Source organism: Anguilla rostrata, chromosome 8, assembly GCF_018555375.3.
Source record: "Anguilla rostrata isolate EN2019 chromosome 8, ASM1855537v3, whole genome shotgun sequence".
In the NCBI taxonomy this organism is placed as follows: Eukaryota; Metazoa; Chordata; class Actinopteri; order Anguilliformes; family Anguillidae; genus Anguilla; species Anguilla rostrata.
The window spans coordinates 34,704,054-34,992,411 of NC_057940.1; the positions used below are offsets into that span (position 1 = coordinate 34,704,054).

The 288,358-nt window shown below is 41.8% G+C and overlaps 9 protein-coding genes and 3 long non-coding RNA genes across 24 annotated transcripts in view; 5 read left to right on the top strand and 7 right to left on the bottom strand.

Annotated features, from left to right (window-relative positions):
- Positions 1–257: 257 nt before the first annotated feature.
- On the bottom strand, positions 258–16,653 carry LOC135261506 (ATPase family AAA domain-containing protein 2-like). 2 transcript variants are annotated; one of them, XM_064347860.1, is made up of 30 exons: positions 16,513–16,653; positions 15,330–15,506; positions 14,282–14,436; positions 13,518–13,558; positions 13,289–13,424; positions 12,954–13,035; positions 12,246–12,336; positions 12,016–12,165; positions 11,518–11,629; positions 11,273–11,290; positions 10,741–10,851; positions 10,228–10,336; positions 9,512–9,627; positions 8,692–8,866; positions 8,486–8,574; positions 8,008–8,167; positions 7,746–7,836; positions 7,289–7,603; positions 6,759–6,882; positions 6,467–6,653; positions 5,869–6,054; positions 5,440–5,575; positions 4,928–5,124; positions 4,602–4,761; positions 4,306–4,428; positions 3,923–4,063; positions 2,830–3,267; positions 2,238–2,365; positions 1,782–1,910; positions 258–434 (listed from the first exon to the last, which is right to left on the bottom strand). In XM_064347860.1, the coding sequence occupies exons 2-30, from the start codon at positions 15,489–15,491 to the stop codon at positions 402–404; spliced, it is 4,095 nt and encodes a 1,364-aa protein (XP_064203930.1). In that variant the 5' UTR covers positions 15,492–15,506; positions 16,513–16,653; the 3' UTR covers positions 258–401. The 2 variants fall into 2 exon arrangements, with proteins under 2 accessions (XP_064203930.1, XP_064203931.1); XM_064347861.1 differs by lacking the exons at positions 11,273–11,290; positions 16,513–16,653 and having other exon boundaries at positions 15,330–15,683.
- On the top strand, positions 16,373–18,911 carry ntaq1 (N-terminal glutamine amidase 1). 4 transcript variants are annotated; one of them, XM_064347864.1, is made up of 6 exons: positions 16,373–16,460; positions 16,923–17,022; positions 17,107–17,157; positions 17,457–17,605; positions 17,894–18,018; positions 18,308–18,911. In XM_064347864.1, the coding sequence occupies exons 1-6, from the start codon at positions 16,402–16,404 to the stop codon at positions 18,409–18,411; spliced, it is 588 nt and encodes a 195-aa protein (XP_064203934.1). In that variant the 5' UTR covers positions 16,373–16,401; the 3' UTR covers positions 18,412–18,911. The 4 variants fall into 4 exon arrangements, with proteins under 4 accessions (XP_064203934.1, XP_064203933.1, XP_064203935.1 ...); XM_064347863.1 differs by lacking the exon at positions 16,373–16,460 and adding an exon at positions 16,529–16,663; XM_064347865.1 differs by lacking the exon at positions 16,373–16,460 and adding an exon at positions 16,664–16,783.
- Positions 18,821–24,256, bottom strand: LOC135261507 (proteasome subunit alpha type-2-like). The gene is made up of 8 exons (XM_064347862.1): positions 24,099–24,256; positions 23,169–23,245; positions 22,790–22,922; positions 21,189–21,311; positions 20,848–20,929; positions 20,024–20,097; positions 19,252–19,309; positions 18,821–19,111 (listed from the first exon to the last, which is right to left on the bottom strand). The coding sequence occupies exons 1-8, from the start codon at positions 24,251–24,253 to the stop codon at positions 18,995–18,997; spliced, it is 819 nt and encodes a 272-aa protein (XP_064203932.1). The 5' UTR covers positions 24,254–24,256; the 3' UTR covers positions 18,821–18,994.
- Positions 24,257–25,415: 1,159 nt separating this feature from the next.
- On the bottom strand, positions 25,416–34,608 carry sdha (succinate dehydrogenase complex, subunit A, flavoprotein (Fp)). The gene is made up of 15 exons (XM_064347867.1): positions 34,476–34,608; positions 33,419–33,502; positions 32,887–33,048; positions 32,019–32,162; positions 30,465–30,629; positions 29,747–29,895; positions 29,452–29,576; positions 28,931–29,099; positions 28,611–28,806; positions 28,056–28,227; positions 27,600–27,718; positions 27,199–27,310; positions 26,705–26,835; positions 26,253–26,366; positions 25,416–25,966 (listed from the first exon to the last, which is right to left on the bottom strand). The coding sequence occupies exons 1-15, from the start codon at positions 34,533–34,535 to the stop codon at positions 25,880–25,882; spliced, it is 1,989 nt and encodes a 662-aa protein (XP_064203937.1). The 5' UTR covers positions 34,536–34,608; the 3' UTR covers positions 25,416–25,879.
- Positions 34,609–34,759: 151 nt separating this feature from the next.
- LOC135261511 (coiled-coil domain-containing protein 127-like) lies at positions 34,760–38,309 on the top strand. 3 transcript variants are annotated; one of them, XM_064347870.1, is made up of 4 exons: positions 34,760–34,903; positions 35,148–35,227; positions 35,554–35,680; positions 36,099–38,309. In XM_064347870.1, exons 3-4 carry the CDS (start codon positions 35,563–35,565, stop codon positions 36,782–36,784), a joined length of 804 nt encoding a protein of 267 aa, XP_064203940.1. In that variant the 5' UTR covers positions 34,760–34,903; positions 35,148–35,227; positions 35,554–35,562; the 3' UTR covers positions 36,785–38,309. The 3 variants fall into 3 exon arrangements, with proteins under 3 accessions (XP_064203940.1, XP_064203938.1, XP_064203939.1); XM_064347868.1 differs by lacking the exon at positions 35,148–35,227 and having other exon boundaries at positions 34,785–34,903; XM_064347869.1 differs by having other exon boundaries at positions 34,824–35,227.
- A 1,264-nt stretch (positions 38,310–39,573) lies between these two features.
- On the top strand, positions 39,574–43,495 carry LOC135261512 (uncharacterized). Its single transcript, XR_010331971.1, has 3 exons — positions 39,574–40,010; positions 42,255–42,377; positions 42,790–43,495. It is a non-coding gene; the product is annotated as an uncharacterized LOC135261512 (long non-coding RNA).
- Positions 43,496–51,501: 8,006 nt separating this feature from the next.
- Positions 51,502–54,330, bottom strand: LOC135261513 (uncharacterized). Its single transcript, XR_010331972.1, has 2 exons — positions 54,025–54,330; positions 51,502–52,963 (listed from the first exon to the last, which is right to left on the bottom strand). It is a non-coding gene; the product is annotated as an uncharacterized LOC135261513 (long non-coding RNA).
- A 3,660-nt stretch (positions 54,331–57,990) lies between these two features.
- Positions 57,991–70,267, top strand: LOC135261515 (E3 ubiquitin-protein ligase RNF144B-like). Its single transcript, XM_064347873.1, has 8 exons — positions 57,991–58,240; positions 61,984–62,183; positions 63,187–63,291; positions 64,071–64,131; positions 67,339–67,546; positions 68,216–68,360; positions 68,705–68,794; positions 69,595–70,267. Exons 2-8 carry the CDS (start codon positions 62,049–62,051, stop codon positions 69,751–69,753), a joined length of 903 nt encoding a protein of 300 aa, XP_064203943.1. The 5' UTR covers positions 57,991–58,240; positions 61,984–62,048; the 3' UTR covers positions 69,754–70,267.
- A 4,673-nt stretch (positions 70,268–74,940) lies between these two features.
- Positions 74,941–80,578, top strand: LOC135261514 (zinc-alpha-2-glycoprotein-like). The gene is made up of 7 exons (XM_064347872.1): positions 74,941–75,466; positions 76,197–76,251; positions 76,776–77,027; positions 77,362–77,634; positions 78,195–78,464; positions 78,871–78,981; positions 79,333–80,578. The coding sequence occupies exons 1-7, from the start codon at positions 75,452–75,454 to the stop codon at positions 79,335–79,337; spliced, it is 981 nt and encodes a 326-aa protein (XP_064203942.1). The 5' UTR covers positions 74,941–75,451; the 3' UTR covers positions 79,338–80,578.
- A 1,067-nt stretch (positions 80,579–81,645) lies between these two features.
- On the bottom strand, positions 81,646–188,341 carry LOC135261516 (oxidation resistance protein 1-like). Of its 6 annotated transcripts, none has more exons than XM_064347875.1 (17): positions 188,149–188,341; positions 178,165–178,253; positions 147,355–147,560; positions 119,577–119,659; positions 111,359–111,466; positions 109,681–109,797; positions 102,316–102,468; positions 100,403–100,587; positions 96,630–97,276; positions 94,846–95,014; positions 92,022–92,190; positions 87,580–87,660; positions 85,821–85,946; positions 84,929–85,081; positions 84,719–84,814; positions 84,113–84,186; positions 81,646–83,589 (listed from the first exon to the last, which is right to left on the bottom strand). In XM_064347875.1, exons 2-17 carry the CDS (start codon positions 178,179–178,181, stop codon positions 83,454–83,456), a joined length of 2,520 nt encoding a protein of 839 aa, XP_064203945.1. In that variant the 5' UTR covers positions 178,182–178,253; positions 188,149–188,341; the 3' UTR covers positions 81,646–83,453. The 6 variants fall into 6 exon arrangements, with proteins under 6 accessions (XP_064203945.1, XP_064203944.1, XP_064203947.1 ...); XM_064347874.1 differs by lacking the exon at positions 188,149–188,341 and adding an exon at positions 186,411–186,567; XM_064347878.1 differs by lacking the exon at positions 188,149–188,341 and adding an exon at positions 186,411–186,568 and having other exon boundaries at positions 83,451–83,589; positions 84,113–84,218.
- Positions 188,342–201,813: 13,472 nt separating this feature from the next.
- On the bottom strand, positions 201,814–207,736 carry LOC135261517 (uncharacterized). Its single transcript, XR_010331973.1, has 3 exons — positions 207,404–207,736; positions 202,827–203,151; positions 201,814–202,294 (listed from the first exon to the last, which is right to left on the bottom strand). It is a non-coding gene; the product is annotated as an uncharacterized LOC135261517 (long non-coding RNA).
- Positions 207,737–210,225: 2,489 nt separating this feature from the next.
- The window catches only part of LOC135261518 (zinc finger protein ZFPM2-like), an 84,975-nt gene continuing 6,842 nt past the window's right edge, over positions 210,226–288,358 (bottom strand). For both annotated transcript variants that reach the window (XM_064347882.1, XM_064347881.1), the window contains 7 exons: positions 275,581–275,730; positions 270,490–270,582; positions 253,610–253,737; positions 242,847–242,958; positions 214,759–214,968; positions 214,004–214,228; positions 210,226–213,577 (listed from right to left, as the gene is read on the bottom strand). In XM_064347882.1, the coding sequence (XP_064203952.1) occupies positions 211,098–213,577; positions 214,004–214,228; positions 214,759–214,968; positions 242,847–242,958; positions 253,610–253,737; positions 270,490–270,582; positions 275,581–275,730 (3,398 nt within the window). In that variant the 3' untranslated portion in view covers positions 210,226–211,097. The remainder of the gene's footprint in view (positions 213,578–214,003; positions 214,229–214,758; positions 214,969–242,846; positions 242,959–253,609; positions 253,738–270,489; positions 270,583–275,580; positions 275,731–288,358) is intronic.

Below are 288,358 nucleotides of genomic sequence, written 5' to 3' on the forward strand. Positions count from 1 at the left end.
TACTCAACTACCAAACTGAGAAGCATCAAATGTCTAACAAAATTAGGAATGGCAGGCTGGTACAAATGTCTCCTGCTCTTGTGGAAAGCTGTAACATCTTAGCACTTTTTCCCCATTCAGTGTGAAACAACCATTAAAGCTTTCTCAACTTCAGATGCATTTTATATTTAGTACATTTATTTTCCACATGGATTATTAGTTTTATTTTGACCAAATACATCTCATCAGTGTTTATGCCCCATATAAAGCACAGAAACTTGACATTTTGGAAAAACTTTAATGAAATGTAATACATGTCATTTAGAAATATTAATGTGTAATTTGTGTACATTTACAAACATTGTAGGCTGGTAAAAACTTTAAATAATTAGCATCATATTTCAGTGTAAGAGTAAGAAAAGTTAAATAAAGCTGTCAATTTCATTTTTCATTTCCTGAAAAGAAAGACAAATTAAGACAATTTAGAAAAAGCTTGACACAATGTACTTGTATACAGCAATAAACATTATGAACTAATAAATAGGGCTGCCCCCTCAAAGTCTGCAAGTCGAATCATCTGTCAGAGACCCCTCAGTCGACTGAGATTCTTTGAGTAGCGCAGTCTTTTTTGTAAGTTTTTTTTAAACAAATCAGTGTGCATTACAAAAACAGAATAAACCATACAGGAATCTTAATACAACTGCACATGGGTTACATTACAATAGGGAATTATAAATAAAGGGACTTACATAGTTTTTATATTCCTGCAAGACTAGGTGAACCAACTTGTGCTGGTGTGGCAAACTAAATGGTTTCACTTATATATTTGTTTACAATTGTTTAGGTTTATTTATTTTATATATTCAGAGAAATACAGAAGTAGCCTACTTTTGAAGACGAGATGTCAGTTATTTCACAGCTGATAATGCCATGAAATACTTTACTGTTTACAAACGTTGGCATTTATTTTTACCTAAAAGAATAGAAAACTTAAATAGCTTAATTACTGAATTTTTTCTTTCACACATTTGTTTAGATTTAGCCTATATATTAATTTTTATATTTAAAGAGAAATAAAGAAGTATTCTGTTGAAGGCGGGAGGTCAGTGTTTTCAAAGCAGTGATATTTATTTAAACAGTTTCACTTGTTTGTACATTTATTTGTTCCAGTTATTTGTTTACATTGTTTAAAGCAAATTAACAAGTTATAAGAGCTTGATTTAACCAGAAATACCTACGTCATCTCATTATTTCAACAAATGCATGGTAGCCCAATGCAATCTGTCGGCAATTCAAATCTGCTGACAACTCAAATCCCGCATGAAATGCAACCGCCTTAATGAATTTATTGATTTTAATTGCTCAGAAATACGTTTTTATGACTCAGTTGCATTTGACAAAGTTAACGTGATGTAAATCAGCACTGAACCTATGCCAATGCATTTTATGATTCCAAGGAAATCTATTAAAAGAAAGAATAGTCAAATCATTGTATTGAAGGGCCAAATCCAATTCGGATTTGAAATTTCATAGCTGGATACAGCCCTAATAATAAACTTGACCAGAGAATTAGTACTGAGTCATTAGTATTAGTACTGAGTCAGTACTACTGACTGCTAGTATTTTCCCCACATAACACAATTAAGCAATATATTTAAAATGTAGCAATATTCAGAGCAACCAGCACATGTTGTGGACATCCTAAGTTGAAACCTGTAGTGCTACTTCTTAGCTGCATAGTCTCAAACTACGTGGATGGTGTATGGTAAGCAAAAAGCGTAGTTCATAGGCAAGTTACCCACCTCAATAAGCGCAGTCTTATCGTAGTCTTTCCGATGACGGTAGATGCTCTGACATAACAAAGCATAAAGCTTCTCAAGCTGGTACACCTCACACCCCTCAGTCTTTGAAACCACTCCTCTCAGCAATTCCTGTAATATGAAGGTAACAGCCATCAGGACATTTTCAGATTTTTAGTCTCGTTATTCTTAATGGGCTTCAAAACTGCTTGTGTATAGTGAGCTACATACGTTTTGTAATCAAACAATTAATATGTGGTTCATGTACGGTAATTTTTTAATCCATTTTGGTTTCAAAATGTAGAAATAATAGCACTTTTTATGCAAAACAAATGCCTTTTTTCCACAAACAATATGGAGCTCATAGTAAAACGACTTAATTTCTTTATAGGCAACATCAAGCTTTAGATGCCAAGCTATAACAGACATTGGTGGACAAGGAAGCGGGTCTGGAAATACCTTCAGCTTCTCGTGGTCGACGACCAGCTGTGGGGTTTTCTGGTTCAGGATCTGCATGGCCTTCTCCACGTCCATGTGCTGCTGCACCTGGCTCCTCCGCCCGCGAGTCATGCGCACCACCCCCTTCTCTGCATGGGCACAAGGAGAGACGAGTGGAGCACAGCTCAGCATAGCGCTACCGAGCCTCTGTGCGGCGTTAGCCCCAGACGCCTACTGTATCCTAGATACCCAGCTACTCTCAGGGCGCTACGTGCTAGCAGTTCTTAGTCTACACAGAAGGACATCAACAGGGCCTTTTTATTCAACCACTTCTCTAGAATTACAAAATTTACTTATTTTTCTGTAAATAAGTGATACTAGTACATTTTTATGCAGTTTACATTTAATTAGTACATTTTATACTTTTTCTAAATTAAATGTAAAAAATACAGCTTTGTGTGCAAACAAAAAGTATCCTACCTTATATGTAGCAAGATGGACACATGCAGGTACACGGTGACAGAGGAGCAGTGGCTATTTTGCAAGAACTTAAATCAGCCACACTGCATTTGAAAGAAGACGGTGAGAACTTACAGGCAAGAGCCACACCAACCTGTGATAATATCTTCCTCTGCTCTCTCAGGCCCTGCAGACTCAGGGGGGGCTTTTCCCCCCAGGTCTACCGGCTCTGCGGGGGTGTGGGAGGGCTCGGCTGAGCCGTGCTCCGGCCGACGGTCCTCCTCTGCTGGGGGCGGAGTGGGCCGCTCCCCATCCTCCGCTCCCTCCTGCCCCGCCGCGCCCGAGCTCTTCGGCAGCCGCAGGTCGCACTCCGCAGAGGAGTCCCCGCCCGCGTCCAGCTCCTCCACGCCCGACTCCAGGGCGTGCTCCGCCTCCTCTTCGCCCTCCTCGCTCTCCCCCAACTTCCCGTCCTCGTCCTCTTCCTCGCCTTCCTCCTCGTCCTCTTTGGAGGCGTGAGCGGAGGAGGAGGACTTCTTCTTGGTAATGATGCCGTTGCTCCAGCGGCTCCGTCTGCGCTTCTTCTTCTGAGTCGCTGTGAGCCAATTGGTGGAAGACAACAAGACAGGCAGTTTCACTAACGTCCCGACCAATAAGAAGATGGGGGGGCGGGACAAACGCGCCGGTTACCCGACGTGGTCAATCTGGGGTCAATCTTCTGCTTCATGGACATCTATCCTTTAACCTGACCAATTCTCCTTCCTCTTGACTGGCTTTGAATTGCAGTTCTTTCTTCTCCTCTCCCTGCGCTTTGCTGAAACACCTCCTGTCTGTACTCAAGCGTCTTTAACCCTGCCTGTCCTGAGCGGGCTCCTCTTCCCCCTCCTTTTGAGGCTCATCCCCATTTCTCTCTGACAGCCCTATTAGCATCATCTGACCTCGGACCTCTCCCCACGGCTCTCAGGAACTCTGGGTACCATCCTCCCTGGACACACTTCCTCTCAACTGAACAAATATCAATTCGGCCAGCATAGAACTACTGGAAGTCCTGTACTGGTACCTGAACTGTGCAGTTCCTTCCTCTCTTATGCCTTAAAATGTCCACTGCATTTTTGTACTGAAGTCAATCACGGTAAATACAAACTCTTTAATACAGAAATGGATTGTGCCCTTATTTCAGAAATAAGGTGCACAGATGAAAGGACTTCAGTGATTAGGTGAAACCCTTCAGGGCGGTGTGACGGGACTACCTGCGACGCGCGGCGTGCTGGTCGCCGTGGGCACGGTCACTTCTTTAGCGGCGCCGGTGCAGTTTTTCGCGGGATCGCCAGTCCCGCTCGTCCTTGGCAGAACGTGGTAGTACGAGGGTGCAAACCGCGATGTGGAACAACCTGACAGAAACAGACAGTGTAACGTGACGTAAAAATAAGGGCCATATTTGACATATATTGACCTGGCCACATATATAGTTATATAGTTTACAATACAAAATATTATCATTGAGTTTGAATTATTACTATACTACTATTATTAAAACTATTTACTTATAATTTACAATAACAATTTACCTTACAATACATTACTTCTCAATACCATCTGAAATAAAGAGTTCAATTTAAAAGTGATTCTGTACCTCTGTTGGAGCGGGATTCCTTGATTTGTTCACAGATCTTTTCAAACTCCTCGTCCAGCTCGTCTTTGATGATGGCGTGCACAGTGTCCTTCAGGGAGCATGCCCGATGGCGGATCAAACGATCTGCAACCCAGAGACACAAGGCATGACTAATGGAGTAAAGATGTTTGACCATCGTCATTGTAGCCCCACACATATTCCCCTCTCCTCAACGCTTAAAACAGAGATATGAATCAAAAGACATTTCCTTTATCAATATTATGCGCTATGCAGTAAAGGCTGAAGCATGAGAGAACCTGAAGGGTCGATGTCTGGGTTGTACTCCAAGGCGTTCTGCCAGATGAGATCCACATCCTGGGTGAACTCCTTCACGGTCGCATACTTGTGCAGGTCGATGTTGGACAGCACAGTGGAGAGGTCCATGGGCTGCTTGATCACCGTTAAGTAGTCAGGAACCTACAGCGCGGAAAGCAGACATAATGAACACATGCTGTGCTGTCCAACGGGTGTCACATGTGCTGGGCTAAGCCATGCCCACTGTGGGCGTAGCCCCGCCTCCTGTGGTAGTATCCCCGCCCCCCATAGTCCCGCCCCCACAGCCATAGTCCCGCCCGGGCCACACCTCCTGGACATCCACGGGTTTGGTGAAGGCCTTGAAGCGCTTGTCCAGGGTGAGGCGGTCGGCCACGCTGCGCAGGAAGAGCCGCAGCTCCCGCAGGGTGTCCTCCTCCTGCTCCTCCAGGCGCTGGAGCTCCGCCCCCGTCATCTGCCGCGGGGCCGGCGGGGGGGCCACGGGAAGCACCTCCATGGCCTGCAGGACTGAGGGCGGGAGCGCGGGGGAGTCAGCGCACAGAGCCCACGCCCATGTACAGACAGACACACCCACCCACACGGGCAAAGACATGTATATACACTGCACACTGTAATGTCACACTAATGCTATACCAGAATGTGTGCCAACAGCATGGAAATGCAATACAATTCCCATTTAATTTACAATCAACCACTCCCAGTTTGACATTCCACCTGACACAGAAAAAACTAGAACCCTGCTTTACCGTCAAAATAACGGTAATGTAGATTACATTAGTCACCATAGTGAACACGTTCCCCTTCCCAAAATACAACACCAACCTGCTTTCTTCTTGGAAGCTGGTGCCTTGGCCGCCTGTTTCAGAATGAGATCCTCAAAGAACCTGGTTCTCTCCTGCTGGGTGGGCAGCTGGACCTCGTAAACCTCTCCATACTCAACACGAAACAGGTCCTGCACCTTCAAGAGAACAAGCAAGGTTCATGCATCATTATGAAAGAACTGTAAAAGTAGCTGCTGCTGTGCTCATTTCACATACTGGGGAAATCATTAAATTCATTTTTAAAAATATGATCCAAGTAAATCACAACATACAGTACCATTACAAATGAACCATCTACGCATCCCAATGTGCATACAGTGAATATATAGTCTATATATGCATGTGCATGTTTGTGTGTGTGTATGTGTGTATGTCTGTGCGTGTGAGTGGGTGTGTATGCGTGTATAGTTCCCCCAGGTTCCCCCGGTACCTCCTGGAAGAGGCTGTGGTGGGGCTGGCTGCAGGTGGCCAGCAGCAGGATGGGGGAGAAGGGGGGGACGTCCTGCAGCAGGCTGAGGAAGGTGGCCCTCAGGGCGCTCCCCACTGTGTCCCACCACAGCTGGATGTGCGGCACGTACAGGATGCTGGGGGCCGTTCTCTTGGCCTCGCGGAACAGCTGCAGCGACAGGTTTAAAGAAGCGCGCGTTACGGCCTGCTGAAGAACAACACCGAGCTCGGCGTCCTAGCAGAGTGACCCTGAACCAACCCTGTCACAGGCGGAGTTACAAAGACAGATGCAGATATATGGTTTGACAAAGTAATAGGGTTAGATACGCAAGAGAGAGCAGCGATAGCACTATCAGGTGTACGTGAGGAGAAAACCAGTGCATGAGGAGGAAACAAGTGTACATACAAGTGTATATGAGGAGACAACAGTGGTAGAGGAGTGGGGGCGGCCGTATACGAGGAGGTGGCGGGCATGTATGAGGAGGGGGTGGGCTGGTGTGTATGAGGAGAGGAGGGGGCAGGCATGTATGAGGAGGGGGCGTGGGGGGCGTGTACAAGGAGGGGGCGGGGCGGCGCCGTACCTGTGCGCAGGCCTCCTCGGGGGACGCGGCGCTGGCCCCGTACAGCACGGCCATGTCCAGCGTGTACACGCTGAAGCGCTCCAGCGCGTGCAGCAGCGCCGGCGCCAGGTGGGAGCTCTGCCCCGAGCCCTGCCGCCCCGTCAGCAGCAGCCGCGGCCGGTGGGAGGTGGGCTGGTGCAGGGCGCTCCTGAGCGGGGGGGGGGGGAGGGGGAAGAGTGAGCGGGAGGGGGGCGCAGTGAGCTGGCGGATCCTCCCGGGGGTGTGCTGTGATTCCCGCGCCCCCGTTACTCACCGGTCCGAGCGCAGGAAGCTCCCTTTGGGCGTGGCCTGCTTGTGAAGGGGGCCGTTGGCGAAGACGGAAGGCCCCTCGTCCTCGCTGTACATGAGGTCATCCTCCAGAATACTCGCAGTCAGATCTGATCACACACACAACAGGCATTGAGTCTCCAACAAGGGTTTACCAATGGACTTCAGCAGCCACATAAAAAAGGAACTGATAAACTTTTAAAGTGATGTTAATGCGATTTAATTCAGTGAAGGAACTAGGGAAGAAAGCTAAACAAAATGACAGGATCAAGAACGAAGACTTAAATTTCCATTAATGCCAGGATTAGCCTAAACTTTATTTTACACTTCTGAGGAAATGCATCTAGCTTCACTCAAGGTCAACACAACCTGGACATATTTAAAACCGAAAAATGATATATATATATGATAAAATATTTGAAACGATCACATGAACAGCAGCATATGAGAGGCGTGGCCCCATAACAGTGAGCAGCTCCTGCCTGCAATACGCTGGGCCGGAGCCCGGGGACCCACCGGTCTGTCTGGGGCCCCTGAGGCCCCGCTCGGCGTGGGGGAAGAGCTTGCGCAGGGTCCCCAGCAGGCTGGCCAGGGCCCCGCCCAGCAGGGGCTGGACCACGGGCGTCAGGGCCTTGGCCGGGGAGGAGACGGCGCGGTGGGCGGCGGGGACGGTCTTCCTCATGGCCGCCAGGAAGTCGCGGCTCTCCATGCTGATGGAGGACACGTCCAGCTGCAGCTTCTGCGAGCTGGCGTAGATCTGGGGGTAGCGCCGCCGCAGGGCGCACAGCGCCGCCTCCGCGCACACCGCCTTGATGTCCGCCCCGCAGTAACCTGGGGAACAGGACACGCCTCCTTCACTGCCCGCGCCCAGAGAGCCCAATACATTCCCTCCATAGTGTGTTTGTAAAACGCCGTGCTCTCAACGTCAGACACAGCAGCTGACGCTCTAATGGACTGAGTAACCAAGCCCTACCGACACAGTGCTCGGCCAGCTCCTCCAGGAAGGCGTCAGACAGCTGTGGATTCCACTGTCTCGTGTGTATCTTTAAGATATCTCTTCTGGCCTGCAGATAAGAAAAAAAATGGCATTTTTAAAAAGAAGACGGGCGCGTGCTTTAATCCAGGTCGGGCAGTGTGAGTGTACAGAAGCTAAAGCGTATTTCCACTTATGCAAACACAGTTTAGATTGGTTTTGTTTAGTGTGAGCTTCGTGTGAAAGGAGGACGCGCACGCACCTCTCTGTCCGGGAGGCCGAAGAGGAACTCCCTGTCGAAGCGGCCCGGTCTCCTCAGCGCGGGGTCGATGGAGTCCAGCCGGTTCGTGGCCCCGATCACCACCACCTCCCCCCGGGCGTCCAGGCCGTCCATCAGGGCCAGAAGGGTGGAGACGATGGAGCTGGACAAAAAGGAAGCAAAGCGCTTGCACTACTCTCCCTTACACAAGCCTCTGACATTACACGACATGCACTACCTCTCTGACATTAGACAACATGCACTACCTTAGTGTTAAACATACCGCTGGAAGATATTATGCACTCATTTACATTACTGGCATTTAGCAGACACTACCACTACCACTCCATACAGCAGTTCAGAGTTTACTTCAAATTCAACAAAACATTTGGAAATGGAGGTTGCTCACTACTAATGCATCCAAAAGCAGATTCATTTTAAGGATCTTGACAGAAAGGCCACGGCCCTGCTCAAACCTCACCTGTGTATCTGGTCTTGCCGGCTGGAGCGGACTGGAGCCAGCCCGTCGATTTCATCAAAGAAGATAATGGACGGCCGCATCTGGTAGGCCTGCAGATCAGAAGGAGGGTTCAGTTTCAGGAAAAGGAGTGGATCTCCCCTGTCCCGCTAACGGCAGGCTGGGGCCCTTTCCTGCCTGCACATGGGTAAAATGTGAAATGAATTTACCTGATCGAAGAGCAGCCTGAGCTGTCTCTCGGACTCTCCCACCCACTTGCTCAGGCAGTCGGCGCCCTTCCTCATGAAGAAGGCCACCTTCTTGTCCTCCTGGCTGCACTCGTTGGCCAGGGCTCTGGCCACCAGGGTTTTCCCGGTGCCGGGGGGCCCGTAGAACAAGCAGCCCCTAACGGCCAAGATCACAGCGATTAGATCAGACACGATTTAACTGGCCTCAAAGGGGCTTCAAAATGCCTACATGAAGCAGCACACACACACACACAATAGCACTGGAATAAATAATAAATCATGTAAAAACATGTGCATGCAAGCACATTCAATGCTTTTTCTAGCCCACTCTCTCTTCCTGTACCAGTCCAGGACTAGGCTGAATGACAGGAAAGCCTACTTCCAACAGAAGTCATTTCATGCATGGGAAGATCAGGATATCTGATCAGTATGTAGGGAAAATGTTCTTTTTCGTTTTGTGATCTTGAAAGTTCACAGCAGTTTTCTGTACTGGAAAAACAAACAAAGTGCTTTGGGCATGGGGGGATATCTAGTACACATTGGTATAAGAGCACATGACTGGATAACAGTTCTAATACCTTATGATAAGGATGAATTACATTGTTTTGTTATCAGCTTTACTCTTTAACCTTCTCTACTTCTCTATTCACAACTACTTTAATCTAGATCACAAAATGCTTGAGTGGTACAGAGCTACCATTTCAAACAAGTTTTAAAAAGGCTCTGGGTTCCACTGGATTAAAAACCGCAAAGCCGCTGAGTTTCCTCCCACAGCCTCTCAGATGCCGCCGTCTGTCCTCACCTGGGAGGCTGAATCTTAAACCTCTCAAAGACCTCTGGGTAGAGCAGAGGGAAGACCACCATCTCCTTCAGAGCAGCGATGTGACTGGTCAGACCCCCGATGCTGTCAAAACGCACCTGCCAACGGAGGAAACAAAAGCTCATCAGCATCACAGCCACATCCACCACTGCTCATGTACTTCAGTGGCTGCTGCTATAGCACTTATATGTTTGACACAATTTGTGAGTGTTTGCTGTAGGACTGCTTGATATAAATGTTTATACAATAGAATTTTCTATCAGTGGAGTAATATTATGTCAGTATATACCATCACCATTGATAGAAAAAACGAAACTCATTTGTCTGTGTCGGTCACTAGAGGTTCACATCTCAAAAAGGTATCAATACAAAAAGCATAGCCTCAAGGCAGAGCATTCCAGAAGGTTGTAGCACCTCAAACACTTCATCATGCACAGCTGAGTCTGACTTATAGTAACACAAAACTGGCAAAGAAGCCTGGACTGACAGGTCAACTGAAGAGGGTCTGAATCCAGAAGGAGCATGAAAGATCCCAACTTTTCTAACACCTTATTGTACAATACATAGATTATTTTAGTTATGATCACTGGTGTTTTTGTTGGGTACACCAGTGACAGAATTTAGACCCAATGACACAACCCAAATTAAAATAAAAACTTTTTTTGTAAAGTAAAAAGAATTTAATTCTCAGAGCTTACCGACTGATCGATCTGCATGGGGTCGACGTCGGCAAGACTGGCACCGATCTTCATTCTGTCCTTGTGGATCCCCAGCAGGTCTTCCTTACGCAGGTTCAGCGGGAGGCACCTGTAACGGAGGTGCCTTTTCATCAAGCTGCACTCAACTGGCCTCCAGAAAGCAAAGCCAAAGCCAACTGCACAAATGTGCTGATTCAGCAAGGAAAGAGCGAGTCAACACCGAATGTGTCAGAGGTGGCCCAAGTTTGAAGGCACTTACTATCGAAGATGCCCTTAGTTAGGGAGATGTTTTAACAATGCTTAATCTGCACAAGTCAAACATAATAAGGTTGCCTATGTTACAGAAACTCTATTGTGCAGCAATTTCTTTAAGTGACTGAAAATGATTTATGGAAAATGGCTAATATGAGCCAGAGAATTACAGTGGGAGAGGTGCATGGCAAGCATGGCAACCCAACAGCAGCCGTGTCCCTCGTGGAGCGGGACAAGACGTCCAACTCCAGTGTTCCTCACCTATTTATTGGCCTGTTTCGGTTTTTACTCCTCCGCCTCTCGAAGCGCTCCTCGTCGTCGGACGAGGACGAGGAGGACGTCGTGTCGCTGCTGTGGAGGGCGTGTCTTCGCCTGGGGGACAAACCAGCGTAAGCGAGCAGTTAGACGGACTGCTCCACGGCCACTCCCATCAATTAGGGGTGAGTGAATGCTGGTTACAGAAGCACTTGTGTCCAACTCCCATCTTATGGCTCCGTGCTCAGCTGGCAGCCGTCACTAATCCCAGTGCAACTCGCTCAAAACTGATATAAGTGAACAAGACCGCCACCATCACAACAATGCTGCTATTCACCACAGGGTGCATCACAATCTGGACATCACAAATTGAGCTTGAGGGGCTGATGGGAGATGAAGTCTAGTACCGATTTGAATTCACGTCACAACTTAGTCATTTTAGCTTTAATAAATCCAAGGGAAGCATTTTGCAGGTATGCCTTAATAAGGAAGGTCTTGAAATTATGAGCACTTCTACAGACCATGCTAAAAATCTTACCCATCTATAGACCCATTCCTGTTGACGTGACAGCCAGTAAAAAAACAAAACAATAAAACATCATTAATGATCATTGAGAGATACAACCAGGTAATCAAAGTCTGATGTATCCAAATGCAGCTTGATAATGACAATGGGCCAATGCATACATTTTTTTTTAGGAACAAAAGTAAAAAATAATTTTAAGAAAAGTCATGTGAATGAGGGCCAACAAGACCCCCCCCAGTTTAAGTGTGGGAACCCACCGGCTATTCCTCCTGCTGTTGTAGGGGCTCCTGGGGGCCGTGGAGCTGAATGAGTACCTCCTTCTTCTGGAGGAGGGGTGTCTATTGAAAAACATGGTCTGTTTCCTCGGTTCTGCGGTTACAATAATGGGAGATGGAAATTATTTAATACACAGACAGGGTCATTTCATCACCTCAGGACAAAATGACATATTTGAAGGTACCAGGTTATAGCTATCTGCAAGAGTGTCTTTCAATTTCATGTACAAACATATTCAGAGCTGCATCATGTTTTGTTTCTCAACACATTTTCAGAAAAAGTATTTTTTCAAAAACTGGTATAACAGAATGCTAAAGGCTGTTACAATTTTAATGACTTTGCTTCTCTGGATTAAATGAAAATGTTACAGTTAAAGTTTCTGTGTCAAACTGTCTTATCAGGCAAACTGACATTTAACAATCTAAACAATTAAAAGCTCAGTGTACTAAGAAATCTTAAGAAATGAAAGTGGTACAAACCCTCCAAAGGCGCCTGGTAGCGAACAACAGCCTTCCTCTGCCTGACTTCATAGCGCTTCTGATTGTCTTCAGCATCGTCATCGTCCTCCTCATCTTCATCCTCTTCTTCTTCCTCCTCCTCCTCCTCATCTCCCTCATCCTCAGTATACCCTGGGAAACAGATGTCAGTTGAGCACCGAGAGGACGCAGTACCGAAGCAGAAGTGAGCGTGGACAGGGCTCTGGACATACCCTCGTTCCCTTCCTCGTGGTTGTCAGGTGCTTCTTCATCAGTTTCATCTGCTTTTCTTTTTCTCTTCGTCCCAGAATACATTACAAGTTTCTAAAAACCAATGGAAATGAAAAAATATATTATCTGCACTAAAACGCAAGTCTGCACAGCATAGTCCAGCAAGTGGCAATCAAGCTCTTGCTGACTTATTGGCTGTCAAAATCAGTATTTCTGTCAGATACATTCTGCCAAGCGTTTGAGCAAGGTGCATAACCCTACAGCACCCTGAGATGATTTAGAAACGGTGGAGGGGAAGGATACATGTACAACAGAACAAAGTAGTCTACCCCAGTGCTTACCAAACCTTCTCAAGCCCACAACCCACTGAAAGCGTGTGCATGTCCTGAGACCCCACTTATTACTACAATGTAGCCAGACATGTTGAAATTTGGAATTCATATGCTATTATTACCTGTCAACACAACTGAATAAATGACACAACTACGGCAGTTCATGTCATTAAGGCAGAGCTAGTTTGACTGGTGTGACTACTAAACAACCAATTAATTATTGAGTTGTGAAGTTATTTTTTGTTGCAACTCTCCTCAAACCTTCCCACAAGACACCAGTGGGTCATGGCCCAGTTTGGGAACCCCGCTCTACACTCTGCTGAAACCACGGTCATACTTTGTGCCGAGCCTGCCCAAATCGACAGCCACCGCGCTCACCACGTCCTCAGTGTCTCTGCTCCTCAGCCGACGCCGCCTCTTCTGCATGTCGTCCATCTTCTGGAGGACCGCTTCTGCAGTGCTTAGGACAGAGAGCAAAGCCATCAGACATGCAAAGAGCTCAACTGCTCAAGGGCTTAATCTGAGAAGGAACAAAGAGCGAGCTCCAGCGACTTCATTCACAAAGACCAACTTGGCAATAGTTGTGTTCCATTAGTCAGCTTAAGTTTTTATGCGCAAACACTCAAGGGCCCAATTTACTCCACCGCCGATGCTGCATCTCGACAGACCTATCAAAGAATGCGTGAGACGGGCGGTGCAGGTCCGGGTCTTACTTGGTGATGAGTCTGTCGTAGAGCACGGACTGCTTGTATCTGGTGGTTCTGGAGCTGCGTCGCACGGTGTCATTGGCCTCAGCTCCTCCAGCTTTACACCGGGGGCTCCTGGAAGTGGGGGTCCCATCGACCTGGCCTGGATCACGCACACGCATTACTGAAGTTACATCGGCACGCAAGGTAACCTTGTCTCTAGACTGCGATAAAATCACGCCAATCTGGAGCCTACCTGCTTGCTCCTCCTCGCTCGCTTGAAGCCTTGGAGATTTCCTGTCAAGAGAGAAGACAGTTTCCAGTGCCTTTACACAATATTGTCAACCACTCATTAGATTCAATTTACCTTACATTCTGGCATGCAGCAGACCCTCTTATTCAGAGTAACTTACAGAGGTAACAACTTTACGTATAATCCACTCACACAGCTCAAAATGTTCACTGAAGCAGCTCAGGGGTATGACAGCAATGTCCCAGCTGGGAACTGCAGTTACTGTATCCACTGCTGACAGAGATGACTAAATATAAGAAATGTGCACCTACACAACCCGCATATTGCCTGAGATTTTAAAGCTGAGCCATTTGGAAGGAAATCCTGCAATCTCAAAGAACATCTTGAACATCAAGCTGAAATTATTCCAGCTCATTAGCTTTTGAAACAGCATATTTGAAACAGCATATTTAAGCTGTCATCAGGACGGAGTGTGGCACAGTGGGTAAGGAACTGCGCTTGTAACCGAAAGGTCACAGGTTCGATTCCCGGGTGGGGAAAAGCAAGGTACTTAACCTGCATTGCTTCAGTATATATCCAGCTGTATAAATGGATACAGTGTAAAGTGCTATGTAAAAAGTTGTGTAAGTCACTCTGGATAAGAGCGTCTGCTAAATGCCTGTAATGTAATGTAAAAGCATCAGTGTGGTTTTATCACCACTTCTATAGAGGTGCCAATTCACTTCTAGTCGGTAATTTACAGGGCTGCTCGGGGAGGAGGAAGATACCTTGTGAACCTTTTTCCTCCGTTGTCATCTTCTTGTGGAGATTCTGCAGTCTGTCCATTAGCGTCAGCAAAAGACACACCATTTTTGGTCTTCTGTGACCTGGTCCTCAGAGTACGTCCAGTTAGGGTTTCTTCCTCTTTCACGGTTAAATACCCCTAAAGGGAAAACACGTTCAAGTACGAACGTTACTTTGAATCACATAACCAACAAAGCCGACACTCCCAGGCTAAAGTCAAAACTCGCGCACACAAAATATATATAAATTCAACCAGTTAAAGACAACCTTCGCAAGGTGACATCTTTGAGTCGGAACTTTCCATGGCATGTTTTTCTTTTCTGGTGCGTTTTTACGCTATGTTGAAAAACCCAAATCGATTTGATTACATATAAAGAAAGTTTATTATTAATAAATATATGGCTACCATAGTTAGTAACGACTTGGCAACCAAAACAGAGGACAACTCGTGCTCTTGGTGAGCGCGGCGTCCAAGAAACGTCTGACAATGTAAACACTAGTTATCTACTACCTAGCTAGTTCAGCTGTAAAATAAGCGAGCTAATCAAGTCACAACAAGCAACGCTGTCAGTCTTATCAATAGTACCCAAGCGTTTTTCAACAACACAAAAAATGTCAGCACAGACTATTACACACTACACTTGACATTTTTAGGTGGTTCGTCTCGCGATTCGACCTAAGACTTGGACGATAAACAGGCGGGCTTCAAAGTGTGACATTTCGGATAGCTTAACATCTTCACTGTCATAACTTTGCTATCTAGTCAGTTAGCTTGTTATTGTGCCACTACTGTGGAAAAGGATAAGCAGCAAATTGGGAACGAAGATCAAGCGTCGCTCGCGAGCCAGGTAGCTAGATAATGAACAATCAAGCAAGACGTTAGCTACAGTTAGTAACCTAACGTTACATAGATTTCAAATACGATGCTAGCGTGCAGCGGCTAACAAGCTAACAGTGTGTATTTGTATTCATTATAGTCTTATGACTATAGCGAATAACCTAGACAACTTAATTGAATAAACAGAGACCTACATTTGTTGGAGTGTCCGCGCAACTGGAGCAGTCACCCTGATTCCGGCGAGCGGACTTTCTCGGTGACGGCTGCAAAGATAGAAACTCGGAGGTCGTGTCCAGTTCTGATGGCTTCTTCTCTGTTCCTGTGTCTGCACTCGAGCTGCTGCGTAACATCACCATTGTGCCCGGTATTTCCTTCAGACCACAAATTAAGAATAAAAAGTCAGCAGTAAAAATCCGTTCTTAAAGTAGAACGCTTATTAATTGTATGTAGATACTCTGGTAAATGGCTACGTATAGACAAGCTGAAACGCCAGTTGCCTTTTTTCGAGCGCTTGATTTCTGGCGCCACAAACGTCACAGACACACTACAACCCGTAGTCAGCTTCCGAAATTAAAAGTAGGATGCACTGTACAAAATGTTCTTGTTAAAGGAATTCCAGTTTTTTATTCTTTTTAAATTAAATTCCCTTTCAGTGTAAACTGAAAAGTGATTCAACGACTATTTCACTAAGTATATTAGTAACATAGTGCAATATGCAGAGTAGCATCTTAAAAAGAAGTCCCGGTAACTTTTTAGCGCGCCATAAACAACGCCAACTTCTTTAATGTTATTGGTTAAGGCAAATCCACCTCGCCTAATAGCAACATACTCCTATGGTTTGGATAAAAGAAAAAGCGGGCCATGTAAATTCACCTATAAAGAAAAAAGTAAATAATAAATTATATTGTCAATTTACATTTTAAAAGTAGAAAAGTAGTTTAATATTAATGTATGTAGACATCTCCCTACTGTTGTCGTGCCACCGGCTTGCACGACAACAACAATGCACAAGACAACAACATCAGTAACAACAGAAACATAATAATAATAACAACAACAATAATAATAATACAACATTCCATAACTAAAAATGGCCAAATATTGCGAATAAAGGTTATGTTGTTCATCGGAACTTGGTGTGAATTTGTATTAACTTTTTTCTGTAAATGTCTCCGTTCAATGAGTGCAATATAAAATCTCAAAAGCAGAAATATTGCCAAAGACTATTGCAGAGTAGACCATTTTGGTGAGAATCTTCGGTGGCACATGGAACAGAATTCCAAGGCGTATTTTCCCGTACGGACTGAAAATAATGTAACGTTAAGGTACTATCAGTTCCGCGTTGGTTGGCGCGTAACAAAATGATAGTCATCTCACCTTTTTAACATCAAATCAATAGGAGAAAGACTTTTTGCACGTTCATATTTGTAACGATGCAGAAGGATGACATACCGGAGCAATACGCTTCAACAGATTACGTTCCAGTCACTCTGTCTAGGCCAGAATGCATGTACACTAGCTGCTACTGGTAAGGGCTGCCTGATGAACTGCAAATAACCAATCATAGCTATAGTTCCGCAACACCAACGCACTACCAAGCTTTTGGGGGAAGTAATGGGCACCTCACGGCACATAATTAATGTATGATGTGCGTTCATGCTACGTAACGTATAATACAGTGACCCTTAGATATGGCTTACATTGATTAAGGGAAATGCTTATCAAGTGGACTTCTACCGCTAACCCGTTTAAGTTATGTTATGTTTCATTTGGTGTCGTTGATACAGTGAGGAAAACGTTTGGAAGCTGTGTGAACATGTCAAAATTCAGAACGAAGGCACCTTCGACCACATTTACGCAGTTTTCATATCCAACGAAAGGAGAATGGTAAATAACCTGTTGCTAGTGTGTGTGGTTGTGAGTATGGTATGTACATTTTAGTTTTGTTATTATGCATTTTGCTTTTTGTAGATCCCTATTTGGAGACAGAAATCGAGCCGCGGAAACCAGCCAGTAATTTGGGTAGGTGATTGTACACGTTCCTCATTATCTGAACTGAAGGGTATCCACGGAAGATAGTTAATGATTCACGTCATACCACTTTTCCTGCTTGAGGTAGTTGAAAAATCTAAATGCTGAATTTCCCCTAGGTTCAAGAAAGAAAAATCTTATACAATTGATCCATAAGACTAAGGTCTCCTGTGGGTGAACTTAAAAATGTATAAATGTGATTTTTATTAAATGTCTTGAAGTTAGGGGAGTAGTGATGCAAGTCTCCTATATTTGTATTTACATATTATATTTTCCACTTGTTTCTCCAGGATTATCATGTTATTCTACTACACAAAAGCCCCACGGAGCAAAGCTTTATTTATGACTTAGACACCACCCTTCCCTTTCCCTGTCAATTTGATGTTTATGTGAAAGAAGCCTTCCAGTCAGAGGAGTTTTTAAAGCCAGCTTTCTGGAGGTAGGATTTTCATTACTCATGGTATGTACATTTTTATTTTCAAAACAAGTTACACATTTTGTAATGCAAAGAATATGTAGGCATGTAGCACATCGTATATTTAGTCACAGAATATTAGTAAAGTAGCAGCTGGATGTTTACATTTGTCTTTTGAGTGTGAATATGCCACAATTGCAGGAACTGGTAAAATATAGGTTAAACATCGGCACCAGTATTAATAAATGAGTAATTAACCGCAAGCCTAAAACTTGAACCGAGCCCGGAAGCTAACTATGCGTTGTTTTTTAGGAAATTCAGAGTTATTCCTGCAGACACATACCTGAAGAAGTTTGCTTCTGATCGGTCACATATGAAAGATGCCACTGGGGCTTGGCGAATGCCTCCACCTCCATACCCCTGTATAGAAACAGCAGGTAAGTCTTTGTCTTCTTGGATTTCATTTAGTTTTTCCAAGGAACCAGCATCCTCATGGATTTAGTGATGAATTTGAATGACTTTAAAGACTCCTTAGATTTTTTTGTAACCCAAAGTTCAAGTCCCCAGTGAGATGCTACAGTGTTATTATTCAACAATCCAGTGAACCTGGATTCCTAGTAAATGTCCTGTTATATAAGTGAGTAACATTTATGCTATTGATGTCACCTATAAGAAAGATAATTGGTAACAGAAATAGTTTTATTAAAAACATTTTTCTGTGTGCAGAATCAAAGATGAACCTTGATGACTTCATCTGCATGGACTCCCATGTGGGATGTGGAAATGTCTACACTCTAACTGAATTTGTTCACCAGTTTGGGAAGATGTAAAGAACCCTGGAGGTCTTTCAACAGATGTCAGTTTGAGCAGCACTACACACACGAAGGACAAGCACTACCAAGTACATACTGGAGCGTGGTGTACTAGGGAAACTAAATGGTCTGAAGCTTGACCCAAATCAAGCACATCAAGCATTTCTCAGTCCATGATTTTCCTTGTTATGCATATACAGATTATATTGAATGTAGAATTGATCAAGCACAACAAAGCCATTTCCCAGCCAGTTACAGTGTAATTAATGTTAAATATTGCTGGGACACGGTATTCAGAGATTCTGAAAAGCATTAAATGTATGTCACAATGTTTCAGCTGGAACTATAGAATTTCTTCGCTAATGTTTTAGGGGAAACGTATCAAGAGAAGGAAATAAGAGAAATGATCCAGCATCAACACAAAACGCATATTGTAATCACCTGCATTTATTGGTATGTTTCTACAGAGGTAAGAAGGGACAGAATTACAAATAATAAAAATGCCGTTCAGCTGAAAATACAGTTCTTGGAAGTTATTGTATTGTAGCCAACACAACTCAAAAACAACAACAGAAAAAAAGCAATCAGTGACAATGGTGACTTAGGCGATGGCTGCCAGGTAATCTTTGACCTCTGCAGGCGAGAGTCTTCTGAAGCCTGCTTCATTGCAGATGCCCACCTCGATGTTATCTTCGGTCATCTGACCCTCAAAGCTTTCCTGCGACAGATGAGAAGCACACAGAAACTGTAAACGCGCAGCTCACACATCTTGAGGTCTGACACAGCGATCGGACTGATTGCAGAAGACCGGCGACTTGGCCTTAGCTTCTAGAACAGATAATCACAGCTTCAGCTCACCTTCAGGGTCAGGATTGCTGTGTGAATGGCATCCTCGAGTTCCAGATCCTCATTGTATCTGTAAAATAAGGCACAGCATGAGTCACAGCACCCCCTTTGGTCAGGGAATAGCCTATGAAGCCAACCTGGATGGGTTGTCACACTTCAGAGCAGGGAAACACAAATAGGCTCAAATACTGGATATGTGCAAACTTCCTCTCTCAAATATTTCATTAGTTCCATTTATATGATCTCACATTTATGATAAAATCTAGAGCTACAGCTGCAGACTGCATATTGGTGAATCCCGCATCCTTTGTGGAAAAAGATTTTTGCAGTCTTCCCAAATAGCACTGGTGTACACAATAGAAATAATAAGCCAGCATACACAGCATCCCTTTAAGAATAGACCTGTACAACTATACTTTAGGAAATATTGAAATATCCAATTAATTTAACACCAAAAATAATTTAATAGAGGGATGTGCAAACAGCAGCACTTATATATTTAGTACACGATTGTAGGGTGGGCAATTTATACAGTCATTAATAGTAAATGCATTCAAAAACAATGTCCTGAATAGACAGACTAGTTGAAGTTAAGGAAGTGCACAAGTAATAAGAAATTGGCGCATGACAAAAATATTTTTGGCTCATACAACTTTGGTCTTTTAAACTTGAAGATAAATAAAATTCAGGTTTATCAAAGTCCATGCACAAAGGGCTACATCAATTTAAATTGACTGAATATCATCCACTGAATATCGTAAGTGGATATTCTTAATCTTGTTACCTTTTTTCGAGGAACGTTTTTCCATTAACGTAGTTCTTTCCCATTGCCGTTGCCTTCCAAGCAAAATATGCACCCTGTGTGAAAGATGCATTGGAATCTACATTAAATAATTACAGGACAATAGCAATGGTTGCAGCTTTAAAGAACAACATAAACATCAGGCCAAAATGAATGATTACAAAAGAACTGGGTCACTCGTCTTTGACTGCTGTAATGCTTGGGTGTAAGGCCTGATGGGTAATCCCTCGTAACTAGGGCGAAGAACTTGGAAAAATATAACCCGTATTTCTGACATTATCCTCAAGGTGTCGCTGTAGGCACTCTAAATTGCAGTAATCAGTGGTAAGCAGCCAACGGACAACAAATGATGCATTTAAGGACCAACTGAAAAGGTTGACTTAACAGTTCAAGCCTTTAAATAAGCGGTGTTCCACCTTATCCAGAAAGGCCCAGTGTGGGTGGAAGTTTTTGTTCCAGCCCAGCACCAATACACCTGGAAGACCATGAAGATCGACTCAAGCGGTTTAATAACGGGCAAGAAAAGCCTGGGGCCACACAGGTCCTTCTTGGAAAAGACTACTCCCTGTGGTAATTTAACAATTAATTTAGATGATTTCCGCATGGCAGCGCTATGACTGCTTAACAAGCGGCTTCGGAAAGTCCTGTACTGACCTCTTGGAGGACGGTTAATGCAAAAAAAAAAAAAAAATCAGGAAGAACTTATGGTCCCAACTATAACCATTCAGTCTTAATGAAAGACAGCTGACTGGCAGTTTCTCTACCCCCTGATGCAGAGAAAGACCACAGCGCTGAGCAACACTTACAGATGGGTCGGACTGAAAGAGGAAAGGGCGATCTTCATCCCATCCTGCGATGAGCAGCGACACACCAAATGGACGCACACCACTGAGATGCAGAAGCAAAAGAAAATTATCAATATTACATCTTCACTTTGACAGCAGTATCAGCTACCGCATAAACTTTTATATCCCTTTTTAGAATAACAAGACTACATAAACATTAAAATGTCATGACATTAATTAACAGAACCCCTGTAATCCAGAAAGGCTGTAGTAATGGTAGGATATTAAACTGTGACAGTGATTACGAATACATAACCACAGTGAAATGCACCACTGAGACTCGGTCAGACAAACAGACGCACCCTGACTGTGTGTACTCCTGCATGACGGAGGCCACCCTCTGCACCAGCTGGGCTGTGGGAATGGGCTCCTGGTACACCAGGAAGTACTGTTGGGCCAACTTCCGCGCTCTCCTCACCAGCACCCTGTAAACACAGATATTTACAAAATGACATCACCTCATTTCATCAGATGAAGCCTGCAGTCGCATAGTGAGCTCCATAATGTTTTGGACAAACTTTTCTTCTTTTTTTTCCCTTTCTTTCTTGATTTGGCTCTGTACTCAACAATTTTAGATTTGCAATTAAACAATGCACATGTGGCTAAAGTGCAGATTCTCAGCTTTTTATTAAAGAATTCATAACACTACACTTCCAAAAGTATGTGGACACCTCAATATCACATCCATATGTACTTGCTGAATATCTCATTCCAAAACCATGGGCATTAATATGGAGTTGGACCCCCCATTTGATGCTGTAACTCTTCTGGGAAGGCTGTACAGAAGATTTAGGAACATGGCTGCAGAGATTTGCTTCCATTCAGACAAAAGAGCATTAGTGAGGTTGGGCACTGATGTTGGGCATAAGGCCTGGCTCGCAGTCGGCATGCCAATTCATCCCAAAGGTGTTTGAGGGCAGGTCAGGGCTCTGTGCAGGCCAGTCAAGTTCTTTCCCACAAAACTCAGCAAACCATTTCTTTATGGACCTTGCTTTGTGCACAGGGGCACTGTCATGCTGAAACAAGAAAGGGCCTTCCCCAAACTGTGGCCACAAAGTTGGAAGCACACAATTCCCTGGAATGTTATTGTGCTGTATGCTGTAGTATTAAGATTTCCCTTCAATGGAACTAAGGGGCCTAGCCCAAACCATGGACAACAGCCCCAGTCCATTATTCCTCCTCCACTAAACTTTACAGATGGCACTATTCAGGCCAGTACAGTTTCAGCTATGCATTCCGCTAAACCCAGATTGGTCCGTCAGACTGCCAGACAGTGAAGTGCGATTCATCACTCCAGAGAATGCATTTCCACTGCTCCAGAGTCGGAGCGGTTTACATCACTCCAGCCAACGCCTGGCATTGCACATGGTGATCTTAGGCTTGTGTACAGCTGCTCCGCCATGGAAATCCAATTCATGAAGCTCTTGACAAACAGTTCTTGTGCTGATGTTGTTTCCAGAGGTAGTCTGGAACTCTGTAGTGAGTGTTACACTTGCAATTACTAAGCGCACCAGTGCTCTCTTACTTCTCAAGGATGTTCCAAATTGTAGATTTTGGTAAGCCTAAGGTTTGGCCTATGTCTCAGACTGTTTTTACAGAGCCAAATCAATAAAAAATATGGCTTTGTCTAAAATGTTCTGGAGCTCACTGTACATGCATTCAAGTCATATTGAAATTGACCTACAATGATGCACACTTGACCACTGAAAATCATAATCACGTCACAATTAAGTGGGGTTTAGAAACTGAGTATAGTGTTAATATTTATAGCAGTCATAAATTACACGTGTGCAATTAAAATATGCTGCCATTTCAGAGTGTTGGAGAATTCTCTACTCTATTCTCTATGCATTGCCAATTCTAAAATGATACTGTACTCATAATAGGAGGCGATAAGTCGTACCTGTAGTCTGGACCCATGCCACTGTAGACCATGCCTATGTGTTTGGTTATAGGCTCCACTTTGTGCACGCTCTGTTCATCGTACAATATGGATTTCTGTTTCTTTTCTGTTGCCAATACCACTCCATTTGAGGCTGTGCAACAAAAGGAACAAAATCACGTTAATTAAATATCACGGACAACCAACTGACTAAAGCCCTTGCCTAGGCAGACTGTAAATGAAGTGATAGTACACAAAGGTGTGAAAACTCTGTTGCGGATCAATTGCCTGTCAAAAAAGAGGAGTGAATCTTGCAGAAAATTATCCAAATTGTTTATCTTGAAAAATACAGACTGGTTCTAAAACTAAAACGTGAGTGAAATAAGAAAAACATACTTACCTTTGATACCAACAGACGGGGCACCTGCTGCTACTGCTGCAAGAGCATATTCAATCTGGACCAGTTTGCCCGAGGGGCTGTGGAGGCAGAAGTACTTAGTCCGCAAAGCTACAATTGTACGTTTTCACAATATCACTATATATTACGAATATATCGGGTCTACCTACTCAACCGAACTGGGTCAACATTTGTATAACATGCCATTGAGTTTTGTTTTTGGTCAGTAGTTGGTTCCGAATACATTTACCCAATGTTAGGTCAGAATAGTGTTCACTGTGTGAACTGGACTGTGTTCTTGGCTAGAAATAGCTGTACGAAATGAGTATCGTACCTTATTGAACCTGTGTTTTGTAGTTGTCCATGACCATGAAATGCACTTTTGTACGTCGTTTTGAATAAAAGCGTCTGCTAAATAAATGTAATGTTGTAATGTAATCAACAAAATATAACGGTAACGGATGAAACTACTCAAATTGATTCGTAACTAATATCGTTTCAGCAGCAAACTAGTAATGGCACATACTGTCGTACAAAAGCCAGCTATGTTCAGGCTAGTCCATGAACTAGCCCAGTTGGACTGAAAGTGAAACCACTTGCACAGAACAATTTCAAAGAAGTACGCGTTAAACAGCGCAGATTCCTTAGAAAAACAACCACTCAGATTATCAATAAAATTTGATAAAAATCATAATAACGATACGAAATAATATAGGTCTATGTAATCGCTCCCGAAGATTGAATACTTGGAATAATCGCTAGCTAGCTCTAGCTAGGCCGGCACAGTGACAATGCAACTCTACATCACGATGAAAGCCTTCCGTTAAACTCGTTCAAAGACTATTTTCACAGTTGGTTCGTAGGCTTTTTAAAATGGCAATATTCAACATACACCAAATTATCAACGGCAAATATAATAACAGTTTAAGCTACCTGAATGTGGTGAGGGAGAAACTGTATCCTCTTTCAGCCATTTTAACCACTAACCGGGGGAATTCACATATGACGGACTGTCGGAAGTTCGGATACTGGGAAAATGCAGCGATTTCCTGTCTGTATCTGTATCGTTGAACTCTATGATACGGCATACATCAGACATCAACCAACCAAGTTGCGCATGTTGGCAAAAAAAGAAAAGTTTGATTCTTTTATGCCGTCGACATGAGTAGAAAAAATAACTTGCTAACAAAACAAAACGTGTCCATACAAAAAGGAAATAAATCAACTAATGCATTAATAAAATTCATATAAATACAATAGCATTTTTGCATTGCATTTTTTCCCATTTATTTAATAATAAATGTTAGTCAACAGAGTATTTTACATGTATTTATATCTTTTCAATTTTATATAATCAGTATAATTTTTAAATTTTCACAGGTTGTTCCACCCACCCCATTGAATCATTAGAGCATGGTTCATATCTGCGAATGTCAAGTGTGGGATGTAGGACCAGGAAAAAGCCCTGAACTGAAGGTTTACTAAATTTTAGACTAGTGGTCATGTTTTTGTGGTAAGCTTCAAAGCAGCAAAATTCCATACAATAATATATTTATGATACTATGTATATTGTATTACCTCAATATTTAATCTCTAAGGTGGTATCATCATATATGCCAGATTTATATGCATAAGAACAGAAGATGTAAACCTTTCAAATGGTAATGCAAAGATTTAAACATTTACCCCATTGCCTGTCAGTGAAAGACAACACTTCTTTTGGTTTTATGTTCAGAAATATATTTAATGCTGAATTCAGAAAAATACAGAAATGAAGTCCATATTTATTTCATGCAAAACAAGTCCTCCAAATCTCAATATTTCCAACTACAGAAGTATATTTTTTCTAAATGAAGCCCTTGTGTTTTTCCCTTTCAATATTTACAACATAACTTGGAACAACATGCAAGACTTATAGACAGACTTACATCAACACACAATTCATTATGTGCATGGTTAAATTTAAAGTACTCAATGTAAAGAGCAAATGATCACACATAGTTTTGAAGCAGAAATGGCCAGCAAAAAGACTAGCCATTTGTCCAATAATCAGAAGCTGTAAAAAAGAAGGTAACAGGGCTACTGGCAAGCTGTGAGCCCAACTTCAAATATGGTCACACAATCACTACATATAGCTTATCCCATTCCCTTGAGCCCTTCAGAACAAATATAGTGTAGGCTGCCCTAATTGGGTGAGATTCTGAACTCCAAGATGTAGAGATTAGGAAAAGGAGTTAATTTCACAGACAGTACTGTGTAACTGCAGTAATTTTATTGAGCTCAAATAAATACTACAAACATGACAGGCAAGACGTACAGAACTTTGCATACATGTGATGTGATCCCCTGAATATGAAGGCCACTGAATATGAAGAACAAGCAAGAACAGTATGTTATTGGCATTGGTGTCTCCGTGGTGTCCTCTCTCTCGACTAAGTTTGTTTGTTACAGAATCATCCCATATTTAAATATTAAATATTCATTAATTTGCCTGAAAGAACTAAAGCAAATGTACTGATACCTAATATGTTCATAAACCACAATGCTTGTAGGATTCACTGAAGTCGTACAGCACAATTTATTAATGAACACCGAATGTCACATGCTGTGTCTTCAGTGCTGCACAAAGACCACAAGTTGAACCAATTTTATTGGAACAGTTAACCATTAAAAGCAGAGCCGGTTTATAAATAAGGACTGTTACAGAGAGGTGCTTAATAGGAGCGGATGGCAGGAGGGATATGCGCGCAGTCTTCCTCAGACAGCGAGTTATCGATCACGGGTCTGTACTCCAGCGTCACCTGCAGTGCGCGCACACAAACACAAATCAAGTACGTTAGCAGGGACACGGCAGGCCAGACACAGGCTGCAGAGTGCATTCTGCAGTTCGCTTCCAGCAGTCGCTTGAGGCCTAACCAATGAACGACACTCCAGTTTACTCATTGCACATATTATATATCCGGCGTTCAAAATGGCAGGTAATAAATAAGATACATTACAAATTATTATCATGTGATGGTGCAGAATGTGACAGTCATGTGACAGTCGCTAAAGTATGTATATGGTTCAAGAGAAGCGCTCCAATACCTTGCCGGTCTTTGGATCCACGTAAGACAGCGTGTGCTTCCTCCAGTGCTCCTCGTAGGGCTTCGGCTGCTGTCCCTGCAGGGGCTTGGCGTAGTCGTACTCGTCCACGCGGTCCTTCAAGAGATGGCACACTCGTTCAGCACCACCCACCCCCAACAAAAATCTAAACTCCTAGCATGTACAGTGGTCCAAGAATTCACTGTGAGGAAGATTAAATGAAATTAAACGAAGTCCCAGCTGCTTCTGTGCCAATTAAGTAATAAAACCAAGCTTAACGAAAGCAATAAAACATTTATTGAAAGCAGTAAACCAAGCTTATTGCTTTCTACTTCACTATAAATTCAGGAGCTGTTGTGAATTAACCAATTATGGAACTAACGCCGGCACTAATGACCTCATAAGTGACATTGGACTCTTCCCCCAACTTAGAGGTTACCCAGGCAGCCGCTCACCTTGAAGTCCTCCCTGGCGTGGGCGCCCCTGCTCTCCTTGCGGGCCTCGGCGGAGTGTATGGTCTGGACACCATTGAGCATCAGGTTCTGCAGCTCCAGGGTCTCCACCAGGTCAGTGTTCCACACAATCCCTGTGGGGCAGGAGGAAAAGGGTTACCCAGAACTCTGCAAGCCACATGCTTTAGCTACTGACTGAACTGCCAACTTATGGACAATAACATACGAGTGTGTGTGGCATGGTTGCATGGCTTTGCATATCCTGTAAGGCCACTGGAAAATAAACATCCCTCCTTTCTGTAAGCTAACGGTTTCTACTGCAACCAAACGGCAAATAAACAATGTTCACCTCTGAGCTGATTCCAAGTATTACGCCACCATTTTGTAATATGTATGGACTAGATACAAATTTCTGCCACATACAGGAAGATAATTTAAAGAAATGTAACAATTTGGAGTGAATTTGACTAAAAAGAAGAGACGCAACTCAAACTGACCTCTGTCAAAGGTCTTGATGTCGTCCAGCGTCTGGTAGATGGCATCCATTTTGACGCAGCCCTCCTTGAGTACGGAGCCAGTACGGAACACGGCGGCGTGGTTCTGCATAGTCTGAGGGCAGAGGTGGGATGATGACAACAACACTCAGGGACAAGGCAGATGTGATGACATCACACATATCTGACACTGGGCTCGGAAACCAAAGAATCATCTGTGTAATTTATTGCTGGTTATCCGATGTCTAAACTTCCACTTCAGAGTAAAATCATAATCGGCAAAAAGATGGAAGTGAACTAGCTTTCTCTCCTTTCCTTTTTCATAAATGCCCAAAACAACAGGAACTATTTTTTCAGAAAGCCTGACAGTCACTGCATTACCGTTACTGAATCTACTACAGTACCTTCTGCATGTTCAGCCTGATCTCAGAAGTCCTGGTGTTGCCATTAGCATATCTCATTTTGTCCAGGTTGGCTACAGACTCCTCTCCAGCGTTGGGCTGCAGGGGTGGCAGCTTCTCTCCTAAAGTTACAGTCACAGAGACATTTAATATCTGTCAACAATGCTGCATCCACAACATAGCTGCTCCTAACTTGCACTAACCATTACCACATTATCAACCAACCACAGTCAAAGCACAGGCGACAAAGTGCTTACCTGTCTTAAACAAATTATTGTGACCAAGCTTTAATATAAAACAGCCTCAGTAATCTATAATATACAGTATGATTTGTGCACAAAATATGATAATTTTAAGTGTAGCGACCTCATTCTGGGATATGACATCATAAAGATGTGCAGGGGCTGAACTGGGTCACAGAGGAGGTGTTCAGAGAGCGTAATGTCCGAGTCTCTTTACCAGGTGTGCAGATTTCGGCGATGGTGAGGGCGCAGGCGCGGCCGAACACCACCAGGTCCAGCAGGGAGTTGGCGCCCAGTCGGTTGGCACCGTGGACGGATGCGCAGCCCGCCTCTCCGCAGGCGTACAGGCCGGGCACCACGTGGTCTGCGCCATCCTTGTAGGTGATCACCTGAGGGGGTGTGGGTGGAAACAGTCAGGGCACTTCAGCCTCACACATGCACATCCTTTATTGCTTCCAGGTCAAAGGTTGCTGTGGGCACTAAAACATTGTGTCAACAAAGTTACACAAAAATATCTACTTTGCCTACTATTATTGTTTCTCTTTTTCATTTACTGCTATATCATAAAGCATTTTGAGCTGCGACCAATGTATGAAGGGCACTTTTTATTATTAATAATAGTATTATAATAGTATTTTTGCATCCTCAATATTCAAATGGCTGTCATCACCTTCAGGGCAGAGAGCACTTGAACATACTGTGGAAAGAAATTACAGTAGTAACTTTTAACCAGATATGAGGGGGAAACTGTGACTCGAGTCATGTGAGCTACCTGGCCCTTGTAGTTGGTGGGGATCCCACCCATGTTGTAGTGGACGGTGGGAAGCACGGGGATGGGCTCCTTGGTGACGTCGACGCCGGCGAAGATCATGGCGGTCTCCGAGATGCCGGGCAGGCGGGTGGCCAGCTGCTGAGGGGGCAGGTGGTGCAGCTGCAGGTGCACGTGGTCCTTCTCCGGGCCGACGCCCCTACGAATGCAGCTTCGTGAGCGCACTGCTATCACAGCACTACTAATCCAGCACCATTGACCATGTCACCGTTTTAACAAGCGTGACTACGCGTTTTCAAACTTGAAATGTGTCTGGTCCGCACCTTCCCTCCCGGATCTCGATGGTCATGGAGCGGGACACCACGTCTCTGGAGGCCAGGTCCTTGGCGTTGGGGGCGTAGCGCTCCATGAAGCGCTCGCCCTCGCTGTTGATGAGGATCCCTCCCTCTCCACGGCAACCCTCTGTGATCAGACAGCCGGCTCCATAGATACCTGCCAGGATTACGTCACAGTCACGGAAGCCTTAGAGGTCAGGGGAGGGCAAATCTAGAGCTTTGTCTAAGACCTTAAGAACGCAAGACTGTTCGATGACATTCGGCCAATCTAGACTCGTCATCAACCCCATCTAGGCTTGTCCCGAACACCGCTAGGGTCTTGGCTTTACAAATTCTACTAAGTCACGCAATGCATTAACAAATCCAGTGTGACAGTTAATGCACACATTTCGTATCGCAAATCTGGCCAAAAACCCCATAGGCTGGTGTGGTGTACTGCATTCACAGACAGCACGTTGCATACTGAGGGCACACAGACAGAGTAAGATAGCAGCAGGCACATCCCTCACCTGTGGGGTGGAACTGCACAAACTCCAGGTCCTGGCAGGGGAGCCCGGCGCGGGTCACCATGGCGTTACCGTCCCCTGTGCTGGTGTGGGCCGAGGTGCAGCTGAAATAGGTACGGCCGTAGCCCCTGTAAAACCGCGCCAAAGCGAGAACCAATCAGAAGAGAGACCCACTTCTTTTGACAAATATTTTTCATAATTTAGCTAAAAAGTAAGAGTTCCCGTATGAACTCAAGGAAGAGTTTGCTTTCTCACTAGAAAATTTTAACAGTAATCAATCACGTATGAGGACTCGTACCCTGTGGCAATGACGGTGTTCTTGGCTCTGAAGCGGTGGATGGACCCGTCCTCCATGCACAGTGCAATCACTCCCCTGCACTCGCCGTCCTCCATCAGCAGGTCCAAGGCAAAGTACTCCACAAAGTAACTGGTGTCGTATCTCAAAGACTGAGAGGAGAGCGCATCGTCTTTAAGCATGCACATGCACACAGACCAGCGTTGTGAAATTCAAACTGGAGAACTGCATATGTCCATGTAACAAAGGTGTACTCTTCTTAATCCAGAGAGTGAATCATTAATACAGAGTTACACTTCGGACCAACCTAATATACAAACAATGATACAGCTATGTGGCTGTGTGCCAAGTAAAATTACAAAAACTTCTGTTAGCTGGGGAATGTGTTTCACTTGAAACCATCTTAACAAACTTAAAAAAAATAATAATAATCTACATGCATTTTTAACCCTTTCAGTGGCACACCAAGAAAAACCCAACAGAAAAACAAATTCTTCTTTGGTTCAGGATCTTTCTTTTGGTTCTTTTTTTGTACGAGCCTCAACAAATTAGTTGAACGGTCAACTAACTGTAAAAGTATCAAGAATTTGAACGTGAGCATTAAAAAGCAGTATGTGTTCAGACGGGCAGACCGTTAAAGGGGGCGGCTTAGCCTAAAACAGCAATGCCTTTGTGTAACATCAGCTGTGTTTTAGGAAAGAGGTAACGAGGCCTCCCTTACCCGGCCGTAGAGGGTGTGCAAGAGGGAGTGGCCGGTCCTGTCGGCCACGCAGCAGCACCTGTGCGCCTGGCCGCCCTTCCCGAACTTCAGGCTCTGGCCCCCGAAGGCACGCTGGTAGATCTTCCCGTCCTCTGTGCGGCTGAAAGGCATGCCGAAGTTCTCCAGCTGGAAACGCAGACCAAACGTTAGCAGGAAGCGGTACTGCACAGATGCGCACGCAGCGTCTACGTGATGGAGACAAGAGACAAGAGTAGCATTTTCACTCGTGTCATAAGGAAACATTTTTATTTAATAATGTCCCATGACCTCCGGCCTTAGACAGACATTGTGCTCCACCCTGTGGCCCTTGCCCCTGCTGTGCACTACACGAAAGTAATGTATTCAGTTTGGCTTGTGTTGGTGGGATACAATGGATAATGAATATTATGATGTTCACTGTTAATAGTAAATCAGATTCCAACTGGAATATTATAGTTCCGGACAAGTCCTAGAGCTGGTTCTGGAATTTAAGATGCAAACAAAAGCTAGCAGATTCTGCAGCTCTCCGGGACCAAGATTGAAGACCAATGTTCCAGTGATTTTCAGATTCTGATAGCTTGCCGCGCACAGTAACGTTCAGGTGTTGAAAGATGTCAACAAACGGCAGCATTTAGCCTTCACCGTGAGATGACAAAGACTGTGGGCCATTTCTATTTGCTATAGTTGATAGTGCCAGCCTTTTTAAGAGCTGACCCCCCCATGGGGCTCTAGTGTAGGGAGCCCACTGCTCCTGCAGCTGTCCCTGCAGGGGGCCCCTCCTCCTAGACGAGCACTCTAAAGTGACCCTGGGAGAGTGCTGGGGTGCTCCCATGTCTGCCCATGAAAGGAGTGTCCATTTCCAAACACAGAAACAGTACACCTTAACCGGCACTGTCAAAATGTGGTTGTGCCATTGGCAACCAACTATTTACTAATCTATTTCACATTTGTATAAGATGAAATAACATTATGTCTTATGGAAGCTGTACTTCCCCATTCTCCAAAAATAGCAACCTGGGAATTAAAAAAGTTAATGGATTTAGCTCTGGGGTGCACTGAAGAACGATAGAATATGGGTCACAGTTGGCATATTCAAACAACAACATGTCTTTGTATGTAGGACTGCTTCATTACTGTGAAAACGGAATACCATTTTATTAAAGGAAAAACAACGCATTGAACTTGGCTGTGTTTAGTACGTGTAGGCGCTGGGGTGTCCAGGAGTGATTTTTTGCTTGGTTCAAGTACAGCTATCTACCAATAGTAGTTACCAATAGTTTAACAATTAGTCTTGCCATTAGTTTACCTAAAATTGAAATTGGTTTTCAAATCCAGTTTTTTCAGGAAAAACGCCAGTCACAAAACAAAATGAACCCAAAAGAAACATACCAAACACACAGGACTAAAGCTTGTACAGGGCTCTATGAAAAATGCTTGATGACATCACACACTGTCCCCAAGTTCAGTTCTCCAACATAACAAGCCAGGGGGTGGTTTTCATTTGTACAGCACAAGTAAGTCAGCAGCAGGACTTACCTCCACCACAGCTGCAGGGGCCTGCTCAGTCATGTAATGGATAGCATCCTGATCTCCCAGCCAATCAGATCCTTTCACTGTGTCATAGAAGTGCCATCTCCAGTCATCATCCTCCATGTTGCCAAGGGCCGCATTGATTCCACCCTGGACCAGTGCAAGATCCGTTATGAACATTTGGATGGAATGTTAGCCTGCGATTCGTCATAAATATCACAATTCATGAGCATAGGATTGAGCTCCTGTTGTTAAGGAGAATGGAACTAGAACACATTCTCAAGCGTTTCTTAGAAAAGTAATTCATTCTTTCCACAGGCCAATCTACTTCAATATACACAAAAGGCAAAACCCAGCTACAGTGTCTTCTTTCTCCACACCTATTGGAAGCACTGAGATCTGTAACCTTGCTCGTCTTTGGGAGAACATTCAGTGGCAATATTGTCATTTTAGTGGGGCATTTTGCCACAACAAAGAAACAAGTTTCACTTACTTTTTAATTGTTCTGCTTTTAATTAGATTGAATGGACAATTTTAACAGTTCAAAACTATAAATAATACAATTCACTAGGGAGTCAAAACAGGAATATCTACATAGCCTAAAGCCAGATATATACTGCAGGTTAGACAGCACTGAGCATAATCAGCAGGGACTTTAGACTTTTGCTGAAATTGTCATACATGCTCCTAATAGCAGTAATTTATAAACCTTTGCACTGCCCTAGCGTGACGTCAAGGCAGACACCCATTCCGTTAAACCAGTCTTAACACGAGAAACAGTGCGATCTACAGTAAGCGTGTTTTTAAAGTGGCATCACACTGCTTAGTGCTGAAGTGAGGGAGCGCGTGTGTGAGAGGGAAACGGGCTCGGTACCTGTGCCGCCACCGTGTGAGACCTGGTGGGAAACAGCTTGGTGACGCAGGCGGTGTTGAAGCCGGCCTCCGACAGCCCGAAGGCAGCACGCAGACCAGCCCCCCCGGCGCCCACCACCACCGCATCAAATTCATGGTCTACCACTGGGTACTGCGTGGAGATCTGCGAGTCCATGAACACAAACACATACACATGAGCACACATGCACACACACAAACACATACACATACACATACACACACACACACGTCTCAGGTGTCAATCTGTGGATGATGACATCACATGGATTTACACCTCGAGCATTAAGTGAACTGTTTTCGGTTTAGTCATTTATCTGTACATGACGGAATCATCTGGAACTCAAACAAACAGTGCCATTTTAGGTGCTACCGCAATTGATTTTCTTAAGATAACAGAAAAAGCATTAAGCACGTGAGACAAATCCTCATGGCTATATGCAAGTACAGACCAAGAATAACAACTGAAAACACTGCAAATATGAAAATGCCTTAAGACTATAAAATTAACTTACATCACTTGAAACCTTTGCATTTTCCCTTTTCCCATAGATGGAGAAGTGGAAATTCCTGGAGCTCCCTGTGCAAACTGCTGGAAGCTGGTGCAACAAAAGAAACCATTTTCAATGAACCTCAGGATTAAGATATCCACAGAAATGTTATTAATATGTTGTTGTATTTTTGTTTTGTTTATGTTTTTATTAGTGCGGCCTGCATGACCAGTATTTTTTTCAGAAGCACATTGTGAAGCACCAGATTTTTAGAAAGCTAACTACAATGTCAACACTGATATAATTTACAGGGAAATTATCACGTGAACCCTATAAGATGTTACCAAATAATTTCAGGAAGACAGCAAAGATCCCGTGATCAAGAGAGGAAGCCCCATTCTCCTTGCATTTAGCTGTTTGTTTATTGAAGCTAAATGAGCTGCACCATTCCCATCAACACAGAGCAATGATGAATGTCAATGGCTTGATAAATTTAACCCATTGCACGCTAAACCATAACAGCATTAGGCATTGCTATGTCGCCTGAAATACATATATATCTACCATTTACCAGAAAATCACAAATACTACCAGAAAAGACTATAATTCCAAATATTTTTCTTTGAAGACACTTCAGCGCAGAGAACTTTACCTTTAGCTAACACCGAAGAAGCATGTTAGATAACATTTGTTTGGCAGTTAGCCCGCTAGCTACATGTAGGGAAGCAAGCGGGTTTGTACCTGCTGTCCTACAATGACCTTCATAAAACGTTTGATTCCACGACAAAGGCAAAAGGAATCATTACACCTAAAATATGCACTACACAAAATAAATAAAAGATGTTTCAGTTCCATGTAAGGGTAGTTTAGATAGAAAACAAAGAGCAGCTTAGCCAAATGATGGGGACTCTCTGTTGCTCGAAATGGGTAAGTTGCACAACAGGCGATGGTTACAAAACAGAACCACAAAACCCCAGATTAACAGTTTAGTGTACGAATGTGGCCTAAAGTATTTAATAATTACACATTTACAAGCGTAACGTTATCTTACAGCAAAATAAGTTAATGTCAGTGGACTCACTGCTTTAGATGACAGCACCCTTTTTGTGAGGACACGAGACGCTGCACATACCGCGGCCATGTTGGACTATTTGAGCACTCAGTTAGCCTTGTGCGCAGGGAAGTGACATTCGCTGCGCTCCTCCGATAGGAATATACCACGTTTATTAAACGAGGGGACATTGGTATCGTATGTCAAACCATAAAAATGGTAAATCATCACATATATTAATATTATGTATGCCTTATAGAGTAATACATTTTTATAGATTAATGGAATTTTCACTTTTGGCCAGTCATTCATAACATCTGCATAATAGTAATTGTAACTGAATTATCCACCTCCATCCGGTTGGACGAAATACTTCATGGAGAAGTTGTATGATGTTTATTCTCCGGCAGAAGCGAAAGTGGTGTGAATTGAATTGGGAGGCTTGTTCATTTTCCAAGGTGAGCTGAGTGAATAACTGACTTTAGATTTTAAATCGATATAGTATCGCTTAGCACATTTTTTTCACTGTATAACATAATTTTTAAGTGGGATTGGTCATGCACACTTTAGCTTAGCTACATTAGCAACGAGCTTGTACTGTATAACAGATACTACATTGATATGCAACTGTGGGCCAGAGCTGCAGCGTCAAATATATAACGTAACAGTTCGACCGACACATTTCACGTTACGTTCCTAAAGACCGACATCAAAGACAGTAAGCGGAGACAGTTGGACAGAAGCACTGCAAAACGCCAACGGAACGCAAGAAGCTTGCGACAGTAAGTTAGCTCCCTTGTGATGACATTGAATTTAGCATGTTAGATGTATATATAATCTAATGAACAGTCAGCTAAGTAAGACTCATAATTTCCTTATTGGTGAATGAAAAATGAAATCGAATTAGTTAGTCGGTCCACATGTTTATATACCGCCCAGTAGGTTTCTTTTAACAATTTATTTTTTTTACCTGAATGGACCCCTTTCTCAAAAACTAGATTTTTGCCATTTGTGGTGGAGAGATACCATCACTTTGTGTTAAAATATATGGTATTTTGGTGTAAAAATATTTTGACACTCTGTCAAAAGATATGTTCTTTCTGACCAGGCATTCTCCATGAACAACTTGAATGAGCCCCCAGTATGGAACATCAGACCAAACCAGCGAGGGGATGGAGATGGGAACAAATGGAACTATGCCCTTCTTGTGCCAATGCTTGGATTGGCAGCCTTCCGTAAGCACTAGCAGTTCTTTGCAAGTGGATAGTGCACAAGTCCCATGTCTTTGTTATAACGGAAGGCATAAGTAAGAGAAACATCTTACATGTTGAGTCATGGTCTTAGGCAAGTGTTCAAGCTAAAATATTATGCTAACAGGGGCTATCAGCAATATGCCCTCGGTGCTAAAATGGAATTAGATTTCTAGTGCCTTTCTCAAAACTACAATTGATTTATTTATTTTATTTTTTTTTTACAGTTTTTGTCAAACTGATTGATTGGTTGCATGTGTTTATGCCAGAATCAAGTATTGAACACCTTTGTGGTAATAGAATAATGTGTGTTTTTGAGAGGTCAGCAGGTTACAATGCACAGACGAGTCATTACCACTTCCAATGAAAAGAAGGGTTCAGTAAAATGTTTTCTGTGTCACAGGGTGGATATGGTCCAGAGAGTCCCAGAGGCAGATCCAGGAGGTGAAATCCAGGTATGACAAAGACATGGCGGCCATCTCCAAGGAGCTGGACGGCAAGTACAGGGAGACCCTGACTGAGAGCCGGCGGGCGGCGGCGCACCTGGAGCTGGAGCTGGAGAAGGAGCGGCAGCGCGTGCAGGGCTACCGCCAGGCCCTGGCCTCCCAGAGCCAGCAGCTCCTGGAGGAGCGGCGGGGGCTGCAGCAGGAGCGCCAGGCCCTGGAGGGGGAGAAGGAGCAGCTGCTGAGGTCGGGGCGCGCCGGCGCCGTCCTGCGGAGCGCGCTGGAGAGGGAGGCCGGCCAGCAGCGGGGGGCGGCGGCGCTCCTCGCGTGGTTCGAGGAGGAGCTGGTGGAGCGCCAGCACGCCTTCTGCAGCGTCCTGGTCCCGCGCGAGCGCCGCCTGGAAATGGAGAGGAACCTGCTGGTCAGGGCGGCCCGGGAGCCCCTGGTGTCCGAGCTGGGCATGGAGGCCGGCCTCCAGGACATCTTCAAAATGGACCGGCACTGCGCCGACCTGCGGAACACGGACAAGCGCAGGAACGGCAGCTTGATGTGGCTGTACCTCCGGTACTGGGAGCAGCAGGTCGAACTGCAGAAGCACAAGAGGGCGGAGGCTGCCCTGCTGGGGCCGCAGTCTGACCTGAAGTGACCTTGCTAGGTTGATGGTAAAGAGGAAAGGAACAAGTCATCAGAAAAAGTGTTTTGGTTTAAGTCACGTAAATAGCAAGTTCCGGAAAACATCCATTTTAATATCCACTGTAAAGCAAATTGCTGAGATCACAATGGCTGTCGCAGAACTTAAGGCTTTTGTTACTTCAGCCAGTAGGTGTCATTGCAGTGTTGCAATTTACCACGCTGCAACTGAGCCTCAGAGAAATGCTAGCCTTTACTATTCGGGCGTCATAATTAGCTTGTGTGAAGATAAGGGAGTTCCAGCTCATATTGAAATCATCTTCCTTCAGGTGTCAACTTGTTGGACTGTTTATCTGAACTGTTAATTTGCATATTACAGGCACATTGTTCATCTGCACTGGATGGTTTCATTTCAATCAGTAATTTTAAGACGAGGGACAACAACATATAAAAATAAAGCTGTAATTAAGAATAAGACATGGTCGTTGATAACTTTTTGAAGGTGGTCAAAGCCAAAGGTATGTTACTTTAACATGGAGGAACAAAGCCAGTGTTCATAGTGTGTTAAATGCAGCCTGTCTTTGTATCAGTTTTTGCTTTTTGCCCCATAATTTGGAATGGCCAAGGGTAACTGTGTGTCTCATTGCAGTTGCATCCTCCAGCAATTAGGAAGAGGTGTGCGTTTGGTGCGCGTCATTCCCAGATCCTAGGCGTCCGGTTGACCAGAGGAGCCGCCATTGTGCGGTGACGGGGAGCCCCTTCCTCCACGGGCTAAAGCGCGGCAAATTGCCTAGCACCCTGCGGGACTCCTGATCGCAGTTAGCATTGCATTTGGTCACATCACAGCACTAAGTGCTAGTACGAAACACATGCTTGTCAAAAGCATTATTGAAACCATTTTATGTGCTTCTTATAAGTCTGTCCTAAAAGGCAATCTTTAAAAACAGTAGTGGACAGTCTATCCTCCTTCATTCATTTTTGAAAACTTTATTCAGATGGGGAAAGCAAAACGGGAGAGAGGATCTTTGCACGGAGGGTCCTCTGGTGGGGATCAACTCCCCACCTGTGCAGGGAGATTCATAATATGGATCAAGAGTGGGCCGCCCTACAGTCTGTGCCAAATGTTGAACTTTTATGACCCTGAATTCACTACAATCAAACAATCCTTGGCACAACACAGATATCTAATTGAGATGTATATTACTTTATAGTCATGTCAAATGTAGTGGCAATGAAATGATCATTTCATGATGTGATTCAAAGGTTGTGCAAAATGTGTGTGGTTGTGTGCAAAGAAAGAGATGTTGCTTCCACTGTTGCTAATTCTCACATCTCACACAGCTAGAGCGTCCGACCCAGCTATGAAACAACCTGTTTACCAGACGTGATGAGTGTGATCATAACTAACTGTCTGTATTTGTTATGTAAAACTCATTAGAGCCATTTCTTCATCAAGTATGCAAATGTGTCTTCAGTGTAATACTTGTTCCAAATGGGACTGAAAATGTTGTGTGTGTGAATAAAGAAAAAATGAAATGTCATTTGTGTCCTTATGTGACTCTTGTGTATTCAGTTCAGCCTCTGTCTTGGTGAAAAAAATACCATCAAGATTGGTGGTGAAAAAAATACCACCAAGATTGTCCTATCAGAATCAACTACTCGTCTGGCCAATCTGGTTCTTATGGTCTGGCTATATCAGCAATACAAGACCTGTACTCCACAGACACAATGACCATACAGCTTACTTAGTGGACTTGCCCTTCAGAGTACAGCAAAAATATAGGGCTACAAATGCAAATTATGAGAAAGGGAAAAATATAGATGAAAAACACACGTGACATAGAAAGGTTTATTTAACGTCTCTTGCAATTCTTCAAAATATTGCACCTGTAGTGATGCAGCCAGAGCCAGCCAGAGCGTCCGACCCAGCTATGAAACAACCTGTTTACCAGACGTGATGAGTGTGATCATAACTAACTGCCTGTATTTGTTATGTAAAACTCATTAGAGCCATTTCTTCATCAGGTATGCAAATGTGTCTTCAATGTAATACTTGTTCCAAATGGGACTGAAAATGTTGTGTGTGAATAAAGAAAAAATGAAATGTCATTTGTGTCCTTATGTGACTCTTGTGTATTCAGTTCAGCCTCTGTCTTGGTGAAAAAAATACCACAAGATAATTTACTTCCAGTGATATCCATAGCAGTAAACCTCCACTGACTGCTCCACCTCATCATATCAGTGATTTTATCAAGGTAGAAGGTCAATTCAGTGAGACTGAATGCCGCACCTCAAATGGATAAACAAATGAAAATTCAATTATATACTGCAAATGGAATTTGGATTAAGTGCTTAGAGGCGGCAAAGTAGTGCAGTGGGTAGCACTGTTGCATTACAGCAAAAGGGTTCGATTCCCGGCCTGGACCTTTCTGTGTGGAGTTTTCATGTTCTTCCCGTATCCAGTTGGGTTTCCTCTGGGTACTCCGGTTTCCTCCCACAGTCCAAATGCATGCAGGTAGGCTAATTGGAGACTAAATTGGCCAGAGGTATGTGTGAGTGAATGGTGTGTGTGCCCTGTCCAGGGTGTAATCCTGCCTTTTGCCCAATGCATGCTGGGATAGGCTCCAGCACCCCTCGCCCACATCCCTGACCAGGATAAGAGGGTATAGATAATGAATGGATGGATCAAGTGCTTAGCCATTTTGCTTAAAAGCAGACATGACTTCAGTTGCCTTTATTTCTTATTTGTTTTAGATTTGTTATGTTTCAACTCCAGTTACCATAGACCACATTTCAATTATGTTTTGCATTTGTGTTATTTATTGAAAGAAATGAGGAAATGAGGAGTTCTGATGCAGTAATGTGATTAGCCTGGTATTGTGTTCACTGTGAACCTTTCCCATTTCAATCTTACAGGCTTCCATTGTGCGAAACGACTGACTATGGGTGCATTTGCTGAAAAATCTTTTTTAAACAGATATTGAAAAAGTATATAATGGGTTTACTACCAATACAACTCGCAAAGGTTCTGTGCCAAAGTAAACGTAATTTCACGGAAGGTCAGAGCCGAAAGGAGTGCCACACAGAGAAACCTGTTAGTCCTGACATTCAAACTAATCAGGAAAATCACATAACAGTTTCTTTATAAAGTGTACCACCTTCTGATCATGTGTGTAGAGGACAAGATACTTCTGTTGCAAGGTCATGTGCAGCTTATAGCGTGAAGCAGATTACTTCTCAAGGTGAGTGGCTTCAATGATGATATACAAAGAAAAATGTTGAAGTCCAATTTAACTGAAATAGTATCGATTGTTTATCAACAAATTCTCTTTTGATGACAATATGCATGTACGTCTTAGCATGAAGTGTAAATGCATTTGAATTTTGCTTTAACCCTCCTGTTATGTTGCGGGTCAAATTGACCCTTTTTAAAGTTTGAAAATCTAGGAAAAATACTTAAAAAATTTTTTTCAGTATGAAACTTCTTCTACTGGCCTTAATTAGTATAATCAACATTTTAAATGAAAATGGTTCATTTCATGTATTTGCAAACCCCCCCTGTATATTTATATCACAGAGATACTGTTCGGGTCAATTTGACCCGGCAGTGAAAGTGGAGGCTAAAAGGGGTCAGAAGAGTTAAATTTAGACCATTTCTTTCTTTGCAGATGTGAGACATAAGGTATTTCCTACTCCTTCCCACCATATTTCTCCCCAATCACACACACACACACCCGCATGCACACACGCACACACAGACACACACATACACGTTTGTATTGCTATACTTGTGAGGACTTCCCATTGACTTACATTCATTCCGTAACCTCTAACCCTAACCCTAACCCCAACTAATACATGCCTAACCCTAACCCTAACCCTAAAACAGCCTCTTGAACTTGTGGGGACCAGCAAAAGGTCCCCACCTTGCATAATTTTCCTCATCCTTCTATCCTTGTGGGGACATTTGGTTCTTACAAAGATAGTAATACATGCCGATACACACACACACACACCCATTTCACCCCAATCTAACACACACAAATACACACATACATACAAACACTCTTTCTCCTTATTATCCATTATCCCTACCTCACCTGTAAAGTGTGAGAAAGTGCAGATATGCCGAACTGTTGGTGATCAAGTATAGGGCCCCTCAATTGTCCAAGTTCGTCTTCACAGACACCACAGCCCTAGTGTCTCATGAGCACTCTCCATAAAAATGCCGAAATCAGCACCAGAGAGGACCAGAAACCAAGCATGATCCTAGATTACAATGCCACCAAAGGGGGGGTGGAACAACTTGGACAAAGTAACGGGGTCCTACAGCACCAAGCGAATGACTGCGTGCTGGCCTTTAGGCATCTTTTATAACATAATTGATGTATCGGCCTACAATGGATTCATCATCTGGATGGAGATTTTTCCTGAGTGGAACGTGTCAAAGCTGTACAAGAGGCGCATCTTCCACGAGGAGCTGGGGAAGGCACTCGTGGTACCGCATATACAATGGAGGCAGCACAAGGACCCCAGCCACTGCAGCCACAGTGAGGGAGATCCAGGAGAGGGCTGCACCTAGTACACCAGTGCTTGAGGTAAGTAAGTGTGTGTGTGGTGTGTGTGTGTGTGTGCGCGCGCATGCGTGCGTGTCAGGGGATCGGGATCAGCAAAAAGACATAGTAATCATCTCCCTCATCTTTCTAGGTTGCTGCTGGGGGAAGAAGGAAGTGGAAGAGGTGCCAGGTCTGCATGACGTCAAGATGAGCACGACATGTGCAACGTGCAAAATTCATTTGCAAAAAGCATAACGTGACGACATGTCACTCGTGTGCTGTTGTAGACACACAGATACACACACACACACATACACACGCCTCGTTCATATTGCTCAACTCTTGTTCATTTTTGTTCATTTCTTCATTTCTAAACATTCTAAACATTGCATAAATAAAGTTTACTTTCAATAAAATCCTTATGACTCACTTGGCTTGATTTTAAGTGAACCGGTCAATTTGAACCTGAACAGAAGCGGTGTCTCATCTCTATTTAGCAACATCACCCCATGAAAAAAAATGTTTAAAAATGTAAAACAAATTTTAAAAAATTAAATGTTATGTAAAACTAGTGTATTTCATATCTAGGTTTTTCCAATATACAGAAAAAAGAGTTTGAACATGTATTTTTTTATGAAAAACGAGTGAATTATCCTAATGAAACCATGATCTGTGAGAGGTGAATAACACCATTGCACTAAATTTTGATTGAATTGTTAGCAATGAGGTACCCAAACAATGTTCATTAGGATTTTTTGATTTCTGACAACTTTTGGATGTTTAAACAAGTCAGATTGACCCGGGAACATTATTGCTGTACCTAAAAAATGAACAGAACAGGAGGGTTAAATTCTCTAGACATGACATGCATTGATAATGTTTGGTGCAAAGATGTCAACCGTTTAAAAAGGCAAGTTATTTTCCCACCAGGCGCCATGAACAACATTAATTCCACTGGACAGAATGTCGAGCCAGACAAGAAAGGGGGTGGAGAAGGGAACAAATTGACATATGGCTTTGGACTGGTGGCTCTGCTGGGCTTGGCATTCTATAGTAAGCATTACATTAGCAGTTCTTTGCACATGGACTGTGCTAATAGCAGATATCATTTGTCATTGTTATGAAGAAGATCTTATAAGTTGCTTAATTCTGTAATGCTCAAAAGTTTGCAGATGCAAGAATAATTCAAAGCACATGAAGTAGGTGCAGACTGCACCATGCCATAATTGTGTCTTCTGCTCCCACTGTGAGATCATGAACTAAAAGGTTCTCTATAAATGTAATTATTATTATTGTTGTTGTTGTTGTTGATGATGTTGTTGTGCCACATGTGACGAGTAGAATGGCAATAACTGATTGAAAACTTAGTGATTAAGGAAAGGTGTCTTCAATTCAAGGGTCAGCTGGCTATATTGCCAGTAATTGCCATGAATAGCTACACAAAGACTCTTTTACTATGTCACAGGGTGGTGTTGGCAAAGAGACACTCAGAGGCAGAAACAGGAGGTTGAATCCAACTATAAAGAGGAGTTGAAGATTGTCTTCAAGGAGCTGGAAAAGGAGCAAAGAGAAAAGTCCAAGTTATTCCTGAACATGGTCGAAAATGATCTAATGGAAAGGCAGCATTTCTACTGCAGCCACTTTACTTCTAGAAAGCGCTGTTTTGAGATCGAGAGGAAGCTGCTCGACAGGGTGGCCAGGGAACCTCTGGCCAAAGGGCTGGACATGGAGGCCGACCTTAAGAAAATTTTTGAAAAAGATCAGCATTGTGCCAACTGGTTGAACAAGGACAAGAGTAAAAATGGCAAGATGATGTGGGAATACTTCATGTCCTGGCAGCGACAGATCTCACAGCAGCAACACAAGAAGGCAACTGCAGCTCCAGTGAAACAACAGTCTGACCTGAAGTGACCATTTAGAAGGAGAAGTGCATTTGTTTCTTCACATAACATTGAATTAGGGTATTTCTGGATCAAATATAAAACATCACTAGGCAATTGTTTATTTAGTTTCTTTTTGGTGTTTTTTGGGGGTCACTTGGGAGTATGGGAGGGGCCGGTATGAATACCAGCCCTAAACACAGAATTTGTGTGTTTTTGTTACTGTATAATGGTGTTCAATACCAAAATTCGCAAAAACAAAAAAAATAAAATAAAAATTGCTGGACAAGGTACTGGTTTCTATATGCGTTCTTTATCTAATTTTAAGTACAGCCTTTCCCATAAAAGCCTGTATTTGGAGGTCACTGGAATTGTAAAGACACACATTTGATGTACCATATCAATAAATGAATAAAGTTACAATACAGAAACACTAATTTGATACAGAATTTCAAGAAATCCACAAACATTTATTTGGGTGTTGTCCTTTTAACCAGCCATTTCCTCTCATTTAGCTGTCAATATGTTTCAAATGAATTTTAACTACTGATTACCTGGTAGTGCTGTAACAGATGAGGCAATTATAATAATGTAATTCCTTTTAACACTCAAATCGTATCAAAACTAGAATAGAACTTTGAAGCATAATCTGGATAGGGAGGTATAAAAGTTGACCTCATTTGGAAAGATTATGATGTGGACTGTTGAAGATATTTTAAAAAGAGTCAAAAATGAAAGGGTGTTTCACTGTCAACTTTACTTTCAACTTAGCCAATATTTATTGTATGTCCAATTAGGGGAAAAAAAGGATGAGGCAAGGAATACCCTTCCCACTGAAACCATCCCTACTGTGACCAGTTAACCTGCACTCTCACACACACCACGCTCTAATGCCAAACATGCCAAACATATCGTTTAACTTAAAGTTTGAATAAACAATAAACAAGCTATTCCTGAAACAGAACCTTTCTCTAGACTAACCCTTGGCAATGTCGATGGACATAGCAAATAAATTTGAAATAATCATACAAAATGGATCCTCTATTAATGTGGAATATCACTGCAGATCATATCAACTTCATGAAAACAGCTTCACGTGTCTCATACGTTGAAAAACCAGAAAGTCCATTCTCAAAGCAGCCTCATCAAATGTCATGGTACTGACAATGTGAACTGGGGATCATATACATAGTTTAATTATGAAGGGCACTGCCTATTCAAGAGTGCTGGAATGGGTGTGACATACGAACCAATGAGCTCCACTGGCAGGCCATTTATATCAAAAGCTTATTGTATGCATGCAGTCATTTGTTCCTATAGGGTGTTGGTTCAGACACACAAAAAATACTGCAGCGTGAGACAAGATCTATACAGCTGAAGGTATGATGTTAATAAAGGCATTATAAGGAAATTGATAGGCACTGTAATAGTTTTTTCACTTCTGTGGTGATGGATCTTACATGATGAGGCTTTTTGTTGACAAACTGGAGGCATGTAATATATGATATGGCTGAAGGTAAATTTTTACAGTACCACTCTGCTAGCAGCCATATTGAATGTTATTGGAAGTCATGTTGTGAGGGTTCCACTCTCTATAAAATGAAATAATTATTTTGAATATTATATATGTATTTATATGCACTACAGGGTTGTTAATAGGGGTAATGTGTATTCCTTAAAAAGTGGGATTTTAAAATGAGGTTAAAAGTAAATAAATAATTCCAAAATGTGTTTGCCTGTGTAGCAATCAAATATTCTGAATCTGGTAAATCAAGTGTCCTTCAGACCAAAGAACTGCTAATGTTAAACGTAACACGTTCTGTATAAATTTTGCTTTATTGCTTCCGTTTTTGGTTTCACTGATTTATGTTTATTGTATGTAATTTAATATAGGGTATATAATTGCAAAGATGGGTGTGATTATAGACAACTAATGGAACTTTCCCATGAAAATACTGTAGTCTAGGAGAGAACATAAAATCTAGAAGTTTTTCCCACATTATAGATTCCAAAAGGACCTCCAGGAGAGAGCTTTATGGAGCCAAAAGATTGTACTGGAATCCATGTACCTCGTCCAGGTACTGTTGAGGGACTGTGAAGGCTGTTCTTCTAAATTCATATTCAGTATTTTAGTTCTGAATGTTTATTAGCTTTAATATTTCCTCTACACCTTACTCATGCATGAACAGAAATCATTGCGAATGAACAATGAAATTTCTAACCAGGAAAAAATAATTGCTTTGTGCATCTGACATTACATGTCATGTGCTTGAAATTTTAAAGGAATTGTAGAGAATATATTGTACTTTCAATCAAATGCAAAACATTATGTTGATGCAAACCTGTGCTCTGAAGTAATATTCTACATACTGACCATTGGTAATTCAATTAGTTCAGTGAAACTCAGAAAAATGACATAGACATGCAATGATTTGAACTGAAGGCCTTTGTTTGCAGAGGACATTGAGAAGATGAGACGAGACATTTCATATATGAAGAAGGACATGGGAGAAGACAGAGAGAGGATCAAAGAGCTGGAGCAGAGGGTTGCCCAGCTGGTGCAGAGCCCTGAAGACAACATATCCGCAAAATTTGAGGATATAAGCAAGAGACTACGATATCAGGAAAGCCGGTCCTTGTGTCACCTTATGTAATGGAAGCACATATTCAACAATAGTTACTATAGTGAAAACCTTACAATATTCAGCTGAACCTGAACACATATATTCACTGAATATGCTATTCTGTCAAATATCTTCAGTTTCTTTTTGATGTGGTGCAGTCTGCAGGGCGGCTCCCTTTGAAGCCATACACTGTGAAGCCAACACCTCCATGTAGTTTGGGAGATGGATCCGCTGCCAGAGCATTTTCAGTAATGTCATCCCTTCTCTGCTTGTATCTCTTTACTTTCCCCCGTCTGAATAAAGTGAAAGAATAAAAAAGGAGGACAGGCTGTTTTTTAAGATGCATAAAAATTATATCAAAATTGCTATCCATTCAGCTACAGCACACATGTAAACTCCTCCAGGATAAATTTCTTTCAGACGTTCCCCTAAAATAGAAGTGACTTTTACAAATTGGTATAGGCGGCCTTTGGTCACTTGGGGCAGACAACATCCAAATCAATGTGTATAGCTATCATCCTAAAGAAACTATGACTTCATACCAGCAAAAGTCAAATATGGAATTTTAGAGGCATATAATAATGTGCTTTTCTGTGTGTTTTCCCTGCAATCACTAGTAAATTAAGCTGAGGATGAAGTGGTACGAAGCTTAGTGGTGTTTTTGCCTTCAGATAAGGCAGAGTGGAATTCAAAAGCTAACAGCTTGAAAAGCAGTACAACAAGTCATACTGGCAAAACTGCTGGGTGATTCATCCTGACAAACAAATGGGTTGAAATGAATGGCTCCACCCCAACGTCTGGTATGGAATCTGGGCTTTTCCAGTACTGACTGTGGCTTAAGTTCCAGTGAATGACTGGCTGGTGCATTGGCCAGAGATGATGGGTCTCAGTTGGCAAGATTGTCCTATCAGAATCAACAACTCGTCTGGCCAATCTGGTTCTTATGGTCTGGCTATATCAGCTACACAAGACCTGTACTCCATACACACAATGACCATACAGCTTACTTAGTGGACTTGCCCTTCAGAGTACAGCAAAAATATAGGGCTACAAATGCAAATTATGAGAAAGGGAAAAATATAGATGAAAAACACACGTGACATAGAAAGGTTTATTTAACGTCTCTTGCAATTTTTCAAAATATTGCACCTGTAGTGATGAATCACAGCATATCATTCTAATGAAATGCCTGAATATATATTTCCCATGAACTGAAACTAAAATTAATTAGGATCATTGTCCAAGAAGGTTGACTCAGAACACCAGGGTATAGGCGGCAGTAGGGATGGGACTCACAGAGCATCAAACATCAGGGTCCTGTCAACTAAAAATAATCAAGTCACATCACATACCATCTTTAAGATAAGCACCATCTGATTCCACTTACAAATCCAGACATTAAGCGTACAAGAAAAATAACTACTATTGACACAAATGTGAAGGTACTGCAACGGCTTGAACCAGATTACTTCACAAGGTAACTTAAATAATTGTGTACACAGACAAATGTCCAAATGTTAATCAACTTGTTAAGTTCATTTTTTTTATGTAAGCATAAACATTAGAGCTTAAACACCATAATACTATTGTTTTGGTGAAACGTATTTTGTAAAAGTGTCATTTCAATGTCCAGTTATGAAAGGAAATGATTAGCTGTCAATATTTTTCAAATGAATTTTAACTAGTGATTAACTTTTACCTGGTGGTGCTGTAACAGATGAGGCGATTATAATAATGTAATTCCTTTTAACACTCAAATCGTATCAAAACTAGAATAGAACTTTGAAGCATAATCTGGATAGGGAGGTATAAAAGTTGACATATGGAAAGATTATGATGTGGACTGTTGAAGATATTTTAAAAGGAGTCAAAAATGAAAGGGTGTTTCACTGTCAACTTTACTTTCAACTTAGCCAATATTTATTGTATGTCCAATTAGGGAAAAAAAAGGATGAGGCAAGGAATACCCTTCCCACTGAAACCATCCCTCCTGTGACCAGTTACCCTGCACTCTCACACACATCACGCTCTAATGCCAAACATGCCAAACATATCGTTTAACTTAAAGTCTGAATAAACAATAAACAAGCTATTCCTGAAACAGAACCTTTCTCTAGACTAACCCTTGGCAATGCCGATGGACATAGCAAATAGATTTGAAATAATCATTCAAAATGGCTCCTCTATTAATGTGGAATATCACTGCAGATCATATCAACTTCATGAAAACAGCTTCACATGTCTCATAAGTTGAAAAACCAGAAAGTCCATTCTCAAAGCAGCATCATCAAATGTCATGATACTGACAATGTGAACCGGGGATCATATACATAGTTTAATTATGAAGGGCACTGCCTATTCAAGAGTGCTGGAATGGGTGTGACATGCGAACCAATGAGCTCCACTGGCAGGCTATTTATATCAAAAGCTTATTGTATGCATGCAGTCATTTGTTCCTATAGGGTGTTGGTTCAGACACACAAAAAATACTGCAGCGTGAGACAAGATCTATACAGCTGAAGGTATGATGTTGATAAAGGCATTATAAAGAAATTGATAGGCACTGTAATAGTTTTTTCACTTCTGTGGTGATGGATCTTACATGATGAGGCTTTTTGTTGACAAACTGGAGGCATGTAATATATGATATGGCTGAAGGTAAATTTTTACAGTACCACTCTGCTAGCAGCCATATTGAATGTTATTGGAAGTCATGTTGTGAGGGTTCCACTCTCTATAAAATGAAATCATTATTTTGAATATTATATATGTATTTATATGCACTACAGGGTTGTTAATAGGGGTAATGTGTATTCCTTAAAAAGTGGGATTTTAAAATGAGGTTAAAAGTAAATAAATAATTCCAAAATGTGTTTGCCTGTGTAGCAATCAAATATTCTGAATCTGGTAAATCAAGTGTCCTTCAGACCAAAGAACTGCTAATGTTAAACGTAACACGTTCTGTATAAATTTTGCTTCATTGCTTCCGTTTTTGGTTTCACTAATTTATGTTTATTGTATGTAATTTAATATAGGGTATATAATTGCAAAGATGGGTGTGATTATAGACAACTAATGGAACTTTCCCATGAAAATACTGTAGACTAGGAGAGAACATAAAATCTAGAAGTTTTTCCCACATTATAGATTCCAAAAGGACCTCCAGGAGAGAGCTTTATGGAGCCAAAAGATTGTACTGGAATCCATGTACCTCGTCCAGGTACTGTTGAGGGACTATGAAGGCTGTTCTTCTAAATTCATATTCAGTATTTTAGTTCTGAATGTTTATTAGCTTTAATATTTCCTCTACACCTTACTCATCCTTGAACAGAAATCATTGCGAATGAACAATGAAATTTCTAACCAGGAAAAAATAATTGCTTTGTGCATCTGACATTACATGTCATGTGCTTGAAATTTTAAAGGAATTTTAGAGAATATATTGTACTTTCAATCAAATGCAAAACATTATGTTGATGCAAACCTGTGCTCTGAAGTAATATTCTACATACTGACCATTGGTAATTCAATTAGTTCAGTGAAACTCAGAAAAATGACATAGACATGCAATGATTTGAACTGAAGGCCTTTGTTTGCAGAGGTCATTGAGAACATGAGAAAAGACATTTCATATATGAAGGAGGACATGGGAGAAAACAGAGAGAGGATCAAAGAGCTGGAGCAGAGGGTTGCCCAGCTGGTGCAGAGCCCGCACCGAGGGGCAGACCCTGAAGACAAAACATCCGCAAAACTTGAGGATATAAGCAAGAGACTACGATATCAGGAAAGCCGGTCCTTGTGTCCCCTTATGTAATGGAAGCACATATTCAACAATAGTTACTATAGTGAAAACCTTACAATATTCAGCTGAACCTGAACACATATATTCACTGAATATGCTATTCTGTCAAATATCTTCAGTTTCTTTTTGATGTGGTGCAGTCTGCAGGGCGGCTCCCTTTGAAGCCATACACTGTGAAGCCAACACCTCCATGTAGTTTGGGAGATGGATCCGCTGCCAGAGCATTTTCAGTAATGTCATCCCTTCTCTGCTTGTATCTCTTTACTTTCCCCCGTCTGAATAAAGTGAAAGAATAAAAAAGGAGGACAGGCTGTTTTTTAAGATGCATAAAAATTATATCAAAATTGCTATCCATTCAGCTACAGCACACATGTAAACTCCTCCAGGATAAATTTCTTTCAGACGTTCCCCTAAAATAGAAGTGACTTTTACAAATTGGTATAGGCGGCCTTTGGTCACTTGGGGCAGACAACATCCAAATCAATGTGTATAGCTATCATCCTAAAGAAACTATGACTTCATACCAGCAAAAGTCAAATATGGAATTTTAGAGGCATATAATAATGTGCTTTTCTGTGTGTTTTCCCTGCAATCACTAGTAAATTAAAATCATTTTTCAGCTGAGGATGAAGTGGTACGAAGCTTAGTGGTGTTTTTGCCTTCAGATAAGGCAGAGTGGAATTCAAAAGCTAACAGCTTGAAAAGCAGTACAACAAGTCATACTGGCAAAACTGCTGGGTGATTCATCCTGACAAACAAATGGGTTGAAATGAATGGCTCCACCCCAACGTCTGGTATGGAATCCGGACTTTTCCAGTACTGACTGTGGCTTAAGTTCCAGTGCATGATTGGCTGGTGCATTGGCCAGAGATGATGGGTCTCAGTTGGCAAGATTGTCCTATCAGAATCAACAACTCGTCTGGCCAATCTGGTTCTTATGGTCTGGCTATATCAGCTACACAAGACCTGTACTCCACAGACACAATGACCATACAGCTTACTTAGTGGACTTGCCCTTCAGAGTACAGAAAAAATATAGGGCTACAAATGCAAATTATGAGAAAGGGAAAAATATAGATGAAAAACACATGTGACATAGAAAGGTTTATTTAATGTCTCTTGCAATTCTTCAAAATCTTGCACCTGTTGTGATAAATCATAGCATATCATTCTAATGAAATGCCTGAATATATATTTCCCATAAACTGAAACTAAAATTAATTAGGATCATTATCCAAGAAGGTTGACTCAGAACACCAGGGTATAGGCGGCAGTAGGGATGGGACTCACAGAGCATCAAACATCAGGGTCCTGTCAACTAAAAATAATCAAGTCACATCACATACCATCTTTAAGATAAGCACCATCTGATTCCACTTACAAATCCAGACATTAAGCATACAAGAAAAATAACTACTATTGACACAAATGTGAAGGTACTGCAACGGCTTGAACCAGATTACTTCACAAGGTAACTTAAATAATTGTGTACACAGACAAATGTCCAAATGTTAATCAACTTGTTAAGTTCATTTTTTTTATGTAAGCATAAACATCAGAGCTTAAACACCATAATACTATTGTTTTGGTGAAACGTATTTTGTAAAAGTGTCATTTCAATGTCCAGTTATGAAAGTAAATGATTAATTGGGATATCTATTCTCTGAGAACTCCCAAGGATATTTAAATACCATCTAAAGTATATACACGTCAGTTATATATCACTTATTATGGCACTGAATTTTCAGTGTGAAAATCAAATTCAACTGTGTTACTGACTTTTAGGATACATGAAAATATGTTCTGTAAATTATATTGTGGTGCCAAAGTGCACCATACCCCCCTGCCCCCCCCCCCCCCCCCCCCCCCCCAAAAAAAATGAATCAGTCTTCATATATCTGTTTCTAAAAACATGCAGCATGCAGACAACATTAATTTGGGTGCCCCATATCATATTTCTCCTTTCCACAAAATATTTCAACATCCATCAGAACTTTTGGTCTGCGCTTATGGACTGCCCTCTTGAATACAAATCACAAACTTTATGATTTGGTGTACCTATTCCAGTGGTTCCCAATCCTGTTCCTGGAGACCTACCAGGTTTTAATTTCAACCCACACCTGATTCTACTAATTACCAGCTCAAAAAGATCTCTAGCTGTTGAATGAGGAGTGCTTTATTGGAGTGACCACGGACAGGATGGTGGAGCTCCAGGAACAGGGTTGGGAACCACTGACCTACACATATAATTTAGGAACAAATTGGATGTTAACCCAAATCTTTTTCCCTGAGCAATTGTATTAGCATGAAATAATATGAATTATTCAATTCAATTTTTATCATACAATATATAATTATTTTATTTATTTCATGTAGATTTCTTTGGTTATCTTGACCAAACATTTTGGAGGGCACAGTACTGAGAAATGGCCGAAGTACAAATTATAGCATTTAAGCTTTTCACAGAAAATATTGAGCCATAATGTGTCAGCTTACATTTTTTCCTCATAGAGTAATAACTTCATAGCTGATAGTAAGTTCAGTGAATTATTTGAATGCCCACAATTTATTGTTCTATAAATCATGCTTTAAGTACAGTATCGTAAAACAATATTTCACAATAAAAAAATCGGCATGCCTTTTCATGACTCATAAAGCAGTTTCATTCAAAAATACTATTTCGTCCAAAAAATACATGCAATCCATTGTACAGAGTTATTACAATATGCTCGAACGCATTCTCTACCACTAATCTTGAAAACCTAGGTTAAAGTGTTGCACAAACTAGTTGCGATACAAAAGAACTGGGGATGCTTCATTCCATTTTTTAAACCAATAACAGGCACTAGCGCTCCAGAAAGTCAATCCACAATTGGCAATTGCATTTGTTTGATATGTTTGCCCATTCGCAGATTTCCATATTGGCGACATCACCAAGGTTTCCGCTGGATGCGAGCAGACCTGCCCAGTTGAGGGACCTGAAAAGACCCTGTGGAATTGCCCATGGGATTGATGACTTTTGGCAGACCTTTTGTAATTTGAGAGACCGCTTGTTTATCCCTACACACGCCACTGGATAGTGGCTGCTCAAACTCCATTATAGGCCTGGATTCGGCAGGGGTATATGTATGTTCAGAGCCCTTGAACGGTACTGCTTTCCTGGGCAAGAATAGGGGCATGGGGAGGACATTCTTGTAAGGCAACTGATTAGACATCTCCCCTTGTCTACCCACCCCGATTTTCTGCTCGGGGAATCTCTGCACCCGGAAGTTGGTCACCAGTTCTTGTTCATAGCTCTCTTTCTTTACGGTGTCGTGCTCCGACAGAGTAATTCTAGGAATTAAACACACATTATTATTAAAATGGTAGTCCACTTTCTGGGATTTTTTTGATGTTATTTCACTTTTAGTGTATGTTTTTGATCGGCCGACAGTTTTTGTGCATGATGAAAGATATTTTTGATATTTAGAGAGGTTTTGGAGAGCTTTACAATGGACAGTATATAAGGCTATCACAGTTTTGTAATCAAAAGCAAGAAAATGCACTTCAAGTAGCAACAAAATATGCTTGTACAGAGAATATATATTTCCAGAGGCTGTGCTTATGAACAGACTAAATTCATGACATTTATTCACAATTACAAACATATGTATTTGTTTTATATATTGTGCTGGTACAAGCTCAGTGGTCTCAGGTTGCAGGCAGCATAAGAAATAGTTCCATCTGAAAATATTCTTAAAAATAATTTGTTTAATAATTGGGCAATATTCTTACATGCAACCTCTGAAATCCTACAGTATATTTTCTTGCTTTAACCATGAACCTCAAAAGCCCTTCTGCACACATACCACTGTAAGGCTGTCAAGTATCAAAAATATCCTTCTTCTCCCACAAAAACAGTCTGAGCCTGTTGAAAACAAATTAAAACTGAAATAATATCCAAAAACTCTATAATCTGAACTATCTCTTTCACCTCAATACAGGGAGTATAAAAATGCACCCAGAATAAGCCCTTTGGTTTTGTTTGTATTTTGCATTTACTATACAAAGTTTTGAAGCACACACAATATATTATTCAAGTGTGACAACCCACGAAACAAACTATGAAACATGACATTAGCATAAAGAAATATGCTATAGTTTATTTTAATATCGTTGAGAATAAGCTACATGCATGGATACGTGCATTTCCATTTGGCACTGGCTAAATGAGCCAAGCACAATGCCTGTATACCTGTTGCTTTATCATGCAATGTTTTCTCTGCCACTATGGTACAATATCTTAAAACCGTTATGTTAATATCAAAATCAAACGTTGGCCTTAAACTGCATTTACTACAGCTGCCCCGCGGCGCACATCAAAGGTGTGGATAGGCTACGGAATCGGCACATACTTTCCCCGCGGTCTCGTCTCGAGCCACTCCGACTCGTAATGCTCCCTGTCTCTTCTATTGTCCTCGGCCACATCGCAGTGCGCATTGACCAGATGGGTCCTGTTCGAGCAGTGCATCCTGACGGACAGAGGTTCTTTTGAGTTAGGTAAGATATTCCTGCCGCACAGAGTGGTACTTTGACTAGAGGTGTCTCTCTGTTGGAAGTCTCTGCGTGGTAATCCAACACAAGACTTTTAAGCAATGCACGTATCGCTATTTTCGTTCCACTGCATCATGGCGAGCGCGTTTATAATGGAGGGGGCCTGATTATTTTACACCCGAAATGGGAGGCATGGCTGGCTGACTCATCCTTTAATGACATGCAATACAACCTTCTGATCAGAGGTCAAATCAGGTGTCTTCTTTCAAGGGCTACATGCCTCAAGCTATTCAAATGGCAGGACTGCAAATAAGCGAGAGTAATCAGAAAATCTTTTACTTTTTAGCTTATCCTTTGTACTTAATATATTGTAAAGCTGGTGCCATACCAAAGGAAAGATTTAAATATATTTTATAATAGATTTTTAATTTAGATGTAACCTAACAGAGCCCAGACTCTTTTTTTTAAAGTATTGTTCGGTCCCCACGTCTGACAAACACGGCATTCTGCACTTTGTTCTGATAAAATATTGTTTCCAAGGAGGAAATGCTGTAGCACAAGTCGGTTGATTTTATTTTACGTTGTTTTACCATGTCTAACTTATTTAATTTCACTAATGCTTTAGACATAATTTATCATGTTGTTAGAAATGTATGTCATTTAAATCAATGTCAAAAATACTTTCTTTATCTGCTGAGTTAGTGCTCACTGACTAGAATGAATGCCAAGTGCTGAAATTCAAAGAACATCTTAAAAATGCTCGTACGTTTATATATAACTTCCCCTTTATACTCACTCTTGCGCTGAAATTCAATCATCATTTGTCCTTAACTTTGACTTATCAGTAAACACAAGCATAACACTTTCCTCACTAGTGTGAATGATTGTTGAACCAAACTGCATTTGCACTGAAAAAAAAAACCTCTTGCTTTTTAAAATTTTTTATTTCAAGTTATTTCAAGTTAAGGACACATTTTGTTTGCCCCCCCCCCCTGCCCCCAGCCTTAGTCACAACTAAAGTGTTCTGGGTTGAGCCATCCGTTTTAATGACAGATGACCACTTCAATACTTTAGAATGCACATAGCTGGCCAGGGAATCCCGTTCAGCCATTAGAGTCAGATTGCAGTCTCAGAGCCAAAAGACACCCTTTCAACTTGCTCCAGCTCTCATCTGGCTTACATATAATTGTCACACTACAGAAACACTATCAGCAATTGATCTAATCACAGAAGAGTGCAGGAAACATTGGAAGAATGTGATACAATGCATAGTGTCAGCCTTCCTATTATGTTAGCATTTTACCACCATTTGTGTTGTTAAGGTGTTGTTATGGGTCGATATGATCTGATATGACCGTAGTGTCAAGTATAGCATAGATAAGCAGATACAGTAGATCCCTATGTAGACCCCTATTCTTTGCTGAACATAACACAATATGATATCATGTCAGCTGAGCTGCGTAAGAGCATGTAACGCCACCTATAGGTCAATGATTAAACTCAATTATAGCAGACCCCTGTTTTGAGTAGAAGTCTGACAATCCTAATACAATGCTTTCTCAGCTGAATATGGTATGAGGTTACTGCGCCACCTATGGACCAAGGGTTGCAGTATTTTAGATCCTTCCCTTTTTCGATAGAAACATAGAATTTAGCTCATAGATATTGGTTTGTTCTGGGTGGCGGGGGGAGGCGGGGGACGGGGGGGGGGGGGGAGTTATGGTTAGGTGTGTGTGGGTTGTGGTTTGCGCAATACATTGATCGTCCCAGCAAGGGGTTTATTTAAATTGTCTCTTTTTTCTCGCTTGCAGAAGAGAATAATAGTTTTTAGTTTCAGGGTTACTGTTAGTGTGGGGTTATGATTATGGTGTGGGGGTCATGATTTCATATGCATATGTAAATAAACTTTCTGTGTGTGCGTGGGTATGCGTAGGCTTACCAGTGCTTTCCAGTGCTTTCTGGGAGTGTATACTGTAATTATACTGTATACTGTAGTATACTGTAATATAATTACCGTATGATCATTTTGAATATGGTCTATCCCTATGATGAGTCATATAGACCTGAAATACTTGTGATGAAGTCTAGCGTTTAAAGGAAAATTAAGTTACAATTATTTTTTTTACATGTGTTTCCTAATTGTCTAGAATGCCTTAAAGGTGTTTGTTGAAGAAAATCACCAATTTGCAAGTAATTAGTTGAAGTCACATATACTTAATAATACTATATGTGCAAACACTGTCTATAATGTTATTGAGAGAATCCAATGATTATTTTTTTAATGCAGAAAATCCAAACAATTGAGTTATATAAACAGAAAAAATTAAAGTCATATTAAACCTGTAAAACTAAGTAATGCATACAGAAAATATATTAATTAATTAATATGAACTGTACCACCTTTTCATTTTTTTTGAGTGCAGTTTCTTCTATAAAAATATTTGTTGTTCAATAGTTTCATCATCATAAGAAATATTCATTCCATCTTCCTTCGTTTCGAGACCACTTCGCAGATGTCACTTATTGCAACTGGATTCACTGATTGCATTTTCAGATATGGAGTCTGGACATTTAGTACGTGGGTGACAGGACAGAGACTGCGATCTGTGTCTGGTAAGCACATCCTGTTCCTAATGAAGTCATTCGCTTTGGCATTTACAGAACTTCAGCCACTCTGAACAAGAGACATTTTTAGCATCAAGCAAAAAAACAAATACAAATAATAGTGACATAAGTTACGGACAAGAATTACTTTTTTAAACATTGGAGGGAGATTATTTATTGTAATGAATATATTGTCATCTCTGATGGTGGCATTAGCCTAAATAAATAGTAGAAATTAAATGAATAAATCAATAATAATTTTTTTTTTAAATGCATTAATAAAAGAAGAAATGAAAGAGTATTTTATATCTAGCTGGAATTAAATCCATACGCATGTCCTTATGGGTCTTATAAGACCTTCCGTTGCTTTACCGGGTTGAGGTTTCATTGGACAATGATCGTTGGATTATGTATTGTTGAAATATGAGAGGCCTATGCTTTATGGTATACAGACTGTATTCTTTGCAGTAAATTGATCTATCTTTAAATTAACCTCTCGTTGTTTTGAACTCCTTCCTTTTAATGTTTGAACAGGCAATCAATCATAAATCTTTTGCGGGATCGGTGAAAATGCTAAATGAAAGTTTTTAGTATGATTCAGTGCTGAGAGAGCCCTCTAGTGGGATCATTATAAGGAAAACTGTTTTAATAATGGTACAGCGCTTGTATTTTAGGCTGAGAAACCGCGCAAGCTTAGGTCATATGTTAAATAGCATACGTGAAAAAAATATTTATTATAGTCCTGCTTAACATTCCCCATATAATGAAAACTGAGCAAAGCGCACGACGATATGCTATCTTAGCCTACTGCATTACGACAAGGGTTAAAAAATAAAATAAAGATTCTACTCACTATAAAATAATAATTCAAATCAGAATGCAAACGTAAATTCGGAATCTGATTCTGTCTGCTACCACATATTCAAAGCAGAAACACGTCAATACGATGACGACAAAAAGAATGCGCTTATCTGCCAGCTTGCTGGTAATATTAATGGGGTAGGCTACCAGGTTATTAAAATGGGTTATGCTGTAATTGTCAGTAAATTAATCGAACCCTATAAACGGCCATATTTTCATAATGGGCTGCACTCGTGAAACAAAGTAAGAAATTTACTTATTCCCTACTCAACAACGACATTTCACAATCTTACATTTTGATAGAAATTCCACAAGGAGTTAAAATTCCAAATAGCTGAGAGGAAGTCGGAAGTGCACTTAGCAGTTTCGCTCACAAACCGGCGAGGCCACTGCCTTTGGAAAGCAAGCTAGCATTCATTTCATACAAGGGAGTGACTGTTTGCAGTTCTCCGTGGCAAATGGGCGGTGCCTGCGAACAGAGAGGTAACTGGAGGTGTGTTTAATAGGTGAGTGTGTGTCAACGGGGACTGCCTCATGTGCGAGTGGCAGAGAGCGAACACTGCGGCTGTGGGACGGGTAAAGGAGCTAGTTCGCAGCGATCGACCGGTTAAGGTAAGACGCTCAGTAGCCTCGGTTTCTGGCACTTTGATGATATTGCGGTTGTTCGCGGCTCTCAGAAACGCGTGGCTGAAATCCAGAAAGTAGGGGCACATAGGCTACTGTTCGTGCAACCTTGAAATCTGCTGCGGAACGTGTTTTATCTACGTAACTGTACCAACACCATATACATATCACGGATATTCTGCGTACTTCAGTTGTGTTCTCAGATTTAATGTAGCTATACAATGTTTAGATCTTTCACATTATGTGTTTCAAATTAAGGCTATGGGACTAGGATGCCTCTGGGCTCTGGCTCAAACGATATAGCTCTCATCTGGATCAAACTGGATACTGTCTTTGGCGCACAGATGCCCTTCCAAAATGTTCTGTAGGTGCATATACTACCTAAACAGATTTGCTGTTGGATTATGCCTTTCATATACAAGAAAGATACAAAACCCAGGTCGGTATGCATAATTTACAATGAAGGAAATTCTCTTTTGATCAGGCTGGTTTACCATCCTATAGTGTTGAATTTAGTACAGGCTTTGATCTAACAGCACTGGAATTATAAAGAGCGATTTACTTAAGTAGATTTGTTGGTGAATGGGACTAATGCTAATTTTTTGTGAGTTATCAGATCACTCTTCTCTGAACTAAGAGAATATGCATTAGGAGGGTGTGTATTTTCTAGCTAAGAGAGCTGTTAGTCTGCTTGCATCATATCCACAGCTGGCATTTCTCACAGAGCTCATAGGTTAACTGCATTTTTGCTTGTTATGTGAATCGGGCCTGCAGCCTATTAGCCAACAGAAAACCAATGTGCTATTTTGCATACCCCAATAAACTCAAAATGAGATCTGCCATCACAAGTGTCTCTAAGACTCTCTGAAGACTTTTGGCTCTATCCCACAATAATTTCTACTGTCATTTACAGTTTGAATGGGGTGAATAAAATATCATCTGCTTTGTTGTCCATGTGTGTTGTCTGATGTAGTTGAGCTGAACTGTGTAAAATGTTTTTGGGGTATTTGGTTTTCATTTGTAGGAGCTCTTAACCTAACCTTTTTAATTCATCGTGTGTAATTTGTTTCATTGTTTAATTAGTAAGTAGCTTCTCTCAGCTGGCTGATAGTCAGTTAACCAGCTGCATTATATAGCAGCAGCTATAGTGGCAGCCTTACCACTGAGTCTATCTGTGAGGGCTAAAAAGGGTCTTGGGCCACTAAGGCCAGTCATCAGCTGCCACACAAATCACAGCCATGGACTCAGCCAGCAGCAATGACCCACCCCATCCAACCTGGTCCATTAACCACATGCTTCCAGTGTCAGACCTCAGGAATCCCCAGCCAGCGATTCACAGGGACTGAGTTTTTTGGCCTCCTAGGTGTCCCGTCCAGCTAAGGTACTTAGTGGAGTGATGCAGTCCTGATGTGCCATTTGCCTTTGTAGCAAAGCAACCCCTGCCGGGGAGCCTGAATGCCTGAGGGCAGTCCAGTCTGTAGAAACAGCCTCTGAGTCCTCTGTCCTAATCAACTTGTGAAGAGCCAGCTGAAATGTTCACTCTGTACTTCTGCTGTTGTCAAGGGCACCAGGATCATTTCAGAAGTTGGGTGGCTAAACAGATCTTGGGACTCCTGATGTGTTGTCAGACACAGTGGACGAGGGATGAACAGTCAGCTGTGGGTGGGGGGTGTATGACATGAACTGTGTTCTGGGGAGGTGGTTATGTTTCTGAACCTGCTTGTAACATTGAATTTTTAGTGCTAAAGTTAGAGACTAAAGTGAGCTGGCCAAAAGTGTAGGTGGCAGGGAGTTGGGGGGGCCTGTATTGACCTCTGGTCAAATGTATTGACCCCCCAGTGGTGCAGTGAGGTACCTACACTTAATGGAACAGAAGCATTGCAAGGCCTCTTTCACCCATACAGACTGAAATCTCTTTAAACTGCATTTTGAACCCCTGTAAACCAGACATTATAATCTGACATTTAAGGTGTTTGCTTGTGTTTGACAGCATCTATTATGACACTGGTTGAAAACTGGTTTTCGTTAGGTTAAGTTCTGAATCTATACTGTTGTTCATCAAACCTTAGAATATGAACTTCCTTAAGTAGCTCCTTAGGATAAGTTTTTGTCTTCTGTGCAGTGTATATAAGATCACAGAGGCTATAGTATTGCTTTTGGAGACTTTATCAGACATGTACTGTATATATGTGAGGGGCTTTTCCAGGAACATTTTTCCCATACAGAAGATAAGATTTTAAAGGGGGGAGGGTTATACTGCTAAACAGGCTTCCCTGGGTTCTTCATTTAGTGTAAACAGAGGAGATGGGGAATCACCAATCAGATCTCTGCACCTAGTGTCCCAGAAATTGCAGGCTTCCAAGAGCACCATTAAAACTCAGAAATAGAAATGCTTATTCAAGTGCTAGTATCCATTGTTTTATGTGTATGCTATAAATCAAGTAGGGGACAGCAATGTGAATTGAGGACACTTGTTTGATTGTTTTTGGTGGTGTAAATTTTTCTCAGGACCTAATCACAAATGTACAGACATAGGATGCATTTCACATGTCAAGATAGATTTGTGACTTCTCTTGACATGCTCAACTGAAAATTGAAGTTTTATTCCTCTCATAGACAGTTGTTAGAAACACGCATGTTCTCTGTGTGTCTCTAACATCTTCACTGCTTCCTATAGTGTGTATTTGACCCTAATCTTCAAATGATTCACACGTGTGCTTAAAACGTAACCGAAATTTATGACAGGCACAAAAATAATTGGGGGAAAACATGTAGCCTGAATTGCTATTTATTACTCAGATAAAACCTTGTTTGATGTACAGGCTTTCTAAATGACTGCTGTGCCTGTAGCATTTAAACATATCAATGGAGCCTCTCCACGGATAACCCTGAAGCCTAGTTCTAGAGGATTGGCAGCTTTTATAGTTCTACTTACATGCTTAAAGGAGCACAGACTAGCGTGATCAAACAAGTCATTGATGCAGCTCAGCAACTAGGACCTTGGGGGATTGGAAATGGCAAAGCTTTTTGCCTTCTAGAGCTAAAAGTGAAACTGTCAGTGAAAAATGCATCGATGCCACCCACTTCTAGGAAATCTGGAAATATTTATTTTTTGGCCAAAATAGCTTTACTTCTTTTCCCCCTTCTGTCTTGCTCTGTATTGTTGAACTACTCTTGTGTGTACCACACCATTTTGGACAAGAATATTTACGGTTTAGTTGGGGTGGGTTTTTCAGCAAACTATATTCTCTGAGCTAAGTGGTAGGCAGAAAATATTGATGTGTTTGGCAAATATGTCTAGTGATCATTCTTTTGGCATCAAGTAGAGTGGCTTGATGTGTTTGTAATGGGGACAACACATTTAAGTGAAGCCCTGGAGTCCATTAAACTTGGGAGTACATTTGATGTAGTAATTTTTACAAAGAGAAAATGGCTCTTAATCTTTACATTCAGTCAATTAAAAAAAGACACAAAAGAAATACATTTTTAATGCATCAGGCTGTGTTACTTTAGTTCATTTGACTGCGGATAAGCATAACAATAGTAAAGCATCTGAAGTACTGAAGTGTCTGATGACACTAGGCCGAGGGAAATGAACATCGCTTTGCTTTAACTTTTCTTTCTCACTGAGATTCTATCTCTGTCTTCGGTTCCCTGCAAAGGTCTTTTTAAAACATGACCACGTTTTAAGTTGATTTCTAAAGCGGTATGTATGATCTTTGTTCCCACAGGAAACATGGAGGACTGCATCGTGTGGAGTTAAGAGAGAGAGATAGAGAGAGAGATAAGTCCCAGCATGCCGAGCAGCAGCCCTATCTGGGTGGAGGCTGAGGCCCCGCAGCCTCTGATCTTTTGCAAGTTGTGCCTTAGTGAGTGCTCCCCGGCAGCGACTAGCAGACTGCTCACCTGCAACTGCGTCTTCTGCACCTCGGTAAGAAGGGGGGGGGTCGGGCGGGCGGGGCGGGGGCGCCCCAAATATCTCTCTACCTCGGATGCAGCTTGGATCTTAGTGTGTGTGTTCCCAGGCCAAAAAAAAGTCTGGCTCAGGACAAGTTGTATCATAGGCCAGAAATTCTGGGATTCAAAAAACAGACATGGAAGCTCATTTTCATGTTTTAATGTGGTTTCAAATTTTAATAATGCGTAAACATGCTGAGACATGAGCTATTAAGAAATCATATGTGGAACTAGCTTACACGTTCGGATGTTTGTATTACCTGCATAGCAAAATTTTGGAATTTTATCTATTCATTTTCAGTGTTTATCACATAACAAAATCCCATTCTTTGTTGCTGTACATTAGGTACCAGTATTATCTCCCCTGAAATGGTCAGGTGTTATTCTGTTGATACGAGATAGGCCTCTGTTCTGATAGCATAGAACATCCCATAGGGAGGCTGCTAACAAAACTAATGGTAACTAATAACGCCCTCCGGGGAAACAACGCTGTGTTCCCTCTCCACTCTCCCGTAGCCTGGTGAATCACGCATTATCTCACTCTTTCAACAAAGGACTCTGCTGGTTTTGCATGATTCAGAACAGGTAGAACTAGGAGTGGCTGTGTTGCCTGGCTAATGTTTAACAAAGGCTCAGGCTGAACTGTGAAATACGAGCCACAGTGCGAGCGCTGTAATCATTGCAGAACTCAGTAAGTAGCCAGCGCTTGAACCGCTTGAGGATTTTGCGCTGCCTTGGAACTGGCTGAAGTTGGCGTAATTACAACTATGTGCAGTTGTCTCTTCATCTGCCGACCTCCTGGGCATCCCTTCTGGAAGCCTGAGAGGTGTGCAGCCATAGTTTGGTCCCAGCTGTCATTAAAATACCTCTGGGAATGTTTACGGTACACAGGTTGCCTTGAAGGTTTTGAAGGTGAGGTGCATACCCAGTGGAGAGGGGTAATTGGTGATCCTGTCTTTTTTTTCTCCCTTCCACAGTGTCTGCAGCAGTATGTGCAGCTGGCGATTCGGGAAGGTGGGGGTGCCCCGATCACCTGTCCCGACATGACCTGTCTGAAGACGGGGGCCCTGCTTGACTCTGAGGTACGAGGGGTTTGCATAAAGCAAAGAGACACCAAGCACAACAGGCTTGAGAAGTGCTTTATAATTACCCCCTTTTCCTGCTTTTTACTAATTGGAGGAGGCAGCGAGGCTCCATCATTGTAGTTAATTGTCTGTTAGGTGCCTCTGGTGCATGAATCTGGGGCTTTCCAAAAAAACAGGATGCAAGTCTGTGGAAGGATGAGCTGAAGTGTATTGGGTGGGAGCTAATACCATATACAACATTTTTCCTCAAATAATCCACTTCACTTGAAAGATACCTGGTGTGGTCTGTGAGAAAGTTAAACCTTAGGAATCTGTTATTCACCTGTTGCCTATCAGGCATTTATAAATCTTACTTTTAAAGTCAATGGTTTTCTGTTTCCTGTTCAATGCATTTAAATGATAACTGAAGTAAACTACAGAGTCTGAAGTGCCCTGTAAACGTCCTGTTGCTTGGCCCTAAAATGCAACGTATTATACAGTGTCCATTCTCCTGAACTCTCTAGAACTTCTGGCAGTTATGTTTTACAAAGGGGACAAGGTTTTGAGATGGATCCTCATTGGTAAAAACTATGCATTAAATTTACCTTATCTCTGAAAGAGTCATATTGACAATTGCATCCTCCAACATATTATTTCACAATAAGGTTTCCAGGGTGTTTTGTCTGGGTGCTAATAAGAAGGACACTAGATTAATCCCTGGAGGCACAGCTTCAAAGGGTGCTCTAAAACGTACCTGATTTTTATCACAGCCTTCTTTGTTTTCTGCCTCGTCTCAGATTGCCAGTTTCGCCCCGGAGGATCAGGCGCAGCTCTACCAGCGGCTGAAATTTGAAAGAGGTACGGTCGATTAGCGCCCTGGCGATAACCGCGGCGGCGGTGGCGGCTTCTGGTCCCCGGCCATCTGGCCCCATTCCACGGGGAGGTGGCAGAGAGGGGCTAGCACAGAAAAGCTGACATATTGTGAGCTCGGTGTGCCTCCGACTCCTGCCCAGTGGGCCTCCTTCAATCCTGCAGACCTACATTCTTTAGGGAGAATTCGCTGAAGCCAGCTCTTTGGAAAGAGAAAACGGCAGCATAAATGTGTGTGTAAGCAAAGTAAACGGTCTGCGTGTGTATGTGAAAGTTTTAATGAATGGTGCTGGTAACATAAGGAGTTGACAATAATGTTAAGTCAGGGCAAGGTCGGGGTTTCTGTGGTGCTTCATTGTCGGTGATGCTGGGGATTTGACTGTATGCAAATGAGCTGAAATACATGCTCTTTCAACAACAGGTCCTGTTTTCATATTTGCATACCGCATATGATACAATTGATCTTATGGCCACATTAAAAAAATGTCTCATTTCATTTCTGCAATGGCTTCCAGTCACTGTAAGTTAAACTGCAGTTTTAGCCTTCAAATGTCTTGATGAACCAGCATGCCAGTGCTGGTGAATATCCTAGGCATGGCTGAATTGGTACGGAGAAAAGGGAAGTCGAGTTTAAACTGGTTTATTACCGTTCTGAGCGATAAAGACAATATATTGTGCAATATTAACACTGTATTTGAGCAGACTCTCCCTTCAGACGTCAGAATGAACATTTGGAGATAGGCTTACTGTTGTGCAGTTGAGCTCTGTAACCTCCAGCACCTGCACCCCTCCAAAACTCCCGAGGGAGGCGTTCTTATCGGTGTCCTCAATGTCCTGTACAGCCTGTTATTTAGGTTCCAATGACAGTCTGACTGGTTCTGGTCACTCCCGTTCTCAAAAACATTGTTGCGCATTGTCAACAGAATATTTCATCCTCTTCCTCTAACGATGCAATCTCTTAACACCACCTGGTTTATCCCGAAGATCAAGGAAAACCTTATCAGTCAAAACATCTGATGAGCATATTGCATTCCAACACTGCATGCTTGCCTCATATATCTTGAGCCTGAAAAATTTTGAGTATGTACATATATTTTTTTATTCGCTAAGTGGAGTGCAGTCCACTTCTGCTGAAAAAGGATTCTCATTACTGGATATGCTTTCCACTAGGTTAGGGCTAGTGTATTTCAGTGTGATAAATTTGCAAAGGTGTCTGTATGCTAATTACTTGGCAGTGGACAGCTGGTGGACTGGTGTACTCTTGCCTGAAGAGCATAAATGGCAAGCATTTCTTCTTTGTGGAATGTGTCCTTGTTTCTGCGGCTAAAACACCAGAGCTTGTTCAGCTTGTTTCCCATGGGAAACAGTGGCCAGACTGGCCACCACCACTTTTGCACACTTTGCCCTCACGGCTTGCTTAGAGATGTGAACCATGTGTCCCCAAAATGTTACTGTATACCCTGTTTGACCTTTTTGACCTTGATTTATTTATTTATTTATATTTAGACTGTCATTGCATTCCCTCTGTTTTGGTCTCACACTGGTTAATTGTATTCTGTTGTTTTCATGTTTTCGTATTTTCTCCTCAATAGCTGCTAATGTTGCCGTCTGTAGCTCAAGATTAGATTGTGCTCTTGAGTAGCACACGCCTTGCAGGTCTTTTGCCCTTTCAGTGATCCTCTGAAAGTGGTAGCCGTACTGATACAGAACCTAAGGTCCATACACAGTACATAATGTAGCATTTTACCTCCTCTTTTTTATACTCGTGCCAGTTTTACATGTAATGTATGCAGTGTTATGATTGGGAACCTGCAGTGCTAAGGACTGAGATGCGTGAGAGTAGAGTGCTGCACGAACACATTTTTAGCTCGCTGTTTCTCCCGCCATCATATGAGCGCATCGACGGCCTTTCACAGCGTTAGCATCACATAGCATGATTCCTACGCAAGCGTCCCAATTAATAAGGACTCTTTGCAGTCTCAGAAGAGTCTTTAGCGAATGGCAGTTGTAAAGTGTGCAGGCTTGAATGATGCAGGATGTGCACTGAGAGGTACTGAGAAAGAAGGCAGGAAGGATGTGCATATTATTCTCCAGCGTGAGGCTCCCTGCAGCAGACATCTCTCCTAAGCTCATTAAGCTTGCTCCTGGGTTACTGCTCACCTCAATTTATTACCATTTTGACTGGACCTGAAAGGTCTTTCTGTGCAGTGCCTCCCGTGCAGTCCTTTCCCATGCATCTGGGGGTGGCAGTGAATTAACAGGAGCATTGTCAGGCTTGTATGATATTCTCTGCTTTTGTAAACCAGCACTGGGAGGTCCACTGTCTTATTGCATTTGCTGCAATGTCTTACTGCATTGGTATTACTGACTAAGCCCTTTTCCCTCTATGGTTACTTTTCAAGTACTACACTGACATTTCAGAGTATAAATATGCTGGAGCTACCTCACAGCCAAAAAATTGTTTAAAACACACCAAATGCACGAAGAACTGCCCAAAATACAAGATATGTCTTTAAAAATTAAATTCTGCATTTAACCGTAATACACCAATGTGTAGCATTTGCAATCAAAATGACAACAATCAATTGTTCACACTTGTGCACTATGTGGCAGATTAGGCAACACAGAATGCATCATCCTTCAACGCAATGATAAATTATTTGCCTCTTGACTTGATAGTGAATAATGCTTAGCTCTAATGCGTACAATATGAAAATGTATCTAGCTTGGTATACCGTGACAGCACACGCATTGGGCAAAGGCAAACAAGCCCAAAATTTGTTCCCTTGCCCAAGCACATTTTTTCCCTCACAATCCAAACAAAAGTAGCACAGTTGGGAGGAAACCTGCCCAATCTGGCAACACTGCTCATAGCTCAACCAAGATGCATTGAAAAAATAGGAATTTCATCCACTTTTAGAGAAACAGAACTTTAAAGAACTTTTTTTTTTTCAAAGAGTAACTGAAATTGCTGCACCAAATACTGCCTTTTAAAAAAAAACTAAAAATCTTAAAGCTAATGTCAAGCTACAGTAATAAATTGATGTTTTAAATAAGTGTTAGGTGAATTACTAATCCGTTTGTGGAAGACCTCTAGGTACGCCCTTCAAGACAATCCAGTGAAATTTACTTACGCGCATCTTTAACAAACATCCCTTCTGCTCACACGCGTCCGTATTTGTTCTGCTGTGCCAGGCGTGCAGCTGGACCCCGGTAAGACCTGGTGCCCGGTGCTGGAGTGCCAGGCCGTGTGCAGCGTGACGCCCGGCGCGGAGAGCCAGCCGGCGTCGGTGGCGTGCCCAGCCTGCGGCGCCGTCTTCTGCTCGCTGTGCCGGGTCGACTGGCGCGACAAGCACGTCTGCTCCGAGCGGCAGCCCCTGACGATGGCGTCCTCACGGGACAGGTCAGTGAGCGACGAGTGCCTGCGCCTCCGGCCTCTTCCACTGGGTCACAGTGGGTCCTACACCCATTATATGAACTGGCACCACTGAACACACTAGGTGTGGATGTTTGGATGGATCACTGGAATTTGTAGTTTTTATGAAGACCTCATTATGATACAATGCCAGTGATAATAAGAAGCCTTTATTAACATGCCTTCTTTCATACATAATTTGGTAGACCACTTGCCTGCATAAAAATGTATAAAATTACTTATGTCAACAGGAACATGCAAAGTAGATAGACTGCAGTTAGGTGGACTACAAGGGCAAAAATTGAGAACTCAGCTTGTTGCCAAGATAGTTTGAGTTTTCTGAACTTTCATTTTTTACAGCGTAGTCTAAAAGCAAATATTTAACTTTTAGGCTTTTCATATTTTGAATGAATGGTACCCTTCTGTTCATTTTGATTATGGCATATACATAAATACAAAAGGAACTTCTGCCCTCTTCTCCTGGAGCTCACCTTTGCGGTACCTAGAAGGCCAGTTACTATACTGAAGTCTTTTCCTCAGTTCACAAACTGCAGTTCACCACACGCACCTGTCTTCTCGGAGGAAAGAATGACTCACGCTCTTGGGGAAGCTAGTGAGTCAGAGCTGCAGGTGAACACAACGCTGTTTTCTCTGCAGTGTGAAAGAGGGCTGTGAGGCGGACGCCATGGTGAAGCAGTGCCCCATGTGCGCCGTCTACATCGAGCGGGACCAGGGCTGCGCACAAATGCTGTGCAAGAGCTGCAAGCACACCTTCTGCTGGTACTGCCTCCAGAACCTGGACGTAAGACAGCATGTTCCTCTGAATTCATATCGCAGTCACATACCAGCATGGACTGGACTGCATTCACTGACCAGCATGTACTGGACTGCGTTCACAGTTCAGTTACGAGCATATTGATTAATTGATATGGATTGCACTTTTGGAGCCTTATAAACAGTGTTGTAAATGGGAAGGTACAAACAAATGGCTAGTCAAATATGCACACACATTTACATTATGTAAAAACATACTGAAAGAGAAAGAGAACTCTGTGCTGTGATGGTAAATGTGTTGCTTAAATGTGCACAGTGTTGCAATGAGTCACGTGCGCAGGTTGCTCTGCATGGTTTCGCTGTGTTTCGCAGGGAGACATATTCCTGAGGCATTACGACAGAGGGCCGTGCCGAAACAAGCTGGGCCACTCCCGTGCCTCCGTCATGTGGAACCGAACCCAGGTGACCTCAGGAGCTCGACAGTCTTGCACACACCCATGCGTGCTCTCACAGACACGCACACAGGCAGAGCACAGCAGAAGCAGCAGGCTTCATTAGTTAATGGCGGTCAAAGCAGCCATTAAACAGGATGTGAATGACATTATTAAAAGATTGTGTATACCAACATAACCTGCAGTGCTCGGTTACTGAGGCAACCCTGATCAAGAGAGAACACAAGCCAGATACTGTAGGACTGTGAAAAGAATGACCCATAGGAAACTACTTAGAAAAAGGGCATTGCCAGTAATGAGAGTAGTATCTGTAAACATCCTGAACTTTGTTTAGTTTAGAATTAGGAGTGACTCCTCATGTAGCAGGGATTGCTGTATGGATAGGGAAACGTTGTGAAACTAGGCTATCTGAGTAAGGTGTGAATCAGACGAATGCTCTGTGAAATTACACAGGGGGAAAACAGTGAAACAGACCAGCCCTTGAAAGTAGAGTAAGCTCTATAAATAGAACAGCACACTGAACCAGCCGGAGCTAAATCTAGCTTTTATTACTATGGAGCTTATAAAGGTCAGTCATGCACAAATAGGGCTTTCACTTTAAGTAGCCACTCATTTAGATGTATCATTCAACAGTTTTACAATTTGCTAAAGTTAGCATGATTGCCGACTCCAACTGCGTATATGCTAACACTGAGCATAACCACTGCCGAACAGCTGTGGTTGAAGAGAAAAACTTGGTGTGAGAGGAAGAAGCTTTTTGTTTGCTCGTGTGAGACTCCAGTAAGCGTAACGCGTTCTCTTGCCTCCAAGGTGGTGGGTATCCTGGTTGGGGTGAGCATCATCGTGCTGGTGTCCTCCCCTCTCTTACTGCTGGCCTCCCCTTGCATCCTGTGCGTCGTCTGCAAGCCCTGCAAGGGCAAGAAGAAGACGAAGAAGAGGGAGATCGGCCAATCGGATTCCACTGTATAACCAGAGTATTACGTACGCCATCAGCCGCCGCTACCCGCCGTCACCAGTGTGCCGAAGGCCTTCGCCGATCTGAACCCGACCGGCCTCGCTAGGCTCAGACACCCCCCTTCCGACTGCACCTGGTGTTCCGTGGAATCGTTTCGCCTTTCGTTTCATTATGCAAGAATGATGCCGGCTGTTGACCGTGAACTATGTTCCAAATGAATGCAACACGTGATTTCGCAGGAGGTGATTGCGCAAAAGAAAAAAAAAAGTTAGGTAATGATTGAGATTAAGGGCTTTAACCATTGTGCGTAAAAAAATCATTCCTGCCAAGACTTCTTGTTTTCCATTGTGTTTTCTGTGTAGACCAAAGGATGTGATGGACTCTGAGGGCTGTAAGATGTAAATATGTATTTATGAACACGTACGCTGTCTTTTGCCGTTTATACTTTTCTGTTGAACAGGTTTTGGTTTATGCATCAGATATTTTCTAACAGTAAATGATGTCTGAAATAAATATCAGATGCGGAAACTTTCTTGTGATGTTTGTTATTGACATAAGTTCAATTTCCTTGAACCAATTCTGAATTTTGTTTTATGCAATCAGACGTATGGTATACATTTTGCTAAGTAAATGTTGACACCACACCAGAAAGGGTTAGTTCCTTACAACTGAAAATTCCAATAAGTGCGCTAAAGCTAACAATCTGTCTATACATACATTTATTCACATAATTCAAAGCCTGTCTCAAGTAAAATTAGTATTAATGACCCATAATGCAGTCCAGTGGGAATCTAACTTTGATGTTACATTTTGGGTGTCTATTGCTGAACTGCAAGAATATAATCGGTTATACTTACATTACATTCATTTGGGAGGGGCTCATATCCAGAGCAAAGTGGAGAAATAGTGATACTCTGCACAAAATGCAACAAGCTTAAGTTAAAATGTTTCTAGTATTCTTGGCTGGTATCCTGATAAATCCTGGTTGTCACAAATGGCACAAAGAATTGTTTAATAAAACACATCCCATGATTAAAATGTCCACTATTTATCTGGCCAGGAGAAGATCTTGCAAACTTGCCAAGAAGAGCACCATTTGTATACGCTGTAACTACATCCTCAATGCCAGAGACATGGTCACCAGAGGGCGCCAATTCTTAAGACATCAATATATGCCACCCGATGCAGAAAAAGTGGTTTTGGTTAGCGGTAAACTCATATTTCTGACAACTGTTCTCTTTAAAATACGCAAAAATTGAGAAAACACCTGCTGTGCAAAATAATCTTACACAGTCTTTTGCAGTAGTAACTCATTTGCATATGTTTGTCTCCAATGGATTAATAATTTCACTTTTTAAGAAAGAAACTAGCAGTAGTTAACTACTGGAAGTATTACTTTAAAAATGTCTAATTATCAGTGCTAAAAACAATACAAAACAAAATGTAAATGTTATTGTTGCTAAAAGCATAGCACATTTTCTGGGGTTTCGGGCTTACACATCAAATGTATGTAATCATGTTATTTTGTTGTAGAAAATCATTCTTGCATTGCAAACATCAAAATGGAGCTTGTAATCTCACTGACCGGTGGAAATGCCTTCTCTCAAGTTCAGTAAAGTCACAATAGCAAACCTGAGGGAGGTCACATCAGCGGAAGTCAGTATGTGGCTAAGGAGCCCGGCTGTGCCAAGGTGTAGACCTGACAACTGCTTACTTCTCCTTTACGTTTCAATATGCTCATCATATATTTATTACCTCAGAGGCCTGTTGTATCAAAGACTGGTGTAATGCAATACGCCATTGTAATGGGAGATCTGAAATATAAGGACTGGGAACTTTGTTTCTGTAAGTGGACCTGCTAACCAAGGAAGTAAAACTGGAGTGTGCACTGTCACCTTGATGTATTTATAGTGTATAATTTGGTCTAACAACACTGCTCCATCCCAACAGATGCCCAGGAAACAAACATGCCAATATTGTTAAATTGGTGACTTCACATGACAACAAACTACCAATCAGGACAGACGTGTCATTTTAGGCAAAAGATAAACAGATTTATGACCAGAAAACTACAGTTTTCTTCTCATATTTCAGTCACACAATTAAGCCTAACCCAATTCAATGGCACAAAAAATACTAGACAATATGGCTGCAACAATTTACAATAATGATGGCTCTTGACTTGAAACTGAATCTTTAGCACTCCTTCCAATATTAATACAAGTGCCACAAGATAATTAATAGTAACAGATTTCTATTTCCAGACTGAATGACTGAAGGACCTTTTACCAAATCATGTTTTCAATGCACCACTCCAACCATCGACCTTGAAAAAGATGACTGACAGCAATGTTTACAAGCAACACACAAGTTAGATTCAGTCCGATTTTTAAGGACCGAGGACGCACAGCAGTACTTTGACATGTTGGACAGAGGATGTTAGTTTTGTTTGAAGAAGTTGGAAATGCTCAGATTAAAAATGAGAATAGATATATAACGTTCAATTAACAAATAAATAAATAAATAAATAAATAAATAAATAGCATTAGTAGCAATAAAATAGCTTGAAGTAGAAGCACATCAAACAAACAAACAAACAAATAAACAAACAGTGTGATGAATGTTACATACACAGTTCAAATGAAAACTCTAAGTTGTAAACGTGATTAAATTTGCTCATGGTCAATTTCCTCTTCTGATATTTACTGGCAATGCTTGGTGGAAACTTTCAGCAGAGACAGAGCTTGTCACAACAGACAAATATCCTTTTGAGTAAATGGAAATATTTCTTCATCTGTATCCCAGAATTCGTACTGATATTGGAACACAGATATACCGAAACTTGAGTCTAGTGGGCGGGTTGTCACGCCAAGTCTGTTTGCTTTTTCATTTTGGGATCAAAAACCTTGACAGCCTAAAGAAAGACCTGAGCTGGTTGAAACATGCCTCATGTTTGGTTCGATCAGGTTTCATTGTAAAGAAACATCCCATAAAAAATCGCAGTAATGCTGCCAATGAAAAACCATTTAATGAAGAGAGAAACTATAAATCCTGTTAATTAACTGTGAAAAACTTATTCTATGGAATGGCCGCTAAAGGAGTTATTGCTGTTATTCTACATTAATTTGACAGTGTTTACATTTTTCAGTCAGTATACTGTTAAATAGCTTTTTACTGCGTTGCCATACATTGTACGTTTCTCTGCAACTGAATGTTTTGAGGCATTGATGGGTTTTTATTTTGTCTTTGTTGTCTGCAGAGCATCCATTTTGTGGATTCTGAGGTTGTTACTTTCAAACCACCAGATAATTTCAACCACATTCGCCATTTTCTCTGATTAAAAAGAGTTGTGTCTCCAAACCCTAATCCACTCAACAGTGTCTTCAGCTCTGTCAGCAAACTGGAGCTCAGTGTGATATCTGTCTCCATTTCCACAAATCTGGGATAAAAAATGACATTCCTTGAATGGTGCTCTACAGGAGAATATCAACACAGACTGAAGACACACCTCTTCAGAGAGTAGCACAGTTCCCTTTAAGATATCCTTTTTCTGTATTGATTTCCTTGTTTGATAATAATGTTGTAAGTATAGTTATGTAACTGTAGACTAGCTGTATAGAGTTTGGAATGATAATTATTGTTTCGTTTGGTTAACTTTATACATATTAATTGAGCCTCCTGTGCCTTCTTGGCTATATCACATTCCTGAGGCTAACACTGATGTTCTCCACTTTTGTAGGTCCCTCTAGATAAGAGCATCTAATACATAGACAGAGATTAAAAGGGGTCCCAACCAGGGTGCGATCGCAGTGCAATCACAGATCTCTTGCACCCACCACAGTCCACGCCCCCCCCCCCCCTAAAGAAAAAAACCTGGTTCCCAATCACAACCCTCACCTGCCGTACCCATCTCATCTCAAAGGTCAACCTCTAAAGATGGCAGAGGAATTCTCACTATAATGAAGGAAAAAAACCCAAACACTTGTCTGACAGATCAGAAACACTCTTCAGGAGGCAGGTGTGCATGTGCCAATGACTGCTTTCCTCAGAAGACTTCAGGAACATAACTATAGGCTACATTGTAAGAATCAAACCACTAGATAGCAGCAAAAACAGGATTGCCAGGTCACACTTGGTAAGAAGTACCTAAAAGAGAATGCAGGATTCTAGAAAAAGGCCTTATGGACAGATGAGACCTTTTTCTAGAAACCTGCAAGAAGAATTTGTATTGGAGTGATGGCAAGAGCAAAGTGTGGAGGACAAAAGGAACTAACCAAGATCCAAAGCACCCCCCTTCATCTGTGAAACATGGTGGTGGGGGTGTTATGGTTTCAGCATGTATGGCTGCCAAGCGTACTGGCTCACTCATCTTCATTAATAATCTAACTGCTGCAGCAGAATTAATGATGAATTCATCTTATCAGCTCAAGTCCGAGCAAATGCCTCCAAAGTCATTGGATGGCAATTCATCCTACAGCCAGACAATGATCCCAAACATAATGCTAAAGCAACAAAGCCATAAAATGGAAAATTCTCTACTGGCTAAGTCATTCACCCAATCTGAATCCAACTGAACATGTGTTTCATATGCTGAAGAGAAAACTTAAAGCAACCTGCCCTCGAAGCAGGAGCTCACGATGGCCACAATATACATATATATTGTGGGTGGCATGTTCCTGGCATGGTTTGGGTCCACTTGTCCCTTTAGAGGGAAGGGTCACTATGATATTGTAGGTAGAAATTGAAAAAGAAATTGTACTTTGGTTTGTTATTCAACAAAAGTGCATATATTAACTGAATTTTGCTCTACATAAAGTTTTTTGTTTAAAAAAAAAATCGTCACAACACAAACTACACAGTATTCTTTTATGCAATACTGCAAAATCAATCATAAAAAAAATAACTTCAAAGACAGAGTCTAAACGAAACAGTACAGAGTGTACAAGTGTTAATTCCCCCCAAAATACATCAGAAATGCCAGCGCAATATAGATGTTCGCCACTGACACAGTAAGCACTGCATTAGCCTACACTTAAATATGAAGTCATAGCTTTCTCTGTTTTCTAGGCCAGGTCCCTGTTCCAGACCGGCGTGTTACCTCAACTTTCGCTCCCTACGTCCCCGTTTCCGTTTCTGTAAGTAGGCTATGTCAACATCACTCGTAATCGTTGCACTGTCCTAACGCCCAGCTACGCCGTGCAAAATTTTTGAAGGATAAATCAAACCCAATGCAACCCGATCATAGATGATAAAAACATCTGTCAACACCTGTCTTTCTTTCGTGTTCTCTTGACTTAAGACCACGCCCGTGGTGTGCCGAAATCTGACTCCCTGGCAGAGTTTGACTCACAGCAGCATGGCAAGGATGTCATCGTAACAACAGAGAAAAAAAAATAATAATAATTTTAATATCCATCGTACTCTATCCACTGTATATCCACTGTAACGTTACATTTACTCCAATTCTAAGTAATTTACGCATTGGATCTTCTCATCGTTGTTATGTAGATAATATCTTTGTTTCAGTTCACAGTGGTAAAAATATAAAAATCCGGTTCATCGACTCTAATGACATTGTACGAGATATTCCCGAACGCCTCTGAATGGCTATGTGGGAAGCGTGACAGGAAGCGCGTTGGAACCGAAACCAAGAAGTAAACTGCTTTACCATTCGGAGAAACAGAACTTCCATTTCACACGCGGAAATCGATCATGGAGGTCCCGAAGGTGAGTTATGAAAATGATGTGTATGAATATATGTGTGAGAGTAATATTCTTCCTTTACAGTCGTAACTGTTATTGCGCAACACGGTGTTCTACGTGTGTTAGAGTTTAAGGTGGGGTACATGTAGTAGACGCTTAATTCTGTCTTGATTAGTAGTCTGCGGCTCTGCCATTCAAGTGCGCGAGTGTACGGTCCAAATAATTCAAATTAGTGATAGCCTACATTTATATTTATTAATACATTTATATCTATATGATTTTGCAAGCTTTGTATTTTGTATTGTATTGGATTATTTATCATTGGTTCGACTCGAATCGGGTAATTTTGTGTGAAACTAAGTATAGTCAACGTCTTGATGCACGACTAATGAATGCATCAATGATATGCTCACTATTTGGATACATATTTAACATTGTGTTAGGTCTTGGCGTTTTCCCCCCCACACATTTCAAAATGTTAATTGTTAAATGAACTCTTACAGCGTACATTTTACTCTGATAGAGCACATGTGGACGCTCTTGGTCTAATATTGGTTAGATTTGAATTAACACAAACATTTTACTATGCAGAGGGTTTCACCATGGAAAATTCCGCATGAAACAAATCAGGTCAAAGGATATTGTCAGAACACACAAAAAGCAGAAGTGCTTTACGTGTCATTGCACTAAACTGTTAACTCCGGAATAATTGAGCTCTTATTGTTCTTTTTGGGATTTATTTTTAAACCAACAGGTTTTTGTCCTGTTGACTTGGATCCTGGCTGTATTGGAGGCCAGTGACTATACAGGTAAAGGTTTTTCCCCCACCCCTTTTGTTTGTTAAAAATGATTCTTAGTTTCAACACAATTTAACATTTATTTTCACGTTGCTTCATTTGTAAAGGATATTTTCAATTAGACTAGTAAAGTTCCTCTCTCAAGGGTCCACAGGCTGTGACACACAAGTAAATTTGATCCAGCAGCATTTTGGTCACAAGCCAGATTCACTTAGCTAAAAATCTTCCCTGGCACTTGTTTTGTCTGGGGCTTGTATGAAACATAACTCATCAGTTATACACATTATGTATGTAAATATTTGACTCTAGATATTATATGTACATATTTATTTTGATAACAGTAACAGTGTACAGCATTACAGGCCCCTCTCACACCCCTTTGAGTTCACTAAACGCTGAGCACATAAGCAAGCTATCAGCACTCAGGTTATTAATTCTACACCCTGATCAAGATTATAAGATGAACCTTAGCACTACTGCTATTCAGTGTACAGAAGAGCTTCAGAATGTACTCATTTCACTTTCCTTATTGGCAGGCAACCACAGTTTGGTGATCTTTGTGACCTTCGCCCCTGGGCACAGATTCTTGCCAGAGTACACCTCTTATGGCATGCTTGATGACCTGAAGGTTTTCCACTACCAGAGCAACTCAATGGCATTATCTAGTCCACTGAAGCATCACGGCTCCCTCTCCTCTGTCTGGAAGGCCCTTGAGGACTGCACCATTTTCAAAACTGGTTTCTTCAAACGTTTCGTGAGAGATGCGAACACAACGTTAGGCGTGAATGGTACGTTTCATCTGTCATTCATTTTCATTTAACCAGGTTAGTCCCATTGAGGTTAGAAATCTGGCCATGAAAGGCAGCAGTACACATATTCTCAGATACAACAAGAAAATGTGGAGAATATTCACCCAAATAAATATTAGTTTCAGACCCTGAAATGGTGCTGTTCATTTTCACACTTTGCAGCAACGTGTGTTTTTGCACTGTGGAAACATACCTTGGCAGATGTACAAATTTATCATGAATATAAAAAGAACAAGAATGGCAATTACCATTTCATTTTTATAATGTAATTTCATAATATAATCACATCCTCAGTGTGGATATTGTCTATCAGTTCCGATCCTGCAGTTGATCTACGGTTGCAAACTAGATGAAGCAGGAAACCAGCGGGGACTGTACCATTTCTCTGTCGGGGGGGAACACAGTCTCACGTTGGACCAGGAGAGTGTCAGCTGGAACACCTACCACCCACAAGCCATGGGGTACAAGGACATTCTGGATGGCTTCAAGATCTGGAACCGCAACAATCTGATGTATATAAAGCAAGACTGCGTCCCAAGATTGAAGAAATTTTACGAGCACAGCAAAGCCATTATCAACAGAAAAGGTAAGCCTTAATTGAAGGATCAAACAAATCATATATGGAATGTATGCTAAGGGTGGGAGTGGCGCTGCGGTCTTACTATACTCCCTTAGAGAAACCAACATTAAGCCAGTTGGCCAAATGTTTACATCATGTCACCATCGAATAACAGGCGGGCCTAATCGGCTTCCTCCTTGTGTCACTTTAAGAGAAAATGCAAGCCAGGACTTCCCCTTCACGTCAGTGAAATAAGACACGCAATTTTCGGTCAAGCACAAGAGGCTATTTATAAAGCATTCAGCAGAAAGACAAGAAGTTGATGGCATACATGGAACACATGTTCTTTCTATTTAGATTTCAGAGTTTGCTGGATATTCCTGAGCAATGATTTCACGCCTTCCCTCCCCTAAACTTATCTGTCACCAACTGGCTGAATGAACTGAGAACTCTCATGGCATTTTTCAACCATATCCTGTATGAGCTAGAAGGCTTGGCTGATCCTAGATCAGCACTCCTGCTTTTCAGGTGATTTAGGAATACGAAGCCTGCAATCCGTTTTGACTCCTGATTGAATGTTCACACAGAACGCCCTGAGGTTGCCATCAGGTCCAGAAGTGGATCGGGGCTGGTCCTCGTCTGCTTGGTGACTGGGTTCTACCCGAGGGAGATCTCGGTGAACTGGGAACGGGACGGGGAGACCGTCTCAGACAACATGTTGTCCACTGACGTCCTGCCCAACCATGACTTCACCTACCAAGTGCAAAAGTCCGTGGACGTCCCCGCTGATGACCAACGCAAGTACACATGCCGCGTGGACCACAGCAGCCTCCCGGAGCCCCTGCGTGTCCAATGGGGTGAGAGGAAGGGAACCGCCACTGCCGATGGCATTCTGTTACTTTTATCATCGCGGGAGTATGATCACAGCGCGCAGTTAGGCATTCATGGTGGCAAATACTAGTGAAGAGCTTTTAATTGACAGTCTGCGTGATACTTCCACTGCAAGATGAGTGCTGCACAGCATGCTTTCAGCAAGTATGTTACTGCAGCCGATTAAAAAATTTTTTAAAAAGTGGGAAATAAAGTAACTGGCAAGCCAAGATTGAGAACACTGCATAGAAATATGCACGATCATTGTCTGTTTAAAGAGCCTGGTCTGGTGGTGCAGTTTGTACTGGGGGGTTTTGTAGATGTAATCTCCAATGGGATTTGTGAATATTGAAGGCTGTGCTGTATTTTAAAGTTCCCTGCCTTGCTTTGCAGAACCTTCTAGTGCTGGACTGTCTTCCAAGCACATTGGCTTAATTGTTTTACCCTGTGTGTTCGTGGTTCTGCTAATAATATCTGTGCTCATCTGGAGAAGACGAAGACAAGGTGAGGTGAAAATCTGACGTTGATTCCCCATCTCTTCCACTACATCTATTTTGATAATCCTAGATATACAGAAGTCATACACATTAACTTTTAAAACTTTTTTGTATATATTATTGAATACAGAACATAAATTCTATTCAATTTTTCGAAAATGCTCACTAATAATGAACCAATATGAGGCCTATTGATAAGCATCTCAGAATTGTGGCATTTCATGCAGTCTTACCTGTGTCACAACAACTATTCATTTTTAGATACATTTTAAAGCAGCAAGTGGCAAACACTTGTGTAATGACAAATGTAATGACGCAGTAAGAATGATCATTATCTTTTGTTCTTTTCTCCTTTTAGCGTAGAAGAACATCGAGTGGTGTACCACATGGAAAGCTAAATGGAGAGATTGTGTGATGGACAGATTCTTTTCTGAGTCGTGGTTGCCGTTGGCCTCTCAACAAGATACAGTAGCAGGGTTGCGGGTATGCCGTTAGTTCACAGAGTAGCATCAGTCACATGACCAGGTTATTTCTAGTCATTCTGCTTGGTGCTGGGGTACATTTCTCACCTCTATCTGAGTCTTTCAGATGTTTGTTTAGCTTTCTAATACTGTAGCCTTTGTGTGTAAACAGCACCTTCAGTCGTTTTAGCGAGAATACTGTTGTTTTCATTCATAAACACAAACATGCTCCAAGCGCAAACAATGCTTATAATATGATAAGCCGATTATTAAGCTTACATAAGCATGCACAACCACTTACATGTTTGTGTTGTGTATAGCAGTGCTTACTGAGGACAGGAGCAAGCCAAATTAAGGGTGAATATTGTTTATGAATGCTGTGTTAGTGACAGGTCGAAATGTTTACACAATCCTGGGTTTATACCATGTTAGAATAGACTGTATTTGATGCCAAGCCATTTTAATCATATGCTTGGCATCAAATGTTTTGTCTTGGTTTCAGACTGTCATGAGTTATAATTTTGTTATAAGTTATAACTAAATGTGCTGAATGCATCTTAGACCGTACTGTAACATTCTGTTCCTGGACATGCCGTTATGATGTATCTACTGTACATTTAGTCCGTGTCAGACTGTCATGAAAGTGGAGAATTTAGGGAAATAGCTGTGCTGTATGCTAGTTCTACACCTTCAGCATTCAGCATTAGCCATGTTTCCACTGATCCATCTTAGCTGCATGCCTGCTGTACGCATCACCTCTGTGTGGCCATTTGACATTTAACTGACACCAGATTTATCATGAGCCAATAGCATACGATCATGTATATGCTACCCAGCTGGGGCTAAGAATTGAAGGAGTCTTTCTGGTTATGATATTTTATACTAGACGTTGTCACTCAAATTCCAAGGGACCCTGAGCCAACCTACAGTATGTTTGTGGTTGGCTGACACACAGTGCTACTGATTCACATGCACACAGCAGACAAACAGCCATATTGGGTTAGTAGAAATGTGTCTTAAATAACTAACTTATTTTTTATATCTTGAAATAAATATATTTTATTTACAACTGTGATGTAGAATGTTTTGCAAGTTACATTAGTAACATTGTACAATAAAGCAATTAAAGTGTGCAAAAAAGAACACTGTTCTGGCACAACTTTGTTTTCTGAACCTAATGAACTGTATCAGTCCCCTATTCATTCACTTTATTTCCCCATTCAAAGAGTTATTCAGTTTTTCAAAAACACGACCACACCCAGATACTGATGCCGCTGGTCATGATGATGATTATCGGTCTGTGTGACCAAGGAGATGAAGCTTCTGGACTACATGTTGTGGCAAACATGCCTGCCACAGGCCACCGAAGTGGCTTTCTTTGGGGTCCTCCAGCACAGAGACACAGGGAGATGATGTTAAAACAGTCCACATTTATTCCACGAGGGTTTGGCAAGATGGTAACGCCAAATGAGCAGATGTTATCCCTGTCATGACAGAAGCTGCCTGGTGTGGGTGGGGATGGCAGATTTAACCTGTGCGCAGTGATTACCTCACTACGCACAGGTGCAGCCACTCCTGTTCCTGGGTCCAATTAGCCTGGCCAATTATCTAATTCTTCACCAATTATCCAATTGGCCAGGTCTAATTAGCTTGACCCAGGGCAGGTGTGGCTGCTTAAACCAGCCATCCCCACACCACACATGTTTATTTGTAGTTTGGAATATGTGCTATAATCTTCAGAAGAGATTCAATATTTGGCCTTATTGTGCTATGTACAGAAAGCTTTGCAACAATTGACCACCAGGGAGCACTAGCTCTCCACTGCCATTTTGCCAAGCCATATTTCTGTTTCTCCACAAAAGCCCCTCTCCTGACATATGGTTTGCAACTAATAGATCAGCTCCAGTTATTCTAACACACTGAAACAAATCTTGGTTGAAATGCATAAAATGACAAACATGACCTGTGACGTAACCAATCTATTCACTATCACAGGGAACAAGGCCTTATCTCGAGCTGCTTGAGAATACCAGGCAAAAGAAGTCCTTTCTTTCGACAACACTGATTATGATTCCTTCAGCCTTGTATATTTTTGTATTCTTATACTTCTAAAGGAATCCCATTCAAAGTACACTTCCAAATAGTAGCCTAGTTAATTTTAAATTTGTTTCAAAATGAAGATTTAAAAAACTCCAAATGACACAACCGACTGTTGTAATGACATTCATTTTATTGTTATTTACACATCACAGTTACGCTGTAATCTGGCGTCTTCCTGCTGTTAGCGACTCGAGCAGAGCCCTGCCTCGGAAGACCGGGGCAAGGCCCAGCTCCTCGGACAAAGCGTTTACGGCTTCGCGTCCTCCGCCGCTCTCGCGAAGTCACGCCGCCGAACAGACGACGCGGAGGAAACGGCCTGTGCCCTTCCCCCCCGTCGTAATACACAGCCTTACATTTGCCCTTTTTAAACTCCGGCAGCAGCAGCAAATGTACTACAAACAATCAACATCTTTAACGGGATCTAAACGGACCGCTGAACAGCTACCACTGAGCTAAACAGGCCGGGCCCAACTGCATCAGCTTAGCGCTGCATGTCATTCATAACCTAGTTATAGCCTAAATACATCTTGCATGAAGGGCGCTATGACTGGGCCACAATCTACCTGCACACAGCCGATGAAAATGAACCCCGGCCTTATTTCACACTAGCTAGATTAAAGTGCTATCAGCAGCAACCCGCCAATCCGCACTTCATAATTTATATATGTTTATATTTATAGAAGAACAATCTATTTAAACCATTTACAGAATAATATACATTATGTATTTGTAATAGCTGAAATATCAGCACGAAAAAAAAATCACTGTCACACAACAGCCAAATATATAATTCATTATAATTTGTACTATATCGTATATATAAATATATAATTCATGTAAAACATTGACTGACATATTCAGCTTTTCCAATATACCCAGGGAAAAGCTTTTTGCGGTTCACTTCGCGGGCTACAGGCGGCCCGCGTGTGAGGTCACGTGAAAATAATTTGCATATTACTGGACAAATCTATTGCAACACGTTACTGCCTACAAAGAATAACACGGAGCTTCTGACCCCGGCGAGGCCAGCGTTAAGCTCGACTCACACGTACACCCAGTGAACAGAACATCACGGTTAGGGGCACTCCGTTTATAGCCATTGTGCTTTAAAGACATACGACGATACGCTGATGGAGAACGACGGGGTCTATAATACAAACGTTATGCGCTGCGTCGGAGGGAGCTGTCCCTGTGTAACCCTGGCTCTTTCGTCAAATGCGCTGCCAAGAGTGCTTCCTGTCGGTATCCTGTAGTGATCCAGTCGCATTGTGCAACCTCCTCGCGTTCGTTCGCTTTCGTTTCCTTTTATTAAAAAAAAAAAAAAATTAATAAAAAATAAAAAAAACTCTTCCTCTGTGGTAGAATGAGCGTGTGCTTTTTGTATCAACGTTAAATCCCATCAGAGTTACGTTCAGATCACAGTGCAGTACCTATGGGGGGCACTGCAGATCTTTTCTGACTACTTCTGATTACATCTAGAGTGAATTTCAACGTGCCTGCTCTTCTCCAAGGTTTCTGCTCTCCTCACTTCCTTGCGCAAGCTGCACACAACTTTACTAACACACACAGACAGTCGTTTCACACACACACACAAGCTCTGCATTGGGCGCAGTGGTAACAGACAGTCAGCCGCTTCACACACACACAAGCTCTGCATTGGACGCAGTGGTAACAGACAGTCAGCCGTTTCACACACACAAGCTCTGCATTGGGCGCAGTGGTAACAGACAGTCAGTCGTTTCACACACACAAGCTCTGCATTGGGCGCCGTGGTAACAGACAGTCAGCCGTTTCACACACACAAGCTCTGCATTGGGCGCCGTGGTAACAGACAGGCGGGCGGGGTAATGGCGCTACGCCTTTGTAACAGGCTTCCTGGGAACCAATGAGAAGTCTCTGCTCTCTTCGCAGGAGGGCACTATTCGAACGACCAGATCTCAATGTCCTGCACTGTGAAGTCCTCCTTTTTGGACAGAATCGAATTGTTGAACGTTTTGCACGAGTGGCTCCTGCCATGGTACAGGTCTCCGTCCAGCCAGAGACCAAATTCACCCCTAAGAAGGGAAGAAAAGTTCAAGCGTTAACCTAAAGGTTTGAGAAAGGTGAAAATTAAACTGGACATTGCACATTCATATTAACTAGATAACAAAAACCTTTACCTACATCATAACAATTAAAATGGTCAATTGATTCTACAATTTATCAGAACTTCTCATAACAACTTTAAAAATAACCTGGATAAACCTAATTATGTCGAAAGAGGCATCAAAATGCGCTTGGAAGTTCAAAAACAAGCGGATGATAATGAACTCTTGTGAATAATTAAAAACAGAAACTTTAAATTTCCCTTGTCACTTGTTATTTCAGGAGTGCACGGACCAAAGATCTTTGCAGAATTACTCGTTTAAAAAACTGAACAAAATGCTTGTTTGAATTTGTTTGAACTTTCCACTTGATATTAAATTGAACTCAAACTCAAAATCCATAAGCCAGTGTGAATGTGCTCTTGTCACAGTGTCTCAGGAAATGCATTCTGTGTCAGCAGTCACTCAATTATCACCACACTGAGATGCTCACCCCCCACCACCAAACGCTAATGAGTCCATGTCTCCCTTGATGAAAAACATATTGTCACCTGTCCACTTGAACACCTGAAAAGATGATGGAGGTTATGGCAAGGGCACTGAAATGTATTAGATAGCAGACAGCATTAGACAGCCGAACATTTGCAAAAAGATATTACATTTCAGAGTGTAGATATTGCACACATTCTCCATAATTTAGATACATTCATTTATACTAAAACACAATAATTTCACTGTAAGTTTCTATATGCATAACACTGTGACTGTGTAACTTCACACAATTCAATTTATAATTCTCAAGAAAGAATTGAATGTTTGATAAGTAGATTAAACAAAAGGTAGTCTGGACTCTCTACACGTCTGCAGGAGACTAGCACTCCATACCTTTGGGAGATCTAAACTCAGAATGTAACCTCTGTGACAATGACCCCTTCTCCGAACAAAACTTACTCTCAGTTAATATCTACCAGCATAGAGCTGATCTATTGTAACAATGGCGTTTTATAACACCTCGATCATAGTCTCCCTCCCTCCCTAGCATTACAGAGGATTGCCTGTCTCTCTGCAGGCACTGCTGAGTCACACGCTGCCTCTGTACCTCAAACTCTGGGCAGAAGGTGAAGAGGAAGGTCTCTCCTGTGCCGTAAAATCCATCGCTGACTTTAAAAGGCTCAGACGCCAAGGCCCCAAACAACTGCAGGAAACATAAAAGAGCCAAAACATTTTTTTAAAAATAAAACAATAAATCTTGAAGGTGAAGCAGCACTAAATAACTGGAATCCTATCGGGAGGGGGCGGGGCCTCTCACCTGTCCGTCACCGTCTCTGACCACTAAGAGCATGGGCGAGTCCTGGTCTTGCATGGCTCGGTACAGGGTCTTCAGGCTCATGCCGTGCTTATACGTGCTGAATGCCAGAGTCCAGGGGTATCCCACGGTTCTGGGCGGGAGGTTTTTGGCCAGCTTTAAAAGAGTGGGACACAAGGACATGCAGGTCACTGAGCAATGGGGACCCGACTCCAGGAGTGCTGGCTATCCCATAAACCCTTTCAACATGACCTTGTCGACCCAAATGCAAGAAGACATGCATGCACGCGCACGCACACGCACACACACACACAAACAAACTGCACAGCCAAAAGATGTGTTCAGATCTGCTGCATGTCTCAAAACAGATCCTGATCTTCCTACGGTCTAATAACAGGTATTCCAGACTAGACTGCATGAATTATATAACACAGAGCGTACACAGGCATCAACAGAACAGCATTCTTCCTCAATGGCAACGCAGACTGATTGGAATTGTAAGAGGAATGACCATCAGTATTGTTTAGAACCGGCGACTTGTTTCACACATTTTTACAGCACTGTTCCATGCCGTTACATCACAGGTGGATGTCCCAGAACAGACCCAGTGCTTTACTGTGTCCCATTCCTCTTGGAATTGTGTATGGTAACACGCTAATTATAACACTGTTCTATAAAGAGAACCTTGTTGTGATTGTGCCTCACATGAATTTTGTATCTGTGCTGGTGTTCATCCAACCAAACTGAATGCGCTGTTGTGCCCGTCGCTGAAAGGCCGTGGTATCGGAGGAGAATCTTAAAGCTTTCGGGAGTTCCCCCGGGCCTGTGTGTGAACCCCGCTCAGGTGACCCCGGCTCTGTCCCCCAGGACGGCCCCACAGGAGCCCAGACTGTACCTTCTCTATCTGCTCCGGCTGGAGGAGGTCGCTGGGCTCGCTGAGGTTGGGCCGCAGTGTCTCCGGCTCCGGCTCTGTCCTCACGGCGGGCCCGAGGCTGGAGCCCACCTCCTCCTTGGTGCTGATCTAAAGGTGCGGAAGAGCAACACTGAGGAGGAGGGCTTCCCAAACGACAATTCGGGAGAGGAGTTTGGGTGAGGGCGGGGGTTGGAAGGGCACACTATCGATTTCCTGATAATGAGGTTACAGCTCAAACATCAGCACTGGATTGTGAGAAAGAGTACAATTTGTGACAGAAGTAATAAACCTCAAAAAGTTCATTATTATTTTGGCTTTGTAGGCCATGCTGCATTCTCAGGAAGGTGGAAATGTTAGTGAACTCTTTAAGGTTTTTAAATGTCATGTATATAACCAATGGAACTTTTTATATTTTTCAAATGATTGTTGCACCAACATTCGTATGGTCCCGGATTACATGGTAGCACCTCAACTTGAGGCCACTTGAGTTCAATTGTCAGTAAAAAAAATTTTGATCCATAAAAACATAAATCAAAGTTATGTACAACTTTTCACAACCCAGATGCTAAACATTCAATCTTTAAATATGGTGGAAAAACTGGCCAGTAACGTGCAAGTTCCTGCATTACAGTACTCACTGTCTCTTTCCATCAACTGGTCAGAGCAGGCTGAAGTTAGGCTTCATACTTAGTACAGGAGGAAAAAGTGAATTTTGGATAGGGGAGAATGAATGACACTGCAAACAATGGCAAATATCCAAGATATGTGTAAATAGGCACGTCAGCTACATTTACATTAACCAATCAATGCGCAAGGTTAGATTACAAATTTGGTTTGAATTTGAACAGGCTTATGTTTAAATGCTTACTCTTGGATGTTTGCGTAAATTCCATGCTGTTGAGAATTGTATCGCATCTGTCTGACATAGTCAATGCTGCTTAGGGAATCTCAGGCTGTGGGCACAGCAGGCAGAGAGTGTTGACCGAAGGTAGGGCAGAACAAACACGTTGACCTGGTCGCTATCGGAACAAATCTACCGGTTACATTTCTGAGTGAGTGGGACTCTCAAGCTAGGTCTACACTTTCTCCAGCCCAACAGCAGGCTCGCACAGTGGTGCTCTGTGCACCATGCTCTGAATGTGCTCTCCAGTTACCCTGTCCTCTTTGAATTAGCTGCATTGTCTTCAGTTAAAGATCCTGCGGCACGGGCCAAACAGCTATGCGCCCCCCCCCCCCACCCCCACCCCCACCCACACCCACAGTAATAAAACCCATGAGAATGGAGCACCCATTCCCACCACTAGGGGGCACAGTAATGGCAGCCTAGTTTATGAGATGTTGGCAGAAGGGGAGGACAGAGAATTCCACTTTTTTTGACGGAGCAATAAATTTACTTGAGGCGGGGGGGAGGGGGACTTTTGTTATGCATTTCTAAGACCTCCCGAGCCCTGCCAAACTAGGAAACCATTAAGGGCTGAGTGCAGCTCCACTCGCCTTTCCGCTGAATTTCACCTTCACGGACTCTGCTTAAAAAAACATGGAATTTTCTGCAGTAGCTTCATTTTTTGTGTCTGACTGGTTCCTTTTGAAGGTTACTGACGCGTGGAGCAGCAGCGGGCATGTGAGCGGGTACGCTGCCCCAGAGCAGGGCACTAGGGCACTACCACAGGCGAGGGAAGGGGGGCGGGAGGTGAACCGAGGGCAGGCTTTGGGGTGGGGGAGGTGGGGGGGGACTCTGCACCTGGAGACGTCTGCAGAGAGAGCGCAGGTCTTCGCTGTTTAGCGCATCGACCCGCCGCTGATACTCAGACACTGACACTACCTGGGTCAGAGACAGGGAGAAGAAGAGTGCCACGTCTGACTCAGCGAAGTGTGTGGAGACAGAACATGGAGGGGGGGAGGCGGGGTTAAGAGGACAAAACCAGGTCTCTGCTCCCAGAGCTTTTTCTACTGGACACTCCACAGATCTGCTAATACCACAGTTCACTGGACCAAACAACAGCCTGACTGATCCATTGTTTCAGTGCAAAGCCTGATGAAGGATGTCCACAGACTTAACGGAGTCCATCTCCAATCGAGTTATTCAAATACAATACAGCCATGAAAACGTATTGCACATTAACCCGTAGTTAAAATGATGTGTCTGTTTCAAAACCACATGTTCCCATGTCAGCATGATTTCATTTTACTTGATACACTTTGCAAGATATTTCCAATCTGACATATTGTACTGAACTATGCCAGTGCAGACTGTGGGTGCTAGACACATGGCCACAGTCAGTTCTGGCATCGGCCACATCCCGTCCAGCCATGGGATCCATTTTGGGTTCTGGCACTACCTATAAGCACAGTACACTGACAGGGGCCGAACCTACTGAATTTAACAGGATTCTTCTAAGCTTCACCAATCGCATTAGAACACTCCATTGAAGAGAGCATGACACTTAAGTAGGGTTGAAAAAAAAATAACACTTGACCAAGGGCCATTTAAACAGCTACATGTGACCTACTGTACAGAACAGCATGAGGACACTATTGTGTGCACATACCACAAACCAGAGAACAAAAAACAGAAAGGTGTAATCACAACATTAACCCTCTCACAGGCTAACACCAACACAGAGTACAGGACTCAGTTTCAATAATGTCATAACTCTCCTACTTCATTCTTGCTGCATATTGGGGGGGGGGGAAGACCACAGCACTGTAAAATAATTATTTAGGCTAAGTTACAAGTAAAAAAAGGATATCAACGCCATACAGTGCTCAGACCAGACTTGAGCCCATTCACACATACTTTTGTTGCCTAGTCCATGGCTATGGCTAAATCTATTCAGCTGTATTAGTAGTACAAAAGTTAATTCGGCACTACTCGAAGAACAAACTCTCCTTACACGTTACACAATTTAGACCAGGGAACCCTGACTACTTTGTAACTGACCAGAGCCGGCCTGCAATTGCCACCCCCTGCATAACAACTCAAAAAAAGGGGGGGGGGGGGGCTCCAAAGAAAGATTTGCCTAGGCCCTCCAGTAGTCCAAGAGCCAGCCCTATGACTAAATTAGTAAAATACGAAAAATATGTTTTCATACATACATAGAGATAGACAGACACTTGAGCCCACAGGAAATTTGCTTTAATAAGTTGGTGAAAAGAGCTTGTCTGTAAAATCTAAAATGTAAGCCTGAATGCAGCCTACTACAGAGCAGTGCAATAGATTTTTTGATTATTTTGAAGACTTGTTGATGAAGCTAGACAGTAGGCCTACCTGTATTTTAGTTTTAAGACTAAGGCTACATACTATATTAACATAAAAATTATGTTTAAAAATTTTGTATCTTTAAGCTATAAATCAAGCTAAAAGTCTTACACAGCATAAAGTATTCCAAAACAACAATCATTTAGACAATTTGATATGCGATGTTGAGTGATTAGCCAGTCCCGACTGTCCAAATCTACAGAATATGCTACTACTAGAGTCATACAAGATCCAAATGCTACACTAAATTAGACTACGTATAGCTACAATTGTTCATAGCCGCGCCTCCCTTTCCAGCACTACATTTCCAAGCTAAAAACGCTCATATACGAACAGCCAACTCTCGCTGTTAGAGATCCAGTGGGCGTTTAAAGTTAGATATTTAAAGTATCACACAAGTCCTGACTTGCATTTCCATATCAGCCACATGCAGATAGATGCACTTTCACGACACCCAGTTTGTTAATTATAGAGGCTACAGTTGCCTTCCTGAAACTGGGAACTTTAAAACTCCGCGCTAACTTTCCATAACTACATAGAATTGAGCAACAAGTCTAACAGTTTAAGTGGTTAGCTGCGTGTTTTCGTGATAGCAATTCTGAAATCAAAAGTGCCCTAGTACCACACACGACTGAGTTACTTTATCGACATGACCACAGAGGAAAAGTTAGTTACGCAAACTGTGACGTTAAACAGACGCCAGGCGCTTTACATCACAAAACAAGCAATAAGGGCCGAGGTAGTACGTGCAGACTCCACAACAATAACATTAAGAGTATTACCAACCACTGCATAGGAGTATTTAGGTATCAGTTGTTTTCCTTCCTTCACCCTTCTGGATAAAAACATTTTTTTTCCTGTGTGAAGAAGCTACATTCCACTTTTCTGAATTACTCCCGTAGGAAACGACCACAAAGTCACTACGGGGGTTGAGCGGCGAAGGTAAATAGCCAACGTTAGCTAGCAACAGACGGGAGTCCCTTCGGCTCCTCGCAACGCACTGTTCGGCTCTGTGGGAAGCCAATTGGATCGCTAGGCATGAGTGAATTCAACGCCAATTCGTCGCCTGTGTGACTTACGTTTGAGCTCATCAGCACATTTAAATAGAAGTCAAGATAACTCACGAGTTAGCTGGACAACTTGGTAACAAACATTCTAGATGTAGGCTACACTCACAAACACTTATGCAACAACAACAATAGTAATAATAACAATAATAATAAAATTCTGACGAGCAAACGTTCAGGTTAATATATAACAGACTAATGTAAGCGAGACTGCTGGAGCGGACAAAGGCAAATTGGGACGCGAGAATGCGTACTGAAAGGTGCCTTTCAGTTATTTAAATCACAAGATCATGTGGTTCCTTCCGGTCCAAACAAATCTGTACAATGTTTCCTATATCGTTCATTTACATTAATATTTAAATCTAAACCATGGGCCCTGCGTATCAATTTCTTCATATTGTGTATCAATTTCATATAACTGTTTCTGTGGAAGGCTCGTATGTCCAACTTTTGGCCGCCTGTCAGGGTGGACTAGAAGCTGCGTGCAAGCCTAGACGGCTCGTGGGGGATGAGCTAATCGTGATACATGTAGGATGACGCATCCCACAGTTACAGCCGTCTCGATACCACAGATACTGGGTGCCAAGCAAAAAGGAAATGGGTATTGAATTGTAGTCTTTAATACTCATTAGCAGGATGTGGAAAATAACGCTGGGTGACAAAGGTGGTAAAATAGTTTTCATGGCATAATATATCAGCTAACTAGAAATGAAAATTTTTAATAAAAATGTACTTGACAAGACCTTTAAGAATTCATCAGAAGCATCTATAACATAAATGATAATTTGGGCCTGCTTGATAACCCACACTTGCATTCTTTGGCAAGCTTAGTTCACACCCATTGCAACCACATTTAAACAAAGCACACAATTTGTGGTTGTCCACTGTTGTGCAGAAATTGTTTTAAGATAAATCATTTAAAAAAATATGTTCCTCTATCAATGATGATCCACAAACCCATAAACTAGTTATTTATTGGTCTTACAGATGTTTATCTCTGTCATGCAGCTCAGCAACAGAAACTCAACAACAACGTTAAGAAACATTCACTGAGTCAGGAAGCAAGTATTTTATTTATTTATTTTTAATTTTTTTTTGTCAGGAAGCAAGTATATGACTTGGCTCTTTGCAATAGTGATGCAACTGTGAACAGAACTTATTGGAAGTAAAATAAGCCCATAAGGCTTAGCATTCTTTTTGAAAGTAATGGCCGTGTTTAATAAGGGTCCTGTTGATATAAGCTTTTTTGCCCTCCATTACCACTACGTAAACAGGAAGGTTGACTTGTGCAATCAGCATACATTTTAACAATGTGTGCTTTATTTCCCATTTGACATAGGAATTATTACATACCACTCAAGGGCACCCCCTGAAGAGTTTATCTTCCAAGAAATAAAAAAACACACTAAAACAAGAAATTTAATTGACACTGAAAAGCAACGAAAGGCAAGCATTGACTCAACATATTACATTGATATGCATAAATGTATTTTATTTCTATTGTAAACAGTTCTGCTTCTATAAAATGAGAAGCTGCCACTTAGCTGTGAATAAAGTTTAAAAGTGACAGGAAAGCTAAAACTGCACAGTAAATCAAAGTTACTGTAAACCTCATACAAAAGCTACAAAAACTCCACCACAATGCAGTAAAATAAAAAGATGAGACACAGTACATAACAAAAATTTTCACTGGGTTAAGACCGCTTCATTAATGCACTTATAAATCATGTCAGTGTTAAACACACTGGCGGCTACATAAAAGAGTGAAACACGTTCAATAAACATACAGCAATAAGCGAGCTGATGTAGTGGTTTTTAAGAAGATGAGAGAGGAAACAATTCCCCCCAAGGCTTTACCTCCCACTCCTTGGCTGTGATGTCCGTGATTGGCAGGTCCTCCTCCCCTTTCTCCGACTCCTCATTCTTCTTGACCACAGTGAATCCGGGCTCCCGGCCTAGACCTCCCATTCCTTCTCCAAACATATCGGGGCTCCACTGAATGAAGAACATGTACAGGTGGTCTGACCTGCAGGTGTGCGAACACAGCAGGTTAGAGAGAGGTGCGAGTGTTCGGTCCACACAGCCAACACTGCTGTGCTAGGGCTGCGGATTCAGATGGAAAATTCCACAGACACTCTCAATGCAAATGTGGATTTCTCTCTTGTTTTTGAATTGTAAATGTGTGTGGCCTCCCATTGGACATTTTTTCACAGTAATATCGCGCCTGACCTTTTAATAAAAGATACACAATTCATAGTGTGGGTGGACTACTGTTTAATGGAATTAAAAAAAATAATATAAAAGCATCTTAATTGTTTATTTTAATTTCCCTTAAATTTCTATCTGTTGTCATGGACCACCAAATAGTGTAGTGAATAGATAATTTGCAATTGTGACCTTTAATAACTGCCCCGAAATGTAGTATTCATTCCCAACTGGGATGGATACAAATCTAAATGGCTTATGCAAATGTTATAATGTTGCAAAATGTTGTAATGTTGCATATTAGGAAGGTTTATTTCTCCTGAATCTATTTCTCCTCCTTTATTTCTCCTAAAAATCCACAACAGACACACCAGCAAAGCATGGTTCATATGAGGCTGAGTCACAGACATTTTCTAACTTGGCCCTGAGGCACATCTTGTAAACTGAATCTCAACAAAAAACATTTTCAACGCACAAAAATGCCAAGTTACTCACGCATACAAAGCACTATCTTTAAGTCATTCATTACAACTCGCCAGCCTGTAGGCTAATAAAAAAATAAATGGTCCCTCCTTTCCCAGTCCGTGAATCAGTGTTTGTATAATTTTGTTTCTTGCCGTTAAGGCCTTAATACACAACGCAAAGAGTTTTAATGATTGTTTGAGTCTTAATAAAACCTTTCTGATATATACAACCTATTAATTGGTAGGCCTATTTTGGGACATTCTTTTTGTAGGCCATATGGCAGAAGAAGCTTATCAGTTAATCATTATTAATTGATTAATGGGCGCCCACAGAACAAGCCCCTGGCCTGGTGAAGCCTGCAATAGTAGTCCAAGGTTTTAGGGCCTACCTTGTAGTCACATAGCTGTCTGAGTCACTGTCTAAAATGGGGCTGTATTATACCCAATAGGATTCAAACACTAGGACTTGCCTTTGCAATAAAAAAAGATGCTCTTTAATGTCACTGTTTGCTCTTTATTTGAAGCAAGGTAGCCTACTGGTTTAGGGCAGGCACCAGGTCTATTTTACCTGTGTATCACAGTATCCTCCAATTGGCTACTTTTATCAGATGTTGTTATTGGCAGAACATATAGCTAAATGTCCAATGGGGAGAATTATTGAGTGTGGGACTGGAGCATTAGTGATGATGAAATCGGCAGGAAAAAGAATGAGAAAACAATAAATAAACCATGTTCGGGGTTTTACTGTGTGGACGTGAAAGCTGAATTCTATGAGCTTAAATGAGGTCAGAAGGTAAAGTAGTTCATGGCAGAGAGTCTGCGGTCATTGTGGTTATTTCTGAGGGAAACCCCAAATATTGCTGTATAGGTATGGGGCATGCCCTGTCAAGCCGTAACTTGGTGGATGGCATACCTGCCATCCCAACCGAATGTTTATTTCTCCAATCCATCTTCACAATTGTCATGATACTTCAGGCACATCTCTCATGTTGTCACTCAATTGGGTCATGCAACAGAAATAGTCTGACTAGCCCTACAGAAATTCAGCATGCCATAGGCCTTACAATGGTACAGATTTATGTTTGCATATACTTACACACGCATGCAACCACGCTCCCACACATGCATGCACACACATACCAGCATGTTATTCCAAATGCCCGAGAGCTAGAGAAGAAAAAAAAAAAAAAAAAACCCAGCCAAACAGAAAATGATGCTTGAGTTCTAATTTGTGTTCTTCCCCCTCCATTAAAATAGGACAAAGGCAGCACTGTATGGTTGCCTTGGCACAGTGCTGATAAAGACAACAGATCCAATTTATTTCCATTTGAAGAAGGAGCGAGTTTACAAACTGACCTCTAATTGAATTATGTTGTTCAGACATTTTAGATTAATTTACTGTGCAAGGGAGAAAATATTAAATGCGCTCACTACACATGTAATACTGGCTGCAGCTAGGGCCTTCGTGAAATGCTGCTCTGGTATATGAAGAATAATGCTGACACTTCCAAATTATCATTCAGACGCAGATGTCTGTAACCGAAAAAATATCAATCCTGGAGTGTTTATAATTAGAGTAGACTACTGCATTTATCAAGAATATGACCCATTTATGTTCATGAATAATCACGCACATTTATATGCATTCCAACATTGTTAAATTCACTTTCTTTGATGGTCACCTTACACATTTGCCTTAATTGAATTATGAAGAAGTTTTGTAAACACCACTTTCCGGAGATGACCCCACAATCAGGGGGTGTAACTGAGACTTGAACCCTCCCAAAGGAAATAAAAACCCAAGTTTAGGGCAGTTCTAAAATGTTTACCTAAACTAAGTAATTCTACAATTAAATACTCAAATGTTTATTATTAGAATTCAAATATTCAAAAGAGATAATTTTAAACATTCTTAATTATAGAATGTATTGTCTTCATTTAGTATTACAGTACCACTGTCAGTCTGGGTGGCGGTGGCAACCTTAAATAACACACTTTGCAGGGGGCCTCACCTCTCCTGCGGGATGGCGAACCAGTACTCGTGCTTCCGGTCCCTCTGGGCGTACTGCTGCATGGAGGCACTGGCGTGGGACACAAAGGTCTTCCTCATGGGCTTGCCCACCCGCAGGCACAGGAATTTGTGCGACCGGTACCTCCGCTTCTCCTTGAGTGCCGGTGGCCCTGCGAAAGTCAAAAGACGCCACTGCTCTTCAGACAGTGTCACGCCATGTTGTGCCTCAGGGAAACTGGGATGAAGCCACAGGGGTTCCAGATGGTTCTAGTGCCATTCACATGCATTCCTCTACTATACATACCTTCTTTGACCTTGCTCAACTGACTACTACCACTCTGGTGCTGTGTAGAACTCATGTTCAGAATACCACAGAAAAAAAGGAACTGTTGCGATTAGCTTATTCCAATACTGAATTAAGTCAGGTTATCCCATTTGGAAAAGTGAAGAAATTATTCTGGTTTTACTCTATTTTTACTTCTTTGTCAAAGAGCCTGAGTGTGGGGGGCTCAGCAAAACATTTTTATGTAAGGCACACATCTCCAACAGGACTAGGTGGTTGAGCAGGAAACAGAGGAACCCAGTAATCACTCAGTCATCCTTACAATCTAAAGTATGAGAAATGCTTACGCTTTTTAGCATTCAAAAACTGAAATGTGTGGAAGCTAAATGTTAAATTTAGGAAGGTTAAATTCTGTGTGGCACTGGTATTTTGTCTGAAATTTTCCTGTTATATTTGATGTTGGTGTAATCCAAATCGGGACTGACCTAACTAGAATGCTTTGAGGTTAAGTGTGCAGTCGGTTTTTAGAATTACCTTCCAATTAGCAGCTTGGTTACACTGGGACTATCAGACAACTTCAAACGGCAACATAAATTAATGAATGAAAAGTCGAGGGTCCATCGAGGACAGAAGCTTTAAGGCTGTGATGTATGACAGGTAGCTCATTAAGACACCGGGGGATAAGGGCAAGTCAGGTAGATCAGAGGTTCCAGATCAAAGCTCTCTCTCTCCCATCATTCTCTGAGGCACCACCATTACCCCACATGATAAAGGAACCCCCATTTACTTCAAGTTTGCACCAAAGAGAGATCATCGAAAACATACTGTTCGACAGTGTAGACCTTCTCCAAGATTCTCTTTTGTCAACCGGGAACTCTGATTCCGGGATCTTTGCAGATAAACTACACAAAGCCAAGCCATTTTTCTTTCCACAGGTTATGATCAACCTAAGGTTTTTAATTACTCCCTTAAAGCCATTTTCAAAGATAAGAAATTTCTAGAAAACCTAAAAATCATCTGTAAATTGTGTTTTTGTTAGTGACACATGTAAATCCAACAATGAGAGTGAGTTATGTCTTCATAAAGTTACTAAATGTATTAAAGCAATCTCAAGATGAATATTAAATAATTTAAAAATAGCATTTTTAATGAACGCTTCCCTCAATTAGGATACTTTTGCCTGAGAAAACACTGTCCCGAAACATGGAACAGATAAAATTCTGAAAGTGTCACAGAAAAGTACAGAACCCTCCAAAATTATTGGCAGGCCACACTGCTGTATGTCTTCCTTCCTCCTTTTAAATATGGAAGTTTACGAGAAGGACTTCTGTAATTTTGAGTGCCGAGCAATAATCAGCCTGCATTAGTCAACATTCTGCAACATAGTCAGTTATGAATTATTCCATGAAGAAGACACTGGCTGAGTAAAATACGTTTCTGCTTGAAGAACCTAGAGGTCTGTAGAACGGTATGGCAAAGACCAAAGCTCGAGTGTTCCTCACCTCTCACAGGCTCCTGTCCCTCAGGGTCCCCCACTGGCTTGGCAGGCAAGCCCTGGTCTGTGGTCCGCCCGTCCTCCTCTAGTTCTGTGCCATGTTGCATAGTCTGACTCTGGCCCGGCTTGGTTGCATTCTCCTCGCCCGTCATGGTGTCTGCGCCCCGCCCGCCCGCTGGCTCGCCCTCCGGGAGCCCTTCCTGGCCAGCGGATTCGGCTGCCACCGTGTCCGAGCCCTGGGACTCGGAGGTGGTACGCGACTTGGCCCCCTCTCCCTCGCAGGCCAACAGCTGGTCCCTGCCGGCGGACGGGAGCTGGCCGGTCGCTGGGGGAGCGTCTGTCGCCGGGTCGGTTTGGCCCTGCTCCTGGGCCCCACCCTCCGGGACCTGGTTGATGGTCTGCACGGACTCGGAGGAGGCGTTGGAGGACTTGTCATGCCGGAGCTCGTCGGAGGAGATCAGCTCCTCCCGGATGGGGGAGAGCTCGGACTCGGTGAAGACGTCCTCGGAGAGAGACTCCTCGGTGCTGCGGGGGGCAGTGCTGGTGCTGTCGTTGCCCGTGTCCCGCTGCCGCAGCTCTGCCTCGTCGGTGGTGCTCCGCGGTATCCTCTTCAGGTGGCAGGGGTCACGACCCGCAGACAAAGGCTCCAGATCTCTACAGAGACACACACACCACAACGTTCAGACAGGAAGGCCCCACTGTTTCCACCTGAGTAACAATCCTGCCCTTTACCTATGGAAGGAACATTCAGGCTCTGCTACTGGAGACTAGGGGTGTGCAGAGATGTCATTATCTGTATCTGTATCTGCATTTGTTCAACCAACAAAATTATCTGTCTGTGTATCTGTATTCGGATAGAAGACCGGAAGTGGTCGTGGTTTATAGCGGAAGTCACATTAAATCGGGCAAATATTGTATTTTCTAACCTAATATTCATTGGCAATGCAATTGTTGTGCCTTCAAAGCATCAAATTGATTTAATATTGGCATATAATTAATTATGAAATATATTTCCACATCCTCATACTGTTCTTTTCATCTCTCTCTCTCTTTTTATTTTTAACTAAACAAAGTTTTATGAACTGTCTGAACCCCCCCCCCCCTTCAGTTGAAGGGAATAGTCTTAAATTCCAATGATGCTGCGCACGCGTTTCTTGATGTGTTAACGTTACTGCAGTTCGCTAGTAAAATTCTTGGTTTTAGGTCAGAATGGTCTCACGGCATGCTTAATATCCCGGCTAGCTAGCTAGCTAACTATTGAATTGTATTCAAAACAGCGGTTACTATAAATGCAATCGTTCACAAACATACGGATGAAAATGCATCTCGTACCCATGAGTTAAATGCAGAACGCCTATTCTACTGTCCAAATAAGGGACGATTCCGATTTGAGGGATGGTTGGCAACCGCAAATAAAGCTAGCAACAGTAACAAGAAATGTGATTCAACGTTGCCATCAATTGTGAAGTTGGACATTGAAAAGGGGATTTCAATGTCCAACTTCAATGTCCAATTTCACAATTTATGGCAATGTTGAATCACATTTATAGTTACTGTTGCTAGCTTTATTTACGCATCCCGCAAATCGGAATCGTCCCTTATTTGGACAACAGAATAGGCGTTACGCATTTAACTCATAGCTACGGGACGCATTTTCATTCGTATATTTGTGAACGATTGCGTTTATAGTAACCGCTGTTTTGAAGACAATTCAATAGTCAGTCAGCTAGCTAGCTAGCCACCCGGGACAGCAAGCATGCCGTGAGACCATTCTGACCTAAAGCCAAAAATGTTAATATAGGCTAGGTAACCAGTGAGGCTGAAACTATTGCAACGAAACAATGCTCCATCAGGAAGCTGTTCGTAGGCAGTACAAAACTCAATAAAAGTTTGCTGAGAAACAAAACAGGAAGTTAGACAGATTCGCACTTTGCCATAGCGAACAGCAGAGAAGCCCCTGTACAGCACCGCTGGTTCGCTCAGGGTAACACATATAAAACTAAACTAAAAGCAACAAACACAATTGAGCTAGCACAAGAACACATATTTACACACGATACATTCACTTTTTACACATATTTACAATTTACAGTCCCACACAAACTATTTACAAAAGTCCACGCGCCGTGCATTCTGGGAGCTGCCGGCGCAGCCTGCCGGAACAGCCCCCAGATGTCACACTATCATAAAGCTAGCTGGCAACCAAAACCATAGAAGTATATATGTCTATGTTCAAAAGCTGTTTCAGAGGGTTTTCCAATAACGGGACAGCCCGTCGTGATGGGGGTGGTGATGCGGCTGAGGCGAAGCTGAAGGTTGCTTAACCAGCCCCGAAGTACATTATTTTCCAATAACGGGACAGCCCGGAGGGGTATAATCCACTTATACAACGGGTTACCAACAATGACTATATATCGTTACTTTTCTATTTATTGATTTTTATAGATTTAATCAGCTGAAAGTGAAATATTCTTCCGTGGGCGTTTGGGCATATTATTTTACCGTTGTCAAGCAAAACTCTGGTTGGTAGTTCTATTTGGACCGTCGTTATGCAAAAAATCTGGTTGGTAGTTCTATTTGCACCATCGTTAAGCAAAAACCTCTGGTCGTTAATTCTATGAAAACAATGATTATATCAAGAAAAAATTGTTCCTTCTCATTTAATACTATACAATTAGTTTATACCATGTATACCATACATTTTTGTCATTACATTATTTAATAAAACTGCATGAAACCATAAGTCAATCAAATTCATCTCCCTAGCACTGTCTTGCTTTTTAAATGGTGTGGTCGCGCAGTGTAGACATAACGTTGTTCTAAGATCCTCTGAAACAGCTTTTGAATGCCAGCTAGCTTTATGATAGGTTCACCGTCATGAGGCAGCTGCTATGTGCCGGAGTTCCAGATACTTTCTCTCTCTGCCCACGTAACGTTAGATAGAGGCTGTGAGAACTCGACATGGAGCTGACTTTTTTTTTCCCCGAATCCGAATAATAACGAGGAACTTCGGGTAGAAGTAATATCTGTTTCCATCGCATTATTCATGCTTTCCCAAATACAGTATTTGGATTCGGATACATCCCTACTGGAGACACTGTGGGAAAGGGGTGGGTCAGGGTAGTGAAGACAAAAGGGTAGCACAATGGTCACTTGGAATGGGGCTTTAGTATTGGACTTACACAAAATGGGGTGAAACCTAGACAAAGTGAACTGAGAGAAAAATTTGGACCAGTGCTGCTCATAGTTTATACGTATGACCTTGTTTGACAAGATGCACAATTCTAATGGGCAAGCAACAGTCCACATTCAAAAGCTGGGCCTGCTCCAAAGAAAATCATGAAAAGGCTTAAGCAGATTGTAGTGCAAAACTCACATTTTCTCCCTTGTCAATACCAGCACCAAAACAGGAATTAGAATAAATCATGTGTAGGTGGCAAGGACCCAAAACTATGCAAAATAATGATTACTCCACACAGCTCACAGCACTGTGGTGGAGTCTGTGTGCAGGCGGGTGGGCATTCACAGTGCTTACAAGGCCACAGACTGCAGTTTGCTCTTTAACAATGGAGCAGAGTCATCCCTAAGATGTTTAAGACTCTAATACAGGCTTAATGAAGGCGACTGGATAGTAGTGTGGAGCCCACAAATGGCCGCGAGGAGCACTGGAGAGAGACCAGACACAGGGAAGCAAGGCTCTGGAGAGAGACCCACACGGGGAGGTGGGCGACGGGGCCCTGGGGAAGGACGGACACGGAAGAGCGTTCGGCGTCGTCTTACGGGGGAACGGACTCCCTGATCTTGCTGTCAGTGACCTCCTTGAACATGGCGGCGGAGGTGACCTCCTCCAGCGGGCACATGATGCCGTACTCCTCGCACCCGCGCGCCTGGACCAGCGGGTCCGCCTTGTGGGGGTCGAACATGATGTTGTTGGGCGTCACCAGCAGCACTCCACTGACCGCACCCTGGGGGGAGAGAATGGTATAAAGGTCAGTAGGGGGAGGGGGGCTCACCAGCAATCAAACTACAATCAGTACATGATCACTACTGCTGGACAAGTAATGATACCAGGGATACCCAATGGCAGGGATAAGAAGGCCATCTTACTTACAGAAAGCAGAGAGGATCATTAAGTCATGGAATATGCTAGAAATAAGAAACTGAACAACGATGACCAATGGACACTTTCTGGCTAGGTACAGGTAATTTCCAGAGGGATTTTGAAAAATATAGCCAGAAAGTGTCCACCAATTACTGTCAGTATTGTTCCAGTGGTTACCCAGGAACTGGTGGAGCACCTACCTGTTTTCTATTAATAAAGTGATATCACAGCCGTCTTATACCTATGCTATTATCCCTGGATGAGTGGCAGTGTGAATTAATGGGTTGGGAACCATGCTCATAGGGCGTATGTTCAGATCCCATGCGTTTTCATTTTCAACTGTACATATATTATTGTGCCATGGTGCAGTTGTACCCTTTTGAAAGGCATTTCAACTTTTTAAATACACAACTTCTTTTTTTTTTTTGGTAAAGGAGTCTTGCAGGAATATGAAAAATTAAGTTACATACATGAGTCTCGGGACATGAACGAAATATATGCAAGTCAATGGACCAGGGTTGGGTAGAAACTGCACAATAGACCTGCGATGATTAGTGTCACAGCGGAGGCGACATCACGCTCGCGCTTCCAGCACTCTATGGGCTCAAGCCTCGCCTAGCACACTGAGAGTATCGAGGCTCTGACAGTAGCAAGCGAGACACATATAATGACCGCACGCTTAAGACCACAATATGAGCAAATCAGGTATGGAATGAGGAAACCGGGACAAGAGGCTATACAAAATCAGCCCTATAGATGTTGCTCTTCGGGCTGGATGGAGTGCTTTGAAATAACATTTGAAGACTCAATTCTCACGTCTCTCAATGTGCCGCACGTGGAGGAAAACGCCACAGCTGCATTTCGACAAAGAAAGGCAAGAATCATGAGACTACAGATTAGCTGTTTTTGAGGATTAGCAGCGTATGCTTTCCCGCAATAAGCTCCTTTTGGTCTGAAGTGACACAAGGCTTTACATCAAAACAAGTAATTTCTTAATTGTTCAAAAGTTTCAACAACACTGGCCTATGGAAGCATTTGCCTTGCTCGGTTTCATATGCAATTCAAATTTCATTCTGTTGTACAATAGGTGCTGACTAGCTTTTCATGTTTATTTCTGAGAGACATTACACTTCAAAAGAAGTCCACAATGAAAAAAAATCCTGACATGATTTCTACATTTTATATTTACAATTGGACATTGAGTAGACGGTCTTAACCACAGTGACTTACTAAGATACTTACGTGCAACTGACATGACTAGAAGAACACTGCGTGATCCAGGAAATCTGTTAAGATCTTAGAAAAATCTGTGCGAACCGTATGGACAAGTTTTTGTATATTCAAACACGGACAAAAAAATGCGCTAAGGACAAAGCAGTTTCCTTTTCCCGACTCATCTTTCTTCTGCGAATAAAAGAAGCTTACAGTAGGTTGAGAAACTGTGTACAGGGATCACACCAAAATCATCAATGGCATGTTTACTCCAGAGGGAAACAAAGTCCAACAGATTTTCAATCACCACCCCTGGCAGTTGAAAGCTAAACACTCCCTGCTATGCACTCTTGAGGCAACAGGGGGCGAGTGCGCTCACCTTGCCATCTGTGATGTATTTGCAGTTGATTTTCAGGAACTTCTCGGTCAAGGCCTCTTCCTCCTCAGAGGTGGATGACACAACTCTAGCGGGGCGGGGGAGGAGGTGGGCTGGAGAAGGGGCGACCTCCCTCCGAGGGATGCTATCTGAATCCTGAGGGGGAACAAAACTTCTGCATGTAAGTCAATTACCATTGACAATCACATGAGCTAAATGCACACTTGCCCTTTTACAGCTATTTCGACATGCACACAGATAATGTACTCACTTGTTAAGCGGGTCGAGGGCTCAGAAAGTTCGGGAATCACCTGACCTCCACAGCAGCTGACCAGGAGGTAGCTAGCACCATCCCTGCCATTGCCTCTGACATTTAACACAACTCAACCGGCGCTAGTGACAGTCTGCGGTGCAGAAGCACAACAGGACAGTGCCTCGGAAACACAAACCGCTACAGACTGTAATCCAATTTGCTGAGCCAATGAATGGGTAAAATTGATCTTTTTTTAGATATTGGGGGTGAGCGCCGCTCAATAATACATCACACCGATAGTGGCGGACCGTAGCAGGGGCTTCTTAAGCACTGAGCCCCGCTGTCGCCATTGCCACAGTAGCCTGTAAAGCTGCGAGAAAAGGAAACAGCTGCTCCCTAAAGAGAGACCTGGCACCACTCGCGCTGACTAAGTGCTAACTTTAAATCTTCTCATTGTTGCCGCTTGCACTGATGATCCTAGAGGAGCCATAAGCTGCAGAATCACACAGTTTATGTATCAAATGTAATTACAACAGTTTAGGCATCTTGTTTTATCTTCTAAGCACAATCCCGCAGGAAACAAAGCTATGTTGGTCTTTCAATTGTTTGACGAATCCATAACCGTTTTCACACTGTTTTCACGTGTTAGACAAAATATGTCATGTCTTTAATTTTTGGCTGAACCGCAACAGCAGGGCCAGCCCTACAAACGCGAATGTCTGTGACTGACTGAGTGAGTGATGAAGTTACACCATTGGTCGGCCGAGTTATGACATCACACCATTGGTCGGCCTGTCCAGCCATATACTAGGTTTTGACCTGGTCTTGTTGATAGCAAGGTTGGTGGTGTCAACTCTGACCTGAACTTAGAATTGCTGATAGATTCCTATTCAATTCTCGAATTTGAATTAAAAAGTGTGATTGTGAATTATAATTTTTTATGAAAAAAGCATAATTTAATTCAATGAAACTTCATTGCCTAATTTCATTTATCAATGTTTATTTTAATTTTAATGCCATTTTGTATTGTTACAAGGATCTTAAACATGACTGAAAAAATTATTATTTAAATCACAACTATTAAAATAATATTTTTTATGAAGCCCAGTAGTTTGCTGATATATTAAGGTAAGATTACTTGTAGTCTACATTTCAATATCAGTTTTGTTAAATTTCTGACGAAAACATTATCTACAATATTGCATGAATAAAGAAAAAGAAATGATAATTGCATATATTTTCCCAACACTATTTGACAACTTTAAATAGTGTTAGAATTGTTTATGGTAGGTGATAAGTAGCAGATGTTTTTGGAAGCTGACATAGGCACATTAGTGAAAATTAATAAGGCAGTGCTGTACAACAAATTAGTCAATTTCTTTCATGCCACTGAATTTAATTCTACATCCTGTAAATCCAATTTAAATGATAATTCTGAATCCAAAATGCTGAATTGATCCCAACAAACTGATTAAAAATATTTCAAATCTTGTAACAGTCGAAGTTGAGTTACAGTGCATATAAATGCAGTCAGTGGCCCATACTTCAGTTGTACAAAGAAGATAATGCTTTTTCATAGACCATACTTCATGTACACTACTGCTTTCTAAGTGTGAACAATCTTATAAGTATTTGATTGTCAGTAACTAAATTCTCCTCCAGGTCCTCCAATAGAACAGAGAAACAGGCCAATGACACAAATCACATTGCATCTGGGCACATACATTGGCGGGAAACGGCATTTCCCCCTTCCGGATTTCCTCTGTTATTTCATATTTGTCATACTGAATGGTTTGAGATCTTTACACAAAATGTAATATTTGATAAAGGGCAACTGAGTAAAAACACATTTTTAAAATTATTATTTCATTTATTTAATGAAAAAAGTTGCCCGAATGCCCATGTGAAAAAGTAACTGCCAGCATAGTTACTCAATCAACCAATTTTAATGGACAATTAGATTCAGCTGATTGAACACAGCCAAGCTCGATTGCAGCCAGCCCTGTTGAATCTAAACCTCATTTATATTGAACCTAGTGAAGTAGTCACCAGAAAGTTTCTACTACCACACTATGCGATGATCAAAGTAAATTCCAAGAGATGAAGAAAAAAGTTTAGAAAAGCTGTTGAAATATATCAGTCTGGAAAAAGCCATTTCTAAGGGTCTGGGACTGACAGTGAGAGCCATTATCTCGCTTGTTCCGAATTTAAGCAGTTCAGTAAAGAAGAGTGGGCTAAAATTCCTCCACAGTGATGTGAAAGACTGACATCAAATTATAGGGAGCATTTAGTTGCACTTATTGCTGCTTAAGGTGGTGCAACCAGTTATTAAATGTAAGGGGGGTAATTATTTTTCACAAGGGGCGACATGGATGTTTGATAACTTTTTTCATTAAATAAATGAAATAAAAATTTAAAAATATGTTTTGTTTACTCAGTTTCCGTTTGTCTAATAATACACATTTGTCTAAAGATCTTTAAGTCCTTGGTGCTTGCATACCAGGCAGCTAAGGGGTCAGCACCAGGGTACATTCAGAGGATCATCAGACCCTACACACCAGCCAGACCTCTCCGTTCTGCCACCTCTGGACGCTTGGCACCTCCCCCTCTTCGCGTCTGCACTTCCCGCTCCCGCCTGCTGTCTGTCCTGGCCCCTCGCTGGTGGAATGACCTCCCCGTGATGGTCAGAACAGCAGAGAATCTCACCACTTTCAAACGCAGACTGAAGACTCATCTCTTCAGGCTGCACCTCTCCCCACCCCTCCCTAGCCTATAGTTCAGCTCATTGTACCTAGCTAGGATAATTTGATTATGTTAGTGTATCTGGCAGGATTGTTTTTGTATGATTAGGTGTGATTCCAGTGCTAGTTTGTACTAGGTAGGATTCTTGCTTGCTGAACAAGCTTACTCTACAGGGTTGGAGTCCTGATCGATGTGGTCACTTCTGGCACTACGATCCTTACTTCACTCTAGTGTTTCTTTTGCGCCTCTACATCATGAAACCTATGCACTTGTTGTACGTCGCTCTGGATAAGAGCGTCTGCTAAATGCCTATAATGTAATGTAATGTAATGAAACCGCTGAGTGTGACAAATATGCAACAATAGAGAAAAAGCAGGAAGATACTTCTTCAAGGCACAGTAAGCAGACCGAGAGTAAAACTCCCACACTGACAGGTTTCTCCACAGCAGCAGGCATCTGAAAGAGATGCTAATTAGAGCTACAGCATGGTACATCTACCTCTGAATGGCAGGCAGCACAATGCTCATTACATACAATTACACATTCAGACCGGTGAAAACAGTGCGAGAGAGGAAAAAGAAAACTCAAGAGCACGGCAGTTCTATGTCCCGTGAAATGACAGACAAACTGGACTTGATGGCTGGTTGACCCTCCATTCGACACCAACTTTGCAGGCCTTGAGTAGGAAGAGGCTACGCTCTGACCTCAACGGTCAGGCGAAGATGTGAAAAATCTGATTTGTTCCGACGATTACCCGCCATTTAACTTGTGTCATGCCCCATTTCTAATATTCCATCAGTGTACAGACTCTACGAGACACTAGATGCAACCCATGACAAGCCTTCACATGGCTAAGGGTAAGCAGGGGTTCTTCCCAAAGAACTAAAACTGTAAATCAATGACATGTTCAGTTCCATGGGAAGGTATACCCATCCAAAACAACCAAAACAAGCAGAGGAACACAAGAGTTATTTAACCTTCTCTCTGGCAGCACAGCATACGGTAATACTGCTGCACCGTTGCACCAAAGAGAAACTTCCACGATTGCCTGAGGGACCTCTCACATCTCCCCTGGTAATGCAAGTCTGCTTGGGAGTATAAATGAGTACAAACTCCCGTGAGGTGGTTTGCCACCTGTTGAGAGTTTCCCTGTGAACTGATGCACACTTCACCCACTACAGCAAAGCAGAACAACATGGGTGAGAGGCAAAAAAAAGACCTTTCCTTACGAGAAATACTAAAGAGATATAAGCAGGCTGCTGATCTCAATGGAACTGGCCTATTACAACCCAATCTCTCACTGCGGGGATTTTGAAGGTGTAAATCTATTCCGATACATTGCATTCGACTGCAGGTGTATATACTGTATATACGTGTGTGTGTGTGCTGTGGGGGCGAGGCTGGATGAGTCATAACGGAGCTGTGTCTGTGCTAGCTGGGATCTGGCCAGTACAATATGGGACCATCTGGAGCTTGGAGCTGGGACCCATTGGATGGTCGGTTTGGAAGTCCGGCACAAAAAAAAAGAAAAAAAAAAAGAGTGTTATGGTAATCTGGGCTGGAGGTGAGAAAGACTTGCATTCACTGCGACTCTCCCGATTGCATTTGAGCGCTGGGGATGCAGAAAAGACCTGCATTCACTGCAACTCTCCCGATCGCATTCCAGCACTGGGGAAACAGATGCAGCGGCTCACTGCAGAAAAGAGTCTGGCGGGTTAGACAGGCAGCACTGTGCCACAAACCGCGGGTTCCACACGCAAAGCTGCAGTGGTGAATACCGCTCTTTCATGTCTATGGTCCTATATGCTTACAGTTTGCAGGTCTCTTTTTGGAACCGAATAAAAAGAACAAATCTGGAAGAGCGTTGAAAAACATTCAGGATTTCACAGACATTAGGCCACATCCTCCAGACAAAAAATGTTCAGCTAATAAAAGCTGATGATGAACCTGCACACACGTTGCAGGGATAAGCAAGTTCTGCCAAGCTGATACTAGCTTCCTCCAACAGGAACTTTGAATCATGAACCCTAAATCTGACGGTAATCATGTGAAATCTGCAACACACAAGGGATCAAGAACACTGGGTCTTTTAGGTCCAGAAGCATTTAAACAACAGGGAAAATGAACAATATATTAAAGAGGAAACAGAACTGGGGGTATAGGGATGACAACTGTAATGTATCATCAGAATGACAAAAAGGAACTTCTACTGAAATAACATTTTTGAGGCTGATACAGTGCCCGGAATTCTATTTTAATTAAATGGTGATGATTTAATTAAATCAGCTCTGGCACCAATAGGTGGTGCAGAGGTTATCGGATTCCCTCTGCATGTTTATTTTCGAACAGGAACAGCAAATGCTATTAACAGACGGAACTTTGTGAAATAATTGGCCATAATAAAAGAAAATAAAGATTACATTTGAGTGATAATATCACATTTATGAAGAGTCGTGTTGGCATGTTGGGAGTACCATTCTACTTATGAATAAAGAACAAGCACAAGTACACAAATTACTTAAGAGGTCAAACGCCACATCTACATTTCCCCCTTGTGGACATTTAGACATACTGCAGGGTCTTAACCTCTCCGGAAACTGTATAAGCCTGTTGTTTTTCTAGCAGTGTTTTCCAATAATCCACGCCACAGGCACTGACATAATAAAAAAGGAAGGTGGCAGTAAGAGAAGGTTAACTGAAGGAGAAACACCCCTGCTGTCTATCTCAGTGGACTGCAGGGCAGAGCAGAAAAGCCCTCTTGTCCCCCTGTGTTCACAACACCAGAGCAGGAAGTGTGGGCGCTTGCACAGGAAGTGGTCAGTGAGCCAAACTGGGAAATCTGCTAAGAAAGGACTTTTTCTGTTTAAGTCCCAGCCTCTGCCAAATATCCAAATGACAGAGAGTGCATCCACCTCTGCAAAATGTTTCCACACTCCAGCCAGTAGACTAATACATATGGACATTTCAGCACCTTTGACTGCCAATAAGAATGGTTCTTCTGTTGACTTAACTTCCATATGCCCTGAAGAGACCATGATATAAGTACTGAAAAACCAGCGAGTTACATTTAAAGATACTGAATTTCAACAACACATAGCACTGACCCAGATATATGAATACTGTGGTTCATGTTTTAAAAGACAACTCTGCATCCTGCAGATGCGAACTCATTTTCAAAAAGAGGAATATCATACATTACACAACGGTAGATGGACTCCTACAACATCACGCGTCATTATACTCAAATGTGAGTTCATTTATAATCGTATGAATAATCTTTTATCAACTTCCTTACAAAGTGAGACCTTTTCCCCCAAACGTATAACACAAGCTTCTGAATTAAAAGCCAATTAAGGCGAGGCACAGCAGTGAGTCTTATTAAAGCCTTGCTTGCTTCTAAATCAAATGACCCACTGAGACTTCTTTATATGGTACTGTGTGAAGCAAATGTTCCTTTAATTAAGAAAATATCCTCCTTTTACAACTCCTCTCTCTTTGGGATGTTTCGGAAAACACAAAAGCCCCCTTCATAGTTTCTTGTTCTCTCTTTCTCTCCCTCCATTCATCCAACTGTTTCTGTTTTTCTGCGTGATCCTCTTTCCCCAAGAACCAAGAAATACACATTTGCTGTCTAAGACATGACCTAAAGAGGTAAGTGCTCAAAAAATGTGCCTTTCAACAAATACGTGTTGAATTTAAACCGTGTTACGGAAGCAGTGGAGTTTGATTTGCTGATTACTTTTTAGATGAACAAAAGCCATCACCAAAGCTGTTGACAGCTCTGCTGGGCTCAATTCACAGTATGTGGCTTATGATAATGGAGTTGAAATCTGGACAAGTCAGTCACTGCTGTACATGTGAGTGACATACAGTTGATTTTGTGAATAAACGACAAACATTTCAAAACCTGTGAATAAGAGGTTTTGTAGAAAAAAAATACCTTAATATGAATTAAAACAGAGCTATAAATCTCTGTCTTACTGTGGCAATTGTGAGGGTAATTGAGTATTACAAAGAGAAATTTAAAAAAAGGAAATACAATCATCTAGCATATCTAATGTCTAGATTTACACACACAAAACAAAGCTTAAGTTCACAAGTTAGGCAAAAAAACAAACACAGATTTGAAGATAACCACCCACTACAGTCAATTATAAAATACCATTTTGCCACTGCTGTTGCTACTATGATTCTACTAGGCTTTCTGAAAACGGAACATAATTGCATCTGTTAAACAATCACTTTCATTTCATGTAAATCAATTTGGCTAAAAACCTGCAAATCGTTGCAGTCATTAAACCTTTTTAAAGGTTGACTATGAATGCGAACCTAAAGGATTGTGGGTAAAAGAAAAAGTGTGGAGGTGGACATACCGTGGTCAGCTTCTCTACGTCAGCCTCAGAGGAAGTGGGGGACAAGGGGCTGATGGGACTGAGGGAGGGTGAGCTCTCCACACTGGAGATGTACTCTGGGTCAGGAACATAGAGGACCTGTCAAATGCACATGCCCACACACAGTCAATGCCCCCATTTACCAAGATACCGCACACTCAGTGTCCACTCAAATTAGTGCAGCAGCATGAGAATTTTAAGCAGAACAACATGTGAAAAGTAGCACTGTTTTCAGTGGGTCACAATAAGCCTGGAGACAAAAATTACAGTGAAAATAATGACGCTGCTGAAGGAAAGTCATTTGCTTAGCAAATGTGACTTTCAAGTTCGGCCTCCAGATCATTTGAATGTATTGCACAGTACTGCTCGCTCCCTAAATGGAAGGAGTGACAACTATCAGCAGTTGCGGCTCCGTAATGTCAGTCAACAGGAATGCTTTCAGTTACATTAAACTACACTGTTCATATATTTTTAAACATCTCTATAGACAGTATTTCCAGTGAAATATGCAGAATACAGAAAAAATGGCAATGCATATCTGTGCACACACACACACACACACACACACATACACATGCACACACACCAAATGCGTACGCATGCATGCATGCACACACGCACACACACGTGCACGCGACGGCGGCACACACACACTAACACCCTCAAACGCACACGCAAAAAAACGTAGATCAAATAAGGACCTCGTGAATTAACGTGCAGGAAAATCCTCATCTTCCATTCGAGTATCAGACGTACACTGTTTTTCCCTTCCTGGGAGAAAAGTGCATATGGGCCCTTGAAGCGGATCGGGGGACCTGAAGCCGGCGGACCGCGCCCCACTTTCAGCGCAGAGAGCTGCAGTAAGAGGCCGAGTGAGGGCCGGAGTGGAGGGCCTAATGAAAGACTCAAGTGTGTGCTCTGAAGTGCCCTTCCTCTCGCTGCGTGTGAGGCCCCCGCCCCCCTCCTGACCCCGCCGCTCCCGCGTGAAGAGCGGAGGCATGCGGCCCGCCGCCTCTTAGAGGCCCTCCCGAGAGCGCTCGAGGGCCCAGCGCGGGCACTCCAAAACCAGGCCCGCCGTTCAGCACAGGCCCTGCTATTTTTACCGCTCGCGCTCGTCGGGCCGCTTTACAGCCTGCCGCGGCTCGCTTCCTGTTCCGAGGAAGTGCAGAGACGACCGCAGCCATCAGAAAACGGACAGAAACGCCACATTCAAATCTGCATCCTAATCAGTGACATCGTCGATGCTCGGGCAGCTCAGATCTGGCCTCTGAGACCAGTTCTGTTAGTTTTCATTCTTCTCTAGGGACTGATGTAAACCTGGGATGCCAGGTGAATGGGATCTCTGCCCAATCAGTGATATTAATCAATGAATTAACTATCATTTATAAAACAAAACCAGCAGCACTACAGGCCTGGCGGGCCTGATTTCAGTATCTAGGGCATAGTGGCTTGTCTTGCAACCAGGTGTCTGTCAAGTTAGAATATGCCGGGTAAGGGAATTTGATAAGCAAATGAACAGTGTAAAGAGACTTCATCTGCCTGCCAGATGCTTAACAATGTTAACACTGTTAAGGCTGGCACAGAACGGCAGAGGAGAGGGGGAGCGGGCGCAGACGGGCACGAGGAGGAGGGGCTGACTGGACGAGCGCCGAGCCCGCACCTGTCCGGGGACCACCGCTCTGGAGAACAGCTTATTCAGCTGGACCAGCTCGTTGGGCGTGGTGTCGAACTTGAGCGCGATGCTGTTGAGCGTGTCCCGTGACTCCACCTGGACCCCAGCCAAAAAAAAAGAGAGAAGGAAATAAGACAAAGGGAGAGAGAGAAACACTCAGCATTTTTAGCCGTTTAGTTTGACTGAACTTAATTTGGTATCTGTGTTAAACTTCTGAACGGAGATCTCACAACCAGGATTAGGCTAGATGTTATCGCCATTCCTGTGTCCAGCAGGGTGGAAAGTGCATCAGAGGACTTTATGCTGCACAGTCCTACAACAGTGCAACTGTGTTTCCTTAATGCACTATTGTACAACTAGTATGGTATATAAAACAATAAAAAGTAAACAGTTCATAGCTTATTGTCAGTACAGACTTTTCTTTCTTGTTATATTATTTCTACAGAGATTCAGCACCCAAAACAACCTTGTTGAATTTTGAGCAAATTGCCAAAACCTGATTTGATTGTTTGCTCATATGACACCATCGTGACAGAAGGTACAAAATTGTGCCCTGCTCCAGGGCAGATCCCAGTCACATTGTTTAAACAGGGCCTACAGCAGAGTTTAGGCAATGGGAGAGAGGGAAAAGTGTGCTCGTGTCACCAGAGCTTTGCATGTCGGGCGGGGCTCGGCTGGTGCACCCTTGGGCAATGCGAATTATCAGGATCACGGTGGTAAAAGCACAGCTGTGTGCGAACTATCTGAATTTGTCTCAGCTGTACCACTGTCTATCAGCACAGCACCATGAGCGTGTTTGTTCAGCAAATAATGACAGACTCCTGACATAACAGGCTGAACACATGCACAGTACCTCTGAAGCTTTTCTGAAGACATCCAGCACTTTAAAACTGAGTGTGGCAATCCTTGCGGTCACCACTGCGGCGAAACCCATGTTCCAGTTATGTTCTTGAAATAAAAACTAGGAAGCACTCTTCCTTCCTCCCTTCTTGTCCTCTTTCTCCACACATTACACAACGGTACGGTGTACTCATTTGGGAGTAATTATTTCAAAGCGAAGTCCGAGCTAATCAATGTCTATCTTGCAGTGAATCAATGTTCTCTCCAAGAGTGCAACCTTAGCGTTGCAAGATTTCACGAGCAAACAAGTCAGAGGAAATTTCAAAGCGTGGAGAAACGGCGACCGAGCTGTTGTGCTCCCACCACAAAGGGCTCGGTTTTGAGCAAACACGGGGGGAAGGAAGACGACCCCAAACCCCATAAAGGCTGTCTCTTTAAAACACGAGAAACACTACGCATAAAACAGGGCACCGCAAATAGCCGTTACTGCATGTTTACACTTGTGACAAATGGATTATGGAATGGGAAACAGAATAAATTGGCTCAGAAGCTTCAAAGGGATTCAATTATAGAGAGAACGGGAGGAAGGGGCAGCCGTGGAGGAAAACTGCGGCGAATCGCTTTCGCGCAAATTCCCTCGTCGCCATTCACTCTCGACCTGGGGAGTCATTACATCCGTATCACACGGGCTAGATGAATTCATGCGGTACATAAAGTTTTCCAGGCGCTGGATGTATTAAGAATATGAATAATTTAACGTTCACTCATATTGTGCTATATGCCGTGAATAGGCCTTTGCTCCAGTGTGTGTTTAGCTCTGGTCCGTTTCACTTGTACTAAAGGAAGTAGCACTGTAGTCTGAATTGCTCAAAGGGTTAGAGCTAGCTGTAGCATCAATAGTTTTGTGCACCATGTTTGCATCATGGTCAAGACCTCGGTCCATGACCATCCACCCCTGCTATTGTCTTGTACGGAGGCACTGGGCTCCTGCATTAAAAGTACGGCTTGGATTAACACTGCGTTGCACAGTGTTGGGAGGGACACTCAAACCCCCCCCCCCCCCGAGGATGAGCAAGAAATGTGATACGGAAAAGCCTTGGCGTTCTCACTGGGGGTTATCAGTGATACCTCTATTGGATCACAGTCAACGGGCCGCTATTTCACTCCCGTCTGGATCGATACCCAGACGACACAAAGACAAAGACGTATGGGGCCCGTGAAGCCTGGGCCGTGCATTCTCAGCTGCTTGTGTAGCGGCACTCCCACTGCGATACTTTGTTTGAGCGAGACCGCTTGTAAATTTACATTGCTGAGTTTAATAACTTGCACTGCCCACACCTTTTGTGCGCTCAGATGGAAACAAATGTCCATGCAATGTTTATTAAGACAGAGAATGCCAAGTTATACTTCCTCTTCGGGTGTTTTGGGGTTGAGAATTTATTCCTGCCAGTCGGCTGTGTGTGCGTTTGAGGGGGGGGGTTGAAGGGCGGGATGTGTCAAGGGTGGAAATTGTGTGCAGCCAGCTCAAAAAAACCCCCAAACAGACTCTTTAAATAACAGCGACTTTAAAAAGACGCCCAAAGTTGCTTATAAAAAACAGACTTGGCACCACTGGAGGGAGGGGGGGCAGGCAGCGTGCACAGTGAAATGAAAGTCGGCTGTGTGTCACGGTGACATTTGAAAGAAAAAACTATTAATACAAAGTACAGTGTGTTGCTCACAAAAATAAAAAACTAACATAGACTAGGTGTTCCGAACAAAACGTGGGGAGGTGGCCACTTCATGCAGAAGTTGACAGCTATTCAATGGCAGTTTTTCTCCTGATGAATGATGTTAATGTTTGTGGCTGCTTACTGGCTCTTGGGGAAACAAAAACACTTTGGTTTATGTGAACTAGACAAACAATTATTGAGAAAAGGACAAAGCAACTCAACCACTTCCCTATGGAGTATGGAATGCCATGTTATCTTACAGTGCTACGAACACCGCAAACTTTGTGTTTGGAAATTGGAATACCATAAGTCTATGTTAAATATAAAAAATCTCTTTGGGTGTGGGAAAATCTATTTGGGTAGGCCAGCCAAATAGAGTCAATGTATGAGACACACTGTATGGTCTTCAGAAGTTGTTACAGCCTGCTGGCATGGCCATGCCTTTCCGCTCCTGGCCAAGAGGACTGATTTGTGACCTCCACCAATTCTCCTGGGGAAAATCCAGCCTTGTTACATTGGAATATTGTAGCCACCTTGGGAAAATCCAGGCTCGTTACATTGGAATACCGATGTTAGAGGCTATATGGTTTTCTAACAACAGCTTTGTGCTGATTCAGTCAGTGTGCTTCATTAAGCGACAGATACGTTTTCACAGGACAAACATATGAGAGAATAAGCCGTTTTTCCTCCGGGCAATCCTCACACTAGACTGGCATCCGTATGATCTGCGGCACAGATGACAGCCTGTGCTAACAGCCCTGGGCTCCACCACACCCGTCCCCCTTTCCCACAAATCCCCTGGATCTCACTCTGGCTCAGGCAGGCACCTGACACCTGCTCACACTTCGATTCCGTTTTCCATTTCAACAAACACATATATGGACGCTTTCTGAAGACCACCAATCATCAGCTTAGTAGGCCTATGTGGCTGCACGTATAAATTGAAAGTGTAAAACAAGGGTGCCAGAATCATTTCCGAAGTGGGGGTTCCAAAAAATGTGAGACCACTGACAAATGGAAGCCCTCCCCCCCTTTACCCTTTCTGATGTCTCTGGTATAAACTGGCGATACACAGACTGGCTTTGGAAAAGGTATATGGAACCTAGTGGACATTTTTCCCATCAATAGTCACTTTATGAAATTGAATCTTCAGGGAAGCTTGGGTCGAAGGTCAGAACACCCTTTTCTGTTACTTGCAATCAATAAGGTCCATTTTGCACCAGTTATTGCTGTACAGAAAGATTAAGATAGACTGCTGTGCAGATTCACTTTTTGCTTCGGAGGAGGTACTGGCTTGTGGCGTGAAATCATTTATGAAAAGGTTATATTGGCAGAATGTCTCTCACATTGCACAGATCTTCTGTTTGCCAGTTCTAGATCTTAGATCAGACATCAATCCACAACAACCCACCTTTACATGCAACATTTAATTCACAAGAGTAAACTTAGGGTGATGAAATATAACCAAACATTTAAAATTTGAATCATTATGACATTAGCTGCCTTCACAAAATTATAAACAGTATACACGTGGGAATGGGGGGAAATGATTTAAACATTTCTCTGTACATGTTTATATACCATTTTCGGACCACAGAAGAAGCAGTAGTAAATGTAGTAGTAATACTAGTCAACTGAAAAACTGAATGAATATTCTCTCTTCCTCTTTCACAAGCTCTCTGTCAGTATGTAGTTTGTATGCAATTGAGGCCTAACAGCAAATCAGCTAATGGATATGAAACCCAATTTATTTTTTAAATTATGGCAAATTAAAATCCCACCACAGTGTACTAAGGCTGCCATTAAACTGGAAAAGGTATTACATTAAATGGTATAATTGCCTACAATGTCATATTTGAAAGACACAAATGTATCAGCGTCTCGTATTGCAATATATAACTGGGGGCTTTAACATGACAGTTTCCATAGCGACTTCCTCACTGCTGCCAGGATGACATCACCACAATCAGCGGTAAACACAGTTTCTTTTTTCCCCCCCAGAGTGCTCCTGATGGCATGGTCTGACTAAATGCACTGCTTCTTTTGGAAGCAAATGGGTAATTCTGGAGCTGTTAATTCTGACAGATGACCACTCTGAGTAAGACAGAATAAGGGGAAATGGAAACGACCCCAGAACCCGCAGTTGCATGAACAAATGCGACTTGGCGTGGCGGCGGACACAGGATGCAGGTTTACCGCTACGCAGTCCAGGGCAGAGGGGCTGCCTATAGTGCAGCTGTGGCAGTAAAAAACTATTATAACAATTTTGTCACTAGTCAGCATGTTCTACCAAAATCATGACCTGTGTACTTTTCCATCACCAACAAAAAAAAAACTATTTTGAAAGAACTGCTACAGCATATCTAATCACGGAGTCACTGTTTAAGCCAGTGTATGGAGTAATCCCAAATCCTGTGACATGCTTGATGCGCATGGAAATGTTGAAAAAAAAAAAAACAGATACTCTGTGAGGAAAAGCAAGTCGAAAATGGGAGAGCCGCGTCTGTCAGCGACGCTCCTGCGGCGCGGCACAGCTCGGCTAGAGGTCTGAGGCGGTTTAATATCGCCAGCTCTTCTTCGAGGTCGTCTTAGAGGTGCCACGGTGGGGTCATTAAAAAACCCCGCTTCCTCCAAGTCAAATGGAAATCCTCTGCGGCCTCATAACGTGATGACTCAGCCTTCTGACTGCGGTCCTGAGCAGAGAAGCTGTGGACGATAAGGCCATCATTTCTGCATACTTACGATCTGTATAATGCAGTGACCACAGGACGTGACGAGGCTGAGGAATAGACACTGCTGTGGAGAATTCAAGGGTAACAGAGCAATAAACTCCATTGATTCGCAGTGAGATGGAAAAGGTTAAAAAGATGAAATGGTAAAAGTTGGAGAGGACACGAGCCGCGGGCTCACCCACATTAAGATTTTCAGCGTCCAACAATTTTCTTGCTCTCCTTGACCTGATGATATATTCAACGTGCACAGAAATGTTAAATTGCAATATTTTACTCGCCTTTATCATTGTCATGGTGATATGTATGCAATGATACACACCTTTGTGCAATTTATAATTAAATATATAGAACATAAACTGCACAGCTGAAATGACATTGTGCTATGTGCTCTGCCGTGTGTAAATAGTAGCTGGTTATACCTGTACTGTACATATTTATAGAATTATTACATAACATTACTGAACACAGAAATAGAAAAGCTAATTATATAATACCTTTTTATAATAGATATAGCCTAACGTTTAATTTTACTCTTCTCAATATTTTACACACTCTGAAGGATGCAAGTTGCAACATTTTGAGTTTCGACCTATTTCATGACCTTTTAAATACAAGAAATTACATCTTTGAAAACACAATGGCTGAGATCACGTCCAGTTCTCCTCAGTGGTCTTAGGACATCATTGCTCAGCAAACACTGAGGGGTTTTCAGGATATCTGCAGTAGAGCCCGCCATTATTTGACTTTTTTGACGACATCGGGATCGGCAGTTATGCAGCCCATGTGTCCCGATTTTTAAATAAGTATAATAAACAAAAAAAACATTGATTATTTATAAATTATTGATTATTTACTTGTCTGTTCAAATGTTGTAATTGCTATTTACTAGCTGGCTAGCATGCCTTTATGAAGTGGCAGTGAGCACATAAGCAACGTAGGATCTACATTTCCAGAGGACATCGCTGTATTAAAAAATAAGTAACCAGCCAAAATAAAATGGTGATTGAATGCATCACACATTTGTTTTTTATCTGAGGTAATGATATTAGCTACTATATGATCGTGTCATAGCACGCGTTAATGCAAGCGAGTGTGTATCTAGTCACGTCATTAGCAAGCTAACCCGACAGTAAAAACTCAGATAAACACTTCTAACGTGGATATTTTAAGCCATGTATCTAGCTTGTCGTGATAACATAGAAAAGGATGCTGTTGGAGAAGTGAATCAACAATTAGCGGGACTGCACAAAAGTGCATTGTAGTTTTTTTCACCACCGAATTCTTATGGACAAGTCTCACGTTACGCATTTCATCCAGTCAATTTAGTTTCATCTAATGTTACACTTGATTCACTCATTAGCTCCGCTAGATAAAGTCTTACTCTTTGAGATCATGTAGTAGGAATAAAATAAGAAAATAACATTTAATTAAGAAAAATAATGAAGTAATAAGGCAATGTCAACAGCTAATGCGTTATTGCAAGTGTGTGTGTCATTAGTCACGCGTTAGAGCGCATTGTAGTTTTTTCACCACCGAATTCTTATGGACAGGGAAGCTCGCTAGATAAAGTCTTACTCTTTGAGATCATGTTGTAGGAATAAAGAAAATATAGTTCATTTACTGAGAAGAGATACGAAGAAATTGTAATAACTGAAATTATTATTCAAAAGGATGAAGGGCATCACATGTTGACTGTATACGGGTCACAGTGTCACTGGCTTTGACTGGCACTGAAAACCAGAGGAAGGAAATCGGGTACAGCGGCACTTCACATAATTCATACAGGATTGCTGAGGCAAAGAGGGAGAAAATGTGCATGGTACCACACTCTTTGCCTTAGCAACACCAAGGCCTTGTGTCTTGTGTCGACGAAACTCACTCAGTTGTTCCAAAGGCCCCTCCGATCAATCAACGCACGACCGACGGCCTAGCAGCTGACTAAAGGAGCTTGGCAGCACTGGTGGGACAGAGAGATACGAGCATCTTCCCCAAACCTAATAACCTCTCCACTTTCGCCCCGACGCACACGTGCTTCCTCAACCAATTTCCTGTGGCGAGAGGCCCGTCTTGCCAATCGCTCTCGGCTGACAGGGAGGGATTTACGGCCGAGTCGTGCGGGGTGCTTCTCGGCTCCACCGTGCGTCTCGGGGGGGGGGGGGTGGTGTCTGTACGGCGCAGAAGAGCCCCCACGGATACGGCGGCTGAAACCGCTCGCCTGGCGAAATGATAGGCCTGCCGCTGCCCGTCTCTCACGCTCGTCTCCACCCCGCCGTCCCAGCCTTCCCCTGCTGTTACTAGGGAGAGGGGAGCCTGGTTTGAGGGTCATTTGAAGAACAGACGGGGAAGCGGCTCTGGCTCTGTTTTCACTTAATGCTGGAGAGCAGGGTCTCCTCTCTCTCACTCTCAACAGACCCACATCAAATCAATAGAGATGACAACACAGCTGGAAGGTCATCTGTGAGAACACCGCTTGAGCACATGGAAGAACAACCACTTTGAGAGAGAGAGAGAGAGAGAGAGAGAGAGAAACAACAAAAAAGACTCCGCTGACAGAAAGATTCATGGTCTCCCTCTACACAAAACATATGTACAGTACAGCACTTCTACCGTGCCTTTACAATGAGCGCTTCCTTGCAGAGTAGGCAGGCTGTAGGGACACACTTTCATCGACTGTTTGATTGGACGTAGCCTAAGTGCACATGCCCACTCAAACCGAACGAACGATTCAAAGTCCTGTTGACACGGACATTCAAGCGAAAAGGGGAAAACGAAGCGCGTGTGCACAAAAGACTCAGATTCCGTGAAAAGAAACCAAATCCCCCCAGTTTCCTAGAAACAAGCATGACCGCGGAGTAACTACAGTGACTGAGGAGCAGCGGCTGCAATCCCCAAAAGCGAAGGCTGAAAAGTAGCGTCACTCACGGAATATTCCACGGTCCCTTTGGGTCTCTGGAAAGACATGCGGCGCCCATCCTTCTTCTCCAGAGTCTTCTTCTGGCCGGTGTCTGAAAGCAAGCGAGGCAGGGTGCGCGTTACGTTCATGCTTCTCCCTCTCTCTCCCTCTCTCCTTCCCTCTCTCTCTCTTTCTCTCACTCCTTCCCTCTCTCAGCTGGCCGCTGGCTGCTGTCTTCCAGCCCTGGCAGCTAGAGCACTTACTTGCCGAAACCGGTGAGCGCAAGCGAGCGAGAGAGGACGGGAGAGAGGGAGGGAGAGATAGAGGGAGTGAGGGAGCCAGCCAGCCAGCATGTGGTGCAAAGAGCATCTACAGGCTGACTGTCAGATGCATGTCTGTCTTCAGCCTTCTGTCCCCCCCCCCACCCCACCAGCAAAACAAGAGACACAAACCGGACCCCCACCAGAGAGGAGAGATGCTCTCCATCACGTGAACAGCATGGGAGACCAGGAGGAAAGATATATGGGGGCTTGTTTGGGAGGGGAGGGTAAAAACACGCAGCTTCCTCTATCCCCAAACCCTCAAATCCCCAAACCCGGGGCGACATAGCTCAGGAGGTAAGACCGATTGTCTGGCAGTCGGAGGGTTGCCGGTTCAAACCTTGAGCAAGACACCTAACCCCTAACTGCTCTGGCGAATGAGAGGCATCAATTGTAAAGCGCTTGGGATAAAAGCGCTATATAAATGCAGTCCACCCATTCAATGTGTGTATTTACATGTGCTGCTACCAGCTGAGTATGTCCATGGGCGTCATGAGGCAAAAATGACTATTCAAGTTAAATAATTAAATGGAGAATAGTGTGCACAAAAATTTATAGCCAGATGTACACATTCAAAACAAACAGCTTCATTAAAAGCTGATCAAAGGTTTCATAATGTACATATCTACTTGGTCAATTCATTTAGGCCTCGACATTTGCATGCAATTTAGACCAACAATTAAAAGAGATTTTTCCCCCTTTGTAAACAGATTGCTGAGTTCAGCAATCAATAAAACTAACTTTCCAAACTGAGCTTACGAAAGAGTGTAACACACATGTTTACTGATAAGTCAAAGTTAAGGACAAATTGAATACAGCCATTGTCTTTCTGAGACTGCTTTTTCTGAGATTGCAAATAGTTTCACAATGTGTGCAATTTATTCAATATGAACAAAACGTAAGGTAAGCTAATTACAGAAGGCTAGCATGCTGATTCCCTAAGCTGAACAATGACAGAAAACAAGCGAAACAGAACAGACTTTAATTTACCATCCCCAGCACAAACACGTACCACACACACACACCCCCGGCAGTAAGGGCGGCAGGACCAGGTGCAACACCCTCAGTCCGTACGGCATTATGCCGTCCCGGGGAAGCGAGCAGCGCCACAGGAGCTTGCGGGGCCGGGCGCAAGGAAAAGGGGAACTGAACAAGGACGTCTGTGTGACGGGGTCCGGCCGCTCCCGCCCAGCGGCCCCCGTAACCCCCATAACCCGCCTCATGACTCAGCGCTGCGGCCGGGACAAACGCTCCTTTCAGCTCCCTACTGAGCGCGCTCAGAAACGCGCGGCATGCGACGCGTCCTTCGGCTCGGCCGCTAACGATATCGCTCCCCACGGAGAGGACCGTTTTAATCCCGAAAATGACACACGGACACTGAAAGAGAGGATTTATTATTCATGTGGCTGGCTTCTCAATGAAAGATTTCAGCACCGTGGCAGGGGGTGAAGCTAGTGTCAGAGGATTTTGTTGATTGTTTACAGTAAATGTAGCTGACTGAACGTTGTGGCCATCGTGTCAGAAACGCAATGGCGGCAACAAAATCATATGAAATATGTTGGTATTTGGGACTGAAATTATATAAGAAGAGGTTAAACTACCAGCCTTCCAACCCCAAAGCAGAAAAAGAATCCGTTGTTTCACTGGGGGCTCACAAAGATTCTAAAGGAAACTGATACAAAATACCAGGAGCAATCCGACTCATCCGTAACAGCTCTCTCAGACCTGCTGACAGCATGGGGTTGTTATGGTCAGGAAGAAAATAAAAACCTGACAGGCAGCTTTGCTCAAAGCAAACACCGCAATCCAATCAGTGAAGTCTCCAAACAACCCCTAAGATCAATGGGACGCAATGTGCTCATAACCTAGAAGCACCTATCAGGGCAGTGACAGAGCCTAGACCGCACGGAGACCAGAACGGGCACACGTCGCTTGCATGATGAAAGCAGGCCTCGTCTTCATAGCACCGGATAAGAGCAGCAGCTCCACAAACAAACTGCCTCTTAATAAAGTGCCCCTTTCTAATGAGGAAATTCATGTCCCCTAGGACCCAATTTTCCAACACCCCCACCTGATGGCAACTCTGAGTGGTATCACCTCAGCCTCATCCATCTACCATCTGAAGTGACAAACTGTTAGGGACTTCTTGTAAACAGAACGCAAGCTCGTACTGCATTACCTTGATGATTTCCTTTTCTACGCAAAGAAAAACAAAATGAATTTGCAGGCGCAAAGTTTGCACTGAGCTCAGGTCATATTCCACCTTTTGTGCGGACTGACCTCGAAGACAACTGCATAAAGAAAAATGACTGAAATGCTAGGATCCTCCGTCGACATCTGCGCTGGTTAACGGTGAACATTTTTGTTCCCATGGGAACAAAAAAGAAAAAAACCCTCACTGTTGGGCAACACAAATCTTGTTACCTAATAACAGGCATAGTTGCGTAACGCAAAATTTCACAGCCAATGTAGTCCAAGGACATTACTCACTTGGTTCATCATTCATTCGTCGGTTGCATTTACAGCATAATAACAGCACGTAGAGAAGTGTACTCCATAGATCCTGCTTTCAGTTTTCTCTGGCCTTCTCCTCCCAGGTCAGTGCCGCGAAGCCTTAAATATAAGCACGCTTGTGGGCCAAACTCAGGACTTGCAGCAGAAAAAAAGTATGCATGCACGCAAATGACCCGTACCAATACCTCATGTGCGTAAGGACAGATCTCAAAGATGTCCTTCCTTCTGAAAGAGCTCCCAGAAAATGTTGGTGGAAGAACTCTTTTTTGGGGTAATCACTTGTCAGGCCACTCTTTGGTGGCCAGATCGCAACTGTGAGAATAAGTCACTGTGACACAGACATGGTTTTGCAATTCCTGAAACATGTTTCTTCACTGCAAGACCAGTGGGTAGTCATTAGATCTGGAAACAGGCACATCTCTACTTTGTCTCAACACAGCAATTTGGGCAACTACTGTCAATTCTACAGCAAAGCCATTCCTTTAGACAGAGAGGATTAAAGGCTAGCGCACATAGGTTTGCATCACTCCACAGAGATCCCATATAGCAGTGCCTTCAGAATTCACACGCGCAAGTCATTTATCTTCATTCTGCACTAAACTGATCTGCCATTGCTCATCTATTTAATCCATTTTAATTAGCGGCGTGACCTTGCACAAGCTGGTGTGATGCAACTCACAATTAAGCCTGTTCCTCTAAAATGCTTGCACCATGACTGTATCCAGAACCACACCCCACTCCCTGCAATGGCACATAAGAATAATTTAAAAGTCAAACAACACAGAAATGTGTTGGTGTCAGATAAGGGTGTTTGTTGAGGTTATACAACAAAGTTGGCTGAGGTTCCACATTGAGGCTCTGTGGGTAGACAGGTAGCAACGACACACAGAGTGTGCAGCCATGAATCCCCGTCTAACGTTCAAATCCCTCATATTACGCAACATTAAATGAAGAAGAAAGGAAAAATTAAAACACTATGGAGAAAGAACATATGCCACACTACACCATACCATGCCCAGAGTTTGGTTGGCAGAAGACTGAAATGACAGTTTGTAAAAAAGAGTTTACTTGAAAATAAAACATAAAAGTTAAAGGAGTTCACCGCAAAACTGTGACGACAGGGTTTTACCCTAAATGACAAATTCATCAGCAACTTTTGGAAGGGAAGCATTGAAAAGATGTTCTGCTCTCAAGAAAAAAAAAATGTACAAGACCGTTTCTTTTCATTAAACATGATTTACTGTAGGTAGCACAGCCCCCCAGGTTATTTTTAGACCCCCCCCCCAATTTTCATGACTTCAAAGAGCCAATGAGGCATTCTGTGCAGATGCATTATGAAGACGCACGCGGAATGGTGGTATGGGAATCTTCAGCAAGGCACATTTGGTCAGCAACAACTGCACTCTGGGGAATCTGAGGCCAGGGACAGCTATGACACAACACAGGGAGAGACAGTTCAACGCACTGTCCTAAATCTAATGTCATAACACAGCAATGCTGTATTTCCGCGTGCACGCACATTTACTGTAATTCAAAATTAACTCACCCTTAACCCTGGGGGGTATTTTAGTAGATGTGGTTGTACAGTCTAAAAAATAGCTTGATGAATGGGAACAGGCTTGGTGCTGTGAGGCAATTGCTGTTAGATAGTGTAAATTAAATTTCTTCACACACACAGTGCACATTGGTGATTTCCAAAATTGATAAATGTGTTGACTGCAACTCTTGCAGATATTCTTACATCTCTATGGGGGAACCTGGTTATAAAATAAAAAAAGTTTACATAAAATGAGACATACTGGCAACTGAACCTTCCCTACAGGGCAATGAGTTCTGGTGCGTCAACGGGAAGAATTAGGCTAATGCAGCAGACATGCTGAGACATACATTCTGTTCTGTTCTGTTTCTGCTCTGAATAGCATCACATGAGGTAAACAGGGTTATATGTTTACTTCCTGAAATGACTGACTCCAGTCCTGGAGGGATGTAGTCTCTGCTGATTTTTTGTGATTTCCTTTCAATCAGCAGCCAAACTAGGCTTTGGAAACAGTGCAGTAACAGCAGACAGAGTGGCCCTTCAGGACACGAGTTTTAGATCCCTGATTATAGGATATTTCTTCCTTGGTTCAATTCAGGTTAATGAAAACTGGCTACATCTTCATGTTTTTCGGCCGCATTTAATTTTTTTGCCAGCCTTCTCAGAAAACATGATTTTCCTGAATCATGTCTTTCACAGGGGTACAAAATAAAGAGGTGTACTGCGAATGCGATGGGATCACATGCATGCCATCCATTAAGACCTATACTGACATACAAAAATGGCCTCCCAAGGCATATTTAAATGTGTCTAAAGGTCTACGATGCCCCGCAACGTCTCCGCAAATGTCTCCTCTTCCTGGGAAATTACATAAATGTCATAGCATGACGTCGCTGGCGTTCCATGGACCTTTTGGAACATGCAGACTTCTCTTCTTGCTTACCCTCTCCATCTGTCTAAGTAATGGCCAGAAATGTAACTGTTACCTGCTAGCCTGATGTAGCTAATTGCATCAGGCTACATGGCTAAATGAACTAGCCAAATTTTAAAGATATTCAAATGGCAAGCTGAATACAGAATATTAAGCCAAACATTTCGCAAAGCTACTGACTTTGGCTATGCATTTCTAGGCTGTCTGTGTCTGCCTAGAAATGCATAGTGTCTGTACTTTTACAGTTTTTTTTATTAAACAAATTTTATAGTAAAAACATTTTAAAATGTGTTGTATTGACAGGTTTTTCCGAGCCCTCACTTCAATTTGATTTGAGTGATCTTTTTTAGCTGTTCATTTGCAAGTGCAAAGTTTTTTTGGACCTGGAAATTTACTACCACAAAAAACATCAATTCTGTGATTGACAAAGGCCCTGGACTGCATTCAGAATCTCTGCTGAATGGACTGCAGTTCCAAGCATCACATCTGATGGGGAAGACCTTGTGGTGTTAAAAGATTTTTACAGAACCGCTGGCTCAGTCACTCTCCCTCATTAACGCTTATTCCAGGTCAATTATTCAGCCTCAGGTCCTGTCACTAGCTCCACGGGTGTTACTGACTGCACAATGTCTCCAAATTAAAGCTAATTCCAAATCAACTAGTCAGCCTGGAAGTAGTTCCGGCATCAGGACCCCTGGGGCTCACCCAATCTCTCTGAAGGAATCTGTAGTGAAACACATGGATATTCCAATTGTTACATCACAGAAGGTCTACTCCAGAATTATTTAAGTAGATCTTGATGTAAAGCCAGCCAAATCTATCCAAAGACCATCAACCCTTAACTGCATGCACGGGAATCAGCCGTTTATCCCCCCCAAACCCTCCTGAATTTCATCCATACACATGAACAAATTATTGATCTACTGAAAGATTCATGTTCATGCCTCTCAAACAGTTAGCATAATTACACTGCACCTGATGTGACTGTAGTATGTTGGCCTCACCTCTTAGACGAGATGGCTGCTCAGAGCTTCTTGTCTGTGAACTCCTCACCCCTAACCTATTTCCATTCATAATACAATAAAAATTTTCTTCTGCCTCCCTTTTTTCTCAGTCCTTCCTACCTCTATAAAAAAAACACTGCAAAGCAAACACACTGCAAACTCATAGCCTATTTCCATATTGCCATACACTGTGAAATGGCAGTCATTTTGGTGGCTTTGATTGTAGGAGAATGACACTAAAGCGTGGGCCTGTCTCCTGAGCTCCAGCACTGAGGGTCTGCACCCCAGTGTCGGGCAGGCTGAATGACCCCCAGGTTGAAGGGCATCAATTGTCATCCTTACCAGTACTTCTCATATTGCAGCAAAAATCAATACAATGGAAGCAGCTAAGGGAAACACACACTCTGTGCTCTCTCTCCCTGCCCCCGTCAAGTTAAAGAAGAGCATCAGTGCATTGTTAGCCCCTGCACAGAATCTTTACATAGATTTCCAACATCTTCCACTTAGCTATCCAGCTGCATTGTTAGAACCTGCCACACATTTTAACACAGCAGTCTCTGCAGAAGGGAAAGTGGAAGAAACAGGGAAAAATTGACAGCTATTTAAATGTCTGAATGACTAACTAGCACATGGGAATGAAACCTGACAATTCAATGAGGATTCTGCATGTGGAAACATCAAGTGTTCTATTAATCAGTGGTTATGAATAATACGGCTCATCTATAAAGCCTAGCCTATATATAATTTTACAGAGCAGATGATTCAAAAAAACGGCAAAGCAAAACACTGCAATTATTCATATATTCCAGGTGGCCATTCCCATATATATTTCAAGGGTAAACATGTGACATTGATGTTTAGCCTAGCCAAGCTTCATTCGCCGATATCGAACATAGGAAATGCGCTGACCTCACGCGCTCTGGATTGCCATTTGAACGTTAATAGCTGTCACTACAAGACAGTGGAAATCAATTGTGGTCCAGCGCGTGTAGGGTCAGAGGCTGTAACTGTAAAAGCGTTTCTGAACTTCAAAACCTTTGGCAAAATGAACTTTGGGCTGACAGCAAAGGAAAATCCAATCACTTTATAAATCAAACAATGATCGTTTGATTGGCACTTACGGTGTTATACCGTCTTGACGTCTGGTTTTGTTATAGCCTACTTTGTGCACAGATTTTTGTTACTAATACATTTCTTCTTATTTAGCGGTATTTAGTTCAGCTTTCCACAATCACTTAGTATCAGCAATCACGGTGCTGTGAAAATATTCCCTCTGCTTATTCAGTATTTTGATTGGAAGAATGGTGGCGTGGGAAAGATTTGATCTTCAGGAAAGTATACCAGAGCACATCAGGAGGACTGAAAAGTGTCTAATGAAATAGTGGATTTTTTATGGCAACTGGTTTTTTATTTTATTTTAATCTATGGCCATGAAAAGAAACAGTGTTATGTAAAAGGTGTTAAAAGCTAAACTATTTTTTTTATTTGTTAGTTTTTATTTTATTGTTGAGAGCCAAAAGTTGAATGGAAAGGAATAAGATTATCTGGCCATAATGACTATGAAGGCATTTGTTTTTTGTCTTGTTAAACTAGCTGTTTATGTATTAAAGTTCAATAACATAGTTGCATGGTTGTGGACGCATTTGTCAACTATTCAAACAGCCAATATAGCACATTAATATTCCATATATGTACAATCGCTGTTCACAATACGTTAATTTAAGGCTAAACTGGTATTTTAATCACAATACTTATGTTAATTTCCGGAAATAAATTTTTCGATTGTCCTCTCTACTATCAGATATCATAGTGTATTCGTTGACAACTAGCTAGCTAACGTTGACGTTAGCTGGCATATTGATAGGATTACCGTTACCGTTCTTTCCAACCGCTGTGAGTCACTGACTTTAGCTGACGTTGTCATAAAATTTTTCCCGACCGTCCCACCCGGTTCATATGCCAATGTGCTAATTACATTGAATCGAGAAAACCAACCACTTTATCATGTTTTATAACAGTTAATACTTTTCATTCATCATGATGATATGATTATTTGGGGGGGGGGGGGGGTGTTACAACCCCCCATCTCCCCCGTAATTTACGACCATGATTCGAGGTGTGAACAGAAGGATGGGATGGGAACTAATTGGATGGGATTTTTAAAATCTGCGGGCTTTGAAACCCACAGGGGAATTTTTAATCAATCCCAGCCCGAAGGCATTGTTATCAATGCAGACTTTATTAAGCAAGATAGGCTACTATTTCAGCACTTATAGCAGACTGTTGAAAGCAGCTCCCACCCCCTGCCTTTTACTTTCAACATTGAGGTCCGGCTAAAACGCAGTCCTAGTCGCGTCAACTCGGGGAAATTGGCGATAATCTTAAAACATAAATCAGTGAATAAATAGATAAACAAGGGTATTTAGTTAGTAAATTAGTCAGGGGCAGCAATGTCAATGTTAAGGTTTATCAACCAGAAACCTACAAGCAATAAACCCCCTACAATGTTGTTCCTGCTCCCCATTTGACTCCATCACATGGTAGTCATAAGCATGATAGGCTATGATAACTACTTTTTCTAAGTTTTGCTTTACCAGAACTGGTCATTAGATTTATAACATGATTTTGGTTATTCTAGTTGTATTCGACTGCATGCAAACCAAACCAAAGTTAAAACAGGTTGAACGTCTGCATACGGATTCTGGTGTTAAAACAGCTTGGCGCCTTCACTGTTATGACGTTTACTCAAAGTAAACATGCAACAACGTGATTTTATGTTCCGATAAAACACGGCGAGATCAGCTTCTAAAAGACGTAGCCTATACTGTACTCCAAGCGCAGTGGAGTTTCTTTTTAGCTTCTGGAATGCAGCCAGCGCAGCTGTACACTATCAGCTCGAACACAGCAAGTGCACCAGTTTCGCTCCACCCCAAAACAAAGTTATCAATGTTCACGGTATTAATAACCCCCCTACCAAGTCAAGTGGGTGTAGTTGATTCGTTACGACACTAAATAAATAAAGTCAAATCCAGCTTTAATCAAATTCAATGCATAGGCAACTTCCAGTCCATGGCAGCATTCTTCCTTCAAAATGAACGGATAATTTAAAGTTCACAACTTCTATTCGTAACGAGAAAACACCTTTACATTACATTACATTCATTTGGCAGACGCTTTTATCCAAAGCGACGTACAAGAAGTGCATTTTCATGATCGTAGACAACTGCTGAACACGGGTTCAGTAAGGTACAGTTACTTATTTTGTACACCTGGACGTAAACCACGGTAATTACCCCATGCATATAGCCATCTAGCTGCAACATCTGTCAGTGCATTAAAGCAACTATCCAGCTAAATTTTTTACATTACATGCACACCTGTCTCTCGTTTTGCATTGCTGTACTCCGATGGTTCAGTTTCGTCCCCGTAGGAATCTTTGAAGACAACTCGTGTCGGTGATGTAGGGGAGATCGGACTGGAAACTCCGTCAGACTGCGAGTTCTTCCTCGATAGAGCCAGAATGAAATCCATGCTGGTTTTTATTTCTTTAAAAGAGCAGAACTAGATTAAGTGACCTCTTTATGAAGAAAAGTACAAGAAATTGCCAGGCCGTCCGCTACTCCATTGCACCCGGTTATGGGAAGACCTGGGAGTGTCATCGAACAGGAACTCAATAAAAGACAAGTGTTTAAAAAAAAAAAAAAAAAAAAAAGAACTTGCCGCGTGAAAGTACTGCCACTGGATGTTGCAAGCTTGAACAAGCGTGACCGTCGAAATATCGCCTCCAGTTTTCTCCCATGTTAGCACGCAACAGATTACGAAGCCGAATTTTAATCCTATATTGTGAACTCTGGTAATTGAATTAGGCTATTATTGATGCATCGGCTTTAAATATGTCTGTCCTATTTTAAAATATAAACTTCCAATGGATATATACTTTAAATAGGCTATACGACTTTTAGACGGTATGTGAAGGTTAAATGTACACGTTTGTGTTTAGTTCATTGCAGCAGAGGAATGTCATTGATTCTTTTAAGACGAATATTGTATTCTGGATAGTAAACACAGAACATAACGTGGATGAATAGAGTGCTAACGTCCAGCCATAGCAGTAATAAAGTAATGGCTATTAAATTCCTTTTAATGGCCAGATATTGATATCCTTATGTCGCCCCTAATAGACCAATTAGCAAGCCTTCGACAGAGACAGCTGCAAGTAACGGATAGTGCTCACAGACCGTTCTTTCACAAACTGTCAGAGCGATTGTCTTCATTAAGTAAAGTTACTGTTCGTAAATTTGTGAAGATTTGAACAGTTAATACCGAAGGAAGGTGGTTATAATACAGAGACTGTACTGTAACTAGATGAGAGGTTAATGATATATGCAAACACAGACCATCTTAATATAATGAACAAATTATCAGGAACTGTGTATCCTCTGCAATGACTGAGTACAGTGCATAGCAGAATCGGCATCTAAGCTTAAACAGAAACACATTACCCATATTTATCAGGATAGACCAGAGACTGTAAAAAATATGGACAAAGCCACTGTGGCGTCACCCATTGCCTCTCCGTGGGTCTCTAAAACACGTTTTGAAGCTCAAAGGCGGGCGCGGCCATTTTCTTGATTTGGAGCCAAAACCATAGAGTTAAGCGGTCTTGTGATTTTTACAATGTGATTGACAGTCCGGTGCGGAAAAGCTCATCAACCTGAACGAACTTGAGGCTAGCTGACTGTCTGCCGTTATGTTTTAAAATATATTATCAAATGTTTACGGAGTTTAATTTCCATCCGTGACTATACTGTGTAATGTAATCACGTTATATGTATGACATTAATAATACAATTATGTCCAGTTATCTTCAATTTATGTTTCTCAGCAAAACGAATATGCTTAGCTAGCATATCAGCTTGCCAGTGAGCTAGGTAGGCTATCCGTGGTTAGCTCACGCATTAGCAATATGAACCACAGGGGAAGAACATCGACTACACTGATGGTCAATCAATCAGAGATGTGTAGGCTACTGGTGATTTGACTAGGCTAATTTTCATATAACTGTCTGGTAGACCTGCTGTTAACCGAGCAAGTTATCGTCGTAGGTTTTCGCCACAGTCAGTTAATGAGCCAGTAACTGCTACTAGCTACTCCATCACCGTTTGTGGTGTTCACTTGCTGGGTGACGCTAGCTGACCGATCGTTCGCAAGTCACTTTCTACCGAATAAAAATTAACACTGTCAGCGGTGATTAACAAATCTACCAAGTATTTTAATAACTGATCTGCAGGCGTGTAAATATGACAACGCAATTTGTACAGCAAGTTTTCCACCTGGTGCATGAAGACAAAAATAATGTACGTTGAATTTCTAATTATTATTAGGCTATATTTTTTCGTAAATCATCAAAACCAATGGAGAAAAGCCAATATACGCAAGGAGCCCCCAGGACCGATTCTGAGAACCACTGTTTTAAATGCTCTTGTCGGTCTCTTAAATGTTAAAAACATGTTCCTTTCTAAATGCCAGTCTTACAAAGATGGTTAATTTCGTTAAATTGTGTGTGTGTGATTTCATCGTGTGTTGTATGTTATTCAGCAAATAAACCTTAAGACTCTTAATTCGCTTCGTGAAACTGAAAATTTTGCAATGTTTATCCCAAAATCGGGATTATAGTAGTTTTGCCACATGCGTGAAGCATGGCCCAGGTAGACATTTACGGAATGTACACGACTGACAAGCCGTCAAACACGTTTGACAGATTGAATATTTGCCGGTTAGGGTTAGCTAGCTAGTCAAATAGCTTGGTAGCCGAAGTTGCGAAGTATTTTAGCATAAGCTACTCGACTACCAAATATAGCAAGCTGATTACGCTTTCTGCCAACGAATTATTTGGTTAAGTAGGCTAAAGGAAATAGTAAAAATGACTCGCCTACCGAAAAACTTCAGAGGATGATTATTTTATGGTCGTCTACTGCAGCTGTAAATAGCACACGCCATAATGAAATCATTACGAAATGGGATGCCTGCATTTTCTGACTTCGCACAGGTGGACCATGGTCGGAGCCACAATGTCAAGGCCAAGAGGCGCCACCTCCCACCCCAGTGACCATAGACTGCAGCCCCTACTGTAGCTTAGTCATCCGCAGTAATCAGGAAGTGACGCAAACTGTACCTCATTGGTCCACAACAAATATTATAACAGTGCTCAAATGATACAATAAATCATGAAATCGACCCATGGACAGTCATAAGACGAATAAAATACACATATTGTGACTATTCGTACTCATGAGAAAAAATTATTGATTTTGTATTTTGACCGCATTTGTACCGTAGACTTACATGGAAACCGGATATGAAAACACCTATACTGGAGCCAACCGTAGTGGCACTAGTGAGCAACCAGGAACAACAAGACCAGGAAATGAGCTTCAAAAACGAAGTCTGGTTTTGGCCGCTTGGTCCAGTCCAGTTTAAAAAAAAAATCCAGTCCAGGTTTTTTTTCCCCCCGAGTCCAGTCCAGTTTTTTTTGGGAGTCCAGTCCAGGTTTTTTTTTGGGAGTCCAGTCCAGTTTTTTAAAAAAAATCCAGTCCAGGTTTTTTTCCCCCCGAGTCCAGTCCAGTTTTTTTTTTAAATCCAGTCCAGGTTTTTTTTGGAGTCCAGTCCAGTTTTTTTTCAAAAATCCAGTCCAGGTTTTTTTTTTTCCAAGTCCAGTCCAGTTTTTTTCAAAAATCCAGTCCAGGTTTTTTTTTTTGGGAGTCCAGTCCAGTTTTTTTCAAAAATCCAGTCCAGGTTTTTTTTGAGTCCAGTCCAGTTTTTTTCAGAAATCCAGTCCAGGTTTTTTTTTTGAGTCCAGTCCAGTTTTTAAAAAAATCCAGTCCAGGTTTTTTTTCGAGTCCATTCCAGTTTTTAAAAAAAATCCAGTCCAGGTTTTTTTTTTTTTTTTTTTTTTTTGAGTCCAGTCCAGAGACTAAAAAATAGGGATAGACGCAGATATGCATTGTCTGGAAGCACTGGTGCAGTGATGTGCCCTACGGTCCCAGCAGTAATCCAGATCATGTGACTGGTGATTGATTTCACCTATGAGTGTTGCACTTTATACAGGACTATACTGGCCATAGGATTGTACAGCACAATCACGCTATACAGACTTCTCCGGCCAGTCAGGCTCTCATGTCTGATTGAGCCAGCTGCACACTGTAAAAAGTACCTTCAAGTACCTGATCTGCTACAACAGCTGGTGGACAGATCAGCTGGTGCACAGCAGAGTGAAAGGAAGAAATATGGATGCACGCATTTAGGAAGCACAAACTAATCTTTAACCTCCTGAACTGAAACAATTTTGCAGAGATGGGTTGGGCTTACAATGTCAACTGAGCATTAAAATGAAGGTTGTAAGGTTGTAAACCCGTTCACAGAGCAGTAAATGCATAAGAATGAAAAGAAATCAGAAGAAAAATAAAAAGATATATACTTGTCTATGAAGCAATTCAGAATTTCTAATTTCTTAAACTTTCATCCCATTTTTTATAATCTCCCCTTACAGATGCATATTTATTAATTCATATTCATATTCATGACTACTACAACCACTGAGATATTTTCCTGACAAACTTTGCTGGAACAGAGCAAATAAATATGGATTGTGTATGTGACTGTACAAGGTTATAAAGGATAGGACAAATAAGGGAAAATGTAAACTCAAAAGGTTTTTTTACAGTAGCAAAGTCAGACATACGTATTTTTATATATTTTTTAAACCGCATTTTATGATCTCCAATTAACCTTGTGTTTCCTGTTTTATCATCTGACTAACTGAAGAATTAAATGTTTTTTGTTTTTTTTTGCTAATTTGATCCAAATCCAGAGTACATGTTGTGCCCCATCTACTGGCGGTTTATGAACATTACAGCCATGCAGTATGCACGGGTCCCTCTTCCTGCCGGGGCAAGCAATCAATACGCAGTATACTTTTCATTTCCATATTCGAGATACCACATCATGGAGTAATATTCATTTTAAAAATAAATAGAGATATACAATGTGTCAGTAGGCCCATGGCAACAAATCTGCCAATAATCTGCCAGCATCATCAAATAAAAACATTCAAAGGGCACAATAACATAAACAGCCTCTCAGTACAACCCACACAGTGCAGAAGCATCCAGAGAATGGTAGAGGGAGGTGCTGATAAAACGAGCAACAGCTGCCCCCTCCCCCAAACTCTCTTCTCTGTGACCTTGAGCGTGAGCCCACTATTACAGAAGCCAGCCAAAAGGGGCAGTGATTGCTCTCAAATGGGCACAGAGCCACCACCTGAGCCTCAGTGAACATTAATATGCCAGGTCCTCTAGAATGCAACCTGTCCGCCTGTCATCGAATCATTAATCAGTTCTTGGCAGGGCATCTTTTACATAAGGTGAAAAATTGCTTAAAGGGGCATACCTGTCTGGAGCAAACAAGCAAACTGTAATAGTTACGCCCTTGGATCAACTCCAAAACATGTGGGAGGTGCGTTTGGCCAGGATTCTCACTTAGCAGTGCAAAGTAGGACATGGCATTTCTCAGGGAGGGAGGGTTTTGGCTGATAGGGTACCCCCACCTCCTTGCATCAGAGTGACTCTTATTAGGTGCCTGCAGTCTCTCTGAGTCAGCAGACTGGACTGCAGAGTGAACAGAAGTGGTCCGTGGGCTGTAGGGGGTTTGGGGGACGCACATGCAAGTATGTGCCTTCCTGGACTGCATGCTGGACAGATGGAGCGTGGTGACTGGCCTGGGAGCTGAACTCCAAATCCCAAATCCAAATGAAACTTGAAAAAGGGGTGAAAAATAAGTATAAAAATATAAATTAATGAACTTAATTGATTTCTGAACCTCCCGTACACTGTGGAGGGAAGGTAGGTGAAATGGCATTATCAGCCCAGAGTCGACATTTACGGAGTCGATGGGTCCCTGTGAACCACTGCAACAGAAGTTATAAAGTCAATCTTCAGCCGGCAAATTACTAGCACGCTGCACAACGCACTGCACAGTAGTCTTTTCGGCGATCAATCCACCAGTAAAGAGAGGATAAATCTGGTCATTTCATTTGTCATCTCATTCCTAGTTGCAGACTGCTTCTTCGTAATCGATAACACTAAAACTGCCCACTGCGTCATAATCCGGGGACAAATCAATTGAACTGGCCGAGTACAATACAGAGTGTAATACATAATGAGATACCTCTTTAAGGTACAAGGTTGCAGGGTTAACACACTATTTAAAATGTGCACTGGCTTATTAGAATTCTACTCAGTTCTGGTTCTACATTTGCAGTGTCTCCAAGTTTTACCCCATTTGAGGTTCCTGAGGTGTTTCCCTCACCACCAGGATAAAATCAGCCAGAGATTAAACACTTGTGGACCACTGAGCAGACTGATAATATGTTCCTGACCTTGGCAGGTATGACACGCCTCCTATAGTTTCCAAGGGCAAGTTCAAATAACGCAGGGTGAAAACAGCCATTGGCATCCACCCGTGATTAAAAACCCAACGGAGACCAATCAACTCCGAGAGTTTAAGTCATCAGCAGTAACCAAGGCATAAGCCGTGCCTGGCTTGTTGAGCAGCTTGCTGATTGGCTGAAAATTATGCTGAAGATTTGTTTTTGTCTGATCTGGTGACAAACAGAAGCTAGCTAGGTCCCATATGCCCCAGTAAATGAAAACTCCTTTGTTATACAAAACTAAGAAACCTAGCCAAAATCTTTCCTGCACCACGACATGAGAATCATAACAGTAACAATGAGCAATTACCATTCTCTCTCTCTCTCTCTCACACACACACTCACAGAAACGCACACACGTGCACACAGAAATAAATTATCTGCATATTTCACATTTACTTCAGCCATTTTATATATATTACATGTAAAATATTTATATATGTTTGCATATAAAATTAGTCCGATATCACATAAACGCAGCCAGTAAAAATGAATCAGCCAGGCTGATGCACCTGAGAGCGAACAATGAAGCGTGGTTTCCATAATAATTTCACGATGTGCTGCTTTCCGTCTTCCTATCAATTCAGCGAAATAAGTGGATTGGGAATGGTTCCATTGGTGAAATGTAATCAACAGCAGTGCACATTAATGTTTATTATGTACAAATGAAAATTGAATCTGAATTACTGACAGAGGCTTGCCGGACGGTGATAAAGCCAGGCTGCACCTCACAGCCGTTTGAAGGCGTTTAGTTTCCCTCCTGACAGTTGTGGAGGGATTCAAAAAAAGCAGGACTCAAAACTCCCTTTCCACTGGTGCTGGGCGGAGGACACTATTCTCTTTTGCATCTTGCCAATACATGTGAAAAAATGAGGAAGACTTCCTCACTAGTTAAAAATCACTGTCATCCTGCTGTTGCAGAGGTGTGCGAATAATGACAAGCGTTACTTAAATTTCCAAGTTAAGGAAAAAATGTAATGTAGGAGCATGGACCAGTAATTGAATAGGGAATTAATAGGTAATTTGTTCTCTGGCTGAAAGTGAATTTGACTGGGAGATCTTCTGTAAAGCTGGCAGTATACTCAGTAAGAAGAAAGAACTTCAGGATTGAGAACCACCGGCGAACATGTCCACGAACACCGTTGTCGGTATACTCAGTGAGAAAACCGCTCCGTTTGGTGTCACTCCACGCCGCTGGGGCGTGAAAAATTACGAGGCAGCTATCAACCGGGGCTGGAATCTCCCCCAGACCTCGCGGCTACGCCATGGATGTATAAAGAGAAGGGCTACGCGAGATCACAACACAAAACAAAAAGTTTAAAGTGTTTAAAGTGGCTTTAGTAAATCTAGCTATGCAAAACTACAGAAGAGAGATTGGCGTTGACTCTCCGTACATTAGCATGTGAAGTCTTCCCTCTGAACTCTCAACCATGACGTAACCAACCATGTGCTATTTGGACCAAAAGCTGAGAGGGGGAGGTTGGAGAACAAGAAAGACATTTGCAAAAACTTGGAGGCCGTCGCACACTGCACCATGAGAACACACAACACCGCATCTTTTTGTTCTTCAGTTGTTCTCATTGCGTCTTTTTGCTCAAAAAGTTCTACTTCTTACAAAGTATACTGCCGACTTAATGCTATGTACTCCCTGAACCAACCAGAGCAGGATGGGTTCCCACGTTGAATCTTGTTCCTTCAGAGGTTTCTTTCTATCTGCGATAGGGAGCTTTTCCTTGCCACCATTGCTTTAGGGTTCATTGCTCCTCGGGGGGTTTAGGCCAGGGTGGTCTGTGAAGCGTATTGTGACAATTGTTTGTGAAATGTGCTATATAAATACATTTTGATATGATTTAATATGGCACTACCTACTTTATCCTATTGACCTCAGAAGTTGTTATGCGAGTCAGCTGAGTTGGCTAAAATTAGGCAAAGGTGAGCCTTAGTAAGGCCTCGCCCAAAGCAGAACATCAGTGTCACTGACATCCCTCTCTCTACAAAAACTACTCTTTTAAAGCCCACCTCCTGTTGCCAGGCTTTAAAAAGTATCGGCAATAATTCCCTTTTTTACACTAAGCAGATTATCATACCAAATATTTGCCTGTTTGTCTTTTGCAACTGGAACACATTTCTGAATCCGTCCAGCACGTCCCTCTCCTGCCGACACTACGCTGGTTTAGATGTGAAAGCTGCGCAGCATGATGTAAATAGAGCACTGAGGGGCCGGAGAGCAGAGGGTATTCCCCCCGCGCTTCGGCAAGTAACTCCCGCGCGCGTGCCGAGAGGGGAGCGGTGCCTGAACCGCCGGCCGCTCGATTCACCCAGGAGAACGAGGCAGACCGGTAGGGCGGGGCGCGGGGTGCGGGGTGCGGGGTGCGGGGGGGGGGGGGTTGAGGGGCGTGACATGAAGTCAATAGCCCGGCGCATGAAGTCAATAGCCCGGCGGAACACCCGCACACTAATTCCAGTCACCGGCCCCGGCTTCTCCGCGCAGGAGGGGCCGTGTGACTGATCGCCCTGTCACATCCCGAGGCTCGCTTTCGGGAGCCTGGGCCGTTTCCGCTGTCAGGCCATCCACAAAAAGCACCTCTTTTTCACCCTCCGTGGGCGTCCTAGCTGGCTTGGGCGGTGGGGAAGGGGGGTGTAACAGAGGTGGAAGGCGAGGTGGAGGAGGGAGGGTAGCAAGGGACTACAGAAAAGGGCTAATGGCTATTTGGTCCTAATGGCCATTGGCCTTTTCCAGGGACTATTTATACACGGTATGTATTTCTTTGTGATGGAACATCACTCGTGAGATTGTGATCTTTAGTGTCCAGGGACAGAGCGGTGAGGGTGTGCTCCTGTGAGCCTCCATTAGGGTAGCCTGACGGGCCAGCACACCAGTCAAACGTGCGCGATCGAGCAGACATCAAACAAACAAACCAGGGGTGGAAGCCCTGACACAGAGCAGCTACAGGAGGCTTCTTTCATTCTAGAGAAGCTGTCACACAATCAATTTCCTTACTGTGTCACCTCCCCCCCCCCCTCATTTCCCGTATATTCACACACTATCAAGGGGGCCTGCAAACATAAGCCACCAATTACAGGTGTGAACATTCATCTGAAAATGGCTGAAAGTCAGATGTAAGAGGGGAAATCTTTTCTGTAACCAGAGCTACAGGTAAACAAACAAAAATCAGCAGCATATAATAGCCTGGTCCCTGCAGATGTACTGCACAGAGCGAGAGCGGTAGAGTAAGATGCCGTAGAAACACGGCAGTTTGCACATACAGTCTTTAGCTCAACTGGGAACAGTGGATCGTAAATAACGGGGCTGTTACTCTTTTCCTGTTTGTTTGCTATTTTTGTTCCGCTTCCAGTGTCCTCGTGAGACGACAGCTGTTGGAAGTTTACCCAGAATTCTTTGCCCATGATTATGCATCTCCGCCGTCTTTCCTCATCCCTCTCCTGGGCACCCCAGTAACAAGCTGTCTCCCGGAGGTTGCCGTGACGCACAGCGGAGCGTGGGCAGGGATTGGCCAGCGCCGCTTGCTGCTGGGCAGTGACTGCCTTCTCACTGCGGGAGTTAATTAAGCAGCAGCAGGGCAGGGTTAATAGAGAAAGTGAGGATGGTTATCGCGGGGGGGGGCGGGCAGGGTAACAGGTCAACAAGTATTTTACACCTGTTAAAAACAGCACAGGCCTCTTCAACACTTTGTGAGAAACACCGTTATCCCAGTTTAAATTGAATTAGACGGTTTGGATGTACTGGAAATTAATCGTCAAAGCCCTAATGTGAATCTAAGTAAATTCATAAACATAATCCAAGAGCTAACACTAAATCAATTAGTTTTCACAGATGACTTCATAATGGAATTCTATAACTTAAAGTTGATGCTTGAATACTATGATCATCAAGAATTAATCAGCCAAGAGTTCCCAAAGCCAACATTTAGTAGGACATATCTTTTATGTAATGGGTATGTACATACCTAAACAACATTTATTGTTTATTCATGTCACGATCACTTATTCATATGTTCGCTACCTTTACCCTAATCTATACTATGCGAGAATTCAGCCACTTGCATAGTTGTCCTGCTGAGAAGATTCTTTTTTCCCTGCAGTAAAGTGAATCAATGCACAGGATTGCTGATGTCGGAGAGCTGCTTCCTCCTTATTTAGGATACACATAGGACCGAATCAATTCCTCCAACAGAATGGCCTGAATGCATCCAAAACTAAGAGGGGAGGCTGTCGAAATACTCAAGCTCTGACATTTATAATCAAAAGCTTTTAAAGGACAGTGTACCTGTGGAATTATAAACTACAGTCACTCCTGCCTTGCCTTATATTGACATTATTACAACAGATAGTGGATGTACAGATATTTATTGTTTAGCTGTTTGAAACACTATTTTATATTGTGTAAATGCTTTAGTGACAAAATGTTTTTGTAAAATGCTTTCTAAAATGTAAGGAATTATTCAGCAGGGCATCTGAAATGCCTGACATGTCGTGTGGGAGTGAAAGATTCATTCCTTTAATTCAGGGATGCAGGTTAAGTTTAATCTATTAAGTTAAAGCAGGGACTCTCAGTACTGCATAGAGTGACAGTGTGAGCAGTGTGAAGAGAGAAACTGAGGCCACGTGGCAGAACTACAAAGGAAGGAATACAGCAAAGCAATATATGGTGATGAGGTTCATAAATGTACTGAAAAGGAACCCAATGTATACATATGGTCAGCCAGTTAATTAGCATTCTGGACAGTTCACTAATTACTGCATGCAGTTCAGTAGTCCCTCAGACTTTTGGCAGCGGAAGCCATGTCTGTAATTGGCCATTATTTTAAAAACACCAGTTCAAATGTCAATACACAATAATTTAATCACTAGCATACTGAAGAAGATAATTAAGTGAGGTTTATTTTTGTGAACCAACAAATTTCAGTTGCTCATGGATGTTAGTGGAAAACCTGCACAGAAAACCAGGCAGGCAGAACCACACACTGCTTTGAGTGCAGGGTATTTCACAAATCACTACTCTTAAAACTCTTCTTAGATTTTAAACAGCCCCTGAAAAAATAAAATAAATAAGTACAGGCACATTTAATTAAAAGGGAAAAAGGACAAAATGGTTTAGCACATTCAACTGAACTCAACATATCAGTTTAAGAGCACTCAGCAATGCAGTTTACATGCTTTGCGGTTTGGCCATTACGCTAAAAGGGAAGTGTCTTTTTCAAAGCAGTGTTTCTTTTTATTACGCAAATAGCGTTCCCTTCTGTTTCAAGCAGAAATAGAGCAATTGAGAAGCACGGCACTTCAAAGCTTGCTTGGTCACAGCACTGTTTATCTATATTGTAAAGATCTAATTGTAATGGTTTTCAGTGCACTCTGCCTAGTATAATCTGGACTGCCATTGTAAATGGATATCTTATGACAGAAGCATTTTTCTTCTTATTGTTGCAGTCTTTTTTCTGCCCCTATATGCTTTCTGAGCATTATTCAATCTGTCAGCCCACAAAACAACTTTCTTTAACAGGAAGCTTAGGCAAAGTGCTGACTGATAACATTATTAATGTGCACAAACGTGAGAGTTAATATCATCAGACAATTTTTGGCTCCAAGTTTCTCCAAACTTAAACCCCAACAAAAGCCACAGAACCAATCCAAAAAGTAATAAATCTACAGCTAAACAATATACTTTGCTTTGGAGTAAAGTGCAATAGAACGCCTTATAAAAACAGCACAGAAAATGTGGTGGGTCAGGAGAATAATAATATACTATTATACATAAGTAGGCCTATATTTCAGATTGATTGGCCTGGTGGGTCACTATGCTGAGAACTAGTGCTTGAACATGAGTGACACTTTGCCCACTTTCCCAGTGGAAATCACGGGTACAGGTGTATGTGTACGTGTGAAAGATCCCCCCCCCCCGGGGTGAATGTGCATGCGGCTGGCTCAGAAGCCCCGCGGTTGGAGACAGGTCTCCTTCCGCAATGTCCCGGCGCTCAACTCGGCACAGGCGCAAACGTTGCTCCTGGCAACAGGGGCATGGCGGAGCCCGCACCTCCTCTCTGCAGATCCGTTCCGGCGGTAGCGAAGACGGGACCGTCGCAGAATTAACCGCCGCCGCGCTCCCCACTGAGCACTGAGGATCTGAAACTGCTGGCGTGGATGGCGCACCTTAGCCTCCGGTCATTATATTTGACATTGCCAGGGCTGTTCGCGGTCAGCGCATTTCCTCAAATGTACCTCAGCAACCTGCTTTCAGTACCCTCTGGCGCAGCCTTTTCTGCAGGTAGCAGAGCTCTCTGAACCAAAGGACTCATTCTACCATGGTTTAAGTGCCGAGGGCGAAATACCATACACAGCGCTCATAAAAGTGTCTGCACACACACAGTCCTGAACACAAACCAGGAAAGGGAGAAAACATTCTCAGTGTGAACAGACTTTTCTTCTTTTTTTTTCTAACAGCTGGGGGCATTGCAGATGGACAGTGGAAGGAATCAGAACAATTTCTGATCTTATTTTTTTTTTTACTGTGTCCGTTAGGGGTGCATCCAATTCTGTGTATGACCATATTTGGAAATGCACAGATAAAGTTTTGTATTAAGTTTTTTTTTCTTTTGAAGTTGCCCCCCCTTTCTGATTCTGATTCAGATACAAATACAGATACTGTTGTCTCTGCACACCCCTAGAGTGAGGGCGATGGGAAGACAATCCACACAGCAATTCCAATGGACACAGGCATGTCTCTGTTACAGTGGTGACAGCACTATTACCAGTGTGTCAGGATGTAACCAGACCACTGCTTACTTGGCTACTGCCATTGCATCCTTGAGCAAGGTAGGTGAAATTAAATTGTTCAGCAAATAAATAAAATGGAAAGAAAACACTGGATAAAGGTGTCAACTAAGCAAATAAACACAGTAACAGACAATATGTCTGTAAGAACAAAACTTTCCCTTCCTGAACTGCTGTTCAACCCACATTGGGAAAACCTTGAAGCAAGGACCATGTTGTGCCTGCAGTGATAACAGTAACTGTTGCCGACCAGTATTATTCTCTCCCGGCTGAGAGAGATTGCCAGATGTGGCTCTCAAGAAGAAAAAAAGTCTCCTGGCTTTGGTCCAACACTTTGTACAAACTGTCTGTGAAAGAAAAAACGGCAAAGACAGGCATTCCACCAGCTTTCCATTTTTCTGCTTTCCATCTATTGAACTGCTTTCTGATAATCCAAATACAACCATTTCTGCTCCTGAATACAAATGTTTAAATCCCATCTGTGAAGAACTACAGCAGCCTTCTTTAACTGCCAAACCCAACCTCTGTAAATATACTCATCAAATAAAGATGAGCACTGTAATTTACTGGCACCCATGTACAGACAGCCACCGTAATGCATGCAAATATTTGGGATAGCAATTTGGTCCTTATCTCAAGATGTCACTTGGATATGTAACATTATTCCGTGTCAAGTTCTTTCATCCTTACTTAGAACTAAAAGGCAAACATCTCACAGTGAGTTACAGGGAAGTAAAACATTTAGAAAGCACGGACAAAAAAGGAATACTAATTGAACATCGCTAGCTTAGGGATTCGCTTATACCGAATCTGCAGCGTCCCACACTGTCACTCCAGGAACAGATCTACATTCCCCGGGAGAACATCCGGTCTCAGACGGCGATCGACCGCGCTGGTGTTCTCTGCAAGCGATTCCATTCACAGCATCCAGTGCCCTTTCCACCCATTAGGCTTTCGGTAAATGGAGATGGACCTTTGACGCCTGCAAATACACTGACCTCATCACTACTCCCCATCTATGTACAAATCCATCTAGATATCTAAGAACTTTGATATGACTGAAACTGACTTACAGTATTGTTATAGGGTGTGACAGGCCACTTCTCATGCAATCATGTCATGGATTCATGTCTTAAATTAATGAATTATGTATATATATGATTCACAAACAATGTGTATTGAACATGTTATATAGTACTTCATTGCTTCTATGTAGGACCCTTGCTATAAAAGTTATTTACATAGTGAGTATTAAATATTGAAACAATATTTTAGTTAATTCCAAAACATACTGGAACAAAAAAAAAGAGTGTGGAATTTATTCAGCTGTGGTCAAACACAGAGGAATGATTAAATGTGTGTGCACTGAGATTAAGCCCTGACAGTTCTGCAGTGCACAGAAGACCGTGTGTCTCAATAAACCAGCAAACCCGCAAAGTGAGCTGGACAACTGGAGACTTTGGGAGAACCTATTTGGGCACGTTCAAATGGTCCTGCAATGTCAAAGACTGGTCCCAGTATGATACCATCCATGTGCCTGCAGACAAACTCCATCCTGCACGTCATGCATCCTACATGGCTAGCACAATGTACAGCTACCAAAAACAAGTCACCAGTCGCTTTTATTAACTTGAATAGGGTCCTGATTCACTAGAGAACTTGCTATTGTAGGAGGTGGGGTATAACCCGCTGAATCAAGCCCTCTGTCCTTCGGTCATGCTAATGCCAGCTACTGTATGTCATTCCATTCACCACCACCACGATTCCATTCCAGTGCAGTGCTGGAGTACACTGACTGGGATAGTTCTAAGGCATTAACTTCATTGTGGGGGCCTGGTGGGTAAAAATATGTATAATAAAAATTAGCAAAAAACAAGACCAGGTCAAAACCTAGTATATGGCTGGACCTAACACATGTGACCCGGTCGACCAATGGTGTAACTTCATAACTCGGCTGACCAATGGTGTAACTTCATCACTCACTCAGTCACTTAGTCAGTCACAGACATTCACATTTGTAGGGCTGGCCCCGCTGTTGCGGTCCAGCCAAAAAAGACCAATAGTGTCAGGTGGCAGAGCGTGTCAGGAGACAGTCTCCAGAGACTACCTTCAGAGAGTCTCTGAGTGAGAAGACATTGTCTTGCCAATCCAAGCTCTGCCTTATTACGAGTAAACTGCCCAGCTTACTGAATGAACTGTCCGACACTCAGTTAATGCCAGTTCTGAGTATGTCCAGGTGTGAAGCACATGCACAGCAGAGCCACTGGGAAAAAAGGTCAGTGCTCATCGACAGCAAAGGTGCAAAAAGACAGTCACAATCCATAGCCTCTTGTCTACAGAGGTCAGGTTTTTGGTGTTATTATGGGTTAGTTTCAACAACCCAATCAATCCTTATTTGTAAATACGTTCCCCTATTATGGATTTCCCAGTCAAAACTGTCAGCCTGTTGCTGCAATTTTGTCTGTTAGATTAGGAGGGCAGGACACCCGCAAGAAAGCGTAATGAGCATTCAATTTAAATCCAATACAAACAGACCGCAGGCTCACGATTATCCAGAGTCGTCACTATCCAGCACCGAGACCAGGAACGGGGCCCATCGCCGCATCAGGAATCCATCTCCCAGCTGGATACTCCAAAGGCCGGGGTTAGCGCGTTTGCGACAACGGCGCAATCACACGCTGCTCCTTTCCCAGCTCCTTTGATGGAAATTGAGTGTGGCAATTCTGAGCCGGTGATGGCAGGCGGGGGGCACCTGGCTCATCTGATTAGAAAAACCCCGTCTGCAAACACATTTCACGGTTTAACGAGGGCGCAGCCGGACGCCGCGGAGACGGCACGGCTCGCCGCAGACAGCGCTCTCGGTTTTCCATCTCCGCAATAAATTAGCATTCCCCGAGCGCCCTGGCGCACAGCACTGGGCGGGAGCGTGTTAGCCTTGCTGCCCCACGCCTAAGGGTACGGCAACACGGAGGATGCTGACCAAAACGATATTAAATATCCTTTTTCCATTACAAAGCAAAGCACTGGCTTATTACATTTGTGATTACATTCAGGGAATGGTGTAACGTGCCACTTGTTGTTAAATCAACGGACTGAATTTGCTTCAAGGTCAGTTTGTAGTAGGATAAGGGGTGTCTGAACGAATTACAACCACTCCGAAATTTAACTGACTTCTATCCAAATTGATACTGTTACTTGAGAGCTCAAAGAGGTCCATTACATTTGTACCAGAACCTGGCTGTTACAGGCCATCATTGATTTGGTCTCTCGTTTGTCTGATAAAAGAGAAGGAAGGTGAAGGAGTTATATACGTCAAGTGAGTTCATCACAGGATTTGTTTTTAACTGTAGATCGTCTGCATTGACTGAAACAGTAAACTGAGATTGATCCATTGAGCACCGTTCCTGGACTCACTGTCGATCCTAAATTATGCAAAATGGCTATTTTGTAGATGTTGTACCAGACTGCTCAATTTTGAAGGGCAGGGGGCCAATGTGGTACAAAAAGCATAAGAATATTTCATGATGGAAGCAGGCCATTAAGCCTGTTTACAGATTATCTAGCACTGTGTTATGCCTAATACTGAACACCCTAAGGGCTGCTGCTTCTAATACATGAACAGGCAAGTTAGCCTAAAGTATGCATTAACAATTCACCTCGAACCAATTTCCCTCGATGGACTTATGTTCTGCTGACAGGAACTTGAAATATATTCCCTAATCTGCTTTGTTATTCTCCATTGAAATACAAAGAACATTGAAATACAAAAAACCTCAATCAAATCCCTCAATTCCCCAGTCTGAAACCCTAAATCTCTTTGTAAATGCAATACCTGGCTGGATCCCATTTAGTTGCCCTTATTTGTACTATTTTCAAGAGGTACTTCATCTTATAGTTCCCCAAACAGGATACTCCTAATGTATACCTTTACTTATTTCATCAGGAATTATTTTTAAAAAAAATTACCTTTTAAAATGGGCCAGATCGTTACCTAATAATACAAATCTAAAGTGAACCTACAGGGCACTGTTGAAGGGTCAAATACTGTATGTCTTCAAACTCATTAGTATAATTATCCATAAAGTATGCAAACAATTCATTCAGATTGTCACATTTTCTGCAAGAAAGCCTCCTCTCTCCCCTAAAATTTCCAAAGCATCCAGTCCAGAAGCTTGATTTAGTGCCTGATCTGTTTAGATATGATGAAAATGCTCACTGCCAGAGGTTGGAAAAGCAGGTTTCAAGATTTCGTCGTCGTGGCACCACGAGATTCCACGTGTACGCTGCACTCCAAAGACCCCATTGCCCCTGTCGTCCACAGGAGGGAGGTCTTTGATGGATGAAAACAGCCGAAATTATTTGGAAGCTGCAGCCAAACTATACGGACTGTGCAGCACATATCCCTTAACCCCCTTGAGCTTTTCTGCCAGCTTACCAGGCAGGATGAAAGTCATTAAGGTCCTGTAATTAGACAGGAAAGAAGTTTGTTAAAGGCCGGATTGCGCAGTAGGGCACCTGCAGCTATTCTCCCCAGGCTATACTTCCTGTACAGACGTATCCTCCATCCCCCTGGGGTGGTGTATACCAGTAACTCTGCTGATCCCAGAGAGTGCTCCCTGGAGTCAAACTTGTCCCACTGTAACTAAACTACGTTATTTCCCTCACCTGAATGGTGAGCTGGGCATACTGCAGCCATTATGAAAAAAGAAGGCTTTCATGTCATCCAAATGCTTTCAGGAAGAGGGAAGATGGGAAAGGGGCTTGAGTACTGGACACAGAGCTGACCAGAATCATTGATTGTGTTTTTACGGGAAGGAAAGAATTTCCCTGGTTTCAGCTTGTTCCTGGTGGAAAATATTGACTCAAGAGCTCGAACAGTTGTCCTGGTGGACTGGAACTGAACAGCACACAGAGGTCAATCACTATAGAATGTATGGCGAAACCAGTATATTTTACAATGTCTGTTTCTCAGCTCTTCCAACATGAACAAAACAAAATGGGATCCAGCCTTGCACAAATGAGAAGAACAGAAATGACCGTACACTGAGATCACATGCATATTACCCTTATGAAATCCCATGATTCAGCGAAACCCCATGATTCAGTCACTAAAATGCATCGATACAAATACAGTTTCCCTAACCCCAGTCATCTACTGTTGTGCACAGGTAACTGTGTATACAGATACAAGCAGCACCTGCACATGTTGAACGTGCAGATTTTACCTATGGTGTAGTACCGCTTCAGGTCACTGCGTCTCGGGCTCCGGACCCTCTGGGAGTTGGTTGCGTTGTTTTCCTCCTCAGCAGATATGGTTGTCTTGGCAACAGGTGTCACAAGCTTGTTTATCTGTGATGCTTGCGGATCCTTCACCAGTGAGCCAGAGAATCCCTGAGCGGTAATATCCACTGACTGGGATTTCTTCTTCAACCTGGTCAAAAAGAAAGAATGCGATGTCACATGGAAAAAAATATTAATTCCATGACAATTAATGGTACAAAATACTTCAACCCATGGAAAAACTATTTGCCTTCTAGCACATTTTCTTAACAGGGTCAAATGCTCTGGAACACACTATTTATGGGGGCGTTCATCTTTAATATCCTATAATGAGTACTTTGAGCAGGTCTATAGAAATTTTGACAACTTCTATAGACCTATATACCGTATGAGGGCCAGAAAGTGTATCAAAAAAGTACAATTGATATTAAATTGGCAAAACCGAGCTGTCCAAAAGAAATGCTGATAAGTATGCTTGATAAATATGTTAACAAGAGATCAGCTGCATGGATGGTTTTCACATTTTCGTGCATATTTGCATAACCTGACTGCTGTGACCTAGATATGGAATTCATTGTAGACACTGAAAAGTCTCAGAAACAGGGTCTGCATAGCATGATATCATTTGTGCACAGCTGAATGCCAGTAACACAGACATCATTTGAACACAGCTGAACTCCAGTAAGTTATATCATTTGAACACAGTTGTACTCTAGTAATAGTGATGTCTTTTGAACACAGCTGAACTCCAGTAATAGTGATACTATATCATTTGAGCTCGGTTGAGCATCAATAACAGTAGAAATCTATGTCAGCCAAGATATTTTGTTATTTATTTACGTTCTGGTTTGCTGATTCATTACAGGCTATCACACTGCCAGAGCAGTAAGAATCATAAATCAGCCTTATACATTAACAAATGGTATTAGTGCCATATTCTTAACCTGCTGATATTTAAATATGTCAAACATTTACTGAGTGTTCCAGCAACAAATCTAGCAACATTGGCGTTTTCGTTAATGGCACCTGTTCTAAAGTGAAATTTATTCCTATGCCAATTTATTTTCTGAAGTTCACAAACCTGCATTAATCAAAAAATTAACAAAAAGGGTGAAATATCTCTACTTTATTTGCAGAGCCATGGTACCAAGTTGTTTCTCTAAATGGTAAGTGGATATTCTTATCTTTCTTCACTCCTTGTATAAGGGGCCGTTAGAGAACTCTATACCATAAGTAAGGCCCCTTTTAGGCAGACTTGATGTGTATCAAATTTGTGAGCAAGAATGTTTAAAAATGTGTTAATGTGTTAAAATAATATGTATTTTCTATTTCATGTTACATTTTATATTTCATATTATAACCTACCTGTCGAATATACATCACTTCACTGTTAGGTTATGTGTGCTCATCAAAAAGTGGGAAAATGGTAAAAATTGAAAACACAGGACAGAATGTTTCTGATGCACATTATGCAAATGCAATTTGTATTACATGCAGTCTGTGGTACTGATACATGACAGCCTCAAATGAACTGCCAGTTTAAAAAATGCTGCAAATTATCCATTTTGCCATCTGCGCATCTTGTGAATTGATTTCTTCCTGTTAATTCCTTCCACACACTGAAATGGATGAGAAAGATTGGCCTAAGCTTAGCAGAAGCATCGGAGCATCAGTGTTGAAAAAGAACCCTATTCCACACTGCATTATTGGGCTGACTTTTCTTGAGTTTATTTAAAATTCACTCACAGTGTGGGTAATACCCCGCTATTATAGGGCAACAAGAAGCATTTTCAAATCCAACCATGTGACCAAAATGAAACCTCCAATATACCATATGTACAGCATTTCATTTCAAATAAAGGGAAAATAACATTTTATTGCACCCATACTGTATCGAACAAACTCCACCTACAGCCCATGAGTGCAACTACACTATAACACAGCTGAAATACCACATTCTAAAAACTCTGGGTTTAAAAAAAAAAAAAAAAAAAAAATTTAAAGAAGATGTCAAATTTTTTTAAAGACACAATTAGAAATGGAGAGCTTCCATTCCATAGCTGCCTATAAGTCAATTAACGCGGGACAGTTAAAAGCAAAGAAAACTTGGCCTGACATGAAAACAGTCAGAATAGATGAATAAATATTGTTCAGCCAATTACAGGAGAAATCTCCATAGAATCAGCTGTTTATATTGACTTGGCAGGTCTTCACAGCTGCATCATTGTGATAATATTGAATTACTTGGGTGTGTGTGTATTTGGGGGGGGGGGGGGAGAGGTATCACACATTCTGATTGTCCTTTCAAGTCCATTAAGAGTGGGTGTTTAATTAAACCTGCCTAACTGTAAGTTTGCCACAGCAAAATCAGTCCAAGTTTGTGCATGGCAGGATATCTGTTTACATAAACACTGCCTGTCCACTGAGACCCCATTAGCTCAGTGGAGACAATATGCTGGCCACATGTTTGACACTGCCTTCACCCACATGGTATGACATCATGAGACACCAACCAAACCACATTTCACCGGGAGTACACAGGCTGGTACCAACCAGTTAAACATACAATAATGCCAATCCATAAAAACACCAGAGAGAGAGAGCTAAGGTCCAGCAAATCCATAAGAGTTCCACAGCACCACACAGCAAAAACCCCACATCAACAAAATGAGGATGGCACACTAGCTAGAATGCACATTAAACCCAATTAATAATTGACATAAAAAGTCAACGGGGTCATTCATGGAAGTCTCAGCACTGTCATCGGTACATATTAATGAACGCAAACTCTATGAGCTCTATTTTCCGGCCGGCACGTGGAGAATGATAATAAACGCAACTTGAACAATATGTTTTATCTTAATTAACAGTAGTTAAAATGACAGCTACAGTACTGGCACAAATTATGGATAGACCGCCTTTATAAACAGAGTTTGATGATTAATGCAATATTTTGCAACACTCTCTCTATTTGGCATAATAAATGTAACAAGTACTATCAAGTCCTATCAACATAAATCAAAAAATGTAAAAATAATTAGCAAATGAGTTAAACAATAATGATCATTACAAATTCCGAGATGTATTAGTTCATACCAACATAACTGAGCAGTCTGACGTATCTTACTGGTGGATATTTTATCATCAGCTTGATCATGAACATCTTTGTCTCATTTTTTGTACACAGAATGATAATATTCATTCAAAGAATGGCTTGTATACTTTATTTCAAATTACCGATGGCCACAGAATATCATTACCACTCATGGTCAAAAAAATACTGTATTTGGATTAGGGGAGAACCTACACTAAAGTGTTTTATTATGAGCTAGATGTAAGATTCAGGTAAATAGGATTCATAACACAATACAACAACAGAAAACCCCGTTACTTCATTTACAATTGAATAAATAATGTCACTAATGTCTCAAGCGCATCATTCTAATTGGGTCGCAAGCCTCACAGCTCCAAAGCAGACACCTCTTCTCCCCAATGCAGTAACTTGAGTGAGAAATTACAGCAAGATTAAGAGCGTTTGTATTCAAACCACACTTGTGCACGGGAGCCAACTTTGATGTTTATTATTTGTCTTCGAGGCCAACTGAACGCTGTCAGAAATGACCCCGATTTTGAAAAATGAGCACCGAGAACGGGACCACAGGGGGTAAAAGCCTCTTGCCTATAAAGCTGACAGCTGACAGATGTGGATTTGATTTTTAAGGAAAATAGTTTGCAAAAGAAAATATAAAGCGGGATTTCTAGCCCCTTCGCTTCTGTGCCTCGGAGGAAGCCATGTGGTAATTAACCAGCTCCGTGGAGATTAATTTGGCCCGTCACACAACGCATAAACAAGGGCTATTTAGGTTAACTCCAGACATGCTCATCATTCTCTGCATGACGGATTACGCCATCGCGCAAGCAGAGTCCTATCGCGCTATCTCACCGAGCGTTATCAATAAACACCAGTTCAGGCTGACTGCGTATTCACACAGTCACTGTGAAACAAGTGTTACACGCCTCCCTCCGTTTGAAGCAAGGAAACACCCAGAAGAGTGGTGTTGAGAGACAAGCAGTGATAAATGGGTGTTGTATTGCACCTGTACACGAAGAACTGAAACGTACAGGTTTTACACATTCAGAGTGTTCATAGGTTCACATTCATTAATGGTAGCACAAGAACACAAGAAATATCCATGGTTTTAAACCGTTATTTCTCCATTCATAGTAATATTATTAATAAGTGAGCGACTGAGTGAGTGATTGAATGAGGGGGCGAAAGTATGAAAGATTAGTCTAATAATATGGTTTTTAATGTAGACCTATGGCAGCCCAAAGCAGCTGATTGAATAGGAACTGAAGGTTTCTATCTAATTATTTTTATTCACAAAATACTTCACTATGCAGAGAGAGGGAAAGCAGGAGAACAGTGATATCAGAGGTTCACTTGAAAACAGGGATATAGGCTACTAGCAACCTGGTAACGACAACCATGTAAGAAACCTTTTAAGGACCATGTGTGATGATGCCTGTTGCTATTTTTTGAATTTGGTTTACTGTACAAATATTGCAAATCAGAGTTTTTTCCGGTATATGAAAGTCAACAGACCTAAACATATTGGCCAATCACACAAGACTGTTTGGATGGATGTTGATAGACTACAGTACACAAACATGGTCTCTTTTATAAACAGAAATAGGCATACTGTACTGTATCCCAGTGTGAACACAAGGGAAATAACCTCAAACAACTGCTAGCAGCTCAATCTACACGGTAATTTATAATAACAATTCATTATCTCCTCTCTCATCTGAGACAAGTCTGCATGATTAATAAGCACTGAACTGGACACAGTGTTTTTTCTGTTCTTATTAGAGTCGTGACTGATTTCACGTGGCATGTGGTGCACTGGTTTCACATTTCACATCACGCATATTTTAGAGTGTATAAATATATAACAACACTGTAATAAATAAATATGAAAATAAGAAAATAAAGGGTGCTGACAAGGGTGAGACTTGGTCTCTTGCGCATTGGTAGGAAAATCTTTCATCTGTGCATTTCTGTCCTTTTTCTGTCCCTCCCAAACTACGAAGTAGCAATGTAATGAGACCTATAGCATTGAAATAACTTAATTCTTAATTCCTAACCCCCAACTGCTCTGGCGAATGAGAGGCATCAATTGTAAAGCGCTTTGGATAAAAGCGCTATATAAATGCAGTCCATTTACCATTTACCATTTAATTCTCACACCAAACAAATGGTGCAAAATAAAAAAAACTACAGGAATTACAAAAATGAACAAAAGTCACTGTTTGCACAGAAATAACATCCTCCCTTCCCCTCCCAGCACCATACTGAAAAACCATTTTGGAGATGTGCAGTTTAAGGAGGGGGCTGGATTGAACACAGATTAGATTTACCGTGCTCTTTGTCTGCCCTTCATTTCTCCATCCCTCGGCTGTCGTGATATTTTGCCTCAGATGGAGCTGGGTTTACAGCTGTCCTGCTTAATTTCTGTGATCAGAGGACCCTGTGGAGAGTGCTACCAGGCCTCTGCCTCCTGATTCGGGGTGTTAAAAAAAAAAAAAAAAGGCAAGGAGGAACCAAGAGTGCAGGGAACTTTCCCAGGTTCTACGTCAACACTGCATCCGATCACTCCGGCTCTCGTTCCTGTCACCACAGGGGGTTAGCAGGGAGGTTTGTGTTAATCACACCGCACATAGTGTAATCATTAGCACTTATGAATATTCAGTCTTTTTTAAAGAATTTTTTTCCCTTTACACTCAGAGGCACTCCCTTCTAAAATGTTAGCAACAATCACACAGACCTTTTTACCTGTGATTTTCAACCCTTCACAGGTCAATGTACAGCTCAACAGTCTGTAACAGCAAAGGAGAGAGGGAAAAAAAATTGTGTATTGATTGTATTACCGGACGGTTTCATTAATGGAGGTGAGCTATTTTGGAGTGTAATTTTGCGTGGCTAGCAGTGCTGCCCGTTTCCAAGGACCGGAGCCTTCTGTCACACCTTCTATTCTTGGTTTCGACAATTAGGCTAGATCTGAAAAATTCACATTTTTCATTCTTCACCAAAAACTACAGACAGACGTCTAATACCTCGCACACAAAAGCACAGAAGAACAGCCCATGCAGTTGTGTTGGCCCGTAACAGACACGCACCTCCAGCAGCGCGGCGGCTATGCGATCCAATCAGTGGAGGAGATGGAGTGGCCCGGCGTTCCGCGCGGCGCCACCTTGTCATCGCAAGGCTCATTTGTTAATGTGCAACCTCCAGCCCGGCCGGCCTACTCAAAGAACACATCGCTCACCTTCGGCTCCCCCCCCACAAAGGGCCTGAGGCCAAAGCAATGCCTTTTTAAATGTTAATGCGGAGGGCTTCCTCAGACAAGTGTAACCTTCCCCTCCCTCCCTCTCTCTCCGTGCATGCTAAATATTTCACGGCCTGTCGGGGTCAGGTGGCCAATTGATTTCCCCACCTGTGGGGCATCAGTTCTCTGTGGGCGGAGCTCACAGGAGCCTGATGCAAGATCTGCTACGGTCCCATTCACTGGCACCGGCCGATGAGTCCATAGGACTAATAATGTTCCAAAACATTCGGTCATTAAGCAAGGCAATGTGAGCATGAGGCCTGGATTGGCTAAATCTGCAGACAGATCTCTGTACCAAGCACACAAAACACAATCAAAGCGCTCCTCTTGGAGCTCTGCAGTCATTTTTGATGTCCTTCCTGGCAGCCGAACAATATAATCCAGAGAGGGCTGCTTATGAGAAGTCTAAGGTACAGCATGCTGAGGTCGCCATAAAGACGTCTAATAACTGAACAGATATATGATTTCATGTGAAAAGTGCTGGAAACTGTCAAAGTTGCTCACTGAGGTCCTGCTTCTTGCAGCTCTGGTCAGGATACTGGAGCCAGACCGCGGCCCCTTGTCTTCTGCTACGCGGCAGAAACGCGGTCGATCTCATCCTCTGAATGAACAACTCTCTCCAAAAGACAGAGGTCTGGATTCAGTCAACAGTTATCCTTCGATATACCAATAAATGCAAGCGCCCACCTGTTTCTTCACAAACTGTTGTGCACTAAGATCTTTAATTCAACTGCAAGAGCTTATGAGTCCACATTGGACAAACGATAGTCAAATGTGCTCTATCAGAGTTGATTTTGAGTATTTTTTCATCTGACTGTCAAACCATATTTGTAATGTTGGTGAAGATAAATAACCGACACTCATATTTAATTGTGAGCCAAGGTCAAGTAGGAATATACAGTGCGATCCGGTCAACATGAATAACAACACCATGAGTTTGCATCTTCAGCACCTGGCAATTCTGAGAAGACAGAAACGCTGCAGCTGCATTAATACAATCCACTTAAACAGAATTTAAAGGAATTTAGTGAAACAATTCATGTTAAGTACCTTGCTCAAGGGTACAACAATGGCACCCCAGCTGATAATCTAACCCACAGCTTTTGAGCTACATGCAAGTTCCCTTCCCATCATGCTACACGGCCCTCACTGTCTCCAGTGGCATCGCTACCAGTCCGTCTAAGGCTCAGTCCCCAGGCCTCCACGCTCATGAAATAACATTCCCACAATCCAAATTTTACCACAGACGACAGCATCATCCAGCAGAAACGGTCCAATATTTGTGGAAGCCGCTTTTGGCACCCTCTCAGTACAGTACAAACAGGTGCTATTCCGTCTCATTAATTAGTAGAGAGATGGCACTTTCAAATCCGGCTCTGTTTCAGGCGGGCGTGCAGGACGAGCGCACAGAGAGTAGCGCTCAGGGTTTTCCTGCGGGCTCCGGATGAAGAGTTACCGGGGCGACGGCACGTCCAAGCCCTGGGACATATTTACTCCGATTCATCCTTCTTCAGACTGACATCTGCTCGCTTCCTGAATGCTTCCTCTCAGCCAATCCAACTACAGCATAAGGCCGCACCAAGAGTCTAGAGTTACACGACACCTCCATTACTGATATAAAAGTGTGAGTTTCAATGGGAAGTAAAATATAAGTTAAATGAAGTGTGAAAAAGTTCAGTTCAGTATCACTGGGCACCGGTGCAGATCAGGGGGCTGGGCCTGCCACCTGGACCCTGCTGGTCACAGCCTTGCTTTTCGGGAGTGACACACTGCCACTAAACCTCTGTACTGTGCCTCAGGTTCTCGGCCAAACATGTACCTGTATAAAACAGGATCGTGGACCGCGCATTAATATTCAGCTGTTGGTGCGGCACACTGGATGCGTTGCCATTTACAGGCCTAAGCCAAGGAGATAAATAATGCATTGCCAACCTCTGCTGAGGTTTCCGCTGGTGACTTCCTGCAGCCCAGTTTGTTTTCAGCCTCTCCTTCGCTCCGGAGCTAAGCCCCGTGCCGCGGATGAGTCATCCTGGGTGTTGGAACACACTCAGCATGGCACGTCCCCAAACCTATCCTCTGTTCAGCTTCAGCAGTCAATAAGCCAGGGCAGAGAGCCGGAAGTGAAGCTAAGTTTGTCCTTTCTCCATTTCACTGTCTGTATTTGTGTGCCATTTCTATCTTAACCTCCACTGTACGCGTTCAGATACAACCTGATGAGATGTGCAGATGATATACACTAAACCAGGGGAAAGTGACCCCGTTCCTGGAGATCTACCGTCCTATAGGTTTTCACTCCAGCCCTAACAAAGCACAGCTCATTCAACAGCTAAAGATCTGTATTGAGCTGCTAATTAGTAGAGTCAAGTGTGCTAAACTAGGGTATCAATGAAAACCAGCAAAATGGGACATCCGTGGCCCTCTAGCACTCGTTCCCAAGCACTACAGCGATCATACATTGTGATACTATACTATGCTTACCTCCCATCTGTAAATACAGATCATTTGTAATTATCATAGAAACACAAGTAGTGGCACCCCCATATCCTCCATGCAGAATTATAACACCATAAAAATGAATTTATATACAGAATTGACAAATGATACTCGTCCCTTTTGTGTCAATAAATGAATGAACCTCATAATGATTGACGTCCTTATGTACTACTGTTTGTGTAATTCATTATTTTGAGATTTAATATGTGGTTAACTGATCAATTTAGCTTTGCACGTTGTAAATTTACTGAAGTCTTATTATAATTGTTTTATAAAACAATATTCATGTCCCATTAATACCATTTTATCATGTTCTGAGATCATTCTAATAAAATAATGTCAGCTGGACTGAACTCAAGAATTCTGATGAAGCAATTATGCTAAATTAAAATGGAAATTAAAGACCACAAAAATTAAAGAGATATGAATCTCGAAATATATGGATAAAATGACAGGAAATGAAAACCGAATAATTTAGTAATTTCAGAGGAAAAATCAAAGCTCTTCCTAGTCTCCTCTCTCATTTATAGTATTCAGAATATTTGGATTCCTGCAATTTTGGAAAGTGCAGGGAATTGGTCAGCGGGGGTACAATGATGCAGACTGAAGGTGAGTCAGCTCTACTCAGGGCGTCCTTGTTGCCTTGTGCACATTCATGCGGCAAATATAAAACCACAATCGAGCCCGCCTCCATCTTGCACGCTACACTCTGAATGGTGCTTCGCTCTCTGTGTGCACTGGTCTCATATCTTCTCCATCTGCTGCTACCAGATGGTGTCAGGCAAAGAGAGATGGGCTTTTACAACAAACCAGCCAGCCAGTCACATTCCTGCACCATTATCACCCTCGCTGCGCTCCGATACCACGCGGAATGCCAGCCAGGAGCTGGTGCCAGCTATGCCCGACCTGCCAGCGCACAATTAGACGCAAACCTTGGGAGACTCTGGTGCAGTTTAAGTCCACGGGGGGGGGGGTGTGGGAGATAGAGACCCACCGGCCCCGTGCAAATCAGCCATCTCCACTTCTGCTTACGTGCGCACTCACATGTGTGTGAGGGGCTGTGCGCTAAGGCTTTAGGAATATTAACCTTGCTCTGCAGGACCCTGGAGACCCAGCTAGGAGCTGAGGAGGTCTTTGGGTACCAGGCTCAGGCCTTGGGATTGGTGGATTCCTTTTGGCGTCTACTCAAGCTAATTGCTTGTTAGCTCCCCCCCCCCCCCCGGGAGAAGGTTCAAGAGCCCTTGAGGTAAACATAGGAGTGAGGGAGGTGCTCGGCACAGACAATCAAATTAAAAGATTTAAAAGCAAAGCGGTAAAGCCCCTCCCCGCCCAAAACAAACAATGCCAGCACGGCGAGTGTGAAACCAGGCTGTCTTTCAGACAGGGGTAATGGGCTGGGGACTCGGAGGCTGACTGCACCTCGGACCGTCCGTCGCACAGCCTGCGCTCTCGACCTTCCCTGAGCACGACAAGGTCGAGCGGCGTTGGTGTCGGAGCGGCGGCGTGGCGGTTGCAAAGGGCCGCTGGTGCAACCCCCCCCCCTCTGTGATCACTGCCTTCGGTGCGTACCATCTGTACCTGAGCCAAGGGGGGGGGGGGGGTCTAACTCTCCCTTCCCCTGTTGTTTAGCTGCCCTCCTGAGGAGTTTCTGCTTCAGCGCTCTGCCACAATCAATCCATCTGGAAGCATCTGCTGAGCACTTAGCAAACACAACAGCCGCTGCAGCAACACAACACCGACAACAGCAATAACAACAACATCAACTGCAGGCTCAGAAAGACCCATTCTTAAGCCAGCGCTATGCTAAAGCGGTGCAAATCTGCTGCGTGGCCATTTCATAAAAAAGGTTGCTACAAACCTGGGGAGACAGAATATTACCTAAAGTCACATCAAGTGCAGTACGAGATAAGCACCATACTATAGGGTAGAGACCAACGCTACTCTTGTCCCAGAATATTAATTTAGTGAACATTCATTCAAAACAAACATTTTTCTCCTTATTTTTGGAAAGAAAGCACCATATATCTTGAATAACAAATAAAAAGAACAATTCTTACGTATGAACATTTATGTTGTACCGTCTGTAGTTACCTTTTGAAAAATAGTTTTTCATTTAAAAAACAGCCAACATAATGACCAATAGGTGGATCCCTGCATTTTCTGCAAACCGACATAGAAGATTCCTATGGGGAGAGGAACAACGTGTCACCAAGGACAGAACACTTTGGAATGAGCTCACTGCAGCCTTATGTCCCACAGGGGATGAAGAGGATTAAGTACATGGTTCTTACGCTTTAGGCTACTGCATACAGCCAGGCGGCCAAATCGCATGCTGCCCATAGGAAAGACAGAAAAGCTTCACACTGGGGAGAATAGGAACCCACCAAACTGCAGGGAAGAGAGCGTATTTCCCTCTCCCTCAAAGAAGGGATGCCTCTGATGAAACAGATGCTCCAGCAGCAGATCTGTGGCTTTCCGCTGACTTCTGAAAGATATTTTTAGTTTCAATTACTTGTGTGGGACACCCCAGGGAAAACAACCTCATAGCCACGGCTTCTCACCCACTGGAAAAGATATTGCCAGCTATTTCTTTCAACTGTCTAAGCACATCCTTAATTAAACTGGGCTTATAAAGCTTCCAATTTAATTGGCACGGACCGCCTGTGATACACCTCTATACAATGAGACGTATTCATGAGGTACTTTTAATGAATGATGGTGAGTGTAAAAAAAGAACTCTCGGTCTCCAAGCAGAAATGAGGATCAAGATTAGGACAGAAACCATTGTATGACTCATTTTGGCTTATTTTAGCTTTGCTTCTCTTCTGAAAATTAAGTTTTCACAAAAAGGAGACAGAAATGGTTTCACAAATCAAGGACAGGATAAATTATTAAAATCCACAATATTTTTGTAGACTAAGAAAATGGTAAGCCTTAGTATAGAATTATGCTAATATAAAAATACACAGCACATGGAAAAAAGTAAAAATACTCACTGACTTAGGACAATATATTTTTATTTTTATTTTTATTGACAAAAAAATCTAAAAACACATCTAATGCATGAACTTCATCAACAAAAATGAGATATGGACTGTTACATAAGACGCACACATGCGTACACACACACACACGTTTACGGAAGGTGGGAGGCTTCCCCTCCCCATGTAAACAGCCAAACACACGGTAACTGGAACGCCGAGGCCAACTGCGGCAACAGATCCACTTTTTCTATTCAAAGAAGATTAGCTCCGTCGCAGATTAGCTTGTCCCGGAGCGCTCGTTTCAGAGCACAGTCTCATCACAAACCTAGAGCGTTAGCGCCAGGCCCGGGGATTTCAACACAGGCTTTGACCAAAATAGTGAGTAGGCGTAGCCCCGCTGCTGACTGACTGGTGAGTCCCACAGTGACTTAACACTCTCCACATGTAAATGCCGCCAAACATCAACACTATATTTATTATTTATTGCAGTGGTTTCATGTGCATTTCTCAATTTTTAACAGAGCTACTTCCAGTTTTTCGAGTTACAAATATAGCGTGATAATAGTCATGGCGAGATTAGAGCACTGATGTGAATGATACGTTTATTAAAAAAATATTTTTTTGACAGAACTCATAATTCATCATTTGATTTATGAAATAAAAGAAGAAAACGTCACGGTCTCTGAGCATACGAAAATGAAATTTAGCCGCTAATCTGTAAACCCGCTCATGGTATGGAGGAGGCAGTTGCTTTGTGTTACTGCAGTTAGCTCCACAATCGCTTCCTCTACTCCTCTCTAGTGAAGCAGTGTTGACCCATTCGGTCCTTTTTAAATTTATTTTTATTTTATTTTATTTATCCTTTATTTTACGACAGAAGTCTCACAGAGATAATATCTTTTGGGATGGTGTCCTGGCTAAGAGGCAAAATACGACAGAAGTTCGAGACAATTATTTTTCAATATTCTGGGTAAAAGGACTGATTTGGTCTACAATATGAATACATTATCACAGTCCTACACTCAGTATGTAACGAGTGATGATAGCAATCTTAATAAGGTTAATGGTCACAGAACTGGAGTACTGGCAACAACTGGTTTTGGAGCAAATATGGTTTAAAAAACTGCCTTCGGAAAAAAAAAAAAAAAAAAAAGATTCCTCCAAATTTCTCTTTAAAAAGAATTTACAACTCCACAAGAAAATAAATCCAAAGGAAGACTATATGTATTGAGACTTCCGAGAGCCTGTGAATGTAAACATTTAATTCTTACACACTTCCCCTGAACATTTTTAAATGTTTATATTATTTTTTTTACAGAACTTAACATGCATATCTAGGTCCAATTACACACAGGTTTATAGAACACTTTTTTAAAAGATAGAACAGCCAGTTTTCCCAATTACATAGATTGTCATAACAAATTCAATTTTCAACTTGTAAACAAACTACAGAATAAGAATTGGCAAATAAATTTAAGTCAACAAAACACTTCTGTTTTACTGCAAAGCATACTGATGGTACATACCTAAAGGTTTGTAGAAATGGATCGATTGACTCCATTGCTGCATGGAAAGAAACAAGCAGTGGGCACCAATTTCCTCTTAGCTTCTGAACTTATGGGAAGGGACGTGACGGACACCACGTGACATAACAGCAAGAGTGTGGGGCAGTGTGCTAATTTCTTCGACAGATATAACTGTGGGGCCGCGCCAGCCAAGCCGATTTGAGAGGCTAAGTGTTCTCCGCTGACTGGGCACTGTGAGGGCAGGTCAGGAGCCACGTCACTGCCACCGCAGAGGGAACGGTATGGGCCAGGCATGACCCCGAGGTCAAGCCTGGTCACCTCTGAATCTGTGGACTGCGTGGCTCAGGGATGAGGATTGCTGCTGGAGTCTTGTGATGCGTGGAAGGGCGATACATGCCTTCTGCTACTGAGTCACTGGCTGTTCTCTGTATCCGTCGGGGAGCAGTAGGTTTTGGTAAAGGTGGCTCTCAGAGTGGCAGGCAAGGCCAGAACTGTATTTCGTGCGTACATCCCTAAAATGCGACAGCACCCTTGTCGAATGTTTGGAGAAGCAGAAGCAGTGCAAGGAATAAACTCTGGGCGAGGCACATATGGTTTACTAGACCTGATGTGACAGCTGTATTCTGCAAAGTTGGGATTTATATTTTCAACATAAAACCTACGATAAAGCATCTTTATTAATGCAAGGAGTAAAAGTCATGACAGCTCACTAAAGTGAGGAGGGCTTCACCAAACACAGGGAATTGACTGTATGACTAGAGTGCAAGGCAATACCTTGCAAGCTTCCATGGTAGATCCACAAAAAGAAACCGCACTTTACCTTTTGAATTTGGCTCTAGACTAAGCAATTCTTTTCCCACTTGAAAGCCCTGTATCCTTGATGTGCATACACTACTAATACATAGTGTGCATGGGTGCATGGGCTATTGTCCGTATTATTATAAAATATGGAGCATATGTACATTTTACACACAAACACACACATGGTTTGCCAATAACCATAACAAAGGTAAATAATACATCTAGCAATTTTTCACATTCAAGCGGCTGCATGATGCATATAATGTGGTATTGTATTTGCAGCCTTGTTTGTTAGCAAGATGTGATCTTTCTGGAAATAACCAATCACTTAACTTCCCTGGGTTTAACAGATGGCTGGGTAATAGGCGATGCATACTAAACATTTGCTATGGAAATCTGCACCATTATCATGCATAATAATGCATACGTGCTTTATGCATCACAGAAAGCCATTGTTGTCATGTGGTGAACCAGGCCATGCATTTGCTACAGACCATGTCAAGCCTCAATCAACGGCAATATAGATGAAAAGACGTGGGCGCCAACTGTTTCTACGTCAACTTACCCAAGTGCATTCTACAATAAAGGCAGAACTTGTTTGATAAATATACCATGCATGGTATAAAGAGAAAAAGCACACAACATGGAACCCTGAATTATCCCTAAAAGGCAAATGGCCACAAACATTCCCATTTATAAATAACTTTAACCCTTTATGTGGCACCTCATCTGAGCCATTTAGCTTCCTTTCACATCAAAATCTAGCCCATTTAAAAAATAAATAAAAACAATAGTTCATAAAAACTACATTTAAATGTAAAAACAAGGTCAACCACTTGAGGGGTTAACAGAGAGATGTTAGCAAAATGCAATCTATTTAGTTATTTCACTGGACACGGATGATGGAGAGTGCCTGTGCATCTCATTTAGCTGCCTCGTCTCAATAAAACGTGGTTAGCATACAGATTATGAAACGCAAACTTTATGATATTTCACTTCATTCCATGCACCACGAAAAACAAAACAAACACTGTGATTCCTCCACAGCCAAAAAACAAACAAGTGTCAACCTTAGGCTTCCAAAAAGGGAGTTGCAGCCTAGCAGTTGAGCGTTGTGTTTATAGGACTGCTGTGTTGTGGTGACCAACACATTTCCGGAACTCGGGCCTCATATCCATGTAGGCTAATCCTATCACACAAATACTGCTTTGGTTCCAGAGCCAAGGCACATGAGAAAGTTGGGAGGGCCATTTAAAACGTAGCTCCTAAGTAGAATCAATGGCTAAGTGATGCAATGACTGGAATTTGAAACATGTGGTATAGCATCACAGAGCAGCCAATAAGCCAATTAACCATGCTAAGGCCTCTTTGAGAAAGGTTAGGGGCAACCAATTACTGTATCTAATTTAGGCCCATTCCCAGGTACATAACATATTTACCAGCAACATTACAATAATATAGGCTATTACAATGACATAAAACAGATGACAGTACTACAAGCTGCACCCAACCAATGAGTAAATGTATGTGTCTTGGAGTCTAAACTGTAAATATCTGTCAATTTAGACTTGACTTTCTGTGCAACCTGTATGCTAAATGAAAGATTGACCCAAAAAACATCAAAAAGGCATTTGAGTATCGGCAGAGGGAACACCCAGAGACCGATACACGTAACACACGGCTTTACAAGAGACCTGCTCCCATGATTAGGACAAATTACACGTGATGTAGCAGGAAGAAAGAAATGTTATCAGAAATTCATGTACACTGATACTCATGCTCTCTGGTACTTTCCATTATCTTTATAATGTCATAATCAATCATCTACTGCACAGAGAGCTTAATAACGTTTGGGACAAATACATATTTTTTCTTTATTTGGTTCTATATTGCATAAGTTTAGATTTGTAATCAAACATTTTATTTAGGGGTATTTTCATACACTTTGGTATCACGATGCAGAAATTGCAGCACTTTTTATACATATTCCCCCATTTTCTGTTAAAGCACTGCGAGGCATCTTCACTGACTAAGCCATCCAGCAGCCCAATCTTTTAAACTTTTAAAACTTTATTTTAGCCATTTCAGTGTTAGTCTTGCTTCAAGCAACCAGTTTAAACTAGTTAACTGCAGTGTTTGTTGGTGAATCTTGGATAAATTCTTGATGGGATTTGTATTACTACAGCAAATAGGAAGACATTATCTTAATGACTCAAAGGCACTCTCCACATCCTTCTTGGTCTGGCTAAGGAGCCACAGGAATGGAACATTTAAGTTACAAAATGCAAGGACATCTTGCAAGTGATTCAGAACCCTTGCTGTCCATACGGAAATACAAGTGCTAGCGGAATACTATTCAACACAACAGTACAGAAGGTGCCAATTCATTGATGGACTGAAATTGTTATAGGAATGCACTCTCCATGGAAACAGTCAGATGGACAAGTCACTGAAAGAATGGAGCAGCATGTCATTAAGTGTCATCATCAAATGTCAATGCACTTGTCCTTCATCCACGAGTACACTCCATGTAGTTATGAGAATATTAATGCATCCAGTGCCCTAATGACAGCAAGTTCAGTATAAAATGGTTCACCACAGAAAAAGGCTTTTTGCAGAATGACTCAATACAGAATGTGATGATCCTCTTTCATTTCTCTGTATTATAGTCGTGAAGGTTATGAGAAAGTATGGTCAAGGCCATTTCTCACAAAGAGCCAAGTGACTCAAGTGAAAATTGCAGGAAGAACTTCAAATTTTGTAAAAGTTCTTCTGAATGTTCATGAGGTACTAAAACTTTTTTTTAATTATCACTTATATAAGACATTTGGCCAATACTGTGTGGGGCCCTACAGCAGTAGCTGTGCCCCTATGATGTACACAGACAGGCAGACATATGCAGTCAAATATACATTTCCCCTGGCTGAGAAGGAATGACAATAATAAAAAATTCAGCAACAGATTCCAACATTTACAGCGGTTACAATTAAACGTAATCAAACATATCAATTTTGTTCATGAGTAATGTATAGTCACTGTCAAAAACTGACAAAAAGTTTTGTTTACATACTGCATTTTAGAAACAGCACGTTAGGCAATCTGTGTGATTCAGATGGAGGACGCAGAGCGATGATTTGGTCTTTGCTTGAGGGCCGAAGCTTCAGCTATGAGGTCCGAGTCAGCGTGTGTTATTTCTGTGTGAGACAGCTCGGCACAGTCCAGTTTAATCCAGCGCTGCTCGCGGTATGTTTAGACACAGCAGTGGCAATGCTTTCCCGTGGAAAACAGTTAAAAAAATAAACAAATCATCCAGAAAAAAGGAATGCAGTACTTTCATGTATTTATAGAGGCTGCATATTGCTCTAAGATACATGTGATGCAGAGGACCTTGAAAGAGTCCAACCCAACCGCTTCTAGAGTTTCCAAATGATGACTCAAACGTGCACTTCCTGTCAGATATACAGCGTCGCCACAGATTTATCACCCACCCCACCGTGTTTGTGCAACGAAACCTCCTTCACCATGAAGACAGGGGTACAGGGCAGAGACCGCCTCGCCCCCCCATCCGGAGAAACTTCTGGATAATTAGCGGCACATTAATCTGTTGCGTACCCAACAATTACACCAAAAGGTGAGGCTTGAAAATCAACCAGCGTGCTCGTCTGCAGTGGAAAATATCATGGCTAAAAATGGGTGAAAGGCATTTCCATGCTTTCGGTCAGCTGCTATATTTATTTTAATGTAAAAACAATAGCCAGCAATGGTGTGTACGCGCAGCAGCCGGAAGGCTTTCGAGCTTCGATAAACGTTTCCCTGAGCGTTCATTTGGAACACAAATATGGTAACAAAGCACCATAAGTGTTTCCTCAACACATTCAACGCACAAAGACCGACCGGGAAGTTCAAGGCACGCATTTCACACTTCAAGGGGCAGCTAACCTATTCTCAGAGCTGTCTAGGAGAGAAATGTCCTAAATGAAGCTCTGCCCAGGCCAAAGGAAACGCAGTCTGCCCTTGGGCTTTGTTTGCAAACATAAATGCATTACGCAACATTACGTGACCTTTCATAATTACAGACCAGAGTCCAGAGTACCTATCCCATTTTACAGAACCACTGACTACACAGCTAAACAATAGCAAGCAAGAGAGCCAATGACAGGTGTACCCACTTATGCTATTAACTTGATAGGGATTATTTGACTCTATTGTATGCAGTAATAAATTACTCAACTTATGACTCAGCTGACATACCTTGTAAAATGAACCATAGCATATAACTGAGTGAAAGAAGGGTTGTAATAAAAGCTATGGCATCCCAATACACAATTATGCAAGTTCTGTTGAACATAATGGTCAACATTTCAGTTTTAACTTATCAGTTCCCCTCGCATCTAACTTCTGTAAAAGCCAGCCAATCCTATTGTCTTTCCGCTAACTGGCTACTGTTACAGCAGCACTATGAAAACAGTTGGCACACTGCAGTGAACATGCAGTTCTAGCTCTACTCCCTGACCAGTGAATTTCCCCTGACATGAGCAAAAGGGCAAGCAAGATACTGTCTGCTGTTAGGCAAAGTCTTGTTCTGCAAGGTATCTGCAATAAGCACAAGCTCCAATTATTCTCCCTGCTCTCTGAGAGAGAGAGAGAAAGGAAGGGAGAGAGAGGGAAAGAGTACGTATAGTCATCACACTCAATGCCCCTCTAGTCCCTCTTCTGTTCTCTGATAGAAAGTGAAGGGGGGAGAATATCTTTATTATGACTGAAAGGATGTATTGCACTAAATTGTCAGACCTTCCACAAGGGCCTCTGGCTCCCAGCAACGAACTTCCCAAGGACAACAAGGAGAAAATATTGCATGCACACGTGTGTGTGTGTGTGTGTGTGTGTGCATGCGTGCGTGAGTACATATTTTTTTCTGGCCCATCTTTAATCCTCCCCCTTGCTATACCAGAGAGGAACCATGCCTGATGCCATGTTCCCTTTGACCCTTAAAACTCATGCTAAATAAAGACTAAATTATTATTTCTAATTTGGAGCCTGTTTTGTAATGAAGAAGGTTAGAGTTTGATGTGCACTTATTCAGTATTCATGAGATTAGCCATAACCAGTCGTTTACTTTGTTTTACTATATGCTCATTTATTAACTATTCACCAATCAGATGTAGAATTATGTATGCAATTAAATAAAACACTTTTTGATTATAAAAAGTAGGCTTGTCCACTTTGCTGTGTGTAAGTGCAACACAGACTCTTTCTGTAGAAATAAATCCTATCTCTTAAACGGATATATATGGTTTTGCCTGATCATTGTAAGTAGAGATAAGGGGATAATTTTCTCTGTTCAACAAAAGCTACCAAATATGACTCACTCATCCAGTCAACATGTTTTCTAGGCATTTATCTCTATTAATTTACAAGTCTATTATAAATGTTTTTTTTTTCTTTCATGTAGCTGTAACTAAAAAGTGCACTTAAATACATTTTTAATTAGGCTTGCAATGAGCATACATATTTCAGTACCAGTAAAAGGGCATACAGGTCAAGAACAGAATCATAAAACTTATTTAAATTTTTTTTTTAAGTTTTCTGACCGGATTACTGCGCTGTCACGGTGGACAGAGACAGCTGTGCCAGTAGATGTCACCTCCAATACGGTCCCACGATCACGGACAGCTTCTCGCCAGACACTTCAGAGCCACTGCGGGTGGAACCGTGTTTCGCAGGCTGCGGGTGCACTGACCGTACCGCTGGGCTCCTGGCTTTATGTTCCGCACCGAGCCGGGCGGTTAGAGAACACGGGCGTTTATCAGGCCTTCCTTAAAGCAGCCGTCATCCACGGGCGGAAGAGAGAGGGTCACGTGACAGTCGCAGCAATACGCGACCACGCTTATGACAATGACCGGTATAAAAAAGCCCCACAATGCCCTTAGACTCGAGTGAGTCAGTTACTTCCATTTCAAACTGAATATACAAGTACCATTTCATTCCCACCATTTTATTTAATTTTGCACTTAGATCAAGAGATGACGCTAAACTTGTCTAACTGACATCGGAAAGGACCAATATTACTGAATTAATTGAACAAAAGTTTCTCCAGGTGTAACTTCCTGTGCGCTCTGGAAGCCATACTTTGACTCTTATACACAGAACTGGAATGAAGAGGTTGCACCTTCTTTTTTATCATGATGATTATACAGAAAATATCACTGATAGTGATGGTAATGCAATATTTCTGTTTAACTATGAACTGCACTATTTGTCAGAGAGAGAGATAACTGAAAAATTAGTTTAAATGCTTCATTTAGCCTTGCAGCTGTCCATGCCCAACAACAGTACATGCAATTCAAATTTGATTCATGGATTCCTTCCAAAGGCGCATAGCCTACATACTGTACATGGGAATTGCAGGGCAATGGCCCACTGCATCTTTCAATGGAGGATAATGCTTCAAAACAAGTCATTTCAATAGCAGACTGATCAACTGTTTAAATAACAACTGCTTCAATAGCACAAACTAGCAGAGTTCCCCGCCATACATTCCCATGCCAATTTCCAAGTTTCAGTCCCATAAGACCAAATTGTTAAAAGGGGAATAAAACCTTCCGACAGGAAGCCTATTAAATCACTTTGTCTCTGAGTCTTCTGGGTAAAAATAGAGCACGAGTTGGTTCCACTGACAATGTGTTCCTACCTCAAAACCCATCTGCAGAAACCCAGCACATGTGGCTGGATGTTCTTATCTCAAGCTCGTCGCTGTTCAATTTAATCTTTAGGTTTCATTTCCCGTGAGTGGCTGGCTGCTGGTTTAACATTTTATATAAGAAAATCACTCACGCTGCAATAACAGAGCCTGGAGACAGACTCTCGTTTAAGTGGCCAGCATTAAACCATATTTAAAGTGAAATTAAATGATCCTATAATAGAGTTGTATTATGCAGCTCTTGGAGTATAAAGTATGGGCCAGAATCCATAAATAAGTCTTGGACACGTTTCAGGTTAGTATTATTAAACATAAAAAAACACTACATGACAACATATTCTCAGCATTTGCAGTGTTATAATCATATATTTTGATATCTCTGACCTAATGTAGTTAGCTTACATGCAGATTAAATGTTAGAAATCCTGTTTATATTATACCGGGTATGTTATGGAGATTCGGTATTACTATGATCATAAATCATATTTATTTAAATATGATTACACAGAAAAGTGTATGCCGTAAACAGTTTTAAATTAGATTTTTGCTTATATAATCTTCCTATTTTTTGTGTTACATCATCAAAGGAAAAAGCCTGTTTTTTCATCATACGTAGATTAGGTACAAAACCTTTAAAAGTGTTAACTGAGGAAACCCCCTTTAGGGTATATTCAAAAAATAAAACTTGTGAATTGAGTTCCAGCTCTAATTTTGACTATTTATTATTAATTAATGCATAATTAAATTTAGGGAAAACCACCATTTTGGCACACTTAATTTTTCCCCATGAACCATGAATGGAATGATTTAACAGCTTCAGTTTATGTTGTTTTTTTTTGTGTATGACTGGCAACAAACAGATTTCAACTATCTTATCTAGTTATGTTGCTGACAAAATCCCAAGTATTCCATAGTTGACTTAACCCATTTAAAATTAAAGGGGTGACCATAAGTGGGTGCAGGCTGCAGAAACAGCCATAGCCTCAAATTGATACTCAGAGTAAACGGTTTTTCCATTTTCCCACAGTTTTTAAGTGGTGGGACTGATACCAAGGGCTTTTGAATAAGTATTCAAATATAATCAGCATACATAGAGAGTTCATGCTCTCCTCACACCATTATGTACTCCCTGAATCTCTGTGTTTGCTCTTATGGAGATAGCCAGAGGCTCCAGTACTATCAAAAACAATAAAGGAGACAGTGGATTGCCTTGTTTGGTTGATCTAGACAGAGTAAAGAAAGGTGAAATCAGCCCATTTGTTTGGATTTCAGCTCTTATACCAGAATATATTAAATCTAAATCAATCCACTTTATGAAACTAGGAACAAAACCAAATCTAAACAGCACATCCAAGGTTATTTCCATTCTACCCTGTCAAAGGCCGTATCTGCATCAAGTGGCAAGGCCACTGTAATTGGCACATCAAGTCCCTCGCTTATTTCCACAGATTTAAAGTAGCAAAAAATGAGATGTAGTCTACATCATCTGAACCATCTTCAGACTGGTAGAGCCTCTTGTGAAAGTGGAAAATATAATGCAATTTCTTTTCTGACTGATGTACTGTACTTGATATTCTAATTTCAAGGAGACACTTATGACCTTTCCCCTAAAAATGCATCTGATGCATCCCATACTGTACGCGATATTTCAGTGGAATCAATATTGTCCTTAAAAATAATGCCAATCCTTCAACAAGAGATTTTCTACGTTCTTTCGAAATAATATGACAACTTGATTTCTGTTTGAAAAATAAATATACTAAAATTCCTACCCAATCCCTTTTCCATTTTATTATTTCTCTCTCTGATAGATGGGTCTCTTGTTTTTCTCCCACTTTTTTTTTGTTGTTGCAAAAATCCATATTAGCCAATGTGAGGAAATACAATGACCTTTGCAATAATGGATTTCTACTATTTTCATACAGAAGGTAGAAAATGATTTGATCCCACAGATTAGAGCACAGGGAAAGGTCAATGTATACTGGAGCTGCAGATCTTTGAAGAATCATTCGCTTTATGAATCACACATCAAATTACCAGTCCACTTTCACCCACAGATTATCTTGCATGCATGTTGTCCAGTGCTGTGCATTGACATTTATTTCCTGACATTTCAACAAATATCTCAAATCTTGACTATTTGTTAAAACTTTGGAAAAGTAAAAGAATCATGATAAGAACAAAACAAAGAACAGCACACTAGAGAAATAACTTAGACCTGAGCAGCTTAAACCAGGATCAAGGGGAAATTAAACAATATTTATTTTTCTCCCACAAGATGGCAATTGACAATTTATCATCCTAATTCTCTTTCACCTCTATACACACTTCAGAATGCCGATGGTGTTCTGCCAGCACAAGGCTGAGATTAGTGAAATCAAACAGCAGTTTTAATCTTCGTAGGTGTTGAACCTGGGCAGCCTAGCTCCCTGGGGACTAGCCGCTACAGCACTCCACCTCTCCAGATCCCGTATACAGCATGAGGACTACTCTCTTTGCACATGCCATTGTCAATGGCTACTTACAAACTGCGCAAATTAAAGCAGCGCTACCGCTTTACACTCAGACAAACACTCTGGTTAAAGTAATGTGCTCGCAGGTTCAACGAGAGCGTCCTGCCTATTCAAACCCGCGGTCCTGTGATTAAGTCCGCACAAGAGAGGCGAGAGAGAGAGCGGAGGCGGAAGGGCATCAAAATGGCGGAGGTGAGGATGAGGTGAGGGGCGGCTGAAGGTGCGCTGGAGCGTGGAGGGGAAACGCAGCGCACAGCGAACGACAGCGCGGGCGGGCAGGACGGCAAGACAAGACCCTGCCCTTCATCTGAAACCTGTCCTCGCCCTTTCCCCATAATCCCAAGGGACACCCGTTTCCACTGAGGCAGGGATGCACCCGCTCACACACAATTGGACCTCTCTGTGAACATACAATTTTATTTGTTATTCTATTGAGATTTGCAGTCACGAGACTGAAGGCACAAGGAAAGGGCTGCTTGCAACGCTGCTATCCTAGTAGGGCTTTCCGTTTTAGACCAAACTAGGATTGGTAAATGACCTTTATGTTTACCAATGTTCATTTAGTTTGTTCTTACAGTGTGACAATCAATGATAGGCATTTTAATAGTTTGTTAATGATACGAGTGTAATTGATAATGCTTATTTTAATATTTAAACAGTTATACTGCATATTGTTGTGTCATAAGGGGTACAACATTGGAATCATAGAATGTTAGGGCCTGTAACAGTTCTCAGCCACGCTCCAAAGTCACAGATAAGAGTGGAGACTAATCCTGATAAAAGAAAAGGTGTTGCATCAAAGTTGCAGCCATTTTGAGTGAGATCAGATGAGGTGAAGAAACAGGGATTATTGAGCCAATTAAACCAGGGGATGATTAGATGACCAGTGAGCCAGAATGGAAATTCAGCTTGACTAAGCCACTAAAAATTCAACTTGAAAATGAATATAGCTTCAACTTAAGTTGAAATGTGTGCGCATTCCAAATTGACTAGAAAAAGCATCTGTAAAAAATGTGTTTCTTTTTCTTTGAAGGAATAAATGTCTCTTTGCATATAAGCTTTGATATTGGTTATTGGTAGAAGACAGTATTTTGAGTTTTTCTGTTTGCAAGACCTTTCTGCACACATTCCCTGTAGATTGGAGCAGGCCTTCAAGTTAAAACATTTTAACATGCACAATGAAAGGTAACCAACATTCTTTACATTACAGTGGAAACCCCACATGTAAACTCAGTTACATCATTATCTTTAATTATAGCTCGTCTTCAGTGGCCATGGAATGGACCCATGGTTACCCAAAGTCATTCTCAGGCCCCATCTCAAGAGTTTCCCATACCAGGATAAGCACTCCGGAGGCATATAAATAAGTCAATCAGTCTTCAATTTGTATAGTCATTTACAATCAGGCAGTCACACACTGCTTCACAGTGGATCATTTTCAAAACTGCTGGGAAAGATTCAATTAAACTAATGCGATTGTTGGCAAACAATTCTAATTCACACTGTTCATTGTGGAATTTTTGTAATGTGAGCATGCGCAAGGCCATCAGATGAAGAAGGTGATGTAACTCCATTGAAATAAAAGAGAGTACGATTCGTTCCCTTGGCTGAGGCTGTTAGTCTGCAAGGTAATCGTATCTCTTGTTTTTCTGTGTGCTCAGGGAGGGCAGAGATTTAAAGCAGGTCTACACTTTACGTGCATAGGGACCTCCTCCGGACAGATTTATCTGCTTTGGCATGTCCAATGGCTTCTGGCTGCTGTTGTTAAACAGAGATGGATGCATCTCTATACTGTCTATAAATACAATAGGAAGGAGTGTGCAAACTGGGTGTCTCGTGGTGTCAGTACTCAAGAATGTGATGTACAAGTGCAGCCCCAGGACAGGAAGCCAATATATCCCAGGTCAGTAACCAAAATTCATATTTTAATGCTTACTGCCCAATAGAGAATGAATGGCTTCAGGTTTCTGATAGGACTCAAGGTAGGACTCCACAAGGAAGTAAATGGTAATGGACTGCATTTATATAGCGCTTTTATCCAAAGCGCTTTACAATTGATGCCTCTCATTCACCCATTCACACACACACTCACACACCAACGGTGAAAGGCTGCCATGCAAGGTACCACTCAGCTCATTGGGAGCAATTAGGGGTTAGGTGTCTTGCTCAGGGACACTTCGACACGCCCAAGGCGGGGGATCGAACCGGCAACCCTCCAACTGCCAGACAACCGCTCTTACCTCCTGAGCCATGTCGCCCTAAAACTTCCAGGGCCAGGGCAGACACCCGAAAGGAAAGGTCCATACATTATCCAAGTACACAACATATTTCTGGTGCCAGTGTTTTTTCAAGCACTTATTGAAAATACAAGTTGAAATACAGGCAGTGAGGCAGATGGCTATTCATTCATACAGGTATACTGTCTGTCTTGTCAAATCACAGGCTGTTTCTGGATCTTACCTACTGCAGTGACATAAGACTTCTCTCAAGACAACAACAAAACAGTATACAAAATAAAATCTAGTTTAATAACACCGTGCATCACTTCATAAGCTTGGAACTTCGGTCTCTATCATACTGTTGCTTTGTCTGGATCATTTATTTTCCAGAACAACTACAGTGTGTCTTACTGCGCAGTCTTACTGCAGAAGAACAGGACAGTCTGGTGACAGCATGAGCTTCTGAAGAGAGTGCATCTCAGCAATCTGCCAAATTGGTGGTGGAGGATGCAGCAACGTGACAGGCCAACAAATACAACCGATAATTCCAATTTTGGAGATAAAAAAAGAAATTGTGGGCTAAAAATTGATGTTAAAACCATACCATTTACACCAATCATTCATCAAATGTCTTTGAGCAACTAGACACGCTGAGAGGACAGAATGAAGCAAAAATGATCAATAATTCCATATTTCACGATGCATGGGGTGCAATCATTTAAGCTCAGCCCTAAAGGCCACTTTATGCATCACGGGCAATCAGTGTTTCTACGGATGTGTGAGTGCTGCCCCTCCTCTGATCTGACGCACACGCTTTTGCAGGGGGGTTAAATGTCTCATCACATCTCTGGGAATACGTGACTAATCAATTGCAGGGCTCTTAATGCCAGTTGCTGCTTTTGCAATGCAAATGAGCAGGTATCTGAATGCTAATTGCACCTAATAAAGAACAGCATGACAATAATGAAACAGAACTGACTGATGATAGCTTTCACAATATTTAGCCTACATTATGATCACTCGCCAGATCGTTCACTAAATGTTTGCACTTAAAATGACAGCGCATTAGAGTGAAGACTTAAGTGTGTGGAGCATTAAGTTTGCTCTACAGTACATTCAAAATTTAGACTTTAAGTGATTAATGCCCTCTGTACTTAAATATGAATTTCTGTTACTTTTTTCTATTTGGCTGTTCTGCAAGTCAAGTTACTGCTGAACCATGAGTTAGGCTATACATTTCAGCTGATGCTCTGTTGTTGTGGGTCACTATTTGAAACTAAAATATACAGCATGTCATGGCCTGTTTCAGGACAAAATGAATGTGACACCACAATGACAATGTTCACAAGTCAAGGTATTCACAACAACACGCCAAATTCCACAGGGGCCCCGCAATCACAAGCTATGTTGTTTTCAGAAACGGAAAACATGTATAACCTCATATGAAGATAATGCAATCTAAATATGATTATACTGTATATGTAACAGAGAAATGTTTAGGAAAAGCAATGGACTTAAAATGAACGGGAAATATCCTTTAGTCCAAAAAAAAATCACACAGACCACTTCAGAACGACAAAAACAATGATGAGCCCTCAGACGGCATCCAGCAAGCAGTGGGTTCTCAAGCTCATTTTGTCAGGCAATAATGGCTATAAATTCATATGAATACAAAAAATAAATCCAGGTACCCATCCTGATTCCCAGCTCAGAAGGCTGTTGTCCACTACCCTTCCCACATCCTTTCCAGCTCCTCAGCATCTGCATAAGGACTGTACTGTAGCAGGTTCTAACCATTCTGCAGCTTGATTCATCTACTTGGCAAATTATGACTCATAACCCTGTAATGTTATTACAGTCCCAAGTGAGAGCAATTACCTCTCCAATCCTGACAGCTAGGCTCTACATTACCAGGATAACATATCAGGGAAAAGCAGACTGCAGCTGTTGTCCGTTTCGTGTCTGCTAAAATTAATCAATTCCATTTTGATCGTGAGATATATAGGTAGCAGGAAAGGGACTAGGCTTGCTACAAATAAAGAAAACAGGTCTGCTTTAATGGAGGGATATTGTGAAAGCTATTTTAATGATAAAACTTAATATCTATGGCAGAAATCAGACAACTGATTTCAGGAACAACTGGAACAACTCATGCCCTTCAATACATACTGTATTTCAGTTTATGGTATGAATAAAAACATGCTTACATGGACATATATTTCCCAATATATAAAGACAAGAACGAGTGGTCATTCAAGTCTTATAATTATTCAGCAACATATGAATATATAATCATACACCATAAAAACACAACGATAAGGAGATAACAATAGCCAATTCTAAACCCTGCCCAATACGAACTCCCCAAGTCTTTGAGTTGGTGTCCTGGTGCAGTTCATACTTGCCATGCCTTTCTGAAAATAGCTTCACTGTTCTACACAGTTGCAATACTTAATGTGCTATGCAGCTTCATGAAAAACAAACAAAAAAATTTAATGGAATATCAATGGACCATTAATCACAGTGATAAAGCTGAAATGCATGCACTTGTCATACCTTAAAGCTACAATAAGAGAAAGACCTAGGCTACATTATTGGAGGGAAGGTAAAGACCTGTGACTAAATGACCTTTCTGGTTTTGCTAATCCTTTCCCATCTGGAGTTAGAATGACTCTGCGCTAGGGACTTGCTTCCAATATAGTCATAGCTGTAGTGAGCTGGCTGCTGATGGGGTGAATAAAGTTTGATGAAAGACCCCTAATTAAAAATCTTGCTAGATATCCAGGTAGTAGATTCAGGAAATTGAAGGGAATGCAAAGCAAACCAATAATATAACTGAGCAGAAGCAGCATAGACTTAAACAGACTTAAATGCCCCTACCGGCCCACTCTCCGTTCTGTAAACACAACCTTTCTTATTACAGAGGGCTGACTGTGCCAAACCTGAGATAGGAAACACTTTTTAGTGTGAATGTCAATGTCTGCTATTCATCCAATCCCTTAGCACGGGTGCTAATGCTCAGAAGCTATAGAAAGAGATTCCACCCCGTCAGCTTTAAAGTACTGATAAACGGAAGGGGGGGGGGGGGGGGCTGCAGATTGGAGACTCAGTTTGTTACCCTATCTAAAGAATTACTTCCCAGGTTATGTCCCGGGGTTTGACATTCTTTAATGTCAAACATGGTAAACAAACAGGCCCGTCTCTGTGTGTGGAGTGCACACTGGTGACCGATGTTACCGCGGACAGACATGTTGACATGCGTCTACATGGAGTAATAGCATTTGTTTGTTGTTTTGGCAGTGAGCCACTGCAGAAGGCGTGCCCTTGGCAAACTACCAGAGATCTCGGCTGAGGGAGGGATTTTCTTTCAAAACACGGAGATCGGCAGGTTCCACTGCACGCGGATCGTTTACACCATCTGAATAATTACCACCTGTTTGGAACAATCTCGCTCCAGCAAGGGTGGGCCTTTTCCTGCTCCTCAGAAAAACAATGCCATTTAACTGCTGATAAATTCAAAAGATTCCTTCTAACTAATACTCTGGAGGATGAAATGACAGCTTTATGTTATGCTACTATGATGCATTTCCATACCAAATTATTACAGCCAGAACTGAGATATGAAACCACCAATGTGACATTTGTGATTTACTATTATAGGAAGGCATTTGTATCAAAACTTCATATCATATTTCATATATTCAACAATGAAGCAGCTGGATTATCTCATCTGAAATGAGTCTCTTCTTGAAGGCAGTTTAAACCACTGCAACCTAAACCACTGGAAAAAAAAAGAACTAAGATGGTGACCTCCACAGAAAGAGAAACTTGTTCCACTCTAGCAAAAATGAATGAAAGTTGAATGAAAATTGATATTTGTTTTTGGAGGCAAGAATAATTCAGAAATGTAGTTAGTTCAGCATTTGTGTTAAACAGGCCAGGGCTCCTCAAGAGAAAACAACTACAATGAAAAATAAATGCACACAAAAGGCCACCTTAAAATACCTTCAGTGAGGACGGAACAGTCTCATTGTGTAGTACCTGTATACAAACGGCCCTGAAGAACACACTATAAATAAGCAATCTGAAGCACTGTGTGAGAATGACTCACCGTAAAACTAACCCTCGACCAGCAAAGAACATCTGAGAGAAGCTGTCTTTTTTTCCCCCAAAGCTTGCAGTACTTGAATTTGACAGTGGGCTCCCTCATGCTGAAGAAATGTTACTATTGCACAATATTTTTGGTAGATCCAAGTGCATTTTAAATTCACTTGACCTTGGTATAGTACTTTCAGTATATGGAAATAACTCAGCCCTAGCTAAGGGAGCTAGATTGTGTAGCCAGAATTCATGGCAATTCTCTCTCATAACTTCTCTATGAGAGTACCTTTGGACGGAGAGAATGACTATACATCGAGCTAAATCTCAATTTCAATGTGTAATCAGTACTGCTATTCTGGCATCATGTCTGATGCATACTAAATGACTATAGGGCGGTCACTTGTTTGTACACATATATGCACGTGAATGTGTGTATGTGTGTTGGTACCTCTATGTGTGTGGTTGCAAGTAAGTTATGGGGATGTGTAAATTGAAAATCATCTAATACAGTGTGCAACTTCTCCTTTCTGAAAGTGCCATATGCTGGTTGTGGCAATGGAATTCAAAGTGGTCTGTGAAAACCAGGCAACAATAGCACACTGGCACAGAAGCCAATAACAATCACGGCAACCTGAAATGGTCAAATTACGCATCTGCTGCTCAATGACGATGATAATGACAGAACCAGGGTCTCAGTAAAAGCTGTGTCATAGCAGATCATTCAAACCATCTGTCGTTGCAGAACATTTGATCCACGCAGTAATGCTGTAACATTGAAATAATAAGTGCTACAAAGCAGTGAAAAACTAATGTGTTCAACAGCCATGCTAAAGACAAACCTGGTGATAAAATTTACAGATCAATCTTATCAAGATTTAATGGTCTGTTTATATTAAATGAAAAGAAATTAAAAGAAAATGTCTGAATCGTACTCGGTCCAAATCCACCATGCCACCATGCAACGATATGGGCAGCCAGGGGCAGTGAGTGGGGGGGTGCAACTGTGTGAATTTTCAACGCAGCACTAACCTTTTTGTGCTGAACATCTCGACGAGGTTTCACTTTGGCTGCTCTGAAGGAATTTGAGGGCGAGGAAAGACACAGAAGCCTTCTGGGATCTGAGCACAGAGAGGGGGGGGGGGTGTGGAGGCAAAAACGCGCGGTGAGGTTTTCAGCATAACAGTGTCAGTGTAATGATGTCAGTCCAGGGTGGCCTGGCACAACCCTGGAAACCTCAGCAAACTCCCTCACAGCAGAGGGCTGACGCTCACGAACAGGCAGCCACAGAGAGGACAGAAGAAACCAAGGGTGTGTGGAACAGGATGAACCCAGCAGCTGAAGTCCGGTGTTGGTAAACTGCTCTACTCCGTGTAACATCCTAATTCTCTTCTATGGTACTCAACTAGAATGTCATTTGTTGTTACTTTAAAGATCATTCCCTTTTTTGAGTAAGATTCAGAGAGCAGAATTCGCCTGCAAAAGATGAAATCACTTGTAAAACCAGCACACATTGTTCTGTAGGTAAAGGTCATCTTGAAGAAAGAGGTGAGGGTAATTTACATTTACAATTTAATAGCATAGCAATACCCACAAGGGTCTCCAGATTGAGACTGAAAAGCTTACAACTCGGATGACATTGTGGCTTCTGTCAATATAGGAAAAAAGATTCACACAGCGGTGTGCACTGGTAACCATGACAGCCTAGCCCAGCCATTTGAGGACCACCATTGTCCAGACCCAACCCAAGGTGATCGACAAAGACATGTACAGTCACAATATTTCGGTATTAGTGTTGCACTGCCGTAAGCATTTTGTAAGAAAGGTTAATCAAATCAAAATCCCAGGCACAGAACTGCTATTACATCCCTCAAGACACTTATACAGTAGGCCTAATACTTGCCTTCATTGATTTCTTGTAATATCCAGCTGTACGTTCATATGTAAAATGTAATACATCTTCTCATTGTACTAGACCTGGCAGATGGACACATGAGAGTACTATCAAAAAACTTACAGCATTGTTACTACAAATCATTAAAATGGTCTTTGTATCCAACAATCATCTTTGTATTAAACAGCACCACAACTCCAAAGAAAACAAGTGAGCAGTGTGGGTTCTTAGGATGGCAATTATCAGGAAAAGATAAGTATAAAGCCATCCAAATAAATCATTCCTAAACAGATAATAAAACACCATTTCATGTGAGAAAATGTCCGACCATGCATATCTATGATACAGGCAGGTATGCCTGGATTTAGGGCCCTCTGAGCGGTAAGTAAACCTGCTGAAAAAGAGCGACCTGCTCCCTCATGGAAAGGTTGTCACTGTATAATAGGGGTTGTCAATAATTAATGCGGCTGTCTACAGCGAGCCGGCTCACACCACGTCTGTAATGAAAGGAGAGGAGATGGCCTCGTGATTGGACTGGCTCACCACTCACCACTTCCCTTTCTCTCAGGGGCTAAATGCGGATTTAATCTGCAGTCGCCATCGCGCCCGTTTGCTTTCTGGTGCGGACAAGAGGGGAAAGCAAATGGCAACAAAAAACTAGCAACTGTGACTTTGCCTGTCCCTACCCAAAATAACCTGGGTCATATATAAACAATAAACTAAAGTTGATAATTAGCATTTCTCCTGGCTGTGTAAGAGACATGTCATATAGCCTAGATCATTCGGAACAAATGTATAGGTTCAAATTCCTCCTTTGGACCTCCAGGGGTCCAGAGAGACACTGTTGGCTTACATAACTGTGATGTCAGCACAGGCCCTATATTTGCATCTTTATGTGGAAATGCAGGAGGAAAAGATTCCTGAAACCTTCCAGGAGGAAAGGAAAATCATTGCGCTGCTGAAATGGGCTGAAACTGTTCTGGACAATATCTCCTGTGAGCTTCAGGAAAGTTGTAATGGACACCAGCCAATCAGAACTATTTTGATCTTTAAGAAAGAGTGATAATATAACTACCATTAGCCTATTGCATGGGAGAATGAATATGCTTCACCTTCACAAGCATGGAAAAAATGAGTACTGAGACCTCATTATTTGTCAACACACTGACTTTAAAATGCTGGCAAAACGTTGTAAAAGCTTTTAGAGGTCCTGAAATAGTTCAACAAAATTAGCTTTAGTTGTCAGAAAACATTTTCCATGTTTATTTATTTCCAATTCCATGTTGCATTCAGCCACTTTGTCCTTCGTCTGATTTAATGAAACATGATGAGAAGTGACAAGGGATGCACTGACCTTTTGAATCCAGCGGCCCAGTGCGGCAAACAAATAGAGGTGAGAAGGGCAGTCGAGCATACTGTTAAGTGTGTGTATGTGTGCGTGTGTGTGTGTGTGTGTGCGTCACCCTGACGGCACACTCTGTCCTGGGAGTGGCAGGAGTTCTGAAAGCTCTGTGAACTATAAAGCCGGGCTCACTGCGGCTGTACACTGCACGTCTGAGATTAGAGAATGGCTTGTTGTGTTAAGTGAGGCGGATCTTGTGACAGCATCGACTCCGGCCCTGCTCCAGTTGGACCCTGTCCACCTAGGCCATCGTGGGGTGGGTCCCAGAACACCCATTTCAGAGCAAAACTGGTTATCCATTAATGATGTGGAAATTCATGTCTGAATATTCAGCTATTTTGGGTGACTCACCCAGACTGACATTTGGTGATGATTTTATTAAATTTGAATTAATGTTTTCCAAAATGCAGACATGAGCAATTTATATGGAAACCTTGCAGTACTTCTCACATCTGTTTAAATACATAGAGGTATTTTTAATGGACACCCTGTGACACGATAAGCCATTGCTGGCCATTTTGGCCCACCTTAAGAACACAATGTGCAGCTACTAATTACTCTATTGGACTGCACTTATATATCACATAACTCCAGTAACGCTAACAACACATCCAAGAAGAATAGCCTGCTTCAAAGCAGGTGTCTTTTTCCTAACAAGGTGAATGACACATGATGCCCGCACTTTAAAAATAAATGATCTGTCAGATCCAGGGGTACATCCTAGCATGTCATTCCAATGGCACAAACGTAAGATTGGCCCAAGTTCTAAAAAAAAAAAAAAAAAAAAAAGAAAGAAAAGAAATGGCTAGGGAAGTGTGCTGCAAAACAGAGCTTTTAAATGAGACATCACTCACTGACAACTAAGCGGACCGTTTAATGGACACACACCAATAACGGCAGCCAGCACTTGTCTCCTGTCTGTTGGGCCTTTAACCAGAGCAGATACAAGAGGACCCTCTTACAGTTAGTTTCTTTTCCTGTCAAGATTTATTAACCAAGTCTTCCGTTTCGGTTCTATTGTCTCTGCACAGACTCTCTCCCCTGACACACAAAATTAGCTATCCGGCAAGTAATGAATTGGATTGAACCCCTCTGGGGTGCTGGTGAGCTAGCTACAGGCATAGAGTATGACTGCATTAAATTATTTGTATCGCACCACCTACTTGTAAATATAACAATCAAATAGATAATAAATAGTTTTAAGTTTTATGTACTGAAATTTTGATATGATTTTAGTAATAATTGGTGCGCTGAGTTTGAAAGGCAGCCAAAGAAAAACTTGAACTTAGCTGCAAACACAAAAAAATAAATAAAAATCATGGCAGAATTTCAAAAACGTTGCTTAAATACAGGTCTATATCTTACCTCAACTTCATTATCATTTTTTCATGCCTTTTACCTCCTTTCTCTCCCAGATTTAGAATACCCAATCACGCTCACACTGTGACGCTCATAGCAACCTCTGTTGTTGATTCAGGAGATCGCAGGCAAGAAAATCTACAATGATTTCAATGCATTTTTCTGAAGCAGAAATATACAAGCATTTATGAAAAACTCTCACGGGCACAGCCAAAGCACTGTTTACTAATGCCTACCCACCACTATAATCCAACATCAGTATAATCCAACATGAAGTGGTGAAGCCAGTTTGGACTTACTGTAAACTGTTTTTCTCAACCCAAAAAGGTAACGCAGTCATTTTTTTTGTGTTTTTGTAAACAATAAGCCTGTGAATAACATGCAAGGTTGAGGGCACTTTTCCATTTATGAAATTTTAGGCTCATTTCAGCCTACTACCAAAGCTTATCAGCAAGAATAAATTCAGTTTAACCCAGTTATTTCTCCCAACTCATATCACAAAATGACATCTTATCGACTGAGATCAATAATCAAATTGTTTCCCACAATGTCCAATAATAATGCACTGGACTGCCATGCAGAGTCATATTTGCCAAGAATCAAGCACTTATTGCAACATAAAAAGCATTTGCCAATACAGTGTGAAATATGTCATTTATTTGTTAAATTTATCACTTAGTCTGGAAAAGGACCTTTAGCTACCGTTGTTTTTCAAAATGCTTTGTGGATATTTATTCACTCAGCTTATTAATCCTGTTTACAGGCCGAATACATTTCTGTCAAATAGCTGAGCTGAGCTGGCAGAGTGTATTTTGCAGCCAAACATGAAGTTTAATAATTCAAGTTTTCCCTATGAACACAGTGAAACGACCTTTAAAGTAAAAAAGCTTTGACTGTGTTAGCTTGAGTAGTAGGCCTATGTGATTTGTCAATGAGAGACGAGGCAGGTCTGGGAGGGGCGAATTACTGGCCGAGTCGAGACTAGAAGTGGTGGGGTTAATGGAACTTAACACCGAAAATCCTCTGTAATCCAGGAACGGCATATGCCTCTGTTTACTGTATTCTTTTAGCCCACCGATTATCCACCCTGTACTCTATTGCCTCCGCGCCCCAGGAGTTCTCTATCTAGTCAGGAGACACTGCCTGCTAAAGGTAGCTGAACAAAAACAAAAGGGGTGGGGGGAAACACCATAGCAAATAAACTACCACATCGGTGGAAAAGATACTGCAGAATGACCCAGAGCAATCAACTGGGTAACAATGATGCTACGAGGTCAAATATATAGATATAAACCCATATGTCTCAGCAACAGAAATCAAGAAAAACTAATGAAAATGGAATGCATTTCTGTAATACTGCATATTAGATTCTTTATTCCATCTGATTTCAGTCGGTATAATAGACCAATTATTTAGCAGTAAGCTCATTACGCAGTTATAATGAGGTCATCTATCCGCCGCGCTGGCATGAACATGGAGGCCGATGAGAGCGAAAGCACGGCTCTGCCCTTTCAATTATTCAATTGCCTCCCTGTCGTCTGCTCTTGCGGGGAGGCGGCACTCTGATTTAAGACCTCTGTTCGCTCGGGCTAAAGGACAGCTAACCGTATTACTGGAAGCAACAGCCACAGAAAGCTCACGGAGTGAACACCGTCGATTTAAGTGGGACTCCACTGAAGGAACCGTGCCACTTTGAAAACCGTTAAATACACGTCGCATGGAAGATCAAAGTAGGAATCTCTGCTGTCGGAGAATGGCATAGAAGACATCCGTCATGGAATACCTTCCAACTTTTTCAAGTCACAGAATCGGTTTCCCCAGTCTGAGTTGCTGGATTAGTTTCATGGGTTTTTTTCAGTAATCCCCCAACTGATTACGATGGATGGTTACAAACAGAATAAAAAAATAAAAAATACAATACATCCATAGCAACAGAGAACTTTCAATGACCTCAAAGTGCCTCTTTCCTGATGATGACTGTGGTCGACAGTGTTCAGCATAGCTATTGACAGCCTTAATTACCTAAATTGCTCTCAATTACTTGCCCTCTGAAACACAAGGTTAAATTGCAATTTCAAGTCAAGTGATTAAAAATCCCTTCATTTTTAGCAGGCTACTGCAGACAGACAAGGTGTAGAAAATTAAAATGAGAGAACAGTGAGTGAGAACAGTGAGAACAAGTCCCAGGGCCCTGACTGACAAGGGCTCTCAAAAATATTCAAACCTAAGATTTTCTGGGGTGGTGAGGCCCAACAGAACATCTTTTCATGAGGCCCAAAATCCAGTGTTGTACTTTGAGCTATATTCAAAAGAGGAAACCTTGGAAATTTCATTACGCAAGTAAGGAGTCCACTGAGCATTTCATTGGTATTTCAAATAGACTGATATCTAATTGTTTTTGATGTTTTTTGTTGATTCTAAACCCTGGTCTTAAAATGGCACTACCATTTTGAACAAAATCAGTAAATAGTAGAATCATACAGATAAAGGCACAGGTACATGGAAAATCATCTTCTTCAGCTGGGTCCAGAAAGAAGCACAACTAGGCAGAAGAATATCTTGTGCAGCTTTTCATATTAGGAAAGTCTGTGTTTAGGGTGGAAGAATTTACTTGCTGTCATTAATCACCTACTGGTATAGGCTACTGTCGCACTGAAGTCTCTTGTTATCATGTCCAGACATCATGAATCAGAAACCATTAGCAAAGGCTTTGGGGCATGACATCAAAAGTGAGATATGCTCAACAGTCATAATTATATTTTGGAAACTCTATAACCATGAGTTCTTGAAGCATGACTCTTGGAAAATGAGACTGCTCAAATGTAGGCAAAAACTTGGCTATTGATATTCAATAGCCGTTTTCACCATTTCCATCTTATAGCCAGAAATAGCTCTGAAATATTGGATTTTGCTGCTTGATATTACAATGTGCTGTTATTAGGACACTGTTTTAATTGGCAAGTGCCCAAGGGTGTTCTATAAGAAAATAGACCCCAAAGGAAGGGCTTGGCTGGACATAAAGTACCAAGAGTTTCTAAATCAGCAACTTGAAGGCTGTTAACTTGGTGTATACCTTGGATTACATCTATAAACACTTTCTGTTTCTTCCCAGACAATTTTTGAATAAGCACTTTCTATTCAACAAAATTCTAAATACTTTCATAGCTATTAGACAAGCATGTTAAAAGACCATTCTAAAGTTACCCAATATTTTCAAAACAGCCTTTGGTGCTCTGATACAGCATTAATTGCAATGCTGCTATCTTCAGTTCAAATATTTGAAGCAGTGTCTCTAAAATAAACAATAAAATATAGCTATAGTGCACATTTACTTATTGTCTGTAACTTGTAAAGAGAATACAAAAATGGTAATTAAACAATTGTACCACATGACTCGTATCTAGTCAGCCTCTACCATGCTTTCCAGATGTCTACATTCATATATTATTAATAGTAAAGCATATTACAAAAATATATGTCCAGGCATTCTGTCCATTCTTAGGAAAAACATTTTATGGTCAATAATCTGCTAAGAATTATGTTTTTATTTTGTGAAATATAACTGAAAACGTATCACCAAGATGTTTCAATTTCATTCACCATACGGACCTAAAAGTTAGGCTGCATCTTCTATGTTAATACAAATCCGCGAACTAGGCTATACGAATAGTCTATACAGTTGCAGCTACTGTAAGGGATTTGTTAGTCACATGACAACATAAGCGGGGATGCTACCACCTTTCAAACGGAGCAAGGAAGTAAACCTTAACAGTAAAATCGACCACCTCACAACGGATGGAACCGCTTCCCTTAAATCCCGCTCTCTCATTAATAGCGCATTAAAAAGTAACCCTACCTTGGTCAAACGCAGCAACGGAGCATCGTTCATTTTCAGTGGCATGTTGATGAAGCGCTGCACGTTTGATTAATAAATCGCTGACACAGTCATATTCATGATTTATGTTTTACTGGCAACGCGCACAGAATGAAATTATTCTGGTTTAGTAAATTATCCCATCTATATTAAAGAGGAAAACAGCACTATATTTAAAACATCTACAGATGCAAGAGAATGATCATTCTTACCGGCACATGCAGAAACGTTTGCAGTCAAGCACCATACATTTTATACATAGCCTATGTTCTGGGGACATGTTGGGTGACTTCTAGTACCGGGACGGGATATAAACAGTACCGATGAAAGCAGCACCTACATAATGTATTGTAGTCAACTGCAGACACGAATGTGCAATGACTGGAAACGGTCAAACACCTTAAAATTAAGTATTGTGCTTTAAATTACACTCGCTACAACAGCTGTGGGCAACATTTCACTTTTAGAAATAACAACAGCCAGTAGTACAGAAGTGTGCCAGTCCACTGCAGCGTCCTCACGCTCTCCGATGGTTGCAATTGTCCATTACTAAACGAAGCGCCGGTGTTCGTTTGTGTAGACATTTTTCAGTAGCCTGCCGGGGAGCCTTAATTTTCGACTTTATGGGCTGCTTCCCAGGCATAACATTAAGTTGTAAACCTCAGCAACACAGAATAAAAACAACCGGAGAAAAGCACGTCAGCAGGGAACGCAAATTGTAGGTAGGCTACATAATGGTATTTACTTACTTTAAATCCAAATGTGTTACGGCATGTCCCACTTCAGTTTCAAAGGTACAAGCTAAGTCTGCTGCAAACCCACGTTCATCCAGTCTGCAGGTGCATCTTAGCTTTGTATACAGCATGCTCAGTCATTTGACCTCTGATGATACAGTAGAAACTACCATTACTAACGGTGAAAATAGGGGAGGTCCGGATCAAACCAAAGGGTTTGTCCCAGACAGTTCAACTTTGCATTTCAGCAAGTCAGTTATTGCCGCGAGGTACCACGCTACCGGGAAAGGGACTTCTACTATTTGCACGTGTTTATCTCAAATATTCTCAACATTTAAAACGTACAAAAATGCAAAATTACTCAAACATACAAAGCACTGTCTATCATTAATTCAATTTTGCAAAATCTAGGCCTGCCGTTAAAAGAATGACCATTCAAACTTTATGCGTCATATCCTCATTATCTTCAGACGGTAAGATGAAAAAACACAGGGCCAAGTTTAACGAAATCATTTAGATAATTTTTTTTTGTTCTGTATTTGTTACAACGAACTGATAACAATAATGCATATAAATGCATGAACTATACGATAATTAAATCTAGAGATATGCATACACATGCATACGTGCAAACGCATTCTAGCTCAAAGAAACACATAGGCTTGGATTCAGTCTTATTTTACCATGAATTACAAATAAATGAAAGTATTCATCATATTTTAAATGGATTATGGTGTGTTTTAATTATGGTGTAATTTAATGGGCTATTGTATACACGGTCGACCTACGAATTGTATGTTGGTAGATGATCTATAGGCCTAGCTAACATTAATTTACTGTATGAATGTGCCATTTGCAAGGTAGCTACAGTAGCCTGCTTAAAAAGTAGTGAAGTAGAAATGCCACAACTTGACCATGGTCAATTTGACCATTGTCACTTTATGAAAATCAATAAATCAGCCATCGTGAAATCCATATAGCTCCCCCTCTATGACTTTTCCTAAACATGTGTTTTGAACATTCTAATATTATTCGAATATAAATATTGCATACAATTATAAACACATACTTAAATGGCCATAAACAATCAAATTGACCATCATTTATCTTGCCTGTATGCTTGAGAATTTTGAACGCTGCATGTAACATTGTTTAAAAAGAACTTCAATAAAACCGGTAACTACTATCGCAGGCATTGTCCAGCCATGCGATTGTTCTGTGGTCCTGCAGCTGGGTACTACTGAAGTTCTTTTGAAACAATGTCACCATCACAGACATCTTGGAAGCTTTGGCTCCCAATTCTCAGAGCGCGGTGCTCAATGGTTTAGCGGTTTACTGTGATCCTTCAGGTTTAGGTACCCGGTCCGCATGCCGTGGTGCCAAAAAGCCCCATAGTAAAACATGGCAGCCTCCATGAACTGGCTTCATGCACCGATGTGCAGCTCCCATAGGAATCCCTGCAACCAGTCAGCAGAAGCTGTCTCCAGTTTATCTGCACCTCAATGCACTCATCACACAGTAGATGTGCAGTATAGCAATATCACTGTAAATAAATAAGTAGAGTCGAAAGCATGATATTTCCCAGAGTGTGTTGTAACAGGAATGTAACAGGAATGAAAAGGATATTCTGCCCATACAAGGCTACAAGAAGTCAGCTCTCAGTGTCTTGTATAAGCCTTGTATTAACCAATGCTAGTTAGGATTAACATGTGGTATACTGTAACTCTGAAATTAACATTATACTCCTTTTTACCTTTAATTAGTTGGTGTATTGACACCATTTGGAAATCTTTTTCACGGCTTCTCAACAGGAGTCTCCCAGGGCTCAATGCTTGATCACCTTCTGATCTTGCCTTTCTCCTAGATTTCTCACATCTCTCATTTTAATTTAGGATTTCTCTTGGAACGCTGATGGTGGATAAATCTTTCCATCTCCTTTCTTTGCTTCTGACTGATATTTCCCCTTGCCCTCTAATGCCTTAGAGACTTAACGAGGGTGCACAGTGGTAAGGAGGGTTGTAACCGAAAGTCCAGGTTCGTCCGGTAGACTGCGTGTACCTTGCAGGTATTACGAATTGTTCGTTATATCCCGATAATGTACATGTAAAGCATAAATGTGTCGCTGGAAGGCGTAATGCTGTAGTAATGATGATGTCCTGTAGGTGGCATCGAGATTTTACAGTGAACGTCGGCGATGAAACTCTAATGTGTGCAACCTAAGTGGGGTGTTTTCTTTACAAAGGTGACACAACTATTATATAAACATTTGTATACATATACAAAACAAAAGAATCAATTGCACCTATTCAACTGTACCCACCTATTGCCAGCCTCCCGACTGACAGCAAATTACCTGCTTATATACTACACATATCCGGACTATACCATTTCCGTACAATATTCAATTATCTCAGAAGAAATGACAGTATATTTTTACACATAGAAATCATTATACCTATATTATCAGTTGCTACTTTATATTTAATAATCACATATCTAATTGGGTACGAGAAAATATTACCGAATACATTTTATGGTCTCCCCCCGTAAAAAATAGCCAATTCTTCTTGTCCAGCGCTTCCAATAAAATTGCACAGAATCGTGACGTTCGGATTACGTCATTCCAGTTTGAAAATGGAACAAACGGAATAAACAACGGTTAGTAGCATCTCCTAACATAGCGTTTGTTGAACGTGGTATAGTAAAATAAATCTATTTAATGTTTGAAACCAGACGTTATTTGGGGTACATTATGGTCGTGAACGATGTACAGTAGTGAATGAGTTTTAGTTGATGAACCGGCACATATAAATGGTGGGGACTACATTTATGAAAGCGGCATACTAGCGCCAAACAACCGCTAGGCTACTATATGCAGATAGATCTACACTGTTTAAACCCGATCGTTTTTAAAAAAAAAGTAGTGTCCTAGCAGGAACGGAGGGTTCGGTCCGTTTGCGTCCTGAAACTGAAAACCATACAATTCTCTATTTACTGGCAAAACATTCCCCTCTTCAATGCACCTGATCCTGGATGGCTTCCTCTGCGCAACAACAAATCTCACCATCTATGGCCTCAGTGATAAGACCTTCAGAGAGAACGTGGCTCTGTCCTGAGGATTCTACCTCAACAACACAAGGGCACTCTGTCTGACCTCCACTTGTACCTCAAGACCTGTTAGTTTTATCAAGCATGACAGAGAGCAAACTTCAGCAGAGACATGCATTTACTGTGGCAGCTGTGAAACACTGTTTACACGACATACAGAGATTTTATTACTAATTTACTAATTAGCCTGCTTGCACTTCATTTGGCAATGTGCTTGTAGCCATTTGCTCAAACAACAAAATTCACTGCACCCTGTGGGGACTATGATGGAAAACAATGTGCTTCTGCCTGGTAGTAGAGCCATTCATTGGAATTCAATTGAGGATGAGTTACACTCACAGAGACATCACAGGCAGCGCCTGGCCACAGTGACTGGAAGGACACTACGCTCCTGCAAGTTCTTTGTCCTCAATATTTAGATAAATCTAAAAATTCAGAAATACAAAATACATAAAATGCATTAGCTTATTAATAGTTCAGTTGTCGCCTTGAATTAAAAGCCTGTATTCAACTGATTATAACTAATGTATACTCCAAAAAATCTGATTTATGAGACAAATCGTGAAAATGGTTGGATTTGACATCCAGTGGGGTCACTTGGTAGGAGCTAGAAGCACAAGTGCACCCAGAGTTATATCATAAAGCATTTCTTTGAATTTCTTAGTCTACCGTAACTGCATTACACATTTATGACTCATGATATTGATTATGCTTTAAAAAGCTGTAGTTTTATGTATCTAGCACAATTTCCAGCTTGATGCTGCTCTGATATATGGAAGTATGTGTTGTCTTTTGTCGTTTCTATGCACTATATTGACACTGTATAGGTCATGGTAAGACCTGTATAGGTCATGATACTAAGATAAGAAGAATATGCTGAATGGCCACTGGTATAAAGTTTGCTCAGAGCACAAACCTGAAGAAGATTAAGAGCAAGAAGAAAGTGACGATGAAGAAGCAGTTGGAGTATTATCTCTGTAAAGAGCTATTTCACATTATTTTTCTGAAATGTTGTATTCCTACACAGCCTATGTTTTGTAACAGAGGCCCCCTAGTTCCACCGCGTATGACTTATTTTATTGATTGCTGAAGTTGTGTGGGGGAGAGGCCATAATACTCAATCTTCACTGTGGGAGTCTAGGGACTAGGGAGAGATGTCCTTGATGCCATTGCATTAACACTCTGTGAGATCTTTAATATGAAACGGCAGGCCCTAGGATTTCTCGGAAATATCACAAATTCAAGGGAGGATATCAGGATTTAAAGAAACACACAGAACAAATTGAGAAATCTGCCCTACTATTCCGAAGTGTTGAATCATAGAGAGCAAAATGGTCCGTGGTAAATCATTTTAATCTAATAAAGTACGTGATCCCTATTTGAGTTGAATTAACACTTAAAGTTTTACAAGATATAATTCATGAAGTGCCTTTGCTATTTTAATTTCAGTACTGTTATGCATTGCATAGCATTGTGTAAGTAATGCATTTATTACTTTAACAAAGTTATTTGCAGGTAGACTAAACCATTATCAACATTTTTCGGTTTTATGAATAAAAATGTGGCTCTTTTTTATTACATTTCTAAAAATATGATTAAAATTACAGGTAAATATGGTATTTTATTACGTGTGCTTAATAAAACACATGTATTAATAGATTTCTTGATACTAAACCTTTCTTTACACTACCAAACAGCTTGTGTGACTCATTTTTGTTGACTGAAGGTTGGGTTTTTATCTACCATCTTCTGTAGTTAATTAGTCCTTTACACAAATGCAAGAATCTAGTTTACCATTGCATTATTTGCATATTCATGTGTACAATACACTTTCAGTAGATGTTGGAACTAGATGTTGGATGTTCACTTGATTCCTAAAAGACATTTTCCAACAGCTGCTGTACGAAAACATCAGGGAGGAATGCCGTGTTAATATCGAAGCACGTCACTTTTAGTATGTGCCAGGGGAGGGCTGTGATGTCCTTTCAGATATGACTTCCACCTACGGAAATGTTTTCCAATTTACCTGCCCTATCTGACTGACAGATAAAGCAAACAGGAACCGCTATCTGTATCGCTTGTTAGATTTGCGTGGGGTTTCCCATTTTTATGGGGCGGTCTATTACCTGTACGCTTGTAAGACGGATTGTAAGACGACCTAATTCATGCCATATAGGCCAGTAATGACATTTAAACATCACTGGAGATCATTGTAATTTTGAAGGTGTATTGAAGACAATTATTTACAGTGGTCCAATTCATAATTTACAAAGAGAAGGATAGAATACAACAGGAAGATATCATTCTATCTGTATTTTTTGTCTTGCAATGCAAAGTCACATTCTTTCCCCCATATTTTGAAGAGAGGAGAGTGTGATAAAGTAGGTACTGCTTGGTTGTCAACTTCACCAACAAACATACAAGCTTATCACTCTGTGTTGTGAGTCTTTATGCTTTGGGGTTGCTTTGCGTAAGTATGCTACTATATTTATAGCATATAAAATCCACAGTATATCTTACTGTCTACACGCAAATGTCCTTTTTGGTTAGTGAAATATTACCATATAGTGCCCTAAGGTTCGATGTGACAATGTGCACACTGTATATGTGTGGTTCTTAAATTAGTACATTTTCAGACCGCCGGCGAGGAAACACTGTCTGTTTTATTAAGGGCTTAATGTCAAGGACAGCAGAAAAAGTGTATTGCACAACTGCTCGTCCCTGAAGACGCAGTAAATGTCAAGCTGGATGTCAAGGAGTGGCATTGTCGCTCATTGTCCCAGCTGCTCATAAACAGACTAAACTACCGGTAGGCTCTGTGGCTCAGCATTTTTCAAACTGGGTGCCGTGAGATCCCTCTAGGAGTGCCTCGAAATTTCTGTTAAACATTAAAAAGCACTGGTAAAACTAATAAAGCATACTGTCAATAAAAACAAAAACTGATTTCAATTCACAGTGGGGTATTTGCAAGCTCAAATGATTTCAGTTCATAAAAAATTAGAATAAAACAAATTAAGATTTCATGACCCACCTCCCCCCCACCCCCATTCTGCTGGACTCCTTTTCATGAATAATTTCTGTGGTATAGCTCTTTGTATTTATGCCAAACAGCTTGATGCGTTATTGTATACGCTTTTTAAAAAGAGAATAAAGTGTAAGAGCAGGGATCTGGCAACCCGACGCTGATCTCCAGTGGGAGAGGCTACTGCACAAAATTAGCCGAGTGGTTATGTCATTAGTTATTTAAAGTTATAGGCCCACAGTGGCAAGTAAAAATGTCCTAATGTGTCATTTCTCAAAATGAAATTTGTTGAATGAAACTGATTTAATATTTTGACATGTTCATCTATTTCTGTTTTTAATACAGCTTTACAAGATTTACAACAAATTCATAGCATGAGCAGATTTTTATCACTTAAAAATGTGTATAAGGTATTGCAAACTGCATATGTCATTTTGAGGTGCCTTGGAAATAGAATTATTTACAGAGGTGCCTTGGGCCTGTAAGGTTTGGGAACCACTGCTCTGGTGGATTGGGTTTGTTCTGCAGTGATGCCAAGCAAGACTCACACGAGGGACAGACAGAAGCCCACGCAGCAGTGTGTGTAAAACGAATAGTAAAAATGAGAAACCCTGCGTTGCCTGCTTTCCAGCTGCTCATAGATTTGTGTAAATGAACAAGACATGCATGTGCAGGTGAGTGGCACCAACAATTCAACGACTCAGATGTACATCGACAAGTGTGGTGAGGTCCAAATCAGTCTCAGAGCCAGGACTGATGTATTGCGCTGAGAAGTCCTTATTGTGCTGATAATAAAACCACAAATCTGGTTCTTGCACTGACTGTACAAGCAAGCCATTTTACTGAATTGTTCCATCTCTCATATGCACGCTTGAGTTTCAAAGGACATAATTACGGTGGGCTACGTGTGGTCTCCAATACTCAATACATCCTCCAAACAATCAATAAATGTGTAACACACAATAATGCAAAATACAGCTCTAATCTACTTGAAATGCTCATTGAACAGGATTGTATTGTCTCGGCATTGGTAAAGACGGTTTGCACTTCTGAAAGCTGTCCTCAGAGCTGCCTTTACAGGTTCATGTTCCAATATTTCTGGGGATTTACAGGGACTTTAGAGTTTATTCATTTATATTCCAGCTTCTGGTTGCCTGAGTAACCGAGAGAAATCACGGGAAAGGCTTGCTTTCCTGCAGGCATCCTGCTCCGTCAAAGACATGCTGTCCTCATTGCATAACCAAAGTCAAAGAAAAACGTAGTCCCGCTTTTATGATGGCTCGCCCAGCTTCGTTAATGTATTCAGAATCACATACATTTTTGTGCAAATTGTTCTCCTGCACATACAGTATAGAGATGTTTTGATAACTATGACAGAAGAATCATAGCAAAGATGGTAGTTATCTTTTGAAATCAAATGAATGATTAAAATCAAAAATATTTTCAGAAAGCCATATCCCCTGTGGTGATAAAGCTCTAATTAATGCATGAATCACTCTCTCCCTAATAGTACAATGTGTTATTCAAGTGAAAACAAAACAGTGATTGAAAGATAATTCTCTAAATATTAATTATTTTCAAATATTCAAATTCAAATTATTATTACTAATGACTTTTTTTGCGACTGTATGCACAGTGCTGATCTAAATGTGATTTAGACCCATTGGATCACCTTTCTTTCTGGGGAGACTACTCCTAGTGGTAATTAAAGGTCAAATATTAGTGGTCAATAAAGCATGTCTGTATGTCATGAAAAATATGTATACAGGTGTATTTGATTTATTTTGTTCTGGGTATTGGTATATTATAGTCAGATATGCAAAATCAGAGGTGTTAAAGTAGGTAGGTAAAGTGGTCTTGCCACAGCTTGCTCACAAAGCAGGCCTATGGCCATTTGAGCTGGTGAGCAGTGTCTTGATGTGACTTGATGACCTAGCAATCCTGTGCAGCCTGCAGCCTAGTTGTAGCCTGGCAATGTGAACCACATATTCATTCATTCATTCATCAAAACAGCAAGTTGGTTACGGTTCATGGCACATCACATTCTCAAAGCACTGGAAAAAAATGTGGAGTGAAATTTACTTTTAAAAAGTTTGGTTACAATTTCCACACATAAATTATTGTGATTGATAAATTTCACTGAAGAATGCTTAAGTTCTCAAAAAAAAAGTTTGTACATGTACACATTTTGTAATGCAGCTAAATTTACCGCATAGAGCATACCACACTACCAATCTCCTCCATGTGCATCGCACTGGCTGACTATTAACATGGTACCAACCCTGTTCCAGGAGATCTACCATCCTGTAGATTTTCACTCCAACCTTAACAAAGCACACTTCATTCAACTGCTCGAGCAGTGGTTCCCAAGCTCGGTCCTGGAGTACCCCTGTGTATGCTGGTTTTTGTTCCAAACACAACTGCAATCCCAGAATTTTAACAAGTTGTAAATTTTTCTTAATTTGGTGCTTTTCAAAATTTTAAGGATTATTTACCCTCTTTCACCACATTATTTTTATGTAATTGTTTGCAGTGTTGCACAATAAGCATAATATGAACATTGGAATTTAATTTTTCATGGCTATTTTTTACATAATGTGGCTTAAGTGGGTAAATAATCCCTCTAAACATGAAGCCACCTAATTAATAAAAATTAACAACTTAAAATTTTGAGACGGCAATTGTAGCTAGAATTAAAACAGGCATACACAGGGGTACTCGAGGACAAAGGTTGGAAGCACTGTTTTAGAGATTTACAAGTTTCTGATGACCTGCTGGCCTTACTATAGTTGGCATTTGGGCAATCATAGGTTTATAGTTTGAAGGAAAAATGCACTAAAACTGAAATATCACAAAAACCCCATATCACATTCAATGTAATTTTGCTGAAACTGAATTAGATTAAATTAGATTATACTCAATGGCACAAAGTCAGTTATTAGTTGTTTTAGTTTACCCCCCCCCCCCCCAATGGCTATATTCACACATTAAATTGTATGTTTTTGAAAAGGTAGTGTATAGAAATAAAATACATTTACAATGATTCTGATGCTTTTCATATAAAGTGCATTTTTATTGCCTGCCAGGCGTAGGTTCTCAGTGTAACAATCAGATGAATGAACCTGGACCATATAGTCTGGTGGCTCCATGCTTGCACTGTGTATATTAATAGCTTCCTGATTGTCATTCATGTGGTATTTTTTTCCTATTGCGATATCGTCAAAGTGCAAAGGGGGATAATTTTGCATTTCAACTGACAAGAGAATAGCAGAGCTGCATAATGTTATGTGAATATGATGGGTGGCTTTGGTATATTGTTCATGACTGTATGACTGATTATTGCAAATAATGCTGTGACTGCAGAAAACACACAGATCCTTTGGCAGTTTCCCACAGTCGGCCATTTTTTGCTCATGCATTTCTAATTCAACTTTTTTATTAAAATATTTGTTATCCCACCTCAGTGATATCTGATGACCGTGCGATTCCTATAAGTCGCCGTCGACAGAGTGCGCAGAATGAATATTTAATCAGCCACACCCCCCTGCTCTGAATCATGAATCATTTTGTATCATGTTTTTTTTTTGTTGTGTTTTTTTGCTGTCTTCTTTGAAACATGATTAGAGCAAAATTATTTTCCATGCTGTAAACTGATATAGATTTCATGCAGTGCCCCGAGCAGCACCAGCCAGCTTTCCTTAGTGTATGGACGGCTCATCACTCAATCAATTTGCATAAAACCAATTTGCATCGCCAGCACCTTTTTTTTCTTTGGTCAGTAAGTGACACGTAAGCATTGCATGTATAATGAACTCCTGATTGGGCCTTAAAAATTGGTGTCATTACTTTTTTAAAGTAATCTCGGTGGAGGCTTGGGCTCAGGTCCAACTGGCTGAAAAGGAAACCTGTGCCTTTGTTGTTCTGTATTTACAGGATTTCAGATTTATTCCCTAATCTTCAACAATATACAGAATTTGAGATCAGTCAGAGTCAGTGGGTTATTTAATAATCAGTCAGGTGCCCCTTTGTCAACATTAGAGATTTGATATTGTACATAGTTGTGGAGGTTTTTGTGTCATTTTGTATTAAATATATGCTTGCTGCATGCAAAATAAATAACTAGCACTTAATGGCTATTTTCACTGGAAAGTAAAAAGTGGTCTCTGACTTTTACACAGTACTATAAATGTATTGCAGTACTGAACATGGTTCAGTTGTACTTTGCATTGTTATGAATAACATAAAAATCTAAATGTTATTCACACTTTTGACTGCAAACAGGTATGTTGTTTAGTATTCAACCTGAAACAAGGTTAAATGCAGCATTTTGAAAACATATTTTATTACCAATGATAAAGGGAACACCAGGAATAGAAAGTTTGAGTTACACCAAAGATGGAGACAAAGTGTGTGTGCGTGCGTGCATGTGTGTGTGCTAGTGTGTGCATGTGTTTGTGCGTGTGCGTGTGTGTGTGTGTGTGTCTGTGCATATTATATGTAAAATACATGAATTCCTATGCATGCGTTTTCTTTTGTTGTATTTGTGGAGAGAGATTAATTTATAAAGTAGTTGGAGCAGGAAAAGGAGGTCCATAAACTGTTTAAAGAAGGTAATCTCTTATAGGTCATCATCTATAAGAGGGTCCCATAGTCCATTTTTCAGATTGTGCAGTAAAATTGGTCTGTCCTATACAATAGCTTGAGAAGCTGCTTCAGGCTCTGGAAACTGGTACTGCAAAGATAAGAGATTAAATGTGACACATTCTCTATCAAGGGTTTTCTCTGTGAAAGTCATTAAAAATTGTATCTTCTCCAGGTCAAAAATTCTTTCCACACAGGGCCTTTTTTCTAAAACCAAAGCACCACGCAGACAGATTGGTTAAATTGTTCCATTAAATACAGAGATTGAGATATATTGCTGTTGTTTTGTAAGCAATGCCAAGAGTTGCAGCAGAGAACACTGAAATAGTTTGCTACTGGCTGATACTATGCCCAAGATTTGCCCATTCGATCATCCAAAAGTGTCATTCTTAACTTTACATTCTGTCCTTAGGCAATAATTTTAAAATATCTTCATATAAATACAGGAATCTTCAAAACAAAATGGGGATCCTGGAAAAAGAAGGGCCTTATTGATGGAATATTCTATGGCCCAAAAGGGGCAGAAAATACCTTTACTGCTGATCAATGAGAACACCTAAGATATTACTAAAGGCTGACCTTAATTATACCTTCACAGACTGGAAAATGTATCGGAAATGGAATGTAGCAAGAGCTACTGCATATTATGCTATTTTTAACCGCTACTAGAAGAAATCAATGTACTAATTTGTTGTTTTTATAAATCTGAAAAATTTCCACAGGGATGAAATGATCACAAAATAATCATATTCAATGTAGTGTGAAGACCAAAAGCCACCCTTTCTAACATTAGGAGTTTCAATTATATTAAGAATAGACTACATTTATAAGCTAAGAACAGCTGGATGATGGAAATGTGTATAAGCAGTAGATAAACAGGTAGCTTACATTCATTCCAGTTCTAAGGAAAAATAGGATGTGCAAATGGTCTCCACCCTGAATGTATAAATCAATGTTAGATATTTCTGAGATTATCTGTAGAAGAAGCAAGGTTTTTCAGTTTGTAAAAAAAGGCCTTCATAAAAAATATTCCGCTTGCTTTAAAGAAGACATAAGCACTCCTAAAATGTTTAAGAACACTGCCTGTAAATGCATAAAATAATACAGGAAGGCATAAATAAGGTCCAGAAAGAGCTAATTGCCAAAATGAATCTTATCGAATGGTAATTTTTTTCATAATCAATACATTTTTTGTATATTTTACAGAGAGGGAAAGACTTTTCAGAGGGCTCTTCAGAAAGGGAGAGGGTTTATCTATTTACAACATAAAAGGAAGATCAATATTTAGGCCTGATAATGGCACACTATGAGTTTGATTTTTTGTACAAACCTGCAAGATTAGATTAATGTCTAAATTAAGCTTGTGCACATATGGATCTTGTGTGTGGTATACATTCTGGTTTTTACGTGTTCCTGAAAATCGCAATTTGCAATTCCAAACTGATTTATTCTATAACAATGGTGCCTTTTCCTGATCGTGCTTGTCCACAACCCTGAGGGGCTGAAAGTCTGACACCAGGATGGGAAAGCCACTCACATTCATTTGATCAATTGATCCTATCAAATAATTACACAGGAGTTGGAAGGCAGACCAAAAACTCTAGGTCTTTGGCAGACATCACTGTTATAATTACCTGGATAAAAACCAGGGGCAACAAGGTCTTTTGGACCGTGTTTCTCAGCTCATGATTCTCCAGCTTGCGTTACTGCAATCAGAATGCATATTTTAATTGTTAAACTGTCTCCAGTGTCAGTGCTGCACCGTGATATTCTCACATCGGCAGCCATCCGTAAATGGCACTGAGAACAACATCTAGCAATTAACTCTCTCTTTAAATGGGATGCTTGGCAAATGAGAATGGGTTTTATTAATGCAGTCAGTCACATTGCTCGTTGTCAATAGCAACTGTGGACGAGCTCTCCAGAATGTCTGTCATTGCTGATCAATAAACAGCAGCCGGGCTCTGAGATTTAAGCTGACAGGTGTCCAATGGTCACTCATTCAAATTCTGTGACTCCTTTGAATAAGGCTAGAGCCACAACTAATGCTATCAGTAGCTACTGTCTGCCATGGAACACCTGTTAACTTCCATGGGGAGAATCCATGTGCTACCTAAACTATGTGACAATGATACGCACGCACAATGATAACTAGATCCTATACATTAGCTGAACAGATTGTGCACTTCTCCAGCATAATGACTGTGGAGTACAACTCGTGGACTTCAGAGTTAGAATTAGTTGCATTGCAGAGGATTTTTGTGATTGTGAGTGCCCCCTCAAAACATTCTTTGCAACTATGAGACAAGCCTGTCCTGTCTGAATTACATTGGCTCCCTGTGTCTTTTATAAATGATTTCAAGGTTGTTAATTTATCCTTGTTTATAAAGATCTAAATGAATTAACACATTCTTACATTTATGATTATCCATCCTCTTATCTCCTGACTCAAGCCTGTAGATCCAACACTGTTAGTTTGCTCAACGTACATATAAAAATGTTTATACACACATTGTGGAGAAGCTGCCATCTGCCTGCCCTCTGACTTTCATTGATTAACAAGTGTGCCAGCAATCTGAATAATCCATTGGTAGGTAAACACATGGCTTCTTTCTTCAAATAATATTGGGGAGATTAAAATTTAATAATGGTAAATTAAATTTGGGAAAAACTGTTTTAATCACTAAGTACATGTAATGAAAAAGATCACCCACTCTGTTAACTACCGTGTTTCAACCTTCAATAAAGGGTATAAATCCTGCATCTCAAGATCATTTAAATGACCAAATCTACACATTGCAGATCTTTGTCACAAATATTATCTGAGTGTGTGTGCAGCTTACAGAGTACATGTATATATTATTTAAAATTATGTAGATAAATTTGCACAATTTTGCAGACAAATATAATTTTATCAATCACCTAATAGCATAATTCAAGAGCACTGGTATATATTTGGTGGTATTGAGTATTTTGTGAATTAATCATTGTATTGTTAATCAAGCGAAATGACTGAAAACAGATTAAGAACAATAATCAGTTTAAGGGGAAGTTTTCCACCCCCATCAGTTTTCAGCTGTGGTAAAATAATTGGTGAAATCAGTTGGTGGAGTGCACGGCTGAAGCAAATACTACAGTTACTGTGGCCTGTAGGACCTGGAGTACATTACCCGGAGCTGATATCAAAAATTGGGACGTCGACATTCCACCACTAGGGAGCCATACTACCTCACTTAACACTGCTTGCTTTATGATAACAAAACACATACTATAACTACCCTGTTCCTGTAGGGCTACAGTCCAGTCGATTGTCACTCCAACCTACTCCAACCCTAACAAGCACACCTCGTTCAACAGCTAGCAATCTCGTTGAGCTGCTAATTAGTAGAATCGGGTGTGCCAAATTAGGGTTGAAATGCAAACCTACAGGTCGGTAGATCTGCAGGAACAGGGTTGGGCAGCCCTTCCGTAAACATTAGTAGTGCTACTGGGACTACAGCAGCAATCACTTAGGCTACTCATTCGCCAACTGGTATAATGCACTTAAAAGTAAAGCAATTTCATCTAGTAGCTCATAATGACACAAAATGACAAAGAGTGGTGCTGCATCATGCTTTATTTCCCCAATCAGGATGTGAATCATATCTTTGTAGTTGCAGTCCCTGGGTGTTTGTTTTTTTCCACAGAAATATCGATGTAGTCTAAGAACTGGGTGAGTGCTTTAGTGTGCAGTTGTGTCTCTTCATCAAGTTTATCACTGAGAGATACTAGCTCACGGATACCTTTAGAAACAACTGTGCTTATGAATCCAACCGGTTTGTTCAGGGCTCAGTGCTTCATCAAGTTTAATTGCTCGTAAAAATAATAAAATGCACTGTTTAAAGTTCCATTCCTAGTAGGGGGAGCCAAAGATCCAAGCCTCTCTGTCTTTATATTGATATTATGACAGAGGAGAGGGGGCTTGAATTACAGTATGACGACGGGATGGGTTTTAATTGTTTCACTAGTGACCATATTAAATGAACTTGCCTTTTTACTGCCAATAAGAAAAACCATAGGCAGACCGATGCAAGTCAAAGGACTGCTTATACAATATAAACAAAGTTGTGAATAAGTAAGTAGCCTGTAGTTTTTCAATTACATGTTTGGAAAACAGCGTGGACTGTGTTCTGTACAGGTAGACTCCATTCCTCAAATTCATATTGTCCATTTACAACTCAGATAAAATACAATACCCATTTATCCATTATCTATACCCGCTTATCCTGAGCAGGGTCGTGGGGGGTGCTGGAGCCTATCCCAGCGTCCATTAGGCGAGGGGCAGGAATATACCCGGGACAGGCCGCCGGTCTATCACAGGGCACACCCACCATTCACTCACACACTCATACCTATCGGCAATTTAGGTTCTCCAATTAGCCTACCTGTCTTTGGACTGTGGGAGGAAACCAGAGTACTCGGAGGAAACCCATACAGACACAGGGAGAACATGCAAATTCCACACAGAAAGGCCCAAGCTGAGATTCAGCTGCTGTGAGGCAATAGTACTACTCACTTCTTGCTGTGAGGCAATAGTACTACTCACTGCTAACCCTAAATCCCTCAGAAAGCATCTATAACACCTCAATCACTGTAGCATGATTTATTTGTAATTTGTAATTTAATTTGCATTTACGCAAAAATTTTCATCAGAGGTGTGACATCAGAGGTCATGTCTCATATAACAGTAGAATTGTGTTATGCCATCTTTCATAAAGCTTTGCTGTTGTTTTCAACACTCCATAGAGATGTTATGACGTGATTTAGTCTGACATAATTTCCCTTTGAGTAATTTTTGTCATGCTCCAGCATCACACCTGCTGCGAGGAAGAGCCAGACTGATTACACAATCAGAGACAAACACCCATGCCTCATCATTAACATCCCATCTTCTGCGACTCCTGCCATGCCCCTGGAGGGCCATTTGTAATTTTGATGTATTCTCCGTGCTTGACGATGCAATCCGTTCAAAATCCATCCCAGTGATGGGACACTTCTTACCTGAATGGCCTATCAGCAGTCTGGCCTACACCCTGGCGGAGGGGGATTTAGTGCCCCGGTACACTGTCATTTCGATGACTGTCTTCTGCTGCAGGGAAACATTTCTGCTAGTTTTCAATGTCAAATCCCTGGTATTTACAGACCTGACAAAACCAATCACTCTGTTATGTGCGCAGCCTGCAGAGTTCTACACCAGGGCATGTTTCTGCTGTTGCTGCCCTTGTTTTACTGCTATCACTTATCTATGATTTATTCATTTAAAGTTACTGGATTTGGGTTGCTATCTGACATTGCCACAAAAGAACATCATCTTTAGAGACGTAGAAGTATAACTAACCACCATCATCCTTGACATTATTATGAAGAGTTTGATCTGATAATACTTGTCAGAAATAACCACTGGCTGATTGGTAATGCCTCTCTTGAGGTAAAGCATAACCACTCCATCCAGTAGCCTGCGAGGAAATATCACTAATGTTCGAAGCTAAATCTTGCGAGTTACACTCTGTGTAGCGTTGAATACTTATTTACACTTGTAAGCATAAATGGTTGAAAGTTCGTCGCGATACTCAGCTCGTGACAAATACTTAAAGGCAGAATAATCCTACACGCTAACCTACCTGAATGGGAGATCTTAAGTTCCATCGCTCGTGATCAGCAGTAGACGCACAAATGAAGGTGAAGCACGTGGGTGACAGAAGGAAGAGAGTACGTTGTCACGCTGCCTTCAGCCCATTCATCTCCGGCGCGGGCAGGCGGATCGCGCGATACATCTCACTCTCATTACCATTGGGACGCTGCTGCGCCCAGGCCCTGAGGGCCACGATAAACGATAAATTTCATCACAAGACATCCTCTTCCTTCAGGATGGGATCAGACCTAGTCATCATTGCTCAATCCAGGGGGCGAATGGCAGCAATATTGGGACGTCTTAGTCAGCGATACCTGCATACAAGCAAAATTAGATATGAGCGGTCTGGCTATAGTTTTTTTTAAATATACGATGTCTTCGTAGGTTATCGTTGGCATAGTCCTGCTTTATGTTTATCTTTTGTAATAGACAGGGTACTTACAGAACTTACAGAGTGCATACCACTGGTTATTAAAACAACTATCATTTAAAATCTGTAGGTATATTTACTCATTTATTTTTAAAGAAACAACATAGAATGTGTCTTATCCTATATCTAACACTGATACACAGTTTTTAAAAAATCTAATCATTCAAAGGAAATGGGATTTAGATGACTTTAAAATCTTCAATTTTCCCACAACTGTTACAAATAAATGCATTATTTACGGGGATTTTTCTCTAGGATTGTATTCCCTAGCTCCATTACTGCCCCCCAGCAAAAAAAAAGTGATGTGGTTATATAATGCTAATTAATTATGTGACAAATTAGAAGTTAATATTTGAATGTAAACGGATGTGTGCAAGGCTCACAGAGGTGCTATACTATTCATCCTGGTTATGTATGCAATTATCTCTTGATTAACAAGTATTCATAGCTCAGAGCACACTACAGCAGTATGTGCCCAGAATCTAAAGGCTCATTAAGAAGAAACAGAGAAAACAGTTAACGTGCGGCCTCTAGATTTTGATTCATAGCATTTACATTACGGTTATTTTTTTAAATTTTATTGTATCCTTGCATCACTCTAAAGATGATGTGCGAGTAAACTGACACCCATGTAATAAGGTATTTATAATGTTCTGAATATAGACACTACTGCTATTATTAATTACTTAAGCATGGGAATACCCATATATTCAGAGCAATATTACTGTTTAGGTGAAGAAGCATGAAAATTAATTCTATTATTATCATGACACCTTGGTTTAGTGTGCATTTCTGTTAAAAAAAGCTAGAGGTGCAATGTTTTTGTTTTTTGAAAAGGTGAATAAATTGGATGCCATTTAAAAGATACAAGAAATAAACACAGTGACTTTCATGTTGCCTGAATAAGTTTCACTTGAAAAAAAAAAAAAATATTGGTCAATTTCCAAAAAAAATTCTCTCCATATTTGGATGAACCACTCTTTGTCAACTTTAGTTTTGTCAAAATAAGCATGCACCAAAATGATTTCAGCATTAAATTAAATGAAGACTGGATGAATGTATTCTTCCAAGTGTTTTAAACTGTCTTCATGTCCTATTGCTCCAGTATACTGAAGCTGGACGAAGAAAATGTGAAGACAGTTTAGCAGTCAAACATTTGTCCTGTACAAAGACATTTGCACTTCAAAGGGTTCTCGTTAGGTAAAGCTTGCAGAAATTAGTTCTGTTGCTGCATATCTTTCAAAATGAATTCCTCTTTTCTCCAGGGAGCATTTCTACTCTGACATGAAAGGGAGAGAAATTGACCAGCTTTTTCAGAAGGGACCTACTGTGTGATGCAATGGTACGTATCTTGCTGAATCTGTAGCGCATTGCACTGAAGCTGTTTATGGTGTATAATGGATGGCCAGGGGCGAATAAGCTCACATGTTGTGTGTGGGTGGAAATGGAATTGATATATTTTACTTCCACTGGAAACATTCTAAAGGTCTTCCCTTGCTTAAAGACTCGCCATTGCTTAATGAAAAAATAAACATGCCTTTGTTGGCTTCGATACTAATCAGTCAGTTTATTTGTGGCTTACATTAAATCAGAGAGGTGGGGGTATTGACTATAGCGTGATTAATACAAATACCACTGCCTTTTAAAAAGAGGAAAATACCATTGCTTTCCACTGCATGCTCTTTGATAGAACTTCACTGACACTCAGTGGTTATGTGAGGTAGTGCCCAATCTCTGGGCAACCCATATTTGTGGTTCTTTTGAGTCAAGTACATGTTTGAAGTCCCACTTGTTAGTACTTCACCTCACGCTACAGGCAGCTCATGCACCGAAAGGCTCCCCATCGTGACTCATTTGTGAGAGACAAGAGAGTCATAATGGGGAGCCTTTTGGCGCATGAGCTGCCTGTAGCGCATTGGTTGTGTGCGTTATATTTATATTTCTTCCTTATTATTTTTGAAGTGTGAAAAGTAACTTATCAGCAGACAAACAAATTTTGTTGACATTTCATGAACTTTGACCGTATTCCCCCAACCAAAACAAATGTCTTCTTTCCATAGTATATATTTGGCTAGTTGTGTAAAATTCATTTGTGAAAGTCTTATGTTGCCAGTTTAAAAACAGAACAATGAGTGCAGCATACTGAAAATGTTACTTGGTAACATATGCATGTACACAACTATACTCACCTCACAGAACCAATAATTAGTTTAGTTTTTAGTCAACATAAGATGTTATTAAATCTATCAAAATTAGATACTCATGCACAAATCAGTGTTTAAATAATAAAATTTTAAAATCATCTTTGACCCATTTTTGTATGTATAGTATGTATATTTCTTTACCCCTTTGCCCTGTGGTAGGGAGAATGAGGTGCAGTTCTTTTGAGTCATCAGCACATGCTCAGGCTGAGGCTTTGCCATGTGATGCTGGTTGAGTCAATATTAGCTAAATGCCGCAGGCCAAACCAGCCAATTCAGTGCACCAGTGAGCTGGGACCGGGCAGGACCCCCTAAATCCCAGCATTTATTTCCTTCACTGCCCCCTCCACCCCACCCCACCCCACCCCACCCACACCACACCACACCACAACCAACCTGACAACCACCACCCTATATAATTATCCCTACATTATTGCGTTTTAATTTGAAAGGTGGTTCTTGAAACTTGATTGCTTTGGCCATATTTGCTTTCTTTTTTTTCTTACATCATATTTTCCCCTTTACTTTTTGTTTAACTTGTATAACCCTGTTGACTGCATTATGAAATCTCACACACTTGGCACTTACTGATCATAGTCTGTTGATGTGTAAAGCATTGTCTGCTGTTGTCTGTCTGTGGCCATATTGTGGTAAAATATAATTGTCATGTTCTTTTTTCACAAATGGCAGAAACTCTTAGGGTCTCTAAAGACCTCTAGATCTATGCACCTATATTGTCATAACAATTTTTCAATATTTAGCATAGTTATTGTTCACAATATATTCATTTGTGTGAAATACTTTAAACTAAAATACAAGAATTATATTGATCTTTGTTTAATTTTTTAAGTATATTTCTTTGCTGATCACAGACAGTTGGTGAAATTAGTCAATTTTTGTAGGAGTTTTAGTTTTGAAGCTGAATATTGTCCAAACACTGTATTTACGTACTCATGATCATAGATCTCAGTCTTTTGTCATATTTTATTTGGTTTGGAAGTATTTTATTTGCTTGCCTCATCTCAATAAATGGGTGTTTTCTCACAATGTTTCAAGATCAATTTAGTTCTCAGCTGTCATTGACAGAAAACCTAACAGGAGCACATAACACAAGTTATGTTAAAAGCTACTGAGGAGCTACTGTCAAGACACCTATTCCAGCATAATGGTCTGAAAAATTAGAGTGGATAAATTCAGCTGTAACCTTTCAGTTTTAACACACATGGGGCCATTTCTCCTTTCTTAGTTTTGTATTGCCTGAAAAATGGGTACAGATGTAAAATACTGTGTCATTGCAAATACTAACAGCACAGTAAGGAAAAATATTTGCCTCCTTCCTGATTTCCTCTGTTGTTGCCTATATGACACATTGAATGGCTTTAGATCTTTAAACAAGATGTAATATTTGGCAAAGGAAACCTAAGTAAACACACATTTTTTTAAATTATGTTTTTCATTTATTTAATGAAAAAGGGTATCACATCACCCTTGTGAAAAAGTAAATTTCCCCCTTGATAGCTGGTTGCACCATCTTTATCAGGAAAAATTGCAACCAAATGCTTCCTTTTCAGCCACTCAGATGTGGACTGACTTTTGTGTTTTTGATCATGATCTTGCTGCATAAACCAATTAGCTTCCCCACACCATCACACTACCACCACCATGTTTGACTGTTGGTATGATGTTCTTATTACAAAATGCTGCATTTGATTTATGCCTGACATAATGGGACCCGTGTCTTCCAAAGAGTTCCATTTTTGACACATCTGTTCATAGAACATTCTCACAAAAGGCTTGGGGATCATCCAGGTGCAATTGCAAATGTGAGACAAACTTTGATATTTCTCTTGGTTAGCAGTGTTTTCCACCTGGCTACTCATCCATGAATACCATTTTTGCCCAGTCTCTTTTTATTGTGGAGTCATGGACACTGACCTTAGCTGAGGCTAGAGAGGCCTGCAGTTCTTTGGATGTTCTTCTGAGATCTTCTTCTGAGACTCCATGGATGAGTTGTCACTGCACCCTTGAAGAAATTTTGGCAGGTCAGGCACTCCTGGGAATATTCACTACTGTTTTAAGTAGTACTGTTTTTCATTTGGAGATAATGGCTCTAAACTGTGGTTTGATGTAGTCACAGAGCCTTAAAAATGGCTTTGTTACCCTTTTCAGACTGACAACCTTTTTCTCATCTCTTCTGGAATTTCCTTTGATCGTGGCATAGAGTGCTTGCAGAAACTTTGTTGTGAGTGCTTCTCTCTGATGGTAAGGTTCAATATGAGAGATTTTGATTCAACATGGCTGGCTGCAATAAAGCCTGGTTGTGTTCAATCAGCTGAATCCAATTATCGCTTAAATTTGGCTAAATGGTTGATTGACTGGCTAAGGGGGCAATTACCTTTTCACACAGGTAAATGATGTGTTTTATAGCTACAATAATAGTTAAAAAATGTGTTTTGTGTTACCTCAGTTTCCTTTTGTCTAATATTTTGTCTAAAGATTTGAAACCATTCAGTGTGACAAATATGCAATAACCGAGGAAGGGGACACATGCTTTCTCACCACAGTGTAATTTAATTTATTGAAATTAGATTTGTAATTCTAATTCTAATTCTGGTTTGATTCACATGATAATTTGTTATATAATGTGCATAATGCAGCGTGGCATTTCAATACACATTACAATGATACATTCAGAAATATAACTGTAACAGTTATTGCACGGCCATGGTGGCTGCTTATGCCACCCCCTACTCAGATAGTGAGGGACAGAATAGTTTACTTCATAATTCATAATTACAACGCTACAGTCAGAAATATAATTGTCTATCGCTGGAACTTATATATTATGCACTAAAATGTATCCAAAATCACCACTTGGTGGTGCTAGTACTCTATTAGAATATGGTGTTCATGAGTGAAGCGCCACAACAGAGCAGCAGCTCAGAGTACGGTCTGAAAGGTTTCTTATGCATAGCTTATGCTGTTAGTTGGGCTTGAAAAAGTAAGAAAAAGCCTTGTAGTGGTTTAATAGAAATCCTGACATCTATATTAGTTTTTTTTTTTTTTTTGCAAATGGTGCTGCACATTATATTAATGTCCATTTATTCAACATTAAGAAAACACTTCTATAATTATGAACATTTTATTAACATGAATTGTTGTGCGCTGCTTTTTCTTACCATTGTTTTATCCCAACAGAGATATTGCTCTCTTTTGAATGACTCTTGAATCCCTTTAAAATGATTTTAAACAGTCTATCCAAGACTCAGTTGTATTGGGTAAGAAATGCCTACCATAAAATGCATAGCTGTAATGAAATTAATAACATGAATAGCACTGGGATTGTTATATAAAGCAATAGCTGTAACTGAAATCATTAAAACATTTTGTCTTTGGCTCTTCTGAAATGAGGTTTTGACTTTATGACACCTCACTCCGACTATTCAATCAGGTTTTCATTACTAATCAGCCATACTGACCGGAGGCTGCACTCCTGCCCCTATCATTGACGGACAGCCTCATTTCCAATACAGATGCATTTGTGTGCCTTCACCATTGTGAATTGGTTTGTGATTGGTGGCTGTTATATAGGGGTTTTCATTTGTAAAGCCCCTGATTGCAGTCACTTAAAACAACTGGTAATTGGCTGCAAATGTCACTTTCACAGGTCTGTGTTTGGATAATTGGGAGGTTTGTGCCTCTCTTTTTCCCCCCATAGAACGCTCTTGGTACTTAATAATTTCCTGCATGTTCTGCACAAGAACAGTTAACTGCTTTCAGCTGTAGCTCAAACCGGTCATTAAAATACCGTTTTTAAAAAAAATGTTCTTTACAGTTTTTGTGGCAGCCGACATCAGGGACTTTCTCAGCTTTTGAACCATTACAGTTGCGGCCAGAGAGATAAGTACATCAATGAAGTTATTTCACTTAAATTTTCAAGAAGAAAATAATGGTGTGAAAAACAAACCACATACTATTATAATAAAGCAGACAAACACAGAGCTGGACCTGGTTCCACCTTTATCTTGCCAAACAAGTCATTTTTTCCCGCCTTCTGCACTCTCGACCTCAAATCTGTAATATTTTAAATAACGTGCCCATCGGAACAGTGACAAATAGAATTAATTTTTCAGTGGACATTGTAAAACTTATCATTTCTGTCTGAAGATATCAAATTAAACATAGTCTGTGTTATTTGTAAAATATGTTCATTATGAATCATTTTCAAAAGGAAATGCCAATGTAAAATTGTTTTATGATATGTGCTGTAATAAATTGCTGGCATGCATTCAAAATTGGGTCCTCTAACCCTTAAACTTATCCTTCCCTCTTCCAGCCAAAAACCAGGCTGTCTTTACCTCCACTGAGAGGATTTACAATTGATCAAAATGTTGCCAAAAATAGAACTCTTTAAGAAATGTTTTCTCAGCCAATCAATAAATCAATCAACCAATCAATCAATTAATTGATAAGCATGCTGTGTATTATGGCATTAATAATCAGATCATCACACAGCTCTTTATAGTGGTAACTTTCTAAGGACAATAATGAAAAGTGTATCAATTGACTAGCATCATGCCAGAGTTTGATGATGACATACTCATAACTGATTTTTCTTACATATTAACCACTTCCACATCTTCTGAAGTGCTGGGAGTACAAAATTAACTTCAGAGATGTATATATATAACTGGACATAACTGGATATGCAATCTTAAACTCTCACAAAGGAAAAATGAACAGTCCAACACAGGTCATCCTGAGGATTGGTATTTAATATGCCACAACATCGAAATAAAAATGTCCAACAGTTCCGGAATTTTATTCCACCCATATACATGCATAGCAACAATGTTTTCAAGAAATATTTTTATTCCCATTATTAGGATATTGAATGAATCATTTTTGCTCCCCTCGATCCTGCCTAATTGTTCACCAACGACCAATATTCAAAATGTATTTCATAGGGCCACAAATCAGATTTGAGTCCTTCATTTATACGTAGCTAATACTGCTTTTAAAAAAGACCTTTTTTTCTTGAACAAAATATTGGCGAACAGAAATAAGTACTTTACAACAATGTTGTCATCCACACAAAAACAGTCATTTTAGCGCTGGAGAAAAAAGACGGGGCAAATACATACATAAATACATACCCAAAGCCTTAAAAGAAATGCTTTCGCTGAAAAAAAAATTTTTTTTTTTACACAGACATTACCCCAAAAACATTTTCAGAAAATGTGTAGTTATTCAAGCTACAAATTGTATTTATGCATATACAAAAGAAAAAAAGAAGTTACAGCAAAAAAGAATATACAAGTGCTTTTGCAGCTACGTTTTTGTCGGAACGCATACCGGTTGCATTCCGTGTCTATCGTTTAATTGACGTTACAATGTAAACAATGTGTGTTGCACAAGAACAATACAAACAACTCATATACCTTTAATTATAATTTAACATCACTACTCCTCTTAATACTGATTTAAAAATAAATAAATATGGCAAAGTGGCACAAATAGTTTTGTTTTTAACCTATGATTTTGCGCTGTTTTTAAATAACAGTAACTTGATTGTCCACAAGCAGCATGTAAAACAGTGAGACGCACCGAGGCAGAGGGGGGCGGAAGTTCATTTCACGCGATCGGCCGCGTGCGACAAGCAGTAGAACTTCTTGTGAGTGATGAAGTTGGAGAGGCTGCTAAAATGGATGTCGCACGCGCGGCAGTATTTGTTCCCGCCGGCGGCCGGCGCCGTTCCGTTCGCTGCGCCCTTCGCCGCGGGGGGCGCCGCGTCCTCGGGCGCGGGCGTTTTCGGGGACGGGGAAATGTTCTCGTTGGAGTCCGAGGGATTCTCTGCGTCCCGCGGGGGCGACGGCCGGCCGTCCGGAGGCGGGGGGTCGTGGGGGAGGTTCTCCTGCTGCGGGGCGGCCTCGGGTTTGTGGACGCCGTTCACGCTCGCCGCCAGGCTCCTGTTGTTGGGCAGCAAGGGCAGCAGCTCTTTCCCGGGGTGGGCGAAGCCGTTGGGCGTCAGCCGGTCCTTCCCGCCTTCGCCTCCCTCACTTTGGCGCTGCTCGTCCCGCGCGCCCTGCTCGTCCCGCGCGCCCTGCTCGCCCGCGCCGCCGTTAGCGTAATCGGTGGGCTTGATCCCGTAATACGGCAGAATGTCGTCGGCGCCTTTCAGCTTCTTTAGCGCCTGGGGGTAAAAGCAGTGGGGCAGGAACGCGGCCCTGCTCTCCTCTTTCAGGGGGAAGAGCTGAGTCTCGCCGGCGGCCCTGAGCGCCGACAGGGTCCCGGAGTGGGAGGGGAAAACGTTTCCGTTTTGCACGCCCGGCTTGGAGTTTCCGTTTTTATCGCACTTCGCCGGGCTCTTATCGCTATGCCGTTCGAATTTTACGGCTGGAAACACTGCCGGGTCCAGGCCGCCAATTTCAGGCTGCTGAGCGGCTCCAGGGCAGAAGTTCTGCTTGTGCGTTAGGTAATCCTCCACTTTGTTAAAGCCAATCTTGCACACCATGCACTCGTGGTAGTCCATGAGCCTTTTGGGGGAACTGCAGGTTTTGTCAGAATGCGGGGAGCACTTTTTGCTGAGATCGATGGGAGCATCTGCTACTTCCTGCTGATCGATCGCATTGCACTTAGACACCAGCGCTGACTTTGCAACGGCGAAAGAAGCTTCCAGGTGTTTCGGGACCATTCCCGAAAACATATTGCACTGCGGACTGAACGGGTTTTCGGGGCTGTCGACCGACTCTTGGGACGCACAGGGACTTCCGAAGGCAGGCAGCATCAGGAAACCGGGCGGCCTGATCTGAGCCAGCTTCTGCTCGTGGTCCGGGAGGCACATCTCGTACAGCTTCTTCCGCTTGCGCGTGCGCAGCGTCCTCTGCGCGGCCATTTTGTTCCCGGCGGCCGCGCGCTTGGCGGGAGGGTCGTGGCGGGAGGCGCAGTAGTACTGCTTGTGGACGATGTAGTTCTCGTGGCGGCTGAACGTGATCTTGCAGGCTTCGCAGTTCGTCTTGCCGGAGTCGCCGTCGCTTTCCGCGGGGGGGGCGGTCGGGCTGTTTGAGTTCGTCCGCACGCCGTTCGGCTTCTCCTCCGCGCCGGGGGGAGTGGAGGATTTTTTTACCTGCCCTGAGAGCTCCTTATCAGGCACTTTGATGCTCCCATTGATCAAGTGCGAAGCCGACGAGTTCGACCCTGCAGACTGTATGAGACGACTGTCAGCCTCAGACAGCTGGGGCCCATTGAGCAAGCTGACCGAACCGAGTCTGCCGTTCGGGCTTACAGTCCCCGTCACCTTGTCTAGGCCGCTGGGGTAAGTGGGCGACTTGGCCAAGTCCTGCCAGCGGCTGTTGCAGTAGTGCTTTTTGTGGATGAAGTAGTTGTCCAGATTATTGAAAGTGATGTTGCATTCGAAGCATGTGGCCCCTTTTGGCACCAGAGGGCTGTACATCAGAGGGGGGTAGGCGTTAGCTCCGTGCTGCAGTCTGCGGTGCACCAGCTCGGACATTTTGGCCAGTATCTCCGAGGCCTGCGGGGCCATCGAGATGTCCTGGGGGAAGGGGAACTGAGACAGGAGGGGTCCCACGGGAAAGGCCGGGCCCACGCTGGCCTGGACGGGCGAGGAGGCGGGCCGCGGGCTGGACGGCTCAGACTTCACCCTGGGGTACAGGAAGCCGGCCTTGCCTCCCGGGTTGCCGTCCTCCTTCTGGCCCGAGAACTTGCCCATCTTCTCCGCCCTTTCCGACTTGGCGCCGGGGCAGACGTCCTCGTCCCGCGCGATCTTCGGGGCCCGGAGGACGTCCCCGCAGCGCGCCAGCTCGGCCCTCGTTCGCCGCGGGCCTTCCTCGCACGCCCGCGGGGAGAGCTTTCCGTCGGCCTCCCTGTGGAGCCCGCCGCCACCACCGCCGCCGGGCCGGTGCAGCTCCTGGTGCTGTGCGAGCTCCACGTGGCTCTGGAAGCCGACATGGCAGCGATTGCATCTGAAGGCCGTCTGTGACAGGTGAGAGAGGACGTGGTGCTGGAACGCGATGAGAGAGTCCGCCGTGTAGGTGCAGATTGTGCATTTCAGCCTGGCGCCAGGAGGGAGAGCCTCCTCCATTTTGACACCTGGGAAAAAGAAGAAAAATGACTTTTTCGTGTCCCTGTTCCGCGTTAATGTAGAGCAGTAAGGCTGTCAAAATGATAATAACGTGTTCATTCATTTGGCTGAATAAAAGTCAAATAAAAAAGGCTACTTGTTACAGTAATACATGGATTACTATACACAAAAGCAATGTACATTTAAAACGACATCCCAATTTGAAAAAATAGGCTGTTGCTTCAGGGCATTTTAAATGCCAATTAAGCTAAATAATTCTGTACTAAGAACACCAACAGACTCACACTTTTATATTAATATATTTTATCAAGCAGCAATTCTTTTTCATATCACTGTTTCAAAATGCAGATGTCGGGTCTGTTGGTTCCTGTCAATTCCATAGCCGTCCTAAATACCGAGAGGGCCCACAACACAATAATGTGAACCTCACTCACTGCTGTGCGTAGCCAGGTGCGCTTCCATGGCTCGCGGCCCCGAGCAGGTCTTGTTGCATTGTGGGAAGGGGCAGACGGTGGGCACGTGGTGCGGGCTGCCCTCGCCCTTCTCCAGCGAGGGCTCGGGGTTGGCCTGCCGCCCGCTGCAGTAGTACATCAGGTGGGCCTGCAGGTTCCTCTCGCTCCGGTACCAGATCCCACACGCCTTGCAGGGGAAGATGTCCTCTGTGGAGGCGGTGCTATTGTTAAACTTCCTTCTTTCCTTCTTTCCTCAAATTATGTCATTTACTCAGCATGGATTCACAAAAGGCCTGTTTCTCCAAATGTACTGGCAACACACACTTTCATCTGTTATTCAAGGTGCACAAAAACAGCACCATGAAATAATTCAAACAAACAGATCCAACCCTGTGCTGTAACTGTTCTTACACACAGCAGCAGACACCAATAAACTCCTTTTTACACGTGCTTTAATCTTGAAAACCTGACGGCTTGACCCCACGACCCTTTATCAAGTAAACAAACGGCTGTACATTCTTGATTTGCATTTGGCGATTAGCAAGATGAATGGTAGTTTGGACTTAATTTACACCAGAAATTCAAGGTCAGCTTAAACCACTAATAAGGTCCTTATCCCTGCCAAACAGACTATTCAAGCTCAGATGGCCAAACGCACACATATTAATCTGCCGTACAGTTTCGCCGAAGGTGTTACATTGTGCCCGTCTCCATGGTTGCGTGATGCGCGCACTCACTGTTGACGATGGCGGTGGGCAATATGGAGGCCATGGCAGCTTGCTGGGGGAGGAGCGGTATGCTGTCCAGGAGTCGCGCCGGGTACATTCCCTCCGTCGACGCGGACATGTGGCTCAACGTCTGGGGCCGCAAGTTGAAATCCACCACGAAAGCCACCAGCTCCTCGCCCTCCGCGATGTGTTTCGTCACTGTGCACCAAAGCTGACCACCTGGGAACAGATAATTAAAAAAAATGTTTTTCAAACATATCCATACAAAATTTCAATTTCAAGTTTTTAAAAATGTTCCGTTTGGAACATTTTGGATAGAAATTCAATACGGAACCTCAAGGTTTATAGTAATTATCAACTCATTCTCAGCTCCATATGAACACCATATTGAACATAGATTTTTTTGCTGAAGAGGCTATACTTTCTCATGTTCAAGGAAAGAAGATTTGTTTCTTTCAGAGTACACTGATTATTACACATCACTATGCTTAGTGTTCATGGTAAATCCTGTATAACACATTTTTCTTCAGAAGGAACATTTTTCATATACTGCACAAAGCTATATTGGACTTAAAACTACTTGCTACAGTTCTTTGGATGAGTGCTTATATTTGTAGAATAGTTCAAGCTTATGTCTTGTTTGTTGGACAGTAATACAATAACTAAACGAAAGTACTACAATATTTTATGTACAGTATATCTCAAAATGGACATCTTGGGAATACAAGTCATATTATTAATTACAGTGTTCTGGATTAAACATTCCACTGGAATCTTCACAACACGTTAATTAAGCAGGCAGAAGAGATAGGAATGGTTTTAAGCTTAGATAATATTTATCTCCCTGAACAACAGGCTTTTCAACCACATTTCATCTTCCACTGAGAGGATTAAAAAATTTTAATATGACTATTTACAAAAATCTGGCTGGCAAGATAATACAAATATGATGATATTTTGGTGTTAAAAGATAGATTTAAGAACATTGTTTCAGAGGAAAAAGTTTGACAATTAATTAAAGCTCACTGCAAGCTTTCAAACACGCAAACAGGCAGAGAGTGGTTATCAAAGTGACCGAACAGTTTGGCGTAAAAAGGGCAAACATGGAGGATGAAAATTAATAAATGTTGAAACATGAATTCCTCATGAAAGGCATGGCTGCTGAATGATTTTTCATAATAAAGTAAGCATCTTTGACATGCAGTATTCATTTTAAAGGTGCAGAATGTATGTTTTTTAAATCATTTTTCTTTGGTTATTTGGTTAGATTTTCTTCACATTGCGACTGATATCAAAAATTATAAGCTCAAAAAAAAAAGAAATCCGGTCTCTCTGACTACTGTTGGCTCTGAAATCAGCCACTCTAAATTTCACCTTGCCTGAATCTTGACGACCAAACAGGACAGCTCACTGCAAGGAGACTTACAGCTGCCAATCATGTTTCGCGTTCACAGTGCCCTACTTTAGGCAGTGTGCATTCGTGTGTGGAGGGCGGGGCTTTGGAAGGTGAGCCAAGGGGAGGGGGTGGAACGTTTAAAAAAAAAAAAGAAATCTAGCTCCCTCTCGCTTTCTTCTCCAAATTTGCATACCGCACCTTTAAGGTAGCCCTTGAGGACAAACCTTCCCGCATGGAACTTGATCCATGCTCGGAAACTGGGAAACCGTTCCAGTAGCGTAGCTGCAGTGGCTAAGAAAGCATCCCTGGCGGGATAAACACTGTTATTGGAACAGGGCTGATTTCTGCCAAAACGCGGCGGCGATGTCGTTCCTGTACAACGCAGACCTCGTACCATGTCCTCAACGTGAAGCTCACTCAAACAACAGCCCTGTCGCAGCGTCCCTTTCACACGGTGGAGAATACAACAGCTGATCCTGCCCACGGTTGTGTGAGTGCCAGAACATCTTGTACCGCGGCGGAATAGGTATGGTGCCATTGTTGGTTACTCAAAGTCACAATAAAATTAAATATTTTTATTAAAACAGTCAAATGTACCACTGTGTTAAATAATTTTCATTTTTGCAATTTGCAAGTTTCACAAAGTGAATTATTCTGTTTTTGTCCCAGCTCAGCCGACTCCGGCTGAGTCACTCATACAGACGCAACAGGCATTAAAGAGATTTTCAGAAAGAGCCGCACGCATTTCCAAAAACAGAGTAGTCGCCGTTCATAGGCGTCCCCTTTGTGCATTCGGAAAGTAATTTCGTTGTCCAATTTGTGCTATATTTTCCTAATCCAGAGCTTCTGTGGTAATGCAAGGCTTTGGACTCTGTCCTATTTTAGCTGGGTTTAAACCAGTGAAATGCGCAGAATTTAAAGTCACTTTTTTTGCAGCGATCCATGTGCTGTGCTATACGCCAGCTGCCACTCCAGCAATTATCTTGAGAATGCACAACAAAATTATGGCTGTTTACAAAATGTGGTGTTATTTCAAATGATGAGATCAGTAATACAGTCATCTTTCTCCATTCTCCACCTGCTTGAAATTATGTACAGCCAGCTGTTGAACCATTACTGTGGTATAGCACTGTCCTTTACTCATAACGTAGTGACGGAATAATACAGGCGTTCTGGCCAGAGGTACCATCTTTGATAGAAAATGAAAAGGTTCTGAGAAAGCCCAATGCGCCATTAAATGACTGCTTTCCCACCAGGATTAGCATCACAGTAAACTTCTTATTCATATGACCCAGTGCCTCCAAAAAGTGCTGTTTGTGGCTTTCGAATGTGTCATTAATTCACTGTACAATACATCATACCCTGTTTAATGAGCAGTTCATTTTGATGACTCGGCTGATTTTCTTCTCCTTTTCTCTAAAGGCCTCTCTGAAAGTCCCAGTGCCCCTCTCCTCAGCATGGTGGAGTATACCCATTTAGTGAAAAACACATTTTATTTTTATATGTACACTATTATATATGCATTTGATTATTTTTATAAAGCGTGTGAGCGAGTTTGGAATCGAATGCTTTTATTTTTCAAAGCAGGTTAAAGCTAGAATTTAAAACAAGCCGTTCCGTTGAAGTGGTGATGTTTTAGTAAGGTCAAGCTCCGGCGAGGACAGGAGAAATGACTGTATACTTCATATGCTTGGGATCTTAAAAGCTTGTATAATTCTGAATTTATAAAGTGTGCAAGGTACAGGTTGTGATGTGCACTGCCGTGAGCCTCCTTCGCGTGGTGGCCAGAGAGTCGGAAAGCAGGCTATTGTCTGCATTCTCCTGCGGAGCACCTGATAAAGCCACAAAAGAACTATGACATATTACAAAAACAATGGAGGAATTAAAGACGGACAATAGCCGGGCCGCTTCATTAAAACCATCAAAACAACATCCAGTCCACGGTCCAGATAAGTGAAGCACCTTTGGTTTCAGAAAACCCTCAATAAAAACAATGGGCACCTCTCATGCTAGAGCTTTTAGGGCCAGAATGCCCTTTTTCTTTGATTAATGACTCTTAAAGCACACACACACACGACACAAGCACGACACACAAAGACACACACACACTCACATACTTTAAGACGTACACATAAAGGAATTTAAGAAGCCAGAGTAGAACATGGGGCGATGAATTTAATTCAAAGTAAAAATGTTCTAATATACTTCTCCCCCAAGCAAATCTTAATGAAAATCCAAACAAATTTCTCTTGCCAGCAATGACAGAAGGGGGCCGGTAATGCAACTGGCCTGGAGATATTTTTCTGATGTTTGTGTATTAACAGCAGAACTCTTTAATAGTTTGCTGTGAAAAGCGTAGTTAAGCATGGCAGCTCCTGACTCCACCATCTGTCCTAATTTTGACCGCATGTTAGGAGGAGAGTTACAGTCGACAGCAAGTTAATTTTATTAAATGAGTCTTCAGAATAGCTTGTGTGCTTTTGATGTATGGGAAATAAATACTCCCTTGAAACCTTTTAAAGCAAAATGTCTTACAATACTTATTTTATGGAATAACTAACCCCCTGTTATCATTTCAAAACAAACCAAACCATTTTATGTGACGGAGCCTCAGTTTACCAAGACTGACAGCCTGTTGATGGGTGTATTTAATGTACTGACTCATGTACAAATGTAGTGCTCAAATATCATGATATCACCATACTTTACTAACCTTCCCACAGCCTTAGTAACAGACAGGGTTCGTTCAAACCGCTTATTTGTTTACCCCTTCCTTTCCTTGCCTCCTTTCCTAGTATGGAAGGCCAAACAGGTCAAAAAATACAGGAAACTGACGTCTGGAATCATGCATTGTCAATGTCCATTTTGGCATGCTAGCCTCTAAATTTCTAGAGCTGATTGAGTCTGGGAATAGCCAGTGAAGTAAAGCCATCCTTCCCAGGGCAACGTTGGGGCTAATTTTATGAGCCACTGAATTCCGTGTCACAGTCAGCACTGGCATGGTCACTCTTTAATCTGGTGGCACACCACAAACAATGCATTGAATGGGTCTACAATATTTCACCCGACCTTCTTTTAGTAGCTTAAATGTTTCGACTCGCCAGCCTCATATTTCTAATTTCTCACATTTTACTATTATGTAAATATGTACAGTATCGTTTGAATCACTTTTAGAACAAACAAAAACCTATCACGAAAAAAAATATTCAGTGACTTTTGCGGTGAAAAGCAGTTCAGTGTGACCTCATATGGCAAACAGTCTATTACTCCTGTTCTGTTCTTGTGAAATCTGTCTACATAAATTAACCAGAATTTGATGTACTTATATCAGAGTATGAATCAGTGCAGGAATAAATTATGTTTAGCAAAAGACGTCCTGTGAATATAGCATTAAGTCAATCATTGATGTTCAAATTTCTTTCTTTATCAGACATGCCTTTTTAGCCCTCAGTTCACCCCTTACTGGGTCTTATAATAAGGTTTCATGACTATGTAGTCTGGGTCTGAGCAAATGGCTCCTTACCTGCATCGGCTAGGAGCCCTGCATTGAAGACAAAGGAACAAATAAACCTCTCTCTCTCTCCCTCCTCCTTTCTCCCCCTCCCTTCCTGTGAATCTCTGATAATATTTGGATGAGTTGATGAGGTTCTGACACATCTGAGTTGAAAGAGAAACACAACTTGGGCTTGGGGCACTTTCAGCCTTACATGAAAGACAAAGAAAAAAAAGGGAGTAAATTACTGAAACGAAATAAAATGGAAGACAGTTTCGTAAAGCACAATCGGGGCGGGTAGTTGAATTGGGGCCCAGGGTACCTTGTGACATCAAAGCAGTGACAGGCTAGCCCCTTCAGTCCGAGCTGAAAATTCTCCGGCCAATATTTTACAGTGCTCTCACATGGCCTCTAGGTGGCCCTCTTCCATTCATAAATGAGAGGAGCTGATCCACAGAAGTTCAGCACAAAGCCGTTTTTGTTTGTGGACTCCTCTTGCCCTCGCTAAACTTTTAGAAAGAAAGCAGGGTGTAAACACAGGTGCCAGTCAGGGATTTGCAGGGTTTCTTCAGTAACTTGACCTGTCATAATCTTTCCAGTTCATATAACAGATCCAGCTCCATGCTCGTGTCCCTCAGCAACAAACTTTCTTCAGCAAACGGCAGACAATCATCTTTATAAACAAATTATATTAAAAATGCAAGGTCAGTAAGTTAGCCTAAAAATTGTGGTGTCAATATCTCATTGTTTTTAGTCTCAAACTAAATCCATTTCTGTTTAAATGATTTTAAGAATTACAGTGCTTCTTGTATAATGCTTATTTACAATGCTTATTGATAATATTAAAAGAATAAGCCCCCTCTCGTGCATAATGATTTGCAAATTCAAATTTATGTGCCAACAAAAAAAATTAATTACTACAAATATTCTCCACTTTTCTGTATCCCCTAATGACTGAAATACGGAGCACATGCTCACAAACATTATTTATTTGGCTGAACACTTAATGCATTTAATTTGCAGGAAAAAACAGCTCAGACACTCTCTAACCATGGTTGTCTGTCCCAAGGTTCATTCTCAAAATGCTATTGTACAAGTGCTGAATAAATGAACACGAAAGAAAATTAAATCAGCTAAAATATATAATTATGTATGTGCAATAAATAATTGTTATTGTTTTATGGCAAACAAGATGTAAAGAAAACAATGTTACTATAAAATAAATTTGAAAAGAATTCACTATGCCTCTCGGTATGGGTTATTCGACTAAATAATTGCTCACATTTTAATAAAAGAAAATGCATACCTGTTAAGGGAATTTTTTCACTGACACATTCCATGTTTCATATGTTTGTTCACAGCTGACACACACACCTCACGACACACACAGGGATGTTTTTTTTCTGGGCAAAAGACAGAGCTGAAAACTCACGGGTTGCCCTGAGCAAATGGCACACAGGTCAGAAGGCACACATTAAAGAGGCTTCACTGGTAAACCTATCCCACAATGCACCTGACCAAACCGAGCAAGACCGCCCCAAGACACTCGACAGATTAAAATAAATACTCATTTGCCTTAAACCAGAATAGATTTGTGCTGAATCAAATGAAAATATGAGTATGTACCTGTTTCAGTGTGGTGATAATAAATTGTAAGAAAAATCTAATATTTTGTTTAAAGTATCAGAGTCCACAACAGTGGGGAAATGGAGCTGAAATGAAATGTTCAGAAAATGTTCAACAAACATATTCAGGTAATTTAATTTAATTTAATTTGAGTTCATCTTGAGCAAATAATCACACAATTATTATTTTTTATGAATGTGCATCATGTTGAAAACGTTTTTTTTCATATGTTGTGTTTTTATTCTACCATTTCTTGTATAAATACATTTTCTAGGTTTAACTATAGGTTAATGCAGGTAATTGTATATGTTTTCCTTAGAAATGTTAGCAAACACTTAATTAGCTATGATAAAACAGCAACAGTAACACAGAGTTTGAACAGTAACACTTATGTGGCAAGAGAATGCTTTGGTTTACTCCACAGGGTTAGCAGTGAATGGTATAAATGTCCCAAGGGTGAAACTTGGCTTTCTCCACAAAAAAACCATTATGCAAAGTACTGAAAATGGGGGTGTGAATAATTGACACATTTCTTGAAAAAAAAAAAACATTTTCTGTGAATACAATTTCCCCATTTCTGTGAATGCACAATACAGCACATTATCTGCATTGTCTATACAAAAAAGCCTTTGCTCATCAAGGGTGTGAATATTATCAGAGGCCACTGTCCATGCGCCCGCTGAAGCGCTCCTTGCATGGGCACAGGTGGCACAGAAGTGGTGCAGGGATATCGCTTATAAAGCAGCGTATCAGAGAAATGGCCGTGAGAACAGAGCAGAGGGCCAGGAGAGCTCTTAATGAGAGCAGATTAGCATCGTAGCGCATCCCACACGACCACATGCCCGCGCACGCGAGTCGCTGCCCAGGGCAGGGACAGAGATGCGCACGCACGCCCCTTCCAGGGCGCAGACACCAACTCAGTCACTTTCTAACAGGAAGCAATCGCCAAGCTATCACTTCCGCGCACTGCGCAAGCTGTAATAACTGCGGGTCAGAATGTGTACGGATTGGGGGAGGCGACAGAGAGAGCATCTGCCAGTCTGCGTGATGATGTCACTCTATATGTTTGAGATCCCTTTGAAATACTGACTAGTGACTACCATCTATGTATGTGCTCAGTGGCATGCATCCCCTCACACAACAACAACAACAACAACGACAACAACAGAACTCAACCGAAGCTGCTCGCGCTCACGCCGCTGAACGCACTCTCTGCCAGTTTGCTGTAAAAATGTGCTGATGAAGGGCCAGGCCATCGTCTCGTCGCCCGCTGGGGAGAGAAGTGGCGTCTCTGCCCTCGCTGCCACTCTGCCATCCTGGCAGGCCCTCGCGCCGCCCCAGGTAGCGCCGCGCCGCCATCTGCTGCCCACATCTGTCTGCCCATCCATCAGGGAGGTTTAGCGCCGCACCGAACGGGCCATGACAGGAAACGGCTCTTTCGCCCGCCGAAACCCGGCCCCGTGGCCTGTGAGGGGGCGGCGGGACCGTGCCGGGAAATGGGCTTTGGCACGAAGAGGCGGGGAAGGGGGCCGCGCCCGCGCCTGCCCGGATCGCTCTCTTCAGCCCCGCCCCGTCGGTTGTGCCAGAGTAGCTCATAACAGGTAAAGGCCGCTAAATGTAATAGTGTCTAGTTCTTAAATAATATGCTTTTTTAAACGAAAAGAAAGGCTTTGTTCCGCACTGCGGGATGCACTGTTTTAGAGGAACGGTCCGTGTGCGTGACACTGGTTCCTGTGAAAGATCTCCCATAAACCCCTCACTGCCCCGCTCCACTGCACAGCTCCACTGGCACTCTGTGAATCTGAGCCTGAGCTGTTGCTAATATAGCAGTGGTTAATAGATCTGGATGCTTGTCAGGAGCGAATATGCAGCTTTTAAATGCACCAGATGGCTAATGTTCAACTCATTTGACCGTGGAAGACAAATGTTACACTGATGAAAAACATCACCTACAAGGCCATCATGGAAAACATTTTAAATGCCTGTGAATTAACGAATAAATTGCCACAAAGTAGTGTCATTCTTATTTTCAACTAATTATACAGCACAATTCATTAAAATGGCTGAGATGCAATGGTATAGATCAGAATTGGATCTAACTAATTTGCTAAGTAATTTCAGGATCCTACTTTTCCTCTCCACTGTACACTATAATAGGTTAATGAATTCCTCAGTTCGGTGACTTTATGGTTAATATTAGTATATCATGCACTGTTTACTTGTAAACAGTAAATGTATTGAAGTCTTGCAGTGAATCACATCTATATTTTCTTCCTTGTTAAATATTTAGCTATTCCCCTGTATGAGGGGAGTAAGATCTGTTGAACTGGGAGTGGGGTATACATTGAATTTATAACATGGCAATCAACTCTTTGGACTAGTGGCACAGCTTATAGCTGCTCTAAGAAAGGACAGAGAATGGGGGGCACATCAGTGGTGTTGATGTAATACCTGAGAAGGACTGACAGCAGCCGTGTGGAGTGACAGGAAGCAAGCATGATCTGGTCACATTCCTTTTCTGTCACATCTGAATGCCTGCACTACGCTGTATTGCTGTGGAACTAATTTGGGAGACTACACCCACCCTCAACAGTTCCCTTACCCTAGCAACTCAGCAACTCAACAGAACGCCACTCCCCTTATGCATATTCATACAGACACAAAATACGCATGCATGCACACGCACGCACGCATGCATACGCACACGCACACACACACACACACACACACACACACACAGGCACACACACACGCCACACACACACAGCATCATGTGAGGTACTGGCATTCTGAAAACGAGCAGCTCATTGAATAACAAATCAAAATAAGGAGGGGAAGACCAGGACCCGAGGATGTGCTACAAATTATCACCGAGTGTGTTTTCCTGTTTGGTTTTAATCTACATTTAATTAAATTCTTATCAGCTGTGTGCTCATGCTTTCATTTCGACGGGAAGTCCGCATCATGAATGGGGAAGACTGAACTTATCACATTGTGTGTGTCCTAATTAATAAACAAGACTTATTTCAAAGCATGCGCAGTGTCTGAGACACACTGAGAAAAGTAAGTCAGTTAAGATCAATCTTTGAGCTCCTGCAGTAACACAAGAAAGGAGATTTGAATTTTGCATTTTCTGGAACATAATCTTGATAGGACCAGAGTGAAAAAGTCAACAGTATTAAACTCTTCATGACAAACATAGATACAGTAAAGAAAAAACTTAATTTAATTGAGTTATTCTGTCTCATGAGAGATGTAGTGATTGCTGCTTAATTCTACCGAGAGTAGTTAGAATTTGGAGTAAAATATATGCTTAGAGACATCAAAAGATTAATTTTATAGGCTCCTGACATTTTCGACAATGAGTTATCAACATGAGAATTCCCTTTTTTGTTTCTTTTCTCCCATGCAGCATATCAAAACACACGGATGACTTTTTAAAACTGACATTAGGTGCAATACAATATGATGCTACGATATAGGCTTTCACGACTCTAAAGCTTGATATCTCAAAACTATACTTTCTGCAGATAGAACCCTATAATTCCAAGCTCTTAACATGCAGTTAGACTGGGTGGTGACCCATAGATAAAGGACATGTATCACAAGGGGTCAGGACAGCAGTAGCTAATCGATCCAGCTACAGAACTGCTCCTCTAAAACTCCAAAGTAGCCAGTTCTCTCCAAAGCATACGCAGTTTACTTTTCAATACTTTTGTTTGCCAAAGGATTAGGCATTAAAATACTTAAGAAACCGGGCTGTCCTTTAGGATTAGTTCTACGTCTTGCAGAATGCAGTTTGACCGCTGAGCACTTGCCTCCCACATATAAAGCAACATTATATCACATCAAATGGGCTGTGGGTGAGGTTCTGCCCTCGCTACAAGCACCACAGCGTTCCCAGTTGATTTTAGTTCCATGAAAATAAATCAGAGCTCACCAAAGCATGTACAGTATGTTATATTTATAAAACATTTTTATTTTCATATATTTAAATTGTACTTAAATTTAGCTTTATACCCTAAAACACACCTAAAGGCACAGTGAGACAGAATAAAGGGGGAATATGTTAGCTTCACCATACTGTACCATGCAGCCACACAAGTATACGTTGATAGAGTACATTTAGGTGTAATCTTGTACATAAGGTCCCAGTTGGATTCATACAAACTGTTGAGTTGATTTAACATTGAGACTTTCGCGGTGCATGAGGTAAACTGCAGATATGCTGTTTATTTCAGATTGCTTGCCTTTTCACCTATAAAGGGAATGCTTTACATGCCTTTAACAGCTGAGGTTCTGAGGAATGATTAATTTCTCTTTCCGTGTCAATTGTCCTTTTAATTTCTCCATCTTACAGCTGTTGGCTGCATCACTTGCTCCTTATCACACCCTCCTGTTAAATGCCCTTGAAATGATGCCAAGACATCAACTCCCATTTAATAGCAGGTCTCTGAACTTCTCATGGTCAATGATGAGGGCTGGAAATTATGCTAAAAGCTAATTAACATCATAAAGACAATTTCAACAGGATGTTGACATCTGCAACCTTAATTTGCACATGCTAAAACAAAATTATCTGTGTTTTTGTTTTGGAGATAATTATGCAGAATATAGATTTTCGCAGCATCACAATGGCTAGGTCCTGCCTCTAGGGATTTTAATTGTATATTGAATATGATTTTAATAACTCCGGAGTATAAATACATTTATAAGTCCTTTAAAAAGCAATAAGCAAAAGTTAATGGTAAATAATGCACACCAGTCAGCTGTGTCTATCCAAAACAGAGGAAAAATACCCTTTCACTTTTCTAATACTGGTTTAAATATTAAACATTTCCCAACAGTCACTGGCCCAAATAATCAAGTCTGTGCCACTTGATCGGGCTGCTTGAACTAAGCTGGTTTAGACTGACATTCCAGACATTCTAGAATGCTGCACTAGCAGTGAGTGTGCCCTTCCTCACACTCACTTCATCCTCTGATTCAGTCTGTGCATATGCACTCGTTACTTCGTCTGTATCATGCACACAGGAATTCTCTGGATTGTCTGCATTAAAAAGATTGTGAAGTGGCATTCACACACTAACTAATGTATAAAAATGCAACTGAAGCAAAGTCTAGTAGTGTGTTATTAATGGGCTCCTTGAACTACACTGAGCAGAATGCAGGCTAAATCTAGTGTTAATGAAGGTTTAGGCCAGGGAGGTACAGACTTTTTCAGTGGCTACGGAGATAACGTCCACCCAACACCATTTTCATTTCCCAGAGAAACAAACAATCGGAAGCTGTTTGTTCTGACGCTCAGCGCAACAAACACCAAACAAGGTAAACTTGAGAAGACACCTCCAACCTCCCCCACACCCCGACTTCTTTCTCTTAATAAGAAGCAACATCTCTCACTTAACTGAAGGACCCAGCCTTTACTCACGATGGGGACTTTTGGCTGTTTATTAATGGATTTGGAATGTTCGTATGTGGAATGTTATCTGCTCACTCGCAATCCGGCCGACAGTCCTGCCCTGAGCCGGGTTCCTCATTAGCAGAGCATATTTAATCCAGAAGTTTCTTATCAAATGTCACACCTGCATCTGCAAATGGCATTTTCACATTCATTGGCATGTGTTTTGGAGACAAGGTGCCAAGGTGCTCGGCAGAGATTAAGAAGGAAGGGAGCGCAGGCATATTTTATCATTTGGCGGGTCTGGACTGAATCCAAGGAGTTTTTGTCTCGTCGTTGTAATTAGTAAGCCTTTTAAGTGATAATGCCTCGCATAGGAATATGAATATGCTGCATCCAGGCAAGTTCACCCCCCCCCCCCCACACACCCCCTTCTTTTTTAATTGTAAAATGCTGATTTCTGTTTTGAATGGATTAACTCCAACTTCAGAAGTTGAATGAAAGTGTTGAAAACAGGAAAACATTTTTTCTTCAGGAATTTGAGTGCTTTTGTATGCCCTCGTTCTCCCTGGAATTTCCTCTGCAGCAGGAACAAGAGCCGTGTTAACACTAGGCCCTAAAACCCTGCCCCGCGGCCTCCGTTCTCACCACGTCACCTTAACAACCGTACCCCTGTCATCATGTCATTACCGTGATGTCACTGAAAACCTCTGATACACTGTCACAAGACAAAAACGTGGATTCTCATACCATCAAGTGCACCCTAATGAACGGTTTAAAAACCTACAGCAAACTGAAACTTAAACACCCTACTAATTACAGTAAATAATGTTTGGAGCATCAGCTACTGGAACTCAGTATAATGAGATATTGTTTGGAATTACTGTTGAGATTCGGGTTTTTGAAAAAAGTGAAACAAGGTCCCAATGTGTTCCTATTTTCACATAAAGCCCATCACAAAGGGCATGGCATTTAGATGATAAGTGAATGTCTATATAACCAAAATAAAAGGGAATTAACACACCAGCTCTTGGAAAAGTGCATTGTCTGCCACCCCATCATTTCCAGGTTGCGAAAGAGTCCTTAAAGCACACCCAGGGATGTTCCCTCCAAATGAAAATAAACTGAGGTTGAGAATTTCATTAGGTGTACCAAGCAATGAATCTATCAGTCACCTAAAGACCACAGACTTTATATGTGCTTGTTATTCTCAACCAAACATTGCCCTTGAGAGTAATTTTAAATGTTTACTGAGTTTAGAATATATGGTCATTTTAAAGCTCCAATCAGATGTTATATGACTGCAACAAGTTAGTATATACATAATAAATTCTTATTATAATAAAGTTCTTCTATAATAAAGAAGAATTTTATTATAAGTGGTCTAGAAACAAATGAAAATGAATACACCACATGGGCTGCCCTGTTGTGGTATTTTTTTAAGAGCACCTGGGGGGAAAAAAGAACAAAATGACAGGCCAGAGATGGAGTAAAATGGAGAAATATAGATCCAGTAATGGAAGGCTGTGCTCTGACTCTGATACTGTAACCCTGAAGACAAAATGTCATATCCTCTTATCCCTCCCTCTCAACGCCAACCGACTATCTCCTCCAAGCTGTCACCTTCGAGTATCACGCTTCTAAAAGCCCTTCTGTATCACCGGAAACGCCGTGCTTTCAAGAGGTTATTTATTTCACCACTTCTGAAAAGTTCATCAGAATTTACAGTACAGTTTAAGCGTGTGCCTTTCCCTCTGTTTTTTATTTATTTCATAAAAAGCTGCGATTCGCCTCCTTCCATTGTGCGGAGCGGCACGCAGCTCTGACCGCGTCAGCTCGGCGCGATTGTCTGTGTGCGTAACGCGTGACAAATACACTTCGCCTCCGCTCCGCTCGTCGCTCCCGAACGCGCGGCGGATTAGACGCGCTCGTTAACCCAAAGGCATCGCTGCGAAACCGCGGTTACAGCCTAGCGGGTGTGAATAATGCCGCGCACCCTCCTAATTACCGCGCGCCTGGGTGTGTGTGCCGCGCGCCGCCCCGGCAAACGTCCGGAATGCGCTCTTATCCCGGCAGAATCAGGAGAGTGAGAGAGTCAGGCTGATGGGGGTACCTGGGAATAATGTGTTTTCCCCCTGTTCCTTTCCACCACATCTGTAATGACCGGTTGTGCCTTTCGCCTCACCTCTGTGCCACCTGCGCCCGTGACACGGGCACAGCGGCCGAGGCCTGTGCCCTCCTTCTGCAGACCACGCACGCGAGGCGGTGCCCCTCTTACTCCCTACAAGCCGTGCATAACACTGCGGGGGGAAGTGTACGACAATTAAAACAGATAAATCATTAATGAACAATTTAACTATCCCAACTAGCGGTATTTTGACATCCGTCTGATAGCGTTTCCTCTGCTTTTCTTCCAGAAGGTTCCGTAATGATGTGCCCCATATGGGCCTCGCCGAAGCAACGATGCCAAATGATGACATTCCGTGCAAACCGTGTTTATTATCTCTCGAGCGGCTCCGATATCGCCTCTCGCATTCGGCTGCTCCCGGCAACACCCAAGCAAGGCTTATACACAAGGGCTTCTAATGAGCTCTCAGGGGCCACGGTTAGCTCAGTACTCCGCACAGCAGCAGTTGGGAAGCTGCAGATAAAACTTGGAGGGCTCCATATGCTACCCGGGAGGCTTTGAAATGGCTGCTGCTGTTTGCCTCGGTGAATTCCGGCACTCCTTCCTCAACAGCCCTCCTGCTATTTTCCGCGCGGCTAAAGAAAGGTAAACTGAATTTTAATGGTTTCCAAGCACGCACAAAAATAATTCACAAATACCCCTGAGCAAGAGGATGAGCTGGGGTTTTTTTTTTTTTTTTTTGGAGGGGAGTTAAAGTTAAACAATGAATTATTGTGTATGTATTTGTGTGTGTGCGCACGTGTTTGAAATGACTCCCTTGCTATTTTTTCACAGCATGACAGTTGTGTGTTCTATCAAGGAATAAAGGCCTGGGCATGATTCAGTGTTCGCGCATCATAACATCCTGTTGTTCAAATGCGGTGAACTCATTGTTTATAGATCCCACTTGATATTAAAATCGTAATTTGCAAACCTGAATTATATATTTTGGCTTGTAGGCATTGCTGGTAATTGATAAGAGACTACACTTTCACAGCATCAAATGCAAATAAAAGCCAATGCAAAATGTGCCACAGAATTTATCTGCAATCCAATATATCTTGTATAATGTCCTTCCAAATTCTTTCTCTCAAATTCTATCTCCATGTTTGCCATTTAAAAAAATAAAAAATCAGATTTGGACACAATGTCTGCCTCATTAAAAGAAAGCACCACTGGCTCACTGTTTCTTAAACAATATAATTCCATCTTTCTTGAGCTTAACATGAATTAAAGCGACAAGGATCTCATACATGCCGTTCCTAACAAACGATATTGTTAAAGCTGAAAAATAAGGCTCATATCTGATATCTGACACACAGATCATCATGAGGTCTTAGCAAATATACCTCTGGTTAGTTTTTATGAACTATCCTCTTAGTTAGCTTTTATCAAATATCCCCCCAGATAGTTTTTTCCTTCACACAGTTTCGTGATTTATCTTTGGTCTGACGCAACTTGACAAACTGTGGATGCGAAGAATAAAACAAAAAAGTTTGTAAATCAAAATGAAAAACGAATGTCGACTGAATAAAGACCTATGTCTGCAAAATTTACACATGGCCAAATCACACCTATTCTGAGCTTGAACAATTTTTCTGGGACACTCCAAATTTTAACCCAGCACCCCCCAACTTTAACATAATTTTGATTATTACAAATGTCCATGCCTGAAATATGCCTCATGCATGGTTGATACCGAAAACCACACCCCCATCATGTAAATGTCCTGTATCTGCAGGCGTAAATGGGAGTCTATGGGAAAAAAGCTGAATTTTAAGCCTGAACACGATGAAAAATATTGAGGGGAAATAAAACAGGCAGAAACCGAAACAAACCCGGCCGGATGGCCGAGGCCGTGCCAGCCCTGCTGTGCGGCACCGCCGAGGGTCCAGAAGGGGGAAGGATCAAAGACCGCGGGTGGCACGCCTCCACCAATCGGATCTGCGCTGATGTGAGCGCCAAAAGACGGGGGTCAGGTGAACTGGACATGCTCCACAGCTTGTGATCAGAGGGGGTTCATCTCTGACTGCGGTGCTTACCAAATAATTTGCCAATCACTCGTGCAAACTACAAACAATCTAGTTGGTCTTCAAAACGCCTTTATCATCTCTAAATAATGGCAAGAATAAATTTTCATCCAAAATGACTCATTTGCCACTGTATTTCAATCACTGTATTTCACATTAGTCATAAGCCACAAGTAGATTTTTCACTTTACAGTGGAAAAAGTATTTACAAGCAGAGTGCATTGTAAAGCACTGCACGACATTTGCTCAGGTGCCATGTATCAAGAGCTGCATCAGTTGTCCCAACCCTGTTCCTGAAAGTGTACAGTCCAGTAGGTTTTCACTCTGACCATAACAAAGCACACCTCATTCAACAGCTTGAGATCTCATCGAGCAGCTAATTAGTAGAACCAGGTGTGCCAAACTAGGGTTGACATGAAAACCTGCAGGACGGCAGATCTCCATGAACAGGGCTGAGGAACCACTGAGCTACACTGTAACGTTAGCACTGGTGGCGCTGTGATCGTTAGCTGGGATATCGCACAGCCGAAGCAGAGCGGAAGGACGGATGCAGGAGCGAGACTCCCTCGTGTCCCGGTTTCACCCCGCTGAAAAACGGCCAAACTCAGCAGATGACCCGGTCATGCTACACTAATCAGAATGATTTCTGCAAGCAGGGCCATCCAGTCTGGGCTCCAATTAGCTGTACACCCAACCAGATCTGCAAAAAACTGTATGAACAGCTATAGTATAAAGTTCATGTTGTTTCATGTTTTTTATCCCCTTATTCATTTTTTTTATCATTTTGTTTAGCAGATAGTTATTCAGGGTGACTTATATAATATAGCAAATAACAAATAAATACAATACATACCATATAATGTTGAAGAAACATTATTTTCCCATAAAGCCAAAAACTTATAATGAATGGAGAACCAAAGTAATACATTTATCTCCTACAGTCATTAACGGGCACTGTGTCTCCTGTTGGAGATCACAGTGAGAGGAAAGGGAAGGGCCCTGGTGAACCTGGCATGGTGCCTCATATCACTTCCAGGAAATAAAAATTGGTACGGCTTGCTTTCAGAGCACAAAACTCCAGTGATGTGAATTTACATACAAGACGTGATACAGAAACATGACTTGCATTCCCTTTTATGTTCTCAGAAATTTCAGCTTTCTTCTGCCCAAATAGCCCAATTTCTCTCTTTTTGCTCCATTTCCTACTTCAGCAATTTTTCCCCACCATCAAATTTTCTGCCTGTAACCACCACTCACAAAAATGTACCATTAATTTCCAACAGCAAAAAGCCCACTGTCCACAACTCCCCCCCACACTGTAGCAACTTCATGAGTGAACACAGACCAGTCTTTTAGTACTACTTTAAGCCATAACTATTCTCTCTTTGAGACACACACACACACACACACACACGCGCACGCATGCAAGCAGACACACACACACATTTTAATTTTCTTACATTTTGCATCTCTTTAAGTTTCCCACTGTCAAAAATATACACGACACATTATATTCCCACAACCAATTATGAATGAAATGAATGACTATATGTAATAGTAGGTCAATGCTGAATGCTCCTAAAACAGCATCCTCTTTATCTACCTCTCCCCCTGCCCCCCCGTCTCTCTAAGAGCAGAGCCCCTCCACCCACTCTGTCCCTTTCATCTCCATTCTGAGGACACACAATGGGCCAGGGAACTATCGCATTGACACAGGACTTACAGTGCTGATGCACATCATTACGGGCGCCAATACCAAATTAGATGGTCAGACAGCGCAGTCACGTTGTTAAACTGAACCAAACCAAGTATTTCATTTTATTTAATTTCAGCCATATGTATTTATTACTAGTGTTGTTAGTTAGTGATTTGTTAGTTACGTAATAGAGTTTCTGAATTTTCCGAATGTGAGTGACAGAAAGGATCATATCATTCATCCATTCTTACAGAAAATCCCTCATTTAACTTATTTAACATTTTAACTATAAAATCATTTTAAGAGCTATTGAGACAGAACCGCAATGCTTTGGGAGAGAATGAACACCTTTGAATTTAGTGGAAAATTACATTTGTCTTTGTCTTTAGTAAAGAGAACCAACCGTGTATTGTTTATAAATTCACCTGTTCTGGATTTCAAATTTTGTTTCTCTCCCACATCAGGTAGACACACTAAAAATGAGATTCTAAAACACAGATTTATCCTGCCAAGTTTCCACAGCATTCTTTATGTGACACTTGAGTGACGGGCGGGACAGGGGCTTCAAGCTGCCAAGAATACAATGTGTATTAATACTCAATTTAACAAAACTTTCTTTATTTTACATTCACTGTAATTTTTTTGCAGTACTTTTAATAGATTGGGATTCAGTTTTCTTTCCTGGAGCAGTCTTAAAGCAAGTGAGCAATTTGAAAATAATACATTATGCAGCAAACTCTCACAAATCAATAGGCCCATGCCAAGTTTCCCCTAGGTGCCACGCAAAACAGCAGCAGAACAGGTATGGCAATCAGGCAGCTGTACCCACTGGAGGATTTACAGTAGCACAAACCAGACTTGCCAAGGTGAATAAAAAGACAGTAAAAGCCTTGGGGATCCCTGAGGAACATGTCCTGTGTGAATACGGTTTTTGTCTGCCTCAGTCCTTCCCTCTCCATACGGCCTGCCTGTTTTGCCTGCATGTCTGCCTGCCCCCTCGACCGCACGGTTTCGTCTCTAATTTTAATGAAGTTCGTCTCTTTCATGTGTCCACGAGTTCTGCGCCCAAGTTTCCGATCCCTCCGAGGACGAAAAAAAAAAACGATTTTTATCCACGGCCGTACCCTCTCTAAAGTCTTCGCTTTTAAAAAAAATAAATATTTCTTCTTCTTAACAAAGAAGAAAGCGCTGCTTCGTCAACACGCCTCTCGGGAGAGGCAGATTAAAAACCTTAACACCGCCAACCCTTCCAACGATACTCCCAGCCGGGTTGTGTAAAACTCAATTAAAGCGCTCCCCTCAGAATTTCGCATTAAGGGTATTAAGGAGAAGCTCTTCGAGCGTGATGACAAATGCCGGTCCGGCCTCGGAGCCTCCGTCTGAGAAATTTCCCCGGCGTCCTCGGGGCATTAGCCTCTCGCTGATGCAAAAGGGTGAACAAAGGAGCCTAACTTCTGCGATTAATTTTCTGTGCTGCAGAAGAGAAACCCAGCGCTTTAAAAACAGCCACACTCCTACTGCTTGTAAGCAACGACACTTTGACCGTCGAGGGTAAACGTTTCCCATCACGTCAGCAGCACGCAAACAAGATGGGGTCTGGTGTTAATCAGTGGAGGTTAAGCAAAGATGGCTGTCTTAGGGGAATTTCCATGGCCAGCCAGATAAAGAATATGCGAAACTTCACAGGAATGTGAGAATGTTGGGTGACATTAACAGGTCATTCAGCTCATTGAGTCCCATCAAATGTTTTTAGCAAAAGCACTGCCTTAAAGTAATATATCATGTTATACTAAATTATGCACAACAAACCATGCTAATTCTACTCACAACTTGTCTACGAAGGGACCAGGAAATGTGTGGAAGTTAATAGTGTTCTGTAACTGAGGTCATCACATCATAAGGGCTAAATTCACCACAATCCAATCTTCAAACATTTCGCCTTAACTTAACAGATGATTGAGTTAAAATTGTTACAATCAATCATTGTTATGATCTTACACACTAAAATACTTGTAGTTTCTGTTTGTTTTGGTGTGAGCACAGGAAGGATCACAGTAATGACACTCAGTGAAAGACAGGCTGCTGTCTGGACTGGTGCTAGCTCTCTCCTGTAGTGCTGCTTAGACTACAGCGTGTAGAACAATCACCAGCTCCTACATAAGTGCATCAGAGGAGTGTGCTAGCATTTGAGTGCGGGTGGCATAGCATAGCAACTTGAGACATGTTTCAAATTTTGAAGAAAAAGAAAAGAGGGGGCAAATACATGTTTTAAAAAGAAGCGGGGAGGATGTAGCTCGGTGCTGTGTCCAGTTGTCCCTATCGACAGGGAGAAGGCGGAGAAGCCGTGCACGCTGCCTGGAGGGCCCTCCCTCTTTCACAGGAATGTGGGCCCGTCTCTGAACCTCTGCGAGCTGAACCTGGGCGTTTCCAGCGCCATTGTCTGCAAAGCCCTCGTTCATGGGGTGCAAAGGAGGGAACGCGTCGACAGCGACCAACCCATCCTCTCAGATTAGGCAGGCCAGACGTACCCCGCGCACCACAGACAGATATTAACGCGCCGCGTGCCCGTCCTCTGCCTCAGGGCTGTCTTCCTCGCCCGGGCAGCGGATCAAGATTCCTCCTCCTCGTCTCAGACACTTCCTTTCCAAAATTTTGAACACAGCTGTCGCCAGTCACAAGATTTGCCCTGAGAGAGTCAGAAAGTTTTGCGTTGGAGAACTGCAGAGACACACACACACGTGCACACAGACAGACACACGCAAACACACGCACACACACACACAAATACACGCACATGCACACACACACATGCGCACGCACACACACACACACACGTAAAACAGAAACCGTTTGAGTGAGCTATGATATGGTGTAACTCACAGGGAAACTACTCTTATTGGTGTTTTGCTTTACGATAATGAGGTGAGTCCCCTGGTGTGAAATCTGCACCAATCATTTCATAGTGATTGTGAATGACATATGTGTTTTCCAAAAAAGGAGATTGCTGTATATTTTCAAAAATTAAGATCCGTTAACAGTTGTGCTTAAAGGACCTCCCATGAACAAAGAACAGTGTCAGGTCAGAACGACCATCCAGTACCATACTGTCTTCTTATTGGTGAACACAGCTAATGGCTACATTCAAAAAGGTATCACTGTCATATGGTTGGCTCAAGCAATATGAGAAAAAGTTTGACAAAATCCATGTGGCATTTTAAACAATACAAGTAAATTATCCGTTTCTTGAACCACGCTCAAAGTCAAATTAAAAGGAAAAGAGAGCAGCAGTGAAAACAAATCTTCTCCCACGAAGATGATAGATATCGTGGCTGGGCAATGACTGGAGAAAATAAGAGGCGCTCTTGCCTAACTCACCACATGAAAGATGACCTCCACCACTCGACAAAGCGCATCCATTTTGGATGCCATAGCAGAAAGCATCCATCCTCTTTGTATTTAAAAAAAAAAAAACAAGAAAAAACAACAACAAGCCAAAGCGCCTCTCACCTTTCACCCAATAAGAGAAGTGTACTGATAAGCCGGCACCGTTCCCTTCTCTCTTATTTAGTGAATAACGTTCGCCTCCTGTTTGGCCCGGGTTCCACCTTTCAGAGGCCCTGCCCTTCCATTATTACACACGGTATTGGCTGCCAGCCTCCCGTAGGCTTTTTAATATTTCTTGCTCGTGAAGGTGGGGGCGCGGGGGGAGGGGAGTCTGGGGGGGGGTGAGGTGATGAATCTTATTTAGCGAGCCGGGGGCTCCTATCTCCCGAGCGGAATAAGAAATCTGGTCCCAAACACGGCCGCGCGCGTTATGAAGTGGTGGATTTAGGGCTTGTCCACCCCGATCAAACCGGGATTTATGAAGCGTCGTAACTCCCCGACAACATCCAGCAGCTTACCCGTTTTATATATTTCCTTCCACTCGCTGATATTCCCCGCTTTGACACTCACTCAAGATAAGCCCAGAAGGCCTCTGACAGGAGAGAGAGCGCTGATCGCCTCTCACTGTTCTCACAGTCGCTTTAAACACAGGCCTCCAGTGCGCAGCTGGGATTTTCCTCCCTCACAGAATGCAGTTTATTTATTTTTGGTCAACTCACTTGTTACTTTTGTAACAACCATCAGATCTACCGCGTGTTTGGAGCATTTCAGGAGGAGGAGTCATCTGAACAGAGCAGGTGTGAAAGGAATACACATGAGATCTTTCACATGCGCTGATATCAAATTCAAGTGTACCCCCCTCCCTCCACCCCCCTCACGCACCCTAGTCAGACGCCTGTAGGTGGGCTAAGTGTTGAAACAAATCTCACCACATAATGGCCTGGCAATCTTTTGCCACTGTCAGATGAAGATATAAATTCTGGCTAATGAATGCTGTGCAGCATTTCTTTGTGGAAATGAGCTTGATCTCTTGTATAACACCCACATATAACACCCTCATACCTGCATCTGTCATCAGAGAATATGACCTGTCAATCACGCTGCACAGTGTTCAGCTCATTATAACTCATCTGCTGAGAAGTTCCCAGTGTTTTATATCAGCCCAATAAAATACAAGAGTAGCTACCAGACCTTCTTTCCAGTGTCTCCACAGTGCCATGCTCAAAATCCCAATGTAAACATTAATGAGTTGTGGAGGGTGGGGGAATACGCAAAGGAAAGCTGATTTGAAAATGGTAATGTTCGTTAGCAGAAAAATTATGGCAGCTTAAACACATCATTAAAGTTAAATCGAATGGAGAAGGTGATAGCTGGTGTTCCTGCTTATAAAACTGATACATGCAGTGTTGCAACACCTCTGTAAGTGGACCCAGTGACTGAACAGTTAAGCAAGGCTTTTTAAACCCCTTAATAGATTTCTGTGCATTTAGAGGCTAGCGATCATGTCCACCAGTGGAAGAAGAACCTATATAAATGCCTCATGTGGATGATTACAGATCAGAAGTGTAAACTTCACAAGAGGAAATGCATCACCAGCATGTGAGTCATGATTCTTCATTAACAGAAAAATAATTGAAGCATGCTAAGTGATTGCAAATGTATTATAAAATTAAATTATTAATCAATAATGAAAATTGCAGTAAATTACATAAACATTGTACAAATGATTTCCAAACAGTGAATCAGTGACTGAATATTAAGCGGGTGTATAATGTCATCAATTTCAATGCCAGTGTTCTCAGGAACAATAAGCACTGCTGCTTCACATGGACAAAGATGAATTGTGATCTCCACTTTCTCACGAATGTTTGCTCCCGCACCAGACATTGGAACCATAAATAATGACAACGCGCACAAAATATCTGATACCCTTCCTCCGACCCCGGCAAACAGAAATAAAACAAAAAGGCATTTTAAACAGCCAGGCCGTGCTGACACATGGAGATGGAGGAGGTGTCAGACGGCGCGTGAGTGTGAACAGAGAGCAGTACCTGCAGCACTACACTGCCACTGCACAGTCAGTCACACGGCTAGCCCACACAGGAGTGGGATGTAATCTCTGCTAACATTTGATACAGTAGGTAAAGGGATTTGGTGGTGGGGGGTGGGGTGGGGTAGGGGGGGGAGGGATTAAACTGGCAGCAGCAGATGTAAAACGGATGGGACTGTGGGATAGCATCGGAGCAGCGGGCAAACAAGCATCACATCAAAGAGGAGTGGGGGGACTACAGGAGAAGTAATGGGGGGTTCCTCTCGGAGGTATAACCAAAGACACTACAGAACCCCCAGATACTCAACTCCATGGTAACAATGAACGTTTTGTCTCCACACCATTGAAAGTGAAATATTCCAAATATTTCCATATTTCCATCTTAAAAAGCATTCATGAAGGAGTGTCATGAGGTACATTGCAGTGGCAGTGTGTTTTGTGCCAGAAACTCATTTTTGCTTTTGTTATAATTCAAGAGATCTGGAGGAATAGAGCAAACCATCTGGTTGGTCCATCGAATCAGCAGTGTCAAATCCCAACAGCGGGAAAACTCAGCATTCGTCCCTCTATCGCCACCATATCTTGGCCAGTGGGCGGACTGCTCTTTCACCCGCACTGGGGTTGGTAGGCCCGAAAAGCAGGGCGCGCTCTGTCACAGGTTGAGCGCGGCTGCCCCGAGGCGCGTCCTGAACTCTTAACACCCAGAACACCAGCAGGAGACGCCCACATACTGCGCAGTAATGCATTTCTATAGCGAGCGAGCGACTGCTCCCCTTAACAAGCGCATTGCCACCCCCGATTAATTCATGCTGAGGAGGTACACTGTAACGTGCTTCCCCGTAGAGTGATGGCTGATTGTTCTCAGGGGCATTCTGTCTCATTACGGCAGCTTTTCAGCCGTATGGTATAGAGTGCTCCTGCCGTGCGGATTCCCTGGGTTCAATCCCCGGTCAGCGTTTGTCTCTGCCCCCCCTGGGACGCACAACCTGCAGAGTCTTCATAAAGGGTCATGGCTCCTCCTTGTAGATCGCGCATATTCACTATAGATACTCGTATAAGTCATTCATTTGTGGTGGTTCTCACATTGTACTGGATTATACCTGGTATGTGCTGCTATATTTTAGATAAACTCACAAAGAGATGCTTTGGCTGTGTCACCATTTAGACATGAGACCAATCACGTACCGTGACATAATATATAATCTGTTCATCCAAATGCCAGCGAATGACCCATAATAGCTCAATGTTCAATGGGATAAATGTACCCCTCTGACCAAAATATGAATTTGTTCTAAACTGATACTAATACATCCCTTCAACTGGAATTTATGCTTTACCTGCTAGTTTAACACCTCAACTGCAATCTGAACCCACTGCATTATTTGCTGTGATAGATGCTGTATAGCATTCCCGTTACACCCACTCTACCTCTACTCTACAGTGGGCTGGCCAGCAGAGGATGGGCTCCCCCTCAATAGCCGAATTTCTCTCGAGATTTCTTCCCATTGGGGAAGTTTTGTTCGCTACAGCGTCAGTGTATTTTCTTCACACCAGGGAGTCTTTTTTACCTCACTACTTGCTTTTTGGAGGCTGATTTTTGCTCAATTCTCCTTTTGTTATTCTGTAAAGCGTCTTTGTGACAGCTCTCTGTAAAAAGTCCCATTAAAATAAAACTGATTTGAGTTAATTTTATTTGAGGAGAGATACAGTAAACACTGTCATACCCTTCAGGCATGGCCAGTCGCACTATGAATGTCCATTATAACTAAACCCCTTACATTTTCACTTCATTTGAAAATCACGTAACTTGATCAAAAATAAACTTTAATTTACATTCTTATAATATATTTAAGTTAACGGGCATTTATCATCCCAGGAAATTTTAAAAATGTTTTAAGGATTTGTTGTTCCATAGAGGAATCCATACCATGTGTGCAGAAAATGATGAAGCAGAACCAGTCAGCAGTGTAAGGAATGTGAGGATTGTTTTGCAGGGTCTGGTGTTCAGTAATAAATTAAACAGATTAGGTGCGGCGGCACATATAAAGGTGAGCAGTCAGTTTCCCGACGTGACTGAACACAGAACATTAGCTTTTTAGATACACTGTAATTGTTACAATTGCAATTAATTGCCATGGCCATTGTTCCGCTCAGATTAATACTGAATGCCTGTTCATAATTTCAGCCAAACACCATAGCACTAATAAATATACTTCCTGAAAACACAAGAGCCATTTTATTCCAAGAAAATGCAATTACACCTTCAGTCACACTGAGAGCTTCTCTCAAATCATTAGCTTCATAAACACTTATTATGCAGGCTTACTGTACATGCGTTTCTGTTAGTGCGAAAATGTATCCATAAATTACGGACAAGCATTGGAAATTAGCATATGCTATAAATGCTGCGATACATTTAATTGGATTTTGTTAAACAATAATCTATGTTTAAATGTATCTGTCCCTATCAAATAAACATAAAATAAAATAAATGAAAATAAAAACACTTACAATACTCAAAATTCATCTTCTCTGTTCATGGTACTCACTATGGACCTGTGCTATGCAAACCAACAGTACCTATATACACCATCCCATACGAACTACTGGCACTTTGATAAGATAGCGAAGATGCCACAAGAGCTCAATACTTCCCTTCATTAGCCTCTTTCAGACACAATGGTGTCCTAATTAATGGTTGTAGCAGGATTTAATAGTGCTTTGACAAAGTGGGTCTGCTGTACTTAAGATTTACAAGACATTAAATATGTAGTGTGAATGGCATATTCAAATACCTCCAGTGTAAGACCATCCCACACAATTTCACTCTGTAATCCTTATTAATAATGAGACATCTTCTGTGTCATTCTTTCAAGGACAAAGCAATGTTTTACATTACAGCACTGAGACAATGACAAATTTCTGCTTGATTTTAGTATCAAATATTGGCTAGTTTGAAAGAGATTTATGAGACTTTGCAACTGTTCGAAAATTGTATTTGGCCTTTAATTGTTTATCTTTTGATATATCCGCCCAGATATTTTCTGGTATTTTACTGTTTAATCTGCAATTATACTGAGTTTAATGGCTGAGGGTCCCATTAATATATTATTAATACAGGAAAATATTAACCTGAAAATACCTATTATTTAGTTGCTCCTCAGTTTGTCTTTTCTGTGTTCAAAATAAACATTTACCATTTAAACTGTGGATTTTTATTTGTAGTTGTTGGTTTTGAAAGTACTGTACTATAGATTTCAAAGGAGAAACACACCAGGCCACAAAAAAGTGATTTGTTTCTGTTTCATTTGAAGAACACCAGAGAATGAAACATGAAACAGTGGGTAAGTTAACCTTTAATCAGGAAATGCAGATGCATAATTTTGTGAACAGTGGGGAAGTGGATGATCCAACATACCATTAGAAAGAAGTTGAGACAATAATAACAGAGTAATTCTAATCAAACCCTGAACCAACTACACATAATAGACACAAAGGAAGATGAGAAATTATAGTCTTAACAGAACCGTTTGCTAAATCCTATTATCACCCCTTTCAGCTTAATATAGTCTCTCTCCCAGTTAAAAAGATTAGACATTTTAAAAGAACTGCGTAATCTGACTTAACAGCTTATCAAAACTTTAATGATTGCATGATAAAGAGCACAAAGTCAAGGAGCTGGTTAAGGGATATGGCCCCAGATCAGCACACTGATTAGCCTCAGAAAGAAGTCCCGGCTCTATACCTCAGCCCTCTCAGGGAGAACAAACTCTATCTCCACCTGCGGTTTAGTTACAGGGCGATAACTCTCAACCACTGACCGCCTTTCACTCACGTTTCAGATCCTGTGAATTTCCAGCCAAACTTGAGTGACTAATTAAAAAAGTTACAGCTTTGGAGTGATAAAGCCGCACATTCTCACTAAGCCATGTTAACAGTCAGACACGGGCTTATAATCGTCTTCAGTTCAGGACAGAATGCCACACAATCAGTTACCTGAGCCAGCGTCACAGCATTACAGATACGATGACAGATCAATCTGCTCCAAATGTTTATGTTTCAAAATACTGTTGTAATATGTACTTATTTATGTACCTTTATTTAACCAACATCAACCGAGAACTCATTCTCACTTGTAGTATAGCTAAAGCGGGCCAGGAGTTTAGGGGATTGCATAAGGCCAGATGTAGAGTCAGGACAGTGGTATTACCACCCCTACTCATTTCTGGTCCAGAGTGTAGAGTGCCCTATACAGGACCACAAGCACCACTTCCACAAGCAACCTGATCTCCCATCATGTCTGAACCAAGCTGCAGCCCACTGAGCTTCAGCACTTAGTGTAAAGCCCACATCACACAGCCAGCTTGTGCAACTCCAAAGGGCTGTTAGAGCTGTTCACTCTGCAATGTTTGGTGATATTATTAATTGGCTAATTTCATTGGTTATCGGTAGTTTCTCAACAGTAACCCAACACCAAACAATACACTTCAAAACTACCAATTATTGCAGCTCCAAGGACAATTGCACGAGAAATGATATATCATCTACATGGCACCATGTAAAGGTATTAATCTAGGTATATTTCAGATAGAAAATGCTATTTTTCAAGAACAGCAACAGACTTGAAGCAAATTCTCAAGAGCAACTGAAAGAGTTAAGTCAGGGAGACGTACCAAGCCATGTACGAGGCCTTGATACCATCTGCACCAGGCCTTAGTGATGACATACACTAGAGCAGCTCCCAGCGCTCACACCACCTTGGATGCATCTCCCCGTCGTTCCGGCGAGGAAGGCCTTGGCAGAGCGAGGGGCTCCATTTCGCCTGCGGAACTGCTGGCGGACGCGGGCGCCTACCTTTGCTGTACACCACGCAGTTGTTTTTGTTGTCCTCCGCTCCAAGCCAAGTCAGGTCCTGCAGCCACCTGGAGCCCTCCGCCAGAGCCAGCGGCACCTCTCTCTGGGTCCGCTGCAAGGGGAGAGATAACCGCTAATCACTGGCTTTATTCACACCATCAAAGGCAAAAGCCCTCCACCGTTCCACACCCAGGGACGCAAAGAGGACGTTTTAGATTTTACACACCGAAGGCCCGAGTCGTGTGAACTTGCTGAGAGGGCCTGGATTGTCTCATGGTGGTAGTAGTACTGTGGGGAATGGTGGTGAATTGATCTGAGAGCATTACTGAGTTTCCACAAGCTCGCCCAAGCTCAGTCTTGAACAGTAGGGTTATTATTGTGGGTATTCCAGATGATACCGGATCAGACTGGACCTGCCTATCTGGGGGACGTGAACTGTAAGGAGGATGCGGATGACTTTAGGAATGGAGAAACAGGGCAGGGGGGCTGGGCGAGGTTTAGCCTGAACTTTAGGTGCATTGTGCGCTGATATCGACAGGATCTCGGCTGTTTCCTGAAACTGACAGGAAAGAATTTGAAGGGTCAGTATCCATTTCCGAGGGATACACAGGTTGCATTTTATCATACAGTGGCAAATTATTCTGAATGCTAAATGGCATTTTTCTTTTCAACTGTGACAGTTATTTTATTAAAAAATACACCACAGATCACACCCTGACAGAGTCCACAGAAGGATGGGCTGTTCCCCTCAATTTTTCAGAATATTTGTGAATCTCTTTGAATTTTCATATGTCTTGAAATGGTAATGAAAGTGCCAAATCTTGATTGGCCCACATCTCAGGGAAAGTAACCCATCTCAGTAACCCATTATGATCACACAACTTTTGTACTTCTATACAACCACAATTTGGCCCCAACCTCTCAGACAGATTTGCTGAAATAGAAATAAATTACAAGGCAATGCAGATACTGTTTTAGGCACCCAAACCCAGTGAAATCAATAACTACAAAATGTCAATAACTATGAAATGCGACCCAGTGTACACAAGTTTTCCCCACTGGATAAAATCTTCATAGGTGAATACCAAATACCATAGATGCCATTAAAGCGAAGAGGACCACAGTTCCTCATCCCAATTTACAGAAGAGCAAAATCCAATGAGAAAACTGGCTGCATGTCTGTTTCCCTCATTAAGCTGGTCCTGGTGGCGTCAGGACTTGAATGATACTTGTTCTTTTTCCAGGATGTTTGATGCATGGTTTTTTCTTGTTAGATTTTCTCTCCCCCAGACTCAATGATTCCCCTTCAGGTAGATTGTTCCTGGGCCCTACTCTGGGCACCACCACCATTTAACATGTAGAAGATACGGTGCAAGCCAGCAGAAAGCGATTACAAACCAATGTTCCAAATTCGCCGTAAAATGAAAATCGATAACTCCGCAAGTTGCCGCAACAAAAAAAGATAACCTTCATCGATTTTTTTTTTTTTGGGGACTCAGGCCTCGGTGATTAAATCTTATATAAATGTTCATCCGCAGCATTTAGAACAGCACAAAGCCAGCATGCGGATGATTTCTATGGTCATTCGATTTTTTTCCTCGGCTATCGTTGGCACGACTGCACCATTAATCATAGGCCCCGTGTGACCAAAAGCCTCCATCGTGAATCCGTTTTAATTTTTTTTATTAATAGCGAGAAGCCAAATCTAAAGCTTGTTCCAGATAATACGCAGCTGAGGGCACAGCTGGACTAACTCAAGAAAGGAGCAAACCTGTAATAGCCTCTGCGGCCAGGGTGATTAAACTCTGGCATAGATGAAAGACCCCGCTATCCCGCCGATAAATTAACCAATCACACAAATCCCACGGTCCCTGCTAATCCTTCCTTGATACCATGATCCTCTGATTGGCTGAAGGAGGTAGGGAAGAAAGTAGCCCGTGACACTTGCTACACTTGCTACATACCTATCCTATGGACTCCAGATAAATAGTCGGCTAATAACAGGCCGTTTTAGGACCGCTGGCTACTCTTAACCCTTATCGGTCAACGTGGGTGAACTGCAAAGCTGTTTAGATATGGGGGAATATTTCTTACATTTTATCTCCAGCGCTCTATCCTCTCTGCTCAATTTTCTGTTCTCTGCCTATCCCCGGACAGGCCTTCTTAATCTGGAGAGAGTAAAAAACTCTTTATCTTCCAGCATTTCCCCATAAATTAATGACACAAGAACAGCACGTTGTGGCTGTTTACTTTCGAAAAGCCCAGCTGCTGTACCCTTGTGGGAAAGTAACGCATCTGTTGTATTTTTAAACGCAGAAGACTAAGAATTATCATTGTTATAATTAAATAAGTCACAATGATCACATTTTGGGGGACTGATCTCAAACAGGGCAGTATCAACTCCATCTTCTCCTGTCTGCCCTCTTGGGATAAGCCAAGTTTCATTGTCGGCTCAACCTAACAATGCAAGGGTGACAACATTACTTCAATGAATGGCGTTCTACCCTTGGGCAAACAGCCCATCCCTGATATGCTGGGAGGGCTTCAACTGTCAAACATCCATGATATCACAGTTTTGGTACAATCTGAAAGGATGGATGGATGAAATGAAAGGACATGGGCTGAATGCTGACATGTCCCTTTTCCTATTTTTTGAAAATATTTGAATTTAAGAATCCATGAGCTCAAAAATGGGAGTGGCATTGGTTCAGTATCAAAAATAAACTAAAACCAGGCATACATTTATGACACACGACGGGCTGTACCAATTATCAATTCGCATTCCATTTTCCAATACATTTCACACACCGCATCACACCACCAACATCCAATGGCTGTGAGCAGCATTTCTGATAATGACATGCAAAACCCTGGTTTTGTTTCATTGGTTTTACACAAAAATGGGTGAGCTTTGTGTATTTAAAACTACCAGCTCATTTTTAAAAATACATTTTCCTATTTCATTTTATTTTTCAGAACGCCATTTGTTTCTCCTGCGCAAATGGGAGGAAAAAAAAAAACACCTCCATACAGCCATTTCTTTCAAGCCAGCATCTGCTGCTGGGAAGCTAAATAACTGAAATATGCAAAAACGGCACCCTAATTCCCTTCAGAGATAGATCTTGGCTGCCGCTCTGTCGTAAATCAGAAAGCCGCGATATGAAATGAGGCAAGCTCCTCTAATCATTTCTGCATTTCAAATGGGATCACTGGCTCAATGGCTTGGCTTTTAAACTGCTTGCCTAAGAGCAAATGTGAGGTGGGAGATAATTCAGGAGAGAAATTCTCTTCCTTGTGCGGTGCCACAGCTAGTTTACTGCTTCACTGCAACAGAATGCCTCTCTCCCTGTCCCCATCTCTCTTTTTTTCCCAGCTATGTCAAATTTGCTTTCCCTTTGAATCGATCAAATTGTGAATTCCCTCACTGTCACGGACTGTGCCATTAATCTGCAAGGCAACACCCGTTCAAGGCTAACACTTCTTACTTTAAACTTCAGTTGCTGCTGAAATCAGGGCTGGTGCAGCAGGGAAATGCGATTGTTTGTACATAATTGCGCCATACAGAAGGAATGTCTGGAAATGCAACGGAAGTGACTGTGTTTACTCTGTATGTTAGTTTTGCAGCAGCTTGCTTTGAGATGAGAGATGACACAACACTGACCTGTTTCATTTTGTGCGATTGAATAGGTAAGGCGAATTGTCAAAATGTGAAAATTGTTTAAAAATGTTAAGTGAAAGTTTCAGCATGCTGTTACAAATCAGCTTTTCACATTTCATATTCATTTGATTGCTATTCATCTATTCTTACTGAGGTTTGTTTTACAGTACGCCATAAGATGAATTTGACCAACTGACATGCATTGTCAACCACAAGGAATCCATTATGTATGTTTCATGATGTTTATGTGAATAGCTATCAAAATACAAAATACTCAGCGTTTACAGAACATTATTGCATAACCTCCAAGGGTAATTAAAGGACAGGTCAAATCTGCAAGGGATTTTCTCTAAGGAACTATCGGGACAACTGTTTTGTTATGCCACAGTGTCAGTATAAAGTTACAGATTAAACACAGCAAGACACACTAATGATTTTGAATCAGAATAATTTCTGACTTTGTAAATATAACAACATAAGGCTTTCCAACAGCAACACTTGTGGTGAAAAATAAATAGCTCTGGTGTTTCCTTAGTTTTGGACTTATCTGCACCAGTGCAGACTGATGAAAAAAGCATTTAGAGTCCTGTCAAACAAAGATACTTTATCCATAAAGGCACAGAAAATGACTAATTACTGGCAGTCATAGCCTTCCCCCTTTGGCATGGTAAAACTGTGTAACTTCTGGCAAACCTAAAACAAAATTAACAGAATGCGTTCTGTTAAGCATTACGTTAAGCAAAAAGTCCAGTTAAAGCATTTAATGAAATGGAATTAAAATACTTTCATGTATTATGTAAAGAAGGTTAATACAGAATAACGCCAACACACAGAATCAATGCAAATCAAGAACACTACACAAGTGTACAAATTTGAATTCTGTTCCGTATCAAGGAGTCCACTACCAGTGTGCGTTTGAGACAAATGAGTCTTTTGTAAACCTACATTAGGATAGATAATATTTGCACTGAGATGTAACATATCAATGTTGAACTTGTGCCGCTCTGTGCATTAGATGTGAAATCCCTTATCAGTGTCTAAAGCATAGTGGCAGCTAAAAGACAAACTCCCTGTGCTGGGAATGGTCTTTGTTACCCAATTAGTTCTCCAGTGACCCTGGAACACAGTGTTCTTGTTTGACAGAATCGTACACACAACTTGATGTCTAGGACCACCATAGGGGATTCCTGGCGAATTGCAAAATTGTCTTTTTGTGGTATATTGTAAGACTACAGTCAAATACCAGCATGTTTTGCTGAATGCTTCTGTGCAGCTCATCCACCTGGGCTAATTTTACATGGTTCATTCTGTCAAAGGATTTTCGTTCCAAGATTTATGAGGTCACAACAGGTACTCATCTCATATGGCAACCTCCTTAACAAACTCAGTTTCAACATACACTGCAAGCAGCACCACAACTATGACAATATTTTCAATATTTCAGCATTTTCGTTGCACATTTAAAATTCAAGAATATATGTTAGTTATAATATGTTCAATGATATGCTGACTGATATGTCCCATATTTTCACTCTGAAACTTTGCTCACTGCTTCCTTGCAATGAAACTGTTCCCTGAAACTGGAAGACTGTTACACAATCCAGTCTGGAGACTGAATTATATTTAAAATCACATTTTATTCTACTTTGTGATGCTACTCAGTCAAAATGTTAAGTGCTAGATAAACTCAGATAGAGTAAACTTGGGTCTGTGATGTTACTGTGTACATGTTACTGTGTACATCACAGCTACAGAACCTCCAGTGTAGAAACTGTATGTGTTTTTTGAAAGTGATCAAGGCACAATTAGCTGTGTTTAATGAAAAAAGACCATTTATGCCCACGAGCATATATAAAAAAAATAATAGTTTTGACTTTGACTAGGCTACATGCTTACAGAATTTGACAGCATATGTCATTTTAGTTTAAAGTTGAGTTTAGTTTAAATGTCTCATCAATCTGTCTACTGTCTATTGCCTAAACACACTGCCTGTAATGAACCAAATATGCAATTTGTATGAATACAGGTCCCAACAACACACAGTGTACCATGTGTGGTCTGATGTTACTTGTTTGAATGGATCTAAGGAATTTGGATAACTAAAGTTGCATTCTGATTTTTTGAGCATCGGGCCTAAAGTACATTCACATTGGTTGTCTGCCTGCAATAGATATTATGAAGGTACACACAGATACAGATATATAATGTGAATATATATGTGTGTATGCACATGCGCAAGACTCATCTGTACTCCACTCTCAGGTCCCACTGATTCTCCTCAGCCATGTTGAATCCTCTTTGCCTTATCAGGCCAGCGCAGGCCTGCGTCAGGCTCTCCCTACTCTGACAGGAGCTACAACAATGGAGCTGCGATACCACTGCTCACAGCTGCGTTTCAGAGGGGAAACCTGCCACAGGCACAGATTAACTGCAACACACACACACACACACACAGGCACACAGGGACAAACACTCACACACACACGCACACATGCACACACACCAACACAAACACACGCACTCACACACAAACACGCACAAAACACATATATAATCATGCACACATATGTACAGACAAGTACGTCAAGACACAGACACATATGAACTGCAACATGCACTCACACACAAGCACAAACAAAAAGGGGAACAAACATCCACACAGAAACAGGCATACATACTTACAGTAAACAAAATTAGAGAATCAAGAAAGCTCCCACTCAATTAAAGCTGCAGTAGGCAACTTTCTCAACGACTGCAATGTTGTGAAAACATCTTGAAAATCTTAACACTTGATGGCCCTGCCCACAGATAAAGAGACATGCCCCCTACCCCCCTGCTTCTCCACACACCTCATCATGAGCATGTATCAACATTTATAGCTATGACTCCTTGGCAAGCAGAATTACAGGATTACACACTGCCATAATGCCAGCAACACAAAAAAATGTCTGCTACGTGAGTCCAAGTAAAACAATGGAACCTTTTTTGTTGCTGCAGAGCTTGTCGATAACACAATAAAGCATTTTCCATGTAGTTACCATTTAGTTTAGTTGGGTACCTAATGAAGTGATGGTTTAGAAAATTCCACTAGCTAGTGTAAAGTTAGCTATCTATCTAATAGCTGACATTAGAAAAATACCTTTTATACATGTAAATTCTTGTACAAGGCTACTGTCAATCCCAGACTAACAGTTACCACAATTCGGTACTCTGCTGGATGTTTTACAATAGGACCTTTCTGACAAAAGATGACAGCAAGCAGGGTCCTAGCTGGTTCTAACTAACGTGATCTATCTGACAGGAAACTTTAGCTTACCTGGCTAGCCTAGGTAAACTCCCTAAGGCTAGCTAGGTAAGGAGCGGTGCTTTCTTCTGGACTTTCTGTCTGGTCCAATGGCTGATGTGGACCTTTGAAGAATACTTCTTTTGCCCTGCCAGCTTTTTAAAAACCTTTTGTTTTTTGTCATTTATCAGTTTTTAGAGACATTCACTGTGCACGGCTTCTCAGTGCAACCAATAGTACTGTATCCCATGATCCCATGCCATGTATACAAAATGACTGCCCAGTATGCACTGCCATTCACAGTAAAAAACAGTAAAATAATTTCACAGTACATACTGCCCAAAATATGGTGCAAAAATGTACTAAAATTGCTTACAGTGTGTTTCGACTTACCTGGAGTGCTATCTATCCATCCAGATAGTTTCGCTGAGTTTTCTATATATTCAGTCACCCTGATACAATGGACCTCCATGGGATCAAGATTTTGTGGTGCTCAAAGAGCCATTCAGAAAACTCAACTGCAGTGTCTCTTTCTGAATAGAATGCTACAGTTACTCACAAACATCCACAGACCTTGTTATGCACGGTTTAATCGAAAACTACTTTCTGCAGAAGAACAGCGACTGTGTATATGCATGCAGTCTCAACCAAAGCACAGCAATATTTTGGGGTGTAGTGCCATTGTTGTTTTCAAATGTTTTAAAACAATCTTAATAGGTTGGCAAGCAGAAAGTCTCTAAGCATCTAGCCATGTGTACTGTTATGTGAATGTGCAACCTCATAGTTTATTGGTTTACAACATGAACTGGTCTCTCTTTGATTGGTTCACGTTGTAATCCACATCGTTTTGTAAACAAAACTTTGGGCCAAATCCCAGGTTTTAGGACGCAGAATTTGAGGGTATAAACACAGCGTAGGCCTACAGTGCTGGAATTCACTCACAGCCAGTCTTTCTATGATTGCTACCGTTCCCCGATATCTTTCTTTAAAAAAGTTACCAACCGCACCTTTAATGCAGTGACCATGAGAAAGGGTATATATATACAGTACTTCCAGTTTTATTTGAGTTGAGGAAGTTAGTACTAAATATGCTGACAGGATAGTATATCTGTGTGTGTGCTTATCTGTGTGTTTGTGGATGCACATGTACAGTACAGTCATGTGTGTCCATGTCTGTGTGTGTGTGTGTGTGTGAGTGAGAGAGGGAGAGAGAGAGGGAGAAGAGAAGGAGAGAGAGAGAGGTTTATTAGATGCCAAATGAAGACAATCACAGTGATGCAGATGAGAAGTCTAAATAATAGGCAGACTGATATGGCTCATGATTTAACTAATTTAAATCTGCATTTTTCATTCATGTATTTTAGAGCAGTTTAATTACCAAATATAACATTTAAAATACAACAATGTTCTTTAGCTTGCCTTCTGCTTAAATAAACATATTTCTACAATTAAATAAATGACATTTCACAAATAAATTACCTTTTGATGCATATTTGAAGGATGACTCGCAAGATGTATAAAAAAATGAATGCGGTACAATAGTTCCAGAAATTGATTTTAGAAAATGCAGAAAAAGTAATGCATGCAATAAAAGCTCAAACAGTTGCCTATGAATTTTTAAACACCCTATTCATATTTGTGTGAAAGGACAGAGCCGTTAGCATTAGATGAGTGTTGATGGCCACTTAGGCATCTGTGCTTTAATAATCTCCTCACATTGCTGAAAAATATGGAAATGGAGGGAATTGGAATTGAAATGCAAACAAAGAAAGCCATGGAAAGATGGCGTGGCATCAGCCCCGCAGTAGGGATTTCCTGGAGCCACACTAAGAGGCACAGGCAGGTGCACCACTCTGTGCTCTAAATGTGCACCCATTGTGTACTGTGTGACAGAAATGGCGAACATGCTGACCAATATATTTCAAAAAAAATAATTCACATTCATGTGATGAGTTCTAACTGGGGATTAATACCAACTGTATTTTCACAAGACTTCCAGCACAAAAGCATACTGTAGATGGCAGACAGAGCAATACCACTCTTCTTAAACCAAAATTACTGTAGTTCCTTCCCACTGCTGAAAATATAACTGTGGAAGCACAAAATAATGACAGCTTAAACTTAGAAAAAATCAAATTACAAAAAAATATATGAGCCATCCGCTTCTATGAGGCTATGCTTTGGAAAAGAACAGTTTTAAAGGTACCTGCTATTGAATTTCAACAAGCCAGAGTGATAATTTAGCCATGCTTGCATGTCTAGGTGTCAACACAAACTTACATTAATTTGGAGATGATGCAGCGAATGAGCAGGGAATGGACATTGTGTAATTGGAATCTAATGGCCCGGTTGGCCTGTTGGGGTTGTCAGTACCGTGGCAGGTCCATCACTCAAAGGGAAAACTGTTGAAAGATGACTTGCTGTGAATGTCTTGCTTTATTATCATTTGGGGGGAAAGTTGCTCATTTTGAAGTAGCAACAGCAGAAAGCCAGAAGTTGGAACAGCAGTTTTTTTCCCCCCACAAACCTACGGGTATGTGGCGCCAAGAATTATGTCCCCAAGCGATACTAGCTATGTCACCAAGTTATACTACCACTGACAAAAAAAACTGGAGTTGAAGTTAGTGCACTGTGGAGGTGCTATAACTATGGAGATTCTTAAATTTCCAGCACTGAGTCTCCCTGCCTGGGCTACAGTGTCATTTTATTGCAACACATCCACCAGCAGCCTGGCGTACCTGTGTTTCTAACTGGACCCAAACTACCGCAGTATGATCCCAGACGACTGATTTCTCAGCCACAGCTCTGCTCATCAGCCTACATCCATGGTTCCACTCCTGATATATAGTTCCTCATTACAGCCCACAGTAGCCCTCACATCTCACATCTGTATCAATTTATTATAAGTGCACCTGAAAATTTGGAATAATGACTTATTATTAAAGTTCAAATTCCCTCTCTTAGTTGTCCCCATGATATGTTTTTGGATTTATTAAATAACTTGCACAAATCTTATTAATCTAAGCTTCATGAAAGCACAGACAATAAGCCATTTACGATATATCAGGATAGAGACATCGCGCAACACAAAGGGTCATTATTTATCACATTCGGAATTCTGAGCTTAAGAGCTCCAGTATGTGCAATTCAGGCAGCTCTATGTATTTACAGAGTTTAAAGGCAAAGGAAAGCATAATATCTAGATTGAATAGCTTAAGGAGGTCATAATTCATAAGAACGACTGTATTCCCTCCTGGGAAAAGTGCAGACCCGTGAAGCATTAAAGGTTTAAATCTTCTTCAAATGCTTTACTACACTCACTGACCCTGTAGAGAGATATAGATGGGCCTGACATGCATCAGAAGGCATCTCTCTCTCTCTCTCTCTCTCTCTCAGACACACACACACACACACACATTAACACACTCACACACTAGCACACACACAGGCACACGCACACTCTTTGTCTCCATCTCTGTTATAACTCAAACAGGCTTTCTCTTCCTGGTGTCCCCTTTATCATTGGTAATATGTTTTGGAAATGCAGCATTTAACCTTGTTTCAGGTTGAACACAAAACAAAATCGTACCACTTTGCCGAGGTAACTCAAATAACATTTTGATTTTGACGTCCCCCGTCCATCACTTGTAATTATTTGTGAAACTTGCTCATTTAAATCAATACGTTTTTCAGGATGTTAAAAAAGCACACTTACAGTAGAGGGTCTGCATCAAAGTTTGGTTTGTACAAAATGCAGACACCACAACAGCAACAGGGCAAAGTACAATGAATTCCACAACAAGGGAAGATGTGGTGACCTACCAGACAAAGACTATCGCCCCTGTTCATAACGATCTTCCCCTCAAAGGGCCCCCATGTCATGCCCACGGGCAGCTGCTGTCGACTGTGAATCCGCCGCTCTCCGTCTCTCTGGATCACCTCCAGCTCCCCTAAAACACAGCGAATCAAACACCGGGACACATTAAACAGCATCAAGAAAAATTCTGTTCTAAGAAACATTGCCTTATTGACATCAATTTAATATGTGTTATTGTTATCAATTCTTAATAAAGCATTTATAATTGCATTATACACTAAAAATGATAAAAATACATTTGTGGTTACTGAACAGAAATAAATGTTAGCAAATATAATGTTAAAAAGGCTTACTATAAGCAGTGATGACCAGTAACATATATGAATAATATATCACATACATCATAAAATATGTCATAATAGTGCATATTCTTGTGCAGACATTTCTCAAACTATTCATCTTGGTCTATTTCTTAATACGGCAATATTAATAATAATAATAACAATTGAAAACATACAATAAAGGCATCAAAACATGTTGAAGATTCTCCTTTCGCTTATGAATTTCAGAACTGACTACGTGAAACGCCTATTTCGAAGTGTCAACTTCCATCTTTTTTCCCCTCTCAGGGTGCAGTATAAAGTACCTGACATAGGTTAATTTTCTAGGCCCCAGACTGGAAACAGGATCCAACTGGAGTTTGGTTGTATAGGGCAGGGGTACCCACAATTTTTTTGTGTGCAGTCTACTTTTCCAATGGCCAGTACAACGTGATCTACCAACCAGTATATTGGAGATATTGGTTCATATAGGGTTGACCGGAGGAGGGATATTGAAAGTGAAATTTCCTGCATAAAAATGGGCCAGATTTATTGTGTCACCACCAAGACTGCCCTGCCCCATATAAAATGCTCTGGCAAAGTTATTATGTTACTAGTATTGGACATTTACGTGACTATACCATGAAAGTGTGAGCGCACAATCATGTCTATATCATGAATGGGCATGATTAATGTAACAAAGTTCTCAATGGCAGCAGACTGGCCACATATCATGTCAATCAAGTGTACCTGCCTGTCAGGCAGAATCTGTAGGGAAGAGGGATAAGAATGTGAAAGTTCATAACGTGAAAGATAATGTGAAGAATTAAGAGTCTTAACTGTTGCATTTTAAAAAATGACACGCAATCTACCAGCATGGCCTCTGCAATCAACTGGTCGATCATGATTGATGTATCGGGCACCCCTGGTATAGGGGTGGCTCTCCATGGGGAGAGTCTATAGCTAGTGTTTCAGACCGGTACATGTTTTCCCATCATTTTTTATTACCACTCGGTTGTCAACGGTGTTTTCATCTGAGAACTGACAGTTTTTTGGCAATTAATTAAAAAGCCTGGCAAGCTACAAACAAGAGCACTGGCTGCAAAAGAAGTCACACATGTAAAATGGATGAAAATAAGGAGAAGACAGGCATAATTAAATTATCTGCCTTATTTAGGGGTTGGACTTCACATCAGTGTATTGAAAACCAAGGGGACCAGCCTAACTAACGGAGCGCCCGTCCTGTTTGTGCTCAGAGCATGCACACCGGGTAATGTGACAGCAATGTACATCAGAGACATTAGAATTATAAACCTCACCAGAGATGGGCTAGCAATAAAATTCCATAGCAGACAGATATTTTAGGTACGGAGTACAATAGAGTACTATAGAGGATGAGTCGCGTTAAAGATCCCATGGTAACATCATACTGGAAAAACACAGATCTACAAAGACCTCAATATTTTAACAATGGAACACGACTGTGTTTTGTAAATCTGTGTTTTTCCAGTATAACATTACCATGGGATCTTGAACGTGACTTATTAGCACTTAGTTATTGTCAAGTATACTGGAGTATTTTATTCTAATTCAGTGATTACACGTGCATTGATATTTGTAATTGCAATGAAAGAACTTCTTGCTGCTGACATTTAGCATTTAACTTTGTCAAAAAGGATTTTAACGTGACCCACGGCCCACGTACAAAAGGAGCAGGATCAAAGCATGATTTCAGGATGATGCCATTGTTTAGGGATTTTGGCAGTCCAGTATTTTCAACTGTGGTTCAAAATAAAAATTACATCATGTAGCTCAATGACAGTAAAACAGAGTCTTACTAATGCGAAACCAAACAAATTTCTCATACGTATCAGAAGGTAATAAGCGAGAAATCACCGCACCTCATGTGTAAGCACCCTCAAACCCTTCACTCTCATACAATGCCCTGCAGCTCTTCAATGATTCTGCTGATCTTTACATGTTTGGAATGTTGAAGGAAACTGCTCCTATCACACCCCTCCTCATCTCACTTCATTGGCTGCCTGTTACTGCTGTCAGGTTTATAACCTTACTGGCTACAGAGCAGCTTCACCTTACATCTACTTTATCCGACTTCGTTCCCTATACCCCTTTGAGATCACTGCTTCGCTGACCGACTGGCGATCCCCTCCCGCTGTCGTTGCTCCTCCCAGTACAAACTTTCCATGTTGGTCGGGACAGCAGAATCATCTCATCTTCAAACTCAGACTAAAGACCCACCTCTTCAGACAACATCTTGATTCCCCCTCCGATGCATACCCCGTAACACCTTTACCTATTGTACCAGTTCAACTTCGGTATTTTTATGGTTTTAGGTTTTTCGTCTTAATGCTTGTTATGGCTGCAATCTGTATGTGTTCAGAATTTGTATTGTTGTTGCTTAGCACAGTTAATTTGTGTTAGTGCTTTAGTGATGTTACCTATATACTCACTGATGCGGGAATGTTGTTAGCCAAGCACCATTACTCATGCATCAGGTGAATACACTTATGTTCTCCTACACTGAACAGATGATAAATGAATCAAACATAATGTAACAGTTATTGTTCTTTTTCTCATTGTTCAAGTGTTTTCTGATATCAGGAGGACAAAAACATTGCGTAGCACAGCTTTAGCTCTATGCGTATCATTTCATATTTCATATCAACATTACATTATTGGGATGGCAAGTATGCCATCCCGCCAAGTTATGGCTTGGTGGGGAGGCATGCCCCCTACCTATACAGCACAGATAGTTTGGCACTTCTCAGTGTTTCCTACACAAATAACCACAATGCCCACAGACTCTCTGCCCTTATGAATATTAACTTTTGTACCTTCTGACCTCATGTCAAGAAACAGAATTCACTAACAACTTCACACATCCACACAGTATAGCTCCAAACTAGGGTTATTTTGCGTTTTTTCCTTCTTTTTCTTTTTCCTGCTGATTACATCATTACAAGTGTTCCAGTCCCACAGTCAATAATTCCCCCCATTGGAGATTCAGCTGTGATCTACCAAAATCAACACTTGATCAAAATAATAAAATCAAAGTAGCCAATTGCAGGACACTCGGACACGCAGGTAAAAGGATGTTGCAGAAATCTGTGGTTGTCATCTTGGTTTTGTATGGAAGCTAGCTTGCTTACTAAATAATAATTGTCCACATACTATTTTATATAAATTACATAGATAATTTATATAAATATTATATTAACTATATTATATTAATTATACAAATAGCTCACTTATATTTCACTTAAATGCATTCTCTATTTTTTCACATGCAAACCCCACATAATGATAGGCCATAAAGCCTTGGACTGAATTTGTAACCATTAGACTACTGTTAACAAAAACATGGTGTAGCCAGCTACATTGCTATGTTTGTTTCATTCACACAACTGGCTGGCAACCAGCTAAATAGCTTCATTAAACCAGATGCATGGCTAGCTAGCTAGCAAAACTCAGTTCAGTTAAAATGAAAAATGAAACCAACATTACTGAAGTGTAGCTAGTTAGCCAGCACTGGCATAGGGCGTCAATGAAACCACAAACATTGGCTGGATGGCTAACTAGCTGCCTGCTTAACTAGTAGCTACCTAGCTATTCATTTGGATGTGTCATTACAACAGAACACTAGCTAGCTACCTTCTATTCTGCTAACTTATAAAAACTAAAAATACTGAACAAGCCAGCTAGCCAGTGACATTAACTATAGTTAAAACTTAACTACAGAAAGCCAGCTAGCTGCTAGCAGTTTCACTTGCCACATGTAACATTGAGATTAGCCGCCAAGAAGAAAAATGCAAATTTCAGGGGGTAATACTGGGGAGTTTAACATCAGCTAGCTTACTAATGGCACAGAGCGAGCATAAAGTTAGCGATGAAAAGGGTACTGAAATGAACTTTCAAAATCTGTGTTGCTATGTGGTCTGGTATGTAGACCATACTGCTACTGGGTTTCGCTAACCAAGCCAATTCACAACTCATGATTACAATGGAAGTCCTAAAACCGGTAACTCCTATTTCAGGCATTGCCCAGCCATGGGCTTGTTCTGTGGTCCTGCAGGTGGGTACTATTGGAGTCAATTTGTTACACGTGGCAATCAAAGTTCTCAAGGCAAACAGGCAAGATAAATGATGGTCAATTTGACCGTTCATGGCCATTTAAGTAAGTAAGGGTTTATAACTTTTTTCCTTAGGCAATATTGATTTTCAAATCATATCAGAACGTTCAATACATGTGTTTAGGAAAAGTCACAAAGGGGGAGCCATATGCATTTCATGATTTATTGATTTTCTGAAAGTTACAACGGTCAAAATGACCATTGACCGAAATGTTGCTAGGCCTATAGATCATCTGTCGACTTACAAACAATTAGTAGATCTATCATTTATACAGTAACCCATTAAAAACAATCCATTTAAAATACAATGTGACAATCAAAGTCACTTTCATTTATTTGTAATTCATGGTAAAGGAAAAATGACCAAATCCATTCTTTGAGCTACAATGTATGTGAGTTTGCATGTATGCATGCGTATGCATGACTCTCTAGATTTAATTATCTTATGGTTCATAAAGGTATATGCATTATTATCATCATTTACTCATAACAAACACAGTACAAAAAGAAATGATATCTCAACAATATATGTTTTCAACATACAAAATGCCACACTACTCATGCATACAAAGCACTGTCTGTATGTAATTTATTAAAACCTGCTAAATCTAGGCCTACTGTTAAAAGTATTTATATCAAAATGAGACCAAGTTACAACAAACAATATTGGCTATCTTAACTCACACAAATTAAACAAGCTCTATTACAAAGCAATGCTATCCAATGTTTCCTAAATTATTTCATTTAACTGGGCCCTGTTTTTTTCAGATAAAAATAGACTGTCGTTGAGTAGGGATTTTCTTTCTGCCAGACTATATGCATTTAGAGCTATGTATCATTGAAAGTGAGTACATTTGTTTAAAGGTTGTTTGTGAATGTCTGTGCGATTACTATTGCTAAATATGGCAGTCACAATATGATTGTGCTTTCCAGGGCTAATCCTCTACCATTAGTGGCCACAAATGTAGTCTGTGATAAATCTACCCTTGTGGCATACTATTGTTTCCCGACTCTCAACAGAACATAATCCGCAAAACAAAATACTAATCAAACGGGTAGTAACACTGATCCCACTAATCAAACATCGTATAGACGATCATAACCTAAGCACTGCGCCATGCGTTTCCCGGAATCAGAAGGAGCTGCTGCTGGTAAATACTTCATTTGTGAATGTTTTTGATCATTTACAATCCTGACGGATTTACTGACTGGCAGCCATCTCTTTTGTTTTCCTGAAAGCAGCTCTACTGTTTGGGGCAAACACAAATGTGCAGATTTTATTCTTTCGCCAGCAAGCCGGGATGGGCAAACGAGCATCTCTCTCCGAGCATTAGGGATGCGGCGGGTTCTAAACATTTCTGCCTCTCGGCCTCGGAAGTGCGGCGAGGTCCTTGGTGTGCCGTGGCAGGAAGGTGGATAAGCTCATTAAAACCAAGTAATTAAGCGTTCAACCACAGCTGGTATGTAAGCATCAGAGACAAATCACTCAGAGTACAGACACAGCCAGATGCATTCTGTTTCTCCTCTGATAAGGCTACTCGTCCGGAACCAATTGGAACTTAAGTTTCTGTGTCGCTCTGCCCGACACTTTGGGACAACTTCTTCGGTGAGGAAGTTTTGAGAAAAATAAGGGGGGGGGTTGTGGGAATGAGGTGTGTGGTGACCTCACTGCCCTTTCTTTGTGTCCTCTCAGACATCCTCCCACAGGCCCATGCATCCCAGCATGCTGCTCTTTTCCATAGTTGCCGCTTAAGCCAGCAAATAGGATCCAAGACAGGAAGAATGGGAGAATCTTACAGACTAATCTGCAGACGATGAACCCTTTGAGGCAGGAAGGAAATGATAAACCAAAGGACCCAAGAAATAACCCTGTGAAGCACCAAAGTGAATGTGTGTTTGTGTGTGTGTGAGCGAATATTTGTGCATATGAGTGTGCATGTGCATGTGCGTGTGTTTTTGTTTGTGTGTGTGTATATTTGTGCATGTATGGGTGTGTTTGTGCATGTGGTTGTGTGCATGTCAATATGTCATCAGAAAAAATGAGAATACATCTGTTGACACAAAACACTAAACATTTTAACCAGACATTATGAAATAGCTAAAGAAAATTTCTACAGATTTTTAAACACACAGGATTGGTTATTTCCTCTGGTTCACCTTGCAGTAATTGCGATTTAAAAATGAATTATTCCTGCAGGCTTCCTCCCTTCTTGGCTGCTTCACACTTCCTGCTCTGCTGACTAAAGCCTGTGGCATCTCTCCCGGCCCCTGACAGCAGCCTCGGTAAGCTCTGCCTCTCCCTGCCTCTCCCCTTTCTGCTTTCATTCCCCCTGTCTTTCAAAGGCCTATGGCAGCCCGCCTCAAATGGGCCTGGGTTTGAAACCCACCTGACCTGCTTGACATTAGCCCCCGACCCCAAAACCTGGAGCTGCTCTCCCTTTTAAGCTTGCTCGGGTGTCCAATCATCAGCCTTTTTGATCGGCTGTTTTTCGACTGATCATCCCGGCAATCTCATGTGGGAACCTGAGAAACGGCTTAATGTCTGACAGGGTCTTCACATTTTTGGAAGGATTTAGCAGTCCAGTGACATTGTATGTTTTTTAGGGCTCCTTGCTGCGTACCCTCAAGAGCGGCAAAACCGCGATCGTTTACGACAGCTGTCGGCGCTTACTGATGCAGAGTTATTCCCCCCCCCCTCCCCCCCCTTCCTTTAATTGCTTAAGCTCCGTGCTCTAGCACCTGGTACTGCAGCCAAGCACAGCCTCAGCTACCATCCACTGAAACAGAACGCATGCCCAATGCAGCGGCGGAGCTTCCCCGAGCCTCTGCAGTGCAGATATGCAGATTCTGCAGCGGAGGGAGAGAGTCACGCATGTGTTTTCTTAGGGAGCTTATCGAATAGCATTCCACATGACCGCATGACTTGCTATTCTTCATTTCCCAACTGTTTCCCACCAGGGCTCCTTGCAAATAGCCTCAGGGGAAAAGACCGAGCAAAATTATTCTCTATCATAGGGTCCCAGTAAAAACAAGTCTGACCTCAAGCTGAACTAACGAAAAAGCCTTTCATAAATTTACCCCTGCCATCACAAATTCACTGGAGGGAGGCGTCCGCATTTAACAGGGCCTCTCCGTGTCTGAGCCGATTTAGAAGAAAACTTGGTAAAAATGGTGATGCAGTGGCGCAGACCAAGAGTCCATTTTTGATACTTCAGACATGACTGAACCTAATGAATCACATCTTGCCTACTTTGTCTGGAATATGATACCTTACTTTGTCTGAAACGTGAAGTTTTACCTGCTTTCCTCAACCATCACTCCAAACCTACTCCAAAGTATACCGTCGAGACAAAGCAAAAGGATTTCTTAAATCCCACCACTCCCTTATTCTCTGTATGTTCAAGCAGCCATCATTCAGCTTTTGCCATCTTACAAATGAATATTTTAACACCTTAATATGCAACCACTCCAAATAATCTATGAGGCAACCCATTATGAGGTAGTGTAGGCGTTCACTAGCAGATAAACAAGATTGCAGGGTTTGGTACATCTAGTCAACGTCCATTTTAATGGGATTGGGATACGGTTAACCAGGCACTGCACACAGGAGCTGTCGTCATGGGAGAATGTATCTGGTCCAAGCAGAAAACCAATGTGTGAGAAATGCAAGCTTGAGCTTAAACATACACAATAAGATCCTCCTCATGTGATACCATGTTCAGGCCAAGCATCTCTATAAACTATAAACTGAAACTTTTTGCTTAGTTGTGATGTTCTTTAATATACCAGTGTGAACACACAAATAATTATTTAAAATGTCTGCCATCTTAATCATCTCACATAACATTATGGCTGTAAACTCAATTAGCAGATATTAAATACAAATATAGTTATTTGTAGCATTATCATCAATATTTCAAGACCCTTATCATGGGTCAAAAATATTTAAATATATTCCAAATAATTCATATGTCCCACTGTTCTATGAAAATCACTGCAATTGACAAAGCTGGTTACGTGTCTAAATTAAAACATTGTATGAGTTACACATCAAAACTCTGTATGGCAAAGCTCTACTATGGTGCTTCAGCTTTTAAAGCTTAGGTTGAAACGTCACTGTGCTTTGATAAGACAGCGATGAACTTTTCCCCTCCTCCTCAAACTGCTGTTATCATGCTGAGAGAACAGAAAGCATCATTTATAACCCAGACTCATAGCGTTATCTCTCACTGAGAACTACAGTTAAAACACAGATGAAAGCCCTCCACCACACTCAAAGCTTCTTAGTGAGAAGAAATTTGCAGAGAAAGGCTTCCCGCCACTGAGTGTGGACTAATGCCTTCTTTTCACTGGCCATATTCAGGAGAAATAATAGTAATGATCATAATCAACATCATCATTGTCATCATCATCTTCACCACCACCATCATCATCAACAATAACATTGCAGTGTGGAAATTATAGCTACAGTAATACATCTCAAACATGCACGCTCAGGCACATACAGCAAAGTATTCACTGAGGTTGTCAAATAGATATCAACTTCTTGATATATATTGATCATCATCATCATCATCATTACCGTCCTCATCCTCATCATCATAGTGAATATAATTTTTAAAACATCTTTAATGGATCTGAAAAGATTGCACCAGTAATTCTGCAACAGAAAGTTCACCAATCTCGATTTATCTTGCTAATTGAACTGACAATTTGACCATAGCACTGAGGTATCCACTTGACTGCTCTGTTAACCTGCCTCGTAGACTTTTAATGAGATTGAAACCCTTGATTTAACATTTCACCTGGAAGACATAGTCTTCTAAATAACACGGCCTCCATCAGGATGCTAGTACACTGTTTCGGTCTTAATCCAGAGGGAAAACCACAACTGGTCCACCATCACCACCTCCAGCTGAACCAAGTTTTCCCATTTTCTTCATCCAAGTTCTAACCAAGCCAAGGCCAACTATTCGTGCATCAACAGAAGGCTACAAAGTGGTATGGCTGCAGGCCATTTTGTTGTAAAATGTATTTTCAGTTGCTTTATTGTAAAGCTCAGTAGATGTGGCTACCATAGCAGATTTCAGGCCCCTTTTATAGATTTACCGAGCATCAAGGGGCTAAATCACTGATGGAGATTTTCTGGGAGACTGTGAGTTACTTTTAGCCCAAGCAGTAAGACAGTCGACAGATATAATGGATTAGCTTTCTTATTTCTTTTTTGATAGAAATCATGAACTTGGTCACATCATGCTGTCTCAGGAATATTTTTGAATATTTTTGCAATGTCTGCAGACATAATGACACTGTAGATAAACTGTGGTCTCCAGCTGGGAAGGTCAAGGTTGGGTCTATATGACAAGTGACCAGCCATCTCTCCCTCAGGACACACAATGCTCTGCAGTCCTGCACCCAGGTTGGACATGTTCCTCAGGCCCATAGTGAGAATTTGTGTGTGTCCCTTTAAATGTAGATGAACAGAAATGCAAATTAAGAACGTGTGTTACATTTTTGTGGCTGGGGAATTCTCAATGTACTACGAACAATGAAAAATGAAATACCATCATTGTGAAATGAAACAGCATCATCATTTTACTTTTTTGGTCATTTGAGCCAAGAAGTCGCAGTCTCTTGTGTGATCCCACCAACCTTTGTGAGTGATCGTTTGAGGTTGGCTCTGTGTGACCATCAGCGAATGTGTTCAGAGGTGTTCAGCGAAATTCCTCATAAGGCTAGCACTGGGGGATTGGGGTGTGAGGTTGAACATTTCAGCTCAAAATGTGTGTATTTGTGTGTGTGTGTGTGTGTGTGTTAGGAGGGTGATATGAGCTTCAGCGTTCAGGTGGGAAAAAGGGGAGCGTCTTGAGCTTTGGCGACTCACTGGCACCTCCTCATCCCCCCTATCCCCTTGGCTTTCCCAGGCTGACAGAGGAAAGCAGTCCCGTACACACACGCAACCATTGTGAAACGAGACAGCCAGGCTCCTTCACTGCGAGTGACCAGATGCACCTCGCCCTCAGCCCTAATCTGTAAACGACTTAAAGGGGCCTTATCTCCCGGCTCCTCTGCTCCATTTCATGCTTGATTTACTTTAAATTGTCTGATAGGGCACTAGGGTTTGGAAACGGGCCCATCTCTGCACTGGGAGAAAAAAAAAATGTTCTGATTTCTCTCTGGCATGGTCACGCGGTGGGTTTTTTGACATTCTCTTACTCTCTTCCTCAAGAGTGAACCTCCTTGCGGTGCGGCAGTCTGTTTGAGTGCATTTACATTCAAGTGAATGCCTCAACGGCCGAGCTGGGGATTCTCATTGGTCACAGTGCAGTCAAGTGCTTTAGACCACAGAGATCCTGTATTTGAGTTAGCGCAGGAGTGGCCCCCAAGTTTACACACAGTGTGAGTGGCTGCCACTGTATCCCACTGAAAGAACAAAGACAAGCAACCACATCTACAAGTGCGTATGGCTTCCTCCTGAAGATTGAGATATATACAATGTCCTTTTTTGCTGCTGTTACCCATAGGCTTTATTAGGTTTTCTGTTTGGGTGAGTACCAGGGAAAGCAGTGAGCTACACTGCAGTAAGATTCAGTTTCACTCTTTAAGAAACTGTGAAAAATAGTTTTCATATTTTTCAAAAGCACATTGAAAAATATGGAAAAAAAGAAAAAGTTGTATCATAAAATAGGTTGTCGTTTAGTTAAAAAATCTGCAAATAAAGAATGTTAAATGAAAATGCAAGTGAGCAAGTAATAGAACAATGGCTCATTTTTGACACTGGTTTTTGGTCTTTTAAAACAGAATGGAATGTTGGGGATGTTTAAAAGGCATAAATACACTGCCCACAACCATCCTTTCCCCAACCCCCCCCCCCCAAACATACAAACACGCACACACAAACAAACATAAATAACATAAAGGAAATAGAAAAAAAAAGATGAAGAAGAACATTGAAATTCATCGCACAGCGGAGAATGCAGTGAACCGCGGGGCTGCGCGGGGCGATAAACGGAGTGATGATCCGGCGACACGTCTTTATCCACACACCGCTTTAATTAACGCCGGCTTGTTTGTTGAAAAGATGATTAATATGCCAATGAAAACAGTATAATTGAATACCGCAACACTCGCACAATCAGGGAGGAACACGCCGGGAGTTTTTTTCTCTCTCTCCAGATTAGCCTTTTATCGTGATCATTGTTATTATTTGGTATTTTAATTCAGCTGACAGCAAGACTCCCTCCCTCCCTCCTTCTCTTCCTCCCACAACCCCCCCCCCCCACCCCCCGCTACAAGTGAGTAAAACAAGAGCCCAAACAAGCACTCTTCGGGGCTGCTACTGCTTTTGTGACTTCCTTTTGTGGCAGGCTTTACACTGGCTAGCAGTGGTTAATGCCGTTGCTTTGAGGGCAGCAGCTCAGTCAATCAATCCGTTGGCCGGTCTCTGAGTGAAATAAGGATGCTGGTACCACGTCTGTTCCCCTTATTTGCAACCGAAAAATACCGACATAATAATGTGGGGCTGCGTCCTCCACAGCTGCATAGGACTGGATAAACTCCATGATTAGAGGGCCTGAATGCTCTCTGATCCTGACAGTCTGCACAGTCCCTGGTCTTACATGTTCTCCTCTTTTATTTCTCAGAGAGAGGATGATTGAAGAGGAGGAGGAGGAGGAGGAGGGGGGGGCGGTGTCAAGTTAAGTTCAAATCGCACCCCCGTGATCCCTCTCTCATCGTAAAACAAACAGGGTGGGAGAGAGACACCACCTGTGAAGGGTGGCGTTCTTACATGGGCCGCAGTGCTTTGAGTCTGAGCCGCTGTATAAGGCTTATCTGCGCTGTACAAGATACAAAGTCTGGATGAGAACTCACTTTCTTAGCCCGAGCACAACAATGTCTTTGTTTCTTTAAAAAAAAGAAAATCCTGATTTATGAATGTTTATAACTATGTCCACTGGCACTTGGACAGTAGATTGTAATGTGAAATACTAATGACATTTTCCGACTCGTGGTACTGAATTAAAGTGGTACTCATCTATCCAGCACAGAGCTCTACCCTATTAAGCAACTCCACTTTAAATGATGGAACACAAATGAAATATCAATGACCCACAGTGTGTCTTATTCCAGTGCCTTTTTACTCACAATATGATCATAAACAGCCAATGGCTGAAAGCTGTATTGTCCTTACCTTTAACAAATATTACTTGTAATTACAAATCTGGATATCAGTGAAAATAATAATTGTGATATCTAACCAAAGTGGAGCAAATCAAGCACGTCTTTGCCTTTTTTAACATTACCCTTTTCGGTCTGATTCTAATTAGGCATTAATATACTTTTAATACCGCATGTGCCTTTGATAGTACGTTAACCCTCCAGAAAGTATTACCATGAACCTTACAGGAAAAAAAATGGAAGTGTTTGCGCCTTGATAAAATAAACAACTTTCAAACAAGGTCTCGTCAAAGTTTGCGCTTTGCATAAATAAATGTCAGACACATACGCGTCTTCTTAAAATGCTTAGTTATCAGCGGCGCCTCAGACATGCTCGTCTCATGATTATGTCAAGACAGGGGTTATCAAACCTTTCAAATGCATCTCAAACTACATTTCCAGCAACAAAAGCCTCGAAAAGCCAAAAAAAAAAAAAAAAAACGTCGAAGAGCTCGTCGCACGTCCTCACACTTCCAATCCAATTTGACTCGTGCCGTCAGTGCGGTCTCAGAGCAAGTTTACCAGCCCCTGCTTTCCAAGACGGCGGCGCTAAAGGCTCGAGGGGTTCAATCAATGGCGCTTTGATCTCGGCTGGAGCTGTAATTATTTAACATTGTTACAAGGATTTCTCTAATCCATGTGACCATTAAATCCCTTTTACACTCTCATCTTCCGAGGCCTAATCTGTATCTGCGCGCTCCACTTGTCTCTACCTCATTCGGGCTGTTCCCTCCCTTTCCTACAACGCCCCGACTTAATGGACTTCAGGATCAAATTAAAATTCCCTGTTGCGATTCCCGAACTTGGCAGTTGTCAAAGTGTCTCATTTAGTCTAGCGCAGGAAAAGGATTTTCAACCCCCAAACACTACTTCCCTCCCTATTAATGATGATTTTTTGGTGCTCGGCTACTGCTTGGTTACGGGCCAGGGTTACCACAGGTCATTATGGCTCAGACATTGTACGAAGGGCTGTGTCTTAGCCTTTTTGACTATGATGCTATTTCAGGACTTGTTATTGCCTTTGTTTTGAGAGTATTGACAGTGCAGTTCATATCAAACCGACATATACTGTAGCCTTCTCCTATTAACACGTAATCGCTGCATAGTTTTGCAGAGCACGGAAGAGGCATTGATCTAAATCATTCACAACAAAACCGGCAGGAAGGATTTGCATTACTGTGCCTTAGGCTTTGAAATACTGCATTTGGACCTTCCCGTTTCATAGTGATGCAACAACAGACACCATCTGTGGAACCACCTCCAGAAACATCAGAAGGACATGCACATTCATGTAACATGAGGAACAACCATAAAAGAGGCCGGTTCGTCATTTAACATGCATGGAGGGGGCGATGAAAACCTCAAACGCAGACTGCATTCTAAAGAGAGGAATGGGCGGGAGGGGGCAACCACGCAGTAAAATATGATATTTGATATGTTATGTAAGCACTGAAATGGATAGGGACACGCCGTTGCTGTAAGACCGTGAGCTTTGCCCGCAGTTGTGCCCGCTGTCCATCAGGGACTGACCCCTGCCCAGCTGGCACAGACAGCAGGGCTGGGCTGTGTCCGACAGGCGTCTCTCTCTCACAACGCCAGAGCAATGGAAACTCCTACCAGCAGAGTGCTGAGGCTTAGCAAAGAGATTAGAAAAGAAGGTACTGACAGTCCACTGCAGACTCTTCACCATTCACTGTATTTCTAGCATTTTCCATGAAAAGTTACATCTCAGCCTGCATGAACTAAGCAGAAAAATGAGACTGAAATAAAAATGGATTTATTTACTATCAATGCTGCTCTTGAGTAGGCAACCAACTTATCTTCCACTTTGGAATGTAAAAAAGTCATAATATTCCGTTAAGTAGCTTTTTGGCTGGCTATTAGATCGCAGGCGATGATTCATCTTAAATCAAGTTAATTATCGTAATTAACATTCGCCATGTTCATTTTTCTTTTCAGCGTGGAGAACGCTAATGGCGGGGCATCAAAACGAATGAAAAGACCGTACAGATTAATGAACGCTAATGGCGGAAATCAAATGAGATCGCTCTTTCGCTCCCAGCTCCCTCACACGGTGGTATGCCCTGGCAAGGCACTCTGCATCTGTCTGCACCTACCACAGCGCAAAAAAGTAAAAGGTCTTCAAAGAGCGGACCTGCTGCTTGTGATGGGCGAATACGGTCTTTATTTCCACATCAGATAAAACATGCTGAGGCTCATTAGCGAGACGTTCGCGGTCTTGTAGAGCCCCGGATCGTATTCGGCCGGAGGAGAGATTTTCAGATGCGATCATCGCCGCGGCGATTAGGAAATATCAATCGGCTGTCACATTAGGCTACGCGACCAGGCACGCGCTTGCCATGGTATACTGCGATATGAAGGGCCCGATCGCGTACAGTAAGGCTGGACGTGTAATGCGGATCATGCAGAGCAAGGTAGATCGTATCAGTCCTGAAGGAGACGCTGGGGAAAGTACAACTGCTGTAGTACAAGTTACAACTTAAAAAATTTAAATCTTTAAAAAATAGTTAAAGTAATACCATTAAAAAGCATATAATAAAAAAATTATATGAAGTGGTCAAAAAAACACAGACAATTCATTGATCATTTGGGCACGTCCCAAACATGATTCTGCTTCATGTCGGTTTAAAACGGCAGGTGTTTCTCAAGAAATTGCTGCACTAGGGGCTATAATCATCACTGGCCTGCTCATCAGACAATTGTCCAGTCAGAAATACCATGTGGGCCTCAAGTTCTAGCTGGGAAATGATATTAACAAGTCTTGATATGAACCTACTGCAGTGATATCACCAGGGTTACAGGGGAGCATCCATTTCAGCAATACCATGGGGGGTGTGGGGGGAAGGGTGGGGGGTCGGGGGGGGGTTCGAAGGGTTAGGGGGATGTGGTGTAACAGGGAACACCTGAAACTGTTCCTGGCAGGGGGGCGGGACACAAGAGCTCGTCTGAAGTCGTGATTCATTGCTCCAATTTCATGGCTCGTGCCACGTACTCAAAATTAAGAAACAAGTGATTCTATTTTCTTTGTTTATCAGTCTTTTGTTCCCATGGTAATGGGAAGGGGGAGCATAATTAGCCTGTCACAGAACCCACGTTCCCTCTTTTAAGCTCTCCACTCCCCTCCCTTCCTCAAGAAAAAGCCCCTTTAAATGTGATACCCACCCCACAGTTCATCGCTGACCCGTTTGGCCCCTGTCTACACACCAATCGCAGACTCTGTCTGTTGCAGACATCTGAGAGCTCTTATCTTCGCCCCGCAATTCTCATTTCCTTCCTAAGACTTCCATGCAAATGTGAAATTTAATGATAAATGCATTGTCCGATAGGGCAGATAACACTGATTCCCTGTCAGCGTAGATACACCCAGAGGGGGGCCCCCAGCAGAACTGGCCCCCGAGGCCATTCCATCTAACCGCCGTGACACTTTCTCCTAACTGTGTAGAAACAAATTTCAGCACAAGTTACAATCTCTCCCTTTTCACTCAGTATTTTCTGTTCATTTTTGTTACCGACATTTTATGATGTGTACTGTTAAAATGACATTTGTATAAAACTGTAACTCAAAGTAAAGGACAAACGGTGGGACTGGGATGAATATGGGCAAAAATTGAGCATATAAATTCTTCCACCTGAATATTTTGTCATTTTTAGCTATGGACCACCTATGATAGCTAGGAGATTTTTAAATTACTATATCTCTGCACAGCAAAATGTACAATTAACTGATAGGATACAGTACGTATGATAGAGTGCATAATGTTCTTATTGGACTCATAGACATTGTTAGAGTTGATATAACACTAGATACACTGATGTGCATCATGATAAAAGTATTGCATTTATTTCTGAGGAAAAGTTGGACAATTGATTGAATCCTGGCAACTGTATTTGTCTGTTCAGCATCTTGTCGTTTGTTAGGAAGTGGTTTCGTAAGATTTTGTCATTACAGTGCTAAGCCACTGATAGATCAATTTTCCTCCAGTGCTTTTACAGATTGCAAAATGAATTTTAAAAAGTAAATAGCCTGATATCACTATACATAGAAAGAGAAGAGCAGCACCAAACGTCTGCTACTGTACTTGCCACAACCACACACACACACACACACACACACACATTTGCCCTTCAGGGCTCTTAATCACCACTCAATGTCTGTAAATTCAAGTATTAGCTTACTCGGTCCATCCCAGACCTCGGGTTCGAGTGGAGGTGGCCTGTATTTCCGTCCAACACCATTCCCATCCCCCACCTGAGAGGTAACATCTTCACCTGCAGAAAAAAACCATAGATCATAGTCAAGTTTAATAAGCTTTAGAACAGAATACAGCCATATCAGAACTGTATGCAAATGGTCCTCATAATGCATCCAATCAGTGAAAGAGAGAGAGCGAGAGAGAGAAGGTGTGTGTGAGAGAGAGAGAGAGAGAGAGAGAGAGCGAGAGAGCCCAAGTCGATGTCAGACGAGACAAGCAGGAAACTCTGCAATCAAATTTGTTATGTAATGCATTGGAAATGTTTAATTATAGTGCCAGAAATTAAACACAATGATTTCTTCATTAAATTGAGATGAGCTATTTTGTCTTATAATAACAAATCTCATATATTTTGTCTTTTATTGCAGGCATACAACAAATCGCCTACAATTTTGTGATATCAATGAAAATTTAGCCATTTTAAAGAAACTGGGCTTTGGAAATACTGGTAAATCAGTGGTTAGTTGATTCTTTGCTGGTAGAACAACATTTTGTTTTCATGTTTGGTGTGCTTCAGAAAATATATTCAAATGTTTGAGTAAATAACATAAAAAATAAAAAGATACACCTTTGGCATGTCTATGAAAACAAGGAACTGTGCAGTTCAACCGTGCATTGTTTTAAAAACATTTCTATTACTTAATTTACAAAACATTAAGCTCAAATGAAACCACAACAGGTAATTATATAATTCACTGTTTTATCCACAATGTATTTCAGCATAATTTCCTCAAACGTTTTGATCCACCTGGATCTTGCTTTCCGTACTTTAGCACTGCAATACACCCTTGAGACAGTATTCTTGCAATGCAACACAAACCTAAATGTTCATTTCATTACATGACATTAATGGCATTTATCAGAAGCTCTTATTCAGATTGGCTTTTCATGTTAGGATAGAAACTGTGAAGACAAAATTACTATTCAAAAATCGATAGAATAAAAGTGTAAACCTCTAGCAGCTAAACAGCTAAATGAAGAAGTGTAGACATGAAGGGACATGGATGTACTGTCAAATATTTTATATTCTCTTGCCTTTAACTGCAGTCTCTCAATGTACTCTGACTATGGCATAGATACAACACCCAATGTTCTTCTATTCATTGACATTTTTCATTGATACCTCATTCTTAATGTGCAGACTTATCAGGAGGCATCAAACAGCCAATGCAGACCTCCGTGTTCACAGGGTTCTAACAACTGAAATTTCATAACTTATGGACTTCCAAAGTGTCCTAACTCTCCCAGAGTTTGTGGCCATTTCTCAATATCAGGGGGAATGGGGCCCATAAACTCCCATCATTACAACACTGGGCCATTTTCCTGCGGTCCGAGGAGCTGTTATCCTGCTCTGATTGGAGCTCAGGGCATGTAGATCTGGCCCAGTCGGGATTGCCATACTTAACAAACATGAATGATTCATTTCCTCCACAGAGTCAAATGGTGCTAAAAGGACGTCTCAATTTGCCTTATCGCTCGGCAAATTAGCATTTTCCATCTTCTCCGGGTCAACTTTGAATTAGAATTCCATTCCGTTCATCTGAAGCGCTGAGATCATCTGCTGGCGTGAACTCCTGCTCCTTCTCTAACGCTCAGATACTTTCACAATGAATTTGCACACTTCCTGTTTATTCCTTAACCATAAACATTTTATGCAATTCAAATCATTCATTCAAATGTGATTCTGATGTTACAGATAGCACATTTCATGGCTTTTTTCGATACTGGGAAAGCTAGAAAAAGTTTTTTCTTTATTAGTGTTCACACAGAGCTGTCAGAATATAACTTTTATAAGAATATAAATGTCAGTATAAAACACTATTCTTGGTCAATGGTATTAGTTTTCTATTGCATAATTTAAAAGGCAAATGTTGATGGTTAATCTGAAAAGTGCTGTTGTTCTCTGAAGAAATGACATGTCGAGAGTGACAGTATCTGGTTTGGTTCATGCAGTAAAAATGGTTCAAAAGTGTAACCATGGGAGCCATGGGATCGTTATGTCCATGGATAAACACAAAAATAATATCCGGGTTTCCCCACACAGATTTTTCCAAGGAGAGAAAGAATTCCTTCTGCAAAACTCTGGATCCCAGGACTGTGATTCTAATGATATAAAAAAACTTGCTAAGGTAAGACCAGATTTATATTTCAAATGTAAAAACAGGTGACACTTGAGAGAGAGGAGAGTGAGAGAGAGAAAGAGAGACAGAGTGGGGGGGGGGGGCATGCAGAGACTGCAGGACACATTCCTGAACAGAACAAAGACAAAGAGCTAGCTGCCAAAGGCCAACCAAGAAGCCCATGCCAAGTCTTTAAGGCAACCCAGCCAGTGACTGGTGGCACTATTGCTTCCTTTTAAAGTCAGATTCAAAGTCAAGAAACCCAGCAACACATTGTGGCACTCAACCTCTTGACCTCTGTGCCTTTAAACTCATCCACTTCTTTGCTGCGCTCCGATCAAGTTAGAGAGCTTTGTATGCTAATGAAAACTAGCAGCCTTCCTTTGTGCCGCTACAGTGTTTTAATTCCCACGATAGGCTGTGACTTTAAATGAAGCTTCTAACGCTACCAAGCCCATTCCAGCAAGTGACCACACAAATATGGCATTAAGCTGGTGACGAAGGAGTAATGAAAGAGCTCTACTGAGGAAAGTTACACCCAAGATCACGTTCCAAGTCTGAGTGATGAGCAGGTGTGTTTAAAAAAACCCACACTCATCTTGAGACTGAATTCATTACACAGAGCCATCAAAACTTGGAGGAGTTCTTTCATCAAGACCCTCGTTATCTACCCTTTTCCAGATCAGGACCGTGTTTTCGATGCCACTGCCACTTTGGTGTACTGTAAGTGGAGGAACGCTAAGCCACCCAGACATGCAGCTAAATGAGTTTTTTAAAAAAGATCCACGGTTGAGCACTTGAGTAACGGAGCAAGGCCACAAATGACTACACCTGATGCCTTCTTATAAACGGGAGCCAGATCCAACCTTTCACAGTCCATAGCTTTTGAACTGTGATGGGAGATTTAGAGGCTTACACTGTAGCAAAGATAGCAGCGGAAGTCAGAAAGCAGCCTGGTATGCTGAAACTTGTTTGGGTAAGACATGGGTAAGATTACAGGATTACAGAAGAGCCAATATTTTTGATACTTCACTGTGTATTTTTGTATAATGTTCATCCAATTCAACTCATTATATTTTGCCAGTCCATAGCTTTATTTTTTAATCTAATTATTTGGATTTAATTGAGAGCAGAGAATCATACACACTTCCTTCTGTATCCATGTATGTCTGCATGGCAGGATTGGCATGATGCACTGTATATCGACTTTGTGTTCATTAAAATTTTGTACAGACTGTTGAAGAATCAAAGAAAGTTTAAACTGAAAATATAATGGATGGCACATACTGTATGTATTGATAAATACTGTACCTGTGGACATCTTTTAAAATACTATTTGAGAAGCATAGCGATACAGTTAAAATGGATAAAAAAACAATATAAACTAAACTGAACTGCTGCCAAAATTAGCATTCAAATAAACTGTACAGTGGATTTATGCCATTAACAGAGTAAAACACAAAAGACATTTTTTTTGCATCCCAACTGAAACATGAAAAGATTTTTTCTATTAAATATTTCTCCCCTGTGGGGCACTCCTGACAGCTTATAGTTTACAGGTTCAAAGTGAGAAAATAAGAAGAAAGAAAAAAAGGAGGAGACATTCAAAGAGTAAATTCTCCATTTGTGAGGAAAATGTGGCCCCGTCAGATGGCTCTGGAATCTGGGAACACCTGGGGCGGAGGAATCAAAGCGGCGGGGTGCGCGGGGGGCCACGCGGCTCCGTCCCCCGCGCACCGTAACCCCGAGCGGGCCCCCGGAACCGCTTCCTGTGATGTTGGCGTGTGACCACGACAAATAAAGTGTAATTGAATCGGAGTTCAAAGGGACTGCCGTTTGATGGCAGTCAGCGGGTTTGGGCGAAAGCCTTCCCAGCGGTTAACCAGCCTTGTCGTTAGCTATGACCTTATTGGTAATGTGAAGGTATTGCTTTAGCAAAACATACGTGTATTCGTACAGAGAGATAGATAGATAGGTAAATAGAGAGAGAGAGACAAGGAAAAAAACTGAAAAACAGACGTACTGCAGATGGGGTTGTATGCCAAAGCACCAAGTCTTGAATTTTCCTCAGAAACTTTTTAAGATAAATATACATACAGTGCTCAGAGTGTTTCAAAGCTAAATTTAGAAGCTGTGAGCCAGATAGATTAATTCCAACCTGACACCAAATTTAGAGTTTTGTTCTCAAAGCTAAGCATAACTCTCCCAAAAAGCACCACAAAGGATATAGGAGCATTGGAGACATCTCTCTTGGTTTAAAGTGTAAATCTTACATTCTGTGAAGTTTGAAGCAGCCAAAACATCAAAGCAATATCTAGGGGTCACGGACATCAGGTCACTCTGGCCCCAGTTTCCCAAGGTACTGGAATACTGAGACCTCATTTAATGCCATAACGGTGTGGTTGTTTCATTATCATATCATCATCATTTATTAGCTAATAGGACAGCTGTATGCTGGCAGCTTTCATGACTTACATTTTATGATACGTAGGCCTACCACTCAATATGGATTCAAACAATCTAAGAGAAATGCTTTATTCAAGAGCAGAACCAAAGTGATCCTCCAAGGATTCAAAATTCTTAGATGGCTTCCACACCAGTGGGCAATTTTCACAGGCTTAAACAAAAATCAAAGTCAATATTGTCTTCCACAGTGCCTGTGATCTCGGTAGCTGACCCGTCCCTCAGCCATTTCCTCTCTTGTCACACCTCTGCCTGGGCATTATGAGATTTCAACCCAACCAGTGTGCTGCAGGAATGCATTCAGTAGCTTTGCATGCCAACCCACAGACCCACCCTAAAGCCAGGTGAGCGGCAGAATTGCGATGTGGAAAATAAATGCAGTCACTCTAAATTCACAGTGACAGGGGTCTGGGGGCATGGCGAAGACTCACCTTGGTTGGAGGAGTACTCCAGGTCTTTTCCATTTTCAGGCTCAAAGTCGACAGAGCAGTTCTCCTCCATGGTAAAGTCCTTGTTGATGGCGAGCTCGCTCTCCGAGACGCACTCCTCATTTTCCTCCTCCCGTCCATTATGCAGCAGCCCTAGGAAAAGAGAGAGAGAGAGAGAAGGATGGAGGGAGGGTTTTCTAGTGGGAAGCAGGGTCAGAAGAACACAGCAGTGAACTATGGGCCAGTGTCAGTCTCAGTGTGAGACAGGAAAGTAAATGTCCTAGAACTGCTGACCTACATTATGGCAGTCGATCATCACTAAGACTCAAATTAACAGAATTTAAAATTTCCACACATGTTTAAGGCTTTAATTTTAGAACTTTTAAACAACTAAATGTAAACATACTTCAATACAAAGCATTTGTCATGCTCTCCCTGTCTGTGTGTAACACACTACTCTCTGTCTGTGTGCAATATACTTCTCTATCTCTGTGTATCAAACTTTCTCTCTCTCTCTCTCCGCGTGTGTAACACTCTCCCCTCTGTCTGTGCGTAACACACTGTTCTCCCATCTGTATAAACCTCAACCCTTTCCTGTTTCGTCTGTGCTATGGAAATTATCCAAGGGCTCAAATTCTATGATAGTGTGTGTATCAGGGTATTGCCCCCAAGAACTGCGATTTATTTGCACATCCAAGATTACTGAAAATATCTTTATATTTATGATCGGCTCTGCTATCTGACCGACTGCTGCTTGACATCCAGTGGCCAATATTAGTCCCGGTAATATGTGTAAAATGTCATTCAGCCTCAGGATTTTTACACAACATTTCTGCTGAAGGTTGTGCCACCAGCTAAAAGGTCACACAATTCCTGTCAAAAGCATCCTTTAGCACAACGTTTCTTTGATTCTATTACTTCACTGAATAGATTCATGGCTACAGCACCTGTTGCTGCAGGGACACTTCACACATCTCAGTACCCACTGAAATACACCAGTGTTTTACCTGAAAGCTGTAAAAATAAGCTTACATCTCTTTAGAAACTTTGAAAGATTCTATTAAAAAACATGTTTAGAAATGCACAACAAAAAATCTTTTAGCATCATTTATGGTTATATATAGATGTAAAGATGAGAGACCTGCTTTTGGATACAGACTTTAACAATAGGAACACGTTGTGGTGTGTAGAACATTGGACTTGTGGTTCAGTTATACGGTATGAATATCATTCAGGCTTTTTGTTTTGGATAACAAATGTGTACTACACAGATTACTCTTACGGTATTCACACTTTTCGCTCGAAGTATTGCAAATCTAAGAATGTATTCAGACAATCCAAAATCTTATTTTATTTAATCCTAATTTTTATGAGTTTGCGGCAATGAGCACTGATGAATACGAATGGGCATTCCAAATGGGAGAGAAAGTTCAGATTCAAATTTTCAGATTCTTATTGAAGGAACGAAGCGACAATCACAGACACATTCTTGGAATTTGCAGTGCAAAATGAAAGGGCGAACATTAGCAGTCAGACGCCAATTTAAAAATGACATTACAAGCCGTAAGCCTATCTCTGGTTCCTCTACAATGTTGACCTTTTGCTGAGCACCTACTTTCAAGAGGCCTATTTTTTTCCAGCCAGGACATAAATAAACATTTTTAAAGCGAGTCTGCCCCAGAGCTTCCTTTCACGGGAATTACTTCCTGTGAGCATACATGTGTCATTGCAGCCTAAACACAGTGCGTCTGTGTACAGACAATCGTGTCCTCCCAACTTCCTCTGAGGTGCATCGCTCATTGTCGCCCTGACAAGAACTCCTCCCCCCGTAAAACAAAATTCTTTGGTTCATGGACTCAGTCCTGACCGTCTTCTCTGATATTCCTTTATGCGAGCGCAGGGGCGCTTACAAAAGGCCCTCCAGCTGCACGAGAGCCGGGCTCTTTTCATTAGCCCAATGAATCAGCCCTCTGTGTCTGCCCGACCCGCGCGCCTGAAAAGGGGATTTGAATGCCCATCTTTGATGGATCCTCTGAAGTGAGACGGAAGCTTTAAATCGGGACGCGGTGTAATTTGGGTTTATCTGATGCCTCGTCGCTGCTTTTCAGCGGAGAAGGGGCTGCGTGGAACCTGAAGTGACTCCTCGGTACACAGCCACTGTTGTCGGACGCCGGGTCGTGAAACATGCAGCTATTAGTAGGGGCTCAGACACAGAGCTGCAATAACTCAAGAGGAAACAGCTGATGCTGAGCATTGGATGAGAATGGCCATCTATGCAGCTCCACATGTGTGTGTGTGAGACTTGACACAATACAGTCACTATAACTACACATACAGTACACTGTATCATTGCATATGGATTCTACTGTTACTGCGTTATTGTACATTGCATACAGTGAGCATATACAGTGCAGTACATAACGCATAGAGGCTTCATGCATAAATGGTAAATGGACTGCATTTTTATCCAAAGCTTTTATCCAAAGCGCTTTACAATTGATGCCTCTCATTCATCCATTCGCACACACACTCACACACCAACGGTGAAAGGCTGCCATGCAAGGTACCAATCAGCTCATTGGGAGCAATTAGGGGTTAGGTGTCTTGCTCAGGGACACATCGACACGCCCAGGGCGGAGGATCGAACCGGCAACCCTCCGACTGCCAGACAACCGCTCGCCCCCAGCCAGCCCATTTTTTACCACAAGAAACACTCATGTTGAACATTATCTAACATCTTAATTTCCTCTAAGAAAACTGTCATTTGGGTGAGAGCAATGGGCTAATTGAAATAAACCATTTGGGATTATTGTCCAAACCCAAAGTGAACTGCTCTTGAAACTATATAACAATCTGTATAGTTATGAAATTTACTAAAAATGAATGACCATTCTATCCACAATGCTATCTTTAGGAGTTCCCAGTGTTAGTGTGACTATTGTATTGTGTTTCGTTTAGTTTATTATCATATAGTATTTGCTTAGAGAAACTTGAAATAACAACAGATGCAACAATGATAACAATGCCACTTCAAACAGCGCATCTATAATTTCTTATCGGACAGTAGCCATTTTCCTACTATATTTTGTTGAAACATTCTTAAACTGATCTTCACATTCAATTAAATCCCCATATTCTGGATGCATTTCAATGTGACTAACCAAGGGGGCCGAGAAGAACAACCCTAACCCTAACCCTTTGGCCTTCTGTAATATCTTAGTTTTTAAAAAGTGTTCCTTTAATAGCATTGCTGGTGCTGAGAGGATTTATATAGCACCAATATTACACCATAGAAATTATTTGAAATACTCCATGATACAGCCGTGATGCTACTGGAATGTTGTATCATAAATGTAGAGTGAGTTGAAGATATTAAGGTCTATTGAAGTTGGCATGCCAGGTCTCTTTTGAAAAAAAAGCAGAACTCAGTACTCTAGTTATTCCCAGCAAAACTGAATAGCATTCAGATACATATTCACTGTCTTTGCTTAGAAAGTAAGCCCACGATCTCCAAGGGTCAGGGCAAAATACTATGACCACAGGTCACACATGTATGGCTCAATTATACAATATAAAGATATGATTATGGAAAAACTGCCTCATAGGCACTACAGTTAAACACGCGCACCACACATGCATGCACACATACACACACAAACACACACACACACACACACACAAACCCCAGGACCACAGTGGAAAATCTGGCTTCATAATTCACACATGCAAAAACATACGTCCACACTAGAACAAGGCTAGGACATGGCAACTCTTTTCTCATAATTCCTGTCTATAAAGTTACAGAATGGTATGAGATGAATGAAACATGCATTAAACTAAAAGTATCAAATTTCAGAATGGGCCAATAGCTTGTACTGAGACTTTCGAATTAGCTGAATCAGAATGTGCCCACTCTGGAAAGCTAAGAAGCAGGGCTTCGTAAATTAAATACACAGTTCAGCCAAAAAACAAACAAACTGGGTTTGGAGGATTTCACAGAGAAAATCCTCCTTCAAAGGCCCCGGTGAGTCACCTTTTAACATTCACTTCTAAAACCATCCATTTGTGGACACAGCCATTTGAGACGTTCAGAATGATCGCGCCAAGCACGATCCCGTCACCGACCGGCTCGACTCATGAGCCATACCTAATGACCGCCTCCTTTCTAAAAAAAAAGCACTTTGAAATGATTTTTTTTTTTTTAAATGAGGAAACCACAAAACACATAAGGGCCTGACTTGAGCGACATTTAATTTCATGGCTCGCTCTTCCCCCCTGTGCGACACGGGGAGGCTTTGGTTGGGCTCCGATAGGGACGCCAGGCATTATCAGCCGGCTGCAGAGTGCCGCGCCCGGATCGCAGACTGGGCCTGCTTTATGCTTCCTAATTAGAGGTGAGGTAATTGAATCTGATCGAACAAAGCAGCAAATCTCCGCGAGTGTGGAAATTGTTCTGCTCCCACCTATATGTCATATTTTAATCTGCTTGTCGGTGGCGCACACGGACAGGCCTAGGGGATGAGAAAACAAAATGCAGCACCTGAGACTGAGCGCAAGCACATGGTGTTGCCTATAACCTGTAGTGCAGGGCTCCTCAATTACAGGGGACCTTCTTCTCAAAAAAAGATATTTTTACAACAATTTAACTAATCACTAATTGCATCTTTCAAGTAACTGCAAAGTCACCTCACCTATGCCTGTAAGGCTGCCTTTGAAGCCTGTGCACAGAAAAGTACTCAGCATTAATTAAACTCTGATAGAGTACATATTACACTGATAGAGTGCATTACATTTGGGGTTATATAATATTGAAAAAAAGTTTAATTTTGATATTATATAAATGTGTATACTTCTCTGACGACTTCACAGCAAGCCAGAGACCAGTCTGCAACCATTCTGTAGTGGGATTAAGGGCAATTTAATCCCACTTTACTCTTGGTGAGATGAAGACCTTTGTATTCCACCACTGCACACTCCCAGTACATAGTTTCTGACAGCATATTCACACACACTCACACACATATCCCCCCGACACACACACACACACAAAGCTGTTTGAGGGAGCCTAGGTTTATACTGACTGTCCTGTCATAAGAGAGCCATCCCATAATATAAACCATGATCACCACGACAACACGTCAGTAATTTCTGCTCTTCTTACAGCTTAGTGTATTACAAGGGCATTCAGTGAGCACAGCAACTGTATTTGAAATGATTCATTCCTGAATACACTCTGCATTGAAGATATTTGAAAGTTATATATACAGTGACCAAGTCTAATCTGATGGTGTTGAGTATATTCTGTTGAAGGAAACGTCTAATTTGTAGGCTTTAGCCTTTTGACAAATATTATGTCTTGAAATGGCGGAAGCAGTGGAGGGAATTTCACTGATGTGATCCTTAGAGTAGCTACAGTATCTGAGACTGAAAACAAGCAGAGGCATATTGTTTAGCTAACTTGGTTTTTCCTGTTGCTAGGCAATGTAATTCCAGTGATTAGAAATGCCACTTAAAATAAACAATACACAAAATGTTTCAAATGTTTGCAAAATACAAAAAGGCTTTACATTTAATTCAAAAGAGGACAGTTAATCTGACACTGATGGATTCAATCCTCCTCTTAGGAAAGCTGCCATCTCTCCTGAAGACAACATGGCCGCCAACTGATGATGAAGACTGGCTGCGCTGCTGATCCCACAAACTCAACCCAAACAACAATTTAAACCAATGAGGTGACTATATCCTCCTTACGATGCCTGCATCTCACTGCACAGCCTGACTTGCTTACTTCTTATGGCTTTATGGCTTGGATTCAAATATTCATCCCTGACTTTGACTCAAATAAATAAAAACATCTCTTTACTTTACTTCATTGCAATTTAATTCCGCAGCCTGCCAAAAAAGTGTTCCCAAAGAAGGACTGATTTTTATTGAATCAAGGCCTGTATCTCACAGTTTCAGTACAGTTTAAATAAACTTTAACTTGTGAAGTTACTGCAATGTCCCCTCTAGTAGGGATAGTCAGTATCCCACCAGGGTTATGGTTTCTTGTGGTAGTTCTAACATGGTCTATTCAAAAGCCCATAGCAGAGATATAAACTAAGTAAAAATCTATTAAATGAATATATTGACTTCAACAAGAAGTGTTAAAAGCAAACCCCGGTTTGAAATTTCTTCTCCAGATAGAATAAATTATTAATACCCTCCAAAAATAAAATACAAACTAATCTGTGTCATTACACTAAGGATACAGAGGACTCTGAACTGCAGCTAACATCTAAATATTACAATTGCGATAACGAGGTGTGACGTCTGATGGGCATTTAAAAAAACGATTCTTCATGGAACAGCTCAATCTTTTCTGCTTTTTAATTAAAAGTAAAGAAAATAGAAGCTCATTATCCCCTTATAGATTAGCTGGTGGGCATCTTTCTGCAAATGAGTTCTAATTAAAAGAAAATTGTCAGATGACATTCAAAGTGCTGTCCTTTAGATGGAGAAAGCCACTTTTCCTTTATTGCACTCTTGACCTGGCTTTGCTTAGGGTATTGCTCACAGATTAGAATTCTCCCAGTGGTAATTCCACATTGGTGGAAAGACCAAAGTTTCTTCTCCACAGACAGCAAACAGATGACAGAAGCAGCAAGGATCATAACTACTTGTAGGAGTGAACTTAAACGTTTTCCATATCTATAATGAGTAATGTGCATATATATGTATTAACACTATAACACAGGGCCTTCCTGTTCTACCTTTTTACTTTTTAAGGTGAGGCAAATTAAAGACAAGGTATAAAAAGGAGCAAAACATCACACCCAACAATGTGCTTCATGTTCTAATTTGTAAAATGCTATGTTTCTAAAATAAAAAGTTTTCTTCAAATTACTTAAAATTAATTACTTAAGTTAATGTCTGCGACTTCCAAAATATGTATTTATTGACAGAAGATCTGACAAAAAGGTACACTGAGAACATAAAGACGCAAACGATACAACTTCTCATTTGATAAATGTTATCTACGTTACAAGGAATCCTTTCGTTCCCTGTTTTATGGAAACAACTGCCAACGAAGGCTGGGCAGGCATAATTATATCTTGGCTTGGGTCCCCTGCGATGGGAATCTTTGTTCCAGACGGCGTTCCTGTGAGGGACCCTGGCATTGGAAGCGTAGCCCAAATTATTTAACGCTCCCTTACAGAACGCCGCGATTATTACATTTAATGACACATCATTACAGGATGCCGTGATTATTATATTTAACAACGCATCATTACGGAGAGCCGCGATCGTTACGTTTTAATCTTCCGCATTACGGCAGGAGCGCCGCTCGCACCTGCCCGCCACAGACGGCGGGCTACGCTCGGGTGTCTGCGGCGGATTTAAACTGGGTCAGAGAAGGAATACATCACCACCAACCCATATGCGCCCCTCTTCTCTCTCCCTCTCTCTCTCTCCCTCTCTCTCTCTCTCTCTCTCCCTCTCTCCCTCTCTCTCTCTCTCTCTCTCTCTCTCTCTCTCGCCTCTTCTCTTTGGCTCGGAAGCTCGCGACTGCGGGAGCACGATACGCGCAAATCACATTCGCGGGAGAAGCCGTTTAATATTCACACGCTTTATGGGACCTCGGCGCCAGCCCGTCTCAGGAGAAGAGCGAGGCCCGCCCCACCGAGGGTCCCTTCACACCGCTGACAGTTTAGATACGTTTTTCCACAAACGCCCAAAAAAAAGTAAAAAACACGCGTGTACTGGATCTGTCGATGATGAACAGGGCTATATTTCATTGGTGTGCTGTTGATTAGTTTTGGAGTACTGCTGAATTAGCGTGGTTGCCAGGAGACAGAAGGTCCCATGACCCTGACGGTCTCAGTCGACTGCGACACACCTGGGTGGCGGGGTAGGAGCATCTGCGCTGCTAAGTGATGTCATCCCGGACTAATCCAGGCCGCCTCACCTCATAAGCGCGTATCACCTCTGGTATCTGCCGGTTTCTGCTCAGCACCAGCAGCGAGGGCTGTTTTCAGTTTGGCAGAGAATGCAGATGACTGTGAATGAAACCCGCTATAGACATAATCTCCTTAGAAATGCACCATTATCCCATACTTTGCTGCTTCCAGAAGCTGACTGATGTGGGTGTATCTGTACTTTACTATCCAGACAGGACACTTTTTCCATGAACAATGCATGACACCACATTAATGCTGTCCCACCTCCTCCTCACTTCCTGACCACATGGCCTTAGTCAAAATTGTCTCCACATCATTTTAGTTACAGCTAAATGCCCATCAGCAAAAATAATGCTATGCAATGACCAACAAGGCTTGGTATTGGTAATACAAAGACATCTGATTGAATAATTCAGCGTAAGAGAGCAATAAACTAGCACATCGGGAGTCACTATCGCAATTAAGAGTCAGATGCGGTGAATCACGGCCAGAGCCTATCAGACGGCTCTGGAGTTTGGCTCGGCGTGCCCATGTGGGACTGTAAAATATTCTGGAGTGCAGAGATACGAGCGTATGGTGTCCTGGACGTGCGCAGAAGGTCAGAGGAGACAGACAGATTTGTCAGCTTTTTTTTTTCCATCCGCGGAGTCAACTCCAGGTCTGGCTCCAGCCGCACGGTACATCCCTCATATCCTCTCAGCCTTTTCCGGGACAGCTTGAAGACAATGACTCCCCGGGCTTTTCCTGCATCCGTCGGAGAGCGATAGCAGGGCTTTCGGGCTCGAGCCGCGGGTTTGTCCGAGGCCGCCGTCACAAAGGGGGACGCTGCCGACGCCCCGGCATAATTTTTCCGGCGAGACCGCTCGCAGATGGGGCGCAGTTATCAATCCACGCAGGCACGCGGGTTCCGGGCCCGATGTCACTTCTCCTCGTTACGCTAATGGCTAATACATGCAAATGGAAACATTCTGGCAACTTGATTTCCTCCAAGATCGTTTGCTCATTGTCTCACCAATAATGACAGCGCACTTCCTCCCTACCCTGCAAGGGCATTTGGTGCCTTTTTTTCTTTTTTTTTAATCAGCCCTTCATTTCATTTCTATGGCTACTGGAGTATTGCATTCCACTTCACTCTTGTGTTTTTACGCTCTAGAATAGAATAAAAAACCCACAAGCAGCCTTTTCATGCTTTTGGTTTTTTCCCCCATCAATTAAGATACCGATACAGCCTCCCCCTGCAAATCTGACAGAACAGAAAGGGCTGCAGGGGGCCTTGATGTGGCTTCCATTAATTAGAAAGCACACCTTTGTCTGAGGGCTTTAATGAAGCTCCAATCTAAATGGCTATCAAAAAGAAGAAAAAGAAACTGAAATAGAGGAATAGATTGGGACATTGAAAATGATAATAAAAACAAAAGATAAGTGGAACACACAAAAGGTATGAAACCCTCCTTCATAGCTCAGCGATTTCACGATTGCCAATTTTGGACACTGTTACTTTTAACACCTTGATTCTACCAGCAGTGACCCAATTCAAGATTCAAGCAGTAACCCAATTCAAGGTTCAAGCAGTAACCCAATTCAAGGTTCACGCAGTAACCCAATTCAAGGTACAAGCAGTAACCCAGTTCAAGCCCCATGAGATCAGGTCCAACATACTGAGGTAGAGGAATTCTTCATATTTAACAAAGATTAATAAGTGCTTTTAATAACTACTTTAAATTATGTCTTCTTGTTGGTTTTTTGTTCGTGTTTGCGCCCTTAATTACAAGATATCTCACTTCTGAGTTGACCTACCTGGTCAAATAAAGGAAAATAAATGATGTTTTAGCAAAAGAATAGTAAGATGTTACAGTTTGTTTTACTCATCTTTCTGTATCTTGTGTTACCAATAAAAGCTGCACCTACAGCCAACAAATAACCATGAATTGTGTGGATTATCTGCCACAGTACGATTTCTCTACTTCAGATATAAAGGATGAGCGGGATGTCTAACACTATTACAGCATTGTCCCCTGTTAAAGCAGATCTGTGAAACTGTCAGAACCTGTTGTGCTGTTGAGACTCGCTGTTACAACTCTGATCACAGTTTCTGAATCTGACAGGGACTGTACGACTCCAAAGAGGATTATGGCCCATGTCTGCTACATATTTGATAAATACAATATCTCAAGACAGACTGAATACCCGTCAATGCCATGAAGTGAGAAACAACATCTGTAGAATATCAGGTTTTGATGCAAGCCTGACAAGGATGTTTACGCAGATGAGGAACGGGCAAATAAAAAGATACATCTATTAGTGGTTATCACTATAATTTGATAAATGATCATATAAAATTAGCTATGATTATATGATTCTTATTATAGTTGTGTACTCCTTGGAATGTGATTGGTAACTACTGATTCCTACTTGTAATGACAAGATAATTTAATGTAAGTTAAGACTCATTCAGAATTTCAGACAGAGTCAGAGGTAGTTTGGACAGAGCACAGAGAAGACACATATGTAGCTGCTAAATGGACACAGTGGACACACATTGCTAGCACTTAGGCTGCTAACACCGGCAGGACAGAACCCATGCTGGAGATGTATCATATCCCTGATGGGCACCAGAGGCACAGGCACAAAATCAGACAGCAGAAATGCAGTATTTTGTGTAACATGCCCAAACACAACACACAGCTAATAGGCCCAGAGGTCCACCTCCGATGACTATAGTCACGATAGTCACAACGCATAGCATGTACAGATCTTAACTCCAAATTACAGCAAGGTGGTAGAATGTTCATATCAAAACTTAGGACCATGCGATGACAGGGTCATTCCTTTGAGGTGCAGATGTGAGGACAGCGTTGCTTGAGGACAGGTCCTTAAGTGTCATTGTACAAAAAAAAAGCAACACCCTAGATTTCGGATGGCTCTGATTCTCAAAGCAGCACCAAGCAATTATGTGATGTGAAGTCACAAAACGTCAGCCTCAAAATCTACTCGATAAATACTTAAAGAGCCCACTCCACATACATGATGGATGACTTTCATGGCATCCTTATGTAAAAGAATATTTCATGAGATCAGCATGGAGAGAAGAATAAAAATCTCAGCACCCTTTTTGCAGGCTGATTGTCATAGAGGCAGTGAAACATTTGTATTACAGAATGAGGGCAGAAATCTAATAGAAAACTGATATGTGTAATAAGCTCTCGAAATATCACGATTCTTTTCTCTGAATCGTGTAGTCTCCCATGAATACCCTCTTTGTAGATAACACAGAACTCACGCTGGAATTGGATATCCTTTTTAGATTGCATTTCAACAACCACCAAAATGATCACATTCTCAAAATTGTGTCCTCTTTTGTGCCTTGCATATGGACAAAATCTCATGCATGCATGGTAAGTTGAACCCATCCAATACTAGCCTACCTAGCCAATCCTGGCCCAGATTCTATTTTTGAATGAGTATTTTTTTAAATTATCCTTTGCATTATAAATTCTTCTTATATTATATTGCATTATAAATTGTTAATGACTCAAAACATATCATTTGCTCAAAGCTGAGCGAAATGCGTGTTCAGGCTAGAATGAAACTGGACATTTATTGATGTCTTATCTTCAGAAGAAGGAACAGAAGCTAAGCAGAGCCAGCCAGCCCTGCTCCTCACAGCCAAGCAGGGGGAGGGCCTGGAGCTGTGGGCAGGGCCTGCAGGTCCCTCGGTCCAAAGACCTCCAACAAATTCCCCCGCTGAGAGCCAGCAGGAGTCCTGGACACACACACACAACCAAGGGCATCCGTGAGCCCAGGCATTCGTGCCATCCGGAGGGATTTGGGTCGCGTCCCAGACCCCCGCTGGGAGGGTTTGGATCAGAACCCAGCTCGGGAGCAAGAGTTTCCAGATTTCAGCGATGGGTTGAGACACTCTGCATCACTCTGTATCGCAGTAAGCTTGGGGGAGGAGCCAATTAAGCCATGAAGAAGCAGGCACATTCTCACACCATGATATACATCACTTAGACAGATGAAGTTGTTTTGCAAACAAAGCTCAAAGCCCTGGTTGGTTTTTCCCAATTAAAAAAATGAGAATATTTTACAAGTGGTGTCCACCCCTGGTATGCACCAAAGACAAAACCAAGAGAGAGAGAGAGATAGAGAGAGAGACAGAAGGAAAGAGAGAGATAGAGAGAAAGAGAGAGAGAGATAGAGGGAGTGTGAGAGAGAGGGAGAGAGAGAGAGAGAGACATAGACACAGAACACATAGACATAGAAGACAATGACCTTTTTTGTCCTTCAGATTTGCATACCATCACTCCTCCTCAGTCTGAGGAGTGGAGTCATCTGATCCCTGCTGGCCATCTGTCAGCTGTTTGTGATGGAGGCAAAGCCAGACATCAATCAATCAGCTGCTATCTTCTTCCCTTATCAACTGACCCCGTTGTTATCCTGGGTTCACATGCTGAAGAAACTTGACGATGGTCATGTGTGTCGAGCCGATGGACACTATGCTCAGACAATACGGGGACAAAGGGGTCTCTTCTGAGATTGGTGATTGCAAACTCCTGATCTGGAGAGATACTAACGGAATCAAATGACTACTCAGGAACCAAATGATGATTGAACTGTACGCGAAAGTACACAAAGTGCCATTCAGTCAAATTCTTTAACACAATAACACGGACATGCTTCTTCTTTGATACATAATGCATACTGTGTACAAACAGTATGTTTCAGTAAGTTTCAGTTACTGTCTATACTGACGACCAAGCCACCATTATAACACGCAATAACACATTGTAACACACAATAATCACCAATAATAGGAAAAATTGAATAATGAACAATTA

Excerpts from the sequence above, each read along its gene's own strand:
- LOC135261506 (XM_064347860.1), bottom strand. The coding sequence starts at position 15,491 with ATGGTGATGTTACGCAGCAGCTCGAGTGCAGACACAGGAACAGAGAAG. Across the intron at positions 12,337-12,953 it reads GCAGAGACACTGAGGACGTG|AAACTTGTAATGTATTCTGG; the intron begins GTGAGCGCGGTG and ends ATTGGTTTTTAG. Across the intron at positions 5,576-5,868 it reads ACCACAGCCTCTTCCAGGAG|GTGCAGGACCTGTTTCGTGT; the intron begins GTACCGGGGGAA and ends GTTCTCTTGAAG.
- ntaq1 (XM_064347863.1), top strand. The coding sequence starts at position 16,569 with ATGCAGAAGGATGACATACCGGAGCAATACGCTTCAACAGATTACGTT. Across the intron at positions 17,023-17,106 it reads TATCCAACGAAAGGAGAATG|ATCCCTATTTGGAGACAGAA; the intron begins GTAAATAACCTG and ends TGCTTTTTGTAG. Across the intron at positions 18,019-18,307 it reads CCCCTGTATAGAAACAGCAG|AATCAAAGATGAACCTTGAT; the intron begins GTAAGTCTTTGT and ends TTCTGTGTGCAG.
- LOC135261507 (XM_064347862.1), bottom strand. The coding sequence starts at position 24,253 with ATGCCGTATCATAGAGTTCAACGATACAGATACAGACAGGAAATCGCT. Across the intron at positions 23,246-24,098 it reads TTCTCCCTCACCACATTCAG|CCCCTCGGGCAAACTGGTCC; the intron begins GTAGCTTAAACT and ends CTGCCTCCACAG. Across the intron at positions 20,930-21,188 it reads CAGGAGTACACACAGTCAGG|TGGTGTGCGTCCATTTGGTG; the intron begins GTGCGTCTGTTT and ends TCTGCATCTCAG.
- sdha (XM_064347867.1), bottom strand. The coding sequence starts at position 34,535 with ATGGCCGCGGTATGTGCAGCGTCTCGTGTCCTCACAAAAAGGGTGCTG. Across the intron at positions 29,577-29,746 it reads AACACCGTCATTGCCACAGG|GGGCTACGGCCGTACCTATT; the intron begins GTACGAGTCCTC and ends GCGGTTTTACAG. Across the intron at positions 26,367-26,704 it reads ACGCCAGGGAGGACTTCAAG|GACCGCGTGGACGAGTACGA; the intron begins GTGAGCGGCTGC and ends CATCTCTTGAAG.
- LOC135261511 (XM_064347868.1), top strand. The coding sequence starts at position 34,835 with ATGATGTTTATTCTCCGGCAGAAGCGAAAGTGGTGTGAATTGAATTGG. Across the intron at positions 34,904-35,553 it reads AGGCTTGTTCATTTTCCAAG|GCATTCTCCATGAACAACTT; the intron begins GTGAGCTGAGTG and ends CTTTCTGACCAG. Across the intron at positions 35,681-36,098 it reads GCTTGGATTGGCAGCCTTCC|GGTGGATATGGTCCAGAGAG; the intron begins GTAAGCACTAGC and ends TCTGTGTCACAG.
- LOC135261515 (XM_064347873.1), top strand. The coding sequence starts at position 62,049 with ATGCCGAGCAGCAGCCCTATCTGGGTGGAGGCTGAGGCCCCGCAGCCT. Across the intron at positions 62,184-63,186 it reads ACTGCGTCTTCTGCACCTCG|TGTCTGCAGCAGTATGTGCA; the intron begins GTAAGAAGGGGG and ends TCCCTTCCACAG. Across the intron at positions 67,547-68,215 it reads ATGGCGTCCTCACGGGACAG|TGTGAAAGAGGGCTGTGAGG; the intron begins GTCAGTGAGCGA and ends TTTTCTCTGCAG.
- LOC135261514 (XM_064347872.1), top strand. Across the intron at positions 77,028-77,361 it reads CACAACGTTAGGCGTGAATG|TTCCGATCCTGCAGTTGATC; the intron begins GTACGTTTCATC and ends ATTGTCTATCAG. Across the intron at positions 77,635-78,194 it reads AGCCATTATCAACAGAAAAG|AACGCCCTGAGGTTGCCATC; the intron begins GTAAGCCTTAAT and ends ATGTTCACACAG.
- LOC135261516 (XM_064347875.1), bottom strand. Across the intron at positions 119,660-147,354 it reads GAAGCGGTACTACACCATAG|ACACCGGCCAGAAGAAGACT; the intron begins GTAAAATCTGCA and ends GCTTGCTTTCAG. Across the intron at positions 111,467-119,576 it reads AAGGGACCGTGGAATATTCC|GTGGAGTCACGGGACACGCT; the intron begins GTGAGTGACGCT and ends GCTGGGGTCCAG.